This window comes from Hemitrygon akajei, chromosome 2 (assembly GCF_048418815.1).
Source record: "Hemitrygon akajei chromosome 2, sHemAka1.3, whole genome shotgun sequence".
Lineage (NCBI taxonomy): Eukaryota > Metazoa > Chordata > Chondrichthyes > Myliobatiformes > Dasyatidae > Hemitrygon > Hemitrygon akajei.
Window position 1 is genome coordinate 44,948,812 of NC_133125.1, and position 261,922 is coordinate 45,210,733.

Genomic DNA, 261,922 nt, shown 5'->3' on the forward strand with positions numbered 1-261,922 from the left:
TTACGTACCCGTGACACGTGACGGTGGTACCCTTGTCACGTGACTGGGGTTGAAGTTATACTGGACATGAGGTAATGGTGGAGTGATGTCATTTTCCCGCCAGTAGAGGTCATGTGACAGGTTTTTTCTACAGGGTATAAAAGGAAGACCCACCCTGTCAGGTGGGGCAGTTCGTGGCTGGATTTGCCAAGATGACTTCATGTTACTGTGTGATTTAATGTGATGACGCAGTTTAGTTAAAAATGAAGTTTTATATAATGCCTAAAGTTTAAAAGGTCAGAGCCAACGGTTTCTTTGCTAAGGGAGAGTGAAGAAAAGTTTGGAAAATGGAGATCGAGAAGAATCGATTTTCGATGGATTGACTTCGACCTTGTGTGATCCTCATTCGGAAGGATTTCGTTGACTATTCTCGCTGTTGACCCCTGGGATGACCAGAAAGGGTTTGAGAATAGTGTGGAAGAGAGGTCAGTCACTTTAAGTTGTTATATTTAATAAAATTCGACGTGGGAGTTCGACGCTGGGAATCGAAGGACATCGACGTGGAAGAGAATTTACATCGCTTTAAAAAGTCTCTCCTTTTAAAAGTACCGTGAGCTTTTGAACTGTCGGCATATCGTTCTTTGAACTGTTTTCATTCGGCAATTCGCTTTGGAGAACTGTTTTTTTCAATACTACTTTAAAGACTGTTTGAGACTGCAAAGCTATTAAGAACTGTCTGACCAGCTGCCAGCAGCTGAGCTCGGACCATTGTTTGGGTTTGTTTACATTTGAAGGGGGTTTGTTATCAGTGTTTAATAAACGTGTTATTCGTTATAAAACCCCTTGCCTAACTCATCTATATTATTGTTGCCCGAATACGTAACATAATTATGGGGGCTACGTTCGGAATTGAATTTTTGATTTTAAAAAGTTTTTTGAATTTTGAATCGGTGTTTTGGTAACGGGGATTGCTCGGTTTTTTTTTGTTTGATTGGCTTGTGAGTGGTATTCGGCAACGATGAATATTGATGAGTTTCTGGATTCGCCAGTCGCGGATTTGTTAGCGAAGGCGAAAAAAACTGAAGTCTCTGAACTTGCTATTCGGTTGCATCTTAAAGGGATTTTGCCAACTACATCAAAAGCTGTAATACAGAGAAAGATAGCAACACATTTTGTGGCTTCGGGTCATTTTGAAGAATCGATTTTAGAATCGTTTCCAATAAGTAATCTGGAGATGCAGTTGCAAATTGAACAAATGATGTTAGAGAGGTGTAAATTGGAATCTGAGCAGAAGAAAAGAGAATATGAATATGCAATGGCTAAATTAAGGTCTGTAGAACAGTCTGCTGATTCTAAAAAACCGTTTGTTGCTAGCCAAGAAATTAAATTGGTCCCTCCATTTAGTGAAACAGAAGTGGAAAGATATTTTCAACATTTTGAAACTATTGCTCAGAAAGATAAATGGTCAGTGTTATTACAGAGTGTAATCAAAGGCAAGGCACGACACGTTTACACAGCTTTAACTGCTGCGCAAGCATTAGATTATGATATTGTGAAAGAAAATATTCTCAAATCGTATGAATTGGTCCCAGAAGCGTATAGGGAAAGATTCAGGAGTTTGAAAAAGTCTGTGGAAAAGACTTATGTGGAATTTGCCTATGATAAAGCTATGTGTTTTGAGAGATGGGTTTCTTCTAAAAATGTAGATGAGGACTATGAGACATTGAGAGAGCTGATTTTGATGGAGGAATTTAAAAGAAGCATTCCTGTTGAAGTAAGGACCTACTTAAATGAGAGGGATACTGAGAAATTGCAGGACTGTGCTAGATTAGCTGATGAGTATGTTTTAATCCATAAGAATAAATTTCCTCAGGGTAGAATTTTTAAGAGGAAAAATAATATGGAGACTCGAGGTAAATCAGAAATTAAATTAGAGGTTAATGAGAGAGGTAAGGAGGAAGGAAAACCTGTGAAGGAAAGACAGTTTGGTCTTATTTGTAACTATTGTAAGAAGTCTGGCCATGTAATAGCTAACTGTTTCAAATTGAAAAAGAAAGAGAAGGAAGCAGTTCCGGATGCTTGTGTGCAACATACTAAAGCACCTGTAAAGTTACAGGGTTTGGTAAACACAAATGAGGATTTGTTAGAGTCTGACAAAGTTAGAAAGGGATATGATCATTTTATCACTGAAGGGTTTGTATCCTTGAAAGAAGGATCTACTCTGGTGCCAATAAAAATTCTTAGGGATACTGGAGCTTCTCAATCACTGATGTTAGATAGTGTGTTGAAGTTTAATGAAGAGAGTGATACTGGTGAGGTGAATTACATAAGAGGTGTTGGAAGTGATTTTATGCCTGTACATTTACATGAAGTAAATTTAAAGTCAGGGTTAGTTACAGGATTTGTTAAGGTAGGATTACAGCATAGCTTACCTGTGAAGGGTATTTCTTTATTGTTAGGTAATGATTTGGCAGGTGGACAAGTTTTTCCTGAAGTGCATTTGACAATGGAATCAGAGGTACCTGAGGTGAATTCTAACACAGATTTTTCTTGTGTTGTGACTAGAGCTATGGCTAAAAAAATTGATGTGCAGAATGAGGTTGTTACTCATGACTGTTCAACTCAGGATTTGAGTTTTGAGGATGTGTCAGAAACTTTCTTACCTTCGTTGTTTGAACAAGATTCTGGGAGTAAGTCTGACTATGAAGATTTATCTTTGTCTCGGAAGGAGATGATAGCAGAGCAGAATAGAGATCCTGAGATTATAAAATTAAGGGAACAAGCTTTACTAGGTAGTGAAATTGAGAAGGTGTCAGTAGGATATTACTTGGAAAAAGGAGTGTTGATGAGGAAGTGGAGGTCGCCTACAATTCCTGCAAGTGAGGAATGGAATGTTGTTTATCAGGTAGTTGTTCCTAAAGTTTATCGGAATGAGATTTTGACTTTAGCTCATAGTGTGCCTTTAGGTGGACATCAAGGGGTAAGGAAAACTGTGGACAAGATTTTAAAACATTTTTACTGGCCTGGTTTAAGAAAAGATGTGGCGATGTTTTGTAAGACGTGCCATACTTGTCAAATTGTGGGTAAACCAAATCAGGTTACACCAGTAGCTCCATTACAACCTATTCCAGCATTTGGTGAACCGTTTTCTAAAGTTATTGTAGATTGTGTTGGTCCATTACCAAAGACAAAAACTGGTTATCAGTATTTGTTGACTATCATGTGTACTTCGTCTAGGTTTCCAGAGGCAGTACCACTTAGGAATATAAAAGCTAAAACTGTGACGAAGGCTCTTATAAAATTCTTTACTTATTTTGGATTGCCTAAGGAAATACAAACTGATCAAGGTAGTAATTTTATGTCTGGATTGTTGCAACAGATAGTTTATAAATTGGGAGCTAAGCAAATTACTTCGTCTGCATACCATCCAGAATCGCAAGGTGCCTTGGAGAGGTTTCATTCTACTCTCAAGAATATGATTAGGACATATTGTGTGGAGAATGAAAGTGACTGGGATGAGAGTATAAACTTACTTTTATTTGCAGTAAGGGAATCGGTACAGGAATCTTTAGGGTTTAGTCCATTTGAACTTGTGTTTGGGCATAGAGTTAGAGGACCTTTAGCTTTATTGAAGGAACAATGGATTAGTAAGGAAGTGCATACTAATTTGTTGGACTATGTTTTGAAATTTAAGGACAGGTTACATAGAGCTTGTAGCTTAGCCAAGGAAAATTTGAAGTTGGCTCAGGAGAAAATGAAGACTTGGTATGATAAGGAAGCTAGGATGAGGATGTTTAAGCCTGGAGATAAGGTGTTGGTTCTTTTCCCAGTGCAGACAAATCCTTTACAAGCTAGATTTCATGGACCTTATGAAATTGTGTCTAGAGTTAATGATGTGGATTATGTAATAAAAACTCCAGATCGTAGAAGGTCAACACAACTTTGCCACATAAATATGATTAAACCATATTTTGAGAAACAATCTGATACTGTGACTGTTGTGGTTAGTGAGAATGAGTTGGATTTAACTGGGAACATGATAGATGATTCATCTGACTTTCATTCTAAATCTAACATTGTTTCTGTTAGGTTACCTAATTCGACTATTTTGGAAAATATGGATGAGAAATTAGCACATTTACAGCTAGAGCAGAAACAACAGATGAAGGAATTGATTTTTAAGTATAAGGATTTGTTTCCAGATGTTCCGAGAAGGACTACTGTAGCTTCACATGATGTAGATGTTGGAGATGCCAAACCTATTAAACAACATCCATATAGAATGAACATGGAAAAATGTGAACTTGCTGAGAAAGAAATTGAATACATGTTAGAGAATGATATTATTAGACATTCTAACTCGAATTGGAGTTCGCCATGTGTTATGGTGCCAAAACCTGATGGTAGTATTAGGTTTTGTACGGACTATAGGAAGGTGAATGCTGTAACGAAAACAGATGCATATCCAATTCCTAGAGTAGATGATTGTGTAGATAAAGTTGGGAAAGCAAAGTTTCTTACAAAGATTGATTTATTGAAAGGGTATTGGTGTGTTCCATTAACGGACAGAGGTAGAGAGATTTCTGCATTTGTAACTCCATCTGGGTTATATGAGTATAATGTTCTTCCATTTGGGATGAAGAATGCGCCAGGTACTTTTCAGAGGATGATTAATTCTGTGATTCAGGGATTGAAAGATACTGATGCTTATATTGATGATTTAGTGACAGGAAATGATACTTGGGAAGCACACATTATTGCGGTGGAGAAATTGTTTGAAAAGCTTTCAAAAGCTAACTTGACTATTAATTTAGCCAAGAGTGAATTTGGACATGCTACTGTGACTTACCTTGGTTATGTTGTAGGTCAAGGTAAGGTAGCTCCTGTTCAGGCAAAAGTTCAGGCAATTTTGGAAATTCCCACTCCGACGGGGAAAAAAACTCTCAGAAGGTTTTTGGGAATGGTAGGATATTATCGAAAATTTTGTAAGAATTTTGCTAATGTTGCCCTTCCATTAACTAATCTTCTGCAGAAGAATGTGAAGTTTGTGTGGACAGTGTTTTGTCAGGAAGCATTTGAAAAATTGAAAACAATGATATGTGAACAACCTGTGCTTAAGGCACCTGACTTTGAAAAACCTTTTTCATTAGCTGTGGATGCTAGTGATGAAGCTGCGGGAGCAGTATTGATGCAAAGGAATGAAGGTGATGAGGTTGATCATCCAGTAGCTTACTTTTCTAAGAAATTTAATAAGCATCAAAGAAACTATTCAACAATAGAGAAAGAATTGTTATCTCTTGTTTTAGCTTTGGAATATTTTGAGGTATATGTTGGTACAACTCAAAAACCACTTGTTGTTTACACTGATCATAATCCGTTAGTTTTTCTGAGTAAGATGAAAAACAAAAACAGAAGATTGTTAAATTGGAGTTTGATGTTACAAGAGTACAATATTGTGATAACTCATATTAAAGGTAAAGATAATGTGGTTGCTGATTGTCTATCTCGATATTGAATGTACAATGTTTTTTTTTGGAGTGGTTTTTTTTTATTGTAACACTCCTACTGTATTGTATATTGTGTATGTTATGTAATTTATACATTTGTTTTTTTTTGTAAGTAATTGTTAAAAATTTTTGTTCTTGATAGACCAAAAATGTTTTTTTTGGAGGGAGGTGTTACGTACCCGTGACACGTGACGGTGGTACCCTTGTCACGTGACTGGGGTTGAAGTTATACTGGACATGAGGTAATGGTGGAGTGATGTCATTTTCCCGCCAGTAGAGGTCATGTGACAGGTTTTTTCTACAGGGTATAAAAGGAAGACCCACCCTGTCAGGTGGGGCAGTTCGTGGCTGGATTTGCCAAGATGACTTCATGTTACTGTGTGATTTAATGTGATGACGCAGTTTAGTTAAAAATGAAGTTTTATATAATGCCTAAAGTTTAAAAGGTCAGAGCCAACGGTTTCTTTGCTAAGGGAGAGTGAAGAAAAGTTTGGAAAATGGAGATCGAGAAGAATCGATTTTCGATGGATTGACTTCGACCTTGTGTGATCCTCATTCGGAAGGATTTCGTTGACTATTCTCGCTGTTGACCCCTGGGATGACCAGAAAGGGTTTGAGAATAGTGTGGAAGAGAGGTCAGTCACTTTAAGTTGTTATATTTAATAAAATTCGACGTGGGAGTTCGACGCTGGGAATCGAAGGACATCGACGTGGAAGAGAATTTACATCGCTTTAAAAAGTCTCTCCTTTTAAAAGTACCGTGAGCTTTTGAACTGTCGGCATATCGTTCTTTGAACTGTTTTCATTCGGCAATTCGCTTTGGAGAACTGTTTTTTTCAATACTACTTTAAAGACTGTTTGAGACTGCAAAGCTATTAAGAACTGTCTGACCAGCTGCCAGCAGCTGAGCTCGGACCATTGTTTGGGTTTGTTTACATTTGAAGGGGGTTTGTTATCAGTGTTTAATAAACGTGTTATTCGTTATAAAACCCCTTGCCTAACTCATCTATATTATTGTTGCCCGAATACGTAACAGAGGTAAATAACCTATAATCTACATTAAGAACGGGTATTGGTCTAAATGACCCACATTCCAGTTTATCCTTGCCTTCTTTCGGTATAGCTGAGATTATCACTTCCTTCCATCTGGGTGGCATTTGTGCCTTTTTTAGAGCCCAGTTCAGTGTGGGGAGTAAAACAGGAATTAACTCATTTTTAAATTCTTTTTACCACTCTGCCGTAAACCCATCTGATCCTGGTGACTTGCTTAATTTAAGCCTACTAATTGCAGCTTTTAATTCAACTTCAGTTATGTCAGCAGTTATCATTCTATTTTGTTCTTCGCTTAAAGTGGGTAACTCTGGAGAATTCAGGAAGGTGTCAGATTGGGTTATGCTTCCCCCTCGAACTTTGGAATATAGAGTTTTGTAAAACATTTCAAAAGCTTCTTGGATTTCACTTAGCTTATTTTTTATCATTTTTGTTCTTGGATCCCTAATTCTATGAATTGTATTTTCTGCTATCTTTTTTTTTCAGTTTCCACGCCAGTATTTTCATAGACTTAGATCCATTTTCATAATGTCTCTGTTTCAGAAACATTAAATTTTTCTTGATTTCTTGCATAGCCAGACTATTAATTTCATTCCTAATTTTTTAAATTTCCTTTAATGTATCCTGTGCCAAATTCAATTTGTGTTTTTTCTCTAGTTCCATCAGCCTATTTTGTAATTCCTCTAATGTTTTATTCCTTTTTTTCTTATATGAAGATATTGCTATAATTTTCCCTTTTAAGATAGCCTTCAGAGTATCCCATAAAATGGGAGGTGAAACCTCTCCATTATCATTGAATTCTAAGTAGAGACCAATTTCTTTTTTAATTTATTCCTTAAAGTACGGATCATTGAGTAGACTTGAAGTTAGTTTCCAAATAGTATTCTTTGATTGTAGGTCAAAATCAACAGATGAATATATAGGTGCCTGGTCACTTACATCTATTGTCCCAATTCCCCAGGTGTTTATTTTGTCTTTGTCTTTTCCAAATGTTATGAAATAGTCTATTCTTGTATACATAGAATGGGGAGCAGAATAATGAGTGTAATCCCTTCTGTCAGGGAAAAGGTCCCTCCATACATCAATTAAACCAACATCTTCAAAAAGTGTATTAACTTTCTAATGTAAAGATTTTGTTTCATAGGTTTTTCTATTGGAAAAGTCTAACTTTGGTTGTAATTGTAAATTTAAGTCTCCCCTACATATCAGGAGACTTTCTGTTTCCGCTACCATAATATTAGTAATTTTCTGAAAGAAACCAATATTACTTCCCAGGGGGTGCGTATATATTCAATAGAGTAACTGAAGTTCCATCTATATTCCCCCTTACCAGAATATATCTGCCCTCCTTATCTCCCATTTCAAATACTTTTTCAAAATTTAGCTTACTTGAGATAAGAATAGCAACTCCTCTCCTATGTCCTGATTTATATGAGGAGAAAAACAAATTAGTGAAGCCCATTCTCTTTAGTTTTCTATGCTCATTATCACTTAAGTGAGTTTCTTGTAAATATACTACATGAGCTTGTTCTTTTTTTTCATTTTGGATAAAATTCTATTTCATTTGATTAGATTTAATAGCCCATTGACATTAAAAGAAATGAATTTTACTTTGTCCTTAGCCATCTGTATTTATCTGTCAATGTATCTTTGAAATTAGCAGAATAAAACTTAATTGATCTACTCCCTGAACAAATAAGAACCAAGAAACACAAATAATAACAAAAAAGGCAACGAATGTGTGATTCCAAGGCTGAGATCTCTAGTAGATGACCCTGCATTGAGCTAGAGGAAATGTCTAGCTGTGGGGGATAACCCCTCCTACTTGTAAGTTGAGGGCCCCCATTGCAGTATTCATAAAAGTCATTGAACAAATCCATTACACAGAAAAGATTTCCCTGTGTACTCCTATATATATATATATATACACACACACACACACACACACACACACACACACACACACACACACACACACACACACACACACACACACACACACACACACACACACACCCTTCGTAGAATCTCCACCTTAGTACTGCATCGAAGGAATTTAATTACCATTGAGTGTGGTTTATCTTCTTTGCCTCGGGTAGGCCGTGGGACAATCGCGCGATGCGCCCTCTCAATTTCCAGCTCCATAGTCGAGGGAAGCTCCAGTGTGTCCCGCAGCAACTTTCCTACAAACTTCGTCATAGACAAACCCTCTGCTCCTTTGGGAACATTGTATATCCTGATATTTCTCCGCCGTGATCTTCCCTCCAGGTCAAGCAGTTTACCTTCTTGTTGATTTAATATTTTTATCGTCTTACTTAGCATCTGTTCCACGTTTTGCATGCGATCTTCCACCTTCTCAATTTGAGTCTCTGCCACCGCTATTTTTTGATTGACGTTGGTGAGCTTTGACTTAATATCATGTAGCTGCTGTTTTATATCTTTTTGGAACTCGCGTATCTCTTTCAAATTTTTGATCATATTCGCCGCTTCGCCTGAACGAGGCCCATCGTCAGCCTCGCTAGCAGGTGGTCGGGTAGGAGAGCTGCTCGCTGCACCCCTCTCGTCCACAGGCTCCACAGTGATGCTTTTTTTAATTTCCATTCTTTTGCCCCATTCTTGCCCCTCTTATCAGTTCAAATACTTTTGAAAAATCCTATATTTGCTGGGTTAACGGGGCAAAATATGCGTTTTTCCGAAGGAACTATTGACTCAAGCTGCCATTCTTGATGATGATGTCACTGGAACCTCGTGAGAGGACTTTCAAGGACTATTTATCTCATGTTCTTGATATTTATTGCTAACTTATTTATTATTATTACTTTTATTCTTTTTTTCTTTTTTTTTGTATTTGCCCAGTTTGTTGGATTTTTTTTTGCACATTGGTTTTTTTGCACATTGGTTGTTGTCCATCTTGTTGGGTCCATTGATTCTATCATGTTTTTTGTATTTACTGTGATTGCCCACATGAAAATGAATCTCAGGGTTATATATGGTGACTTCGATAATAAATTTACTTTGAACTTTAAAAATGAATGAACAGTCGACATATTGGGGCAAGACCTTCATCAGGACTCGAAAGGAAGGGGGAAAACACCAAAATAAAAAGCTGTGGTGAGGGAAGCTAGAAGCTGATAGCTGAAGCCGGGCGGATGGAAATGTAAAGGGCTGGAGAAGAAGGAATCTAATAGGAGAGGAGAGAGAATGATAAAGAAATTTACCTATGACCAATTTGTCTATTCACAAGAGAAGCATAAATTAAATGTAAATAGTACACAATTTTTGCAAGAAAAAGCACAATTAAATGGCATGGCCCAGATGCCATATGGGTGTTGCCTTCTTCAGGCAGTGTCTCATGTTGATTCTACCACTGGTGGAGAAAGTGCTCTATCCTTGTTTCCCTGCAAGAATTACCCAAAGCAGACAGCTGTGTCTCCATTCTTATCTGTAGTAAAACAACTTCAGCAAAACAGCCTACAGGAGGCCTTAAGAATTCAGTTTAAAATTCAGTTGGCTTCACAAGCATTTAGTAAATTTGCTGAACTTACATGAAACCATTTTCTACATGTGTTCTTAATTCCACCAGGTTCTGGTTCTGAAACCTATAGTTTTCAAAGACAGTCATTTTCTACCACAGTGTAATGTATGTATTTAGCTAAATATATGATTACAGATAATTTCCAGATGATAATGAAGAATATAATTCGGACTACGTGAACCCAAGAAACATTCAGTTTGAGACTATTTTACAGAATACAAGTGAATTCAGGCAGTGTTAGTGAGTAACTTATTATGCAGTTAACCAAATATCGCAGAAGACTTCAACTCATTTTTAATGTCTTTAATTTAAAATCATTTATTCACTAGTTTAAGTTTCAATTTCAGCTGGGTCATCTTGGTATAGTAAATTTCAGCAATGGGCTCTGTTTGTACAAAAAGACATTGCCCGGTACTAACAATCAGCAATGGTAGAGAGGGAACTGCAACCATCAACCATAAAGGTGATGCACAAAATGTTAGAGCGTGCATATAGTTGGCATGAAGCATCCTAGTCAAATGTGTTTCAAGTGTCTGGCGCAAGATACTTAATACAATCCAGGGAACTTTTCTCAGGGGTTTGACTGAGCAAAGTTCCTTTCGAGCTACATGTCAACAAGTCTCGGTCCTTTAAAACTAATTTTCTGCTATTTTGGAAGCAGCTGTGAGGCAGATACTAAGAGCATACAGTATGCGCAGATAAGTTTGGACGTTGAGCTGACATGAAAGTGTGGTTGGATGCCCAGTCCATTAGTTGGTATACATTTCGATACAATCTTCTTTAATCATCTTTGGTTATTTTATAGATGAGCAGTTATTTGAAAGAATAAATTATTTTTGCAGCTGTCACGGCCTTTCTACAACAAAATCATTATTGTTAATTTACCATGAAAATGAAGGCTTGCTGACCTTCATTTATTGGCGTATTGCCAAGCTTACAGTGCTGCACTCTACTTCGGGAAAGATATCCAGCCTTGATGATTTTTCTATGATTTGGCAGAAACTGGACAGTTTTCAATTCACCATCAACAAGTGCGAACTATATAATTTGTTATGGCTTCTAACCCCAAGGGTGATCCATCTGTTCATGGTTAGATTTGCTGTTACTAGTTGGGAAAGCCTGCAGTCTCAGCTACACCCTATGGATCAGGTAAATTTGATCATAGCTCCTTTTAGTTTTCCACTTCATTTGTTGCCAATTAAGTGCTTTCCTCTGGCATCAATTACACCCTGGTGCAGAACAGCTTACAGTCTGATTTTCTTCAATGTGTTCCTCTGAGAAAGATGTCTTGTTTTTTCCTTTAATGAATAATTTTCTGATATATTAGTCATACTGCAGGAGTTGCATCTTGCAGTCATGATATCATGACGAATTGTGATTAGTTCTAGTCTCACCAACCTCAGGGAAAGAAATCCTAAAGGATATCTTCTTTAAAAACCTTGATTGCGAATGCATTTCTTTTAATATCCTGAAGTGGAATGTTGGTATCGTTTAGCTCAGGTTCATTTTGATATTAGTTTTATTTAACCTTAAGGTATTGAAGATAATTAAGAAACTTGGTAAGTGACTATTTATTGTAGAAACTGTTTATTTATAATTTTTTCCTATAGTTGTACGGGTTGTATTTACCAGAGTAATTTTGCTTTTCTCCATCTTGCCTGATCCCATTACATAGAATTCTGAACATAAGAAATTATCAAAATTAGAATAGTGGAGACAATGTAGAGGGAAGCAGGATGAAATTCAGGAATAACTTTTCAAGCTATTTGAATCTGAATAATGTTGAATAATAAGTTATTTAAATTTGAATATATTTTCAGTACATTCATGATGGGAAGAAATAGCCCAATGTACTCTTTCACTGGCATAGCATCTGAGTGGATGAGGAAGGCCATTTGAAATTTGAACTATGGAAATGGTGTTTGATTTCTGACTATAATGAGTAATTTTTAGTAGTTTTGTTTGTATATAGAGCGTGCGGAGTTTTTTAACGTGCAGTTAGGGATATGTTGTACCTCACACTGTATGGGGAGAGATGTCTGATTTCTGACTATTGTACTATTTACTGTAAGCAAAATAATGTTTTTGTTCTGACCATTATGAGAAGTGTGCACTATTTCTGATTGCAGGGGGTGAGTGTCTAATTTATGACTGTTTAGTGAGGTGTTTTGTACTTTTGAATGTTTAGGGAGAAGAATCTAATTGTTGACCATGGGCAGAGGTATCTGATATCTGATGGTTAGGAGGAATGTGTTTTACTTCTGTCTATGTAAAGAGATAAATAATTTCTGACTATGGGGAGGGTTGTCTGATTTCTGATTTTATGGGGAGAGGTATCTGATTTTTGATTGGATGGGTAGGAGTGTCTGATTTCTGACTGAAAGGGGAGGGGTGTCTGATTTCTGATACCATGGGGACAGATGTCTGATTTCTGAATGGATAGAGAGGGGTGTCTGAATTCTGAATCCATGGGGATGGATGTCTGATTTCTGATTGGACAGGGAGAAGTGTCTGATTTCTGAATCCATGGGGACGGATGTCTGATTTCTGACTGTATGGGGAGAGGAGTCTGATTTCCAAATCTATGGGGATGAAAGTCTGATTTCTGAATCTATGGGGAAGGTGTCTGATTTCTGTTTGCACAATAGGCAGTTTCTAATTTCTATGTAGTGGTTAATGTCTGATTCTAGACAGTGTAGGGATGGCAGATTTCTGACAGTATAAAAAGGGGCCTCTGATTTCTGACAGAATACTGAGGACTACCTTATTTTGGATTATCTTTCAAGGATAGTTTGATTTCTGACTGCAGATTGAGGATTGCTTCATTCCTGACTATGAAAGGTAAAATCAAAATGGCAGAAATACTCAGGCAAGGTCTGTGCAGAAACAGAATTAATGATTATTGTGCATGGCCTTCTGTCTATTGCTCTCACCACTGATGCTGCATGACCTGATAATTGTTTCCTGCATTTTCTGCTCTTATTTCAACTTCCAGCATCCACTTTGTTTATTTTTTTCAATTAGTTTGTAATGAAGTGTGTCCAACATCAAACTACATAAAATTACACAAGGTCAGACCACAGAGGCACACCATTTGGATCATTAAGTCATTTTCTACTATTGTTTTTCCAGAGGGGATTTCAAGGCGAATCCCCATCTCTCATACATTTCTGTATTCAATTAAGTCTTCTTAAGCAATTGTCTAATTCCCTTCAGAAGAATGAAAGGTTTTGTTTCAAAAGCAGGTTATATAATGAATTTAAACCTTTATAGAGATTAATTTTTCAAGCTGGCGACATTTTATTTTCTATTTTCAACATTTATTTGAGAATTGTGAGATGATCCTTGATGATGCAATTTAAATTTAAACATCAGCCTTAATTTCACTTGACAAGATGCTAGCGAACAATGCTTCCTCGGGCAACATCTTCCAGGTAATCCGTGAAACAGTTTACCTCACTTCCTTTCCGTCTTCTTTTTATCTTAAACATGTTTCTGGAACTGTTAGGGCCTGCGATTTACAGTTTGGAGAAAGATTGAGTGATCTACTGCTTTACTGTCTCTGAGAAAATTTCAGGAGGCAAGTGGCCTCGCGGCGCAAAAGCTTAGAAATGGGGTGTGAGCCCACGATCGACTCCATTTCTCGCCAGTTAAAGGTTTGAGGAAGATTGAAACATTGAAGCAAATGTGGAAACGCGAGCAACTGTTCAGCGCCAACTACCTGCCGTTTGCTTGCTGTTGTGACAGATCTCTTGCTTGCTGCTCCCAAGTGCCCTCTGAGTTTGAGCAGTCTCTCTCCCTCCCTCCCCCTCACTCTCTCTCTCTCTCTCTCCCTCTCCCTCTCCCCCTCAACGCTGTCAGAGGATGTTACTGAAGTTCCATGATTTATGGACTGTAGTTCAAATTGGGCTCTTTCAGTTTTATTTTTTTACAGTCTGCATTTTCACCTGTGCTTTCTTGTCGCCATTTGGCACAATTAGTTAGATTTTTTGTGCGGGGGTTGGGTTAGTGTTTGGCATTTGATGTTCTTGCCACAATTTGCATGATATTTTTTCACGAGGGGGCTTGATGATCGTGTTGCCGCTGGTGAGATTTTTTTTGCTCCGGGAGGGGGTTGATGTTTTTCTTTGAATGACCTCCATGGTTTTCTTTGATTCATGGCTATCTGGAGAAGACAAATCTCAAAGTTGTAAACTGTATACATACTTTGATAATAAATGAACCCTTGAACCTTTGAACCAATAGCAAAATAGCTCAAGTGACACCACTGCTACTTTCACTTTTATCATAAAACATCAAGATCGCTACTTTTCTTACATAAATTAAAAATAAACCAGAATGGTGTAGCTGATCTTCAGATTTGAATCTTTAAACACCTCCTCATTGGCTCCCCATAATTCAGCAAACAACTTCTTCAGTTTTTCATCCTCATCTTCAAATTGTTCCATAGATTGTGGTCCCTTCCCCATTGATCTCCTCCACTGTACTTTCAACAATGGTCTCCTGTTTGTGAAGACTATATAATTTCTTGTGAAATAGAGAGGACTGTTTGACTTCTGATTGTGTGGTAGGCACTATATAATTTCCATTACGTAAAGAGGATGTTTTGATTTCTAACTGTGCAGTGTATAGTGTCGAAATCTGAATGGGAAGGATTTCTTACTGTTGTGAAGGCTTATAAACGGTGAGTAATTCCTAATATGACAATAAGGACTATCAGGGTTTCAATTATGTATTGATGCTTATCTGATTTCCTGCCAAATCATTGAAATTATTTGATCTCTATGAGATAACTGACTTGATTTCTGACTGTGTTGTTTTAGTTTTGACTGTAAAATAGTAACGCCTTTGTTTGCTTGATTCTTATTTGCATAATGGCAATTTCCTGATAGCTGAAACGGAAAATGATGTTAAGCGCTCAACAGATCTGATTTATGACTCCAAGGTTTGCATAATTTAGGATATATAGAAGCTATTGTTTGATGATGCCTAATTAGTGAGAGCTGTTAGATATTTAAAATCACTTCTTCAGAGCCTAACAATAATGATGATAATTACAGAATTGCTGAATTTCAGCACTTGTTTGGAATATGTTTGTTATAGAGTTACCAAAATATTTCAGACTGATGACAGGCATGGTGCTATAGTTGGCACCAGAATCTGTGATGGACTTTAAAGGGTCCGAGAGGCTTATTGCTAACCTCAGCTTTCTTGCACAACGGGTGGCTGGCTGTTAAGATGCTTGGTTTGCATAGTGACAAGGAAATTTCTTGTCTGCATTAGCCAACACAGAAAACAATGGGTTTTTGTCGTTTAGTACATAAAATATGATTACAGGTTGGGATGTTTCTGTACTCAAGAGGGTCACCACTCACAGCATTAATAGTGGATGTTTGGGGCTCTGTCACCAGAAGCTTTTAAGATCATTTGTGTGAGTTACTTTCTCCCAGCAAAGATATCTGGAAAGCATAGCATGAGATGTTGTCATCCAGCAAAAAATACTATAAATGCCAGAAGCATTGGCTATTGTTTGCAATGACAAGGAGAATGCCAGAAAGATGATGGTGACAGAAAGAAATACTAGTATTCATTCCTCAGCTGTTGGTTTCTCTGACAGATGACTTGTTCATCTGCAACATGTTGGTAAGCTCTTCTAGTTTGTTAGAATCGTACCTGTATTTGGAATTTCTTTGCCGTTTGTAAATCTTTTATAATTTGGAAAACGTTTATAGATCAGAGTTCCTCTGTGAGTGTTGAGCCATCCATTAGAGGCTTATTCCATACTCCCACCACCTTCTGAGTGAAGAAGGTCTTCCACAGTTTCCCCTTAAATATTTTATCTTTCATCCTTACCCTATGACCCCTCGTGCTGGGATCACCGACCGGAATGATAAAAGCCTGCTTGTACTCATCCTGCATATCCCTCTCATCAAGTCTCCCCTCATTCTCTCAAGCTCCAGAGAAAAAAATGTTCTAAACTATCCAACATTTCCCTGTAAATCAGTTCCTCAAGTCTTGGCAACATGCTTGTAAATTTTCTCTTTAAACCTTATTGATATCTTTCCAGTAGGTAGATGAACAGAACAGCACACAGTACTCCACACTTGGCTTCACAACTTCAATTTAACATCTCAGTACTCTGATTTATGAAGGCCAATGTGCCAAAAGCTCTCTTTATGACCCTATCTACCTGTGATATATCACTTTCAAGGAATTATGGATCTGTATTCCAAGATCCATGAGTTCTACTGCATTCCTCAATGGCCTATCATTCCCCGTATATGTCCTAACTTGGTTTGTCCTCCCAATGTGCAACAGCTTACATTTTTCCACATTAAGTTCCATCTGCCATTCTTCCAGCTGGTACAGCTCCCAATGCAAGTTTTGGTGTCCTAACACGCATTACCATCCAAATCATTAATTGCATCCCTGTTTTGTTATAATAGTTCAACTATTCCTTATATTGTTAGATACATTGAACAAAGAATAACATAATCAAGTTAGAACATTTTTATTTACAAAGGTAGGAAAGCATATGTATCAGTTAATTAACCTTTTATTTTCTAACAAATATGTCAATTCTGATGATATATTCTACAATGTCACAACCTTGGGTCATTGTTAGAGTATTTTGAGGGCTCCGAGGTATTTGGCTGATACTGTTGTATTTTCTGCATTTTCTTAACAATGACTATGTATTATTGTGCTTCAAGTATTTTATGTACTATAGTTAGGTCTTCTCTAGTTTACATTTAAGTTGCAATTGTCCTTGGATATTTCCAATTAATTCTCCTTGAGACTATTGCAGGTGTCTGATTAAGTATCCCCGGACTTTTGTCTCTTATCAGAATGGTTAAGCTTGTCAAGAGTCTGGAGTTTTAATTAGCTGGGCATGGATTTCTTCGTGCCCTGAAATATATTTAAAGAAGTCGGTGGTCCTTATTCCTGTCTAGTGAAGTTCTGGCCGAGTTATCCAAGACCTTGTAAATCCTACTTTTTTGTTTTGTCTCTTTTGTTAATAAAATTCCTACTTTTGCTTAACCCTTCCAAGTCTTTGTGTGATCCTGCGCTTGGGTCCGAAGATGCAGCTTGATAGTAATATGGGCATCTAAAATCTAATTGTGCAAGGTGAATATCTGAATTTTAATTAGGTAGAGAAGTCTTTCTGATTTTTTGTATCCCTGTCTTTTCCAAATTTAAATCCAAATCCTGAATTTGTATGATGAATATTTTCTAACTTTTTTTACTCTTTTAGACCTCTGTTGTTTCTTTGCAATATTAATTTTCTTCCTCGTGTCAGCTAACATGCCAAACAAAGAACCATTCAAATCAATTATACTTTACGGCTGATTATTATAACTTAATACTTACCTTAGATGCCTATAGGTATTTCCACAACTTAGACCCAGTTTTACCTAATCTAGAGGAAATGACAGGTTGATTCCAAGAGCAAATACAGTAGCTTTCTCTGAACTCTAAGCTTGGGGAGTGCTTTCTTAACCATGAGTCGTCTCAAGTTGTTGCTTCTTGTATCTCTGTGTTCCTAGAGTTAATACTAACAGTCCCCAGGCTGTGTCAGAGTTCTGTTTCCGGGAACTGTTCGTAACCTAACTTCTTTTGTAATTCAGAGATGAACTAAAGCAGTGCGTAGAAGAAGATCACTCAAATAGCTAAGATGTGAGAAGAACTGGCAATCAGTCTGTTCCTGCTCTGCTTGACTTGACCCAGCCACTGTCTGTGGCAGCTTGAGGGCTTGGGGCTGGTGGAGGGGTGAAATGAGGGAGAGAAAGCATATGGAAATGCCCCATTCTCACCTGAAAGAAGATGCCTACAACCTCGCAGTAGTCAGTATGTCCCATCTAACAGTCTTCCATCCATTCTGCCAGTTTCCCATTTATCCCACCCGCATCCTAGATGCAGTGTGTCCTTAAGTCAGGCAAACGTAACTCACGTCATGTTTATTTCAGATTTCCAGAATCCGCAGCATTTTTGACTTTCACATTTACTTTTTTCCATCCTAATAAGAACCTTATTGAATCAGAGTGGCAATTTTTTACATCAGTCTTACTCTGTCCTGTCTGACTATACGGACAGTAACATCCACTAACATTCACTAACATCCCTTGAGTCCATTTGGATCCAAACCCAGACACAAGCAGAAAAAGATCATCATGTGATAGATCTCTTTAACACTATTGAAGATGTTAAAGGCATGATCCATTCAGTTTTGAATTAGTCTACTGAGAGTTATATCTTTCTGATGAAAAATTGACCAGTTTTGGAGTGAAACACAAATATCACTTGTGTAACGAAAATTATTTTAAAACTCGTTAGTTTCTTTTTCTGATTCATCTCAGGGCATTCTCAAATGTATTTGCAAACAAAGGGAGGAACTGTCTTTGTTGAAGGACACGTTGAAGGCCACAAGAAAATGCTTTATTAGAACTAGCACAAATGCAAAGCAGAAAGAAAAACAAATGTCTACAGTAGTAATACAGAAAACACAATAATACTTATCATCCACTAAACAAGCTGATCTATAGAACGCAAGCTTTCACACAGCCTTTTCTCTCTCTCCTTCTCTCTCCAACTCTGACTCAACATACTCAAAAGTTCTTGATGTAATTGTCCCTATCTTCTCCATCTCTTAGCACTTGCACTGTCAGTGATTAGCCTAACACAAAGTTCTCCCTCTGCACCAAGAAATGCCCTTTTTTTATACCCATCAAAACCCCTTACACTAATACTTTTCCATACATGTGGGGTGGGAAATTGCGACAGGTACTTCCATTTGTGAAATGGGGAAATGCATGTCAGATGGTTGATGCGTCAGATAGGACATTAAGTGCAATAATCATCTGGAGAATTGCCACAAAAATGGGTCATATTCTCTTACTTTGGACAATTTGGTGACTATTTACAAAAAAAAATTGCATGCTTTCTGGGAGCAAACACCGGCCTGCATTCAGAGCTTGGAAATATTCCCTTTTCTCACTGTTACCATCCGGTAGGAGGTATAGAAGTCTGAAGGCACACACTCAGAGATTCAGGAACAGCTTCTTCCCCTCTTTCTAAGTGGACGTTGAACCCTTGAACACTACCTCACTTTTTAAATATATATTATTTCTAATTTTTTGCACAATTTTTAATCTATTCAATATACGTATACAGTAATTGATTTACTTAATTATTATTATTATTATTATTATTTTTCTATTGTATGTATTGCATTGAACAGCTGCTGCTAAGTTAACACGTTTCACGACACGTGCCGGTGATAATAAACCTGATTTTGATTCTGATTCATGAATTGCAAGGATTGTCAGTTTCTGAACATGCACGTTGATGCTAATTGTAATCCCTAGGTCCAGAGAGCCTGTATGAGATTTTATCATTATGAGGTCTGCTACTGATATTTTGAGGGAACAGGGCTGACCTTTGACTCCTCTACTCCAGAAATGTGTGCTCCAGCAAGTTTCAACTCAGCCCTGATATAAAGATAGTGAAGAGGCTATCAAGAACCACTGGATTCCTTGAGATGAGGAGCACAATGAAATATTCTTCAGATAGTGCTTCACACTGAAGAAGAAGAAAATAAACCCATTATAGCACAGTGAAGTGGACAGTATTGGAGAGGATTCTTGGAGACAGGAATTTTGAGCATTTGGAAAAGCATAGTCTGATTAAGGATAGTCAGCATGACTTTGTGAGGGGCAGGTTGTGCCTCATGAGCCTGAATGAATTGTTTGAGGAAGTGACAAAACAAATTGATGGAGGTAGAGCAGTGAATGTGGTGTATACGGATTTTAGTAAGCCATTTGACAAGGTTTCCCATGTTAGGCTCATTCGGGAAGACAGAAGACATGGGATCCAGGGAAACCAGGCTGTGTGGATTCAGAACTGGGTTGCCCACAGAAGGCAGAGGATGGTAGTAGATGTAGTGTATTCTGTCTGGAGGGTGGCAACCAGTGATGTTCTGCAAGGATCTGTTCTGGGACCCCTACACCTAGAGATTTTGATAAATGACTTGGATGAGGAAGTGTAAGGGTGGGTTAGTAAATCTGCAGATGACATAAAGGTTGGTGATGTTTTGGATAGTGTAGAATTTGTTGTAATTTCATTGGGTATTGTTAGTATGCAGAGCTGGGCTGAGAAGTGGCAGATGGAGTTCAGTCCAGAAGTGTAAAGAAATACATTTTGGTAAGTTGAACTTAAAGGCAGAGTACAAGGTTAATGGCAAGAATCTTAGAAGTGTGGAGAACAGAGGGATCTTGGGCTCCACATCCATAGATAGCTCAAAATTGCTGCAGAAGTTGATAAGCTGGTTAAGAAAGCATATAATGTGTTCGATTGAGTTCATGAACTATAAGATAACGTTGCAGCTCTATAAAACTCTGCATAGACTACACTTGTCCTGATGAAGGGTTTCGGCCCGAAACGTCGTCACTACCTCCTCCCATAGATGATGTCTGGCCTGCTGAGTTCTGCCAGCATTTTGTGTTTTTACTTGAAGTATTGTGTTCAGTTCTGATCCCCTCATTCTAGGAAGGATGAGGAAACTTTAGAGAGAGTGCTGAAGAAATTTACCAGGATGCTGCTTGGATTATTTTTATTTTTTATTTAGAGGTACAGAGTGGAACAGGCCCTTCCGGCTCAATGAGCCACATTGCCCAGCAACCATGTATTTGACCCCAGCCTAATCATGGGACAATTTACAATGACCAGTTAACCTACTAAACAGTAAATCTTTGGAATGTGGGAAAAAGCGGAGCACTCAAAGGAAAACCCACGTGTTCACAAGGACAACGTACAAACCTTACAGGATGGCGCCAGAACTGAACTCTGATGCCCAGAACTGTTACAGCGACGTGCTAACTGCTATGCTATCATGGTGCCGCTTAGCAGCATGTCTTTTAAGGACTAGTGGAGTGATCTAGGGCTTTTCTACTTGGAGTGAAGGAGGATGAGAGGTGATTTGTTAGAGGTGTATAGAATGAAATTGCTAGCCACAATTGCAGATCAGCTTCTGCAGTGGGACAACACTTCCTGGCTTCCTACAGTTTATTAGTGATAAAAGGGAGACACTCATATAGCTTAACATTAGCTAATTTGTACAACTAGTAATGCTAAATCTGAAAATGACAGACAGAGTACTGCAATATCAAAAGCTGCAATGATTACACAGATCTCTCAGTGCACAAAGAGGAATCATTCAATGTAGTGAAGTGGGATCATTAAGGATCCTTGCAGACAATAGCTGTTAATGAAATATAAATCCCTAAAGAACCATTATCAGTGATGTAATTGCAATCTAATTGAAGCTGGAATTTGTGATAGCTTGGTTTACAGGTGCACTGAAGCCACATATTTATTTTTTTTTACCTGTTTTTAAGTTGCAGATTTGAGTCTGGAAGGATCTGTTACCTGAGGGACTAGTAAGGTGAAAAACTTTACATTGTAACCCCGAATCAGAATCAGGTTTCATATCAGAATCAGAATCAGGCGTACGTTGTGAAATTTGTTGTTTTGCAGCAGCAGTACATAGCAAAACATAATTAAAAAACTATAAGTTACGATAAGAAATATATATTTTTTAAAATTAAATGAAGTAGAGCAAAAATAAATTTAAAAAGAGAAAAAAAAATAGTGAGTTCATTGTCCATTCAGAAATCTGATGGCCGAGGGAAAGAAGTATTTCTGAAAAGTTGAGTGTATCTCTTCAGGCTCCTGTACCTCCTCCTCGATGGCAGCAATAAAAAGAGGGCATATCCTGGGTGATAGAGGATAGGGTGATGGATGCCGCCTTTTTGAGGTATTGCTTTTTGAAGATGCCCTCTATGCTGGGGAAGGCTGGGGCCCATAATGGAGCTGGCTGAGTTTACAACCTATGCAGCTTTTCCTGATTCTGTGCAGCGGCTCCTCCATACCAGATGGTGATGCAACCAGTTAGAATGATTTCTATGGTACATCTGTAGAAACTTGCAAGAGTCTTTGGGTGACACACTAAGTTTCCACAAACTCCGAATGAAATATAGCCGCTGTCAGGCCTTCCTTGTAATTGCATGAATATGTTGGACCCAGGATAGATCTTCAGAGACATTGCACCCAGGAACTTGAAACTGCTCACCTTTTTCTACTGCTGATCCCTCTGAGCACTGGTGTGGGCTCCTCGACTTCCCTCAGAGAGGCTAAGTTGTCACAGGCATAACACAAAGTCACCTTCATCATCAGAAACAATGCCGCACACCAGGGCAAACTGTGATGCCGGCAGTGCAGTTAATAAAAAGATGCACTTATCCAGCTTTGCAGATGACTTTGGAAAGGCAGTCAATGATGGTAATCTGGCACAGTCAGCATTGTAACAGCATTCAACCAAGGAAACCTTCAAACACATGGCTTAAAGCATCATTAACAGTCATTTCACAAAATGAGCTAAATGAACTGGAGCTCCAACCAGGTCTGGATTCTCAATAATTGTACAGACATAATATGAGAGAGGATTGTTCCCTCTATACCATTTGTCTCAATTAATATGCAATTGAGTTATGGACTCATAGAGCATGGCAACATGCATCAGGTCACAGTGTCAATGCTGGGCATCAAATACCAGTACCTCCCTATACTAATTCCATTTCCCAGCATGCAGTCTGTTGCCTCCTATGCCTTGGCATTTGAAGTGCCTCTTAAATACTTCCTAAATAGTTCTTAAATATGGAAGACCACGTCCAGCTTTCTCTCAGGGAGATTATTTCAAATATCAACCAGTTCTTCCTCAAATCCCCTCTGAACCTCCTTCCACTTAAACCTACGTCCTCTGGTCATGGGCACGTCTGCAAAGTGCAAGATGGCGGCGCGACGACGCAGGGCGCAGCGGCCACTCCAGTAAGGAATATCCGTTATCTGTAAGTAGGGGCCGTGCACAATCCTGATTTGATTGAGACGGATGTGTGAAGCACGGAGGAACATCTGGCGAAACTTCTGACATGCCTGTGCTGCTGACGCTGCTACTGAGCGATCGGAGAGATCTCCAGAGAGGAAGGCCCCGAATCCTCGGCTTTGCCTGTTGCTTGGTGGCCGGAGCCGGGGTTGAAGCACTCGGCAGAGATGGTGCTCGGTGCTCGGTGTCGGAGGGCTGGTCGGAGGCACGAAGTTGTCGGAAGTTTTCGGACGGACTCACAGTTGGCTGTGCTCGGGTGCTTCCAGAGGCTGCATCGGGAAGTTTTGCCACGTTGGAGGTTTCTTCCTTCTGCCATCTGCGTGAGATGATGGGCTATCTGGGACTTTGAGACTTTTTTTTACCGTGCCCATGGTCTGCTCTTATCAAATTATGGTATTGCTTTGCACTGTTGTAACTGTATGTTATAATTATGTGGTTTTTTTGGTCAGTTAGTCTTGGTCTGTCTTGTGTTTATGTGATATCATACTGGAGGAACATTGAATTTCCCCTTGGGGATGAATAAAGTATCTATCTATCTATCTATCTATCTATCTATTTCTCATTGTTTAGTTCATCCATGCCCCTCAATCTTGTAGACTTCATTCGGGTCACCCACCAGCCTTCTCAGCTCCAAAGGAAAAACATAACCTAGCTTATCCAGTTTCTTCTCATAGATGAAAAGTTCCATCCCAGGCAACATCCTGCTGAATCTCCTTCAAATCCTCTTCATTATGTCAGATTAAGTATTGTAATTCAGCGCAGAGCCAAGTAAATGTCACAGAGCAGTGAGCTGAACTGGTCCGTCCCTCACCTCGGTCCCCGACCTTTTCAATCTGGCTCTGCGCCTGAATCAATGTCCAAACATTGGGTTCAATCGCCTCGATACACTCTGGTGACTGGACCCCGATGCCTCGATTTGACCTGTACCCGATCTTTCTGATTTGGCACGGCACTTAAATCGATTGAACCTCGATGTCTTCATCATCCTCAGCATCGGGCCCTCTGCCTCCAAGTCTAAAGGGAATTACAGACTACTATGTGCGTCTGCCAGAAAATGTGTGATTAACAAAGTGTTTAGTCGTTTTCCTTGTTTTGTTAGCCACCAGGCAGAAGTTGCTGCAATTCACCAGCACCATCTTAAACCAGAAGTCCTCTCTAAATGTGACATTTCACACATTTCAGGATTGAATTCCAGCTATCATTTCTCGACCATCTTACCAACTAATCAATATCATACTGTACCAAAGACTTACTCCTCCCCCCTCCCCCCACTCCACAGCCAATGACATAGTCAACTGCCTGGATTCTCTTTTACAATTACAATGACATTTCCTCAAGATCTCCATGAAATAACTGTTCACAAATGACTTTCAATAGAATCTTCCAAAACACCTCAGGGCAAGAGGAAATCTGTTCAGCATGTGTTTCCCTGAATGCTCTGAGCAAGTAAGTGACCAATGGCGTGAAAAATAAGGGGGGGGGGGATAGATTTTCATCACTCAGAATACCACACCTTGACTCTGCAGCTCCCTGTCTCTGGTAACACGTCTGCCAAATGATTTGCACATTCCTGCATACTTCTATCTTACACTTGGTGAAGGGAAAAGAAAGCTGTCTTTTCAACTGACACACTATAAATTAATATGTTAATTGAACCATGTATCAGCTTTCAAGAGCATAGAAGAAGAAATGATGCAGATTTCACTTAAGGACAGCACTACACTATGTAATACTCTATAGTCTCCCCAGTCACAGCACTTCTCATAGAATTCCTGACACATGACTGAAATAAAAAGTTTTAACTCATAAACAATCAGTAAGATAAAGGGAACTTACTACTTATACATTTATAACAGCTTTTCATGCTAATATTTCTCTTTATGAGTGCTTTCCAATTAGATTTATTGCACATACTACTATGACACAGTGCTCACAACTAAACTCTCTCTGTTGCCCCCCCACCCACATTTAAGTTGGATGGATTACGATGTCTAGGATCTATGGAGCTTCTCAGTACAAATGGCAGTCGCCTTGGGCAAGGCCAATGATAAGAGGAGAAAATGAAGATATCCTGAGAGAGCATAGTCTTTCATGCTTCACAATGCCAGTGAAGCTCTTGAAGCAGCGACCAAACAACACACTCTTTGTGCTCCCTGCCAGTCACTGATTACACAGCTGCCGTTGAGGCCTCTAAGCAGAGAGTTGTGGACAGAGCACAGCACATCACCAAAACCAGCCTTCTCCCATGGACTCTGCCTATACTTCTCATTCCCTCAGTAAAGCAGACAGCATTCTGAAAGATCCCACCTACTCCAGACATTCCCTCTTCTCCACTCTCCCATCAGGCAGAAAATACAAAGGTCTGAAAGAACATACCACAGGCTCTTCTATCCTGCTGTTATTGACTAGACTATTGAATGGTTCCATAATTCAATAAAATGGACTCTTGACTTCACAATCTACATCATTATAACCTTGTTCCTTATTGTCTACCTGTGCTACACTTTCTCTGTAGCTGTTACACATTATTCTGCATTTTGTTATTGTTTTACCTTGTTCTGTCTCAATGCACTATGTAAAGAATTGATCTGTATGAACAGTATGTGTCAGAAACGAGCCACGTTCCCGAATAATGGCTTCAAGACAAATTCAAGGAAACAAAGTTTATTAACAGTTCTGCAGAGCTGGGCTCCCTCAGAGAAGGGAACCCTGAACCTTACAGGGCAGCAGGTTTTATCCTTCTTCCTTACCCCTCCCCTCCCTGACTCGGGAGGTACATAGTCTTATCCCATTCCATATTTGGAGTTGTTTTTTTACACATTTCTGTAAAACAATAGTCCATATCTCAAGACTTCAATGATTCCACAAACAGTTAATCTTGTCAGGGCTTCTGCATTCATGCTTATCAGACATAATTAAATCACATTTGTTTTCTGACTTTAACCCCGACCTCTTTCAGAAATGCACATCTTAATTTACTTCGACTCTCACAATTCCACCCTTTTTCTTTTTAAGATGTGCGTAGCAGCTAGCATTTCTCCTCTTTCCAGGGGGCACACCTTCCTTCCTCCGCCCCCCGTGGAGGGTCAACTTTCTTCTTTAATAGCATAAGTTTTAGCTCGTTTGTCCCATGTTGGGGTATCGCTACTGCCTGGAGCTGGAATATACTGCGCCTGATCAGTGTTCGTATACAAGGAATCAAACACGGCAAAAGTAAGAGAATCATTAGACCCCCGCCTGCTACTAGGAGAGCAGTGCGCCACCAACTACCTCCCAGTAGCCCATCTAGCCAACTCATGTTCCCCAGGGATCTCCAGTTTTGTACTGGCACGTGGGCCAGTTTCCGAATTTTGTCGGATATTTTCAACACGGCCTTTCCACTGTCGTCTATCTTAAGGCAACAGTTTGTAAGATTGAACTTCCCACATACCCCGCCTTCAGAGGCCAATAGGTAATCCACAGCCAGCCTGTTCTGGTATATTGCTGTTCGCATCTGACTCTGCTGTTTTGCCAACAGCTCCAATGCCAGTGCCGTTTGATTGGTTATCACTTCCACCACCGCCTGCAGTCTAATAATTCGGTTTAACATATAGATCGGTGTACGATATCCCCATGACCCATCCTGGGCCCAGGTTGCTGGTCCATAGTATTTAATGATGCGAGCTGGTGGCCATTTATCACCCCACTCGCCCATCTTTATCTCCTTGAGTAGCCCTTATTATAAACTTGGTAATAAGGTTTACTATTCTCCCAACATTCTTCTCTCTTACTTAGATCATAGCATTGATCATTCACATGCGAGTGGGACACAAATGATCCTGAGAACACCCTCTGCCCCACTCGTACCACGGTTCTGCACTTGTCACATTTCCCTTCAATTTCCCCGACATATAGAATCAAATATATTACAGTCAATAATGTTACAGTCCACATAGAGTTCATTTTTGCTGCCTTTTTAGCTTCACCACCAACGGTTCTTCACCGGGAACACAGGTCCACTCAGTGCGGCTTTCAGGCTTCACCGGTCCTTTTACCCTGGATGCGTGTGTCCACCCTTTTTCTTTTGTCTGTACAGCCGCCTCTGTTGTTAGCAGGACCTGGAAAGGGCCTTCCCACTGTGGCTGTAACTTCTCCGGCTTCCAGGTCCTTACCAGAACCCAATCTCCAGGCACGATCTGATGTAAAGCAAAGTCGAGCGGCGGAGTCTGGGCCAAGAGACCCTTTTTCCGCAGTTCTGCAAAGGAACGGGACAAGGCCAGTAAATTGTTCTTTACAAATAAATCACCCCCCTGTAGTGTGGGATACCCCTCTATTTTATTCCAATATGGCAGTCCAAAGAGCATCTCATAAGGAGATACTCCTATGTCCTTCCGGGGCGCTGTACGTATTCTCAGGAGAGCGATCGGCAAACACTTGGTCCATGGTAGCTTGGTTTCCAACATCAACTTGGTTAGCTGTGCCTTCAGGGTGCTGTTCATTCGTTCTAGTCTTCCCGAACTCTGGGGATGCCACGGGGTATGGTACTTCCATTCGATATCCAGTGCATCGCAAATTAACTGGTGCGTCTTGGAGGTGAAGTGTGTCCCCCGGTCAGAGTCTATGGACCCCACGATTCCATATCTGGGGATTATGTTCTCAAGTAGTATTCGAGCTACTGTGGGCGCATCTGCCTTAGTAGTTGGGTATGCTTCCACCCAGCGTGTAAAGTGATCCACGATTACCAATAAGTATTTCCATCTCTGCACTTGGGGCAGCTCGGTGAAGTCGATTTGGATCCTATGGAAGGGTCTCATGGCCAGGGGCTGGCCGCCTCTTGGGATGGATCGCATCACTTTCTTGTTTATTTGCTGGCACGTTGGACATCCAGTTACCTCTTGTTGGGCCAAAGTGTAGATTCCCTTGCATGCATATTCCCTAAGTACCGTGTCACACATTGCCTGCGCTCCCCAGTGGGTCTGTTGGTGCAGTTGTTGGAGTATGTTGCGGGTCACTTCCTTATTTAGCACCTGTCTTCCATCGGGGATTCTCCATTTACCATCAGCGTCTTTCCGGGCTCCTAGTTGGTTCATGTTGTCAATCTCCATTTGAGTAAACACAGGCAGTTTAGTAAGTCCTTCTCTCACTGGTATCAAAGTCAGGAGTTGCACCGGTTCTTCAACTGCTGCCCGTTTGGCCTCCTCGTCCGCCAGACGGTTCCCCACAGTATCAGGTGTCGATCCTTTTTGGTGTCCGGGTACATGCACTACCGCAATTTCAGTCGGTAAGGCCAGGGCTTCCAATGTCATACTTATCATTTGTTCATGTGCCAGTCCTTTTCCCCTGGCCGTTATCAGTCCTCTTTCTTTCCATATCTTCCCAAATGTATGTACTATCCCATAGGCGTATTTGGAGTCAGTGTATACAGTTCCGACTCTCTTTACCAATATTATCAGAGCCCTTTGGAGTACGTATAACTCACAGGACTGAGCCGACCATGAAGGTTGTGTCACACCCTTGGGGACCTAATTTCAAGTTTACCAGGGGTTCCTGCCGATGATTTTTCCCCAAGGGGTGGAACCCCCGACCTCCCTAGTCTTCATCTTCCATCATGGCATACGAGCGCACTTCCTGTCGGTATCTGGGGCACTCGCGCCTGAAGTGTCCCTCTTCGTTGCAGTGAAAACATCTTAAAGCCTTCCTTAGCCCTCCTCCTTGCTCCTGGCTACTACCTTGATCCAACCATGGTCCCTGTCTCTCTCTACTATCTGCGGTTACTTGTCGCACTGTCTGGACCATTATCCTTGCCGTCTTCTTTTGTTTCTCTTCGTCCCTTCTGACAAAGACCTTCTGAGCCTCACGGAGTAATTCACTCAAGGGCTTGCTGTTCCAATCTTCCATTTTCTCCAGCTTTTTCCTAATGTCTGGCCAGGCTTTGGACACAAGCTCTACTCGAATTAGTTGTTGTCCCACCTCTGTCTCTGGGTCTACTCCTGCGTATTGTTGCATATTTTTCTGAATCCTATCCAGGAAATCTGACGGGGTTTCCTCGGGATTTTGGTGACTTCCAAAGGCCTTAGTGAAGTTGTATCCCTTTGGCACAGCCTGTCGTATCCCTTTTATCATGTATTCGCGTACATATCGCATATTCCCCCTTCCGTCCTCCGATTGCTTATCCCATCGTGGGTCTACTAATGGGAATTTTTGTTCACCTGGTCCATCCTGGGGCTTCTCCCTTTCCCAGACTGCTATTGCAGCTTGTCTTATCATTTGCCTTTCTTGTGCGGAGAATAGGGTCCCCATTATTGAGTACATTTCATCCCAGGTGTAGGTATTTGGTCCCAGGAATTGGTCCAATTGTTCCGCAAGGCCCATAGGATCTTCTAACAGATTTTTCATCTCTTTCTTAAAGGTCCGTACCTCTGTACTCGTCAGGGGAACGTTCACATAACCTGTTCCCCCTTGTGCCCCTCCTATTGGGACTTCTCGGAGGGGACACATTTTTGTTTCTTCGCCCTCTTTCTTCATCTCTTGGTTTTCTTTCCTTTTCCTCTCCGCCCTAGTCTCTCTTTTGTTTTCTTGGTCAGATTTTTGCCCTACCTCCTCTACTTCGTCATCACCTTGCTCGGTGCCGACTCTCCTCCCTACTGCCGCCATATTATCTTCTCCCTCTGCTCCCATAACGGGTGCCACTGGAGGCGCCGGAGGTATGTATGGAGGCGGTAAATTATCTAATACCTCCCACTTATTTCTTCTTTTATCTTCCTCTGTCCTGGTTTCCATCCTCCTGGCTCCTATACTCTGCGGTTTTGCACGCTCCGTTTCCTCTTCACCCTGGTCTGCATCTTCTCCAGCTGCAGCTGCCGATTCATTTTCACTTTCCCTTGCCTCAAGGTCATCGATTTGCGGAGCGGTAGGGGGCACATATGGGGGCGGCAGGTGGTCGAGCACCTCCCATGTATTCTTTTTCTGTTCCCCTTCCTTTATCGTTTTCAACTTATAACTATTTGTCGTTGGTAACCAGCATAGGGCATAATCACTTTCTTCGGGTTTAACGTTAGGTTTTGAATTCACGTACAGATTAAGGGCTTGTTGTACCCAATCCTCGCTAGACCCGAACTTAGGCCACCACACAGCCGACCCTTTGATCGGCTGGTGGGACCAGAATTCACAGTACTGTATCATTTTTTCTTTGACTTCCCTTTTCGCCTCCCGTAATCCCAATTTTCTAACATCCGTCCCAACGGACTATCAGGGGGTACCCCGGGGTATTTTTCATCATTGGCGCCTGGATTTCCTTTACCCTTTTCTCTCTTAGACCCCTTATTTCCCATCTCGAGGACTTGCCCGGTTCCAATCCACCCGCAGGCTACCCCGTGGTTCCGCACTTCTTGCGCACCACGTCACTGCAGGAATTTAATTTGAATGTGACCCACCTAGCTCGATCACTCCTGTCCAATTCCGGAACCTGTATTCCCACGATCGCCCAGGAATCCACACGCAGGCTACCCCGTGGTTCCACAATTCTCGTGCACTACGTCTCTGCAGGATTCACCTACAGGGTAACCCCGTAGTTCCACAATTCTCGTGCACTACGTCTCTGCAGGATCCACCTGCAGGGTAACCTCGTAGTTCCACAATTCTCGTGTACCACGTCACTGCAGGATCTCTTACCTGGGTCCTGTGCACAGAAATTACTCGATCGCTCACTGTCTCGACTGCCTCGACAACCCCTCTTTGTTTCCTTGAGTCCGCTGGATATCACTCGCTCAAGCCGCGCGGGGCGATGAGCAAGGAATCAGGGACTGCCGAACTCGGCAGGGTGCACCTTCTCCGATGTCCTTCCTTGCCCCCCTCATGGCTGGAGTGTGGATCCCGGACGAGCACCCCAAGTTGTCAGAAACGAGCCATGTTCCCGAATAATGGCTTCAAGACAAATTCAAGGAAACAAAGTTTATTAACAGTTCTGCAGAGCTGGGTGCCTTCAGAGAAGGGAACCCTGAACCTTACAGGGCAGCAGGTTTTATCCTTCTTCCTTACCCCTCCCCTCCCTGACTCGGGAGGTACATAGTCTTATCCCATTCCATATTTGGAGTTGTTTTTTTACACATTTCTGTAAAACAATAGTCCATATCTCAGGACTTCAATGATTCCACAAACAGTTAATCCTGTCAGGGCTTCTGCATTCATGCTTATCAGACATAATTAAATCACATTTGTTTTCTGACTTTAACCCCGACCTCTTTCAGAAACGCACATCTTAATTTACTTCGACTCTCACAGTATGCAAGACAAACTTTTCACTCTATCTCAGTACAAGTGACAATAATAAAACAATTTCATTTCCAAGCTTCTGCAGTAGCAAATGATCCCACCAGGGCAATAGTATTCTCCCTGATAGCAATGGTCTGCTCCTGATTGCTAGTTCCCTGATCTTTCAGAACAGGAGTCTACTCTTAGGTGGCAACAACCTTTTCTAGGTTGGCATAATTCACTTGTTGAAGAAACAGATACCGGTTTCTGGTTAACAATGAGCTGTTCCTGGGTGACATCTCTGTTCTTGCTGATCAATATCTATTCCAGAGAGACAGGTGGAGCTCTGATTGGAACAGCTTTGAAAATCCACTGAGTCACCAAGACCTTGGATAGCCGTCTCCTACGTCTCCATGGAAACTAGAACCTGCTCCATCAGCTGGTGCAACAAGGAAATATTGATGCTGGCTACCATAGCAGTGTAAAACTCTTTCAGATTTGAAATTATACCCTTGCCCCCCAATTCCATGTGAACATTTGTGCAAGGCGAGAGATGATTTCCTTCACGCTTCTGATTATGCCTAGCATTCTGTTACACAGGATGGAAAAGCTCCAAGTATTTGGACTTGTCTCAACAACACACTTTCTCCTTTTTTACAAGGATTGGAAGGTTGTGTTAAGTAAAGTGGATCTCCCTCCTCCACTGAACCTCTTTTCCATGGTACAAAGCACTCGCCATAGTGTTGCAGCTTGTTTATATGCCTAATGCTTGGAGCTCAATCGGTATGCAGCATTTGAAAGTGTTCTTAGCTGTGCTAAAGTAGTAATGGACAGCAGCTGCTCAGGTTACCACTGAATGAAGCATTTTTCACTTAAACTGCCTCTGAATGTTTCCATAACTGTGATTAAAAAGCACATTTGGGCTGCACTGGAATGATTAGGTATAAGTTAATTATTCCAAATGGGATTGATGCTTCTGTTTGGAGTAATCCAATTTCTAAGCAGTCTTATTAGTGATTCAAGTGTGTGGAAATATCTTTAAAGGTAATCTGAATATACAGGTACGTTTCTTAAAGGTTGACTATTTTTTTCCTTCTGTGACTTACAATTTAAAAATATTAATGGCTAACATTTACAATGATGATGGTCAATATTAGTGCTGGTAAAGTAACTATAAATGAATCTGAAATAAACATTGAACAGCCCTGACGGTTAACAAATCCAATTACGACAAAGTAGCAATCAATAAAACAAATTGAATGTTGAACTATGCGGTTAAGAAGTACTTATTAAAGAAGATCACTGTGCAATGGATGCCTTGAGTATTGTGTTCTATTTTGACTTCAGAGATGCAAGGAAAGCACTTAAGACATTATTTTTTATCTTTTGTGAAACTTGGCTGTGTTCAAATTATCCACCACATTGGACTGCAAAACTGTGAATACACTTCAATTATAATTCACAATGGAACACCATAAAATGTACTTCATATACTGTACATGTCCAGCTTTCCTTGGGACATTGAAATAATGACCCACTGGATGGATCCTTTGCCAGGTGAGATTGGAAAAATTGGGGATTTTTTTTGGCTTGAGATGAATGTGGGCTGTAGCCAAACCTGCATCAAGTACGCATTTAACTAAACTTACCATAAAGGGATTGAGTGGAATTTTGTAGCCCTGACATATAAAAATGGACCATGCTGAATATTCCAGCATACAGGGATTTGTTACAAATAAACTGTATGCAGAAAAGTAACATTTGGGAATATTAATGCTCAGCTGACAGCCAGTGTGGAACCCATTCATTATTGATAAAACAAGAACCTTCTTGATATCTTTGTGTGATAATAGCCAAACATAAATCACAATCCTGAGCTCCAGTGGACTGGTTAGCTCAAAGACTATGGTAGGGCACCATCTTAGTGTAGCGGTTAGCCCGAAGCTATTACAACTCTTGGCCTCAGAGTTCAGAATTCATTTCTGACGTCCTCTGTAAGAAAGGTTGCATGTGCTTTCCATGTGCACAAAAGCTTCCTCCAGGTGCTCTGGTTTCCTTCCACTGTTCAAAAATGTGCCAGTTAGCAGAGTAACAAGAAAGCCAAGGATGGTAGTGAACCCAAGTGCAGAGTAACATCTAGAATTAACACAGACTAGAAGTAAACAAGACCACACAAATGAAATCCAAAGGTGAAATCACAAACAGTACTACTAGAAATGGGACTCTTATGGTTGAGCACTGAGTGCTCAGCACGAGGTCTTTAAGTATAAACTTTCCATGAAGGAATGTGGCAGAGAATAATCTAAATCCCTGTCTGTTATTAATATAGGAGATTTAATGGAGATAGTTGTCCTATTATAGAATACCAAAAAATTATTTTTGTGCAGCATAGATAAGTACTTAATCCGAAATCTGATAGTTAATTTAGGTCATATCCTTTGCACAGAATTTACAGAGTCCCCAAACTTATATGCCTGGTTGCAGCTGAACATCACAGTGATTTTAATGGTGTGCAATATATACTTTGATGTTATTTGCATAAAAATAATTTGCCCATCTGAGATTTGTGAGTATCACCGGTTTCTATCACATCAGACTATGTCATATGATCAGGGATATCAAACCTCAACAACTTTCTCTTAGAATTTACATCTGCTCTCTGCACTTTATATCTAGTACCATTCTGGGCATTTTATTTCCACCCTCCACCTCTTCCCAATTTTTTTTGTCTTGTTGGTCTCCCCTCTCACTGCATGACATCTATATCTCTCTTTATTAGGAACAGAAAGAGCCAGTGATATGTCAAACTGTTGGGTGAACAATTAGTTTTATTGTACTGCAGATCATAGTCTTTCTTGGGGGTTTTGCTGTTGCTTGCTTGGTGGGTAGTGGGTGCCAATGCTTTTTTGCTGAAGTAAGGGGGGAGGGTCATTGTTCTGCTGTTGCTTGTCTGGGGGAGTTGGTGTGTAGGGGGCTTTGGGGTTCTAACATTTTTACTCTCACTCATTCCTTGGGGCACTTCTATTTTCGTGGATGCCTGTGAAGAACAAGAATTTCAGGCTGGATATTGTATACCTTCTCTGATATTAAATGTGACCATTGAACTATTGATGCCTTGTTCCTCAGTATCCTGACCTCAGGTTCACCCACTAACATCTCCAGATCTAGCAAAGTAAAAAAAAATTATTAAAAAGCATCAAGATGCAGTAAAGCATTTTGACCATGAAATGCTATGCACAGTTCCAGTGAATAAAAACAAATTTTAGGATTTTTAAAACATAAAAGAAAGTAAACATCAAATGCAAATTTCTAGGCAATGTAGTAAGGACAAAAAACATAATTTAAGAAACAGTAGGAGCAGTAGGATTCCGTGTGGGACACTAGGTTGTAACTAAGTTTACAAGACATTCAGCAAAGACCATTGGATCCCTCAAGGCCCCTCTGCCATTCATCGAAATCTTCTTTGCTTGGTTAATGCAGTCTTAGTAAAAGCATGCCTCGTCGCACATCGTTGTATTAGACACGAGAAGGGAATCCTCATATGGCGGTGCTCAGGTTTCTTTGTCATTATTCTAAATCTACACTAAACTGCAGCTTACTGAAGAATTTATTCAATATCTTTGCTGTTGCTTTGGTTTTCAGTTTTAACTGTAGCACGTCTTGCTTTGGATCTTTGCAACAGTGCAAGTGTCGTACTTCCCTGACTTCTTCAAAAGTAACACCGGGTTATTCTGGAATGATTCGAGCTTTTGCACAGATCATGCTGCCTGCACCTGAGTTATATCGATGATAAAGGGTAACTTGTAAGAGACTTTGATGGACGACCGTGTCACTTTAAAATAAAATAATTGCAATGGTTTACGACGATTCGAAACTGTTCTTTACAGCACTCTAAAATAATTGTCCCCGTTAAATTAACCGGGACAAGAGATTTAAAACCGAACAAAAGAAACTCGGGGCTTTAAATTCCCGCGCGTGCGTACAAATGAGGAAAGTCATTTGTTTCAATGCAGCTGTGCATAATATTAGTGAAGGACGTTTAAGCATGCTCTTTTCGCGGCTGCCTCCTGAACACAGAGCGATACAGTACTAGAGACACTTTGTGGCAGGAAGTCGGTATTACCCGATGTTACCGGCTTCAGTTTAGCTTGAACTCCCGAGTGGGAGCTCACAATCTGGCAGAGAGGAAAGGGAGGGAGGGAGTGAATGAGATTCACCGCTGGCGCTGCTGCAGTGAGTGCTTGTGTGAGACCGTGAGGTGGAGTTTGTATGCGCCCGGGACACGCACTAAGACTCCATAATTTTCTGTATATAAAGAAAGGTAAAGGAAATCGATACATTTTTTTTCTAGCTTAAGTGAAGCGTAGTCGATCTGGTTTTGGGAAACGGAGTGGCGCCGAGCGAAGTGACGGAATAGCAGAATAAGGAGGGAGAAAATGCCCAAGCGTGGATAAAGCGAAGCGCTGGAGAGAGCGAGCGGGCGGGCGGGCGACTGCAGCAGCAGTTCCTTTGTTTAAGCACGAACGATAAGCAGGCGAGTCCACTCGCTGCTGCCGTGTGCGGCACCGGCGCCCTGCAGAACCCGTGCCACTGTGCTGTTGTCATCTGTAATAATTATCTGATACTGTGGGCGCTCAGCGACTTTACCGAAAGCGGGGTTGTGCTTTACATATTTGATTTGTCGGACCGTGAAGGTTTATGTTGTACTTGCCTTCCCACGTTCACTGAACCGTATTTACCGTGTCAGTGAAGGTTTTGTCGAAACAGAGGGGGGGAAGATACTCGTTTTCAGTAAATCGAACGGATCAGTAAATGTATGCCTCGGGAAGATGTTAATGTGTAATTTTGTTTGGCTTTATAACGGAATGCTAGATTAAGTCAGCTGGATTCCAGTTCTGTTTTTGGAGTCGTGTATTCCGAACTGCAGTTTCATTACAAAGGATGTAAATGTTGTTCACAGTCAAGCCTAAATATTTTGTGTTTCTCCTGCAACTTAAAATCTCTGTGATTTTAGAACTAGCAGTTTATGGTGTCTCTACAGCAAATTAATACATCTTGGGGTATGATGTCAGTGTGATGGATATGGTGCATGGAGGAGAGGCGGCTGCACTGTTTCTGCTGTCATCAAAACAGACGTGTATAAACAAATTATTGAGGGATTATTTAAAAATTCAGATCACAGCATCAGCAGACCATGTACACAACCAATGCGCAACTTTGATAGAATTGAAGGCTTCTAAACTTTGTTTTATATCATATTTTGCGATCCGTAACTAAAATGATATATTTTAATTGAACAGAACACCATAATATTATATGAAGTCCAGTTCTTTGAAGGGCCGCAGGAAGGCTGAAGGGTCTCGGCCCGAAACGTTGACTGTACTCTTTTACTCCCCCCATTGATGCTGCCTGCCCTGCTGAGTTCCTCCAGCATTTTGTGTCTGTTTCTTGGATTTCCAGCATCTCAGATTTTTTTTCTTGTTTTAGACTGGGTAATATTCAGGTTAAGTCCTCTCAACTAAATGTTGTCATGGATATATTGCCACATAACCATATCAAATTGCACTTTGTGTTAAGCACATTCACATTTCACATCAAATGATTATTTGCACTTCTTGAAATATAATTAATGCAATATTGAAATTCTATTTCTGTCTAATTTCTCCTTCTGAAGCTACTAGCCTGTTCAAGAATGTGGTTTCAGGGGATTGGTCACTTAGTGGGGCACCATTTAAGCAATCTTTTTCCCATTTCTGGCTAGGTGAGGCAAGTCCTAGCCTGATTTTTATGCAGACCAGGTATGTCTGATTCCAAGTGAATTAGTGATGGGGAATTCTGACGAATGTTATGTATTTTATCTGTCCCTCTCCACCCACAATCAGAAGGCTGCTGGCAACAATTCTGTTGGCCCTATAGATTTGGCTGAGATGAATTACCAAGTGCATTGAGAATCAGATCTAATGTGATATTAACCATTAGATCAGATGGAGCTTTTAATGACCAGCGAAAATGTATAGCATTGGATTTCCTTAAGTCAAATCAATGAAGTTGCTATCGTAAATCAAGACAGTTAATTTCCAAATGGGGTATTTCATTAACATTGAGTCTATTAGAAGAACTCTCCTTTGAAGTTCACCATAATGCCAGTCAATTGTTGTACCTCTTCAGGACCTGAGCCAGAGTATAGTGATGAAAGCACTGTTGGATTGGATTGGCGTATGATGATTGTTGAAAGATAATGATGTTTAAATGGATGTGCAAGGTTCCCGGAAGGGAAATGGACCTGTGATTGGATAAGTGTGTGATTGATGATGTTCCTCGTTGGTTACAAGTTCAGGGAAACAAGTGGGAAGATTGGCTTGGAAGAGAAGTAAAACATGAGATAATAGAAACATTGGATAGACTTCAGAGTTTGTGGATTGGCAATAGTATTTGGTTTCTAGCGTGTTTAACTTGAAATGTAGAACAATCTGAGGTATTGAACTAGCTTGCCAGAGATGACACAATTTATTACCTTTATACATTGCTTTCAGTGCCATTCAGCAAATGCATGCACCTTAATGCTGCCTCTGGAATATTGTTTGAAGATTAACAAATCTCTTCTTGCAGTGGCTATGATGCTCTCTCCCATTTGTTTGAGTCTCCAAATTTTATGTGGGTAGGTTGAGTAGATAAAGCATGAAAGTGATAAATTGCTTTTATCTTACAAATTAGGATTGTGAAATGCTGACACTGCATTAGACTGCTTGGCCAAATTTCAGAGCTGAGTTGGAAAAGCTTTGTATTGTTTTGGCAAAGTTCCACGAGTAATTCTGGGTTTCTTTCCACAGAGGAAATGCGCTTGCCCCGCTTGGCTAGTGCCTTGGAAACCAAAAAATATTATTTTGAGAAAGTTGGCATTGGTGTAAAAGTGGCAGAATTCTTATCTCCAAGTGAGAAGGACATGGGTTTAAGATCCCTAGAGACTTAATCTTGGTTGTTAGTACATTCCAATACCTAGTGACTTTGGAATGAAATGGTAAATTGGTTTATTATTGTCACATGTACCGAGATACAGTGGCAAAGCTTGCCTTGCATACTGTTGATACAGTTCAATTCAGTACCACAGTTCATTGAGGTAGTATTAGGGAAAAATCGTAACAGTATGCAGAATAAAGTCTTACAGAGAAAGTACAATGCAGCTGGACAAAAAGGTGTGAGGTCACAATGAGGTAAATTGTGTGGTCAAATCCATTTTATCATTTGGGGGACTGATCAGTAGTCTTAGAACAGTAAGATAGTAGCTGCCTTTGAGCCTGGTGATATGTGATTTCACGCTTTTATCTTCTGCCCAATGGGAGGGGTGAGAAGAAAGAATGCTCAGGGTTGGAGTGGGCAGGGGGGAAACGTCTTTGATTATGTTGACTGCTTTACTGAGGCATAAAGAAGTATCTCAATTTATGGTACAAGTTGCTGCATTATCCATTTCCAGGACAGTCAGCAGCAGGTAAATGCAGATCATGTAACACAAATAATGCTGGTTGTCAGAAATAATCTTACACTCTGAGTCTCAGCAAACTGCAAAGCGGCAAAGCTTTATTTTTCACGAGTCTGCAGAGTCGGACCCAAAACTGCTCCAGCAGTATTGAGCCCAGAGCATTACATTTCATTTCCTTTTATACAGTTTCAAGTAGGTTATCACGTGTCCCTCAGTTGCTGTATCATTCCTACAATTATTCATAGTCAGCTCCACTCTCCCCCTCCCCACAGGCTTGTACATTTCGGGGGTCACATACACATTTTCTCATATCCTCTGTCCTTGGAGTTAGCCATCCGCAGAGCCATGTCTGCCAAGTTTTCAAACACTCATCGGCCTTGGAGTTAGCCACAAGAGTACAGCTTATCTCCATCTGTTTCATCCACCTCCGCTCTCAGCTCCTAGCTTAATGACTCCTTTTTAGTTCTTCATGATTACCACAAGGTACAGATTGTACCTATACAGTTTTGCAAGAATCTTATATCCTTATTTAGCAATGTGTCAGCATATGTTTTGTAAGCTTAGATCTTAGCACAGTCTAACCTCAACCCTTTCTCTTCTTACAATTCCACCCTTTTTCTTTTTAGAGTGTGCTAAGGATTTGTCCAGGGATTCCACTCTTCCAGTTCTCTGCCTCGTTGCAACAGCATTTTAGCCGGGTCAGCTGGGTTCCCTGGCTGCATTACCTGTACTACTACTCGCGTTATTAATGCTCTCAAGCAGGGTATTAAGCATGGTAATATGATTATCATTATGAGTATTCCACCAAATATTAACAGGGCTATTCGCCACCAGCTTCCTCCCAGCAGACTATCCAGCCAACTCAGGTTCCCTAAGGATCTCCAAGTTTGTACTGGCACATGGGCCAACTTCCGAATTTTGTCGGATATTTTCAACACTGCCTTTCCATTATCATTTATCTTTAGGCAACAGTTTGTCAGATTGAACTTTCCACAGACCCCTCCCTCGGAGGCCAATAGGTAATCCAATGCTAATCGATTTTGGTATATGGCTGTTCTCATCTGGCTTTGCTGCTCAGCCAGCAATTCCAGAGCCAATGCGGTTTGGTTGGTGATCACCTCTACTACAGCTTGTAGGCGTATTATTCGATTTAACATATATACCGGGGTTCGGTAACCCCATGACCCATCCTGGGCCCAAGTTGCTGGTCCGTAATATTCAATGATGCGTGCTGGAGGCCACTCGTCGCCCCATTCTCCCACCTTTATCTCCCGCTTCTCCCTTCTCAGTGAGTCAAATAACTTGATTCCCAATTCCCTATCTTCATCCTGGGGTAGGAGGAAGAACTCTGGCCTTATAAGGCCTAAGAAACAAACTCCTCCCCATCCTTTCGGCAATTTGGTGTATGCCTGATTCCCACAAATCCAGAACAGACCTTCTGGGACAAATCCTCCTTTCTTTGCTTTCCGCCAGGCTTTCCAAACACTGGGAATTCCTTCGTACGGGTTATGCCCACTGCAATTCCAGATTCCCGAATTGTTTCCCATAGCCGTACAATTGTCCTTTGCCCCTTTAGTTATGTACCAAGTCGGCTCCTCGGGCCACCAAGTGGCATTATTTTTTTGTTTTAGCCAACTTTATACTCTGTCATGGGCTTTCTCCTACTTTCACCTTCCCTTTTCTTTCTACACATACTTGTCCTTCCGGATAGTTTGTTAACTTCCATTCTTGCGTCCTCCCAGTCCTTTTCTTATCCCAATCATGAGCCAATAGCTCCCACACACTCAAACTCTCACCTATCCATGGCCATTGCTCGCTCATGTGGGGTCCCCCACAAACCCAACAGTCACTTACATTTAAACTTGTAGCTATTCGAGTTGCTAAGTCTATAAACAGGTTTTCCTTCATTTCCGGTCTTGTTTTTCCATAGGTTCCCCATTCTTCTCTGACTCCACCAAACTCTGCCCTTCCTTTTTCTTTCCTTTCACATATCCATTCTGTCTCAGGGCATGTACTTTCTCGTACACTCCAACTTCTCCCTTCTCCTTTTTCTTCTCTCACTGATCCACCGGGGTATCCCCTGTTCTTTCTCAGGGTATATTTTATTCCTCCCTCTTCACATTCCTCTTTTTCTTTTCCTTAACAATCGTCATTTACATGTGAATGTGACACAAGGGCCCCGGGTCGTTCTTTTCCTTTCTCCAAAACTCGGTTCCTACACTTGTCACATTTCCCTTCTATTTTTCCCACATACAGAATTAAATATATTACAGTCAATAATGTAACAGTCCACATTGAGTTCATTTTTGTTGCCTTTTCAGTTTCACCACCAACGGTTCTTCACTGGGAACACAGGTCCACTCCGTGTGTCCCTCAGGCTTAACTGGTCCCTTTATTCTGGATGCGTGGGTCCACCCTTTCTCTTTTGTTCGTACGGCCGCCTCGGTGGTTAACAGGACCTGGAAAGGGCCTTCCCACTGTGGTTGTAACTTCTCCGGCTTCCAGGTCCGTACCAGAACCCAATCTCCAGGCACGATCTGATGTAAAGCAAAGTCGAGCGGCGGAGTCTGGGCCAAGAGACCCTTCTTCCGCAATTCTGCAAAGGAACGAGATAGTGCCAGTAAATAGTTCCTTATAAGAATATCACCCCCTTGTAGCGTGGGGTACCCTTCTACCTTATTCCAATACGGGAGTCCAAACAGCATTTCATAGGGGGAGATTCCTATATCCTTCCTGGGTGCTGTTCGGATTCTTAACAGGGCGATGGGGAGACACTTAGTCCAGGGTAACTTGGTTTCTAGCATTAATTTGGTCAATTGCGCCTTTAAGGTACTGTTCATCCTTTCCACCCGTCCCGAACTCTGGGGATGCCACGGGGTATGGTATTTCCATTGGATACTCAATGCATCACAAATCAACTGGTGCGTCTTGGAGGCAAAGTGTGTCCCTCTGTCCGAGTCTATGGACCCCATGATCCCATATCTGGGGATTATGTTTTCTAGTAGTATTCGGGCTACTGTAGGCGCATCGGCCTTTGTGGTCGGGTATGCTTCCACCCAGTGGGTAAAATGATCCACTATTACTAACAGGTACTTCCATCTCTGCACTGAGGGTAGTTCGGTAAAGTCGATCTGGACTCTATGGAACGGTCTCATGGCCAGTGGCTGGCCACCTCTTGGAGTGGATCGCATCACTTTCTTGTTTATCCGCTGGCACGTCGGACATCCAGTTATCTCTTGCTGGGCCAGTGTGTATATTCCTTTGCATACATAGTCCCTCAGAATTGTGTCGCACATGGCCTGTACTCCCCAGTGGGTTTGATGGTGCAACTGTTGGAGGATGTTGCGGGTTACTTCCTTATTTAGTACCTGTCTCCCATCCGGGACCGTCCATTTACCATCAGTGTCTTTTCGGGCTCCTAGTTGGTTCATGCTATCAATCTCTATTTGGGTAAACATAGGTTGTTTAGTAAGTCCTTCCCTCACTGGTATCAAGGTCAGGAGTTGGATCGGGTCTTCAACGGCTGCTCGTTTGGCCTCCCCATCGGCTAGACGGTTCCCTACTGCTTCAGGTGTTGATCCTTTTTGGTGTCCGGGTACATGTACTACCGCAATCTCAGTTGGTAGGGCCAGGGCTTCCAATGTCATACTTATCATTTGCTCGTGTGCCAGTCCCTTTCCTCTGGCCGTTATCAGTCCTCTTTCTTTCCATATCTTCCCAAAGGTATGTACTATCCCATAGGCGTACTTAGAGTCAGTGTATATTGTTCCGATCCTCTTCTCCAATATCCTCAGAGCCCTCTGGAGTGCGTATAATTCGCATGACTGGGCCGACCAGTTTCCCGGTAATCTCCCGGACTCCACTATTCTTTCAGTCTCTCCGTCAATGATGGCATATCCGCTGTGCCGTACTCCATCAATACATCGTGAGGATCCATCTATATACAATTCCTGTCCTTCTCCCAGGGGAACTTCCTGTAAGTCCTCCCGGCTCTTTGTTTGCAAGTCCAGCAATTCAATACAGTCGTGTTCTGACTCCTTTTCTTCTAGTCCTCCATAGAGGAACTGGGCTGGGTTGCAACTGGAATCCTTTGCGAAGTTTAGGTCTTCTCCGGTCATCAGTATAGTTTCGTACTTTAGAATGCGGGAGTCAGTGAGCCACCGATGTGCCTTCTGGGCTAGTAGGGTGCTGACCGAGTGGGGAGAATGCACTGTGATCTTCCCTCCAAAGGTTAGTTTCCGGGCTTCCTCTACCAATACCGCTGTCGCTGCCACTGCTTGGATACAGGTGGGCCATCCACGCGATACCGGGTCTAACATTTTTGACAGGAAAGCCACGGGTTGCCGCTTTCCTCCTCTGAGTTGGGTGAGTACCCCTTGGGCCATTCCTTCGGCATTGTTGACGTACAGCTGGAATGGTTTTTCCAGGGCTGGCAAGACTAACACCGGAGCACGGATCAATTGCCCCTTGATATAGTTGAATTTTTGCTCCTCTTCCTTTGTCCATTTTACTGTTTGCTCATCTTGCCCGAGTTTATCATACAGAAATTTCACCAGGGGAGTATAATTCTCAATCCAGATTCGACAATACCCCACTAACCCCAGGAACTGTCGTATCTCCTTCTTGGTACGAGGTAGCGACATCCCTGTTATTCCAGCTATCCTTTCTGGGGTAATGCTTCGCTGTCCCTTACTGACCCGGTGTCCCAGATACCTTACTTCCTTTTCCACGAATTGTAACTTTTTCTTGGAGACCCGTAGCCCCTTTTTCCCTAGGAAGTTCAGTAATCTGATGGTATCTTCCTGCACCCCTTTCTGTGTTGGCCCGGATAGTAATAAATCATCCACATACTGTAGCAGTTGGTTCTCTGGAGCACATTGGAATTCCGCTAGTACTTGCTCCAAGACCTGCCCGAATAGGTTAGGTGACTCAGTGAATCCTTGCGGCAGGACCGTCCATCTGAGTTGTCTTTTCCGCCCTGTTGTAGGATTTTCCCATTCAAACGCAAACATGTCCCGACTGCTTCCTTCTAGCGGGCAACTCCAGAAAGCATCTTTTAGATCTATTACACTGAACCATTCATGGTCAGGGGAGATTTTACTCATCAGGGTGTACGGGTTGGGTACTACCGGGTATCGGGTCTGGACTACTGCATTTAGACCCCGCAGGTCTTGTACCATCCGATAAGTCCCGTCCGGCTTTCGCACCGGGAGGATGGGGGTATTATATGGCGACATACATTCTTCCAGCAGTCCATCTGCGATCAGCCCTTCAATTACCGGCTGCAGCCCTTTTCTTCCTTCCATCGCAATGGGATACTGCTTCCTCCTTACTGGGCGACCGTCCGGTAGCAAGGTGATCTGTAGAGGGCTGATGTTCAATCCTCCCCTATTTCCCTCTCTATACCACACCTCGGGCTCTATTTTCTGGTCGTCCTCTTCTTTTAATGCGAATAATTTTACTATTATTTCTCCATTGTTCGGCACTGTTCCAATGCCCAGTTGCACTTGCAGGTCCCTTCCTAATAGGTTGAATCCTGCCGAGGGCAGCAGGAGAAGGTCTTGCCTTGTTGCCCTATCTTCATATCCGACTTCCACATTGTCCACAATGGACACTTGTATCGTTTTTCCTCCGATACCGGATACCTTCATTACTCTTGTTCCTGTTCGGGCGCCGGGAGGTATCTGGATTACACTGGATCTTTCAGCACCCGAATCTACCATAAAGGTTGTATCTGACCCTTGGGGACCTAATTTCAGATTTACCAGGGGTTCCTGTCGATAGTTTCTTCTCCCCAAGGGTAGGAACCCCCGACCCCCCTAGTCTTCGTCCTCCATCATGGCATATGACCTGACCTCTCGCCGATACTTAGGACATTCCCGTTTAAAATGTCCTTCCTCGTTACAGTGGAAGCATCTTAGAGTCCTTCGCGTTTTCCTTCCTGGTTCTTGGCCATTGCCTCGGTCTGACCACGTTCCCCTCTTTTCCCTGTTTTCTGTGGTTACTTGCCGTACTGTCTGAACCATTATCCTAGCGGTCTTTTTCTGTTTCTCCTCGTCTCTTCTTACAAACACCTTCTGCGCTTCTCGCAGTAATTCACTCAAGGGTTTTGAATTCCAGTCCTCTATCTTCTCTAGTTTCTTCCGAATGTCTGGCCAGGCTTTCGATACAAATTCTACCCTAATTAGCTGTTGTCCCACCTCTGTCTCCGGGTCTACCCCCGCATATTGTTGCATATTTTTCCGAATTCTATCCAGGAAGTCAGTTGGGGTCTCATCGGGGTTCTGGTGGCTTCCGAACGCCTTAGTGAAGTTATGACCCTTGGGGACCGCTTGTCTTATTCCCTTTATCAGGAATTCCCTCATGTCTCTCATGTTTCCTTGACCTTCTCCGGTCTGCTTATCCCAGTTCGGGTTTAACAGGGGAAACTTAGGTTCCCCGGCATTCCCCTTCTCCTTTTCCCACATTACTATTGCTGCCTGTCTTATCATCTGTCTTTCCTGGGTGGAAAAGAGAGTTCCCATAATGGAGTACATTTCGTCCCAAGTGTATATGTTGGGTCCTAGGAATTGATCCAACTGTTCAGCCAGCCCCATCGGGTCCTCCAATAGATTCTTCATTTCTTTCTTGAAGGTCCTCACTTCAGTGCTAGTCAGGGGTACATTTACATAGCCCGTTCCTCCATTTGGTCCACTCATCGGGACCTCCCTGAGGGGACATAATTTTGCTTCTCCCTCTTCTTTCCTCTGTGACCCTTTCTTTGCTCCCGAACGGGTCTTCATCTTAGGGAGTCGGGACCTCGGGGGATCCTTTCCTTCCTCTTCCCTCTTTCTGTCTCTATCTATCCATTCTTTTCGCTCCTCATCTCTTTTCTCTTCTTCTTCCTCCCATTCCTCCTCTTCTTTCTCTCTCTCCTCTTCCGCCTGCCGTTGCGGATCATCCGGATGCGGAGCACTAGCAGCTTGTTCGGGCTGCTGGGGCCGGGGAACATAAGGGGGAGGTAGATGATTCAACACTTCCCAAGGAGGCTCTTCCTCCTTAGTTTTAGTTTCTAGTTTAAAACTTCTTGCGGAGTCTCCTGGTCCGGGAACCCAGCAAGAGGCATACTCATTTTCTTCCTCTCTCACATTTGGTTTAGAGTTTACATATATGTTTAAGGCCTGTCTAACCCAATCCTCATCTGACCCAAATGGTGGCCACCATACCGAGGACCCTTTTATTGGCTGTTTGGACCATGATTTGCAATATTCTACCATTCTCTTTTTCTGCTTTCCCTTTGTTCGTCCATATCCCCATCCTGCAAACATTCTACCGAGGGGGCTATCAGGAGGTACCTTCGGGAACAAACCCGAACTCTCCGGCTCCTCTTCCTTTGAGCTTCCCCCTCCCATTATTCCCTTCCCGGCCCGGTTCTTTTTACTCTAGGTGTCGTCACACCTACTTTACCCGGTCACACCCACCTAGATCTCAGTTAGCTAGTCTCACTTACCCGGTGTGCCGTAGAACCGTCTCCTTTCCTCCCTGCTTTGCCGCCTTGCGCTGTCCGGATCTCACTCGCTCAAGCCGTTTCAGACGACGAGCAAGGAATCAGGGACTGCCGAACTCGGCAGGGTGCACCTTCTCCGATGTCCTTCCTCTCGCCCTCCACGACCGGAGTGGGGATCCCGGACGAGCCCCCAGCTGTCAGAAATAATCTTACACTCTGAGTCTCAGCAAACTGCAAAGCGGCAAAGCTTTATTTTTCACGAGTCTGCAGAGTCGGACCCAAAACTGCTCCAGCAGTATTGAGCCCAGAGCATTACATTTCATTTCCTTTTATACAGTTTCAAGTAGGTTATCACGTGTCCCTCAGTTGCTGTATCATTCCTACAATTATTCATAGTCAGCTCCACTCTCCCCCTCCCCACAGGCTTGTACATTTCGGGGGTCACATACACATTTTCTCATATCCTCTGTCCTTGGAGTTAGCCATCCGCAGAGCCATGTCTGCCAAGTTTTCAAACACTCATCGGCCTTGGAGTTAGCCACAAGAGTACAGCTTATCTCCATCTGTTTCATCCACCTCCGCTCTCAGCTCCTAGCTTAATGACTCCTTTTTAGTTCTTCATGATTACCACAAGGTACAGATTGTACCTATACAGTTTTGCAAGAATCTTATATCCTTATTTAGCAATGTGTCAGCATATGTTTTGTAAGCTTAGATCTTAGCACAGTCTAACCTCAACCCTTTCTCTTCTTACACTGGTGGAATTCAGCAGGTCAGGCAGCATCTATGGAGGGAAATAGACAGCATTTCAGGTCAAGACCTTTCTTCGTCTTAGCACCATATAATCTGTAAGCAGAAATTCCGATACAAATCACGCTATGCCTGACGAACACAAACTTGAAGCACAAAAAGGATCCCAGATTAAGTGATGCGTCATCTATGCCACAGAAAATTGCCAAGATTTTGGAATCTCACTGTGCTCACAGAGTACCTTTCTAGGAGAGAGAGCACTGATAGAAACAACAGCAAATGGGGTCGCTATGATAGTATGTACATGGTTATATGATATTGATGAATTGGTTTGTTATTGTCACCTGTACAAAGATGCAGTGAAAAACTTTTTGGAAGGTTTTCATACAGATACATTCATTAATACATCAATGCACTGTTGTGCAAGGTAGAAAAATAACAGTGCAGAATGAAGTGTTAGTTACAGTGCAAGTGCAGTGTAGGTAAAATGTGCAAGATCATAACAAGGTAGATTGTGAGGTCAAGAGTAAGGAACCATTGAAAAATAGTCTATAACAGCATTATGGGAGCTGTGCCGTGGTGCATAGGTAAAAATTGGTGGGGCTCAAAGGGAACTTGTCAAATCTCTTTAGCCTCCTGAGGAAGATCAAGTTCAAGTAAGTTAAGCAGTGTGCACCTACCATAATCTCTTGAGCAAATATGATAAATCTGAAGATACTGTTTTTGAAGGAGAACAGTTAGAGATATTGGCCCTGAAATCAAGGCTAATATTTAGTCTGAGTCAGTTTTACTGAACGCTGAATCATTGTTCTTTTATTGTCTGTAGACCATAGTTCTGTAAACTGTACCTAATCAAATTATGGGACTACCTCACCAGAAGGACTGCAGCAGATAAGATATTTCACCTCTGCCTTATCAAGGATAATTTAGAGATTGGCTGATCTTCCTAATCAGGACTAGGACTGCAAGCCCTGGTAACAGTTTCTTTGCTTAGGCTGTGACTTTAACAAACACCTTGCCACCAATGAGGTTTCATCGCTAGGACAGCGCGAGCTGTTAACTGTTTACCTGTTCTGAGCTTTGCTGTAGGTATTTTGAATTACATTTTAATTTATTTATAACATAGGATTTTGGTTTCTATGTTGTCTGGGTGCACTGTGGTCCAAAGGAATGTTGTTTCATTTGGTTGTATATATGTACAGTCAGATGACAATAAACTTGATCTTGCCAGTAGTGAAAAGGAATTTCAAAAGTCTATACAATTTTATCTTGCCATCATCTCTGCTGTTTTATGGCTTAACAATAACTAACAGTACAAAGTTATTTTAATAGCTCTGAAATGCTTTGCAACATCTTTAGATTACGGAAGGCACTATATAAATGCAAATATAATCTTGAATCTCGGCCAGTATGTGAATTTGACAGCTGGGCATTACTCTCAATCGACTTGGCCTTTCCGGTTGTGTATAATGGAAGGCCTAGTCTGGTACATAGTTTCATTTGTCTTTACATGTTGTTCAGGCCACTCAGTTGGTGGGTTTCTCCTAAAACATAAAAACAAAAATTTGAAAAATGTTTTTAGTTAAAAGTTTAGTTAAAAGACAATGCTTTAGAAACATTTTGGCAAAATTATGAATAGCTTGAAAAGTTTAATTGTTCTGCAAACAGGAAAGGAATATATGGAGGAAATAGCTTATTTTGGGTCAACAATCTTGTATTTTCCCTGAATATTTCGAGTAGCTCGGCAATGTTAGGTTTGTTATTTAAAGGGATTTGGCAATCGATTGATGGGATGATTATTTCAATATGTGTGAACAAGTATCTTGAGTGTGGGAGTGCTGCGTATTATTTTATTCATTCTAGGGACATGGATGTCACTGCCAAAGCCAGCATTTATTGCCCACTTTTAATTGCTTTTGAACTGAGTGCCTTGTTAGCCCATTTCAGAGAGCATTTAAGACTTGGCTAGGCTTGCAAAAGATGGAATAATTTCCTTCTGTAAAAAAAAAAACTGGCACTCCACTTGGCACTCCCTGTGAATCGCTGATTCGATGTAGTGCTCGGCATCCTCCTGCCTGAAGCTCCAACCATATGTGAAAATAAGCATCTACTATGTCTGACAGACCACCTGCAAACTACAATCTCTCTCATCACCTTCTGGATGCTGCTATCTCTAGTCTTTATTTGGCTGCTCAACTTTCCCAAGCCTGGAGATTTTTTTCCTATGATAACCAGCTTAATGGTGGGCAGCTTCCATCACATGTAGCAGGAGGTGTTGAGAGAGATTGTAGGTTCCATATGGGTAATCAACCACTGGCAGTCCTTGGCAATGGGTTGCAGTCACCATGCTGGCCGGAGTGTAACCCAGAGCTCCACATCTCATCACTGGCCTTGGCCCACTCGGCTCTCTTCACAAGCAGCCTGTCCACATAGAACCATGAACCAGTGTTGAAAACTGGTGCAAGAGTCCAGGGATTTGCACCAATTTTCCCATACAACAGCACTGACAGGAATTGATCTTTTATGTATAGTGTTATAATGATCGCTTTTGGTACTGATTCTCTTAATGTTTTTAGTCCAGTGTGTTACCAGTGTAATTGTGTGTGGTCAGATTTCAATATTATTCTCATAAGTTCACAGTTGAAGGACTTTTCATCTGGGAATGACCTGAATCTGCTCCAATTTCCCTACCGACACAGTAGGCCAATGGTAGATGTCATTTCATTGGCTCTTCTCTCAGTTCTGGAACACTTGGACAATGAAGATGCATAAATTAGGATGCTGTTCATTGGCTACAGCTCAGCAGTCAACACTATTATCCCCTCGAAACATGTCACTATCCGAGGCCTGGGCCTTGGCACTTCCCTATGCAACTGAATTGTTGATTTCCTCACTGGCAGACCAGTTAGTATGTGTTGTGTATTTAATATTTCAGTAGCATTTTAGTAATATTGTACATGTATTTGATTAAGCATTCTTTGTTTAAATAATCAGTTACAGGTTTATGCAAAAGTACATAAATTATCACACCACCATGTCATATTGCATGTATCTCACTAAAAGTAAAATTGAAACTAATAAGTGTATCTCTCAAGCTCCCTTGTTTTAATTTCAATTAGTTTTATGTTTTGGAGTTACTAAACATAACAGTGGCAATGAGAAAGTTTTAAACAAACCTGAAATAACAACCCACCTGTTGAAGTACAGTGAGATGTTTGAGTTTTTAAAGTGCAATGAGGCATTTGAGTTTTTTTAAAAAAGCAAAAGAACGTTGAATTTACGGGCTCAAAAACTGAGTACTGCGTGATTTTTGAAAAAAACAAAGCAGAAATGACTGACTACATTAGAAAGATAGATGTGTTTGATTGCACTGAGGGATAACTGTATATTGTATACTGAGTGAATTGAGCTGTAGTTTGAAACAAATGTATAGCCAACAAGAAGTGAGTGCTAGCTTTGCTGAATGCATCAAATTTAAAGGCATACAGTTTGCTTAGAAGTTTAACTGCGCCAACCAAACCAGCCAAAATGAGCTTTGCTGATATCATGAAAGTAATGCAGGAACATTTAGAATCAAAACCATTGTTGATTGCAGAATGTTTTGGGTCTCATAAGCAGAATCAAAAGGAAGGGGAGTCCATTTCTGCATATGTTTGGCTGAATAGAAGAGATTGAGCATTGACAGTTCATTGAAAAGATTAATGATGCACTGTGATATCATTTAGTTTGTAGAATATTAAATGAAAGTATTCAAAATTGGTTCCTAACTGAAGCACAAATTACATTTAAAAGAGCAGTTGAAATCACTGTATTGATGGAAACAGCAAAGATGCAATTGAGTTGTCGTCAGGAATGAAAGTGATCTTCAACAAAATTGCAGTGCCTAATCAGAACAAGCCTGGCTGAACAGGTTGTAGAAGGGACTCACATTCACCAGTCTAACACAGACTTAAAGTCAAAACTTCCATAAAATGCAACAAGGTAGGACACATACAAGGAGCATGTTGAGCAGACAAAAATAAATAGACTGTTCTCGGAAGAGAAAAAGCTAAAAAGTCAAGTTGCAGTTTCAAAAAGAGTACTAATATGTATGCTGTTGATTAAAAAATATGATAATGATGCAGGATTGGGTAGCATTGTGATTTACAATGTGAAAACTAACGAGACAAGCAATACGGCTTACACAAATGAATGGCAAACTAATGAAAATGGAATTGGACAGTAGCTTGGCTATTTAAGTCATTCCACGAAATGAGTTGGAATGGCAACTAAGAACTTGTACTGGAGAAACGATAAATCCTGTGGAAATGACATTTCTAACGATGAAACATAACAATCAACAAGCCACATTGGGCTTGTATATGTTTAAAAACAGGAGGGTCAGCAATATGAGGCCATGATTGGCTGACACAACTACAGCTTGATTGGAGATCCATCAGCCATTTGCATTTCACATCCCCTGTAATGGAATCAACTGAAAGCAAATTAAGCACTGAATGATGCCGCAGCAGTGTTCAGGAATGGCTTGGGGAAACTCAATTGCATCAAGGTTAAATTGGTGTTAAATGAAAATGCCACACCCAAGTTTTGTAAAGCCTGTCCAGTTCCTTGTGCCATCCAGGATAAAGTAGCCAAGTGAGTTACATCACATTGAGACTCAAGGAATTCTTTGCAAGGTTGAGTGGAGCCCATGGATAACAGTAGTGATCACAATAGCCAAAAAGAATGGGTCTGTCAGAATCTGGTGATATATTTTTTTCAGGTCACTGTCAAACCAGTACTGAAAGTAGATCAATACCCACTGCCCTCAATAGAGGGTATCTTTGCAAACCTTGCTGGAGAGAAACACTTCAGCAACATGTATGTAGCAGAGGCCTATGTACAGATGGAGATGGACGAAGTCATCCAAAGTGCTTCTCACTAATATATATGTGTGTGTGTGTGTGTGTGTGTGTGTGTATATATAAATAAATCTCAGAGAGAGAATTTTTTTTGCTATAGTAGGCTTATCTTTAGAATAACATCTACACCTGCCCTTTGGCAGGAAGCAATGGACCAGGTGCTGCAAGGCTTCCCAGGCACTTAGTATTATCTGATTGATGTTATTGCTACAGAGAAGGATGGCAAGTAACAGCTCCAAAATCTCAAGGCAGTGTTAAAAAGATTAGGAGATTATGAGCTCAGAGCATGACACAAGAAGTGTGAATTCTTTAAGGCAGCATCCTTTACTGTGGTCGCAACATTGACACACCAGGTTGACATCTGAGAAAATTCAAGCATGTTGGATGCCCCGAGGCCAAGGACATACCACAGTTGTGGTCCTTATTAGGATTTGTCCATTACTATAGCAGGTTCCTGCCAAACCTGGCTACTGTGCTGTACCTTTTGAACTCATTACTACAGATCAGGAAGAAATGCATTGGACAAAGCAGTTTAATATGCCTTTCCAAAAGACAAAGGAAATGGTGATATCAGACACTGTTCTCACACATCATGATCCACATTGCCCAGTGAAGCTTGCATGTGATGCCTCGCCTTATGGTAAAGGAATCTTGTTGAACTGTAGTATCTCTGATGAATAACATTAATGAAAATTCCAGAATCACCCCCCTACTTTTAGTCACTGTAAAGTATAATTCCATAAACTTATGCCCTAGTGGAATCATAGCTTCTGAACTCAACCAAAATGTGGTGTCTACAGTGAACACATGAAAAGATTAATAGCATTGTCATGAACATTAGGTGCAGATACAGAGGTATCCCAGGATAAGAGATAAGAAAGGTAGATATGATATGATTTCCTAAATCAGTGGTTCTCAATCTTTTTCTGCTTGTGCCCCACTTGTGGCTTTCATTTGTCTCTGTGGCCCCCACACTCTATAGTCTCTGTTAGCTGCTAAAGCATTTTTTGGTCAACTGTACTAATTATTCAAATATACAGTCAGTATTTAAGTTCTAACAGGTTATAGGTATTGTATGTTGAATACATTGTTGCAGGTGTATGTGGAAAATAAAACTCGCTCGAACCTCTGACTAGGATACTTTGTTTATAACATATACTGTATAATATTCTTCTAACCAGCAATGAAAGCACTTAATATTGTTGCTTTGAGTATTTAGTGAGATCCTTGTGCCTGTGCGAGAAACTAGCAAGTTTTGAACATCTGTTTGTAACTTGGTTAAAGATAATCGAGGATCACTTTTCACAACATCAAGATGGTTACAAGCTTTTTACAGCAGGTGAAGAGCTTGACTAAAGCCATATTCGACAAGAGGTGGGAAATCCATTTTAAAAACAAAAGTTGCTTTCTCCCAGAGATGTGGAAACTTATTTTGAATATCACTAATTATCCAGAAATTTTGCTTGAGCTAATATATCACTCTGCAGCTCAATAAGACATTCTTGTGATGTGGTGTGAACATCATTCACATTCACCCCAAATGGATTCATCACCCAATCTGGAACATTCATCTCCAGCAGGTCTCTGAAATGAAATTCCATGTCAGCGTGCAGTTGTTTCAAATGATCAAGATACACAATCAGATCATCATCTTGTAAATTCTATTCTTAAGAGTGGCCAGTAAATTGCATTAACTCGCGACGTCCAATATTGCTGCTGAAAAGTTTGAATTTTCCAAGGAAAGCAGTAATAAGCTCGTCGCATGATATGAGATTTCAGTTTTTTTCCCCTTGTAACTTTTTAAATTGTATCTGACAGGTAAAATATGTCAGACTCAGTGACAATTTGTTCTCCAAGCTGCTTATTGCATAGAAATGCTGTAATACTTTCCCGAAGTGCAACAAAGTGACAAAGATAATTACCTCTTGATAACCATTGGACCTCTGTATGTATTAGTTAACCGTTCAAAACCATCTTTGGTTTCCGCATAAATTTGTCAAAAAAGACTATTCTGTCATGAATTTGATTTGATGAAGTTGGTGACCATTATTACAGCAGCAAAGGTGTCAGACAAACATCCTCCCATTGCTTTTTGCAACTAAATGCTGATGGTTGATGACACAGTCTATGCAAAAAATGTCATCCAATTATAAGTATATTCTCATGTAGGAAAATGATCAGTTTTGAATATACATGTAAAAATAAAACTAGCTTTTTCAGGCTGCATTTTAAAAAGATTGAATTTTAAGTAAATACTTTAAAATGCTCTATGCAAATATATATTCAAATATAAGTAAGGGATTTAATGGAGGTTGTAGTGGTAGTGAGGCTGTGGTAGACTTCAAGTGTTCTATCCTTTTCTGGCAGATGACCCCGCTGCAGTAACTGCAACCTTCATGTATTATAACACGCAGGGGTCAGCGGAAGACAAATGGAACCACCTCCCTGTCACATTCTTGCTGCAGACAGCCCTGCCCCATCTGCAGTTTGTGACTTGGGGTGGATGTGTAGTGGGGCAAGCTTGGCACGCACAGACTAAACTGTTTTGTCTGCCTCATTTGCATCTTGCATTTTCCCATTCAGTGCTCCTTTTAAATATCATATTTATTTATTTCTTTATATATTTAGTAATATTTCATTAGAGCAGTAGACTTAACATGGCCCTTTAAGAAACTCCTGTGGCCCCCAGAGTCTTGTATTTTTACTTGTGGCCCCTATGAAATCCAGTGTGGCCCCTAGGGGCCGTATGACCCATGTTGAGAACCACTGCCCTAAATCATGCTGATTATATTCACATAAATAATTAATTCAAGATGATATGTGGGGTCATGATCATATATCTCTACATCTCCCTTGAGGATAATAAATCATGGGCACAATGTCAAAATTGCCATTGCTGGATTGTGATAATGAGCTTTGCTTAAAGAAGAGGGTGCATGTGTGTTCTGGGTCTGCAGGAATGTCTAGCATTGGAGAATATTTTGAGGGGTGTGGTATATATTAACATACCTGACAGCAAGAGACATTATTATGAGTCATCTCAATTGGAACATTGTGAGTTGGGAAAATTGGCAAAAATATAACAACAAATAATGTTAGAATAAATTTTGTGATGTTCAGAAGCTGTTGACTTGCTTGATGTCTTCTATTTGGTTACTGATTTGCTCACCATAGCACTGAGTCAGAGGTTACTAGCATATTAACCACAGTGCTTATTATCCTCATCAGGTACCACTTTGGCCTGTTTGCAGTAGCTGAAGTGTATCCAATTACTTTTATCTTTTGCTTTCACCACCGAATTAGCAATTAACAGCACTTGATAAGGGCCTTCCCATCGAGCGTCCGGTAGTTGCTAATGCAGTTTTTCAATCAGGACCCATTCACCGGAAATCAGATTGTCTCGTCCTCCTCCACTCCAAGCAGCAGAAAACTGTTGAGAAGCAGACAGTACAGTTTGGGTTAATTTCACACAATAGTTGACCAGAATATCAGCCGTAATATGTATACTGGCCTCTCTGAGATCAAGATGTCCCAGTAGTGACTTGGGATGCCCTGTTACAACCTTGAATGGACTTAGTTTAGTCTTGTTTGGGGTTGCTCTGATGCTTCATAAGACTATAGGAAGAGCTGTAGGCCAGGTACTCCTTCTCATGATACTTGTTGATGATTTCATTAATTTGTTCAACTTATCCTGATGACTCTGGGAGATGTGGACATTGAAAAGACCATTCAATGTTCATCACTTGACATAATTCCTGACAAACGCTCCCAGTGAAATGTGTTACTTGGTCAGTCAATGTGACATGGCAATCCCCATCTAGGAATATAGTCCTTGATCAGAGTTTTTTTTTACTTTGCATGTGGCAGTGGCTTTCCTTGCTGCAATAGCTTCTCGATATCTTGAAAATTTGTCCACTATTACCAGTATGAGTATCGTTAGCATGTTGAGCACTTAGTTATAACTTTTCAGCTGCTCCAGGATTCAATTTCTGGCAGGTCATAGATCTTTAAAACGTTTGTTGAGCTTGTGCCTTGTACTTTGGATTTCACCACCACTGGGGAAATTTGCTGATCATCTTTTCCATGCCAGGGCGTCCTAGGGAGTGGGGTATCTGTAAAGTTTGGGCCGAACCGTCAACTGTGCTCTTTTCCATAGATGCTGCCTGACCTGTTGAGTTCCTCCAGCAATTTGTGTGTGTTGTTCGGATTTCCAGCATCTGCCGATTTTCTCTTGTTTGTAGATGGAGCTACTAGTCTAGACTAGTGCCATATCTCCATGCTCCATCGCTCTTCAACAACCTACTATTTTCCATCCAGAACCATTTTTTTCTGGTTAGAGCATCGAGCTTGCATCTCTCAAATATCCTGTATGTTCGTCTGTGATGCAGAGTCCGACTTTGTTTCCACAGCCTCAATTGTCGGCTTGTGTGAATTTAATTTGAGAACAGTGTTGATTTCAGTGATAGTCAGATTTTTTTCAAAACAGCAACATATAGTTTTCCTTCACTCTTAACTTTCTACTAGAGTGGTGTACCAGAGTACAACAGGCAATGTTCTTGGAAATTTGGAAATAAGAGGGAGATCTTGCTTCCTCTTAATTTATGCACAGGAAGCTCCCACTTCATCTGGGATTCTTATGTGTCCTTAAAATTTTTACACCATTTAAACAAAATTTGTTGAATTCTGAAGTTTTTGATCTGAGGTTCTTCAGAAGTCAAGAATGAGGCATAAAACTTGGGCACCATCACTTATTGAGTGCTAAAACAAACAAAAGGATTGGGAAAGGAGAGTGGTGAGTGAGAAGGCGAAGGCAGGAGAAGAAAAGAGAGCCAATGTGGTCTGCTTTTTTAATTCCATTGAATTTCCATAAATAACAGACATTCCATTCAAACTTTATAGATAAGAGTTAGCCAATCAGTAGTCCATATCCCCTAGAAGCTCCCAGAATAATACAGAATAGCTGTAACCATTTGGAAACACATTGAACAATTGTATATACATAGGTAATTAGATAAAAATACAAACAAGCATAGGGTAGTTAAATTGCAAGGGAAGTAGCAATTATACTGCCTAACCCAACAGCTCCCAACAGAATTGATTATAAATTGACTCAAATGGTAGAGAAGCTATAAAATCAAGGTTTAAATTAAGACTGGCAGCCATAAAATTTTGCATTTTTCTAAATGATCTCATCTGGCAATGATTTGTTAGTTCAGTGTGTATTTTATGTTGGTGTGATATGCCTTGATTTTTATTTATACAGGCTTATTGAACCTTGCTTTAATAGCACTATATTTACATAGATACTTTAAGCTAAGAGTAGAGGGATATTTAAATGTGATGGGTAGCTCAAGTTTATAGTTATTCAACCATACACATGTATAAGACAATGTTCCTCTGGACCAAAGTGCACAACACAGCACACACGTAGCACATAAAGTATTATTACCGCAGATAAATTAACAAATAATAAGGTGCATATGTGATGCAAATTAATAAGTGAACAGTAAAATGCTGTTGGTGCTTCATACATGGGTGGTGGCAGGCAGCCCAGTAGTTTTACAGCCTGTATCAAGTAGTCTTAGTGATAAATTGAGTGTATAACAAAGATATTATAAACAAAATGATTTCAACATTTTATGATTTTAGTTTGGTGAATGAGCTGTTAAACTATATAGATTGTGTACTTTGAAAATAAATTGGTTGGTCTACTGAATAGGTTGTTTCTGTCCTGTGAAAGAGTATGTTTTGTGGTTGGTTGCAGGAGATTGTATCTGGTGTTGACCTGGCTCAGGGATTTTGTTGAACATGTCTGTTAAGTGAATTAGAGTGGTATAACCTGCAAAAGGGTTTTGTAAAAAGTAAATATGGAGGGAAAAATTCCAGATGTGAAGGTGCTGATGAAAGTTTAATAAAATAGCAAAAGTTGGATTGCGCAGTTTAATTTGAACTCTTGGTTCTTAATGTACTGCAAAATCCCACCATATTCATTTATTGATTACCATGTGAACTTTACTGTCAATGCTTTTGACTTCTGGCACCTGATGTAGTAGGCAGATAATGTGGAACCAATTGCTAAAAGCAGCAGAAGATATTAGTTTTCTTCTTCTTATATGGGTTGGAATAACTTGTTGCCTCCAAATTGAGATTAGCCAGTTATGTTGAGTATCATCCCAGTTGTAAAACTATCCTTTTTAGTTGTTAAGGGCAAAATGGGACAAATTTAGCATGATGATGGCTGTTAAAGATAGTTACGGAGTCATGGAATTTGTAAGCCTGGTATGTTTTAATGGACAAAGCAAGGTGAAGTTTATGTAAAAGTTTATTAACTACAAAATTCTATACTTGAAACAATAGATGATCTTGCAGGAGCTCCTTAAATAATATCACTTGTGTCTTTTGGTCTGGTCTCCTCTTGGCTGTTTTCTCATGTGGTCTTTAAATGTATGTGAATCTTTCCCAAGAAACAATCTGCTAGATGATGCTGTCTTTGTACAGTATGTTTTGGATCCAATCAATATGTCTGAGAAGTTAATTTTGTTAAGTTTTTTTTTTGTGTGCCATACTCTGCCAGAGCCTCGGCAACCACTTTTTCAAGTGGTTGTCTTGGAGGAAAGACTCTGTGAGTGGTCCCCCACGTCCTTCTCACAGCGCAGTTGTTTTTTTATGAGGCCGAGTTGCGAGCTCGACTCTCAGCCCAACACGGATGGAAAGCATGTCTGGGACTGGATTCGAACTTGAGAGCCTTCGTTCCGGAGTCCGGCGCTGATGTCACTGCGCCACCAGTCAGCCACCAATTTTGTTAATTAAGTAGAATATATAAATATTTTATGTAAAAAAAAAAGAAACAGAAGTACTCAGAGAGAAATCCAGTGACATTCTTTAGATTACACTATCAAACAAAATCACACAGGTCTCCACCATTAGAGAAACGGACAGAGTTGTCACACTTTTTCCACTATCAGAGATCCATTCTGACAGGGAACGTAAGTATTTCTTGTCATCAGGATCAGATTTATTATTGATATATGTCATGAAATTCGTTGTTTTGTGATGATAGCCCTGGTCATCACTTGTGACCCCAGTTTGAAGGAGAAGTCAGCCTAATCAGTCCAGAAGCTGGAGAAAACAGACGGTTCTCAAGAGGAAACAGTGTCCTGCATCACTTCTGCTGTCCGAGTGTCCCAGGAACAGCAAATAGGACACATACACTGTTGTCTTTGGCACCACTCATGAACCTGCTCTAAGAAAAAATGTAACTTCCAGTGGAAACTTTTTTTGTATGCACTTTAGATCACATGACAAGTCACTAGCTTTGCCGGAATGTTAAGCACATTCTTGGCACAAAAATAACTATCACACTTGTGGATTTTGTATGTTGCATAATGAATTAAGTAGGATGTACAATATCATTATTCTTAACTGTTTACAAAGTTCTTGCCACCTTCTACATCTTACTACAGTCCTATACACAAGAGCTTGTGTTTGTACATGTCTCTACCTACCAGAGAGCTGCCATCCTTGTTCTCCTGGCTGCATTCTACTGCTATCTAGTCCTTCCACATACATAGCTCTTTACTGTGATAAATGACGAAGAGACCATTTTGATTTAATCACTCCCTTGTATTTTGGCAGTAGAAAACAAGGAAGTTGTAGACCACAGAATCTTTCAACTATCGTTGATTCACTGGTAAATTGATTTATTAATACAGAACATAGAAAGTATAGCACTGGAACAGGCCCCTTGGCCTTCAATGCAGTGCCAAACCAATTAAATTAGTAATCAAATGGCTAACTGAATTAATCTTATCTCTGTTTAGGAATGTCCATATCCTTCCATATTCCTCAATTCGTGCATCTAGCTAAAAGTCTCTAATGTTTCTGCCTCTACCACCAGCTCTGCAGTGCATTGCAGGCACCCACCACTCTGTATAGTGAAAACAAAATTGCTTCTTACATTTCCTTTGAAATTATCTCTTCTCATTTTAAATGCATGCGCTCTGGTATCAGAGATTTCAAACACTGGAAAAAATATCGTCTGTCTATTCTTTTTATCTATGACTCTCATAATCTCAAAATCCTCTATCAGATCTCTGCTCAGCCTCCACTTCTCCAGAGAAAGCAATCCAAGTTTGTCTGACCTCTCGTTATAGCACACGTCTTCTAATTCAGACAACATCCTGATTAAACCTCTTCTGCACCCTCTCCAAAGCCTCAACATCCCTCCTATAATGGGGCGACCAGTACTGTGTAGAATATTCCAGTTACTGCCAAACTAGAGTTTTTTAAAGCTGCAACATGACTTCCTGAATTCTGAATTCAATGCTTTGACTAATAAAGGCAAGCATGCTGCTTTAACCACCCTATCATTGTATAACTCTGTATACAGTCGGCCCTCCTTATCTGCGGAGGATTGGTTCCGGGACCCCCTGCGGATACCAAAAAACACAGATGCTCAAGTCCCTTATCTAACCTGCCTCAGTGCGGTGGTCTTTAGGACCCAGCGGAACCCCGGACCTTATTTAACCTGGTTCAGTGCGGTGGACATTAGGACCCAGCGCAGCTCTGAATCTGCAGTGTTTCTGTTCATTAAAATAATCACGATTGAAAATGAAGTGGAAGTGGGGGACGTCACGTGATGACGTAGGGTCGAGACGTTGGAAATCCAGCTCCCTCGTAAAAAGTAATGAAATAGGGTTTAAATGAAGTAGAGTTAACTAATATCTATTAGAAATTACTTATAAGCAACTCGGGAATATCTTTTGATATGGCTCCTAAACTGAAACAGAAGAAAGCTATTACTTCGAAGACTGCGCAAATCGGTGGGGAAAAAGGCCTAACCGCTTCGGTGAAGCATTGGACTCAAGTTGGATCTCCTCCCGGCGAAGTGCACGGTACTTCTGATGATGAGGGGAAGGAAGTTGTAGCAATGTCGGCGGTCTCTAAGAAGAAACGGAAGGAACGCATGCGCAAAAGTATCTATGGGAAGATATCAACAGAACTACAAAGCCTAACTACGGCTGGAAGTGAAATTGGATGGGAATCGTAAGGAGACACAGACTCTTTGGGAAATTCGGGGGAGGAAGAAAAGGAAAAGAAGAAAGAGATTAAAGGAGACATAAAAGATATCCTGAGATATATAATGAATGAATTAAAATCTATAAGAGTAGATATGATGAAAGAATCAACAGTTACAAGAACAGATATGACAAATGAATTAAAAGCTATAAGAACAGATATAAAAAGGATATAGAATACACTTGATAATGTGGTGGAAAAACAAAAGAAGGTGGAGAAGGAAGTTAAAGAGATGGAAGTAAAAGTGGAAGAAAATACTGAAAAAATAGAAAAAATAGAAAATGATAATTCTGTCTGGATAGCAGAAAGAAAACAGATGCTTGAAAAAATGGATGCACTTGAGAACTCTAGTAGACGAAATAATATTAAAATTGTTGGTCTTATGGAAGGTACAGAGGGAGAAAATCCAATAAAATTCTTTCAAGATTGGATTCCGAAAATTTTGGAAATGGAAGAAGGAAGTCAAGTACCGTAGATTCCGGACTACAGAGCGCACCTGATTAAAAGCCGCTGGCTCTAATTTTAGAAATAAAATCAATTTTTTAATTGTAAAGGCCGCACCGGATTTTCGGCCGCAGGTGTCCCACGTTGTAATATGAGATATTTACACAGAAAGATATTACACGTGAGGATTTTTTAACTTTTAATTAAATCCATATGGTAACAAAAACAAATACATATTGCAAATGCTTTTTTTCGAACCGTGCCCGTAACGCGGCTACTTTTAAATATACGTTGCGTATACTTCTTTACTGAACAACATTCCAATATCTCCTAACGACTGGTAAAAAATATATATACTGCAGCCTACCAGGAAAAGTTATTGATCGCCTTTAACTTAAAAGCAGCGTTTTGGCTCCGCCGCTCCGCTCGCGTAATGCCGCTCCCCCCGCCGTCCTGTTTATCGCAAACCGGCGTTTTCCCACAAGACGCGGCGAAACCGGGTGTGACGTCATAGCATCCCGCGATGTACTACAGAAAACAAATATAGTTAAAACTCTTCTAACTTTAACTAACAAATGAATTACTAAGCGAAAATATTATAAACTAATTAACTGCCATAAGGCAGCATAATGCTTTTCTTCGAGTGTTTTCCATGTTGATGAGGGTGAGTACAAATGACTGATTTACAATAATTTAATTGTGAAAGTGCGCTTGATTTATCGTACAATTTCATTGGACCTCTGTGAACTACTCATCAATTTTATTGGTCTACTGTTACGAGGCAAAATGTTTACGAGGTGGCATGAAAAAAAATAATGCATTAGCCGCTCCGTATTAAAGGCCGCAAAGTTCAAAGCTGTTCAAAATGTGGGAAAAAAGTAGCGGCTTAAAATCCGGAATCTACGGTAATTGAAATTGAAAGAGCACATAGAGCTTTAAGACCAAGATCTCAACAAGATCAAAATCCAAGATCAATTTTGATAAAATGCTTAAGGTATCGAGATAAAGAAATGATCTTGAAGGCAGCTACACAGGGTGCCAAAGAGAGAAAAGGGCCATTGATAATAAAAGGGAAAAGAGTTTTTTTTTACCCAGACATAAGTTACGATCTTCTGAAGAGGCGGAAAGAATTTAATCCAGTGAAAAAATCTTTATGGGAAAAGGGTTATAAATTTTTATTGAGCTACCCAGCAAAATTGATAATTTTTCTGGAAAATGTAGAAAGAAGTTTTTTTGTTGACTACCGGAAAGTGGAGAAATTTGTACAACTACCCCCTGATGTTCATGAAGAGGACTAATGAATTATGGAAATGAAATGGACTTATGATGAATATTGAAATAAGGTTGGACTTGATGGACATTTATAAAGAAAAAATAGTCGAGGAGAATTAATTGGGAGTAGAGATATTAATTATTTTCTGTTTTTTTTCTTCATTAATATATATTTTTTTCTTTCTTTTTGCGGGGGAGCTGGAGGAGCTCCTGATCGACGGCTGCGAGTTTCACGTGTACAATCATGGCGATTGCCATGACCCATAAAATGGGGGGGGGTAATGTTGTGTTCTTTTTATTTGCAACATTAGTGGGGGGGGGGTAATTTTGTTTTTTTTCTTATATATTAGTTATCATTTTTATATTTTTCTTTTTTGCCTGGATGGTTGGGGAGAGCCTCATAGCAACATGGAGAATTTTTATTAAAGAGTTCCCAAGGTACTATGAATGACTAATTTGCTTAATTTATTAAGTTTTAATGTTAATGGAATTAATGGACCTGTGAAAAGAAAGAGAGTTTTAACATATATTAAGAAAATGAAAGGAGATATAGCTTTTTTACAAGAAACACATTTAACAGAAACAAAACATAAGAAATTAAAGAGAGATTGGGTTGGAAATGTTATTCCAGCTTCATTTAATTCAAAATCGAGAGGAGTTGCAATTTTGGTTAATAAGTCTTTACCAATTAAAATACAAAATGTAATAATTGATTCTGGGGGGAGATATGTAATTATACATTGTCAATTTTTTTCAGAATTATGGACTTTTATGAATATTTATGCACCAAATGAAAATGATACAAAATTTATACAATGTCTTTTTGAAATTGGCTGATGCACATGATAAAATATTAATAGGTGGAGATTTTAATTTTTGTTTGGATCCAGTTTTGGATAGGTCAACTAAAGTTGCTACAAAATCAAAAGTAACAAAATGAACTTTATCATTAATGAAAGAATTAAACCTGATTGATATATGGAGAAAAATGAATCCAAGAGAGAGAGATTATTCATTTTATTCAAATAGACATAAAACTTATTCAAGGATTGATTTTTTTTTATTATCAAAAAATATTCAAGATAGAGTGAAAAGTGTGGAATATAAAGCAAGAATACTGTCAGATCATTCTCCCTTGATAATGACAATGATAATGATGGATAAGGAGGAATCGATTTATAGATGGAGATTTAATTCAATTTTATTAAAACGTCAAGATTTTTGTGATTTTATGAAAAAACAAATTCAGTTTTTTTTGATACAAATTTACATTCAATAGAGGATAAAATTGTATTATGGGAAGCGATGAAAGCATATTTAAAGGGTCAGATTATAAGTTATACATCTAAAATCAAGAAGGAATACGCAGCAGAAATAGATCAGTTGGAAAAAGATATTATAAAGTTAGAAAAAGAATCTCAAAGACACATGACAGAAGAAAAACGAAGACAACTTGTTAACAAAAAATGACAATGTAATACACTTCAGACATATCGTACAGAAAAAGTAATTATGAGAACTAAACAAATATGAACTAGGTGAAAGATCACATAAAATTCTTGCTTGGCAATTGAAAACAGAACAGGTTTCTAAAACAATAAATGCAATTAGAACAAGTGTAAATAAGGTTGCTTATAAGCCTTTAGAAATTAATGAAACTTTAAAAAAATTTTATACTGAACTATATCAATCAGAATCAAAAAATAAGATTACTGAGATAGATAAATTTTTATCACAAATAACCCTTCCAAAATTAAATTTCGAAGAACAGAAAGGATTAGATATGCCTTTTACATTAAAAGAGGTTGAAGAAGCTTTAGGATCACTTCAGAGTAATAAATCTCCAGGAGAAGATGGTTTTCCTCCTGAGTTTTATAAAAAATTTAAAGATTTATTAATTCCTCCTTTTATGGAATTAATATATCAAGTGGAAAGAATGCATAAACTCCCACAATCTTTTTTAACAGCGATCATAACTGTACTGCCAAAAAAAGATAGAGATCCTTTAAAACCAGCATCATATAGGCCTATTTCTTTGTTGAATACAGATTATAAAATAATAGCAAAAATTTTATCTAATAGAATATCTAAATATTTACCAAAATTAATACATATGGACCAAACAGGTTTTATTAAAAATAGACAATCAATGGATAATATAACCCGGTTAATTAGTATAATTCATTTGGCACAAAAAAGAGAGGAAATGAGTGTGGCAGTTGCTTTGGATGCAGAAAAAACATTTGATAGATTGGAATGGGATTTTTTTATTTAAGTTATTGGAAAAATATGAATTAGGAAAATCTTTTATACAATGGATTAAAATTCTAAATACTAATCCTCAAGCTAAAGTAGTTACAAATGGTCAGATTTCAACACCATTTTGTTTAACAAGGTCAACTAGACAAGGCTGCCCATTATCACCTGCTTTATTTGTATTGGCAATAGAACCATTAGCTGAATTAATTAGAACAGATTCAGATATTGAGGGCTTTAGAGTTAGTTAATCAAGAAGAATATAAGATTAACTTATTTGCTGATGATGTTTTGATTTACTTAACAAACCCATTGCAATCTTTGCAAAGATTATCTTTTAGATTGGAAGAATATGGAGAAGTATCGGGTTATAAAGTAAATTGGGATAAAAGTGAAATTTTACCCCTTACCAATTGAAATTATAATCAATGCTGATTAGCAACTCAATTTCGATGGTCAATAAATGGGATAAAATATTTAGGTATTAGAGTTAATAATGATGTAAAAAATTTATATAAACAAAATTATTTGCCATTATTAAAAACAATAAAAGAGGATCCTTGATAAATGGATGATATTACCAATAACATTAATAGGTAGAGTTAATGTTGTAAAAATGAATATATTTCCTAGATTGCAATATTTATTTCAAACTCTACCAATACAATTACCTCAGAAGTTTTTTCAAGAACTGAATAAATATGTAAGGAAATTTCTTTGGAAAGGAAAGCTGTCAAGAATATCATTGGAAAAATTGACATGTAAATTTGATTTAGGAGGGTTACAACTTCCAAATTTTAAGAATTATTATAAAGCAAATCAATTTAGATTTATTGCGTCTTTTTTTGATGAAGAAAAACCGGCATGGATTAGAATAGAATTAGATAAGATAGGAGAAAACATACCAGAAGATTTTATATATAAATGGGAATCCAAATGGATACGGGAAAAAAAAGAATCTCCTATATTAAGACATTTGATTGATTTATGGAATAAGGTAAATATGGATGATGAGATAAAGAAATCTTTATTAGCAAAAAGGACTTTAATTCAAAATAGGCTTATTCCTTTCACAATGGATAATAAACTTTTACATAATTGGTTTCAAAAGGGGATTAAATATATAGGTGACTGTTTTGAAGGAGATATATTGATGTCGTTTGATCAATTAAAAAATAAATATAAAATATTAAATAACACTCTTTTCTGTTATTTTCAATTAAAAGCTTATTTACGAGAAAAGCTGGGACAAACAATGTTGATACCAAAACCTAGTGAAATAGAAATATTAATTCAGAAAGGAAAAATTAAAAAATTTACATCTTGTATGTATAATTTGATTCAAAAGCAGACAATTAAATTAGGAATTCATAAATCAAGACAAAAATGGGAATCTGATCTGAATGTTGAAATTGATGGAAAAAATTGGTCAAGATTATGTTCTGATAGTATGAGAAATACAATAAATGTTCGACTTAGATTAATACAATATAATTTTTTACATCAATTATATATAACACCACAGAAAACAAATAGATTAAATTCAAATATGTTTGACCAATGTTTTCGATGTAAACAAGAAATTGGTACTTTTTTACATTCTACTTGATCTTGTTCTAAAATTCAACCATTTTGGATTAATTTAAGATTTTTATTGGAACAAATTATTGGAGTACAAATTCCACATACTCCATTGCTATTTTTATTAGGAGACATTGAAGGGACAATAACGAAATTTAAATTGAATAAGTATCAGAAAAAATTTATTAAAAATTGCTTTGGCAGTAGCCAAAAAAGTTATTGCAGTTACTTGGAAATCTGATTTAAATTTAACTATGGATCGTTGGAATAATGAAATACATTGTTGTATTCCATTTGAAAAAATTACGTATAATTTAAGAAATGACTATGTGATATTTTTGAAAATTTGGTCACCATACTTACGAAAGATAGGATTAGATACATAGGTCCTTTGAAGATAAAATTATAGTAATTGGGGAAAGTGAAAATAAATATCAAAATTATTTTGAACTCCATGGAACATGTGGGGATCCTCCGATATCCAGGCAATCTTTCTTCTCTTTTCTTTCTTTTTTTTCCCTCTTTTTCTTTAGATAAGGGTTAAGGTGGGAGGGTTAAGGGGAGGGAGGAGGGTTAATATCACTTTTCTTACCATTTCATTATTACATTTATTCTTGTAATTTCTAAAATTCAATAAATAAATAATATTAAAAAAAGAAAATGAAGTGGAAGTAATAAAGCGATCGGAAAGAGGTGAAACGCCATCGGTCATTGGAAAAGCGTTAGGCTACAGTCAGTGAACGATCGGAACAATTGCACTGGAGCTTGTGAAAGGCCCTGCCCCGATGAAAGCTACAATTATTACTAAGCAGCGCAGTGGTTTAATTATTGAAATACATACGTTTCTTAAGTGTTTTATATACTGTATACTAAGACAAAAGTTTGACTAACCGACGCTAAATAATACCATATGTACCTGTTCCGACTTCAAATCCGACTTAAAGACAGACTCAGGAACGGAACTCGTTCATAACCCGGGGACTGCCTGTACTTTTAAATCATCTCTAGATTATTTATAATACCTAATACAATGTAAATGCTATGTAAATAGTTGTTATACCATATTGTTTAGGGAATAATGACAAGAAAACATAGTCTGTACGTGCTCAAACAACAAGTGCTGGAGAGAGAACTTGCGGGTTTTCCCGATCCGCAGTTGGTTGAATCCGCGGATAAAGAGGGCCAACTGTACTATAGTATATAATTAATGAAAAGATTAGATTAGGTTGGCTTTATTGGTCACATGTACAAACATACAGTGATACATTGTCAATGACTAAGAAAGTCCAAGAATGTGTTGGGACCATGCTTACATCATCAACATGGCATGCCCACAACTTACTAACCCACACAGTCATGGGGAGAATGTACAAACTTCTTACAGAAAACAGGGAGTTGAATCCCGATCTTCTGATGGCTGGCCCTGTAATGTGTTACGCTAACTGCTGCGCTATGGTGCTGCCCACACAGTGGTCTCTATTCTACAAAGTGTGCTATTTGTACAGAGGCCTTTGGACCAGTACTTGGAGCCACTGCTTTCAAACTCGAGGTGATAGCACTACATGCTGGGCTGTCGCTTGTGTCATCAGGAGAGAAGGTAGAAGTACTGGAAAATCCTGAGAACAGGAGAGAGAAAGTGTTGCATCATATGTAAACTGCTGTGAAGAAACTGTTGTATCTTTTTTAAAAAAAAAGTGTGTTAAACGGAAGTCCAGACTATGGGAAGGGATTACTAGATGGAAAGTTTGTAAATGAGCGGAGGGTTTTGGAAAGAAGTACCACAATGGTACGAACCAGTTGGGGAATGGCAGCAAATCACGATAAAGTGAGAGACGCTTAGTGTGCATGTTCAGGAGTGAAATGTGTTTTCAAATAGTGAGGTTTCATTAGTGTGGTACATGATGAAGGAGAAATAAAGTCGGGCTCTGTGGACTGTGCAAATACAGTTGTTTTGATTGGTGCTGGGATTTGAGGTTCACAGTAGTCCTGCCTCAGAAAAGTATTGCTTATATAATGGGGAGCAAGGCTGCATATCTGACAAGTTACGGAGGAAGATGTAGAAAAAAAAATAAGGCACAATTAGTAAGTTTATTGGCAGGACTCAGTTTTGGTTTTGACTTGAACAATATTTCTTTGGAAATGCTGTTGAAGATGAATTTGGAGAATGGTTTTGATTTTATCTTTCTCTAATAGAGCTTCATCATTGGAGAATTTGCTTTAGGTGTATAGCAAGTAAAACTCAAAATGTGCACATAGATCACTGATCAATCTGCGGGACGCACGGGTTAATTTCCTGATAGTAGAAGTAAATACTCATCTGAAAATTAAATGAGATACAAATTAAATACATTGTTATATAAAAGAACAGAAAGATTTGGAAGAAAATAATTGAGAAAAATGTGTTTTGTGATGCACTGCAAGCATTAATAATTAAAGTGAGAACAGAGTGAAAGCCCTAAAATGATTGGAAATCCAGCCAAGTATCCTCTATATATTCTCTGATGAGGAACACTGTAATTACTAGTTGCCAGGAGAATTGTGAAAGTGTGCCATTTCCTGTCCAGCAAATTAACAGAAAAGTATTGACAGAGCATCACACTCTGTTTACAGAGACCAAAAGCTTGTCCATTCCTTGATTAACATTTTAAACAATCAATTTTTATTTTTGTGTGGAGAATGGGTGTGGAAGGACCAAAAGCAAAATACCAGGCACAAAGTTTAAAAACCAAAAGGTCAATGCTCTAGTTGTGTTAGTTTGAGTGTATTTTAACATGGAAAATGGATTTCAGAAAAGTGGAGGGTGAAGCACTGTTGATATATTTTTTGCTATAGGGCCATTGACACTTTATGTAGGTGCCTTGATTTGTGAAGCTATTTGATTATAATTAATGCACTGCTATTAATAGGTGGAGATGGTCTAGGAGTCATTAATAATTCCTATTTTATAGCAAGAGACTATTCTAATGTATTTTTGTACATTACTGGTACAGTGTCATTTACCACTGCTGTTGCAATAGTTTATTAGTGCACCTGCATCAACAAAGATCTCTCAGCTATGTTGACAGCTGCGCTGAAGCAGAATGTAATTCCATCAAAAGGCTTGCATTTAATAATTTTAAGAAGCAGGTGTTAAGAAACTGATTGGCATCTTTGAAGATGACAGTCTTAGTATGGAGCACAGGTTTAGATATGATTGATGCTAATCTTTGCTACAGAGAGCTGTGTTAGATGACAAAGATTTGGATGGAAGTCAAAGCTTTTTAAGACTGGCTGGTGAACCATCTGGGAAAGGTAGCAGGAAGAACCCTCACAATTAATATAACCTTCCTCGGTCTTTGATTCATCAGCATCTCCATCAGGTAAACACAAGTTTTGCTAAGATAAATAATCACTTATTGAATAGTGAAATAGAAACGAGGGTTCAAATGATCTCCTGCTGCATTTGTTTCTTATTTACTGATGGGAACATTTATTATGGCAAAATTATTGGGGAATGGGTGTAAAAATCTATGCTGCATGTGATTGGAAGGCTTACTAATGAATATATTTACATGCTTTTGTTAGTGACTTGAATATAAGCAATTAGAACAACACACACAAAATGCTGGAGGAGCTCAGCTGGCGAGGCAGCATCTATGGAAAAGAGTAAACAGTTGACGTTTTAGGCTGAGACCCTTCATTGGTTCTGGGGGGGGGGGGGGACGACAAAAGATGAGAAGAATCACTGAACTCAACGGGCGGACATTTGCAGTTATAGGAAAGGTTTGGAGAGATACCGGTCTACCTCAGTTAGGCATCTTGGTTGGCATGGGCTAAAGAGTCTGTTTTCTGTGCTGTATAGCTCCAAATACAGCAAAGTTTTCCGCAGATAAACATTCAAAGTTCTTCTCAGCACCTAGGGACTAAATTCAGAGAACTGTATTACAGGCTAGACATGCAGCAGTCTGACATTGTCTATGAGATACGATATTTTCCAAATATAACAATATGCCAGACTCCGCCAACACAATCATTGTATTTATCCTATCACATGGATAGACCAATCAGATGATGGTAAATTGGTGAGCAAGCTGCAAGGAATAGCCTTAGGCATCCTCAATAGTGACTCCAGATCCTACTTAGCTCCACAGCATTAAAATAAATATATGGGCATGCAAACCTAGTTTGTAGAGGGCATTGAAGTAGTTGGCCCTCTTCCAATCAATCAAATTCTCTGCCCTTCCCCATATTGCTTTATTCATCTAATATCCCAAAATCGATCAATCACCACCTTGAATATGCTTAGCAGCTGAACATCAAAACACCTTCCCAGATAAAGAATTCAAAGGTTTAGAACACTTTAGGTGGAGGAATTTCTTCTCATCTCTAGGTTATTGGGTAGTTAGAGGCAGATTATATTTCTTTGTCTGCATTAGGTCTTCTATTAACAAGGGTGAAGACGTAAACCTTGGGTCAGTCTATAATAATGGAGACTGTGCCAAAAGCACTTGTACATGGTTAGTCAGTTTTGATATGAACTATAAGTTGGTGAATTCAATATTGTACCTGGAAAGTTACAGTAGACCCAATTGAAAGATCTGGAGGTGTTGTTGAACTTTTAGTGGACCTTATCACTATGCAACATGCCACCAGTGGGAGTGAAAAAGAATTAAAGGGGGCAACTGGAAGCTCAGGATCATTTCTGTGGAGTGAACATGAACTCTACAAAGCATTCAGCAAATTTCCATTTGGTTTTCTTGGCGTAGAGAAGATCACGTTGTGAATACGGAATGCATTGCTCTAGACTGGAAGAAGTACAAGTGAATTGCTGCTTTGCCGGGAAAGATTTGAGTCTCTGAATGATGAGAAAGAAAGAGGTTGAACGGGTGTTGTTTCAAACCTTGGGGTTGCATTGTAAAGTGCCCAAGTGCTGTTAGTGAGAATATAAAATCAATTGAGAAAGCAGTGAAGGAAATGATTCCCTTAAATGCTGAAAAGGAAGAGGAATATGTTCCTGTTCAATCCTTCCAGAATAGGTGGGAAGTCTAAAGGATAATCTGATGAATATGGGAACAGGTGTGGTGGAATTTAACATCCAGAAGACCTCTATTCATGCTGTGTCGGAGGAGAGGCAGTGAGAACAGAAGTGCAGGACTACCTGAGTTGTTATCAAAGACTGTCCACAATGGTAGAGGTGAAGCCATGGATCAGGAAGAAGGAAAGACATTTCAGAGACCTGTGCAGAATATCTTGTCATTGAAGCTAATATGACAGAGACGGGAACTGGGAGACTGAAATGGAGGTCTTGTAGGAAGCAGGCTGGGAGAAAATGTGCTGAATGTACAGTAGCTACATAGCCTAATTAGTCTGCTCTCAACCATCAGGTAAGTTGTTACGAACCCCGTAACTGGGTCACTTACCAGCAAAGGTAGAGAGGTCAGTTGAAGTCTGATGGTACTATTTTTAAACGTTTTTATTTATAAAGGGGCACAAAAGTAAGGTTAATACAAACATTCAGATAATATACATCGTCAATACTCAATCTAAAGCGCGGGTATAGTAATAATCATCAATAAGAATTAGCTCTATCGTTTGGTCTAGGGGTAAAAATATTGTCCAATGGAAATATAAAAGTCTCTCAAGTTCATGCAGGCTTTAGCCTTTTGGGGACAGCTGGGTTTCACTTGTTGGAGAGAGAGAGAGAGAGAGAGGTTTTGTGAGAAAAGAAACTTGCCCAGTCTTTTAGGACACAAATCGTTGAATCGGGAACGTTGGTTCCCCGTTGTTAGTTCGAAGTCCTTTTCGGGGTTATCAGCCACCCGTTCCCCAGGCCAGGGGAAACGGAACATACGTGGCTTCCGAATAGCTTCCAGTTATCATGGGAGCGATGAGTGATGGTGTCTCCTTCTGGTGCGTTGCTAGGGGACTGCCTCCTGCAGCCCCTCTTTTATCTTGACTTGCAGGGTTGTAGATGTCAATCAGGGTGGGGTGATGCAATCCCCAGCCCACATTGCCTGAGGGTGTGCACGTAGCCCAGTCCACGTTGCCCTGAGAGCTGGCACGTAGCATAGGATCGCAATCCACAAAGGTGTCTCCAAGAAACAATGGCCAAATCCGTTGCTTTGTCTTGCTGAGGATTCTCTCTCATTTCCTGGGTCCAAGACCCGAATTAATAGCGATCTTGCGATTCTCAAGAAGGAGGGGGCTGGGATCATAACACCTTCAATAGTTCTATTTGATATCAGAGAATGTATACAATATGCAACCCAAAATTCTTGTTCTTTGTAGACATCCATGAAAACAGACATACTATAGGCTCTCCCCCTCATCAGTAACAGTGAGAGGGGAGACCAACAAAGACAAACAACTCACTGATTACCGTGTTAAAGTCTGCTGCGTTGCTTTTGTTCCAAAACCTCCGACTCGAAAATTGGCAACAAACTCTCCCACGCCAATGAGAGAAAGAGGGCATGTGATTTGCCGAGTACAGGGCCCCTGACAGCCGATCCAGTGTTCTGTTTTCTTCTGCAACACTTCAGCCAGCAGCACTGGTGAAGTATCACCTCGTCCACAGGGCCGCAGGCTCGGAAGCCCGAAGCCATTCTCATCTTCTAGGCTGTTTTCTTGGGATATTGAAAAACGGCTGGTCGTGAGCCCCAAGGGGCAGGTCCCATCACCGCAAAGATCTAAAGTTTGAGTGTAGCTCGAGGTCAGGATCTTCAGCAGGACCACATGCAGCTTAAAAAGGAAAAAGAGAAACTGAAGTTAAAAATTAAGCTGTTTTTGCAGATGAGCTTGAAGGTGTCACTGTCGAGTGCCATCATCAACACTCTCACTTGTAACCTCATCAATAACATTTTTGGATTTTAGAAATGAAGAGCCCTGGTAAAATGAATGTCAATGCTTATCAAAGGAATAATACTCCCACTACTACACCTACCTAAACTTACAAAGGGCAGGAGTAAAACACTTCTGGTTGCACAAGATTTTCTTCTCTGATATTCTACCTGTACAAGAGAGAATGCAATAGCCTAATGCAATAGGAGACATTTCAGATCCTGGTCCGCTCTGTTTTATATAAATATGAAGCATAACTTTGCATGTCCTTTTTCTCAGAACAATGTTTATTGTGTTAAATAATTTTAAGTCCATGATTTTGTGAACTAGTCCATTGTCAAAGGAAATGTAATTAAATTTGATGTTAAGCTATTATAACACTGAAGATGTTTTGAAAGGGACAAAATCTGAATTAATTGCCATTCTAAAATGTTGGTGGGTGAGTTTACTGTAATGATGATGATTTTGATGCTTAAGGCTTTCAAAGGCTGTCGGGAGATAAATCTGATCTTGTAGAACGATGGTTGCTAATTGCATCTTGGTTTGTGGTATGTCTGTCAACAAGGGTTCAGAGAATTAAGCAAATTGGTTAATTCTCTCCTTCACTCGGGATGTTTTAAAATTTTATAATAGAAACCTTTTTTTGCTGTATGCAATACAAGGTTTGACCAATTTTGTTGTGTGGAAAGCCACAAAAACGGCTTTTAGCACCCAGGTGCTTTAGCTTGTTATTGCTAGGTGTATTTTGGTTGCAGGTTCTGCTTCACCCTGCACGGTAGAAGACTATCTTGGTCTTTTAGGTGTGGGGGTCAGTCAAAAGCAGGTCTTGTAGAAATGATCATGCCTTTTTCATGATCAAAGATCATGTTTACATCAGGTCTGAAGGGGAGGATGTTTCCTAATGTTTGCACAACATTTATACAAGCTTAGCAAGTCAACTTTCTGCCTTTATATATGGTACGATATATAGAAATACTATCCCTTTTTAATCCATCTTCTGATAAGATGGCAGCGCACTCGGACACGGTGGCATCTACGGGATCAACCAGAGGTGTCATTGTCCTTTGTAAATGTATCTTTCACGATCGCAACACCCTGCTGGACATTAACATGCTGCATGTCTACTCCATCAGTGAGTTGCTCGTTAGTGGAGAAACTGAAGGAGCCGGACTTGGTGTGGACCGTGATGCTGCATGAGACAGAGAGGCGGTGGTGCGTGAAGGAAGTGTGCAATCTAACAGTGAGTGATGGTCTTGAGCATTTTTCTTGTGATGGTAAGACCCTGTTGGGCATGGGTGATGTGGAATGCTGTAAGTCCAATTCATTGGTTTATTGGCATACGGTGGGGGTGGATAGCGGAGAAACTGTATGGCCTCAGTTGTATTGAGGACTAGCCTCAAACCAAGGTATCGTCTGTTTGCAGCTGCCCAGGTGGAGGTGTTGGAGCTGGGAGCTCCGTGGCGTGCCAGAGGTGGTGTAGTGAGGTGCCATGCTGGAGTTGGTGCTGCCCCCCTCTCTCCCCCCCCATTGTTTGCTTGGCAGAAGACGAGCTGTATTGTGTTCGACTGCAGACTGTTGCAACGCTGTGTAACCAAAACTTACGTAGTTAGTTTTGAAACTTGCTATTTGCTATGCATGTATCCAATTCTGTAGGAGAATGAAATCTTAAGAATGTAGAAGACAATGGTGTGTTAATGAGAGGTAGCTAAGAGATGTAGATTAGAACATGTTTAAGTCAATGGGTAGAAACAATAGTGGCGGATGTACTTGTGATACGCAACTGTAGACCGATTGGATATGCTAATGCAACTAAACCAGGAGATTGCTATAAAAAATGCTATGTACAGGGATCGGTGGGCAATCAGCGACTAGCTCAATGACTGTCTCAGCTTTGATTTGCAAATTAAAGTTTAACCCTTCTTGAGGAATCTTCTGCATCTCCTGGTCATTTGTGGGGCACGAGAAACCACGACAAAGACGAGCTGTATTGTGTTCGACTGCAGACTGTTGCAACGTTCATGGATCCAGGGACTTGGACAATATTCTTTGCTCCCCTGTACTTTACTGCTATCTTGTATGTGCTTGCGATCTTAAATGTACTATGTGTGTCTTATGCTGTATATGACTGTTGGTACTGGCTTTTGCACTTTGGCGTTGAAGTAACACTGGCTGTATTTATGAGAATTTATGTATAGTTGAATGATAATTAAACTTGAACTTGAAACTCCAGTTTCTGTTAGCCATGTCTCTATATTTTCTTCCTTTTTGAGATCTTGACACTGAGCAGATGTTATTTCTGTATGTGAATAAAGATTGTTAAAGACCAATCACTTTGCATCCCTGTATACACATGACTGTGTTGCTGACGATACAACCTTTGTTGGTAGAATCTCAGGTGGCGACGAGAGGGCGTATAGGAGTGAGATATACCAACTAGTGGAATGGTACAGCAGCAACAAACCGGCTACTCAACGTCAGTAAGACAAAAGAGCTGATTGTGGACTTCAGGAAGGGTAAGACGAAGGAACACATACCAATCCTCATAGAGGGATTAGAAGTGGAGAGAGTGAGCAGCTTCAAGTTCCTGGGTGTCAAGATCTGAGGATCTAACCTGGTCCCAACATACTGATGTAGTCATAAAGAAGGCAAGACAATGGCTATACAGTCGGCCCTCCTTATCCGCGGGGGATTGGTTCCGGGACCCCTCACGGATATCAAAATTCGTAGATGCTCAAGTCCCTTATTCATCCTGTTGCTATGTGGTGGACCTTAGGACCCAGCAGAACCCTAGACCTTATTTAACCTGTCTCAGTGCAGTGGACATTAGGACCCGGTGGTAGAACTCTGAATCCGCAGTGTTCCTGTTCGCGAAAATAATCACAAACATGATTGAAAATAAAGTGGAAATAATAAAGTGATCAGAAAGAGGTGAAATGTCATCAGTCATTGGAAAAGCGTAAGGATACGTCGGTCGACGATCAGAACAATTTTAAAGGATAAAGTGAGAAAGGCTCTACCCCAATGAAAGCTACAATTATTACTAAACAACGTATTGGTTTAATTATTGGGCTTTGGGGTTTTGGGTTTTTGATCCTCCACATCAACCTGGCACGGTGGAGAGCGCATTCGGCAGCGGTCTGTCACTCGATTGAACTCGGGAAATTCCATTCCTGAGCCTGCCGCTGAAACATACGTTTTTAAGTGTTTTATATGCATAGAAGGGTAAAATATATACAATATACTACCGTAGATTCCGGATTATAAGCCGCTACTTTTTCCCCACATTTTGAACAGCTTTGAACTCTGCGGCCTTTAATCCAGAGCGGCTAATACATGGTTTTTTTTCATGCCGCCTCGTAAACATTTTGCCTCGTAACAGTAGACCAATAAAATTGATGAGTAGTTCACAGAGGTCCAATGAAATTGTACGATAAATCAAGCGCACTTTCACAATTAAATTATTGTAAATCAGTCATTTGTACTCACCCTCATCAACATGGAAAACACTCGAAGAAAAGCATTGTGCTGCCTTTATGGCAGTTACTTAGTTTATAATATTTTCGCTTAGTAATTCATTTGTTAGTTAAAGTTAGAAGTGTTTTAACTATATTTGTTTTCTGTACTACATCCCGGGATGCTATGACGTCACACCCGGTTTCGCCGCGTCTTGTGGGATACCGATTTGCGATAAACGGGAAGGTGGGGGCATTACGCGAGCTCATCAGACCCGAGCACATTAGACCCGATCGCGTTACGCGAGCTCATCAGACCCGATCGCGTTACGCGAGCTCATCAGACCCGAGCACATCAGACCCGAGCACATTAGACCCGATCGCGTTACGCGAGCTCATCAGACCCGATCGCGTTACGCGAGCTCATCAGACCCGAGCACATCAGACCCGATTAGACCCGATCGCGTTACGCGAGCTCATCAGACCCGAGCACATCAGACCCGATCAGACCCGATCGCGTTACGCGAGCTCATCAGACCCGATCGCGTTACGCGAGCTCATCAGACCCGAGCACATTAGACCCAATCGCGTTACGCGAGCTCATCAGACCCGAGCACATTAGACCCGATCGCGTTACGCGAGCTCATCAGACCCGAGCACATTAGACCCGATCGCGTTACGCGAGCTCATCAGACCCGAGCACATTAGACCCGATCGCGTTACGCGAGCTCATCAGACCCGAGCACATTAGACCCGATCGCGTTACGCGAGCTCATTAGACCCGAGCACATCAGACCCGAGCGAAAACGCTGCTTTTAAGTTAAAGGCGATCAATAACTTTTCCTGGTAGGCTGCAGTATATATATTTTTACCAGTCGCTAGGAGATATTGGAATGTTGTTCGTGCTGTTCAGTAAAAAAGTATATGCAACGTAATTTGTGTTACCGATACGTATGTATATTTAAAAGTAGCCGTATTACAGGCACGGTTCGAAAAAAAGCATTTGCAATATATATTTGTTTGTTACCATATGGATTTAATTAAAAGTTAAAAAATCCTCACGTGTAATATCTTTCTGTGTAAATATCTCATATTACAACGTGGGACACCTGCGGCCTAAAATCCGGTGCGGCCTGTACAAGTAAAAAATTGATTTTATTTCTAAAATTAGAGCCAGCGACTTTTAATCAGGTGCGCTCTGTAGTCCGGAATCTACGGTATATACTAAGACAAACGTTTGACTAACTGACGCTAAATAATACCGGATGTACCTGTTCCGACTTAGTAAGAGAACTTCTGATTTTTTTTTGATCCCGATCCACAATAACCCGCGCGCATCCTCCCATATACTTTAATTCATCCCTAGATTACTTGTAATACCTAATACAATGTAAATACTATGTAAAGTGGTTGTCATACTGCATTGTTTAGGGAATAATGACAAGAAAAAAAAGTATGTACATGCTCGAACAACAAGTGCTGGAAGAACACTTCCGGGTTTTCGTGATTAGTGGTTGGTTGAAATAGCGCATGTGGAATTCGCGGATAATGAGGGCCGACTACTTTATTAGAAGTTTGAAGCGATTTTGGCATGTCAACAAATACACTTGAAAACTTCTATAGTTGTACCGTGGAGAGCATTCTGACAGGCTGCATCACTGTCTGGTATGGAGGGGCTACTGCACAGGACCAAAAGAAGCTGCAGAAGGTTGTGAATTTAGTTAGCTCCATCTTGGGCACCAGCCTACAAAGTACCCAGGACATCTTTGGGGAGCAGTGTCTCAGAAAGGCAGCGTCCATTATTAAGGATCTCCAGCACCCAGGACATGTCCTTTTCTCACTGTTACCATCAGGGAGGAGATACAGAAGCCTGAAGGCACACACTCAGTGATTCAGGAACAGCTTCTTTCCCTCTGCCAATGGACTTTGAAGCTTTGGACATGACCTCACTTTTTTAATATACTGTATCTGTTTTTGCACATTTTTGAACAGTCTATTCAATATATGCAATTGATTTACTTGTTCATTATGTTTTATTTTATCTATTAGTTTTTTTTCCTCTCTCTGCTAGATTATGTATTGCATTGAACTGCTGCTGCTAAGTTAACAAATTTCATGTCACATGCTGGTGATAATAAACCGGATCCTGATTCTGCTTCTGAAATGCCGTGCATTTTCCAAAAACAAAAGGAGCTAGAATAGATTGCAGAGGAGATCTATTCTTGATATTCCATGCATGCACATTACCACTGACCCATGTTTGGATGTCTCAAAGCACTACTTCTGTGGCCATAATAAACTATTTGAAGGGTTTTCACTTGCCTGTGACATTTGATCAGGAGCCAATATGCGATGAGAATCTCCAAAGCAGCGAAGAAATTCAACTCCTGCTGCCTTTGGAAACCCTTCTCCTCTGAATCACAGATATTTTCAAAAATATAATGTTAATGTGCCAAGAGCAATGTTTGCATACCTCCACCATGCCCAAAGGTACTTGGGTAGATTGGGAAAATGGGCAAAGTAGTGGCAGATAGGATATAATGTAGGGAGCTGTATGGTCAGGCACTTTAGTAGAAGGAATAAAGATATAGGCTATTTTCTAAACAGGGAAAACATTCAAAATTCAGTGGTGCCAAGGGACTTGGAAGTGTTGTGCAGATTTCTGTAAAGGTTAACTTGCAGGGTGAGTCAGTGCTAAGGCAATGTTAGCGTTCATTTATAAAAGACTAGAATATAAGATCAAAGGTGTGATGCTGACGCTTTATAAGGCATTGGTCAGACTGCACTTGGAGTATTGTGAGCAGTTTTGGGCCCCTTATCCAATATGGGATGGCATTGGAGAGAGTCTAGAGGAGGTTCATGAGAATGATTCTGTGATTTAAATGGTTAACATATGAAGACAGCCTTTTTCTGATCTTGGAGTATGTGGGTCTGTTAGTGGGTAATGTTTGTGAGGTTTCTGTACAGAGTAAGTACTGTAGACCCGTTAATGTCTGTAGAAAGTTTGTTGATAGTAGCTGGATTCTTTTTTTGGTCTCAGGCACCATTAAAATGCCTATCATGTGGCTTAATGGAATCTCTTCGGATTCGGGCTTATTGCTTTTATGTAAACATTAATGCCCTTTTGTAAGTGCAAGGAGTGACCATTACTAGGTCTAATTGATTTATGAGGACTGTTTTAATGGGCACATGATGAAAAACACAGGCTGTGTTGAAACAAGAAGTTAGAGTTTGTCTATCTTGCACTTGTGAAACTCGTATTTATGGGGGTGCCTTCCTGGTTTCATTGGATTTCAACTGGGGCCAGAGATCAAGATCAGTGCCTAGAACCCAGGGGTGGTTTTAGGGGTGAGTTGGAAATTGGACTTCTCCCAATAATGGCAAGTGGTGATTTAAAAATCGTGAACCCTGAAGTCTTTGTGTCTTGCAGGTATCTTTGTGGAAATCGTTGTTACTTGCTATGTAGTATTTTGTATGGTTTATTTGTGCTTTCTGTTTTTTTATGATAAATTAGGCTTAAATTACTTTGTTGTGTTTGTACGCTTATTACCACGTCTTCTGGACACTCGAATTGTTGGGTGTGATTAATGCAACCCATTACACTTTGGCATTGCCAGCAGGGTCCAGGAAAATGTGGCTGAGGACAAGCAAGTCAAGCAATACTGTGGAGACTTGTCAGTCCCTGGGTGGATGGATAACTTTTGAGGGTTTTGAATCACTGGCTAATGTTCTGAGTAAATGGGGTCCTCCCAGACGTTGGGAGAAGGTATTTGCTGAAATGTCTGACGTTAAAGCTTCCATGTGTAGTATCACAAAGCCTCAAACATGTAGCTTTTCCCTCCTGAGGCAGGGAATCCCTCTTAGTGGGATGGATTTTTATGACTGCATTGTGGCAATTGAGTACTGAAGAAGCTGAACTCTGAGGAAATCAGACGTCTAGAGTGCGAGTTTAAGTTCTCAGAACACTATTTTAAGTGAAATGGCATGTGCAGTTTGAGAATGTGCTGAGCACTCTGAAGTTAAACAAGTTGCCGTGGCATGTACATTGGCTACTGTGGTGCAAAAGCATCGCATGCAGTGCATCTGTGTGATTGTGGATCCTTTAAAGGTCCAATCTACGGTCCTGCAGGAGGATTGAGACCCAGACACGGGAGACTGGGATATCTGGTATGATGATGATTCAGATGAGGATGGAAATAATGTAATTAAGGTGCACCCCCCTTAGACATGTAAAAGGTAAAGAAGAACCCTGGAATCCTAATGAATAAAATCAAGCTGCAGTGCCTGTCCCTACTACCAATGAGAACACAATCGATAATTAACTATGCTATCATCGGGTTACAGGATTTAGCCCAAAACAAGGGGAATCCTTACTCAGCTGGCTCACCCACCTATGGGATTTAGGAACCTCTCAACTTTTTCATGTGCATGAATTGATTCAATTAGAGTCATTCACAATGGACTCATTAGTCCTGGCTGAAATGTGCACTGGTCAGGCTAACAGAGCTGGTTGCTCCTTGTGGGCAGTGGTTGTACAAGCTGTTCGTGCTGGCTACCCTGCTTCTTTGTATTGGCATGAGTCCCCTCTTCCCTTGAAAATCCCTCGGTGGCTATTTAACACAATCTGCCATTTGTAATAATAATGCCTTTAATGGCCCTGAGATTGTCCCCTTTTCCCTTGATAGGCTCACCTGAGCGATGGAATGACTCAGGGTGGAGAGGCATCTTGCTGGCTCTGTTAGGACCAGGTGAGGGTTGGACTGTTGCAGAGTCGAGCAGCCTATTGGCCCTGACTTGAAGGGTCGGATGTAGATCAGGGACGGGTGCAAGGTAAGGCTGCTTTTACATTCCGTGGGCACCAGGGGCATTCTGAGTGCATGATGAATGGAACTAGGAGTGCCCCTAAGCGGCCAGTGATTGTGCCCCGGCAGTGTACCTACTGGTGTTACTTTTGTCCTCTACGGTGAGCATTGTGACCCAGCTGGGTTGCATTTGATAGTCCAGACAAAGGGTCTGGTCGAACTTCCAGAATGTAATGTTAATCCCAAATCACAGGACATTCTCTGGTTATATCGGAGCTTGGCTGAATTGGACCCTGGATGGCGGGTTACTCAACCTGCCGTTTACGGGTATGACCAGGGCTCCAGACTGCCACAGTTGCTCTAAAGGCAATGCATATTTCAGAGGGGGACCTGAGGCCATACATGCCTGTTACCCTTTGATAGTCGCATGGCACCAAGCAGTGGGGAATCGCCCTGGTGGACACTGGGGCTGAGATTACCTTATTACTTGGGAATCCAGATCTGTATGCAGGGGAGCGAGTGTGTATTCAGGGATATGGGTAACCAGTTACAGATGCTGTACAAACAAAGGTCCATCTTGCTACTGGCAAGGGACCTCCTCCGTCTGTCCCCAAGCTCAATCTCTCAGGAACTTGTGAACATTTTGGGAATTGATTTGTTAATGGGGAAACTCTTTCATGACAGCATTTGGCAAATTTACTTTTGGTATTTGGAAGGTATCTTTTCTGGTTGGGGAAGAGTAAAATGGGAACCTGTCTTTATAATTTTGCCATGGCAAATAGTAGTTACCAAGCAATATTGTGTCCCGGGAGGGCATAAGGAAATCAAGGAGACAGTGGGGTCCCTCCTGAACCTGGGGGTTCATCATCCTGCCTCATCCATTTATACCAGCCCTCTGGCCAGTTCAGAAACCTGATGGTTCATGGTGTATGACCATTGTGCACCTGCAGGCCATAGCTGCTCCAGATGTTGGTACCCTGACTGAGGACCTTTCTAGCGGGACTTAGTGTCATGTTGTTATTGGTTTGTCTAATGCTTTCTTCTCTGTCCCTGTTGCTGAGCAGACTCAAGATCAGTTTGCTTTTACATGACTTCCACACGTTCATAATCCTACTATTTGTCATAGTGTGGTGGAGTGTGATTTTTGTGAACGTGTCTCGTCTCCAGCATTTAAAGCAGCTCAGTATATAGATGATGTGCTCTAGGGGATCCTCTGAAAAGAGAGTTTCCGAAGCCCTTAATACTTTGATCACTTGATCGTGGGGATGGGAAATTAATCTTGATAAAGTACAAGGCTCAGCTATGATTGTTCATATGGACCAAGGGTTATAGGATAATTCCTGATAAGGTCAGAAATAAGATCCTAGACTTAGCACGTCCTCCAACTAAACAAGAAGCCCAATGCGTTGTTGGCCTTTTGGGTTACTGGCAGCACCACATGCCTCGTTTGACTATACTCCTCCGAGCCTTGTACACTGTGGTTAGAACGAAATTTGGTTTTGTGTGAGGCCCTGGGCAACAATTTGGTTTTGTGTGGGGCCCTGAGGCTGCAAAGGAAGCTGTCATCACAGCCTTATGCTCGACTTCATTTTGAGAGGGCCTCTCCTTTGAACTGTAAGTTTCTGTTAAAGATGATGTAACAGTCTGCAGCCTGTGGTAGAAGTATGGAGGAAAGAATATGCCACTGGGGTTTCTGGTCCTGAAAGCTTCCCGATGCTGCCACCAGATATAATGCATTTGAGAAACAATTCTTGCCTGCTACTGGGCTTTGATCGAGACAGATGACATTTCCACCCTGACCTTTCCATTGCAGGATGGGTGATACTCACCCGTAAGGAAGGGCATGCACAACAGAGTTCAGTTGTCAGGTGGAAGTGGTAGATTTCTGAACCAGCATCAAAGGGACTGCATGGAATTAATAAAATACATAAACTGACTTCCCTCAGGCAACATCACCCACTTCAGAAGCTACTTGGTCAAAGTCTCGCCTGTTGCATGGGGCATTGCCTCTGATCTTCTGACTCCTGCTCAGCCACAGCTCGCCTGGTTCACTGACGGCTCTGTGATATGGAAGAATGATTGGCGTTGTTGGTAGGCTGCTGCCCTTAACCTTCTCACCCATTGAGTTCTGAAAAAGGAGGGGGGCTCTGATGGGTCGAGTCAATATGCAGAACTCGTTGCAGTGCATACTGTCATTAGGCTTAAAACCAAAGAGGCCCACGTTCATATTGGTTATTGGGTTGCCCTTGTGGAACCAGCAGTCTTACACTGTTATTGGATGTCCCTTATGAGGAACAGAGTTATGGAAGGATGTTTGGAACCAATCATCACATGATACCATTACAGTTTACCATGTTGATACCCATTTTAAAGATGATTTGCCGATGCTAAGATTTAACAATGTTGACAAACACACTTGTGTTTACATGGTAACATCTAGCCCCAGCCTCAAATACCATTATTGCCATTTGTTTGGTGTGCCCATGAGTCTTCTGGTCATTTGGGGGTACAGGGTACTGTGGAGTTGTCTAGGCAGCGAGGATTATTCCTTCCCATTGGTATAACTTGTACAGTTGTAGGGAATCATGGGCGGTACTTTGAAATTAAGGACAGATAGCTTTTAAAATGATCCTTATCTGACATTTGCTGTGGGCATGCCCCGCTTAGATTTGGCAATGGATTATATTGGCCCCTTTCCTTTACAGACGTGATCTCCAGAACTTCCTCACTGTAGTGGACAGTTATTCTAGTCTTTTGATGGTAATCCCTACTGTTAAGGATAATCAGGTATCATAAGATCGTAAGACATAGGAGCAGAATTAGACTATTTAGCCCATCGGGTCTGCTCTGCCATTCCATCATGGCTGATCTCGGATCCCACTCAACCCCATATACCTGCCTTTTCGCCATGAACTTCTGATGCTCTGACTGATCAGGAAGCTATCAATTTCTGTCTTAAATATTCCCACTGGCTTGGCCTCCACTGCAGTCTGTAGGAGAGTATTCCATAGATTCACTACTCTCTGGTTTAAAATTCCTCCTTCCTTCTGTTCTAAAAGGTTGCCCCTCAATTTTGAGGCTGTGCCTTCTAGTTTTGGATACCCCCACCATAGGAAACATCCGCTCCACATCCACCTATTCTAGTCTTTTCAACATTCGATAGGTATCAATGAGATTCTCATGCATTCTTCTAAATTCCAGTGAGTACAGGCCCAAAACTGCCAAACGCCTCTCATAGGTTAACCCTTCATTCCCGGAATCATCCTCGTGAACCTCCTCTGGACTCTCTCCGATGACAATACATCCTTTCTGAGATATGGAGCCCAAAGCTCTTATCAATATTCCAAGTATGGCCTAACTATTGTCTTATAAAGCCTCAGCATTATCTCCAATATATTCTATTCCTCTTGAAATAAATGCCAACATTGTATTTGTCTTTCTTACCACATTCAACCCAAGTCCCTCTGCACCTCTGTTTGAATCTTCTCCCTATTTAGATAATAGTCCACATTAATGTTCTGTTTACCAAAATGCATTATCGTACATTTCCCAACACTATGTTCCACCTGTCACTTTTTTGGCCATTCTTCCTATTTGTCTAAGTCCTGCTGTAATAGCATTGCTTCCTCAACACTACCTATCTCTCCACCTGTCTTTGCTATAAAGCCATCTATTCTATTATCCAAATCTCTGACAAACTATGTGAAAAGTAGTGGTCTCAATACTGACCCCTGAGGAACACCACTAGTCACTGGCAGCCAACCAGAAAAGGCCCCCTTTATTCCCACTTGCTGCCCTCTGGCTGTCAGCCATTCCTCTATCTATACCAGAATCTTTCCTTTAATGCCATGGGATTTTTATCTTGTTAAGCAGCCTTTGTGTGTGACACCTTATCAAATGCCTTCTGAAAATCCAAGTAAATGACATCCACTGCCTCTCCTTTGTCTGCCCTGTTTGTTACTTTCTCGAAGAACTAACAGATTTGTCAGGCAAGATTTCCCTTCACAGAAACCATGCAGACTTTGACTTATTTTGTCGTTAGTCTCCAAGTAACCTGAAACCTCATCCTTAATAATAGACTCCAACACTTTCCCAACCACTAACTGACCTATAATTTCCTTTCTTTTGCCTTCCTCCCTTCTTAGAGTGGAGTGACATTTGCAATCTTCCAGTCCTTTGGGGACCTTGCCAGAATCAAGTGATTCTTGAAAGATCATGACCAATGCATCTGTTATCTTTTCTGCAACCTCTTTCAGGACTCGGGGAGGTAGTCCATCTGGCCCGGGCGACTTATCCACCTTAAGACCTTTTGAGTTTGTCTAGCATTTTTTCCTTTGTAATAGCAATGGCACTCACTCCTGCTCCCTGACACTCACGGACCTCTGGCACACTGCTAGTGTCTTCCACAGTGAAGACTGATGCAAAGTACCCATTAAGTTCACCTGTCATTTCTTTGTCCCCCATTACTACCTCACCAGCATCATTTTCCAGTGGTTCAATATCAACTCTCACCTCCCTTTTACTCTTTATATAACTGAAAAAACTTCTAGTATCCTGCTTTTGTTATTGGGTAGTTTGTCCTTGTATTTCATCATTTCTTATAGCTTTCTAAATTGCCTGTTGTTGAATTGTAAAAGCTTGTCTGTCACATTTGCCTACCCCTGCCATTATTCAATCCGATAATGGTTTGCACTTTTCAGGTTCTAGGATACAAGAGTGGGCTGTCTGTAGTGGTGAATGGTGGGTCTTGCCTGTGCCCTATTATCCTGAGGACAGTGGTTTGATTGAATAAATGAATTGCCTATTAAATCATCATGTTCATTTACTTCTGCTTGTACCTTTTCTGGATGGTTACCTGTCCTTCCCCATGCTTTGTATAATTTGAATAACCACCTCTTGAAAGGAGATGCCTCCTTTTTGTTAATGACAGGACAACTTGTACCTTTTGTTCCTGGTGGTACAAACTGAGCGCTGATTCAGTTCTACAAGGAGGGTAAGGTGTTAGTGGAGGGTGAGATTATTGCCGACAGACAAGGAAATACACACTGGATGAGATCACAACAAGCCACTGATAACTTTCTGATTTGTGAAAATGAAATTATTGTTTCAGGAAAAGATGTACGTTACGTGATATGTGCTAATTGGGGGCCTATGAGTGGGAGGAAATGTTGTAAACCTAGGACTGGCTTTGTATAACTTTATTCTGTGAAACAAGTAAAGTGCCAACTTGATAGTAATTTGACTCTTGTATCCTTGATCACAATGTAGTGCTTGCAAATCTTGCTCATTCTGTTCGAACTGTCAGCAAGATGTTGTTAATGCCCCCCCTCCACCCACTTAAGGATAAAGAGATGTTGAGGTTAATCCTTGTATCTGTATAATTTTTCAGTTTCAATAATTGTGATAATAGTTTTAAACATCAAGGGATCTTAATATGTATTCTTCATTTTAAGCAGAAGGAAGAGTTCTATGTGTCTTTAACCTGCCAGGCATTCAATGATTGCAATGTATTATATTAGTTTTGTAAAACATTGGATGAATGTCTGGAGGATCAAAATGACATTAGCTCTTTCTGGTCTTGTAGCATATGTGGTCTGTCAGTAGGTAATGTTTGTGAAGTATCTACAGAGGAAAGAGTGAGGTTGTTAATGTCTGTAGAATGTTTGTTGATAATAGCTGGATTCATCCTTGGTCTAAGGCTACATCCACACTAGATCAGATAAATCTGTAACCAAAGCTTTTTCTCTTCGTTTTCACCCTCTGTCCACATTGTAACGGCATTTTCCTCCCTCGAAAACAGAGCTTTTCTAAAATGCTCTCCAGAGTGTGTAAATCTGAAAACGCTGATTGAGCAGTTTGGTGTGTACGGGGTAACCAAAGCTTTTTAAAAACGCTGTCGTGGCATGCCGGAACAGATGGTAACGGCAGCGCGGCGGTTCATTGTTTTCTTGAACGCAACCTCCAACACCACAGCAACAGTGGTGGATGGCTTCAGGAGACTGTCCCTGAGCAGAATGTTACTGCAGCTTTGCAGTATGACAGAGAATTTCAACCCCCCCCCCACACAATTTAACAATTTCAGAACAGACGGCAACGAGGCTGAAGCTAGAAGAGTTAGAAATGTATTCACCAAATACTTTGACCCATAACTTACTGAATAAGTAAGTACACTCACTTTGCTGTGTAGTTTGTCCTTGCTTGTATGAAGATGGTTTACCTATTTATCCAAGTACTTCTCTGACAATAGATGTGTAACAGCCTGTATTGTAGGAAAAGAATGTGGGACTTGAGAGGTTAATGGGTTGCTATAAGTATCCACTGAGCGTGTGGTATTTGGTGGGGTAGTGGGTTGTTAATGTAGCAGAACGGATGGCGTCGGGCCAGGAAATGTGACAATGCAATCGGTCCCAGCTCGTCAACCGCAACGCGTCCTATATTGTCCTGTGGTAACTGTACCATTTAGGCATGTAGAGGCATTGTACAGGATGTCATTGTTCTAAGAAGATATATATTGTTCTCATTGTTCTAAGAGGATATATATAAGGGGCCAGGGGCTGTGAGGTGCAGAAGACAGGGAGAGGACGATATGCAGTCCGTGGAGAAAGACAACAACTAGCAAGACCAGAAGGAACCCCAGGTGGGGACGAAACATCCCAGGTGAAGACCGAGTTCGCTGGCGTGGGTGCTTCATCACGTCTGTTCCTGGCCCCGTATGAGTCGTGTGGGAGTGGGATTAACCACACGTTGATAAGTATTGCTTGTATCGGGAAAAGGGCAGTTGCACAGCCGTGGGTAGTCAAGCTAAGCCGCTTTCCGCAATGAAGTGTCATTTATGCTAATATTTTACCTTACCAATAAACAAGTGTAATACTGTGATCCGGGGTATAGTCTCATTCTTGTCGCAGATACATTTTCTCTGATACCACGTTCCTGCTTTGTCGGATAATTTTCCGTCCATAACAATTGGCGCTGCGAGCAGGGTATCAGGATGAATTTGTTCCGCCTCAAGAAGGAGGCCACTCCCGAACAGTTCCTTATTCCCGGCTGGACGGATAATTCGGCCGGGTTCGGGATGCTGGCAAATACATTGTCTCAGTTGGGCTCTCCTCTCAGCTGGGAGGATCGCCTGCTACCACGGGAAACCCCTATCGGGGAAAGTGTGGCACGGTTATTGCGAGAGCTGAATTTTCCGAAGCAAAAGGGGTCCCTGACGGATGCTTTTTGGCTGCTGGCCACAGCCCTGAGGCATCAATCAGGAGTGCTATCTGCAAAGAAGAAGGAATTGGGTGAATTAAGGGAGGAAGTTGAAGCCATGCAACAGAGGTGTGCTATGATGGGCGAAGTAGTGCGCACCAGTCAGAATCGAGCTTCTGAGCTGGAGGAAACGGGGGTCAAATTGGCATGTAGGGCCCTTCAATTGAAACACCAGTTGTATAAGCAAAAGGGATCTATGTCCCCGGATCCCGCCCGAGTAAGGGCAATGTTAGCACAAGGGGATGACATTGATACCTGGGATGGTGATATCTGGTATGATGATGACAACCGATATCCGGATCAACCATCTTATCCATCTCTCCCGGGCCCTGGCCCGGGAGAGGATACCGCCCAAGCCCAAGCCCGGCCGGCAATGGTTACCACGTATACTTATCCTACCCCCCAGGATGAGGCGGAGGGAAACGATTTTGATTCTGACTATGCTCAGGCCGAGGGCGATGCGCGGGTAAGACCGGGAGAGGCCCTAAACGCGGGTCGGAGGCAGGTACAATATAAGGATTACACCATGAAGGAATTGTCCGGGATGGGCCAGAGGTTCCGGCAGAAACCATCGGAACCTTTGGCGGCTTGGTTATTACGGATATGGGAAGAAGGAGGGGGGCATATCTATCTAACTCCGGAGGAGTTGGTAGGTATGGGGACGTTAGCTACAGACCCTCGCCTTAACCAAGAGTTGCGGGGTCGGAGCGTCGACACTGATTATTTGTTCTATACTGTTACTGCTGCCGCCCATAGAGTCTTCCCTTCCGCTATGGATTGGGACCATAAAGTTGCGGATTGGGAGACGGGGGAGGAAGGAGCACAGGTGCTGCGGCAGCAAGCCCTGGCGGCTGCCCTATATGCCCATCGGCTAGGCCAGTGGGCCCATGGGGGAGGGCCAGAGGATGAACTCTTTACCGCCGGTATGCAGACCCGCCTGGTCCGCTCAGCGGCTTCCGCATTACGGGGAGTCGTATTATCAATAACGGGTCCCTTGATCGGGAGCCCTATCGCCCGTGTTATAGGGGCCATGCAGACATTGTCTGAAATAGCCACCCCCCGTAGCCGGGCTCGGCCCGTGTCTACGGATCGGCAGAAGAAAGAGGGACCGCCAGGACCGAGTAGGCGAGAACTGTTCCTCTCACTGTTGCAGGCAGGTGTCCGTAAGGAAGAAATAGATGGTAAGCCCACCTCTGTCCTGCATGCATTGTATAAGACCAAAGTGAAGGGAAAGGTGGAGGGAGGACCGGGTCTGAAGCGTAATGATGTGAGCAAGTCGTCCCCTTCCCTTTATCCCAGCTTGGACGATGTGCAACAGCTGGTGCTTAAAACATTGCAGGAGGAGGCGGCTAAATGGAAGGCACCAGTGCCATGTAAAGAATAGGAGGTTGGCGGGGTCGCCCTGGTGTATCACATCACCACAGAGTGGATAAAGAGTGACTCCAGGCCTTATATACCTGTAATAGTCCACTGGGGAAAGGGGAATGACCAGCGCCATCTAGCCTTGGTTGATACTGGGGCTGAACATACGGTAATACTGGGCAATCCAGACAAGTGGAAAGGACCTCCGTACCACATTGAGGGTATGGGAGGAGCTCTGACGCGGGCCCGAGAGATTTCGGTCCGCCTCACTATTGGCAATCATACCCCGGTGGTGCGGCGGGTACTGGTGGCTCCCACGGAAGAATGTATACTGGATATGAACATCTTAAGAGGGTTACAGTTACAAACCACAAGGGGCACGTTCACTTTTGGGATAAGGGCTACTAGAGTAATTGTGGGTACGGCAAGGTGGGAACCGGTCCACATCCCTGCTCCTCTCTCTCCGGTCAGCGTTCCCCAATACCGCATTCCTGGGGGGCATGATGCCATAACCGAGACGGTACAGGCTTTGGTCCAGGAAGGCATTGTGCGACCAGCCACTTCCCCGTTTAATAGCCCAATATGGCCAGTACAGAAGCCAGACGGCTTGTGGCGAATGACGGTCGATTACCGCCGGCTGAATAGAGCGGCTCCTCCATTGGCGGCGGCCGTTCCGGACATAGTAACTATTATTGAAAATATCGCCGCGCAGGAGAACGGGAGTTGGTATGCTGTGATTGACCTGGCCAATGCCTTCTTTAGTATTCCTATTAGCCCCGAATCGCAGGATCAATTTGCCTTCACTTGGAAGGGGCGACAGTATACATTTACCCGACTACCTCAGGGTTATCTCCACTCTCCCACCGTATGCCATGGATTGATAGCCCGAGACCTGGCAGAATTCACCACCATACCTAGTATTATTATACACCATTATATTGATGATATTATGGTTCAGGGCTGTGATATGGACACAGTACAAGAGGCCCTGGAATCCCTAACCGCATACCTCACACAACGGGGCTGGGCGGTTAACCCCGCTAAAGTCCAGGGACCAAGTCAGTCAGTAGTGTTCCTGGGCATTCAGTGGCATGCGGGAGAGCAAGTCATTCCAGAAAAGGTGCGGCAGAAAATAATTAATATTGCCACCCCCACTAACAAGACGGATACGCAACGATTCCTTGGGTTGCTAGATTACTGGCGGAGGCATATTCCGCACCTGTCCGGCCTCCTGCGCCCTCTCTATGTGGTCACCCGAAAAAAGGCCCGCTTTGAGTGGGGCGAAGAACAACAGAAGTCGTTTGAAGATGCTAAGCTAGCTGTACAACAAGCGCTGCCTTTGTCTCCGAGGGTACCTGGTGTACCATTTGAACTGCAGGTAACCGCCGATGTGGATGCGGCTCACTGGAGCATGTGGCAAAAACAAGCAGGACGGCGAGTTCCTCTGGGCTTTTGGTCAAGAAAGATGCCAGATGCTGCAACACGGTACACCGCTTTTGAGCGACAACTCCTTGCCTGTTACTGGGCGTTGATTGAAACGGAGCGGATGACTGGAGACGCACCTATTGTTCTTCGACCTAGCCTCCCCATCATGAACTGGATCCTATCGGACTCCGCTAACTTAAAGCAAGGGCGAGCCCAACAGTCCTCCATTGTTAAGTGGAAGTGGTACATTCAAGATCGAGCTACCAAGGGACCTGACGGAGTGAGTCGCATACATGAGCTGGTAGCCGAGCAGCCGTTGGAGCCGAAACCAGTCGCTGAGAAGATCGACGTATTACCTACCTCACCCGTGAAGTGGGGGCGGCCCTTTGAAGAGCTAACCGACGAAGAAAAGAAATATGCTTGGTTCACCGACGGATCAAGTAAATGGGTGTCCGGCGTGCCGCGGTGGCGAGCTGCCGCTTATCATCCTAGTTCCGGAACCGAGCTCATCGAAGAGGGTACGGCCGGCTCCAGCCAGCTCGCTGAATTGGTGGCAGTCACTTTGCCTCTAGATCATAGTAATTTGGAATCTGATGCTATGGGTCCTAGTGCTGTGGACACTGCTGTGTATTTATATACAGATTCGTGGGCCGTAGCCAATGGACTGACCATGTGGATGCCTGATTGGGAACGGAACGACTGGACAGTGCACGGTAAGCCCATATGGGGACAGGAGTTATGGAAGAAGTTGTGGGCAGCTGCGCTGACACGGACCCTAACAGTATGGCATGTGGATGCCCATGATAAGCGGCCCACTGAAACGGCAACTCATAATGAGCATGTAGACATGTTAGCCGCGATCTGAAAGATGGACGTGCTGGCTCTGGGTCGCTGGGCCCATGAACAGAGTGGACATAGGGGAGAAAAGGGTACTAGGGAGTGGGCTCAGCGGCATGGGATTGCTCTAACAGGTGACACGGTAAAGGAGCTGGTGCATACTTGTCCTACCTGCCAGGAGGTAAAACCCCGTCGGGTGATGCAAGGTCCTCCCGCTGCAATAAAACGTGGGAAAGCCCCCGCCCGGGTATGGCAAGTGGACTATATTGGCCCCATGCCTGAATGTCGGGGGAAGAAGTATTGTTTGGTCATGGTAGACACATATTCAGGGGTGGTGTTGGCCCGCCCCAGCGCCAGAGCGGATCAAGATTCCACCGTGGCCGGACTTGACTACTTGATATCCCACTACGGTTTCCCGGAAGAAATACAATCAGATAATGGGTCCCATTTTACCGGAGGACAAGTAGCCGACTGGGCAGTAGCCCATGGGATATACTGGGTGTTTCACATACCTTATTATCCACAAGCCTCAGGACTAGTGGAGCGGATGAACGGACTGCTAAAGGAGCAGATCCGGTTGTTGACCCCCAGCCATACACTTAAAGGCTGGTGTATTGTGCTGCAACAAGCAGTGGACCGGTTAAACCAGCGAGTGGGGAAGGGGGGCACCCCGTTGGAGCGCCTGTTTCCCCCTGATGGTAACCAGGCCGGCATTGACATTGAGGAAGACGAGGAAAAAATGGTGCCTGTTGTAGGACAGCAGGTATGGGTCCATTATCCTACAGGTGAACGCCTCCCGGGGGAGATTATTGCTGTGGCCCAGGGGAACACCCGTTGGGTGGCTGTGGAAGGGCACGATCGGGTGGAATGTTTAAATACAGAACGCCTGACTAAACGCGAATGATTGTCTGTTTTTAGGATTTTGATGATGCTCTTGTACGGCCTGCTGACCCTCCTTCTTCTCGGATCCAGTACCAGCTCTCGTATCTGGTCTTGTGACGATGGCACCGACCAGCTACACTTACCCATCGGTGACAGCTGCATGTGTCATGCGAGTGGATGGAGGGTTGACCGGTTGACTTGTAATTGGTACAATGGTTCGTGTTTGTTATTCTGTTAATAATTTTTGTGGCTTTATGTGTTTTTGTGATTAAGCAGGTTATTCAACGTTGTGTAACCCCTCGCCGCCGTTGACGAGTTGGTACCGAGGGGGTGGAGTGTATTGTAGGAAAAGAATGTGGGACTTGAGAGGTTAATGGGTTGCTATAAGTATCCACTGAGCGTGTGGTATTTGGTGGGGTAGTGGGTTGTTAATGTAGCAGAATGGATGGCGTCGGGCCAGGAAATGTGACAATGCAATCGGTCCCAGCTCGTCAACCGCAACGCGTCCTATATTGTCCTGTGGTAACTGTACCATTTAGGCATGTAGAGGCATTGTACAGGATGTCATTGTTCTAAGAAGATATATATTGTTCTCATTGTTCTAAGAGGATATATATAAGGGGCCAGGGGCTGTGAGGTGCAGAAGACAGGGAGAGGACGATATGCAGTCCGTGGAGAAAGACAACAACTAGCAAGACCAGAAGGAACCCCAGGTGGGGACGAAACATCCCAGGTGAAGACCGCGTTCGCTGGCGTGGGTGCTTCATCACGTCTGTTCCTGGCCCCGTATGAGTCGTGTGGGAGTGGGATTAACCACATGTTGATAAGTATTGCTTGTATCGGGAAAAGGGCAGTTGCACAGCCGTGGGTAGTCAAGCTAAGCCGCTTTCCGCAATGAAGTGTCATTTATGCTAATATTTTACCTTACCAATAAACAAGTGTAATACTGTGATCCGGGGTATAGTCTCATTCTTGTCGCAGATACATTTTCTCTGATACCACGTTCCTGCTTTGTCGGATAATTTTCCGTCCATAACACAGCCTAATGTAACATTGTATGGAAATACAAGGTAACACTGATGCAAACATGTTTTATACATTTAACAAGGTGCTTCATTTAGGTGCTTGTGCAAACATTCAATAGATGTAATTGTCACTACTTCCAAAATGTCATTTTTAAGTAGTGGCTTATGTTTGGCATAGACGTGCAAATGTTAAGGCCAAAAAAGGAAGATTGTAAGTTTCACTTTTACTCAGGTAAAAATAAAATCACTTTTTCCTAGTAACTCATTTTATTGCACATGTTAAATACAGCAAAATAATATGGAAAGACATGGCAAAAGTAAAGGCAAACAAATGAGGTAACAGCAAATTTCACTTTTGTCCAGTAACAAGCCTTATTGCATTTAGTTGTAGCTGTCGTCCCTTTCATCGGTAAAGAGACTATGGCTGTAGGAAATGTTTCCAGGGTGACCCCTCTGTAGGAGTGGGGAAGATGTTGGTGGAGCCACCCAGGGGTCTGTGTGTCTGTATGTGTAACTATTGTAGTGGCTGTGAGGCTGGTATTGTGGCGGTGAAAAGTACTGGGGGGGGGGGGAGAGGAGCCATCATATTCCTCATCATTGCAAATCCCTCTGCAACAGAGTTAGTCAGATTTTCAATGTTCGTCGTCAGCTGGGTCATACTGTCAGTGAACTCCCTGTCGGTTGCCTCCATACGCTCAGTATTTGCTGTTTTTAGTTTTAAATCCTCCTGCGCGAGAGTCAACAGCTGTCCGTCATTTAGCGATTTCCTTTTAAAAGATTTTCTAGTCTGTAACTGGACAAACGCACACCGTCTTTCACGGCGAGATTCAACACCAAACATGTCGCTTGTTTTCTGTAGATGTGTCCTGCGTGTGCCCAGTAGGAGGAGATTTGCCCAAATACCTGTTTTAATGTGGACGGAGGTATTTTCAGAAACACCTGGTATGGACGCCTATCGTTTTTACGCGAAACTGCCGTTTTCAAAATTATCCGGTCTATTGTGGACGTAGCCTCAGACATCATTAAAATGTGAATGTCAAGTTGTTTGATAGTCGGCTCAATGGGTTCTTTTCAGATTCAGACTTATTGCTTCTATGTAAACATTAATGCCCTTTTGTATGTCCAAGGAATGCAAGGGGTGACCATTACAATGTTTAATTGATTTATGAGTACTGTGTTAATGGACACAGGATGTGTTTGGGGAAAAAAAAGCAGGCTGTGTTGAGTCAAAAGATCAAACAGATCATCTATATGTGTTTCTGTACTTATGAAACTCCTATCTATGGGGATGCATTTCCCAGTTTCATTGGACTTCAACAGGGGCCAGAGATTGTGATCAGTGCCTAGTACCCAGAGGTGGTTTCTGGAGTGAGTTGGGATCTGGAGTTACCCTGATAATAGCAACAATCAGGTAGTGACTAAGAATTGTGAGCCCTGAGATCCTTGTGCCTTGCAGGAAATCTTTGTGACTTGCTATGTATTATTTTGTGTGGTTTATTTATGCTTTCTATTTTATGGTAATAAATTAGGCTGAAGTTACTTTTTTGTTGTTTATATACTTGTTACCCATCTCCTGGACACTTGAATTGTTGGGTCTGCCCATTATAACTTGCTGAAGTTTAGAAGAATGATGAAGGATTCCATTGAAACCTATTGAATATTGAAAGGCCTAGATAGCGTGTATGTGGAGAAGATGTTTATTATAGTGGGTGAGCCTAGGACCAAAAGGCACAGCTTCAGTATAGAGGGTCATTCATCTAGAAGAGGAGGTATTTCTTTAGTCAGAGGGTGGTGAATCTGAAATTCATTGTCACAGACAGCTGTGGAGACCAAGTAATTGAGTATATTGAATGCAGAGGTTGATAGGTTCTTGGTTAGTCAGGGTCCCAAAGGTTATGGGGAAAAGGCAGGAGAATGGGTTGAGAGAGATAATAAAACAATCATGATGGATTAACAGAGCAGACTTGATGGGCCTAATGGCCTAATTCTGATTCTATGTCTTATGGTCTTATAGACACTTTCTGTGCAAAAAATTGTTGATTTTTTAAAAGTCACTTATGATGGTTATTCACTATCCAAAGTCTTTTTAGCACCACAGAAGAACCTTTTGAAGGTTCAAAATGTTCTTTGTTAATCTTTAACTAGTGTTATTTATTCTTTCTTTTGAGGAACAATGCTGTCCAGGTTCAGGAAGAATATTATTGACTGAACTGAGACTGCAGCCTAATCAGAGCAGACAACGTTCAGTCAGTCTAAGGCTCCTGCCTTCTGACTTGATCAATGCAGTTGTTAAAACATCACATGCCGATGCGGTCATCACTAGATGGCTGGCAAAACAAAAGATTAAACTATTAGAAGGCAGTAAGGGTGGAGCTAGAGATGAAGACCTGGAGCCTGCTCCCTCAGCTTTGACCTGAAAGGGAACTTTTCCCAGGCCTATCTTTTTGTGACAGAACAACATGTTTGTCTGCAGCTCATTGTAATGACTTTCTTGTTCATATTTGTGTTTGGAAAACCTGTGTAGAATTCTAATCTTTGTTAGAATTGTTTCTCAAAATAAATGTTCCACTTAAGATAAAATGGCTATGTTTAATCTGCTTTTTTTAGCTGGAAGTTTCTCATCCTTTGTTGTGAAAGGGAATCTCACCACTTGAAATAATTGACAGCTAAACTCCTTCCGAAAAGAGACTGAAGTATTTCAGTAATTTGTCCTTGGTGGATATAGTATTATGTCCCAAAAGTGAGGGTATTTATAAACAACTAAAGCAGTAAGGCTAGGTTTAGGACTCTGGAAAGGGTACACTGTATTGTCACTCTTCGTGACATATTGAATTTAGTCACTTGCCAAGAACCTTTTACTTGTTCAAAAAATGACTGGTAGAAGAGGACATGACAAAACAAACTTTGTTTCATTTTAGATGCATAGGGTGAAACACTGAATAAAGTATAGTGTACAGCAGTCTGAGGTGGTTGCACTTAAAATATTTCTTTTTGGAGAACGCCATTAACAAGTATAAATCATCTGTGCTGAAGGACTTTACTTCACAATAATGTAAAGTAGAGCTTGTTCCTAATATGCTGCATATTGAAGTCAAAACCATACATTTCCAGATTTTTGTTATATTACCAATTTATTTATTGCCCATGTTCCAGGTATAATGTATATACAGATGTAATAAAAAGTCAAACTGTAGTTGGGTCACCTTTTGACTTGTGTTATATCGGATTTCCTTTTAAATTTGCTGTGTAAGTTTTTGTGCACAGCATTTGCAAGACAAAATACTTACATTTTTTTTCAGGTTCATAGAATCTTCCAAGTTCTTTTATGGCTAAATAAATTCTTTTGAATATTATTAGTGTTGCAATGTAAGAAACAAATATTGTTGAATAGGATAATTATTAGCTTGATGTGCTACAATGTCTTTGCATGTCAGAGCATGAAGCATAGTAGGGAATGAATCATGCAGTTCACCATTCACCTCATTTATGGCTGTGGTGGGTCTGAAAACACTAATTACACTCAATGGCCACTTTATTACAGGAAGGACCTGTTCCGACGGGACGGTTTGCACCTGAATTGGAGGGGGACTAATATCCTTGCGGGTAGGTTAGCTAGTGCTGCTCCAGGGGGTTTAAACTAGATTTGCAGGGGGAGGGGAACCAGAGTGTTAGAGCAGATGATGAGGTGGAGGAGGATAAAGGTCATGCAAGGACTGCTTGTGTGGACAGAAATCAAAGGTATGTATAAGATAGAAATGCTCCCAGGTGCCAAACTGAAGATTCTGGGGAAGAGGCTTCTGGCTCTCAAATAGAGAAAGACAGGAGATGGCGTGTGAGGGAGGATAGGCAGGTGATAGAGAAGGGATGCGCTCAGATCAAAGGTTTGTGATCTATCTATATTAATGCAAGGAGTGTTGTGAACAAAGTACTTGGTGCTATGATGTGTTGGCCATCATAGTGACTTGGATGGCTGAGGGACAGGAATGGTCACTTCAAGTGCCGGGTTTTAGATGTTTCAGAAAGGGCAGGGAGGGAGGCAAAAGAAGTGGCGGTGTGGCACTGTTGATCAGAGATAGCGTCATGGCTGCAGGAAAGGTGGACGTCATGGAGGGATTGTCTACGGAGTCTCTGGGTGGAGATTAGGAACAGGAAAGGGTCAATAACTTTACTGGGTTTTTTTTATAGGCCGCCCAATAGTAACAGGGATATCAAGGAGCAGATAGGGAAACAGATCCTGGAAAGGTGTAATAACAGAGTTGTCGTGATGGGAGATTTTAATTTCCCAAATATCGATTGGCATCTCCCTAGACCATGGGTTTTAGATGGGGTGGAGTTTGTTAGGTATGTTCTGGAAGGTTTCTTGACACAATATGTAGATAAGTCGACAAGAGGAGAGGCTGTACTTGATTTGGTATTGGGAAATGAACCTGGTCAGGTGTCAGATCTCTCAGTGGGAGAGCATTTTGGAGATAGTGATCACAATTCTATCTCCTTTAGCATAGCATTGGAGAGGGAGAGGAACAGACAAGTTAGAAAAGTGTTTAATTGGATTGAGGGGAATTATGAGGCTCTCAGTCAGGAAATTGGAAGTCTAAATTGGAAACAGATGTTCTCAGGGAAAAGTATGGAAGAAATGTGGCAAATGTTCAGGGAATATTTGTGTGAAGTTCTGCATAGGTATGTTCCAGTGAGACAGGAAAGTTATGGTAGGGTGCAGGAACCATGGTGTACAAAGGCTGTAATAAATCTGGTCAAAAAGAAAAGAAAAACTTACAAAAGGTTCAGAGAGCTAGGTAATGTTAGAGGTCTAGAAGATTAGAAGGCTACTAGTAAGGAGCTTAAGAAGGAAATTAGGAGAGCCAGAAGGGGCCATGAGAAGGCCTTGGCAGACAGGATTAAGGAAAACCCCAGGGCATTCTACAAGTATGTGAAGAGCAGGAGGATAAGACGTGAAAGAATAGGACCTATCAAATGTGACAATGGGAAGTGTGTATGGAACCAGAGGAAATAGCAGAGGTACTTAAGGAATACTTCAGTATTCACTATGGAAAAGGCTCTTGGTGATAATAGTGATGACTTACAGCAGATTGAAAAGCTTGAGCATGTAGATATTAAAGAGGATGTGCTGGAGCTTTTTGAAAGCATCAAGTTGATAAGTCACTGAGCCCGGATGAGATGTACCCCAGGCTACTGTGGGAGGCGAGGGAGGAAATTGCTGAGCCTCTGGTGATTATCTTTGCATCATCAATGGGGACGGGAGAGGTTCCAGAGGATTGGAGGGTTGTGAATGTTGTTCCTTTATTTAAGAAAGGGGGTAGAGATAGTCCAGGAAATTATAGTCCTGTGAGTCTTACTTCAGTGGTTGCTAAGTTAATGGAGAAGATCCTGAGAGGCAGGACTTATGAACATTTGGAGAGGCATAATATGATTAGGAATAGTCAGCATGGCTTTGTCAAGGGCAGGTCATGCCTTACGAGCCTGACTGAATTTTTTTTGAGGATGTGACTAAACACATTGATGAAGGTAGAGCAGTAGGTGTAGTGTATATGGATTTCAGCAAAGCATTTGATAAGGTACCCCATGCAAGGCAAGGCTTATTGAGAAAGTAAGGAGGCATGGGATCCAAGGAGACATTGCTTTATGAATCCAGAACTGGCTTGCCCACAGAAGACAAAGCGTGGTTGTAGACAGGTCATGTTCTGCATGGTGGTTGGTCACCAGTGGAGTGTCTCGGGGATCTGTTCTGGGACCCTTACTCTTCATGATTTTTATAAATGACCTGGATGCAGAAGTGGAGGGATGTGTTAATAAGTTTGTAAATGACACTAAGGTTGGAGGTGTTGTAATAGTGTGAAGGGCTGTCAGAGGTTATAGTGGGACATTGATAGGATGCAAAACTGGGCTGAGAAGTGGCAGATGGAGTTTAACCCAGCTAAGTGTGAAGTGGTTCATTTTGGTAGGTCAAATATGATGGCAGAATATAGTATTAATGGTAAGACTCTTGGCAGTATGGAGGATTAGAGGGCTCTTGGGGTCCGAGTCCATAGGACGCTTAAAGAAGCTGCGCAGGTTGACTCAGTGGTTAAGAAGGCGTACATGTATTGGCCTTCATCAATCGTGGAATTAAATTTAAGAGCCAAGAGGTAATGTTGCAGCTATAAAGGACTCTGGTCAGAACCCACTTGGAGTACTGTGCTCAGTTTTGGTCACCTCACTACAGGAAGGATGTGGAAACCATAGAAATGGTGCAGAGGAGATTTACAAGGATGTTGCCTGGATTGGGGAGCATGCCTTATGAGAATAGGTTGAGTGAACTCGGCCTTTTCTCCTTGGAGCGACGGAGGATGAGAGATGACCTGATAGAGGTGTATAAGATGTTGAGAGGCATTTTCCCAGGGCTGAAATGGTTGCCCCAAGAGGACACAGGTTTAAGGTGCTGGGGAGTAGGTACAGGGGAGATGTTGCGGTAAGTTTTTTTACTCAGAGAGTGTTGAGTGCGTGGAATGGGCTGCCGGCAATGGTGGTGGAGGCGGATACGATACGGCCTTTAAAGAGACTTTTGGATAGGTACATGGAGCTTAGAGAAATAGAGGGCTATAAGTAAGCCCAGTAATTTCTAAGATAGGGACATGTTCGGCACAACTTTCTGGACCGAAGTGCCTGTATTGTGCTGTATGTTTTCTATGTTTCTATGTTTTCTATTAGGTAGAGAAGTAGAACCCAGTGTTCTTCTACAGCTGTATCCCATCCATTTCAAGGTTCAACATTTTGTGCATTCAGAGATGCTCTTCTGCACACCACCGTTGTAATGTGTGGTTATTTGAGTTACTATAAGCTTGAACTAGTCTGGCCATTCTCCTCTGACTTCTCTCATTAACAAGGTTTTTTTTGCCCACAGAACTGCCACTTACTGGATTTTTGTTTTTTTTTTCTCCCCCCACACCATTCTCTATAATCTGTAGAGACTGTTGTGAATGAGAATTCCAGGAGATTAGCAGTTTTTGAGATGCTCAAACCATGCCATTTGGCACCAGCAATCATTCCAAGGTCAAAGTCACTTGTATCACATTTCTTCTCCATTCTGATATTTGGTCTAAACAATAACTGATGTTTTTGACCATGTCTGCATGTTTTTAATGCATGAATTGCTGCGACATGATTGGCTGATTAGATATTTGCAATATCGAATAAGTGTACAAGTTTACTTAATAAAATGGCCACTGAGTTGGTGAACGTTTTCAAGCACAAAAAGCAAAGCTGCTGTTTAGTAGGAGCAGATGAAACTTTATTTTTCAGATGAGATTTTTGCCATGATTTTGTTTTTAGAGATTTTATATGACTTCAGACAATAGGTAGTTGGGCTCTTAAAGAACAACTGACTTTATACAAGAACAATTTATTGTGTAAAAAAGAAAGAGCCATGTTGGCTCATCCAGGAACTGTTTAACCATTCCATTTTCTTTTTCAATCTGTTTGGGTTTCCAACTTTTATTTATTTGTACCGTGCCATTGACCATGTTCACTCCTCAATTTTTTACCTCATTCATGCAATGACCACAGGTTGCAGATCCATGCACATCTACTACATTACCCAGTTTAAGAATGAAAGCCCTTGTATTCCACAAGGAAAAATTTGTATTATAAGGAAATTCACTGTTTTTGCATTAAAATGAATAAAGTGTTAATAGTGGAACTATGATAATACAGAGTACTATTTTTTTTGGCAGTTTAAAATTTGGCACAGTTAATGGATGGAGGAGGGAGAGGGCAAAGAAGAAGAATAACAATTGTATAATAAATTAAACCACAGTTTTCTATTGATGTAAACTGAAGGTTGAATACAATAAGGAAGAATTCTACTAAATTTTATGCTCTCTAGAAACAAACTGATATAAATTAGTCTTGTTATATTGAGGCTTCCTTCAGTCCTCTAGTAGTTTGTCATCCACCTTCTAACAATTTTCTGGCACCTGCGAATTACTCAGTCACTTACTTGAATGAATTAATGAATAAGCAGTCATCATAACCCTGCAAGTTCTGGAACCTTTGATCTATTAGCTCAATATTTCAGAGGCATAAGCATGCAGTAGAAACCAAATGCCAGGCAGAAATAACTAATAGGCAGGAATGTGGCTGTACAGAGAAAGGTGACAAGTAATATCATGTTAATTGGTTTGGATTCAAGAAAACATTGACTGGTCACTTGTGAATGTCCCACCAAAGGGACAGTAAGCAAGACCCTCAGTTAGCTCCATTTCAAAAGGGTTGGAAAGGAGATATTTGTCCTAGAAACCAATGTTTTTTGTGTTTTTGGTATGTTACAGGAAATGGGCTTAATGATATATGCGGGTCTGTTATTAATTTGAAGTTGGTGGGACCTCCATCATTTTGCAGTTTCAGCAATGAATGTTTTAGGTTCAGAAATTTTCCAGGAAGCAAGATCCCTCCAAAAGGTATGAGAAGGTGATCACATAGTGGCCTGGATTATGATGAGGTGGTCCTCTTTCCCCACCCCACCCCATTCCAGTGTTGGTTGGTGTCAACTGCCCTTTCAAGGCAATCCCTGTATCAAATAATAATGATGTCATCATACTAGTTGTGCAGCCAGTCACCTTGCAGAAGGTTAGAAGCACAATTTGAATACATTTGGACTCTAAATAATTGAAATAATATAGTAAATATTTTATCAATAAACCTGGAATTTTTATCAATTCATTGATGTTTGTTTCTCCTTGATTGCAGTGGAGATGGCCACAGATCAGCACAAACTTTGGAAGAGGCTGAATCACTGACAGCAACCTCTGGATATCTGTGTTAATCAGCACATGTGACTCATTTGTGTGAGTAAATGGAACGGGGTATAGTTGCGAATGCATAGATAGGACTACTGAGGAGCAGTAGGAAGGTGAATGCATAGAGGTTTAAGGATGATATTTGGGATATACGTGGACAAGAATCCTTTACACTGCCTGGGAAAGTGTTTTTGTGTGGTTTGGGTGATGGGCTACAGCAAGAGAATTAATTCCGGCAATGAGCTCACAAACAACACTGTTATTCAAGCAGTGAAGTTCAAAGTAAATGTATTATCAAAGTACATATATGTTACCATCTACTACCCTGAGATTCTTTTTTTTGCAGGCATTTGCAGGAAATTTTTAAATGAAAAAAATCATACAAAAACAAAGATTGACTAACAGCCAGTGTGCAAAAGAAGAAAACTGTACAAATAAAAATAATACTGAGAACACAAGTTGAGGAAAGTCCTTGAAAGTGAGTCTGTAGATCGTAGGATCAGTTCAGAGCAGTGGTGAATGAAGTTATCCATACTGGTTCAGGGGTTTGATGGTTGTAGGATAATAACTGTTCCTGAACCTGATGGTATAGGAACTTAAGCTTAATGGTGGTAGTGAGGAGAACGTGCTTTCTCTACAATCTAAGTCCATTTGAGCTTTAGTCAGCAACGTGCAGGAGCATCAAAGAAGTTCTGCTTCTAAAGACTTTCTGGGCTTCCTGTTATTTTAACCACATGAGGTAATGCATTTGTGCTGGAATTGGGGGGGGGGGGAACTATTGTTATTCAATTTTATTTGTTCCTCAATTGAGAAGCTGGCTGAACCATTTGCTAGGGCATGAAAAGTTAATCACATTGTGGATCTCGAGTTAAATAGAGGTCAGTCTGAGTAAGGTTAACAGATTCCTTTTTCTGTAGAACATTGCTGAATGAAGTGTGCTTTTAGAAGCAAAAAGGCAGTTTCTTGGCCACCATTATAGATGCTGCCTTTTTATTCCAATTTATAATACTGCTTGAATGGCAAGTTCCCTCTCCTTAGCTGCCTTGAGTGAGATTTGAACTGGTGACTTCAGATAGTTGTCCAGACTTCTGGGTGCTAGTCTAGGAACTTAACCATTATGCTACTGTATCCTTAATAACAGGTGTAAACAAAAATGCTGTCATAGCTTCAGGAATACGCTTGAGATTCTAAGGCTAAGGCTGTTCAAATCATGCCTTCATTCTTGAAGCTAGCCTATTAGGTGAGCAATGTAAGCCTGTTTCATTAATGCTGAAGCATCATACTCCACTAGCTTTTCTAGTGTCTTAATTGTATCTTGCTGAGACTGATGACAATTCCTCCAACACTCAAAAATGTCAGATGTATTTTCTTACCAAACCAGATGTATTAGCCATTAGCAACAGTTTGCAACAGCTATTTTAATTGTTCTTGCCTGGGTTTCGGCAACTGGAAAAACAGTTAAGAGGCTATTTTGTGGAATTGTACGTCTTTATAGATGGTTTGATCTTCTTCATCCATCTGATATCTGGCCTGGTTCTTCCTAAAAGCTCTGCTAGGATATATTTCTATCGATACATTGAGTTTAATAGCTTTAATTATTACTTTCAAATCCATCTACTTAAGTTATCTATCCAAGCAATATCTAAGGCAGTTTCTATCAGCCTATTGAGGAAATGGATGTTTTGATTTCTTGAGGGTTTGTCAGTATTATATCTGAATAGATTGCTAAGACTCCAAGCTATTGAGTGGTATTCAAGCAAAAACAAACCTAAAGATTGCTTGACTTTTATAGTAGTGATAACATAACTTTATTGGTTATGTTTCAGCTAATATGACAACATACAATGTCTTATTTGCTGAATTTTATTTTTTTGTTTCCCCACACAAGGTGTATAAATCAGGTGAAAATCAACCATTATATTTGCAATTTTAGTGTAGATTCCTGACCTTTTTTTAAAGTGGCGGTAAGAGAACAAGAGATGTTATTCTTCGACCTCTAGGTTCTGCTGTCATATGATTGGGCTGTTATATATTATTCGCAAACAAGACAGAATGAGTAATGAGTGATCACATTACTGTGCTCAACAAAGTATCAAAGTTTATTTTCAGATTTTATTTGCAAATTTCTAAAAGGCTACTTCTGTTACTTAATTGGCACCTTATCAAAAAGGCTTCTACCATAATGTACAATTATAGAATACTAAGAATGTTTATTCAAGTTCATCTCCAGAAATTAAAGGTTTTTCTAGATCAATTGATTAGTGCATGCATCATAGTCAAAGTGTATAATGGAAATAAATTTCCATGGACAGCCAGATTTGAGAGGAGAGTTCCATATTGTGTTCTGATGGAATCAGTGGTTTTGATGAGGTCAGAAAAGGCCATGTGTTGGTGTTGCTCCCTTGCATTTTTTCTTGTGGGGTGAAGATCATGTCTACCTTATGATTTGGGGAACAATTGTTCATAAGAAGTGGTTGAAGAGGGGTGTCAAATATGGCCATGTCAATGTCCCAACAGTTTCTCTGCCTTTCTTACCACAATGTTTCTGTTCACCTTAAACAAACTTCCAGCAGGAGTGAAGCTAATCCTCAAAGCTAATGAGAACCTGTAGTATTATAATCTAGAGCCACGCTTACCCAAGGCTCAGTAGAGAGGCTTCTGTAGAGGCAGAAGTTCAAGCATCATCACCACTGAATTCTAGTCCTGCCAAACCTGATGATTTGAGTAGGCTTAGTACTTTATGGTTTCACAGAATGTCATCGGTAAATATAACAATGGCCTTTTCAGTTTATTTTAGCAGGGATTGACATTTGAGTTTTTTTAATCCATACAGTTTCTGAGTTAACAAGACCACAAGAGAATGTGTAAAAGTAATGCCCATCTTGCTGTGGTGATTAAACAATTCTGAAAACTCTTGTCAGGGAGTTAATAGTAAATTGAAAGCCTGTCTCATACCACCTAAGTTGGGTTCAGTTGACAAATTTAGAGATATTCCAGGACATGCCTTATTTATTGGGAATGATTGACAAAAGAATAGGATTTAGCTAAAGCAGAAATCCAAGTAGAACAAGTTTCCCCACTATTGATACCAGAAAGCAAACAACTGCAGATGCTGAAAATCTGAAGTAAATTCAGGGTGAATATTTATCAGGTCAGGCAGTATCTGTAGAGATGCTATCTTGACTGTTCTATCATAACTGTAAAAAGTCAGTCATATTTTAAGTTACAGAAAATATGGAGGCTGCAGACAACAGAGGGGATTTCTGTGAAAGATGCAATTCAGGCTGAGGTTGAGTTTGACAATCTATTTTACCTGATCTGAACTTGGACAGAAGGTGCTAGATCATCTAAGCCACGTTGACCATAAGAGTAATGATTTGTTAGCTGTGGAACTTAGCTACTCCAACACATGGACTGAGAGTTATTTTATATCCTGACTGTCTAATGAATGTAATTGTCTTCTCGGCTATCTAGTAAATGGAAGAAACTCAGATTCCAGTTGCTGCATTGATAAATAATGTTCGTTGATGCAGCGAGCTGATGGCATTAACTCTGGGCTGTACTTTGAAAACTAATTACATCTATTTATTGTTGCTGTTCAAATTGCTAGGTAAATTGACTTCAACCATTTTCATACTACTTGCAAGCGCTTCTTGTGCAGTTAAGCAACCATGGTCATCAAGCAAGGTAAGAGTACTATGCTAAAAGAAAAAAATAACAGCTATGAATGTAGAAATCCAGTAGGGTAAGAAAGCCATTAAAATATGACTGCACTAATATGTGGGAAAAATCCTTTGTGATGTATGAATATCATTGGCAATGCTAGTTTTTCTGTTTGAACATCCTACTCTGAAGGGATGTTTAACGAAACGGGTTTTTTTATAGGTGTAAATGAGGGTAGCTTTTAGTCAAATTCCTGATTTTATTATTTACATTTCCCAGGTGGTGGGATTTGAGCTCTAATAACTCAGCCCCAAGTAAGCATGCTCGCTTTATTCTGAAACACCTGATGTTCCCTAGTGATCTGTACTGGGAATTTCAGTCTTTCAACATGTATATTCTTAAAGTTGCATGGGGGAGTAGCATAATTAGTACTTAGTTACAAAGAAAGCACCAAGTTAGGAAGCACAATAGTTGTATGGCTACAAGTAGGAATCCTGGTTAACTGGTGCTTTGGGAGATGGAGATGAATGTGAGGAAGTCTTTGAGGTAAATCAGTTGGATTGAAATATCTTGATGCCAGCAGACAAGGAAGTGTGGAGGAGCAAAAGGATTTGGGTATCTGGGTTAATTGATTACAAATACACATGTAATCAAATAGACAATTCAAGAATTTGAAATGATGCCATTTTGTTGCTATAGAAGCAAGGTGCTATAGTTACAGTGGCACAATTTTTCACATGATTAAAATGGTAATTTATTTTGGTTAGTTCATCTGCTGCAGAAGTGAGTTTACTAATGAGATTTGAGCAATGTTTAGATGTAGTGTGCCTAAGTACCTATTTAGGAAAGTATGTGGAAGTTTGAAAGTAATGTGCCTGTTGTTTTGAATGGATGTAGGAAAATTAAGTGCTTTTCCGAATTAAACTGTCTCGAATAAAATAACATGACAAGATAAACAGTGATGGGCTGTATATTGCTCTAATTTGCAATGGGTCCAGCTAAATACATTTTTTTTTGCATCAGTCATATTATCAAGTAAACCAGTGTTCCAGTATTGGAGAGTTCCTACCAAAAAGGTGATTTGAAAATAGTCTAGACTTTAATAGACGAAGATATGCTTGGGTAACTATACGTTGTGGATGTAATATTATAAATTTCCAATTCCATTGTCATTGTGCAATGCTGCAATTAATTATGGCTTTGTACTTTTTAATGGGTCCAATGGGAAATTAAAAAAAAACTTGCATAACTTTCAAGAAACAGTTGCATTTTGTCACAAATACATTGAGGAACCTGTTTAAGTGCCACAGAATATTGTTACTTGTCTCTGCCCTACTTTATACTTTCCTTGAAGATCATTTGAAACGTGGCATGCGTGGTATATGCCTCAGTTTGTGTCCTGTCTAACGCAGCTGTATATCTGTAGCATTTGGTTATTCACTCTAAATTTCAGAATATGCACTGTTGTGAGTACAGTTACTTATGTTATAAATTTGAATACGTCCATATCATGTTCTTGGATCTCTTTTCAAGTGATGATGGACTTCACTCTTTCAAATATTTAAAGCCATTAGTCCTTGGGTGTGATACTGTATTTTTCTGAGATTGTAAAACTTGCCTGTTTGAATTTTTTTAAGTTGAGGCTTTTCCTTCACAGTCTGCATACCTTCCATTTACTATTTGAAGTGAAATAGTTCATTTCAGAAAAATAGCCATCCAAGATTTTTATATGTAGGATTAACAAAGACTGAATATGTATTAACAATAACTGAAAACAATGTGCTTTGGAGTTTTATTAAAACCCCTGTAATTAAGATTTTCTTCTGCTCGTTCCATAATGAAGAAGATGTTAATTGGGTCACACTTAATTTACCCAACAATAATCCATCTGTCATTCACAGTTCAATCTATTCAAAAGTGTAGATTGTCTAGAAAATTATCATTTTGCATAAAATCTTCTGTATTAAATATTAATGCCACTTTAAAATTTTGAAATTTGCATTTGCAAATAAGAATATTACTTGTATTGAATGGCTTCTCCTTCCTCAGCTGTTTAGCTACTCATCAACCACACCCTAGCCCCCAAAATAAACTAACTTGTCTCAGTAAACAGTTTGCCAAAGCTATCCAATCCCTACTTGTCAGTGCTATTTCTAAAAACTGCCAAGAGCAGCTGCCACAATGCAGTCAGGGCTGTTAACCTAGCCTGATTCCATGATATTTTTTGCAGGTAAGTACATGGTTTGTGGCTGTGTCTTTATATTATTTCTTCTCTCCTGGCATAATGTTTTTTTTTGCCAGATTGGAGGACTGCTTTGTCGAGCACCTTTGCTCTGTCTGCTGCAAAGGGCAGAATCTGCCGGTGGCTACCCACTTTAGTTCAACTTCCCACTCTCATTCTAACATGTCAGTCCTTGCCACCTCTTTTGCCATAATGAGGCTAAACTCAGGTTGGGGGAGCAACATCTTGTATTCCCTCTGGAATAGCCTCCAACTTGATGCTCTCAACATTGATTTCTCCAATTTCCAATAATTACCCCTCCCCTTTTTTATTCCCCATTACTCTCTCACCCCTTCTCATCTCCTCACCTACCCAAAGTGTAGATTGTCTAGAAAAAAAAGATAATCTTCTTTATTAAAAATTAATGCCACTTTAAAATGTTGAAATTTGCATTTGCAAATAAGAATATTACTTGTATTGAATGGCTTCTCCTTCCTCAGCTGTTTAGCTACTCATCAACCACACCTTAACCCCCAAAATAAACTAACTTATCTCATTTAACAGTTTGCCAAAGGTGTCCAATCTGTACTTGTCAGTCTCAGCCCAAACTGTTGACTGTTTATTCTCCTTGAACAAAGGGAACTATGGAGCTATGAGGGAGGAGCTGGCCAAAATTCAATGGAACAATACCCTAGCAGGGAAGACAGTGGAACAACAATGGCAGGTATTTCTGGGAATAATGCAGAAGGTGCAGGATCGGTTCATTCCAAAGAGGAAGAAAGATCCTAAGGGGAGTAAGGAGCGGCCTTGGCTGATGAGGGAAAGGGCAGTATAAAAATAAAAGAGAAGAAGTATAACATAGCAAAGATGAGCGGGAAATCAGAGGACTGGGAAGCTTTTAAAGAGCAACAGAAGATAACAAAAAAGGCAATACGCCAAGAAAAAATGAGGTACGAAGGTAAACTAGCCAAGAATATAAAGGAGGATAGTAAAAGCTTCTTTAGGTATGTGAATAGCAAAAAAATAGTTAAGACCAAAATTGGGCCATTGAAGACAGAAACGGGTGAATTTATTATGGGGAACAAGGAAATGGCAGACGAGTTGAACAGGTACTTTGGATCTGTCTTCACTAGGGAAGACACAAACAATCTCCCAGATGTAATAGTGGCCAAAGGAACTAGGGTAAAGGATGAACTGAAAGAAATTTATATTAGGCAAGAAATGGTGTTGTATAGACTGTTGAGTCTGAAGGCTGATAAGTCCCTGGGACCTGATGGTCTACATCCCAGGGTACTTAAAGAGGTGGCTCTAGAAATCGTGGACACATTGGTAAACATTTTCCAATGTTCTATAGATTCAGGAACAGTTCCTGCTGATTGGAGGGTGGCTAATGTTGTCCCACTTTTCAAGAAAGGAGGGAGAGAGAAAACAGGGAATTATAGACCGGTTAGCCTGACGTCAGTGGTGGGAAAGATGCTGGAGTCAATTATAAAAGAGGAAATTACGACACATTTGGATAGCAGTAGAAGGATCAGTCCGAGTCAGCATGGATTTATGAAGGGAAAACCATGCTTGACTAATCTTCTGGAGTTTTTTGAGGATGTAACTATGAAAATGGACAAGGGAGAGCCAGTAGATGTAGTGTACCTGGACTTCCAGAAAGCTTTTGATAAAGTCCCACATAGGAGATTAGTGGGCAAAATTAGGGTACATGGTATTGGGGGCAGAGTACTGACATGGATTGAAAATTGGCTGGCTGACAGGAAACAAAGAGTAGCAATTAATGGGTCCCTTTCGGAATGGCAGGCTGTGACCAGTGGGGTACCGCAAGGTTCGGTGCTGGGACCGCAGCTGTTTACGATATACATTAATGTTTTAGATGAAGGGATTAAAAGTAACATTAGCAACTTTGCTGATGACACAAAGCTGGGTGGCAGTGTGAAATGTCAGGAAGATGTTATGAGAATGCAGGGTGACTTGGACAGGTTGGGTGAGTGGGCAAATGTATGGCAGATGCAGTTTAATGTGGATAAATGTGCGGTTATCCACTTTGGTGGCAAGAACAGGAAGGCAGATTACTATCTAAATGGAGTCAAGTTAGGAAAAGGGGAAGTACAACAAGATCTAGGTGTTCTTGTACATCAGTCAATGAAAGCAAGCATGCAGGTATAGCAGGCAGTGAAGAAAGCTAATGGCATGCTGGCTTTTATAACGAGGAATTGAGTATAGGAGTAAAGAGGTCCTTCTGCTGTTCAGGGCCCTGGTGAGACCCCACCTGGAGTATTGTGTGCAGTTTTGGTCTCCAAATTTGAGGAAGGACATTCTTGCTATTGAGGGAGTGCAGCGTAGGTTCACAAGGTTAATTCCCGGAATGGCAGGACTGTCATATGTTGAAAGATTGGAGCGACTGAGCTTGTATACACTGGAATTTAGAAGGATGAGAGGGGATCTGATTGAAACATATAAGATTATTAAGGGATTGGACATGCTGGAGGCAGGAAGCATGTTCCCGCTGATGGGTGAGTCCAGAACTAGAGGCCACAGTTTAAGAATAAGAAGTAGGCCATTTAGAACAGAGATGCGGAAAAACTTTGTCACCCAGAGAGTGGTGGATATGTGGAATGCTCTGCCCCAGAAGGCAGTGGAGGCCAAGTCTCTGGATGCATTCAAGAGAGAGTTAGATAGAGCTCTTATTGATAGCAGGGTCAAGGGATATGGGGAGAGGGCAGGAACAGGGTACTGATTGTGTATGATCAGCCATGATCACAGTGAATGGTGGTGCTGGCTAGAAGGGCCGAATGGCCTACTCCTGTACCTACTGTCTATTGTCCTCAAGATGTTGCCTGATTCCAGAGTTCTTCCAGCACTTTGTGTGTGTTGTGTGTATTACACAATGTTTTGTACTTCCTGAATGCAAAGACAATAATATATGATTAACTATAATTCCAATGGCTAGAAATACCTATTTTTAAGTTTTTGAACATAAACTGGTAACTTTGCAGAGTTGCATATTTACAGTGATTCACAAACGAAAAAATCGGCAGATGCCAGAAATCCGAGCAACAGACACAAAATGCTGGAAGAACTCAGCAGACCAGGCAGCGTCTGTGGGGGGTGGGGGGGAAGTACAGTCGATGTTTTGGGCTGAAACCCTTCGGCAGGACTGGAGAAAAAAGGCTGAGGAGTAGATTTGGGGGAAGGGGAGAGAGAAACAGAAGTAGATGAGTGAAACCTGCCCCTACACCTCCTCCCTCACTACCATTCAGGGCCCTAAATAGTCCTTACAGGTGAGGCAATACTTCACCTGTGAGTCTGTTGGGGTCATTTCCTGTGTCAGTTGCTCCCGGTGTAGCCTCCTGTGTATCGGTGAAACCCAACATAGATTGGGAGACTGTTTCATCAAGCATCCATGCTTCATCTGCCAGAAGAAGCGGGATCTCCCAGTGGCAGCCCATTTTATTTCCACCTCTCATTCCCATTCCAATATGTCCATCCACGGTCTCCTCCACTGTCGTGATAAGGCCACACTTAGTTTGGTGGAACAACACCTTGTATTCCATTTGCCTAGCCTCCGACCTGATGGCATGAACATCGATTTTTTTTTCCATATGTTTGGTAATACCCCTACCCCACCTCTTCAGCATTTCCCATTCCCTTTTCCCTCCCTCACCTTATCTCCTTGCCCACTCACCACCTCCCTCTGGTGCCCCCCCCCCACCATTTTCTTTCTTCCATGGCCACCTGTCTCTTATATGAATCAACTTCTCAGCTCTTTACTTTATCCCTCCCCCTCCAGGCTTCACCTATCACCTTGTTTCTCTCTCCCCTTCCCTCACCTTTGAAATCTACTCATCAGCTCTTTTCCTTCAGTCCTGCTGAAGGGTTTCAGCCTGAAATGTCGACTGTGCTTTTTTCCGTAGATGCTGCCTGGCTGCTGACACCCCAGTGATTGGTTGTGATGGTATCTGTTGAAACTAAAATGTGAACAGGTTTTTAATTACAGAAGGTGGATTGTCATTTTAATTCATATCTGTGTTCTATAGTTTCTTAACTCCAGAATAATCCCTTAAAATGGAAAACTTCAAAATGGATGACTTGATTTTTAATTTGCTTCTCACATAAAATTCTTCCTTCATGTCTGCTTTCTAAATGAACCATGTTTGTTGTCTATGTTAAATTGTCTGCAACAGAGTATTTAAAATAAATGTTTTCTACATACTGCCAATTGGTTATTTTAGTGTTTTTACTAACTAATCTTTGATTATTGCCAGTTAAGTTACTGATTTTGGTTGAGGGATGAATATTGGCCTGGATATGGGGATACCCTCTTTTGTACTACGTGTGATCTTGTACATCCATCGAGGGCAGTTTGGGCTTAGCTTTGTCTAATCAGAGAGTACCTTACACAGTGACAGTGTTTTTTGTGCTCAAATTTCTGAAATGAGATTTGAATCTGGAAACATCTGGCTCAGAAGCAAATGCTATATGAACTTAGACACAATTGGCACTGCATTATAAAATATGAAGCAAATTGTGACTAGTTTGATCTAGATTAGAATTGATCTGTAACAAATGGCATGCAAGGCACATTTTTCACTGTACCTCAGTTTATGTGACAATAATAAACCAATTTAGTTATTGAACTGTTTATCTGCATTAATGGAATTTAATGATGAGCTGTAGTTTCAATTTTAAGTCCATCAATATGCTAAGTCTGTGGAATGAAATACTTAAAAATATTGATGCTGACAATAATAATCCATCATGGTTGGATTGACTGGTAGCTATGGCAGTAGGAGAGTTGATATGGTTTGTCAAAAATTGCAATTGTCTGTTGGAAGATTGAATTACTGTTCCAAAGGTCAGTTAGTCTGATGAATTGAGAAATATTACAAATGTGTATTTCCAGATTTTTTACTTGTACTTAAAGGCCTTCAGGATTTCACTCTCGAGATCCATAGGGGTTGGACATAGTAGGTAGCCACACTTCAGCAGTTCATTCTAAATTGTTGCTACTTTTTCTTTTCAATTAACTTTTATCTTCTAGAAAAAGAAACAAGAGCAGATGCATTTTATAATAGTTTACCTTAATGCTTTGAACCCACTTTGACATGCCATTTCTACCTGTCTATCTTTGCCATTTTGATTTCCTCATCTAGAGGATTATTTGCCCAAGAATTTTGGATATGAGTTTATTTCCTTAATTGGAAATTTCCTTCAAAATCACTGACATGGGTCATGAAATTTGTTGTTTTGTAGCAGCAGTACAGTGCAAGACACAAAAAATTACTGTAAATCGCAGTTTAAAACAGTGCAAAAGAGGAATAGTGATGCAGTGCTTATGGGTTTGTGGACTGTTCACATCTCTGATGGCAGAGAGGAAGAAGCTGTTCATAAAATGTTGAGTGTTTTTTCAACTCCTGCACCTCCTCCCAGATGGTAGTAACAAGAAGAGGAGATGTGATGGATGCTGCCTCCTTGAGGCACTGCTTTTTGAAGGTGCCCTTGATGGAGATGCCTGAATCTACAACCCTCTGCAGTCTGTTTTGATCCTGTGTATTAGACCTCCATATCAGATGGATATGCAACTTTTGTGTATTCTCCTGACTTCCCCTTCCTTAAATCCTCATCAATTCCTTGGTATTACTGATGCTGAGTGCAACATTATTGTTCTAACACCACTCAACCAGTCAGCCTATCTCACTCCTATCTGTCTCCTCTTCACCTTCTGAGATTCTGTGAACAACAGTGGTGCCGTTGGCAAGTGTATAGATGGTGTTTGAGCTGTGCTTAGCTGCACAGTCATGAGTGTATAGAGAGAGAGAGTAGAATTAAGAGCTAAATACATGTACTTGTTCTTGTGGAACTGGAACCTGGTGCACAGTCAGCAGATGGATTACCCTTGTAAACCACCAGGAGCTGTGCAGGATTGGGCTTGAAATTGTCTGAATCGTTACCATAACCTTGCTAGGAACTTCTCTGCTGGCAGTAATGTGCTTGCTGATGCTCTTGGGAAGTATATACTGGCAATTCCATGAGAGCTACCTTCCCAGTCAGTGTTGGCACTATCAGTTCATTTATTTTTCAAAGGCAAAGTAACTATTCTCGAATTATGTATACACAAAAAAAATCAGTAGTTTAGAAATTATTTACTTATGTTTGTTTAAATAGTTTTTGTTAGGCAGATGTTTTTCAGCAATAATGGCCTGTCTCTTTTTTTAAAACAGGTTTACTGGATTGCTACATACTAATCCTGGCTCCATGTAACCCTTAGTACTAGTGCTGGGCGCTGCTTCAGCAGTTCTGTACATAGCTTGGGGTTCTTGATATCACACTGAAGGCATCACTTTAGCTTCACCTTACCAAAAGCTGTGCACCCTATACAGATGAATGAAGACCCCATTTGGGAAGCGATCCAGTCAGAGGTTATCAATTGATGCAGCAGGTAAGAGTTGATGAAGTCAAAATATGTATCTGTTTGATTTGTGGTTTCTACCGTTTGCAGGATTGTTTTTAAAATTGAAAAACACTTAATGCTATGGATGATAATTGACACTGCCCCTTGGATCTTGGTACCAAACTAACTTCTCTGAATTTACCTTAAAGCAAGTTTGCTCCTTTATGATTTTGAAAGCTTTGATCTGATCAAACCTTCTAAAGTTAAGTGAATGAACTTGGTATTTATGCAATCTGACTTGACAATTTCACCCTCAGATCCTAGGATATTCCAGAGCGTCTGTGTTGTATTCCCACAAAGGCACAAAATTCCCAAAGCCCTTCTGTGCAGATTGAATGGAATTGGATCTAATGTCAACATCTGAGCCATCACTCCCTCACCCTGAAACTCCAAAATGCTCTGAGATTATGGGTGTTTAAGTCATTTTGACAACTGTTCATATCTAAGCATCAACTATTATTGAAGATGAGCACATATATCTTTGACACCGAGCAGTTCCAAATGCAAGTGGATGACCCCGTATTTCCTCATATCTGAACTCAGTTGCTATAGCTCTCTCAACTTGTTTGTATTGTATTTGTCCTTTGAACAAAGTACTCCAACATATGTATGGAATTAACTGCACTCCAAACTTAGTTCGAATTTTAAATTTGGATCTCAACATGTCCTTTTATTCAACACCATAATAATAGATACCGAGAAAACCATTGTTCCTAGTCCTGACATCAAGATTGTTCTTGGATCTGTCTGGCTCTTCTTGCCCCTCGGCTGAGCTCTGCCCGTAACAATGCTCATTATTACATTTGCCCCTAGCAACGCTCATTGTTACATCTGCCCCTGAACCTCCTCCCTCACAATCATTGAGTCCTAAACATCCTTCCCAGTGAGGCAGTCCTTAACTTGAGAATTGATTGGTGTCATTTATTGCATCGGGTGCTCCTGGTGTGGCCTACTCTACATTGGTGAGACCCAAGAGATTGGCAGATCGCTTTATCAAACACCATTGCATCCTCCCCCGTACCAGCTGGGATCTACTGGTGGCCAGCCATTTTAATTCCCCTACCCATTCCCACACTGGCTTGTCTATTGGCAAGTTGACACAGATTGGAGGTACATCACCTTGGATTCTGATGGCATGAATATTGATGTCTCTCGCGTTCTTCCCCACCCTTTTGTCCTGCCCATCACCCACACATTCCTCCCTCTTATTTCCATTCTCACCACCTCCTCTGTCCTCTCCTATCAGATCACATCTTAAATCACTTCCACCTATCACCTCCCAGCTTCTTGTACCAGTCCCATTCATTTTGCCCCCCCCACTTGCCTATCATATGCTATATCAATTACAAGTTCTTGCTCTCTCCTCTCCCCCCCCCCCACCTTTTTATATTGGCTATCTCCCCTCTTTCCCAGTGTTGATGAAGGGTCTCAGCCTGAACGTTTGACAGTGCACTTCCCTCCGTAGATGCTGGTGACCTGAATTCCTCCATTTTTTTGTGTGTTACTTGGGAGTAATAATCAATTCCTTTTCGAGATTCAGCATTACTTGTGGAAGGAGTCTGCTGTTCACCCTGTTTGTATACAGCTATCATTCGCTGTAATTGAGTACTGTAAGAATGATGTCAAATTTCAGCTGGCTCCATTTGTCCATTTGATGTTTGTTTAGAGGGAGAAAAACTTAGAGATCTCTTTACACTGTACATAAGGTAAAGTTTTTTTTTAATACAATTATTGCTGAAAATAATTTTGGTCCAAATTAAGGTTCACAAAAGCTCGGCTTGCTAGAAATACTAGGAAATCACATTGCTCCATGGAGTGCTAATATTTCAGAGCAATGAACAGATTTAAGGTGCAGAGGAAGGAGAAGTGATACATTGCAAAGTTATAGAAGGTGCAGAGCAAGGGAGAATCAGACAGAAACGATGATGGTGCAAGTTGGAGGAGTGAAAATGAAGAATGTTTGAAATTAGTGAAGAAATTACTTAGCAGCACTGGAAACTTGAACGAAAATGTTGCAATGCAGACAATCTGAAATTGTTGATTCTGTCTTGAGTCTTGGGCCAGCCATGTTGTGCCGAAGTGAGTGTCATTGTTATTACTAAGGAGAAGGTGCTTGGGAAGCTGAACAGTCTGAAGGTAGATAAGTCACCTGGACCAGATGGTCTGCATTCCAGGGTTCTGAAAGAGGTGGCTGAAGAGACCTGTGGAGGCATTAGTAATGACGTTTCAAGAATCACTAGATTCTGGAGTGGTTCCTGAGGACTGGAAAATTGCAAATATCACTCCACTCTTCAAGAAGGGAGAGAGGCAGAAGAAAGGAAATTATAGGCCAGTTAGCCTGGCTTCAGTGGTTGGAAAGATGTTGGAGTCTATTATTAAGGATGAGGTTTTGGGGTGTTGGAGATTCTTGATAAAATAGGCATGGTCAGCATGGTTTTCTAAAGGTGGAATTCTGCGCCTGACAAATATTTTGGAATTCTTTGAGGAATTAACAAGCAGGATAGACAAGAGTGTCAGTGGATGTTGCTTATTTGGATTTTCAGAAGGCCTTTGACAAGGTGCCACACGTGAGGCTGCTGAACAAAAAGAGCCCACGATATTAAGAGAATTTTACTAGAATGGATAAAAGATGGGCTGTCTGTCAGAAGGCAAAGAGTGGAAATAAAGGGGGCCTTTTCTGGTTGGCTGCCAATAACTAGTGGTGTGCTGCAGGGGTCGGTGTTCGGACTACTTCTTTTCACATTGTACATCAATGATTTGGATGAAAGAATTGATAGCTTTGTGGCCAAGTTTGCAGAAGATAAGATAGGTGGAAGGACAGGTTGTGTTGAGAAAACAAGATGCCTGCAGAAGCATTGGGGGGATGGAAAAGAAGTGGCAGATGGAATATAGTATGGGGAAGTGTGTGGTCTTGCACTTTGGAAGAAGAAATTAAGATGTGAACTACTTTGTGAATGGGGAGACAATTCAAAACTCAGGCGCAGATTTGGGAGTCCTCGTGCAGTTTTCCCTAACTTGCAGTTGACTCCGTGGTAAGGAAGGCAAATGCAATGTTAGCATTCATTTCCAGAGGACTAGAGTACAAAAGCAAGGATGTAATGCTGAGGCTTTATAAGGAATTGGTCAGACCACACTTGGAATATTGTGCACAGTTTTGGGCCTCTTATCTGAGAAAGGATGTGCTGGCATTGGAGAGACTCCAGAGAAGGTTCGCAAGAATGATCTCAGGAATGAAAGGGTTAACAGATAAGCATTTGATAGGTGATGGCTCTGGGCCAGTATCCTAGAGTTTAGAACAATGAGGAGGCATCTCATTGGAACTTATTGAATATTGAAAGATCTGGATACAATACATTAATCAACAAGTATAGTGACCAGTCCTGATCATACTTAGGATACCCAGCTGTAGATGGAATGAATTCCTAGAGTCCAGGGTTTACCTTCAGAACAAACTTCCTTTTTTTACAAGCTGACATTGACAGAGGATGAATGCTCACTGATGCAAAGTTTTCATTATACTTGTACTATTTTTTTAATCTACTTTCCCCCCCACTTTCTCCATCCCACATGCACTGTGTATACAGTACATAGCACGAAGTAAGCTGTCTGTGGTGTCGAGCTTCAGTATCTGCTATGTGAGCTGTGTGCAGTTCCCATTCCAGCGGTTACTTGAAAACAAACCAAAGCCACTGACTGAGTACAGGAGCTGGCACGGTATGACATGCTTCCAGAATAACTTGAGTTCCATGTTAAAAAAAATACATTCGATCCTTATTATGAAATCAGCAAAGACAAGTGATCTTAGCGATATTAGAAATTATCAAATTAAATTAGTAATGTAGCGAAATAAGAGTAATTAGTATTCAAATTAAGTGAAGATGTAATTAAGTGAAGATCGTAAATAAGTGTAATTAGCGGTCAACAAAAAAAGTCATTCCCTGGCTGCCTCCAATTAACCAGACTAAACTATCTAAAACACAGTGTGAATACGTAACTATACTCATTTGCTTCTACTACATCCTAACCCACATGGCAAGTTACCCATAATAAGTGCACAACACAAAATACAAACAGAAAATAGGTACCTGGCTACTACCAATACACACAAAGTGCTGGAGGAACTCATCAGGCCTGATGAAGTGTCTCAGCCTGAAACATCGACTGTTTACTCTTGTCCATAGATGCTGCCAGACCTGCTGAGTTTTTCCAGCATTTTGCGTGTGTTGCTCAGATTTCCAGCATCTGCAGATTTTCTCATGTTTGTGACATGGCTCCTACACCCCTTTTACTTTGTATTTACAATGGCAAGCCTCCTTCCTGGAGTTGAATGAAACCATTGCTAGGCTGGTAGCCAGACATGAGTTCACAGTAGTTCACTTTAGTCTAGTTTGTGGCTTGGGCCAGTTGAGCCTGTTACAGACTTCCACTGCTTTGAATCATAACCATAGGGGTCCCCTTTCTTCCTCTACTACATGCTGACCCCCTAACTCTCCCTGCTGTGCTATGGAATTGAGAAGTCACTATTCCCTATTATTGAATTTATGATCCTCTCCTGTGCAGTGATCTGTATCATGGACTTGTGATCTCTCCTTGTGCAGTCGCAGGTTTTCCTGTCATTCATGGTATGAAGAGGAGTTAAATCCTGTTGCCAGGGTTCGTGCCCATCTTATTCTTTCTATTCTCCAAAGAGACTATTCCACTTTGTCAACTCAGCACAAGTTGAATTTTGGTTCTCTGTGTCCCATTTGCCAAAGTGCTACCATCAGAGAAGCCTGGAATTGATTGCTCATGACAGTTCATGTAAGGACCCCATTTCTCCACATGCGTCTCATAACCAGACCTCACATCATGGGTATCTAGTTCTGTGTCTTAACTTAGCTGCTGTTATCTCTGTTATCATAAGGATGGCCAGCCCATTACTTCTGCCTGATACAGAAGTCTTTGCTGTCTTTGGCTTGTATCTCACTACAGCCAGCTGGGCATGGTCTCATGTTCTGAAGTAATGATATGGGGGAAGGGGAGAAGGGTGATTGTCCACTATGCCAGTATAATTTCAGTCTACAGTTATATCTATTACACAGTGTTAATTGCCACAGATAGCTTCTGGAAATAATTGCTGATTCAGAATCCTGATCCTGGAGACCTGCTTAAGTCAAGATAAATCTCTTTTTATTTACCATTTTCAGAATTTTACAGACTATTAACCACCTCTGTATTTAGCAACCTCCAAATGTTAAAATTGAAGACATTGGTCATTTTTTGTTCAGTGATGGTTATTTTTTTTAATTCTTTGATTTCTGCATTACTGACTATAACAAAAATAAATCAATATGTGCAGGCCTAAGGGGAAGGAAAAGCATGTCACCAATAGTTAAATTATGGACAGGCTTCCAATGCTGTAAAATCAACAACTTTTTACAATAATGGTGCAGATGCCTTTTCTTTCGTTCTGTACGAAGGTCAAATTCCTGCCTGAATATACTGGGACTATCTGACAGGGAAACTGTGGCTAGAATTCTATGGTCAGTGGCAAGCACAGCTAATGCGAATTTAAAAAAACTGAAGATGCTAGAAATCTGAAATAAAAACAGAAGATATTGCATCTTTTCCCATGACTACTGCTAGTTTCACACTCACCCCAGAGATCAATTTAAAGAGTACATTGGAGTTTCCAGGAACTGTCAGACACTTCCTGGCCTACCAAAGCAGCCCCTACTTGTGCAGAGTAATACACACAAAATGCTGGAGGAACTCAGCAGGCCAGGCAGCACCTATGAAAAGAGTGAACAGTTGACGTTCCAGGCTGAGACCCTTCATCAGGACTGGGAAAAGATGAGGTCAGAGTGAGAAGGCGAGCAGAAGGGAGGAAGAAGTACAAGATAGATGATAGGTGAAACTGGGAGGCGGGAGGAGTGAAGTAAAGAGCAGGGAAGTAAGTCAATTGGTGAAAGAGATTGGCTGGAGAAGGGGGAATCTGATAGGAGAGGAAAGAAAGCCACTGAAGAAAGGCAAGGGGGAGGAGCACCAACCGGAGGTGATGGGCAGGTAAGGAGATGAGGTGAGGAGTGATGGGAATTGGGAATGCTGAAGGATGGAGGGGAGACGATTACCAGAAGTTTGAGAAATTGATGTCCATGCCATCAGGTTGGAGGTGACCCAGACAGAATATAAGGTGTTGCTCTTCCAATTTGAGTGTGACCTTTTCGCAGCAGTAGAGGAATCCATGGGCTGATACGTTGGAATAAGAATGGGAAGTGGAATTAAAATGGGCAGCCACTGGGAGATTCCAGTTTTTTGACGAATGTAGTGTAGATGCTCAGCGAAGCGGTCTCCCAATCTACGTCAGGTCTTACTGACATACAGAAAGCCACGCTAGGAACCATGGATACAGTATATGTCCCCAACAGACTCAAAGATAAAGTGTCACCTCACCTGGAAGGATGGTTTGGGGCCCTGGGTGGTAGTGAGGGAAGAGGTGTAGGGGCATGTGTGGCACTTGTTCCAATTGCAAGGATAAGTACCTGGAGGGAGATCAGTGTGGGGAGGGACGAAAGGGCAAGGGAATTGCGTAGCGAGTAATCCCAGTGGAAAGCAGTGGGGGTGAGGGAAAGATGTGCTTGGTGGTGGGATCCTTTTGGAGATGGCAGAATTATGTACTGGACACAGAGGCTATGGGGTGGGAGGTGAGGACTAGAGGAACCTTGCCCCTGGTGGTTGCGGACAGCTTGGGTGAGGGCAGATGAGCATGAAATGGAAGAGGTGCGAGTTAGGGCAGTGTAGATGATACTGCTCCCCCTTCCCCCCCGCCCCCCACTACTTGTGCTGAACCCAGCCCCAACCTGCCCTTTATATTTAAAGTTCAGTGTTAGCATCTCTAATGAACGCAGGTTTTAAGCAAGAGAAAATCTGCAGCTGCTGGAAATCAAAGTAATACAAAATGCTGGGGAACTCAGCAGGCTAGGCAGCATCTATGGAAGAGATTAAACAGTTGATGTTTCAGGCCGAGATTCTTCATCGGGACTGAAAAATAGAGATTAGGTTTTAAGCAATGTGAGAAGAAAACAACAAAAGAAATGTCCAAATTCAGTGTCGAGCAAGAGTGATTAAAAGATCTAGTGCAAAGCAGAGTGATGATGGGGTCCTAAAGACAACAAAAGATGGCTATAGAGGTGGTGCAAATAAGAATAGCTGTACCATTTTCTAAAGCTGTTAAATACAGTTCTGAGCTTTAAAAGCTTTACAGTATTTTATAGTATAGCGGAGGAATTATACATGGAGCATAATTCAGGTAAATGTTACATTGAGTCGTTGCATTTTGGGAAGAGGAATGAAGGTAGAACTTTCACAGTAAAAGGTAAGGCCCCAGGGAGTGATGTAGAACAAACAGATCAAAGAGAACAAACACATAGTTCCCTGAAAATGATGTAATGGCTATTACAAGGGTTGTGAAGAGGCTTTTGGCTCTCTGGCCTTCATCACTCAGGGCAGTGAGTATAGAAGTTGGGATGTTGCATTGTATTAGATGTTGATGAGGCCACATTTGGAATATTCTCCATAACTTCTGCCATCTTCAATGGGACGCCATCACCAAACATATCTTTACCGCCACACACCCCCTCCACTCTCTTCCTTCCACAGGGATCACTCGCTCTGTGATAACTTTGTCCACTTACTCCTCCCCACTAATCTCCCTCCTGGCACTTACCTCTGCAAGTGGTGATACCTGGCCATTCACCTCCATTCAGGGCCCCAAGCAGTCCTTTCAGGTGAGGCAACACTTCACTTGCAAATATTTTGGGGACACTTACTGTATTTGCTGCCCCTCCCCCTTCCCTCATCTTCAATTTCCCACTCAGGTCCCCCTCTTAATTTTTGTCTTGTCACCTGCTTATCACCTCCCCTGGTGTTCCTCTTCCTTTCTCCCATGGTCCACTCTCCTCTCCTATCAGATTCCTCCTCCAGCCCTTCTGGTAAAATGGCAGTGCAATCAATTGCAGCGACTGCTATGGACTCAACCAAAGGTGGTGGTGTCCTTTTTAAAACAATTTTGGCGATCACAAGATCCTGCTGGACTATTAGAACTTCAAAGTACTGCAGGTCTATGCTGTCAGCAAGTTGCTCGTTGGCAGAGAAGCTGAAGGAGCTGGACTTGGTGCGACTCGTGTCACTGCCTGTGTCAAAGAGGTGTCGTGGAGTTGGTGTGTGAATGTGGTGTACAGTCTTAACAGCAAGTGATCATCTTGGTCATTTTTCTTGTGATTGCAAAACCCTGTTGGGCATTGTAAATGTGGAATACCGTGTTCGATTCACTGATTTATTGGCAGATGTTGGGGGGCGGGCGGGTGGGGGATTGACAGTGGTGCTCCATGGTCTTAGTAATAGTGGGGACTTGGCCTCAAATTTTGTTGTTGCTTGTTTACAGTCTTGGAGTCTGCGCTCCACTGCAGACCGTGTTGTACAGTGTCCAAGTCAGTGGAATCTTGTAAGATGATGCTAGTGATCATTGGCAACTTCCTGCGGGCTGCAGAAAATTGTTCCAGATTTCCCCTTAAATGTACTTTTTACTTCTGCTGCAATTTGTAGCATGTAAATTTCCTCTGAACAATGGGCTTCTGAAGCAGGTCAATGATCTTCAGATCTTATGATTGATGAAAGAACGCGGAGCAGTCAAGCGTGGTGCCTTTAGGGATCATCGCCACGGCTGTAAGCTCTGTAGGAAAGGGGAGGGGGCATCCAGCCAGGCCTCCTCGATCCAGCACCATGTTTGCGAGTGTGCAGCCATTAATAAAACTGACTATCTGAAAGCAGGACTACTGTATCAGAGTTAGATGAGGCAGATCTCAATTGTTTGTTGTATCAAGACTTGGTTATGTGCGGACATGAAAGACGCACCAGTCAGACCGTAAGGATTTACAATTTTCAGGATGGATCAAACTGGAGATTCTGGAGGTGGCTTATGTTTTGTGCTCAGTTCTCATTGGTGCTCCAACATGCCGATTATATTGAACTTGTGTTTCCCCTGACTTGAAACACCTGTCAATCAATTGTAGACCATTCTATTTGCCTCGGGAGTTCTCATCTGTCATCTGTGAACCTGACCACAGTTTATATACCACCAGTGTCCCACTATAAGCAAGCACCCACGACACTGCACAGTGTCGTCTGTGGACAAGAAACAACCCATCCCAACACATTTCAAGTTATAGACAGAAACTTCAACCAGGCCTGTTAAAAGAAAACCCTGCCCAATTATCATCAGTATATAACAAGTAACTCCAGAGATTCCAACATACTGAATCATTGCTACACTATGATGAGGATTGCTTATTGTTCCTTGCCTAGACCACATTTTGGTAAATTGGACCAATTGGTTGTCCTCCTGTCACCTGTGTATAGGCAGAGCCTAAAAAGCAAGGCTCCAGAGACTAGGACAACTAAGAGGTGGTCATGGGATGTGGAGGAACAGTTACAGGATTGTCTAGAGTCAATGGACTGGGCTGTGTTCAAGCACTCATCTGAGGATCTACACTGGGGTTGCAATAGACTTTATTGAAACAGCTGTAGATAAGTTTGTCCCCGTGAAATTGTTCAGAGTCTTCCTCAATCAGAGGCCCTGGATGAACAATGAAATCCAAAATCTTCCGAGGGCCCAATCAGAAGCATTCAGGTCTGGAGGAGTAAGCTCCAGAAAGCCGTCTCTTAGGCGAAGTGGAGATTCCGGACTGAACTGGTATCAACAAGAGATGCTAGACAGCTGTGGCAGGGTTTGAATACTATAAACCTCCTACAAAGTTAAATCAAGTGACATGGGGGATAGCAGGGCTCTGCTTCCAGGTGAGCTCAATGTCTTCTATGCTGGCTTTGACTGTCAGAATTGGGAGGAACTATCGTGACCCCTACATAAGACCATAAGATACAGGTGAAGAATTAGGCTATTTGGCTCATTGAGTCAGCTCCGCCATTTCATAATGGCTGATCCACTTTTCCTCTCAGCCCCAATCTCCTGCTTTCTCCCAGTATCCCTTCATGCCCTGACCAATCAAGAATCTATCAACCTCTGCTTTAAATATGCATAAAGACTTGGCCTCCACAGCTGCTTGTGGCAAAGAATTCCACAGATCCACCACCCTGTGGCCAAAATTGTTCCTCTTCATCTTCGTTCTGAAAGGACACCCCTCTATTCTGAGGTTGTGTCCTCTGGTCTTAGACTCTCCCACCAGAGGAAACATCCTCTCCACATCCACTCTTATCAAGGCCTTTCACCATTTGATAGGTTTCATTCTTCTGAATTCTAGTGATTAAAGGCCCAGAGCCATCAAATGTTCTTCATGTGACAAGCATTCAATCCTGGAATCATTTTCATGAAACTTGTTTGAACCCTCTCCAGTTTTAGCACATTCTTTCTAAGATTAGAGGCCAAAACCTGCTCATAATACTCCAAGTGAGGCCTCACCAGTGCTTTATAATGTTTCAGTATTACATCCTTGATTTTAGATTCTCTTGAAATGAATACAAACATTGCATTTGCCTTCCTCACCACAGACTCAACCTGCAAATTAACCTTTAGGGAATAGAAACATAGAAAATAGGTGCAGGAGTAGGCCATTCAGCCCTTCGAGTCTGCACCGCCATTCAGTATGATCATGGCTGATCATCCAACTCAGAACCCTGTACCTGCTTTCTCTCCATACCCCCGATCCCTTTAGCCACAAGGGCCATATCTACCTTCCTCTTAAATATAGCCAATGAACCGGCCTCAACTGTTTCCTGTGGCAGAGAATTCCACATATTCACCACTCTCTGTGTGAAGAAGTTTTTCCTCATCTCGGTCCTAAAAGGCTTCCCCTTTATCCTTAAACTGTGACCCCTCGTTCTGGACTTCCCCAATATCGGAAACAATCTTCCTGCATCTAGCCTGTCCAATCCCTTTAGAATTTTATACGTTTCAATAAAATCCCCCCTCAATCTTCTGAATTCCAGTGAGTATAAGCCTAGTTGATCCAGTCTTTCTTCACATGAAAGTCCTGCCATCCCAGGAATCAATCTGGTGAACCTTCTCTGTACTCCCTCTATGGCAAGAATGTCTTTCCTCAGATTAGGGGACCAAAACTGCACACAATATTCTAGGTGAGGTCTCACCAAGTCCAGCATAAGGACTCGCAAGTCCCTTTGCTTCTCAGTTTTTTTTGCATTTTTTCACTATTTAGAAAATAGTGAATTTTTAAATTTCAAACAAGACAAATGAGAAAATCTGCAGTTGCTGAAAATCCGAGCCCCACACAAAGTGCTGGTGGAACTCAGCAGGGCCAGGCAGCATCTATGGAAAAAAGTACAGTTGATGTTTCAGACTGAAACATTGACTGTATGTTTTTCCAAAGATGCTGCCTGGCCTGCTGAGTTCCTCCAGCATTTTGTGTGTATTGCTCACTCCTTTCATTTCTTCTACCAAAATGCATGGCCATACACTTTCCAACACTGTATTCCATTTGCCATTTCTTTGCCCATTCTCCTAATCTAAGTCCTTCTGTAGCTTCTTTACCTCCTCAAAACTACCTGCCCATCCACCAATCTTCATATCATCTGCAGACTTTGCAACAAAGCCATCTATTCCATCTTCCAAATCATTGACATATAACATATGATGATCCTTCGGTCTCAGTATCCGAAGCTGATGTGCAAGCTGTTTTCAGGAGGGTGAATCCAAGGAAAGCATCCAGACCGGACGGGGTACCTGGCTGAGTACTAAGCTGGCTGGTGTGTTCACTGATATCTTCAACTTCTGGCTTTGGCAGTGTGTGGTACCTACCTGTTTCAGACAGGCCCAAGAAGAGCGTGGTGACTTGCCTCAATGACTATCGCCCCATTGTATTTCCATCCACATTGATCAAGTGCCTTGAGAGACTGGTGATGAAACATATCAGCTTCTGCTTGAGAGGCAATTTGGATCTGCTCCTATTTGCCTTCTGGAGCAACAGATCCACAGCAGATGCCATCTCATTGGCTTGTCAAACAACCCTGGAACATCTGGATAGCAAAGTTGCATACATCAGGATGCTCTTTATAAATTGCAGCTCAACATTTAATACCATCATCCCCTGCAAATTAATCAATATACTCCAAGACTTGGTCCTCAAAACCTCCTTGTGCAATTGGATCCTGGGTTTTCTCACTTGCAGTTCCCAGTCTGTTCGGATTGGCAAATAATCTTCCACGGTCTCTATTAGCACAGGTGTACCACAGGGCTGTGTGCTCAGCGCCCTGCTCTACTAGCTTTACACCAATGGTACCTCCAACACCATATTCAGCTTTGCTGTTGTGGGCTGTATCAAAGGTGGTGATGAATCAGCACACAGGAGGGAGATTGAAAATTTGGCTGAGTGGTGTTACAGTAGCAATCTCTCATTCAATGTCAGCAAGAACAAGGGACTGATTGGAGACTTCAGGAGAGGGAAACCAGCAGTCCATAAGCCAGTCATCATCAGAGGATCAGGGATGGCGAGGGGTCAGTAACTTTAAATTCCTGGCTGTTACTGTCTCAGAAGACCTATCCTGGACCCATCACGTAAATGTCATTGCAAAGAAAGCACGACAGCGCCTCCACTTCCTTAGGAGTCTGTGGAGATTCGGTGTGACATCAAAACTTTGCCAAACTTCTATAGATGTGTAGTGAAGAATGTTTTGCCTGACTGCATCATGGCCTGGCATTGGAACACCAATACCTTTGAATGGAAAATCTTACAAAGATAGTGGATTCGGCCCGGTAGATCACAGGTAAAGTGCTCCCAATCATTGAGCACATCTACGTGAAATGCCATTGGAGGAAAGCAGCATCTATCATCCAGGATCCTGTTCATCCAGGCCAAGCTCTTTTTCTACTGCTGCCATTGTGCAGAAGGTACAAGAGCCTCAGGTTTAAGAACTGTTACTACCTCTCAACCTCTTGAACAAAAGGGGAGATGTTCGCACCACCAATGGTCTCACTTTGAGGACACTTTATCATGTTATTTCATGTTCTCGTTATTTACTGCTATTTATTTCAGTTTGCATTTGCAGTTTGTTGACTTTACGCTCGACGTTCATCGATACTGTTATAGTTACTATTCTATAGATTTGCTCGCTATGCTGGCAGTAAAAAGAATCCCAGGGTCATATGTAGTGACGTATGTACTCTGATAATAAAACTTTGAACTTTGCTGCCCCCCAGTGTTCGCTCAGCAGAAGACAAGCTGTATTATGGTTGACTGCAGATTTCAGCAATGTTTATTGATGGATTCGGGGTCTTGAAATATATTTTCTTCTGTGTGCCTCTGTTTTACTGATATCTTGTATATGCCTTGTGCAGCGTGTGACTGTTCATTTTGCACCTTGGCCCTGGAGTAATGCTGTTTCGTTTGACTGTAGTCATGGGTATTCGTGTATGGTTGAATGACAGTTCAACTTTTCCACCTATACCTCTCAGCTTTTTACTTCATCCCATTCCCCCTACCTCATTTTGGCTTTCTCCCTTTTCCTCTCCCATCCCAATGAAGAGTTTCAATCCAAAACATTGGCTGTTTATTCACTTTCAGAGATGCTTCCTGATCTGCTGAGTTCCTCCAGCATTTTGTTTGCATTGCTCTGAGTTTCCAGCAACTGCAGAATCTCTTGTGCTTTGGATTATTGTATTCAGTTTTGGTTGCCCTTCTATAGGAAGGATTCTATTAGACTGGGAGGAATGGAGAGCAGATTTACAAAGATGTTCCTGGGACTCGAGGGACTGAGTTTTGGAGAGAGGTTGAGTAGATTGGGACTTTTTTATGGAAGTGTAGGAGAATGAGGGGTATATAAAATTGTGGGGCACAGTTAGGGTTTGGAAAAAGCAAGAACCTAGAAGTCATAAGTTTAAGGTGAGAAAGGACAGTTTTTAAGGAACTTGTGGGGCAACTTTTTCCACCAGAGTGGTGAGTATATGAAACGAAGAAGTGATGGAGGCAGGTACTTTAACAATATTTAAAAGGTACTTGGACAGGTATATGGATAGGAAAGATTTAAAGGGATATAGGTCAAATGCAGGCAAATTGGACTGGCTTAAATGGGAATCTTAGTTGGCATGGACCAGTTAGGCAAAGGGGCCTGTTTCCATGCTCTTAATGATGAGAGGTTAGAAACTGGAATGCCTGTTTTTGAATGCCATGCATGAAACTGAAAAGCCAAGTGTTTCATGCACGTTGTGCCGGGTTCACACTATTTGTGTTGTGTTCTATGCAAGCAAGTGGGATGCTAGGGCAATTTTGCCATGATTTTCAGATGGATCTGTGTAGGCCATGTATCCTTGCCAACATCAGTAAGAAGAGTGTCAGGGCAGAGCTCGGAGGTGGAGTGGTGAGGAGAATTGGTTACAGGTAGTTGGAAGTTTTGGGTGACACTTGCAGGGCTGAATAGAGCCTTTTCATCTGATTAAATTTAAATGTGTTTCAAACTTGTGCATTTCTGATTAAAAGTAATTAATTTCTGTTTTCTCTAGGTCTTCCTGGTGTGTCTGGTAATATGATGAAGAAGAAAAGTAATCACAGGTGTGTCTGAAGGAATAGCAGTTATGAACTGAGTTAGGTCATCCTAAAATCATCAGTCTCATGGACTGTTGGGGTTGAAGCTGGCAGGCAAATTACATGACCTATATTATGATAACAATTAAAATTCACTTTTTATAAAAATTCTATCATAGGAAGAAAAGGAAATTCAGTTGAGTCAAATCATCCATAAGGTAATGAAGCATCCATTTGTTTATTGATTGGCATAGAAACTGAGAATCAGAATACTTTCTAAAACAGAGGTACCCAACCGTTCTTTAATGTAATGAACCAATATCAAGGAAACATAGAAAACCTACAGCACAATACAGGCCCTTTGGCCCACAAAGTTGTGCTGAACATGTCCCTACCTTAGAAATTACTAGGGTTAACCATAGCCCTCTGTTTTTCTAAGCTCCATGTACCTATCCAAAAGTCTCTTAAAGACCCTATTGTATCCGCCTCCACTACCGTTGCCGGCAGCCCATTCCATGCACTCACCACTCTGAGTTTTTAAAAAAAAACTTACCCCTGACATCTCCTCTGTACCTACTCCTCAGCACCTTAAACCTGTGTCCTTTTGTGGCAACGATTTCAGCCCTGGGAAAAAGCCTCTGACTATCAACACCTCTCATCATCTTATACACCTCTATCAGATCACCTCTCATCCTCCGCTGCTCCAAGGAGAAAAGGCGGAGTTCACTCAACCTATTCTCATACGGCATGCTCCCCAATCCAGGCAACATCCTTGTAAATCTCCTCTGCACCCTTTCTATGGCTTCCACATCCTTCCTGTAATGAGGCGAACAGAACTGAGCACAGTACTCCAAGTGGGGTCTGACCAGGACCCTATATAGCTACAACGTTACCTCTGGGCTCCTAAATTCAATTCCATGATTGATGAAGGCCAATACACCATATGCCTTCTTAACCACCTAGTCAACCTGCACAGCTGTTTTGAGTGTGCTGTGGACTTGGACCCCAAGATCCCTCTGATCCTCCACACTGTCAAGAGTCTTACCATTAATACTATATTCTGCCATCATATTTGACCTACCAAAATGAACCACTTCACACTTATCTGGGTTGAACTCCATCTGCCACTTCTCAGCCCAGTTTTGCATCCTATCAATGTCCCGCTGTAATCTCTGACAGCCCTCCACACTATCCACAACTCCTCCAACCTTTGTGTCATCAGCAAACTTAGTAACCCATCCCTCCACTTCTTCATCCAGGTTATTTATAAAAATCACAAAGAGTAAGGGTCCCAGACCAGATCCCTGAGGCACACCACTGGTCACCGACCTCCATACAGAATAAGGAGTCTGTGGAGCCCAGTTTGGGAACCCCTGTTCTAAAGCATAGTGTTGGATCTGGACAAAATATTGCCCAAAAGGTCAAGAATGAGTTTTAAATCTTGTGGTTATTGCCATTTTATTAAATGTTCATACCAATGCAATAACAGTAACCATCTCTACTATAAGTAAGAAAGAACAACCAAAGAATGCCCAAATCTTGCCTTGTGGTTATCTTAACACTGAAAACAAGCTCAAACTAGACATAAGAAAATTTGTTTGATAAGACAGCTTGATTTTTTTGCTGGTGTGTAACATGGTTGCAGAAAAAGTATCAAAATAGCAGAACCAGCAATATTACAAATCATGGAAAATGCATTGAACATTTAAAGAGGAATAGGTGATTATACAAACATCTAAGCAAGCAAGTTAAACTATAAGAAAAATAACAATTTAGACTCTAATCCAACAGTAGGTTGGCACACAACTGGGGTATTGTGTCTAATTCTGGTTATCCCAAATGCATTGGGAAGAGTGGGAGAGTTTAGAAAAGATGCAGAAAAGCTGATCTATGGTAGTTGTGGTCTAGATTTGTTTCCCTCGAAGCAAAGAAGACTGAGTAGAAATATAAAACATAAATCACGATGGCTTAGTTAGGATAACTGGAGATGAGCTGTTTCCATTATAGTATAGTTCAAGGGCTAAAAGTAATGAATAATGGGTTAGTGGGAATGTGAAGGAAAACTTTATACAGGATGTGACAGCAATCTAGAACTTCTGCCTGTAAGAGTATTGGAAATTAAGACAAAGTACTGATAATGCTTCGCAGTATCTATGGAGACAAAAGCTTGGGTTAATATGTGAGGACTTTGACAAACTGATCCACGTAGCCAGTCCTCTCCTGGTAGCATTTTTCATATCACCATCTCAATTTTTATGGATGGTTTTATCCCAGAAGGATATAACTCTCTGAATATCAAATGCATTCAAGGCAACTACAGTGCAACTCTGTTTTGATATGTTTGTTCTAGAAAACCATAATTTGCCTCTGTCACTACTGAGGATACTGAAGTGAAGTCAGATAATCATGACTGAAGTGGCTAATTGGACAAATGGTTAATTTTTGATTGACATTGAAGATGGCCCCTTTGTATTGTTTGGATTATACTTTTTATACATTGAATTGCTTATAGTCGAAGATCTAACTGGAATATAAGAAACTTATTGGGAGACATTTTAACAATTGTTTCAGGACTTAGGCTGGTGAAATCTGAAATGTTCACCACAGATTCACCTCTTTACATTTTCTTTCAAACTGGAGCTAATCACCCTGAAGGTCAGGAATGTTTCAGTTGATCTCCAGCTTTCTGTGGTAGCCAGCCTGGCTTCTCATTTCCAAAGGACAGAGGTGGAGATAGGAACAGGCTCAACTGTCCAGTTTCACACCCAGTAACAGAATGTACTGCCAAGACTTGCTGTTTGGATTTCCGTGCAAATTTATACTGCAAGGCATTAGAGTGTGTTGGGAGTTATTGGCATGAACAGGAAACAGGATTAATATGTTAGACAAAGGGAGGCAGTATACTATGTGAGAAAGGGTTGTTTTTGAGAAAGCCCAGTCGAATTTTCTTTTCATTGTTTTTCAAGTATTTTTAACTATTCTGTAGTTAAATTAAAAAAATCTCTAGTTTAAATATGCATAATCTGCAAATTCGTGAAATCCGAAAGTTTTTAAGGTCCCTCTGATTTGAATGATGGGTTTCTATCATATGCTACCATCTTGAAATTGAGGCATTTGTGCTTATCATTTATGGTATGTGGCAAAACATCTGAACAACACTGACTATGCTAGCATGGAAAGAAATTATAGAATTCTTCCATTCATGTAGAATGTTGGAAAATCTATAGAAACTAGGAAAGAATGAGTTGGAGCAAACCCCAAGATGGCTATTTGAGGGGCAGCACAGAAAGCTGTTTCGTTTTGCGGCGATAGTGATTCAAATCAGGAGATAGCTGAATACAGGACCATGTACCAACCTATGTCAGCTGACTTCAGTAAACTTGTTTATGAATTACTTGGAGTGTCACAACAAAGGAATTGTCCTGTTTTTGGATCACCTGCGCAAAAAGGTCAAACCATTTTAACAAGGATTGGAAATTAGTGAACATTGAGATTTTTACTTGCTGGTTGGAAAAACATCCATTTCATGAGAATGAGAGGCAAGAGAGTTAGTGAAGTAGGTTGATTTATTTGCAAGTGGCTCTGAGAAATATTCACCAATAGTAAATCTAATAATGTTTTTTTTCCCTCTATTCTAACTTGTATAATTTTTATTTGTAAAGCATATAGCCCACATAAGGTGCACAAAATGTCATTGCTTAATATTGTGACTAACAATAATACTGTTTAATATTATTAGTGATCAATGTTTATAATTAAAATTTATCTGCAATTTAAATATTGTGCATTTGCAAGTGATCAGATTGAAAACCGTCCACTGTGTATTTAGGTATTTATGCATTTTGAAAGCTTTTGTATATTAAAAGTTCCATGAAAAGTGGGAGTATTTAATATACATTGCTGAAGTGACTGATTATCCCAATATACGTGATTGCTATGGAAAGAATGCATTACCATATCAGACTGATAGCATTGATATTTATTAGTTTCTGTGTGTGTGTGTGTATGTGTGAGGTTGTGGTGGAAATTAGGTTGGTGATGCTGCATACCAAAGGGAAAGAAATAAACTACTGCAAATACTGGCAATCCAAAGGAAAAGTAGATCAGTCTGGAAATATTATTAATGTTGCCAAATCCTTGAGGCAAATCTGGACAGCTAGGGTTGCAATGGCCAATACTGGATGACATCTTTTTAAGATGAGTGGAGAAAAATTTAGGGGAGATGTCAGAGATAGTGTTTTCTCAATCTAGAAATTGGTAGTTGCCTGAATAGCACTGCTGAGGTTGGTGATGGAGGCTGATACAACAGAGACATTGAAAAGACACTTAGATAGTCAGATGGATCTCAGAAAAATGTAAGGTAATGAATTGTGTAGGAGAGTAGGGTTAGATTGACCATGGAGTAGGTGTATAATACAGGTTGGGTCAATATCATGGGCTTGACAGGCCCATACTGTGCTGTACTGTTCTGTGTTCATGGTGAGAGGACAATGAAATTAATGTTTTGAGTCTCATCTAAAAAGCATTTTGTTTCCCTTGGTTGGAATTAATATTCTTACTGGCCAGTAGTGTACTAATCAACTGTTCATCAGTCCTCTAGGGTGAGGCTCCAGACTGCCTTCTATTTTTTTTAATATATAGCTTATCGTGAAGGCTGAGAATTTAAATGATTACAGTATTACAACATTTCCATTATAGTGTATGTGTGCCTGATTGACATAGTGATTGCACTACAAAAGCTTTATTGGTATTTTACTTGTGCCTGTATCATATATTTACAAATATGAATAATTTGCCAGGTTACATATTACTTTTATAGAGGATAACTATTTTGGAGGAAATGGCTAATTTGTCTGCATAATCTATATGTATGTTGTTGCTTTTTTTTGTGTATATGCACTGCAATTTGACCAGCTATCTTATACTAATATTCTGTAAAAAAAAACAACACAAATGGATTTAATTTTTCCCCCCACTTGTGTTTACATTGCAAACCATTTTTCTGTTGTATAGGAAACATCGTAGCAATGTGGGGCCAAGCAAAACTGTAACTCATTCACGGCGAAATATCGTGGGTTGCAGAATTGAACATGGGTGGAAAGAACAAGGCGGAATTACACAATGGAAAGGCACAGTTTTGGATCAGGTTCCAGTAAATCCGGCACTTTACCTTATCAAATACGATGGATTCGACTGTGTATATGGACTTGAACTTCACAAAGATGAGAGGGTGTTAGGATTTCGGGTCCTCCCAGATAGAGTTTGTGAGTGATGATACGATTTCATAATCACTAATGACACTAAATAACATGATCAAGTTACATTTTTACCAGCATAATTCCATCAGTTGCTTAGTATTTTGTACATTTTTTTTTTGCTTTTAGCCGCTTCTCGAATCAGTGATGTAGATCTGGCAGAAATGATGATAGGCAAAGCAGTTGAGCACATGTTTGAGAAAGATGATGATGGGGCTAAAGATGAATGGCGGGGAATGGTGCTGGCACGTGCTCCAATCATGAATACGTGGTTTTATATCACCTATGAAAAGGATCCCGTCTTGTACATGTACCAGCTTTTAGAAGACTACAAAGAAGGAGATTTACGAATTATGCCTGACTCAAGTAAGTACCAAGTGAGGCTATTATTTTCTTAAATAATAAGATAAGACAGGACATAGGAGCACAATTAGGCCATCTGGCCCATTGAGTCTGCTCCATCATGGCTTGATCCAATTTTCCTCTCAGCCCCAATCTCCTGCCTTCTCCCAGTATCCCTTCATGCCTGACCAATCAAGAATCTATCAACTTCTGCCTTAAATATACATAAAGACTTGGCCTCCACAGCTGCCTGTGGCAAAGAATTCCTCAGAGTCACCACTCTCTGGCTAAAGAAATTCCTCCTCATCTCCTTTCTGAAAGGACGCCCCTCTACTCTGAGGCTGTGTCCCTTGGTCTTAGACTTTCCTACTGCAGGAAATATCCTCCCCACATCCACTCTATCAAGGCTTTCCACCATTCAATAAGTTTCAATGAGGTTACCTATCGTTCTTCTGAATTATAGTGAATACAGGCCCAGAGCCATCAAACACTCTTCATATGACAAGCCATTCATTCTTGGAATCATTTTCGTGAACTTCCTTTGAACCTTCTCCAGTTTCAGCACATCCTTTCTAAGATAAGGGGCCCAAAACTGCTCACAATGCTTCAAATGAGGCCTCACTAGTACTTTCAGTATCAACGTTACATCCTTACTTTTATATTCTAGTCCTCTTGAAATGAATGCTAGCATCGCATTTGTCTTCCTTACCACAGATTCAACCTGCAAATCAAACTTTAGGGAATCCTGCACAAGGACTCTCAAGTCCCTTTGCACCTCAGTTTTTACATTTCCTCTCCATTTAGAAAATGGTCAACCTATTCACTTTTTCTTCCAAAGTGTATAACCATACACTTCCCGACACTGTATTCCATCTGCCATGTCTTTGCTCATTCTCCAAATCTGTCTAAGTACCTTCTGTAGCTTCTCTACTTCCTCAAACTGCCTGCCCCTCCACCTATCTTTATATTGTCTGCAAACGTTGCAACAAAGCCATCAATTCCTTCATCCAAATCAATGACATAAAACGTAAAAAGAATTGGTCCCAACACAGACCACTGTGGAACACCACTAGTTACTGGCAGACGGCCAAAAAAGGGTCTCTTTATTCCCACTCTTTGCCTCCTATCAATCAGCCACCACTTTATCCAAGCTAGAATCTTACCTGTAATACCATGGGCTCGTAGCTTGTTGGGCACCCTCATGTGTGGCACCTTGTCAAAGGCCTTCTGAAAATCCAAGTACACAACATCAACAGATTCCCCTTTGTCTATCCTGCTTGATATTTCGTCAAAGAATTCCAGCAGATTTGTCAGGCAAGATTTTCCCATGCTGACCACAGCCTATTTTATCATGTCTCTAAGTACCCTGAGACCTCATTCTTAATAATCGGCTCCAACATCTTCCCAACCACTGAGGTCAGACTAACTAGCCTATAGTTTCCTTTCTTCTGCCTTTTTTCCTGCTTGAAGAATGCCATTTGTAATTTTCCAGTCTTCCAGGACTATTCCAGAATTTAGTGATTCTCATCATTACTAATAGCTCCATGATGTCTTCAGCCACCTCTTTCAGAATTCTTGGATGCACACCATCTGATCCAGGTGACACATCTATCTTCAGACCTTTAAGCTTCCCAAGAAATAATGCTCTTTCTCTGACTATTTGCTGTAAATAAAATACGACTAATGAAATGTATCTTAATTGGATGTTTGTGATGTAATGTTGGATTTCTGCAAGACCATACAGCTGGGGAGGTTAACATGTGGCATGCATTACATTTTGGGCATGCGCAAAATTTTTGTTGGCATGTGGCATGCAGAGCTGCCCCTTGATTCTTTACACCCCACCAACAATAAAAATATACAAAATGATTATCTTTACTACCAAATGATTTTTACAACCCGAGAGCAGTGAGATATTTTCACAAGAAAAGTCTCACACTGGCTTGGAATCCTTGTAGACCTAATGTATATATCAGTATCTGGATAGTAAACTGTTACAATAAAAATATTATTTAGAAATAATACTATTTTTCAATTGTCTATTTAAAAGTTTAATATTAAAAAATTTTCTAAAATTCTTTCATTTATTGCAAAATGTCTTTATTATGCTTTAATAGTAAAGCAGTGAATAACAATTAAATAACAAATTGGTGATGATCTTCCAAAAAATTCTCTCGCATGCCCTGGTGATTTTGAGCAGAGATTATCATCGATTAATTTTTAATCAATTATAATAATAATTATGAACTTCTTTCAGGAAAATGACACAAATATTTTCTTTAATAAAGTTGATAATTATTGTTACTAATTCATTAATCAATGATCATCTCTGCTGAAAATCACCATGAAACACAAGAAAATTTCTTGGAAGATTATCGCTAATTTGGGCACATGCTTTCAAAAGGGTTCACCATCCCTGCCATAGAGGCAGACTGATTATGTGGACTGGAATCATTGGTCATTCTTGTATCCCTTAAAAGTAATTATCTACTGGGCTCAACCAATTCCAGCTGAGCATTTTGATAAATTCTATCAATATTTTCCCATCAGAAAGCAACTCCTGATGAACATTGATATACAAAGGGAACTGGACATTTTGTCCACCGATTATCGAAAACAAACAAGCAGGTGAAGCAAGCAGTTAATAAGTCAAATAGTACTCTGGCATTCATTGTAGAGGGTTTTGCGTACAGAAGCAAGGACATTATATTACGATTATACAAGACCTAAGTGAGACTATACTTGCAGTACTGATTGGTTTCTTAACTAAAGGAGATATCCAATTAAGAGCAAGTGTAATGAAAATTTACTAGGGACTGTCTTAGAGAGGTAACGCTGCTGAGTGTATTGGTCAGGTACATAGCCTCAAGATTCGGAAGTAGATTTAGGATGGAGATGAGGAGGAATTGCCTTTCCCAGGCAGTGATGAATCTGTGGAATTCTCTGCCCAATGATGCATTGGAGGCTACCTCAGTAAATATATTTAAGACAAGGTTGAATAGATGTTTGCATAGTAGGGGAATTAAGGGTTATGGAGAAAAGGCAGGTATGTAGAGATGAGTCCATGGCCAGATCAGCCATGATCTTATTGTATGGTGGAGCAGGCTCGACGGGCCAGATGGCCTACTCCTGCTCCAATTTCTTGTGTTCTTATGTAGGTAGCCTGTATTCACTAAATTGCAGAAAACATGTGGGAAGATACCGTTGAAGTGTACAAAATTCTGATAGACATTGACAGGCTGAATGTAGGAACAGCGTTTTATCTGGACTGAGGATTCTAGAACTGGGGGTGGGCTGCAGTCTTGGGACATTTAAAACTGAGAAGAGTGGCAGTTTCTTCACTTAGAGGGTAGTAAATCTGTGGATTTGTTTTTATCCACTGAAACAGTGATATCACTGAATGTATTTAAGGCATTAGTATATCTCTTGTCACAAAGGCATCAAAAATACGGTATTGAGATAGAGGATCAGCCATAATAATTTTGAATGGTGGAGAGGATTGAAGGGTAAGTGGTCTACTTTTTTTTTAAAAAGTGCTTAAGTAGAATGATTTACAGACTCCTAGTTTTGCTGACGGTTAAAATTTCTGATTGATTCTACAGATAACGATTCTCCACCAGCTGAGAGAGAACCAGGAGAAGTAGTAGACAGCTTGGTGGGTAAACAAGTGGAATACGCCAAAGAAGATGGCTCAAAGAGGACTGGCATGGTCATCCACCAAGTAGAAGCCAAACCATCAGTGTATTTTATCAAATTTGATGATGATTTTCACATTTATGTTTACGATTTAGTAAAAACTTCTTAGATGCACTCCATAATATAATGGGAAGGCCATATTGGCCTGTACGTGAACTAATTCCATATGTGGACATTGATAAACTAGGCTTCTAGAAGTCCAGTAGATGTGTAAGCTCATAATCTCTGCCAACAGAAGTTTGAATCAGATAAATGGTTCTATAAATATTTCCATTTATGATGGTATGAACGCAAGATGGTTTTTTTTTTGCAGAAGGAAGTCTTAAACCAGTATTTAAAAGAAATGGAAACAAGATTTCCAGTGCACTTTGTCACAAATGTGCTAGAAGATAATAAACATGAGCAAGGGTTTGGCAATAGAGTGAGTAAATATAGTAGCATAAATTTCAACTCGACTTAGCAAAACAATCATCTGAATTGGGGGGGGGGGGTAAACAGTGGTGAGGGAAGAGAGTAATGGACTGGTCATTGTCTTATAGCTCGTTTCTATTTAACATCACATTTGAGGATCGTGACTCTTATTTGAAGTTGAGCACATCTTTGGGCTCAGAGTAAGCTGAAAATTTATTAAAATTTTACTGTATAGAATTAGATCTTCTTTATGGCCTGTTGCAGTAATATTAAGAAGTGGAGTTCAATATTTTTCATAAAGCCTTTTCTTTCAAAATGAACGTAATAAATGTCATAAATTAGCCATAATTTGTTATGTGGTGAACAGTGCATATGTCTGAAGAAATTAATGAGATAAAGGAGTAAGGGGAATAGAATAATTTGCTAATCTTTGGGAAAGCTTGACTAGTATGTCATTGAAGTAGTAATTTTATTTTTTTTTGTGATATAATCATCGTGGTATTTATTATCCATCCCAGTTGCCCTGAAAAGATGGCATACTGTTGATTTAAACTGCTGCCTTCCACATGTTGAATATCAGCAGTTTGATTCAAGTGAATGCCTCCTCAAGACAACTTGGTGAAGCATGTTGTTGAACATAAACCAGCCAATTTGGATAAGGTTTGCAGGTTCCTGCTCTAAAGAACACTTTATGACCATGTAACAGCTTTGGGTTTACTTTAAGCAATATTGGTTTCAAATTTAACACAATCTTCTGATTACCATCAAGAAATTATCTAAAAACACCCAATGTTATTTTGTAAATTATAACTTGTACAGTTTTTCTTATTTTACGTAGCTAATTTTTGGTATGCATTTTATCAACAATGGAAAAAGATACATTTTTACCCTAAAATGGTGGTTAATTGACTGCATATTGTAAACATTTTCATTCAAGTGTAATAATTTGTCAATTTAATAACTAATTTCTATTTCTGCAGCTTGCTTACTGTTCTATTTATTTTTCTCTACCTTTTCTCAAACCTTCACTCCAGTCCATCCCATCTCCTTTATTTTCTGCATGTGTGCACTCCTAAATCCAAAATCCAACCCTTCAGCATTCTTCACCACCTAATTCTTCAATGTGTCCCAGGCTTCACTGCATTTCCATAATTCCACACAATTTCTCTGCCTCTCGGTATTCTCCAAAGAGACTGACTAGACTCTAATTGCTTTCTGTGTAATTGCCAAAAACTGTGTGGCCTACAGGAACTATTCTTTCGTCCTGTTTCCTGTCCCACTGCCTCTTCCAAAGATAACTTTAGGACTTTGCCAATGAACCAATTATCATCATCCAGTTCTACATTTCACCTCAGAATGTTGGCCCACTTGTGAATAAGTTTGTTAACATTTGTGAGTTTAATGAGAATGGGTGTATTGACATCATGATTTTGATGGCTGAGGGGTGTTCACAGTTCCCCTTAAATCTCTGCCAAACTTAGCTTTCCACAGATGGCATCAACCAAACTCCCTTTCTGGTGATCCAACTCTTTCCACTAATTTATACCATGGTCATCGTGCCCTCTAGCATTTCCTCTAACTTTAAGCATCTTGCCACCTTCTCCCTGTCTTTGATTTTGTCCCTCCCCCTGAAAAAGACTATATCCTAGTTACAGCTCTATTTGAAAATCTCCAATCCGTACAGCTTTTTGTCCGACTTTTACCACCATACTTCTGCAGTTATTCACCTGTTCAACGTATCCACTTTCTTTACTGTTCTAAGTTGTCTTCCTGTCAGGTGACAACACACTATTGACTTCTCAATTTTGAATCCCTTTACTGTTGTCTACTTTGTGGCCTAGAGGTATCTGCATACCTCCAGTTCTAACATCTTGTTCATTTCTGCTTGCTAATCTCCAACCATTGGTTACTGTGGCTCTCCCTGCCCCCCCCCCCACACCAAATGTCTTCATGTTTCCTTTTTCATTAGAACTTCACTTAAGAAGTACCTTTTTGACTCTCTGCCCAATAGTTCTGTTATGAATTGGTGTCAGTTTTATTTGATAATAATCTGCAGTGCTCCTGAGATGTTTTAAATTGCTTAAAGTGCTAAAATTTGCTTCTGTTGTTACTGCACAGTATAGCTGAAATAATTCCTATAAGTATCAGAAACCGATTTGCCTCTAGCTGGATGAATATTGATCGTCAAATTTGAATAATTTATGTAATTTATATAACATCAAGGTAAGACTTAGATAAAAATAAGAACCCTTTAACAACTAAACATTATGTGAAACTTTTGTATCATATTTGTACTTTCTATAATACTCCATCGTAAACCTTGAATTCTGTCATTGTACAGTAGGCGACAGTATTGTAGATATTAAACTGCAGTTCAAATGGTGACATTAGAAGTTGCTGCTTAGACCTTGCTTATGGGTCTTCAGTAATTGTGTGCTTTCATTCAGTCAAAGGAAATTGCAAGAGGTCAAGTATGTTGTCATTGGTTGGAGAAGCAGTCAGAAGTTTTCTGCCTTGAGATTCTTTGAATACCTCATCAGAGGAATGCAGGAAAATTACCTGTACTAAGAATATGAAGGTTTATTGTGCAGTAAGAAAGGCAGTGCAACGAAAGATGATTTTTATCCCGGTTAGGATATTTTAGTGTTACAATATCTGATGGCATAACAAATTGTTGATAAATTCAAATTTTTGTATTGCCACTGAGTAACTATTTTTGAAATATTACCAATGTTGCAATTGTGAGAGGTAAACAGGCTAGACACTATATGATTTTACAAAAAAATAGATTATAATCTATTTTAATAAGAAATGCATGGTCAAGTTTATTAATTTGCAATAGTCTTTTTATTTTCTCCTTTAAAATTGACCAGATTGAGAACATTTATAGTCAGTGTTGCTCTCTAAAGAATATTATTAGCAAACGGGAGATATTTCATACCACTCCCAGATCTAACATCTGCCTGTGTTTAATCTCAATAATTTAAAACATTAATGCCAGTGTTCCTAAATTTAATAGTGGATAAGCCAACAATTTTAGTTTCTTTAGGTATTTTGGAAACATTGCATAGGTTACCTATACCATGACAGTGCAAATTGAAATATTTAGCCTCTACCATTGGAGGTATCATTGGATATCCCTGCTGTAGTATTTCAAATTGTGTATTTATCCTATAACAGTATTGCCAATCATATGACATGAATACTTTTTATTTACTGTTCCAATTTTTTCTTCAGCTTTTATTGACAGCTGTTAATTACACCAGAATATATTTCCATGAGCACTGCTGGAAATCCAATAGTTTCTCCAAGTAATAATTAGATTTAAAATGCATTAATATTGGCTGGATATTGAAGTATAAAGAGGCATAATCTAAACATTCAAATCAGCTGCCAAGGAATGAACATTTGCCATATCTGGCTCTGTATTAGTCCCTCAATTGAAACTTACTGCAAAATGCTTGTAGTGATTTTTACAATTGGTTTTAGCAAACAGTAGATTAACCTAAAGCTTTCCTGGTGTGTACACCATTAGTAGTTGTAAGATTCTCCAAAATAAAACTGGTACCAATTTGTGTGCCTAAATACTTCTCAAGCATAATAAACACTATGCTGGAACTAGTCCTATGTTTGTTGCTCCTTCTGGGATATGAAGCAAAATATGATTCAGTGTTAACTTTTGATTTGCCAGTTCCAATAATCTGAGCCGTAGATTTTAATTGACTATATATAGTTTTGGCAGCACAATGCCTGTTTGGTTAATTCTTAGTGCACAAGGTATTTTCATAGCTTCTGATGTAAATAGAACTTTTTTTTTGTTTCAAAGCTGTTAATGCAATGATATGTCAGTTATGATTTAAAGGTGTTTGGCTTGTGTTTCTATATTTAGTTAATGGAATTTAGAACACTGAAATAAGCCACTTAAATCTGATAATATGATAAAAAGATGCTTTTTTTAACTCATAGACCTTTCAAAACCCTCGTTCTCAATGTTTGTTATCAAAACAGGCAAAAGCAGCTACCTAGCTTTTGCTGTTAAACTAGCAGTCATTTTCAATAACTTATGATATATTTTCTATGAGTTCTGCCTTTGAAGTACAACATTATTTGGGTTTTCTGAACCAGGATGATAATTTTCACTTTAAAGAACATGTTAACCATCTTCCCAAGTGCTTGCTTTATTTATTCAAGTTATTTCTTCTCTTTAGCCTTGTGCATAAACACATTACAATTTTATTCTTCAGTCATCAATGTGCAGGTATTGTGATTCAACCAGTATTCTAATGTGAGCAACCAAAGGCAGATCATATGTTCTTTTTAGACTATTTATGTTAGCAAATAGTTTCTTGTATACTTTTTTTATGAACCACTCTTTAACCTAACCCAAGTCTGTTTTGTTAATATATGTAAACAATTTCATACTACAGTGTTGGCAGAGTTTCTGCAAATGTTGTCACTTTGTAAATTTAATAGAATGCAATCTTTAAGGTTTTAGGTCTAACCCCTATTTACAGTTGAAATAAATTTGAAGTCCTTCCTAAGACAAATCGGGCAGAGATCTTTAAATCTGAAAATGAAGTAATGAGTGACAAATTGACTTTCAGATTTAGATGCAGTGCAGACATGACCCTGGTTAACAGTCTTTTTCTGGGAGCCAACAGTGCTAAAATTTTCTTGGGGCTTGTGATTATAAGTGACACAATCTTGGATATGTAATAAAAATAGTTGATCATTTAACTTGGGCTATATACTATGTGAAGTACAGCTTCTATATTGTGATCTTTTAAATGCAATGTGTTTTTCTGCATGTTCTAAAGTTAGAGCCATTTCACATAACCAGCTTTGCATGTAGAACTATATTTTAGTTTGTCTGTTTGCTTATTGTATTGTCTGATTGTAAGCTAGGCTGAAATGTACTGGTTTTAGAGCAGTGCCAATTGTTGTGGCTTATATCGTAAAAAGGACCATACTTTTTTATTTTCTGAGTGGCGGGTTCTTGGGTGAGGGCAAGTTGTGGTAGGGAAAATTTACCAAGGGTTGCTTGTGAATTAATAAATATCAAAAGAACCTAGGTTTATTCATTAAAACATGCAACCCTTCTTGGAATGTATCTTGGACATATTGAAGTGTCAAGTTTTCAATAGTCTTGAAATTTTCATCACTCATTGGCATTTAAGCGAATGAGCCTTTTGTTATTAATTGCAATTCGGATGAGCATTTATTGATACCTTTGCCTTGAGCAATTGTTTTATTTAATATAGACTCAGCAAATATAACACCATGCAGCCTTAGTTTAGAAGGAGGCATAACAAGTGTGTATATGCACACATTTATACAGGGGTAAGTTTGATAATGGGCCTTCTGATATGACTTGATTTTACAAATCAAAGTCCAATATTTCCACAATTACATTTTGGAAATATTCTTTAATGAGGTGGGGGGAGGGGAAACACCACCATTAGAGTACAATGTACAATTACAAATGTATGGTCCTTTATTAGTTAGTGTTTTTTTCCCAAAAAAACTACTCAGCATAAATGTACAATTGAAATGTAATGTTGATGTTTGCTTCTGGAATTAGGCAAATTTTCAGATGTATAGACATTGTAGATCATGTTGCTGTAAGCCATTAGTTCTATCAACATCTTTAAAATCTTGTGCAAGTTTTTTTATAATGTTGTATAAATATAAAAATAAAAAAGTGCAATTAAAATGTCTATCATACTATTTTAAACACAAACAAGCGAGAATCTGCAGATGCTGGAAATCCAAGCAACACACACAAAATGCTGGAGGAACTCAGCAGGCCAGGCAGCATCTATGGGGAAAATGTACAGTCGATGTTTCTGACTGAGTCCCTTTGGCAGGACTGGAGAAAAAAGATGAGCAGGTGAGGGGAGGGAGAGAGAAACAAAAGTTGATAGGTGAAACTGCGAGGGGGAGGGATAAAGCTGGGAAATTAGTGAAAGAGATACAAGGCTGGAGAAGGGGGAAATCTAATAGAAGACAGAAGGCCATGCAAGAAAGAAAAGGGGGAAGGAGCCCCAGAGGAAGGTGATGGGCAGGCAATGGAGATAAAGTGAGAGGGGGGAAAAGGGGATGGGGAATGATGAAGGGGAGGAGCATTACTTGAAGTTCAAGAAACCAATGTTTAGTCTATCAGATTGGAAGCTACCCAGATATATACAAGGTGTTCCTCCAACCTGAGTGTGGCCTCATCATGACAGTACAGGAGGCCATGGATTGATGTATGGGAATGGGAAGTGGAATTAAAATGGATGGCCACTGGAAGATCCTGCTTCTGGCAGACACAGCGTAGGTGCTCAGCGAAGCGGTCTCCTAATCTACGTTGGGTCTCACCAATATAACTTTTAAACTAAACTCAAATTCTTATTTAGCTTGTAGGCCATTAACACTGAATAAGAATTACATTCCAGTATTTACAATTTTGTTGCTTTTCTGTATTATTTTTACTTTAATTAGATCATGCATTACTCTGATGTTTATATATTAAAAAATAAACCCTGGTCATGTAGACACAGGCTTATCCTCAAGTAACTGAGTTTTACATTCCTTCCAACAGAAATCTAAAATGAAAGTAATAGGAGAAAAGCTGTAGTTTGAAAACATTGTAGTGTTTTGTTTCATATGTCAAGCACCAGCCACACTAAACAAATCATTAGTGAATAGAGTATAAGAGTAACAAAAACTTCAATTAACATAAGGAAATAGGCAAGAAATATTGTTCATGAGCTACAGCTAACTGACTAATGTTACAATGGAAGTAAAACTTGTTGGGAAAAGGGTAGAATTGGTGTTAAAAGGGTCTAGTGGAGTAGATTAACTGTAGATAAATTTGGGACAGCAGTATAGTAACTAAGTGGGAAAAGCCTTTGAAAGATAATTGAGCAAGTACTGGTTAAATGTTTAGCTGCAAAATTAAATTGCAAAAACGATTGGGAAGGAAGATGAAAAATAAAAATGAATTTAGAGCAGTAGAGTTGTGTGTGTGGGGGGAGGTGGAGGAATGACAAGCATTTAAGATAATTGTACGCAACTTGTATCACTCATAATATGATGTTTTTATCTGCAATTTGAGAAGGATAAGGGCAGCTCGGAGGTGTCAGTGTTGCAGTTGAACAGGGGAAACTATGGAGCCATCAGGGAGGAGCTGGCCAAAGTTGACTGGATGGATAGCCTAGCAGAAAAGACAGTGGAACAGCAATGGCAGGTATTCTTGGGAATAATGCACAAGCTGCAAAATCAGTTCATCCCCCAGAGAAGGAAGGATTCAAAGGGGGGAAAGGGGCCACAGTGGTTGACAAAGGAAGTCAGAGATTGCATAGCATTAAAAAAAAGGAAGTATGACAGAGCTAAGGTGGGTGGGAGGATAGATGATTGGGAAGTTTTTAAGGAACAACAGAACTTAACTAAAAAGACAATACGGGGAGAAAAAATGAGGTACGAACGCAAGCTAGCCAGGAATATAAAGGAAGATAGCAAAAGCTTTTTTAGGTATGTGAAGAGAAAGAAGATAGTTAACAATGTTGGGCCCTTGAAGAATGAATTGGGTGAAATTGTTATGGGAAACAGAGAAATGGCAGAAGAATTTAATGAGTACTTTAGATCTGTTTTCACTAAGCAATTTCCATACATCTGGGACACAAGCAATCTCCCAGATATATGGATGGGCCAAGGACATAGGGTAACAGAGGAGATGAACCAGATTGACATTAGGAAGGAAATGGTGATGAGAAGACTGATGGGACTGAAGGCTGACAAATCCCCAGGTCCAGATGGTCTGCATCCTAGGGTACTAAAGGAGGTGGCCCTGGAAATTGCAGATGCATTGGTAATCATTTTCCAATGTTCCTTAGATTCAGGATCAGTTCCTGAGGATTGGAGAATGGCTAATGTTATCCCACTTTTTAAGAAAAGAGGGAGTGAGAAAACAGAGAACTATCGACCTGTCAGCCTGACATCGGTGGTGGGGAAGATGCTAGAGTCCATTATTAGGGATGAAATAGTGGCATATCTAGATAGCAGTGATAGGATTGGGCCGAGCCAGCATGAATTTACCGAGGGAAAATCATGCTTGACTAATCTGTTGGAGTTTTTCGAGGATGTAACCAGGAAGTTAGACGGGGGAGATCCAGTGGATGTAGTGTACCTCGATTTTCAGAAGGCATTTGATAAGGTCCCACATAAGAGATTGGTGGGTAAAATCAAAGCTCAGGGCATCGGGGGGGGGGGGGGGGGGGGGAAGACATTGACATGGATAGAAAACTGGTTGGCAGATAGAAAGCAAAGGGTAGCGGTGAATGGGTGTTTCTCGGAATGGCAGGTGGTGACTAGTGGGGTGCCACAGGGCTCGGTATTGGGACCACAGCTGTTTACAATTTATGTCAACGATTTGGATGAAGGCATTGAAAATAACATCAGCAAATTTGCTGATGATACTAAGCTGGGTGGCAGTGTGACATGTGATGGGGATGTTAGGAGAATTCAGGGTGACTTGGATAGGCTGGGTGAGTGGGCAGATACTTGGCAGATGACGTTTAATGTGAATAAGTGTGAGGTTATCCACTTTGGGAGTAAGAAACAGGAAGGCAGATTATTATCTGAACGGTGTAGAGTTAGGTAAGGGAGAAATACAAAGAGATCTAGGAGTCCTTGTTCATCGGTCACTGAAGGTGAATGAGCAAGTGCAGCAGGCAGTGAAGAAGGCTAATGGAATGTTGGCCTTTATTACAAAGGGAATTGAGTACAAGAGCAAGGAAATCCTCTTGCATTTGTACAGAGCCCTGGTGAGACCACACCTGGAGTATTGTGTACAGTTTTGGTATCCAGGGTTAAGGAAGGACATCCTGGCTGTAGAGGAAGTGCAGCGTAGATTCACGAGGTTAATTCCTGGGATGTCTGGACTGTCTTACGCAGAGAGGTTAGAGAGACTGGGCTTGTACACGCTGGAATTAAGGAGATTGAGAGGGGATCTGATTGAAACATATAAGATTATTAAGGGATTGGACAAGATAGAGGCAGGAAATATGTTCCAGATGCTGGGAGAGTCCAGTACCAGAGGGCATGGTTTGAGAACAAGGGGTAGGTCATTTAGGACAGAGTTAAGGAAAAACTGCTCCCAGAGAGTTGTGGGGGTCTGGAATGCACTGCCTTGGAAGGTAGTGGAGGCCAATTCTCTGGATGCTTTCAAGAAGGAGCTAGATAGGTATCTTATGGATAGGGGAATCAAGGGATATGGGGACAAGGCAGGAACCGGGTATTGATAGTAGTTGATCAGCCATGATCTCAAAATGGCAGTGCAGGCTCGAAGGGCCGAATGGTCTACTTCTGCACCTATTGTCTATCACTGTTAGTCATGTGGAGCCAATTTCTTGATTGCTTTAAATTATGAGGCAGAGTTCAAATAGTGAAACATGGCTTTTTTTTGTGAAATGATCAATTAAATGTAAATGTACTGTGGTTCCAGTAAATTCTGATCCCATTTATTTATATATGTAAACTCTGTGCTATAGCAGATTTTTCCAAATATTCTGAAATATAGAGAACAAACAATGTAGATTTTTGTTGTATTTTCAGATTCAAACTATTTGAATATATCAAATGTTAACCAGATTCAAAACTCTGACATTGCTCTAGATAGGCCAATTTGGTAATGGTACATTTCAACTAACTGACAATGACCTATATATACTATACTGTAAATATGTACATCAAGACTATGTTTACCACTTGTCAAAACAGTTTCACCCTGTTTCCAAATGTGACTGCAGACTTTTCCCTGAAGAATGGGCTGGAATGTGTCGAATCTGAATCTGATGGCCTTGTTTATTTTAATTGGTCTTTCCTGTTTTAATATTGCGCAGTGTAAATCACAATGTATTATACTGCTAAAACTGTAGATGCACTTGTAAGAGAAATTTACAAGTTAACTTCCACTTTTTTCTCCTCCACAATCTCCGCTCAAATTACTTTCCCCTCCCACAATAACTGCGTAAAACTCAAAACTGGAAATAATTCGACATTAGAGATAACCATTTTGCTTTAGCCAAAATTCACCTCTTCTCCAGCAAAAATAAATTACTTGCCAGAAAGAGGGGACAGAAATAAAGTGGGGAATTGATGCTTGGAGCCAACGAGAGTGGATGAGCATTAAATGAGCAGCATTCATCAAGAAGAACATGGGGAACTGAGATCAGGAAGGTGTATACTGATATTCTACAGCGTGTTGATCTTGAGGAGATGGTGTTGAGTCCTTTGAAGAATATTATGGTGGACAAATCCTTGGGGCCTGATGTAATCTATCTCAGGGTATTGAGGAAGGCAAGGGAGAATTCTGGGGCCATAGAAACCTCTTTAGCTGTAGGAGAGGTCCCAGAAGACAGAATAGCTAATATTTACTGTTCCTTTAAGAAGCGCAATAAAGACAAACCAGGAAATTACTGGCAAGTATATTTCAAGATTGGGTTTGCATTTATCTAGAAAAGCTTGGGCCTATTAGGGATAATTAGCATTACTTTTTACAGGGTAGTCATGAGTTATAAACTTGATTGAGCTTTGATGAATAATAACAGTTAATGTGGTCTTTAGTAAAACATTTGGCAAGGTACGTGGTAATGTCATAGTTGACTGATCTACAAGATTAAGGCACATGAGATCCACAGACTATGTGGATGGATTCAAAATTGGCTTGTCCATAGATGACAAACTCTAGTGCTTGTGTGGTGCTATGGTGACTGCAGTTCTGTGTTTAGTGGCGTCCCACAAGGATTAGTGCTGAGATCATTGATATAAACGACTTGGATAAAGATACACGTGTTGATTAGTAAGTTTGCAGATGACAAGTGGTCATTGGGATATAGCCCAGTTGGAAATTTGCAGAAAGAAATGGCAGATGATACTTAATTTGGGTAAGTGTGGGGTGTTAACACTTTATAAGGTAGTATATAGTAAATGCAAAACCCCTTGGCGCACCTGATGTATAGAGAGATCTTGGGTTGGAAGTCCATAAGCTCTCTGAATGTAACAACACAAGTAGACAGTGATAAATGAGGTGGATGGTATACTTTATTAGTCAGAGCACTAAGTATGTTAAGTCACTTTGCAGCTATATAAAACTTTGGTTAGGCCACATTGGGAGTATTTTGTCCAGTGATGTTCATTATATTACAAGAAGGATGTTATGCCTTTGCAGAGGGTGTGAAAGTAGTTTATCATGACGTTGCCTGCTATAAGGAGATGTTGGATAACATTGTTTTCTTTGGAGCTTCAAAGGCTGAGTGACGTGATAAAACTATGAGAGGCATAGATAGAATCTTTTACCTAGAATGGAAATTTCAAATACTAGAGGGCATAGATTTAAGGGGAGAGGTGGAAAGTTTAAAGATTTGTAGGGCAAGTTTATTTTTCTTAAAACACAGCAGCAGGTGTTTGGAATGCTCTACCAGGAAGGTGGTGGAAGCAAATACAATAGCAATGTTTTAAGAGGCATGTGAAGGGATATAGACAATATGCAGACATGGGATGAGTTTAAATTGTTATTATAGTCAGCATGAATATTGTGAGCTGAAAGGCATGTTCCTCTGCTGGACTATATATGCAAGAAAATATTTGTGAACCCTTTGCAGTTACCCGGTTTTCTGCATTAATTGCTCATAAAATGTGGTTTGATCTTCATCTAAGTCATAATAATACACGCAATCTGCCTAAACTAATAGCAAACATTGTGCTTCTTGTCAATATGGAGTATACCATTTAAACAATCACAATCTAGGTTCAAAAAAGTTTGTGAACCTCTGGGGTAGTGCCTTCTACAAAAGCTATTTGGAGTTGGGTGTTCCAATAAATGAGAAGAGATTAGAGGTGTGGGTTGTAGAGGTGCTTTGCTCCATATAAAAGACACACAAAGGTTACTGACACAGCCTGCTTTTCTCAAGAGAGATCTGTTTATGTGCACCATGCCTCAATCAAAACAACTTTCAGAGGACCTTAGAAGAATTGTAGAGATGTATGAAGCTGGAAAAGGCTACAAAAACATTTCTGAATACCTGTGTGTTCGTCAGTCCACAGAAAGAGAAAGAGGAATTTCAGTACTATTGCTACTCTTACTAGGAGTGGGCATTCTGCTAAGATCATACCAATAGACTACATGCAATGCTGAAGGAGGTGAAAAAGAACCCAAGGGTAACAGCAAAAGACCTGCAAAAATCTCTAAAGCTTGCTGAAGTCCTTGTTCATGTGTCCACTAAGAAAAACACTGAACATGAATGTTCATGGAAGGACACCGTAGGAAACCACTGTTCTTAAAAAATATATATAATTATAGCTGCACATCTCAAGATTGCAAAAGACCACCTAGATGTTCCACAATATTCTGTGGACAGATGAGACAAAAGTTGAACTTTTTGGCAGAAATGCACACTGCTATGTTTGGAGGAAGGAGCATCATGGTTTAGGGATGCTTTGCTGACCCAGGTCCTTGACACCTTGCAATCCTTGAGGGAACAATGAATTCAAACTTGTATCAATACATTTTACAGGAGAATGTTAGGGTAGAGGTCTGTCACTTGAAGCTTAATAGAAGTTGGATGATGGAACAAGACAATGATCCAAAACAAAGGTAAATTAACAATAGAATGGTTTAAAAAGAAAGTATGGCTTTTGGAATGACTGAGTCAGGCTCCAGACCTTAACCCAATTGAGATGCTGTGGCATGACCTAAAGAGGGCTGTTCATGCAAAGCATCCCAGAAATATTGATGAAACAGTTTTGTATGGAGGAATGGTCTAAAATTCCTCCTCACTGTTGTGCAAGTCTGATCAGGAAATGTTTGGTGGAGGTTATTGCTGCTAAAGGATGTTCTACCATTTACTGAATGCAAGGGTTCACATACTTTTTCCAGCTTGGACTGTGAATGATTAAACAATGTGTTCAATAAAGACATGAAAAGTACAATTGTTTGTATTATTAGTTTACACAGATTCTCTGTGTCTATTATTGTGACTTAGATGAAGATCAGATCACATTTTGAGTAATGAATGCAGAAAACCAGGTAATTGCAAAGGGTTTACAAACTTTCTTACAACTGTATCTCATGTACCTAATAAGTTGTCCACAAAGTGTATGTTCATGGTGTTCTACTGCTGCAGCATTCAGGGACGCTCTTCTGCACAGCACTATTGTAACAGGAGTTGCTGTTGGCTTCCTGTCAGCTTGGAGCAGTCTGGCCATTCTCCTCTCTCTTGTTAAGGTATTTTCTTCCTCCAGAACTTCCCTTCACTGGTATTCCTTGTGTTTTTTGTACCATTTTCTGTAAACTCTAGTGACTGTTGTGCATGAAAACCTGAGCAGTTTCCTGTTTGGCACCAACAACCATTCCACAGTCAAAGTCACTTCAATTACATTTCTTCTCCATTGTGAAGTTTTGTTTGAACAACAACTGAACCTCTTGACCATCTTTGCAAGGTTTTATGCATTGGGTTGCTTGCCAAATGATTAGTTGATTAAACAATTGTATTAAAAAGCAGGTTTACCCAATAAAATAGCCACTGAGTGTATATAATAGCAGCAGACCTATTCCCTGCAATACAATTAGTTGATCCACTAATTCTTTAAAAGGATCCAACTATTACTTCCACTCATTGTCCAGTAACTTTTATTTTCAATATCTATTTCATGGCAGTGTTTCCATTTAAGACACTCCCAGAAGGCAACTACTTATTCATTCAATTTTAGAACGAATGCATTCAGTAAAATAGTTGGTTCTACTGAGTACCACAGAGACTAAAGTTGCAAATTCCTGACAATCACGCTTAAGCAGTCTGATTTTATGCAATAAAATCTTGTTTGTTAAAAGTGCAGAGTTAAAACAGTAGTAATATTTTATTAAAAGCAATAAAACTAATTTACAGTATAAATGACATTTCTCTACTATATTTTATAAACATTGTACAAACTGCTTATAATTGCATAGTTGACTATTTAGTTACAGAGCTATTTAAAATAATGTACACAAGCTTTTTTCATTTTGAACATATTTCAATTATAAAAATGTACATTCAAATTGATAGGCTTCCCTAATATCTAGAAAAGGTTGATTTCAAGATAACTTTCAATTAGCTGAAAAATTCTGGAAAATCTCTGCTACTTCAATCCAGTTCCTGAAGCACGCCAAACCATAATCTCGTATCTGTTTACGTCCTTTGTCAGTGATGACATCTCCATTTTGTTTCACAATTACCAGTTTTGGTATTGCTGTAATGCAGTATTTCTTCTTCAACTCTCTGATACACAAAGAATAGTATTAGTAAAGCATTGCATAATAAAACAGGCATTTCACTATCTAATAAAGGGTCATTTATGTGAAATGTGAACTGAATCTTTTCTCCATAGATGTTCTCTGACCTGTTAAGTATGCCTGGCATTTTTATTTCAACTGTGCATTTTCTACCATCTACTACTCTTCCTCTATTTCTCCATGTTCCAAAATTTATAATCAGTGTCTTACCTTCAAAAATAGGTTGTGCAGGTATTGTGGCAATGAAAGGTAACTTAAAGGAAATAAGTCATGTGAGCAGGATAATGTGTGAAGTCCAATCCCGTTTAAAATTTTCCACAGTGAGATATTTATCAATCTCAATAGATTGGATCAACCAAAGGAGAAAAACTTGTGTCTAAAACTGAGTAATTGAAATTCGATCATTTCTTTTCACATAAAAAGATTGGGCAGAGTTGTCATGGATTTATGAAAGAAATCACATTTGATAAATAAGTTCCAACTTGCTGCATTTAAGAATTCATCCCCAATGAATATCTGGGAACTGGTCTCCAAATGGGGAGAACTGACTCAATCATTAATCACACACAACTTGGCAGGGACTGAGAAAGAATCTTGAAGGTTTTGTGTGGATATGACTGTTTTGTCATACCTGGAGGGCAAAAACACAGCATCAGCAATACGATGTTAAACAGACAAGAGGAAGTTTGATTACAACTGAATATCCTGTCTTGGATGATGAGTTAATTAATGAACACCACGTTGAACAGCTGTTGGAAAACAGAGTAGCTGGAGCACAGAATGTACTCTGTATGGCTGTTTTAATATCCTTCATTAAGAATGGCTCAGAACATCCTTGCTGGCAATGTCCTGAAGGACTTGGGTACTAAAATGAGTCTTCAGTTGGCAATGGGTGAAGAGAACAGTAACTATGCATTCAATTTACCTATATCAAACAGGTCTATCTATGACAAGGAGTGGCCAGAGCACTGTCCTCATGAGTTTAGAGTGTATGACTTCATGCCGAATACATCCATTATGGTTGCATGGACAAAATACCATACTCAATGGACCAGCAGCATCCCTAAAGAGAAACAGTATGTTTCAACTTGTCTATTGTTCATCAGAACTGAATTGACTTAATAATTAACCATTTCTTTCAGCACAGGTGATGCTTGACCTAAGTACAATATCATGGCTCATCTAATTTTCCTCTCAGACCCAATCTCCTTCCTTCTCCCTGTATCCCTTCATGCCCTGACCAATCAAAAATCTATCAATCTCTGCCTTAAATATACAGTACATAAAGACTTGGCCTTCATGGCTGCTTGAAGCAAAGAATTCTGCAGATTCACCACCCACTAGCTAAACAAATTCCTCTTCATCTCCACTCCAAAAGGACACCCCTCTATTCTGGAGATGTAATAAGAGGAAGCTAAGAGATGTGGATTATGTAGTCTGAGTTTGCTATTTGCTATGCATATATCCAATTGAATGTAGAAGACAATGGTGCGTTAATGAGGTAGCTAAGAGATGTTTTGCTTTGAACTTGTTTGCTGTGTAACCAAAACTATGTAGTCAGCTTTGATGTAGATTATGTAGTCTGAGTTTGCTATTTGCTATGCATGTACCCAATTTAGTAGGAGAATGAAATCTTAAGAATGTAGAAGACAATGGTGTGTTAATGAGAGGTAGCTGAGATGTAAATTAGAACATGATTAAGTCAATGGGTAGAAACAATAGTGGAGGATGTACTTGTGATATGCAACTGTAGACCGATTGGATATGCTAATGCAACTAAACCGGGAGATTGCTATAAAAAATGCTATGTACAAGGATCGGTGGGCAATCAGCGACTAGCTCAATGACTGTCTCAGCTTTGATTTGCAAATTAAAGTTTAATACTTCTTGAAGAATCTTCTGCATCTCCTGGTCGTTTGTGGGGCACGAGAAACCACGACAAAATTGGCGACCGCGGCAGGACCGGAAAGAGACCCACGGAAAGGAAACGGCAGATTGGGGACGCTTCCCAGTCCTCTAGGGACCCCCACAAGGCTAACAGAATTAAGGGTGCACCTAAACAAAAGGTAAGCGCTTTTTGTGACAATTTGGACTAAGAATTCTGTTGGTTTTGGGGAGGTCTTGGAGTCTCAGAAGTGTGGAACCACTGCCGAAGGGTCTCTCCGGTCCAAAGAATCTGGCAGAATTGGGGGTTAACAGGAGGCTCAGAGGATTGATCAAGAACACTGCAGTGAGGGTAAGTACATAAGTTAATAAGTTAATAAGAAGTTAAGTTAAGAAAAATTCCACGTGGTGTTGGTAAGTCCCTGTTGATGAAACGTATGAAACAAAGGTCTGAACAGGCAGGGAAAGGAAAATAGAGAAAATCCCTGTGGATACCGCTTCGTATGAAACGAAGGTCTGAACGGGCAGAGAAAGGAAAAATAGAGAAAATCCTCGTGGATACCGCCTTTAGAGATAAGGGTCTGAATAGACGAGGTGCAAAGAGAAAGTTCTGTGGATACCGCTCTGAATAGAGGTCTGTACGGGCAGAACAGAATAGGAAACAAGGACAGTCCAATATATAGTTTAAAGCGCTGGTAGATAGACGATAGACTAGGCATAGAATTAGAGTAAATAATATTATCCAGTAAACGAACTGTGAATCTCTGAAATACCTTAAAAAGAGAGAACAACATGACAGGTAAAGGAACGGCAGTAGAGATTCTGAGCAAAAAATTCCCGGTAAATATGAGATCACAAAAACTTCAGAAAAATGGGAAAAGAGAACCAAAAACCTGGTCACAAAGTGGCCAAGAGAAGGAACGTTTGATGTAAGTTTGTGCAAAGAAATGGAGGGACTAATTAAAAATTACAAACCAAAAGATAAATCTAAGAAAAGAAGGCAAAAAAGACAACGAGAAATGGAAGTCCTAAAACTCTTCAGAATGGAGGGAGAAAGGCTGAGGAGGACAGGTAGAATATTGATTACAAGCGAGGAAGACACTAAGGTGCTGGAGAAACAGCCTGTTAGAGAGAGAGGAAGGTACAGTGAGAAGCTGGCTTCAGCTCCGTACCCGGATGTGAAAGAAACAGTAAAGCCCCCTCCCTATAATGAGGAAGGAACCCCTAAGCAGTTCCCCCTGCTGATGGGAACAGTAAACATGCAGGGAGAAGTACAAGTTTGGGATAATGAGGAGGAAAAAAGACAATACGAGAAGGAAAAAGTGGCGATATGGAAGGAGATACAGGCAGAAAGGATAAAAGTGGAACAGGCAAAGAGAGAAATGAAAGAAGAGATTGAACGGATGAAATACTTGAGAGAGGAAAAGGAGTATGAGGAGTATCGGTTATACCATAGAAATAAACAGACTAGAAAAGAAAGTGGCTCATCAGGGCAGGAAGAGATGAGGCATTCAAGAGGAAGTGGAAAAAAGATAGGAGATGAGAGTCTTGGAGAAACACAAGAGAGAAGGGAATCATGCACGAGTAAAGATCATGAGGAGTCCCTGCCACAGGTGTACAGACACGGACAGGAAGAAAGAGAAGATGACTCATTGGAGGAGCAAGAGTTAAGTGGAGAGAGAGAGGATGCGAGAATTTGTGGGGAAGAGGTAGGAGGCAGAAGCCTAGAAGAGCAGAAGGAGGCGGTAGGGGAGTGACTTGCGGAAGTAGCGAGAGAGCTAGATAAGTTACTGAGTCCCAGGACCTAGAAGGGCTGAAAAACACTCTGCCCAATCTACATGAAGGAGCAGGGAAATGGAATAGAGCCTTTGAAGAAGAAATGGCGGGACGATTATTGGCTATGGGAGATTTGAAGGCACTATTGATAAGGTTGATGGGAACCTCCAAATTTAACGAACTAATGGAAATGGCTGGCATAGTAAACTCGAACGACCCGAGAACTGATGGAGACGGGTTTGACAGAGTGAGGCAGAGGGTATGGCAGGCCCTCAGGAAGCTTTATCCACCCAAAGTGGACCCCAAAGCCTTAAAGGGGGATCCACTGGGAGACACTGAAAACCCAGCAGCCTATGTAGAAAACCAATTGAAAAGGTGGAGACTGGAGACTGAGCAAGAGGTGGAAAATAGCTTATTTATCACCACACTGTTCAGACATAGCATTTTGGATGCAATGCCTCCGCAAGTAAAATCCAAACTGGAGGAAGTGGTTGGGCTGACGTCAATGACCCACAAGAATTTAGATACCACGTAGACCATGCGGTTGAGAAATACCGGAAAGACAAACGAAGGTTGGCTGAGCAGCAAGAAGAGGTGCAAAGAAAGTTAATACAAATGCAGCTCGAAGAACTCAAAAAGAAGGAAAAAGAGAAAAGCAAAATGATGCTGCCAGCAACCACCGGTCCAAGTACAGCCATCGAACTGGATGAAGCACCGCTATATGGAGGGAACCGATCATACTGTAAGACGAGGGCTGGAAAACCCCATGCCAATAATCAACGTCTTTGGAGGAGCATTCCCACAAATGCCCTATCAGGAACAGACTAAATTCAAACAGCCCAGACAGGACTGGAAGTCCAAAGGAGGGGGACAGAGGAGCTATGGGCAGAGGGGACCAGTGAGGAAACGGGGAAAGAGATTGTGCTGGGGATGTAATCAGCCAGGTCACATGAGAAGAGATTGTCTGTTTGCACCATGGCCTGTCACACACCAGCAGGAACCAATAAGAGGGAACTAAAGTTTAGCCGCGGACCTGTGAACCCCTATGCGAGGTATTAGGGGTGCCCCAAGAACTCGAGTGGGAAGGGACATTTACCCAATGATAACAAGGGAGGCAGACAAGAAACCCATTGTTCAGGTTATGTTAGAAGTGCAACTGACACCAATGATGATAGATACTGGAGCCACGTACACTTGTGTACAGCCACAGTATGCCCTTCACCTTCCCATGTCAGGAAAGTTTATTAAGATGGTAGGGTTCTCAGGGAAAGCACAGTTGACACAGTGCACGGCTCCAGTGCAGTTGAGAATGGGAAATAAAGGAATTGTTTTGCCGGTGCTAGTATTTAAAGGAACTCCGATTAATTTGTTAGGCAGAGATGCCTTATTGAAACTGGAATTAAAATTAGAATGCACCAGAAATGGGCTGAGTGTGGAAAGAGCAGGGGCTCAATTGATAGTGCGAGAAGACAAGAAGACTAATGTCTTTTGGATAGGAGACATTGCAGATCAGATTCAGGAAACCTGGGAAAAATGGTAAAAGGGTGTGCAGGCTATATTACCCAGGGCTGTAATGCCCAAATCTGAGCTACATTGTACAGTGATTTTTGACGAGACTCAGAACAGGGAGTTAGAGGAGAGATGGCACCTGGAGGCATGTACCCAACAGCACCTGGAAGGGGAGGCTGTGATAATTGGAAAGCAAGGGGCAGCTTTACAAGTTAAGTGGAACACCTTTTTAGAAAAATGGTACAGGATACCGGAGGCTGCGCCCCACGTAATGTTGTTGGTAAACAAGGGACATCAGTCTAAAGACTTAGGACCCTTAGTATTGCATTAAAATAATGGTAAGTGTAGATATGGTAGGGACAGTGAGAGAGGTCGAAATAACTCCCCAACCACACATGCCATTGCTGGGAAAGGAAAGAGGTCAGCAGAAAGATAGAAGGTTAGATGAGTTGCCATCTATTCTGTGGTCACAGCATGACACGGACGTAGGGAAAATAAAAACAGCTAGTCCGGTGGAAATAAGGCTGAAAAAAGGAGCAATTCCACCCAGGAGACCACAATACCCTCTAAGACCAGAAGCAGAAGAGGGAATAGCATCGACAGTAGTGCTTAAAAGAACAAACAGTCCATGCAATACCCCATTGCTGCCGGTCTTAAAAGCAGATAAATCTAAGTGGAGATTGGTGCATGATTTGCGAGTGGTAAATGATGTGGTAGAGGACTGGCCAGAGGTAGTCCCCAACCCACACACGCTTTTGACTAATGTTCCACCAGAAGCAAGTTACTTTTCAGTGATTGATTTGTTCGGCTTTCTTCAGCATTCCTCTAGCCGACCAGTGTCAGTATCTGTTTGCATTTACTTACAGAGGTGCTCAGTATACCTATACCAGAATGCCGCAAGGGTTTAAACATTCACCACATGTTTTTAATCAGGTGTTGAAGGCAGACCTAGAGGGCATATACCATTGGAAAGTACATTGTTACAGTATGTGGATGACCTGTTGATTTGCTCCCACAGTAAGGAACAGTGTGAGCAGGACACTATAACTCTATTAGAGAAGCTGGCGCACGGAGGACATAAAGTATCCAAAAAGAATACTCTAGCAGCCCAGGGTAACAGGGAGAGAATACTTTGAGGTCTTGGCGCAGAAAATTATAGTTTAACCCGAGATTTGGGAATAAGTGCTTGAGTTTATTGGGGCTTTTGTGCGCAGACTCTTAGTCTTTTCTCTGTGAGACCCTCTGGGTCTCAAAGGGGGGGATATATTGGAGTATAAAAGTTGAAATTTTGCTGTGTAACCAAAACTATGTAGTCAGCTTTGAAACTTGCTATTTGCTATGCATGTATCCAAAATGAAATCTTAAGAATGTAGAAGACAATGGTGTGTTAATGAGATGTAGATTATGTAGTCTGAGTTTGCTATTTGCTATGCATGTACCCAATTTAGTAGGAGAATGAAATCTTAAGAATGTAGAAGACAATGGTGTGTTAATGAGGTAGCTAAGAGATGTAGATTAGAACATGATTAAGTCAATGGGTAGAAACAATAGTGGCGGATGTACTTGTGATACGCAACTACAGACCGATTGGATATGCTAATGCAACTAAACCAGGAGATTGCTATAAAAAATGCTATGTCCAAAGGATCGGTGGGCAATCAGCGACTAGCTCACTGACTGTCTCAGCTTTGATCTGCAAAACACTTCTTGAGAAATCTTCTGCGTCTCCTGGTCGTTTGTGGGGCACGAGAAACCACGACAATAGCAGCGTATCAGATGCTATTGACATTTCCAGACATAACTATACAGAGATGCACTACCAGTAATATAGCCGATTTTGTCCCTTTGGGCTATGAAGGAGAACCCCATGATTGTGTAGCGAAGACGATAACATTTGCCAAATTGAGAGCAGATTTACGGTCAGAACCACTAGAGGATGCAGATAAAAAGGTTCTGTTCGTAAATGGCTCTTGTTATAGGGATTATGATGGAAATCATGCAGGGTTCTCAGTAGTGCAGCAGGATCAGTCGAGCTATAAGATTATTAGGATGGAGTCCTGTCCCCAACCGTGTTCCGCCCAACTAGCAGAAATCAAAGCCCTGACAGCTGCATGTGAAATGATGGAAGGGGAGAAAGTAGACATCTATACTGATTCGGCATATGCTCATGGAGTATGCCATTTGTTCGGGGCAGTGTGGAAACAGAGGTTTTTAAAAAAGCAATGGAGATCCCATACAACATTGTCAGCAAATTCTAGACTTAATAAAAGCCATAATGAAACCTAAAGCATTGGCTATCGTAAAATGCCAGGCACATAAAAAGGGAAATCAAGCTGCGAACGAGGCAGCCAGAAAAGTGTCTGGATGTACATCAGCTGTCATTGCCCCCCAGGTAAACCTAGCTCCAGAACCTGTGGTAGAGGACCTAATTGAAATACAAGGTAAGGCAGCGTTGGCAGAACAGACAATGTGGAGACGAAGGGGGGCCAAGCAGAACCCGGAAGGCTTGTGGAGCATGGAAGACGATTTGTTGGTAGCGCCCACCCCTCTACTGATGATTCTGATTTCAGAAGCGCATGGGATTGACCATTGTGCAAGGGGGGAAGTGATAAAGAAAATAAAGAAGGATGGTTTTTGGTCACCTTATTTACAGGCTTCAGTGGACTTTGTCTTGTCACAGTGCGAGGTATGCGCACAGAATGCAGGGTTCGTACATCAGTTATTTGACTGGTTAGAAAGTAGACTCGGAGGATGGGGAGCATAGCTGACTAAAATGGCAATAACTGTCAGTATTGTATTGTTGAGCTGTGCGATTGTGCTGTTTTCTTCCTTGTCTCAAGTCTCTTGTAGTGCGTGCTGCAACCAAACAATTTCCGATGCTCGTGGCAATTACTGAAGCAAGCTTAGTGGAGAAAGAAACACCGAAAATGTATCGTTACAGCCTACAACACCTGCAGGATGAACAAGAGCAAAACGACAGTGTGGGAGTAGATTGTAAGGGCTTCTGAGTCTTTTTCCCTGTCTCAGGTACAAAGGGACAGGTTTTTGGCTCAGCGGCCCAGGGTAACAGGGAGAGAATACTTTGAGGTCTTGGCACAGAAAATTATAGTTTAACCCGAAATTTGGGAATAAGTGCTTGAGTTTATTGGGGCTTTTGTGTGCGGACTCTTAGTTTTCTTTCTCTGTGTGAGACCCTATGGGGGGATATATTGGGAGTATAAAAGTTGCATTGTTTGCTGTGTAACCAAAACTATGTAGTCAGCTTTGATGTAGATTACTATTTGCTATGCATGTATCCAATTTAGTAGGAGAATGAAATCTTAAGAATGTAGAAGACAATGGTGTGTTAATGAGAGGTAGCTAAGAGATGTAGATTAGAACATGATTAAGTCAATGGGTAGAAACAATAGTGGTGAATGTACTTGTGATACGCAACTATAGACCGATTGGATATGCTAATGTAACTAAACCAGGAGATTGCTATAAAAAATGCTATGTACAAGGATCGGTGGGCAATCGGCGACTAGCTCAATGACTGTCTCGGCTTTGATTTGCAAATTAAAGTTTAATACTTCTTGAAGAATCTTCTGCGTCTCCTGGTCGTTTGTAGGGCACGAGAAACCACGACATTGGCCCAGGGGTTAATAGACAATAGGTGCAGAAGTAGACCATTCGGCCCTTCGAGCCTGCACTGCCATTTTGAGATCATGGCTGATCAATTACTATCAATACCCAGTTCCTGCCTTGTCCCCATATCCCTTGATTCCCCTATCCATAAGATACCTATCTAGCTCCTTCTAGAAAGCATCCAGAGAATTGGCCTCCACTACCTTCCGAGGCAGTGCATTCCAGACCCCCACAACCCTCTGGGAGAAGAAGTTTTTCCTTAACTCTGTCCTAAATGACCTACCCCTTATTCTCAACCCATGCCCTCTGGTACTGGACTCTCCCAGCATCTGGAACATATTTCCTGCCTCTATCTTGTCCAATCCCTTAATAATCTTATATGTTTCAATCAGATCCCCTCTCAATCTCCTTAATTCCAGCGTGTACAAGCCCAGTCTCTCTAACCTCTCTGCGTAAGACAGTCCAGACATCCCAGGAATTAACCTCGTGAATCTACGCTGCACTTCCTCTACAGCCAGGATGTCCTTCCTTAACCCTGGAGACCAAAACTGTACACAATACTCCAGGTGTGGTCTCACCAGGGCTCTGTACAAATGCAAGAGGATTTCCTTGCTCTTGTACTCAATTCCCTTTGTAATAAAGGCCAACATTCACAACATTAGCCTTCTTCACTGCCTGCTGCACTTGCTCATTCACCTTCAGTGACTGATGAACAAGGACTCCTAGATCTCTTTGTATTACTCTCTTACCCAACTCTATACCGTTCAGATAATAATCTGCCTTCCTGTTCTTACTCCCAAAGTGGATAACCTCACACTTATTCACATTAAACGCCATCTGCCAAGTATCTGCCCACTCACCCAGCCTATCCAAGTCACCCTGAATTCTCCTAACATCCTCATCACATGTCACACTGCCACCCAGCTTAGTATCATCAGCAAATTTGCCGATGTTATTTTCTATGCCTTCATCCAAATCGTTAACGTAAATGGTAAACAGCTGTGGTCCCAATACCGAGCCCTGTGGCACCCCACTAGTCACCATTAGTAAGGTTCTTTAACCTTAAGCTTTCTAATCAATTCCGATTCACTGCACGACATCCAATCCAGAATAGCTGATCCCCTAGTGGGCTCAACCACAAGCTGCTCTAAAAATCCATTTCGTAGGCATTCTACAAATTCTCCCTCTTGGAATCCAGCACCAACCTGATTATCCCAATCCACCTGCATATTGAAATCCCCCATGACTAGTGCATTTTCTATCTCCTGTTGTAATTTGTGGACCACATCCTTACTACTGTTTGGGGTCTGTGTACAACTCACATAAGGGTCTTTTTACCCTTGCAGTTCCTTAGCTCTATCCACAATGATTCAACACCTTTTGGGCCTGATGTCCCTCTTTCCAATGATTTCATTTTCTAAATCAACAGAGCAACAGCACTCCCTCTGTCTTCCTGTCTGTCCTTTTGATACAATGTGTATCCTTGGACATTAAGCTCCCAGCTATCACCTTCTTTCAGCCTTGATTCAGTGATGCCTACATCATACATGCCAATCTGTAAATAAGCTATGTTTACCTTATTCCATATACTGTCCACAATCAAATAGAACACTTTGTCTTGTATTCGCCCTTTTCAATTTTGTCTGCCTTTTTCATTGCAACTCATCCTGTTGATTGTAAATTTGTCCAGTCAACAGTCTCTTCCTACTACACTTTGTCTCTGTAAAGCAGCTACCTCATCTTCAGCACTATCACTCTACTTCCCATACCTCTGCCAAAGTAGTTTAAACCCTCCCTCAGCTTTCTACCTAGCTCTTCAGGACTTTCTCACCTTGTCTACCTATGTCATTGGTGCCGATATGCACCAAGACAAGGCATGAACAAATAAGAACAGAAAAAGAGAAACCTACCAAATACTCAACAGCGCGAAAGCCTGATCTCACCCAAGCATGATGAGCCAAAGCCACTCAAAACATTGGAACACACTAAAGAATGGCCACTCTACTTGCACCTGTGCTATTTTTTTGGCCCCCTCCAATGAATCCCTCTTGCTGGTTGGTTGCTCCTCAACTTAGAGGAACTGCCTTTAAAATCTCCATCACCTTCCTGATTGAAAGCTAGCTCTTTTTACGCACTCATGCCAATTGTCCAACTCAGAGAAAACTGTCATGAAGCTCTGCTTATTAAATCTTGAATGTGGACCTGACTGAAAAGGTAGCTCTGAAGCTACTTTTAACATTTTGTATTTCATTGAATTTTCACATCTGCAAGTTTTTATTTCTTTGTGCTAAATGAGGTAGGTGGCATCAAAAGCAGAATTTAATTCCTTCAAAATGTGAAACCTCATGGCCCAGCATATTCCTCACTCCACCATTACAATTAAGGAAAATGATTAACCCTGGCTTAACAGTAAGAGCAGAAGGCAAGCCCAGCAACAAGTGTCCCTAAAAATAATGTTGCAACCTGACAACACTACATTACAAGATTAAACAGTACGCAATAGACAACTAAACAGCCCTTCAACCAATGATCTATTGATAAAGTTCTACATGGCTAGTCATGGATGGCAGTGAACAATTCAATTGCTTAGCATATGTAGCTGTCCTAAGAACATCTTTACAGCCTAAAATCTAACTGAAGAAACTTCCGTCTACCTCTGGCACCATATTTAATCAGATGTATCAGCGGATGTTCTATCCTTGCTTCCTCCCACTTATCCCATTACCACAAAAGCCTGTCTTCAGCCAATTGATCTATTCTATGTGATATAAAATTGGATACAGCCAAGGCCATGAAATTTGACAGCTCTATAAATGAAGACTTTAGTACCAGTATTAACCTCCTATCTGGCTATGATATTCCAATAATTTCAACATTGGCATCCACCAAACAAATGCTGAATATTAACCAAGTATATATACTCAGTGACACTTTATTAGGTATACCTGTAAACGGCTCATTAACACAAATACCTAATCAGCCAATTATGTGGCAGCAACTCAATGAATAAAAGCATGCAGACATGGTCAAAAGGTTCAGAATGGGGAAGAAATGATAGATAGATAGATAGATACTTTATTCATCCCCATGGGGATGACTGTGGAATGATTGTTAGTACCAGACAAGGTGGTTAGAGTATCTAAGAAACCACTGATCTCCTGGGACTTTCACGCACAATAGTCTCTGGAGTTTACAAAAAAAATGGTGGGAGAAACAAAAAACATCCAATGAGTAGCAGTTTTTTGGGTGAAAATACCTTGTTAACAAGAAAGGTCAGAAAATGACCAGAGTGGTTCAAGCTGACAGGAAAATGACAATAACTCAAATAGCTACATGTTACAATAATGTGGTGTAGAACAGCATAGTACGTCAAATTTTGAAGTGGATGGGCTACAACAGCAGAAGACTGCGCTGGGTTCCACTCCTGTACCTTATAAAGTGAGCACTGAGTGTATATCCTGTCAATAATTTAAAAATACAGGATAAAGTCAATTCAGATAATCACTGTCCAATCTCATTATTCTGAGTGAAAAAGATGCCATCCACTAACTTCAGATTTTAACTCAAACATGGTATAAAGTGCTGAATTTAATAGGTACATTTAATGTCACAGTGTATACAATATACATCCTGAAATTCTTTGCAAACATCCAGGAAAACCTTCCAGAGATGAAGTGAAAATTACTGCACATGAAGTATGGCAAAATGGCATACATTAGCCAATGGCTGTCCAAGAGCACTCATCTAAAATGTAAAACCTTCCCAAAATCACAATGGAAATACCCTTTCTGAAGGATGGAAGCAGTTAAATAAGATCGTTCACCAACACCCCCTCAGTGGTAATTAAAGATAGGAAAATAGATTCTAACCTCATTAGTGATATCCACAGCGCATTAAGTGAATTTAAAATAAAGGCAGGTTTAGAACTCCTCAGATTCCATAGATTGAGACAGAGGAAACAAAGATTTCTACAATAGTTAGGCAAACAGAGAATATCACCTATGACACAATGCTTCACACCCTAAGAGTAAAAAGAACAATGAAAAAGCAATGACACATATGATTCAGACACAAAATGTTGCATATTAATAAATCTTGGACTCTCAGTTTAATAATCAATACATATATATCAACGAGGTAATACTAAATCTATACAAATTGTTAGGCCTTGGTTATGCTCCCTTAGGTAGACATATGAAATCCAAACCCATTATTTTGATGAAAATTGGAACTTTCCCAATATTTTGGTCAATCTCTCAATCAACTGTGGAACAGATGATCCGATCATTTATTAAATCAAAGTGTGTGACGTGCAAATAAAGCCAAGGATCAGATCAGCCTTTCTCTAGTTGAATGGAGGAGCCAATGGAGCTTACTCTTTTTATTGTGCCTCTGTGAGCTCACTGTTGTTTGCAGATATTGCTGTGTACAAATTGGTAATGCTTTTTTTCTTCTATGCTATAATAGTACACTTCAAAAGATACTACTTTATCTGTAAAGTGCTTTGATGCATTCTGTTATTGTGAATGGGCTTTAGAAGTACATCTTTTATTTTAGAAAGTAGATCAAACCCAGTGCTGAGATACAAAGGGCTAATTTAGTAACCAGAAATCATGAGCAAGGCTATAAAAAAATTAATGTCATCAAAATATATTATGCGAGTGACCTGATGGGTTGGATTTATGCACAAGCATGAACTGAGCAGCTACATTCTACAAAAGCTTTTTAATATTTTACATTTAAGTAATTTTTCAAAGGGTACATGGAAATGAGACTGAGAATATTAGAGGATGGCACATCCACAATGACTTAAATTACTTTGTTGTAAAATCTGTTATTCCGAATCAATTGGAACAATTTTTGCCCATTGAATGCAACACAGAATGTTACATATATGATAGTAAGCTCACACTTGTGTAGAATCATTATTCAATCTTATTCATCAATCTCCAAAAAGTTATTCACTGTAAAGGACCATGCTAAATTGCAAAAGACCTGTCATTTTTTTGTTCTATAGAGAAAATTCACCTTGAGATCTACTATAAACAACAAATGGAATAACAATAAGATAAGCCTACTTAATTTTAAATCCACAGCACAGAAAATAAACAAGAAGCTGCTTACAAGGCTGTATTGTGGTTTAGTAGACATTTTATATATATATATATATATATATATTTTGAGGCCTCTACCTTTGCACTTAACTAAATCTGAACCCATTACCCCATAGTAAAAAACTTAACACCTGCTCGAAAATAATCAATATTGTTCAATCCCCTTTCACACTTTGAAGCTTATAAAATGACACTTTGCTGTTTTGTGACTCATTTAAAACAAACAGCAAAGGGTGTAAAGATGAAGAATATAATATCCTTAAGGATGGAAAAAAATTACATAGAAATAAAATCAGAGTTGCACAGCACAGAACCCCCCCCAACCCACCACATTGATGCTGACCTTCCCCTCCCCCACCACAATATTACATTAATCCTGATGCCTGCAATAAGTTCATAACCTTCTTGACCATTTAAGTGCATGTCTCAGTGTTTCAAAACTAATAATGATTTGATTCCGCCACTTACTCTGGCAGCGCATTCTCTGTATAATAAAAGCATTCCCATCAAATTCCCTTTAAATGTCTTTCTCTTGCCTTAAACCTCGTTATTGTACACCTACCATGGGAAAATGATTATGGCCATCTATCTTATCGGGACCTCTTATAATTTTATAAACTCTTAGCCTCTTTTCTTCCAGGGGAAACAAGCCTAGTCTACCCAATCTTTCTCCATAACTAAAGCTCCCAATCTTTCCCCATAACTAAAGCTCTCTAATTTAGGCAAAATCCTGGTGAATCTCCTCTGTATTTCCTGTAGTGCAACCAGATACTTCCTACAGTGTGATGACCAGAACTGCAAACAATACTCCCAAGTACAGTCTAACCACTTGATTTGTAAAGTTGCAACATAACATCCTAACTTTCATATTCTATGCCTCAACCTATGAAACCAAGCATGCCAGCTCACTACCCTATCTACTTGTACTGCACTTTCAGGACTTACATCCCATGGTCCCTCTCTTAATCAAATAGTGTTACCCACAACACCATCAACTTTTCTGTCACCTGTCAATTTGCTAATTAGAAATCAGACATTCACATCCAAGTCATTAATATAAAACATAGAACAGTAAAGCACAGGATCAAGCCCTTTAGCCCAAATGTCTGCTGTAAACACAACGGTAAATTAAACCAATCTCTTCTGTCAGCAAATCATCCATTTTCTGCATATTCATGGACCAATCTAAAACCCTCTTAAACATCATTCTCCAATCTGCTTCCACTGCTACCCTTGGCAGTCCATTCCAGACTACACAACACTGTGTAAAACAATTTGCCCACATCTCTCTAAACTTTCTCCACCTCTAGTATTTGAATTTCAACTCCTGGAAAAAAGATTATGTCTGTCTACCCTATTTATGCTTCCCTTAATTTTATTAACTTCCTTCCATCTGCCCTCAGCCTCAGACATTCCAGAGAAAGCACTAACACAGGATATTCTGCAGATGCTGGAAATCCAGAGTAATACACAAAATACTGGAGAAACTCAGCAGGTCAGGAAGCATCTATGAAGAGAATTAAAGAGCTGATATTTTGGGCCAGAACCCTTTATCAGGACTGGAAAGGAATGAGGAAGGAGCCAGAAAACATTATATTTCACAAATGAGAGTCCTAAGACAATCCCTGTGGTACTCCACTGATCAGAGAATTACAATCAGAAAAGCACCCTTCCACCACCACCACCTGGCCTGTTTGCCAAGCCAATTTTGGATCTAATTAGCCAGAGTGGCTTAGATTTCATATGCCTAAACCTTGTTATTGCCCTACCACGAAGGGCCCTGTCAAATGCCTTATTAAAATCTACATAAAGAAGAATTACCATTCTGCCTTTATCATTATTCTTAACTACCTTTTTAAAATTAGGGATCAGAACTTCCCCTCCAAAATGTCAAATTGACTATCCTTCATCAGTCCTTGCATTTCCAAATGTATATCAATCCTATTCCTTAGATTTTCACCAATTACAATGACAAGGCTTACTGATCTATAGTTAACCAGCTTATGTTTGCTGCCATTCTTAGATAAAGTAACAACATCAGCCATCTTTCAGTCTTCTGGCAACTCACCTATGGCTAACTAAGATGCAAAAATGTCTGTCAGTGCACCAGTTTTCTTCCCTTGGAATAGATCTTATTAGATCAGTGGATTATTCAACCCTTATGCATCTTGTGTCTTCTAAAACTACCTCCTTCTTAATTCTGAGCTATTCCAGATTATTCACTGGTGAATACCAATGAAAAGTAATCTTTTAGAACCTCATCCACATGTCTTAACTACATGTAGATTATCCTGTTAGTCCCCATCCCTTCCCTGGCTCTCTGCTCTTTTCCTGATATATTTATGGAATATTTGGGGATGTTCATTAATTTTACTTGTCAACAATATTTAAAGCCCCCTTTTTATCCTTCTAATTTCTTTCTTTAACATCTTTTTTTACACACTATGTTCAAGAAAAACCCTCAATTACAGTAGTCTATACTTACCATTTTCCCTTTTCTCTACTTGACAAAGCCATCAATATTTTTTCATCCAAGTTTCTTTAATCTTGCCATCTTTAAGTTCCATCTTTACCAGAACATGTTGGCCCTGAACTCTCAACTATTTCTCTTGGAAGACTCCCACTTTTCATCTTCTTTTCTTCCTGCAAGAATCTGCTCCAAAACTACTTTCACTAGGTCCTCTTATGCTTTGTGAAATCAGCCTTCTCCAGTTTAACACCTTAACTTGTTGACTAATCTGATCCCTTTCCATAATGATCTTAAGACTTACAGAGTTATGATCACTATTCTCAAAATACTCCCCCACTTGCCCAATTTTGATTCCCAAGCCAAGGTCAAGTACAATCCCATCTCTAGTAGGACAATGCACATTTATCTCAAAAATCTTCCTTGGACTCACTTAAATTCTGCATCATCCAAGTTCCTTGTACAGTACTGAGACAATCCCAGTTAATATTGGGCATGTTAAAATGTCATGCTACTATATTCTTATAGCTTTCTGTAGTTTGTTTGCATATCCGCTCCTCTAATTCCTGTTAATTATTGAGAGGCCTATAGTATAACTACAGGAAAGCGATTGCTCCCCTCTTATTCCAAAGTTAAATAATTAAGCACTGAACTTTAATGGTATTTGCAGAGTATTTTTTAAAAATGCAATTGAACCTCTATGTATAAGTGCCTTATATTTGTCTTTCTACTGAATTTTTGCCAGCAAATTCTTTTTTTCCCCCCCAGGACCTCTGTTCTACACCCTAACCTTGACAAGAAACTCAACTAATACATCTCTTTAAGATGCCACCCATAAGTAGCATCTTGTATGCAGTTCCAAGGTGAATCATCAAATATTTCCTTTTAGGACTACTCCAGCTGAAATCCAGTCACAGCCATGGGCACTTCAGTAAGCAACATCATTTTAGGACGTTTTTAAAAAACCTATCGATACTCAAACTTGGTGAACCACAGACTGCAGACTTGGGTCTCAAATGCAGTTCCCCTTCAAAAAAAAAACATTAATGGGGATAGTGCGCTGGTTTACAGGTATCCCCACTTCCAACTGCCCTGCTGACAAATGTACAAACTCCAAAACCTGGGCCTCTGTACCTCCTCTGGATCTGGATCCTCAACTTCCTCACTGGGAGACCAGAGTCAGTGTGGATTGGAAATAACATCTCCTTGCTGACAATAACACCGGCACAGCTCAAGGATGCGTGCTTAGCCCACTGATCTCTCTACTCCCACAACTGTGTGGCTGGGCACAGCTCAAACACCCTCTATCAATGACACAACTATTGGTGGTAGAATTGCAGATGGTGACAAGGAGGCATACAGGAGTGAGATAGATCAGCTGATTGAGTGATGTCACAACAACAATCTTGCATTCAACATCAGGAAGACCAAGGAAACGATTGTGGACTTTAGGAAGGGGAAGTCAAGGGAACACACATCAGTCTTCATCGAGTGATCAGCAGTGGAAAGGGTGAGCAGTTTCAAGTACCTGGGCTTCAATATCTCTGAAGATCTATCCTGGGCTCAACATATTGATGCAATTACAAAGAAGGCAAAACAGTAGCTAAATGTCATTAGTTTGAGGATACTTGGTACATCAACAAAGATACTCAAATTTCTACAGATGTACTATGGAGAGCATTCTGACTTGTTGCATCACCATCTGGTATAGAGGGGTCAATGCATCAAGGACACCTTCAAAAAGCGATGCATTGAAAAGCGGCATCCATCATCAAGGACCCCCATCACCTAGGATATGCCGTCTTCTCATTGCTACCATTAGGGAGGAGGTACAGGAAGACATGCACAATGTTTCAAGAACAGCTTCTTCCCTTCTGTCATCTGCTTTCTGAATGGCCAATGAACCTATGAACATTCTCACTATTTTTTCTCTTTTTGCACTACTTACTTAAGTTGATTCTTTTATATATACTTTTTGTAAATCATAGTTTATGTATTGCAATGTACTGCTGATGCAAAACAAATTTCATGACATATGCCAGTGATATTAAACCTTATTCTAATTCTGATTCTGAAATATCCAACAATTCTTTCATAAAGTCTGCTAAGCATCTTGTAAAGCAGTTTAATACTGAAAACTGATCAACTTTAGGGTGTTTGTGTATCTTACTAAACCCTTAACTAGTTTGAAGATAGGGGTCAGACCAAAAATGTTACCTGACATAACCCTACTTTATTAAATCTGAAACAAATCTTAATACTAAAATACTGGCCCTATGACACAAGTCCATTGAGTACAACCACACAGTTGAGTGCTTGTTTTCCAGTGCATCAACTCGAGATGCAATATATAATTTCCTGCTTCTTAATTCACAATGATTTCTTGCACATATTTAGAATGAGCAAGTTACTGACTCATCTGTATTATTGCAGTAAATATATTATTTATTTTCTGTAGAAGATAGGAAAAAAGTCCATTTGTACTTAATTTCATTGAGAAGATAGAAAATCTCACCTGCCTTTCTCCTGCTATCTTTCCCAGTTCTAACCATACACCCCTGACCCAAAACGTTAACTGTTTCTCCTCCCACACTTGCTGCCTGACCTGCTCACTATTTCCAATATTTTGTGTTTTTGGACCAGGTAATATTCCAGCTTTAATCAACAAGTTGTTTCAATTTAAGCCCCATAATTATAAAGGTCAATGTTATCCAGCTATGTGTTGTCCATACAAAATAGGATACAGTATATCCAACTAAGCCAACTATCCAATCAGCTTAGTGATGCAAGAAATTGCTGACAATCCTATCAAGCAGCTCTTAGTCACCAACAGTTTATTCACTGAAGCAGAATGGGCTTTGCCTGAGTCACTCTATGTCCAAAATTATTAAATCCTCAGTCTATGATCAAAACTGGTGAATTCCAGAAGTGGTGCAGGAAACAGTAAAGCAACATTTGACTAAGCATTGGATTACAGTCTTGGTTAAAAAAAAGAATATAGAGGAAGACTCCACAGGCTGGAATGAGAACTTGTACCAAAGAACCATTTACTGGATACCAGTCATCTCATCTGAACATGTTTTGCAGGATAGTGTTCTAGAGTTAGAACAATGACTTTGCTTCTCTAAAAACTGTCAGAACCATAGCTAGGCAAATATTAGATACACTGCAGAAAATAACTAATTTCATAATTCCCTAAAGCCTTTTCATCATACACAAATCAGAAGTGTTGAGACCTGAATAAGTGTAATTCTAACAATACCAAAAGAACTCAAAATCACCCATGGCAAAGCAGCTTACTTGAACAGCACCCTAAGCACTCCAACACCACACACCATGGGTTGCAATATACTGTGAATTTGATATTTTTTTTGTTTTTAATCTTTGGTTCAGAATATTACTTTTGTATCTCAAGGGGAATTGGGAAAGGACACTAAATGTTGGCCTTGTCATCAACACACGTCATATGAACAATTTCAAAACATCTATTTTGGAAGTTAATATTATTTTCATGCACAACTTAGCTGGTACAGTGTGCAGGTGCTACATAAAAACGAAAGTGCTTTCAGGAACAGATGCCAGTTCTCAATTCTATTAAAAACCCACTTTATTCCAGTGCAATGAGCCTCTTAATTATCATGGCATTTATACCAAGGAGAAAATACGTATAATCAGATATATATTCATTGGATAGGTATTTGACATAAGGTAGTAGTTAAGGGCATAGAATATCTTTGCTTGTGGCAAAGTGGGTTGAATAAAATCTGTAATACCATAACAGTCATGATTAATTGTGTCCTCTTTTCATGCTCCATATTGTTGTCCTGTACTTGCCTTCATCTGTGTGACCACTTAATGTAAGTACATAGCAACAACATGGATCAAGAATAGTTAATGGTGCCTTCTTTACATGTTCTTGCCATGCATTAAATGGTCTCATTAGTACAAGTGTATAGTATTCTAAGGCATGTCAAAAAGGATAGCCTAAACTCTCTTCCAGTCCACTGTACAGGAATATGACATTACAACTAGAATTTATCCCAGATGCTCTCTGTTCCTTGTCATTAAAAGGAATAATTCATTGGAAACAATAATTGCAGTCATAATCAGAAGCCGAATTATTCCTGCACTTCCCTCTTCTTCTCCTATATGAAATAAAATACAAAAAACTGGAAACACTGTACAGGCCAGGAAGCTTCTGCATTAATGCTTCGAATCTATGACCCTACCTCTCCTGACGAAGGATCTCAAATGTCAAATCTATTTCTCTTTCCACAGATGCTGCCTGCCCTGCTGAGTGTTTCCAGCATTTGCCGTTTTTATTTCAGATTTCCAGCACTTGCAGACCCCCCCCCCCAATTCCCTATATTATCAGCATGTTCAGTGCACCAGCTGCCATTTAGCAGAAATAGAGGCTACAAGTGCTGGCATCTGGAGCAAAGAAACAAACTGCTCGAGTCCTGAAGAAGGGTCTCAGTCCGAAATGCCGACTGCTTATTCATTTCCATAGGTACTGCATTCCTCCAGCATTTTGTATGTGTTAAACTGCTGTAGGAACTCAGCAGGTCAGGCAGTGCCTGTGGAAGCACAGGCTTTGGGTTGAGATCCTGACTCAGGAATGAGAATGCCCAGCATTAAGAAGTGAGGTATTAAGTGTGGTAGGCGAGAGATGGACCCAGATGAACAAGGAATGGAGCCAGGTGGGGGACGGAGAAATGGAGATAGTGACAGAGTCTGGGGATGATGAGTGGCGACAAGGGCTACTAATTATGGAATCTGATAGGAAAGAAAGTGATGAGTAGGACCAGATTAGGGAGAGATGTTGGGCAAAAGGGAGCAGGCACTGGAACCAGATGGGGCTGGGGGAAAGCGGTGGTACCTCAGACACAGGAGAGCCCACACTCACATTTTGTACTGATCCTCCCAGCGTAGTGCTAGCCAGTCTCCGTGCATCGCTGCCATGTAGTTCTCCATGTCGGCTTGGCTCTTATCCGAAGACACGAAGACGATCTCGAACTGCGGCGCCGGCTCCGACTCCTCCATCAGCTCGGTGTAGAACTCGCACAGGCGCGGCGTGAAATCGCGGCAGGGCGGGCACCAGCCCCCCGAAAAGTAGATGCCCACAACTTTATTCTTCAGCGCCTCCTCGGGGTCCACCGCCCGGCCGTCCTTATTGACCAGCGTGTGCCCGGCGAACACGTCCACCATCTCCCCCCCGCGCTCCCGGCGAGGTCACGGTCTCGCGCCGAGCCCGTGACCAGCAGCCAAACTCCCCACTTCCCGCGCGCAGCGATTCGCAACCGGCCTTTCCTCCTGTTACACAGGTCCCGCCCCTCTCCATCTGGAACGAGAGCGCCCGTCACCGACTCGCGCTGGCAGAGGCGCGCCCAGCCCATTCGGAACAAAACCGTCCGAACCAGTGCCTTCTCTTTCTAGAGATGTGCACCATGCCAGAAGGTGCTCAGCTAAACAATGCCCGCCAAACTCGTCTAGCACTTACAAAAGTAAAAGAGTAACAAGACTATATTCGTGAAAGAGTTCATCTCAATGTCGACTGGTCTTGGTAGTCCCTGAATGCGAGAGATTTAGATGGATGGAATTTGAAAGGTGCATTCAGGAGAATGTCTTGAGCTAGCATGTGGATAATTCCTCTAGAGAAGGTGCTCTATTAGACTTAATCGAGTTAAATGAAGTGAGGCAAGCATGGAAGTGTCCGTGGGGGAGCATCCTGGGTAAAGGGATCATAATTCCGTGTTTCAAGATCATTTTGGACAAGGATGAGAATGGTCTGCAAAGGTAAAGTCATAACTTAGGGGCGGAAGGGGGAACTGATTTTAATAACATGAGACAGGATCTGATGAAGGTAACTTGGGAGTTACTGCCTCTGGATAAGACAGGTGGGAGTCTTTTAAAAGGATGACAAGATTAGGGATCTGCAAGATGAAGGAATATTGAGTGTTTGATGAAAAAAGAAGCATTGGACATGAAATATCATTGGGAGGCAAGATTAAGAAGATTCCCAGGAGATTTTTATGAGTAGATCAGGAACAAAATGGGTACCTAGGAAAAGAATAGTCTTCCTGAAGTACCTGTATGGTACTTCACATAGGTCTATCTGTACAAAGGGCCAGAGGTTGTGAGCAATGTCCTAAATGAATATTCCTCATTTGTATTCACTGAGGAGAAAGGCTTGGTAGATAGAGAGTTCAGGGAGAGGGACAATGGCATTCTGGAGCATTTTAACAGTAAGAAGGAAGATGGTTTCAATGTCTCAGAATATATGAAGTTCCCCAGTGCCTGATGAGATGTATTCCAGGTTGCACTGGGAGGAATGTCAGGAAATTGTCGAAGCTCTGCCTAAGATTGTTACATCTTTGTCAGCCACAACTGAGATATCTGATAAATGAAGTAAAGCAAATATTGTTCTTTTATTCAAGGAAGGAAACAGAGATAAGCTAGTTTACCATGGGGTAGTAACTCTTTAATCAGTGGTAGGAAAATTATGGGAAAATAAGACAGGTTGATTCAGGATAGACCACATGGCTGTGTTCATGATAAATTCAGTTTCTCTAATTTGATTAATTATTTTTGAAGCAAAATCTAATCATATTGATGAAGCCATTGCTGTAGATGTTGTGCACATGGACTCTGGTAAGACTTTTGACGGCTTTCCATTTAGAGTTTGGTGCCAGCGATTAAAGCCCATGAGATTTTGAGCAAGATTGCATAGATGACCCAGTTAGCTTAATGACAGGAGGTAGAGTGGTGATGAAGTGCTGCTCTTCTGATTGCAAGGCTTTGACTAACATTGTCCCAGAAGGTTAGTGCTGGGAACTTTGATGCTTGTGATATGCATTAAAGGCTTGGGTGTGAAGGTAGATGGTATGAATGTTAAGTTTGCAAATGACAGGATCATAGGTGGTGTTATAAGTAATAAAAAGGACTTTCTTCAGCTACAGTATGATTTAGGTCAGCTGTAAAGTTGAGCAGACCAAATGGCAGAGGGATTTTAATCCTGATAAGTGCAAGGTGCAGCATTTTGATGGATAGGAGGAGGGGTAAGACACACAATAAATGGTCAGGTGCTTGGGAGTGTTGACAAACAGAGGAACCCTTCAGCAAAAGTTTGTGAAGCTCTGCTAGTGGCAGCATAGATGGAGAGGGTGGTGAAGAAGTTATATAGGATGTTCACCTTCATTGGCTGTAGTTCAGGACATAAGAACTGGCATGTCATGTTACAAATTCATAGAACAGAGGTTAGGCCATATTTGGAGTATTATGCACATTTCTGGTAGCCACACTATAGGAAGGTTAAGATTACACATGACATTAACCAGTATGTTGCCTGGATTGGAGCATTTTGGTTTTAATGAGATTGAATAGATTGGGTTTGTGTTCCCTAGAATAGAGGAAGCTGAGGAGTGACATGAGGGGGATGGATAGATTGATATCTGCTTTTCCTTGTTACAGTTGGTTTAAGATGAGAGGAGATAGGTTTGTGAGAGGTAAAATGTTTAGAAGGATTCTAAGGAGAAACTTTTTCACACAGAGTAGTTGGAACGTGAAAACCGTTGTTTGATTTGGTGATGATGCCAGATAATTTCACAACAGTTAACAAGCACTTGAACAAGCACTGAGATATAAAAGGTTATTATCCTAACACAGGCAAATGGGTTTAGTATAAATGGGTGCCATGGACAGAGTGGAAGTGATGGGCTAAAAGATCTCTTTCTAGGCTTCACATCTCCATGATTCTAAATTTTTATTTTCAAATTGAAATCCTCTGAAGCACTTTGCTTTTGGACCTACATGCTGTATTCCAGAAATGTGTACCTACTTATTAGTTGTGGTTCACCAAACTACCTCCGTCTTTTGCTTGACATACTCTCCAGATTTCTTTCTCTCCCAGTTAGTATTTGATCATGAAGTTCTGCTGAGATTACTTAAGTCAACAGGCAAAAACAAAGGTTTCAAATGCTGTGGTACTGAAATAGTCCCATTACTATTATATCTCAATTCACTGCATTTTCAGACATTGCATTCTACACACCACAAAAAAAAACTTATTAGTCCTACTTTTATAAACTCAACATTAAGGACTGACTGGTCTTCCTCAGTACTGTATGATTAGCCAAATAACCAACACAAAATTTGGAAAAGCGGATGCTGGAAGTATTCAGTAGTCAAGCAGAGTTAACAGTAAGGTCGCTTCAGGTTTACAGCTTCCCTGAGCCTAGGAGGCTACAGCCAATGAAGGTGAAGGTGAACATCCTATATACCATCCGTGCATCTCATTCTCATCCACAGAACCTTCTGTCTGTTCCCCTAACCAAGGAGTCTCCTATTGCTATTACTCACCTTATCTGCCCCCTTCCCTTTTGAGTCACAGAGCCAGGCTCAGTGCCAGAGACCTGACTGATGTGGCTTTCCTCTGCTAGGTTGTACCCTCCAATCGTATCTAAAACAATATATTATTGAGGGCAACAGCCACAGGGGTCCCCTGCACTGATTGCCTATCCCCTTTCCCTCAGTCACCTAGTTACTTGGGTCCTGCATCTTGGATCTAACTACCTCCTTGTATCTCCTGTCAATCAACTCCTCCATATCCCAAATGACCTGAAGCTCAACCAGCTCCAACTCCAGTTCCTCAACACAGTCTAAAAGAAGCTTCGGTTGGATGTACTTCTTGCAGGTGTAGTCTTCAGGGGCACTGGATCCATGTCTTCTCACATCCTACAAGAGAAGCACTCCAGTGCCCTGACTGTCATTCCCATTATGAAGAAAGAATGAAGGAAAGAAAGAAAGAAACTTACTTTAGCCTTCACTTCCTGAGCCAAAACATCAACTTCCCACTCTAACACTGGTTCACTTACACTATTGATGCTCTACTTAAACATGATATCTATTTCTTGGCTCTTGCCAAGTACCTAATCACCCATGCAATATCAGGTTTTGCAGAAAGTACCTCCAGGCCCTGCTCTTTTTTTAAATCTGGTGTTTTTTAGTCACGGTTGCCAAAACTTACGTTTTAAATTTCTGTGCCTCTGAATTCATCAGATGTTTCAGTTGCATAATTATAATATATTTAAAAAAGCACTTCACCCCATAAGCATAGGTTCCTAGGTTTAAAATAGGTTCAAACAAATTGTTTTACCTTTACTTGCAATATAAATGCACCCAGCAAAACAAATCATTAGTTGCTCTGGATATGTTGTGGAGAGTCTTCTGCATGAGTTTCTTTAGTAACGATGCTCCCAGCAGTACTTATTAAAGAATTCCTGGATATTGCCCAGCTAATGATGATGGAAAATCTGCTGCATCTGACCTCAAGGGAGCATCAATTTATCTAAGGGATGAGGCTTGGGAGATACTAGAAACTGCAGATGCTAGAAATCTGGAGCAACACACAACTAAGCAGATTAGGCAGCATCTATGGAGGAAAATAGTCAACATTTTGGGTCAAGACCCTTCATCTGGATGGAGTCAAGTTATCAAATTGATTTTACTGTGCTTATTTTTCTCAGAGACTGAAATCCCAGCATGGAGATGTGCTGCTGAAATAAAAGAAAAGAGCTGCTACTGTGCGCTTGTAGGAAGCAGGAATTGCAACCCGAGCATGTTATTACTGGATGGCATTGTCATGAATGGTGCTAAGTTTCTTGTGTGTTATGGTGTATACAACTAGTAGGCACTACATTGCACACTTGACTCTAGATTTGTCAATTGTGGAAAAGTTCATTGTAGCATGCACAGTTTCTGCCCTCTTATTGTAGCTGGTGATAATGTAACTGGTACCATTTCTCTGATATTAAATAGAACTTTTAAACTATTAAGGTTCTGAATTTTAGCTGTACCATTAATAACCTTTTGTATCCTATACACAGGAGTAAGGCTCCATGTACAACATTCTACAGTGTTAGCATAAGAATGTAATAAATAAAGACAGGAGCAAGCCATTCAGCCCCTTGTGTTCACTTTGTGATTCAATCAGGTTCTAGTACATCTTTTATCTTAGCATCACTTCGCTGCAGGTATCGTATATCTCTTGATTCTATTGTTATCCAGGACTCGTGAATATTCTTAGTAATTGATCCCCCACAATCGTTTTTGGTAGGGAATCTCAAAGATATATCACCCTTTAGGTGAAGAAAATTTTCCGAATATCTGTTTTGATTTTAAGACTGTAGTGTCTGATTCCAGAAGTATATCATCCCTGCTCAGTTCCCTTATGAATTTTTTTTTTCTACAAGATCACTATTCATTCTTCTAAATTCAGTTGAATACAAGACTGTTCTACTGAATATCTCTCAGATCAAGCCGTCCATCCCCGACGTCAATCTGATGAAGTCCTCTCATTACAACAATATTATTCTTTGGATAGTGAGTCTGACATATACACAATATTCTAGGTACTTTTTCATTAAGACCTTATATAATTGTAGTTCGACATCGTTACTGTTGCATCCAAATACTTTTGCAATAGAGGACTGCATATATTTGACTTTCTAGCTGCACCTTCTACCTGCATAGTGAATTTTATGGATATATACTGTATATAGAACAGCCAGGCCCTCTCCGAACAACAGCATCTTTCAGTCTCTCAACATTTAGTAAATAACATGCCTTTCTATATTTTCTAAGACCTCATATTTTTCTACATTATATTCCATCTGCTATGTCCTTGCTCAATAACTTAGTAAATCTCTGTCATCACAAAGACTTTCCACACCATCCTCTGCATATCATCAGCAAGCTTGCATATATTAAACTTGATTCCTTCATCCCAACTCATTAATATGGACTTTAAAGCACTTGGAGCCCAGCCTAATGCTCTGTTTCTGATGAGAGGCCTAGCGAGGTTGGTAAGGACCCAAGTGCTGGAGTATCTGAAACTGTAATTGAGACATGATTTCAAGACTGAGAGGAAAACAGGGTTCTTGACAAGATGCTAGATGAGAACCTGATGAGACTAGATGAGAATCCATACAAGACAAAAATCCTAAATGGAGTTGCAGACAGAACCAAAGTTGAGCTGATGATTGAGCATTGAACCTGAATTCAGGTGCTCTTTAAATATCCAAATCTTGGCGATAAACCATGGCCACCAATTAGTGGAGCAGGCCAGGGTCTTTGAAGGGACCGCTCCAACTATCCATACTCCGGAGAATCAAAGAAACTAAACCCCAGAGGCTACTGCAGTTGAGTGCGTACCGTATCACCATTGTTAACCATTAATAACTAATATTAATTACTTTCAGTTCTTTTTACTGTGTTGTTTTTGGAAGTTTTCTTCAATGAAGAGAAACACAACATGTTTGTTTAATTTCCATGCCCTTTCCTGTTGTATCTTTATTCCCCATTATATTTTATCCAATTCACACGAGAGAAGGTAAAACATTTTTTCATAAATGTAAGGAATTTATTTTCAGTGCCTTTATCAATGTCTTTATCTGTGAGATCTAACATGATCCAGTCATGCAAACAGTGACTATCATAAAAGGCTTACAGAGGATGTCCTTGCTGAATAAAGGTCAACTATGTCTGTTAAAAATAAAGATGTTAAGCTGAAGATCTGATTATCAACTGATGCTACTGTCTGGTCCACTTTTTAGTTGACAGCTATTTTTTTCCCCTAAAAGGATTGATGCTGCTTGCCAGTTGAATGTTTTAATAAGTAATAATGACAATTTTTGTTTTAACATTGCAATTTATTTTCGTACACCACTGTTTCCTTTCTGACATTGTTTTGTGCAATTGTTAATGAACATCTCTGTTTCCAAAACATTATTTCCTGGTTTGAAAACAGATTGCTCATTATTGGGAGACATTCATGAATGTGACATTTGCAAGACAGTAGTAAAGAATTATTTAATAGTACTGTGATATTTATAGATAAATAATATATTAATTTATGTTCCTTTTAACAGGAATAATGATGGTGGAGAATTGAAAGTTGGCTTCATCACAGGCAAATTCATTGCCCCCCACTTCATTATGCAAATATTCACTGCCACCAGGTAGATGAAGACTAGATGTTGTTTAGGGCTTGTTTCATTGAATACTTCATTATCAAAAGATCTGTGGTGAAAGAAAACTCCAGATATGTGAGATGAGAATTGGCTGTGGTTTGGTTTTATGTTCACAACATCATAAATTGTGAAAGTACACTTCGTGGTCATTTTATTAGGTGCACTTGGTAATGCAAATATCTATTCAGCCAATCATGTGGTAGCAACCCAATATGTAAAAGATGCAGACATGGTCAAGAGGTTCAGTTGTTGTGCAGACCATATACCAGAAATGTGATCAAAATAACTTTGATCATGGAATAAGACCATAAGACATAGGAGCAGAATTAGGTCTCTCAACCTATAGAATCTGCTATGTCATTCCATCATAGTTGATTTATTATCCCTCACAAACCCATTCTCCTGCCTTCTCCACATAACCTCTTACACACTGACTAACCAAGAACCTTCAAATATACTCAAGGACTTGGCTTCCACAGCCATATGTGGTAATAAATTCCACAAATTCACCATCCTCTGGCTCAGGAAATTCCTTCTCATTTCTGTTCTAAATGGATGTCCCTCTATCCTGTGGCCATGCTTTCTGGTCCAAGACTCACCCACTATAGGAAATGTTATCCCCACATTCACTCTATCAAGGCTTTCAATATTCTATAAGTTTCAATGAAATTCCCCCTCATTCTTCTGAACTCTAGTGAGTACAGGCCCAGAGTTATCAAATGCTTCTGATATTTAACCTTTTCATTCCTGGAATCATTCCCATGAGCCTCCTCTGTACCTTCTCCAATACCGGCACATCTTTTCTCAGATAAGGGACCCAAGACTGCTCACAATACTTCAAGTGTGGTCTGACCAATGTTATAAAAAAGCCTCATCATTACATCCCTGCTCCTATATTCCAGTCCGATTGAAATGAATGCAAACATTGCATTTGCCTCCCTTATCATTGACTTAACCTGCAAGTTAACCTTTACGGAACTCTGCACGAGGACTTTCAAGTCACTTTGAATCTCAGATTTTTCAATTTTCTCTCTATTTAGAAAATAGTCTACACCATTATTCCTTCTATCAAAGTGCATGGCCATACACTTCCCCACACTATATGCCATCTGCCACTTCTTTGCCAATTCTCCCAATCTGTCCAACTCCTTCTGCAGACTCCCAGCTTCCTCAACATTACCTCTACCTATCTTTGTGTCATCTGCAAACTTGGCCACAAAGCCATCAATTCCATTATCCAAACCGTTGACATATAACATGAAAAAAAGCAGTCCCGATATCAACCCCTGGGGAACTCCACTTATCACCAGCAGCCAATCAGAATAGTTCCCCTTTATTCTGACTCTTTGCTTCCTGCCTGTCAGCCAATCTTCTATCCTTCCTAGTATCTTTCTTTTAATGCCATAGGCTCTTAACTTGTTAAGCAGCCACATGCGTGGCACCTTGTCAAAGGCATTCTGAAAATCCAAGTAAACCACATTCAGTGACTCTCCTTTGCCTATTCTGCCTGTTATTTCTTCAAAGAGTTCAAACAGATTTGTCTGGCAAGATTTCCCATTAAGGAAACAATGCTGACTTTGGCCTACTTTATCATGAACCTCCAACTACCCTGCAACATCATCCTTAATAATGGATACCAACATCTTCCCAAGCACTGAAGTCAGACTATCTGGTCTATAACTTCCTTTCTTCAGCCTCCTTCCTTCTTAAAGAGTGGAGTAACATTTGCAATTTTCCTGACTTCTGGAACCATTCGAGAATCTAGTGATTCTTGAATGGTCATTAATAATGCCTCTACAATCTTTTCAGATACCTCTTTTAGAGCTGTGGGGCGTAGTCCATCTGGTCCAGGTGACTTATCTATCTTCAGACTTTTCAGTTTCACAAGTAACTTCTTAGTAATAGCAACTACACTCCTGCCCCCTAACACTCTCAGCTTTCTGGCAGACTGCTAGTGTCCTCCACAGTCAAGAATGATGCAAAATACTTACTGAGCTCATCTGTCATTTCTTTGATCCCCATTACTACCTCTCCTGCATCATTTTCCAGCAGACCAATATCTATTCTTGCTGCTCTTTTACTCTTTATAAATCTGAAAAAAAGCTTTTGGTATCCTTTTTAATCTTATTGGCTAGCTTACCTTCATATATTATCTTTTCATTCCTTATGGTTTTTCTAACTTCCTGCTAATTTTTGCTCAATTATATGGCCTCTCTTTTGCTTTTATGCTGTCTTTGACTTCCTTTAACAGCCACGGTTACCTCGCCCTCCCTTTAGAATACTTCTTCATCTTTGGGCTGTATTTATCCTGCACTTTCTGAATTTCCCCCAGAAATTCCAGCCAGTGCTGTTCTGCTGTTATCCCTGCTAGTGCCCTCTTCCAATCAATCGGAATCAGGTTTATTATCACAGGCAGGTCTCGTGAAATTTGTTAACTTAGCAGCAGCAGTTCAATGCAATACATAATATAGAAGAGAAAATAAAATATTAATAATAAATAAGCAAATCAATTACAGTGTATCTACACTGAATAGATTAAAAATTGAGCAAAAAACAAAAATATTATATATTAAAAAAGTGAGGTAGTGTCCAAAGATTCAATGTCCATTTAGGAATCGGATGGCAGAGGGGAAGAAGCTGTTCCTGAATCGCTGAGTGTGTGCCTTCAGGCTTCTGTACCTCCCACCTAATGGTAACAGTGAGAAAAGAGCATACCCTGGGTGCTGGAGGTCCTTATTAATGGATGCTGCCTTTCTGAGTCACCGCTCCCTAAACATGTCCTGGGTACTTTGTAGGCTAATACTCAAGATGGATCCGACTAAATTTTCAGGCTCCAGAAGTCCATAAGATATAGGAGCAGAATTAGGCCATCCAGCCCATCAATTCTCTTCCACCATTCCATTATGGCTGATCCAGGATCGCACTCAACCCCATATACCTGCCTTCTTGCCATATCCTGACTGATCAAGAAACTATCAACTTCCACTTGAAATGTACCCATGGACTTGGCCTTCACTGCAGTTTGTGGCAGAGCATTCTGTAGATTCACTACTCTGGCTAAAAAAAAATTCTTTTTACATTTGTTCTAAAAGGTCACCCCTCAATTTTGAGGCTGTGCCCTAAAGTTCTGGATACACCCAACATAAGAAACATGCTCTCCACATCCACCCTATCTAGTCCTTTCAACATTTGGACGGTTTCAGTGAGATCCCCCTAGGTCAATAGCGGACCCATTACTGACCTCTGAGGAATACCACTAGTCACCGGCAGCCAACCAGAAAAGGCCCGCTTTATTCCCACTCGTTGCCTCCTGCCTGTCAGCCATTGCTCTATCCATGCCAGTATCTTTCCTGTAATGCCACAGAATTTCATCTTGTTAAGCAGCCTTGTGTGTGGCACCATATCAAACGCCTTCAGGAAGTCCAAGTAAATGACATCCACTGCCTCTCCTTTGTCCACCCTGCTTGTTACTTCCTTGAAGAACTCTGGCAGATTTGCCAGGCAAAATCTCCCTTCACAGAAACCATGCTGACTTTGACTTATTTTATCATGAGTCTCCAAGTACCCCAAAACCTCATCCTTAATAATAGACTCCCAACAGTTTCCCAACCACTGAAGTTAGGTTAACTGGCCTATAATTTCCTTTCTTTTGCCATCCTCCCTTCTGAAAGAGTGCAAATGACATTTGCAATCATCCATTCCTCTGGGACCATGCCAGAATCAATTAATCCTTAAAAGATCATGACCAATGCATCCGTTATTTCTTCAGCAACCTCTCTCAGGATTGTGGGATGTAGTCCATCTGGTTCAGGTAACTTATCCACCTTATGACCTTTGAATTTGCCTAGCACTTTTTCCTTTGTAATAGCAATGGCACTCACTCCTGCTCTCTGACACTCACGGATCTCTGGCACATCGCCAGAGTCTTCCACAGTGAAGACTGATGCAAGGTGCCCATTAAATTCATCTGCCATTTCATTGTCCCTCATTACTTCCTCACCAGCATAATTTTCCAATGGTTCAATATCAACCCTCCTCCCCTTTATTCTTTTTATAACTAAAAAAAACTTTTAGTATCCTGTTGCTACTTCACCCTCATATTTCATCTCTCCCTTTCTAATTGCTTTTTAGTGCCTTTTGTTGGATTTTAAAAGATTCCCAATCATCCAACTTCCCACACACTTTTGCTACCTTATATGCCCTTTCAATAGACAGTAGGTGCAGGAGTAGGCCATTCAGCCCTTCTAGCCAGCACCGCCATTCACTGTGATCATGGCTGATCATACACAATCAGTACCCCGTTCCTGCCCTCTCCCCATATCCCTTGACCCCGCAATCTATAAGAGCTCTATCTAACTCTCTCTTGAATGCATCCAGAGACTTGGCCTCCACTGCCTTCTGGGGCAGAGCATTCCACATATCCACCACTCTCTGGGTGAAAAAGTTTTTTCGCATCTCTGTTCTAAATGACCACATTCCTTAGGCTATCCTGCGCCTTGTGAACTATTCTCAGAAACTTCAGCCCATCTCTGCTCTGCCATCATCCCCACCAGTATCCTCCTCCAATCCACCTGGGCAAGCTCCTCTCTCACACCTCTGTAATTTCCTTTATTCCATTGCAATACTGATACATGTGACTTATGCTTCTCCCTCTCAAGAGTCTTTTTACCCTTGCAGTTTTTTTTAACTCTACCTACAAAGATTCTACATTTTCTGATCCTATTTCACCTCTTTCTATGGATCTGATTTCATTTTTTACTAACAGAGCCACTGTGGTGACCCACCTGTCTGGAAACGCCCCCCGTGCTGACTGCTCCTGTGGCTCCTCCCACAGCCCCTGTATAAAGGCGATTGGAGGCACTGCTCCTCCCTCAGTCTCCAGGATGTTGTGTGATGGTCTCTTGCTGCTGACAGTGCTTTCTTCCAGCTAATAAAAGCCTATCTCGCCTCACGTCTCTGAGAGTTATTGATGGTGCATCAGCCACCTCACCCACTGCCGATCTGCCCATCCTTTCGATACAGTGTGCCTTCTTGGGACACTGAGTGCTCAACTATGATCTTCTTTCAGCCACAACTCATTAATGCCCACAACATCAATCTCTAACTGTGCTACAAGATCATCGACCTTATTCCTTATATTGCATGCATTCCTGCTCCTCAGTCTCTTCCCTGACTCCCTGTACTCTCTATGCAGGGCTGCTTCCCCCCCCCCCCCCCCCCCCGTGTCATTGGTGCCAATGAGCATCATGACCTCTGATTGCTTATCCTTCTTCTTGAGAATCTTCTGCAGCCACTCTGAGACATCCTGGATTCTAGCATCTGGGAGGCAACACACCATTCTGGCTTCTCTTTTGCGGTCACAGAATTTGCTGTCCTTCACCTAGGTAACTATTGTCACTGTCGCTCTGCCTTCCCTGCTGAGCCACAGTGACACTGGCCTGGCTGCTGCTGCTAGTGTGCCCTTGTAGGTTGTCCTCCCAGTGGTATCCAAAGGAGTATACTTGTTGCTAAGGGGAATGGCCACAGGGGAAACCTGCACTGACTGTTTGCTTCCTTTGCTTCTCCTGGTGGTCAATCATCTACTATCTGAAACCTGCACTCTGTGTGTGACCACCTCAGTAAAAGTCTCTGTTATGAAGTTAACAGCTTCCAGTGATGGTCCTGAGTGCATTGCCCACAGCTGTACTTCCTTGACCTCGTCAGTCAGGAGCTGAAGTTGGAAGCACTTCCTGCAGATATAGTCATCGATTACGGTACATATTTTGCCTTTTAGCTCTCTTATAGCTAGGAGGACGCTTTTGTTTAAATGGAAAGATGTTCTTCCTCCTACTCATGCTCAATGGCTATGCGATGTTATGTCATGTTTAGCTTTAGAGAAGACTCGTTGTTCAATTTCTGAATCTCGTCAGGACTTTCAAACACTGTGGGGACCTTTTCTGAATTATTTTCAAAACCTTCAATTCGTTATTTAAACAGATGTTGACTATTATTAATTTTTATTATATAAGAAGGTATTTACCTTCTTTTATCCTTAATGAACAGCTTCGGTCTTGGTAGGGGTTAGATTTTTTTTCTTTTGTAATAAATTAATATAGTTTAATATAACTTGATTAACATATGAATATGGGATAATGTATTGTTATTATGAACAGATATAATGTAACTGGTGTTTTTTAAATCATTTCTGACCTTATATACACTTTCTTGTACTCTGTATTCTTCTAATAAAAATATTAGAAAAGATGTAGTCATCAGGGATACTTATAGGTATCCTGAAATTCCGCATCTCACAAGAGGAGCGTTCTGGTGCATGAACTACCATCTTGCCTACACTTGTTATACCTCTGACTTCTCAAACATAAGTTCTAGCCTGCCCCTGTTCTTGCCCAAGCCTGTTGAGCCAAAGGAAGTCCATTTTAACGCTGTTCACTCTAATAATGGCTGCTCCATTGAATGATTGTTGATGCCAGACTGGGTGGTTTAAAGCATCTCAAAACCACTGATCTGGGATTTTCACACAGGACATTCTCTAGAGTTAACAGAGATGGGTGTGCAAAACAAAAAAAAAAGTACAGTGAGCGGCAGGCAGTTCTGGGGGCAAAAACACCTTGTTAATGAGAGGGTCGGAGGAGAATGGCCAGACTGGTTCAAGCTGACAGGAAAGTGGCAGTCACACAAATAACCATGCATTACAACAAATAAAAAAAATAAAGCTCATGGTATGGAAGGGAGAGTGGCAAATGGATCCAAAACTGGCTTAATGGTAGGATGCAAGGGGTAATAGTTGATGTGTTTTTTCTGGTATCTCCTAAGTCATCTTTCCAATAGTGTAATAATGTCACTTGTCAATATTTCTGGCTCTCCTCATTTTTCACACATCCTTGTCCTTTCTGAAATACACTGTGAACAGTAATATTTAGTTTCCACATGACTTAAGAATTGCAAATCAGGTGTTAGCTCAAGATTTGTCAATTTTGCACTACGTGTTGAATGTGTCTCGATTTTTTACATGTGTTTTTCTGATACCGTATTCTGCCAGTATACTGTATGAGTGGAAGCTAGAACAGAAGCACCCAGATAAATAAAATAAATGGTTAAGAACAGATGTTTGCTCTGTCTTTCAAGGGTTCCTAACAATCTTCTATCAGTTATTTTGGAAGAGAAGGGTCCTGACCTGGAAGATGTGGAGCTGCTTCTTACATACATGCAGCTTGACCACTGCAGAATGCTTAAAAGAACTATGGCCTAGAAATGAGTAATTTCTTTGGAGAAGTGAAGTGGGGCAGGGAAGGGGGTGAAGCAAGAGTGAACTGCAGACTTCACCAGCTAGGTGTGAGCCTGTGAGAGTTGAATTCATTATAATAGCCAATTCTAGGCTCTCTATATGCACTCACCATATGGACACATGCTCTCACCACATGCTCTCTATATTGACACTACCATAATATGCTTTTCTTCCATGATTTCCCATCATAGCAGAAGGTGGTAGATGTGGTGGAGTAAGGTCATGGGATGGAGCATGTTTAGGAAGTGATGATTAGAGCAGTGGAGTGGAGATGGCAAGGAGAGGTTAGTAGGAAGATCAAGGGTGAGAAAAAATTGGAGGCTGAGATGGAGATAAGACCAGAGTGAGATGTTAAGGAGATTGGGTGGGCTAGGTAGAAAATTGTTGGAAATTGGGAGGTGCTTGGGAGGTAAAATGGGGAAATTTTGGAGAGGTCAAGGGCAGGATTGATGGTATGAAAATTGGTCGAAGATTGGCACAACTTTGGGGGAGTGTTCAAAGTGAGTAACAGGTATAGGCAGGTAGGAGCAAATGAGGTACTTGAGGAGTATAAGAAATGCAAGAGAAACTTAAGAAGGAAATCAGGAGGGTTCAAAGAAGAAATGAGGTTGCTCTAACAGACAAGGTGAAGGAGAATCCTCAGGACTTCTACAGATATATTAAGGACAAAAGGATAGCAAGAGACAAAATTGGTCCTATGGAAGATCAGAGTGGTAATCTAGGTGTGGAGCCAAAAGAAATGGGGGAGATCTTAAATGTATTTTTTGCATCTGTATTTACTCTGGAGACAGACACAGAGTCTACAGATGTGAGGCAATGCAACAGCAAGGTTATGGACCATATACAGATTACAGAGGAACAGGTGTTTGCTGTCTTGAAGCAAATAAGGGTGAGTAAATTCTCTGGGCCTGACAAGGTGTTCCCCTGGACCCTGTGAGAGGCTAGTGCAGAAATTGCAGGGCCCTAACAGGGATATTTAAAACATCCTTAGTGACATGTGAGTTGCCAGAAGACTGCAGGATAGCTAATGTTGTTCAGTTGTTTAAGAATAAGCCAGGAAATTATCAACTGGTGAGTCTGACATCAGTAGTGGGAAAGTTCTTGGAAAATATTCTAAGAACCAGATAAATATGTATTTAGATAGACAGGGACTGATTAGGGATAGTTAACATGACTTTGTGTGTGGTAGATCATGTCTAACCAATCTTATTGAGTTTTTTTGAGTAAGTTACCAGGAAATTTGATAAAAGCAAGACAGTGTACATTGTCTACATGGACTTTAGCAAGGCCTTTGACTGGATCCTGCATGGGAGGTTGGTCAAGAAGGTTCAGTTGCTCAGCATTCAAGATGAGGTGGCAAATTGGATTAGACATTGGCCTCACGGGAGACACTAGAGAGTTTTAGTTGATGGCTGCGTGTTTGACTGGAGGTCTGTTATAGTGGTGTCCCAGAGGGATTAGTGCTAGGTCTATTGTAGTTTGTCATCTACACCAACAATTTGGATGATGATGTGGTAAATTGTACGGGTAAATTTGCGGATGACACCAAGATTGGAGGTGTAATGGACAGCGAGGAAGATTATCAATGCCGAGTGTGATCTGGACCAGCTGGAAAAACGGGCTGAAAAATGGCAAATGGAATTTAATGCAAACAAATAAGAGGTGTTCCATTTTGGGAGGACCAACCAGGGTAGGTCCTATATGATGAGCAAAAGGGTACTTGGAGTGTGATAGTACAGAGGTATCTGGGAATACAGATGCATAATTCCTTGAAAGTGGCATCACAGATAGATAGGGTGGTAACGAAAGCTTTTGGCACTTTGGACTTCATAAATCAACATTATACTGAAGTTGCATATGATGTTGGTAAGGTCTAATTTGGAGTATTTTGTCTAGTTTTGGTCACTTGCCGACAGGAAAATGTAAATAAGATTGAAAGAATGCAGAGAAAATTTACAAGAATGTTGCCAGGACTTGAAGACCTAAGTTATAGTGAAAGGTTGAATAGGTTAGGGCTTTATTCCCTAGAATGTAGAGGATTGAGCAGAGATTTGACAGAGGTATTCAAAATTATGAGGGGTATAGATAGGGTAAATGCAAGCGGGCTTTTTCCACTGGGGTTGAGTGAGACTACTAGAGGTCATGGATTAAGGGTGAAGGGTGAAATATTTCAGGGGAACATGGGGGAGAGTTTCTTCCCTCAGAGGGAGGTGAAGTGTGGAACAAGCCTCCAGCACAAGTTGTGGATGCAGGGTCAATTTCAACATTTAAGAGAAATTTGGATAGGTATGTTGATGGGATGGGTGTGGAGGTCTATGGTCTGTGTGCAGGCCGATGAAACTAGGCAGATTAATGGTTCGGCATGAACTAGATGGGCTGAAGGGCCTGTTTCTGTACTGTCGTGTTCTAAGACTCTATCACTCTAAATCTTTCCCCTTTCATCTTGTATCTGTGCCCTGTAGTGTTGGAATCCCTGACCTGGGGGAGAAACACTATGACCATCTACATTATTCATACCCTTCATAATTTTGTAAATGTCTGTGAATTCACCTCTCATTCTCCTATGCTCCAAGGAATAAAGATCCAGTGTAGCCAAACTCTCCTTATAACTCAGATCCTCTACTCCAGGCAGCATCTTCTTAAACCTCTGCATTCTCTCAAACTTGAGAATGTCTTTCCTATACCCACTAAACAAAAACTACATAATACACCAAGTGCGATCTCATAACTGCAATACAATGTCCCTGGACTCCCAAACTTGATGGCCTGACTGTTGAATGGCAATATGCTAAATGCCCCCTTCATCACATTGTCTACATGTGTTGCCCCTTTCAGCAAACTATGCACTTGTGATCTCCAGGTCCCTCTTTCCCACAGCACTCATCAATGCCCTGCCATTCACTATATAGGTCCTACCCTGGTCTGATTGTCCAAAATACATCACCTCACACTTAACTAAGTTTAATCCATTTTCCATTCCTCAACCCATTTCTCTAACCAATCAAGATCTCTTATCAGCAAGACCCCCTAATTTAGAATCATCAACAAACTTGCTAATCATACCAGATACATTAAAATCCAAATCATTTACATAAATAATGAATAAGGGAAGTCCCAACACTGATTCCTGGGGCACCCACTAGTCACCAGTTGCAGAATTAACCATCATACTCTGCCTCATACCATCGAGGTAATTCTGAATTCACTTCGCTCCCTCAAAATCCCATGCAAGCTCATCTTCCAGATCAGCCTGCCATGCAGAACCTTATTAAAGTCCATATAGACACCATCCACTGCTCTATCTTCATCAATTTCCTTAGTTACCTCTTCAAAAATTCCAAAATATTCATCAACCATGACCTCCCATATACAAAATGGTACTGACTATTCCTTATTAGGTCTTGACTATCCAAGTGATGGTGGATCTTGTCCCTTAGAACTCCCTCCAGTAACATCCCTACAAGTAAGTAAAGCTCACAGACCTGTAGTTACCTGGTCTGTCCTTGACATCTTCTTAAACAATGGAACAACTTTAGCCACCCTCCGATCTTCTTGAACATCACACTGGCCAATGACAAAGCAAATAACAAGGGCCTCCATGATTTCTTCCTTGGTCTCCCATAAGGTCCAGGGATGAACTGGTTCAGACCCTGGGGATTTGCCTACCATAATGTACTTCAAGCCTGCATATGCCTCATTCTTCATAATAAGCATATGATCCAAGACCTCACTACTTATCAACAGTATTCTCCGTAGTAAACATAGAGGAGAAATAGATGTTAAAATTCTCAGCCATCTCCTGCACTTCACACACAGACAATGTGATGGGGTTTAAGAGGACCTAATCTCTCCCAACTCACCCTCTTACTGTTAATATAACTGAAGAACCTCTTTGGATTACCTTTAAAACTACCTTCCAAATCCAGTCAACTCCAGCTGGATCCTGCCTAATGCCCACAAAGATGGTTCTGGTCCTCTTCAGGGCTTTAACCTATGGACCTGTTCTATACCTGCTCTATCTTTGTCCATAGCTCTTTTAGAACTAATAGAATTGTAATCACTAGCCCCAAAGTGGTCCCCAATTGCCACTCAGCCCATCTCATTCCCTAAGAGGTGGTCCGGTATTGTTTTCCCAGGTAGAATTTTCTATATATTGTATGAGGAAATTGTATTGGATGCATTGCACAAATTCTGCTTCATCCAAACCTTTTGTACTCTGGGTGGCCCAGCTGATATGAGGAAAGTTAAATTCTTCCACCAGCAGTACCCTTCTATTCTCACAACTGTATGCAATTTCTCAACAAACTTACTGATAATTGCTATGATATGGTCTATGATATAACTCTACTAAGTTGACCCCACTCTTCTTATTTCTAAGTTCTACTCAAATGGCTTGATTAGATGACCTCTCAGGAATATTTCCTCTAAGCACTGTTATTATGTAATCTCTTATCTAAAAGCAAAGCTCCCTCTAGTCCTACCTATACCTCTGTCACATGTACAGCATCAGTATCCCAGAGAATTGAGCTGCAGTCCTACCCTTCTCTCAGCCACGTTTCTATTATGGCTCCAACATGCCAGTCCCTAGAGGTATCCTATGCCCTCTGTTCATCTACCTTACCTATTAAGCTATGTGGAATGTGATTATCAGTGATTAAAGAAAACAGAAGTTATTTTACAGAAGAACAGCCTATCCTGTAACATCTTATCACTACAGTATTTCTCGGAAACTATCAAGGTACACATGGGTCCTTAAAGTAATATAGATACAAGCTTTAATCCTCAGGTTAAAATCTTTATGGGCAGTCACAACCTGTTCTATTTGTCAGTCATATTTACGTGATTGAAAATCATGGAAGTGATAATGACAGGATGATGTCACTGTCCATTTCCAATAGTTCCACGTGTGTGAATATCTCTGCATGGAGGACCACACCACAACTTAAGGATCTTGTTTCTTTAATATAAATTTTTAAAATTCTTGTTATATGGGATACATGAAATGATTTTTGATCTAATACTATAAAATCTCATTTCCATATAAATTGGTACTTCACTGGTTTCCTTGGAAATAAAAGCACAAGATCATTTTCACCATCAGTGGCTTCCTACCACCAGAACCAAAGTGATGAAGGACGTATGAAATTCAGAAGCTGCATTAATATAGTTTAAAATGCCAGGCATTATGTCTCAAAGTGCAAACACCAAATAATATATATAGTCAACTAGATGTTAGTGAAACAATGAGAGTTGTAATAGGTCACTTCTAAAATTATTGATAAATATATATTAAAAACAGAATGAGCAATAAAATTTATCCAGCTCATACTTACTGTTAATCCTAAAATTAACAACTTATTTACACCAGTGTCAACCTTTATGTTTGTCTGCAAAATGCAGAAACACTGGGAGTGGACAGAAATTGAATTTACAGAATCTAATTACCCAATGAAAAACTGCCAGCTTCCAACTTTAATCCCAGTTCACTACAATGAAGTTAGGAAGCCCCTATGGGTGAAGTAAACTGACTATGTGTTAATTTGAGATTCCCAAGCTTAATTCAGGATTCCCAGTGAATCACTTGGAGAACACAATATCTCTGGACAGTATCTGAGGAGCTGATAAACAAATCTGTCTGTTAAAATCAGAGCCTCATGGTACTGAGACACATCCTAGGATGTACTGGGACACATCACCAGTGATGTAACCTGGGGTCATGGGTATTTTGGGTCTCTCAACATCAGACACCCTCGCCCAGTCTACCGAGCCACAGTTGATCAGGCCCTGGCTTGTGACCCACCTGCATTTGTCCACTGGTCATACCTCTTGATCAATAGCTGTCCAGAGGCTTGCTCACCAGAGCACCTATCTTGAGTCATTCTGTAAAGCCCTTTTTTTTCAGGAGATGATTTAAGGGTGAAGGCAACATGGCCAACGTAAAACAGAACAGTTTTAATTTAAATTATTTGAAAATAACACATCTGATCAATTGCTATTTCCTGCACAAAATGATAAAAGGCATTGAAGAGTATATAGTGAGAAACATTCCCCAATGGAGGAGGTTTCCACGACCAGAAGACATTGGTTTAACATTGAGATATAATAGGTTTAGAGGGGATCTGAGGAAGAGTTTTTCACCCAAAGGATGGTTGCAATCTGGAACGCACTGCCAGAGGTGCAGAGGAAGGTAGGTACTAGCACAAAATTTAGGAAGCATCTGAATGAGCCTTGAATCAACAAGACATCATAGGCTATGGACCAAGTGTTGGTAAATGGGATTAGTATAAATATGTACTTGATGGTGGACATAGATAGGGTACACTGAAGGACTCGTTTCAGTTTTGCTTGACTATGACATTAAGAGATTAAAATAGAAACTGCTGCATATTAAGGATTAGCTGCAAAACCATATCAGCTGATATATTTTTCTAATTTTAAAGCAATGATAAGAAGATAATAATTCTGCTGCCAAGGTTTTAGCAAGCTCTGGGGCACAACATTTCCATTTCCGATGTGCCTTGCTCTATGGCACCTTCTGCAGGGGGCTTGTGGCATCCAGAGACATCGACATATCCTGGTTGCTGAGCAACCAATCAATCTATAGAGTTCTGAAAACACCTTTTCCAAAAAGCTCTAATTTTCATAACCCATTAAAAATTTACATTGGGTAAAATTTACATTGTAATAATGTTGATTAAGATACTATTATCTTTAATTTATAGATAAATTATCATAAACATTAAAAATATTTATGAAATGATTTTAAAGTCCATGAATGTTGAAATAATTTCTCCGATGGAATTGGACTCCAGGGAAGGAAAGTTAGTTTTTCAGGATGGATAAGGTTATTCAGAGCAATAATGGCTCTATCTGCCTTAGACAAGCCAATTTAGCAGTATAAATTTCCTTGCTTTTTACAAGAACAATCAGTGAAGTGTTGAATTTTTCACTATTTCGTTGATTGTGTGCTGATTGAAAAGGCAAAGATTTCAACAGTACATCATGTGGAAAAGGATATAACTGATAGTTTCTTCTGAATTTAACTGCAAATGGTATAAGTTGCTGTCAGTTTTAGAAAATAATGATAGCAAATACTGACAGCTTATTGTCATGACAACTAAAATGAATGGCCAATATTGATTTGGTACAATGATTTTTCACTACAGGGATGTTTTCAGTATTTCTGAATTATTCAGCAATGTTTACTTTAAACTGAGCTGTTCCATAAAATCATACTTAGGATATTTTAATGACATGTAAACAATTGGATAAGTGGAAGAATGTCAATGATATTTTGTGCATTTTTAAAAAGCTATCATCTGTACATCACACCAATTAAGCAACATGATCTAATCTCCGTAATGTACGTCTGAGAGGGTATATACCAGCTTACCAGCTTTCAACAACCGATGATCTCACGAATGCTAAATGAATTAGCAGAATTTTGTATGCATTATGCTCCTGTTACAGCACTTAAAAATTATGGACCAATTTATGCATAAATAAATAGCTGTGTAATGTATATGAATAAAGTAGTCAATATATTTTAAACTATAGATTATAATAGGAATCTTTTTTTATCTATCGGTATATGTCATCAATGGTAATGAGCAGGACTTAATACTCAACTTTAATTTGCCCTCGAGAAATTGGTGTTGGGAGACATATTGAACTGCTGAACACCTTATGATGAAGATACACCAATTGTTTGACTAGCTATGGAGTCAAACCACGGTAAGGATGGTATCTATTACTGTACTCATAATTTAGCTCTCCCAAAAAGCTGACTGAAAGTGTTCTTATTTATTCCAGAAGGGGGAGACATATGGCTGAAATTCAAATACAAAACAGTGTCTTAAACAGCAATACACAAGTATTTTTCTTTGTTTTGAAATATACATTCAATATTTCTTCGTCCTTTGACCTCAGTCAGATTAAATTCAGCTGAACAATTTCAGGCATAGGGGCACCTGGAATGAAATGATTCTCTATAAGATATTTGTCTATAGATTTTGTAGTTCAGCCATGTTGACTTGGCATGTACTCTTTCCAATAAAGCTGGTAAGTTACCTATATTTATTTGGGAGTACACACTTCTTTGCCTTAAACTCCTCTTCACCACCCTCCTCACCCCTCATTCCACACACCTTCCACACACATCAACCCTATTGGAAGAACTGATCCCAATTCTCATGTTATGAGTTTATGGCCCTTAATACTAATTCTCCCAGTCTGGTTCTGGTCCCACCCCTTATCACACCCATCACCACTACCATTATCACCAATGGCTGGTCTGCTAATCCTAGTCTCTCTCCCAATTTCCCAAACATTGTACTCCAAGGCAATCTTTCCCACTCCCTGCTCAACCACTGCACATGCCCATTTGGCCTGTAACCACTAACCACTGGCTCCTTGCCTTTAATATGAGAGCTAGCAGGCATGTTTGTGGTTTCACATATGCTCACCACTTAGTCAGTTGCATCAGAAGTTTGGTTTTCAGCCTGTGCATTTTCATCAGAGGGTCCATGTACCCAGTAATCACTTATTTAACACTGAGATCCATTAGAGTACAGTAGAATTTCTAGACAAGAAGTCATAAAAAAGATTTGGATAAAATTAAAAGATCAGTTAATTACAGCTATTTGCATTTATTTTCTGATAAAAATATTGAAAATTGCATGCAATGTTTAATGATACAACATAAAGCAGCCTATCTTTGCTCTAGTTGCATTATCTAGTAGTAAAACAAAAAGGTATTTTGATTTCATGGTTTCAAGACAGCAACACACTTCATAACAAATACATTTGAAATGTGGTCATTATTAAATAGTAGCAAACCATTGGCATGGTGTACCACAAACAGCAATGAAATAGATGAACACCTAACAGTTCAGGGCATCCTATTGAGTGGCTCTTTAGTTGAACTTTATCTCTCAACCTTCAGTTTAAGGTTCTTTAGTGGGTCTGCAATATGATAAACTGTGAGGAACCAGGGGATATGATATCACAGAGAATGCTAGAGGTTATAATCTGAAGCCAAGTTAGTTTTTGGTCCTAGAAAGATGCATCAGATGAGGTTGTGCATTGAGCTAGCCGAGGCCCTCATGGCTGCAAAATTTTATTATTCACAAGGCTCAAGGCATTGCCTTTCCAGACCTAATTCTTGGAAGGGCTTTACTTTCATGACCTGGGTTCTGGTGGTTGGGGGATGGGTGTGGGCCATCACAATAATGGAGTGAGCCAGAGTGTCAGCTATCCAGGACCTCAAGATTCAGACTGGGGGTAATTAAGTTGCTGGGGGGGAGGGGGGGGATGCTGAGAAATTTGGTGATTACCTGCTGAGAGATGGGTCATGTTTTAGGATATCAGGTTTTGGAGTATAAAGAACTGCTGTTGAGATGCATGTTTATTACAAAGAGAACTCAAGTGGGTTCTGAGTACTGATAATCACAGCCTGTGACCTGGTCTACACCCCATATAAATTATGCTGAAGTAGGTCTCAGATTTATTTTGAAGGTTTGCCTTTGCTACAATGTATGCAGAACCAAAATTATGGAAGTTATGTCATAATTATCATAATGATAATAGTGTTCTACCTTTCTGTGATGAATTTAATTCATAATTCACTCATAAGTACACTAATGTGTTAAAATTCACAGGGACATTAGCAGAATAAAATGAATTGCCCGGCAATTTGTGGCCATCTATAACTCATAAGGTATTTCTTCTTCAACAAACATTGCTGAATAATTTACATGTTAATAGCATACTTGCCAGATAGGCTGCATCTGTTTTATTTGTTGGTTAAAGGACCATTATAGAGTAGACTCCTAGTTCCTTGAAATTGTCCTGAGGGATCTTTCATATTCATCTGAGAGATAATGGGAGATAAAGCTGCTTTTTAATATCTGTGTAAAAGATATCAGTGCCAATAAATTAGCATTCCCTCAATAGAGCAGTCTTGATTATGTACTCAAACATTCAGAGTGGAATTTATTTCACAATGTTATGAATCTGTCAGTAACATTGCCCATTGAACCAACACTGATAGATTTTAGCAAATGACAAATTCCTTCTCCACAAGAAAATTCTTAGTTTTAATACATAGTTTAACTATCAGAAAGTATTAAACACATTTCTTCTCCTTCTTAACCAGCTCCTTGGGATTGAAACCAAAACAGAACATGCTGGAAAAGAAATAGCAGGGCAAACAGCATCTGAAAAGAAAGAAATGAACTGCCTGTATTTTGGATCTGTGACCTTTGATTAGAACTGGGAAAGAGAGAGAGTGATAAGTGTCTGGATTGAAGATGAATTATTTCCACTCCATTTTTATGATTCTGAGTTAACTGATGAGGTCAGTGTGTGAATTTCATAATCTTCCATTAATAGTTCAGATGATGGGATGGGCAGGTTTATAGTTTGTGAGGTAGTCTGCTCCTGCTGCTTACCCAGGGCCTCTTTGTGCTCCCAATGCATGGCTACTGGTTCTCAATGTCATTTTGACTGGCCTTTCTCCATGTTGAGTGTGCATGGACCAGATTTTCCCGGGAGTCAATGGAGGTATGGCATTTCTTTAAATGGTGTATCTTTTTCGTAGTCCAATTCAATTGCACCTCTACTGAGTCATAGAGCCATGCCTGGCCAACCTCTCCCTATCATTCAGGCCCTCTAGCCCTAGCAACATTCTCACAGATCTTTTCCACATTCTCTTTTCTTTGCACTCAGTCAGGTCATGAGGATTTATCCACTGTTACGAACCCCGTAACTGGGTCACTTACCAGCAAAGATAGAGACGTCCGTTGAAGTCTGATGATACTATTTTTAACAGTATTTATTAGTAAAAATACACAAAAATAATATCAATGCAAATATACAGATAATATACGTCGTCAATACTAAACCTAAAAGTGCGGGTATAATAATAATCAATAAGAAATAAGCTCTATCGTTGTCTAGGGGATAATGAATTGTCCGATGGAAATATAAAGTTCACTGCAGTTCCACATGGTTTTCGCTGTGTTGCACTTTGTTGGGGGGGGGGGGTGGGGGAGAGAGAGAGAGAGAGAGAGAAAGAGAGAGAGAGAGAGAGAGAGAGCGAGATAACATGGGAACATTTACCACTACGGGTTTCTCCAACCTTTATGATTTCGATCCGTCAGGTGTCTCATTGTCGTGGCCGTTCAATTGTGGCCTCTCCTTTAGCTAAACCGTTCTTCCGTGGTGAGGCCGCCACCCAGGCAAGGGAGGACGTACACGAGCCCCCCACTGGCTTTTGCTATAAAACGCTGTCACGGGATCTCTAGCGTTTCTCCTGGTGCGTCTAAAGGGGTTGTTCCCCAGACCCCTCTTTTATCCTTACTCACGGGGTCTCAGATGTCAATCAGGTTGGGATGATGCAATCCCTCAACTAGATCACTCTGGTTGTCCCCTGAGGGGTTTCAATGAATAGTGCAGTACTCAATACACAATTCCGTCTCCAAGAGACAATGGCCGTTATCAGTGGTTCCGTTCCGCTGATGTCAGGACACATTCCAAACCTTGTGTATTCTGGATGTCTCTCTCTCTCATTTCCTGGGTCCCAGACCCGAAATAATAGCGACCTTGCGATTCTCAAAAAGGAGGGGGCGACTTTGTACCCTTCGGCCCCTCAGAGTTGCTTCACATTCGTAACACCACCCTAATGTGCTGAAACTTGGAAATACCAAATGTCCTCACCAATTGTTTCCTTTATCCCTTGATCAACTGTGATTTTCTCCTCCATAAGTACTGAGGAGAAATATTCATTAAGAATCCCACCTACAGTATCTCCTGCTGTTCGAAATACTGGCAGGTCTGCTGATGGAAACATTTATTTGGCTTCTAGAGAATAAAAAACTTGTTCACAAAAATATCAATTGTATAAAAATACTATCATCTTTAAAAACATATGCCTTTGTAAGATTTTTTGAAGAAATTTCTTTTTCAGATTTGAGAGAAATATTGAACAGCTTGGAAAATTTTACAAGAAAATTGTTAATTCTCTAACATATGTATTTTACAAGAGCCCTCTGTGCAAATGTAATTGAGGCACATTGAAGTTGGAAAGATACATGTCATGGGGTAATCTTGCATTGTATATTGTATTTGATATGATCAGCAGCAAATGGAGGTAGATAAAACATACTGCATGAAATCATTTAATTTTATTCATAAATCATTTTTATGTATAATTGGTCACTATTCTTCTTCCAAAAGAATCATACAAGAATCACCAGATTAAATCTTAGTACAGATAGTGTCACTCAAATCCCACATTTTCTTCATTCTTCTTTGCCGTAATGCTGCACCATACTTCCAGCAAATGTTTTAGACCATAAGATATAGGAGCTGAATTAGGCCATTTGGACAATTGAGTATTCTCCACCATATCAAACAACATAGAACATAGATTACAGGCCCCTCGGCCCACAATGTTGTGCCGACCTTCAAACCCTGCCTCCCATATAAACCCCCACCTTAAATTCATAGAAACGTAGAAAACCTACAGCACAATACAGGCCCTTCGGCCCACAAGTTGTGCCGAACATGTCCTTACCTTAGAAATTACTAGGGTTACTTATAGTCCTCTATTTTACTAAGCTCCATATACCTATCTAAAAGCCTCTCAAAAGACCCTATCGTATCCGCCTCCACCACCATTGCCGGCAGCCCATTCCATGCACTCAGCATTCTCAGAGTAAAAAACTTACCCCTGACATCTCCTCTGGACCTACTCCCTAGCACCTTAAAACTGTGTCCTCTTGTGGCAACAATTTCAGCCCTGGGAAAACCTGTGTCCTCTTGCGGCAGCCATTTCATCATGGCTGATCCATTTCCCTCTCAGCCTCAATCTCCTACCTTCTCATCGTATCCCTTTATGCCCTTAATGACTTGGCCTCCACAGTCACTTGTGCGATGCATTCCACAGATTCACCACTCTCTGGCTAAAGAAATTCCTCCTCATCTCCATTCTAAATGGACATCCCTCTATTCTGAGACGGTGTCCTCTCCCACCATAGGAAACTTCTTCTCCCCATCCACTCTATCGAGGCCTTTGCTGTAGCAGAGTTATTCTAAGGTTTAATTGGGAAAATTAAAATTTATATCACTTTGCATCTTGAACTAAATGCACCGCAGCTTTGGCAATTGGGCTGCAATACACAGACAACCCTTGCATCAACATGTGCTCAGAAGCTGAGATGGTAATTCATTCATTCAGTTAAGTATATCGAAAAATATGGTTTAGACTTCAAATCTGAAAAAAAGATTCCCGGTGTCCTGCTGTACAAGACTACCATCTGACAATATAGGTCTATGTTGCGATCCTGGAAAAAATACCAGGCTTTCCTATGCACACAAATCACCAGATAATTGACATTGATGATAAAATTCAACACCACCCCCATGTACCAGCACATCCTTTGGACGTTCAAGGAAAAGACCGTTTTGAGATCAATACCTCAAATCAAGCACAAAAATCAGGCTCCACCAGGCAGCAGTGACCTTTGCAGTCCTGTATTCATAAGCAACCTACACACTGACAGCTCAAAGCATTGGAGAGATATCGCCACTGCTACCTTTACAAAATCCCCTAAATTCACATGAAGAGGGGCAAATCATTGCCTGCTTCCTTGCCCAGGGCAATTTGTTCACATACCTGATACCAGAATCCTGAAACAGGCACACTTTGTCAAGCTCTGTCACAGAAAGAAGTTGCCAGATAGACTGAAGAAACTATCCAGAGATGTTCCCATGCCTTGCTGATATAGCATAATATCCCCATCGTTCCCTCCACATTCTACCGATTATCTGTCTACCAGGGTCAATTTACACAGGACATTGAACTTAGTAACCCGAACGTATTTATGATTAAAGAATCAATTGGAGCAACTGAAAGGAACCCATGCACTCGGTGGTAGAGTGTGCAGACCCCCACCTAGACAGCTCCCAAGGTCAGGATTGAACCTGGATATCTAGTGCTGTGACACAGCAGCAGCTCTACAAGCTGTTCCATTGTGTTGCCATCAGCTCTTGTGAATTCCTGGCCAAGTGTCACTCAAAGTGCAGATGAACAATTTGGACTGTCATTGAAAACATTCAGAGCCTCATTGGAAACATGTAGATGCTCCGTATAAAATTGAAAGCTTGCCTCCAATTCCCAAACTACCAAGCTGTCTGCACGATGAAGCACCTCCTGCCCCACTTGTGGCAAAGTCTACATCTCCCTTGATGGTTCCATAAGAATCCACAGAACTTTAGGGGAAGCTTAGACCATACGACCTTAAGATATAGGAGCAGAATTAGACCATACAGCCCATCAAGTCTGCTCCGCCATTTCACCATGGCTAATCCCTGATCCCAGATTCCACTCAACCCCATACACCTGCCTTCTCGCCATATCCTTTGATGCACTGACCAATCGGGAAATGATCAACTTCCACCTTAAGTATACCCACGGACTGGCCTCCATTGCAGTGTGTAGCTGAGCATTCCACAGATTCATGACTCTCCAGCTAAAAAAATTCTACCTTACCTCTGTTCTAAAAGGTCACCCCTCAATTCTGAGGCTGTGCCCTCTAGTACTGGATACCCCCACCAGAGGAAACATCATCTCCACATCCATCCTTTCAACATTCGGTAGGTTTCAATGAGATTCCCATGCATTCATCTAAATTCTAGTGAGTACAGGCCCAACACTGCCAAATGCTCCTCATATGTTAACCCTTCATTCCCAGCATCATCCTTCTGAACCTCCTCTGCACTCTCTCCAATGACAACACATCATTTCTGAGATATGGAGCCCAAAACTGTTGACAATACTCTCCGAAGTGTTGTCAGCACACCCAGGTGAGCACTCATGAAGATAAGATACTTGACTACTGTTACACTCCCTTCCGCAATGCTTACACAGCTCTCCTCTGCCCAGCTTTTGGAAAGTCTTCGATCCTGCTTTTGCCGACGTGCAAGCAGAAGCTGAAACAAGAGGCGGCCATAGTTAAAACCGTCTACTGTTGGTCCGACCAATTGGCCTCCATGCTGCAGGATGGCTTCGGTGACGTCGACTGGAATGTCTTCCATGATGAGGATGTCTCTGAGCAGTTTACCTTCTTGGTGATGTAATATTTTTATTGTCTTACTCAGTATCCGTCCCACGTTTTGAACGCGATCTTCCACCTTCTCAATTCGAGTCTCTGCCACCACTATTTTTTGATTGACGCTGGCGAGCTCTGACTTAACATCACGGAGCTGCTGTTTTATATCTTTCTGGACCTCCATTATTTCTTTCAGGATTTCGAAGATATTCGCCGCTTCGCCTGAGCGAGGCCCAGTATCCGCCTCGCTAGCACGCGGTCGGGTAGGAGAGCCGCTCGCTGCACTCCTCTCAGCCGCAGGCTCCGCAGTGTTGCTTTTTTTTATTTCCATTCTTTTTCCCCATTCTTGCCCCTCTTTTCAGTTCAAATATTTTTTGAAAAATATTATATTTGTTGGGATAATGGGGCTTAATACGCATTTTTCCGAAGGAGCTAGTGACTTAAGCTGCCATTCTCGACCATGACGTCACCGGAACCCATCTGCCATTTCTTTGTCTACCTCATCAGCATTATTTTCCAGTGGTCCAATATCAACTCTCACCTCCCTTTTACTCTTTATATAACTGAAAAATCTTCTGGTATACTGCCTTATAATATTGGTTAGTTTGCCCTCGTATTTCATTTTTTCCCTTCTTATAGCTTTTTAAAAATTCCTAATGATGGATTTTAAAAGCTTCCCAATCATCCGACTTCCCACTCACTCTTGCTACCTTATATGCCCTTTCCTTGGCTTTTATGCGGTCCTTAAGTTCCCTTGTCAGCTACAATTGCCTACCCCTGCCATTTGAGAACTTCCTCTCCTGTGGGACATATCTATCCTGTGTCTTGTGAACTACTTCCAGAACTTTAACCAGCCACCTCTGTTCTGCCACTATCCCCACCAGTATCCCCCTCCAATCCAGGTGGGCAAGCTCCTCTCTCATGCCTCTGTAATTCCCTTTATTCCATTGCAATACTGATGCTGTGACTTATGCTTCTCCCTCTCAAATTGCAATATGAATTCAATCATATTATGATAACTGTCTCCTAAGGGTTCCTCTACATTAAGCTCCCTAATAAGATCTGGGTTATTACACAACACCCAATCTAAGATAGCCTTTCCCCAAGTAAGCTCAAGCACAAGCTGCTCTAAAAAGTTATCTTGCAGGCATTCGACAAATTCTCTCTCTTGCAATCCAAAACCAACCTGATATTCCCAGTCCCCTTTCATATTGATGAGGATTACAATTGTGTCATTGCCCTTACTACATGCCTTCTCCAGCTCCCTTTGCAATCTCAATCCCACATCTTGGCTACTATTTGAAGGCCTATATATGATTCCCATAATGGTTTTTCTTACCCTTGCAGTTTCTTAACTCCACCCACAAAGATTCAACATTCTCTCAGCTTATGTCACCACTTTCTAAAGATGTAATTCCATTTCTTACCAATAGAGCCACACCACCACCCATGCCTTCCTGCCTGTCCTTTTGATACAAATTATATCCTTTGATGTTAAGCACCTAGCTATGGCAGTCTTTCAGCCATGACTTAGTGATGTCCACAACATCATACCGACCAAGCTTTAATTGTGCCACAACTTCATCCACCTTATTCCAAATGCTGCAATCATTTAAATACAGCACCTTCAGTCCTGCATTCTTCGCCCTTTTGAATTTTGCCTCTGTGGTGCAATTTAACTCTTTGCTCTGTCTGCATTTGTATCTGATCATTGGCTTGTCCTTCCTTACATTCATGTTATACTCATCATCTTCATCATCAACTTGTAAACCTGCTATCTCATCCTCAGCTCTATAATACTGGTTCCCATCCCCCTGCCATATTAGTTTAAACCACTTCCAACAGTTGCAGTAAACCTGCCTGGAAGAATATTGGTCTCCCTCGGATTCAGGTGCAACCCATCCCTTTTGTACAGGTCCCATCTGCCCCAGAAGAGGTCTCAATTATCCAGAAATCTGAATCCCTGCCCCCGCCCCAATTCTTCAGCCACACATTTATCTGCCACCTCATTCTGTTTCTATCCTCACTGTTGCATGGTACATAGAAACATAGAAAATAGGTGCAGGAGTAGGCCATTCGGCCCTTCGAGCCTGCACTGCCATTCAGTGTGATCATGGCTGATCATCCAACTCAGAACCCTGTACCTGCTTTCTCTCCATACCCCCTGATCCCTTTAGCCACAAGGGCCATATCTAACTTCCTCTTAAATATAGCCAATGAACCGGCCTCAACTGTTTCCTGTGGCAGAGAATTCCACAGATTCACCACTCTCTGTGTGAAGAAGTTTTTCCTCATCTCGGTCCTAAAAGGCTTCCCCTTTATCCTTAAACTGTGACCCCTCGTTCTGGACTTCCCCAACATCGGAAACAATCTTCCTGCATCTAGCCTGTCCAATCCCTTTAGAATTTTATACGTTTCAATAAGATCCCCCCTCAATCTTCTAAATTCCAGGCGGCAATCCAGAGGCTACTATCCTGGAGGTCCTACTCTTGAGATCTTGAGATCTCGATCCAGAGGGACTGATTATGGAGAAACAAAAGATATGTGTCATGTACCAGAACTTAAAATCCAATGCAAGGAAGTGTTATATTTTCTCTATTCTCAACACATAGTACACAGTACTACATGATAATAGTGCATTCCAACTGATAGGAACATGGGGTCCATCCGTGGGAGTGATTTGTGATATTGAACCTGAGGATACTTAATGTAGACTTGAAATCTGCACCTTCAGTTTTGACCCGTAGACCAGAGAAAGCTAACAAGGTCACCATCACTCATTGGAATATTCCACCTTCCTACAACTGCAATCAATTTGATTATGTTATGCGTATGTAACGTACTTAAACAGGTAATTAAAAGATTAAAGCACTCTCAATATGTTTTATTTAATCCAAACAATAGATTGAGAGTTGCTTTTGCGCAATCCATTCTTTTATTTTCAATTCTACTTTCTAAGATCTATTTTTAACTTGACTTTCCATGTTAGCATGTTAGAAGTAGTACCTATTTTTCATTTTAAAAAGCAGTGAAGATGAAGTGTTTCAAACAATACACATTAATATTCTACTTATAAGTCTGAGTAAAAAGTGAATAGAAATATTAGAAAATATTCATTTCTGTTACTTACAGAATTAACATGTCTTTTTTTTGGTCTAATGCCTAGTTTCAATAATAACCATGAGGGTCATCAGGAAGGGAAACATGATATAGCAATTAAGCTCAGTTAGCCAATTCAGCATTTGGCCAGCAATTGGAGAGCTGGGGGAGGAGGTGGATCTTCCTGTGATGGTATTCAGCAACGAAGCAGACACATATTCCCAGAGTACTTTCTTTTTATTATTTTTCTTTTATTAGCAGCAGAAAATGTTATGCACCAACACTGGGAACTGACTGTAATTATAAGAAACTCTGCAAATTAGCAAGAATCCTGTCTTGTTAGAATCAGAACTGTTGGATACCTGCCATACAGTATTTACAAATATGGCAATAAGCAACTTTTAAATTGCATGGTTGTTCAACTTAAGTTGTTTCATAATGATTACTATAAAATGTGCAATATTGCTGAATTTCATTCCTGCACTTTGACCATTTGCTGTCCAAAAGTCAGCACAAACAGTGATGTGCTGCTGGCAAGAAAAAAATTATATTTATTTTTGTGATCTCCGGAACTATATAGTTGTTACTTCCTCATATATAGAAAACTGTGAGAACGACAAATCCAAGGTACAATGAGGGGACACATCCACCACCACTAATATCCTAGCTATTATGCATTTTGTGCATAATAGCCTGCCTCAGGCATATTAAGCAATTTTTGTATGATGGTCAAAGTTCTGTGCCTGTTTTGTCATCTTTGACCTTCAGAACATAAATACAGGATATGCAAATATGAAATAATTAGAGCATTTAAGATCATGCAGAAACAGATCCCTTTTATTCATAATGTTGCTGGCAGAACTTTGGACCCCACCTATGTTTATCTTGCCTTCACATGTGCAGGAAGCGTAATATGGGTATTTTAAACATCATAATGGATTTTGCCACTGTTCAACGCCTGCTAGGATTGAAAGGGATCTGTCTAGGGATGGAGGAGTCCAGTATGAAAAGAGACAATCAATGCAATTTCAACACTGGGTTGTTAATTCGAAGTTCAAAGTTCAACGTTAATTTATTATCAAAGTACATATAGGTCACCATATAAAACCCTGAGATTTGTTATCTGATGCATGTACTCAGTAAATCCAAAGACCATAATAAAATCAATGAAAGACTGCACCCAACAAGGCGGACAAACAACCAATCTGCAAAATACAGCAAACTGTGCAAACAGAATAGAATAAAACAATAATAATACTAAATAAATAAGCAATAAATATCGAGAATTATTGATAGGAAGAGTCCTTGAAAGTGAGTCCTGTACCTTTTCCCCAATGGCAGCAGAGAGAAAAGAGCATGACCAGGGTGGTGGGGATCCCTGACGATGGATGCTGCTTTTCTGTGGCAGTGCTTCATGTAGATGTGCTCAATGGAGTGGAGGGCTTTACCCATGACGGACTGAGTCGTATCCACTAATTTTTGTAGGATTTTCCATAAAAGCGCATTGGCTGTGATGCAACCAATCAGTATACTCTCCAGCACACTCAAAGATGATTCCATCCCACTTGAGTTGATTGATGGAGCATGCAGAACTGGCTACATGGATTAGCACAGCTCAGGTTCCACTTGATGGTTGATAACAGTGTTACTGCTCTTCCTGAAAACTCCCCATTTGCTTCCAAAAGTAGGTTTGGGAGGCAGCAGGAAGTAGGTGAGAACCAAAATAAAATTCCACTTGTGACCTAGAGCCCTAACATGTGGCTTCTTATCAAAGGCTTTGCTGAAATCTTTGTGACCACCGGTAGACACTCGCCTTCTGTGGTCAGGATATTGAGTACAGGAGATGGGACATCATGTTACAACAGTACAGACATTGGTAAGGCCACATTTGGTCTCTCATGACAGCACAATTGAGCAATACTCCAGCAGAGTATCAGAGTCTCTCGTCTGCTGTGGCTAGCCACAGTGAGAGGATTTCTAGACAGCCTGGAGATACATGACCTCCAGGTCAACATGAGCTAACTTCAGCAAGGGAGAAGCCAAAGTCACCCAGGTGAAGCTGTTGGTCACTCTGCAAAGCGAGGACATCTTCCAACCCTGGGGAGATTCGATGGTGACCTGGGTTTTTGTCGTAGCTTCCTCACTCAATGCTCATTTGTGTTCGAACTCCAGCCATCCCAGTTCCCTTCAGAGCACAGAAAGGTGGCCACTGTGCATTGTGAACAAAAGGTGGAGATTTGCTTGGATTCGGAGGAATTCATGGCCAATTTGAGGAAACTGCTCCATCATCCAGCTGGAGCAAGCTGAGCCTCAGACCATCTGATGAAGGTGCAAAGGGCAATGACCAGCAGCCAACTATGCTATTGAATTTAAGAGTTTGACTTAAGAGAGTGGCTGGAACGGGGAGGCCTTGGCCACTCTTTACCATCATGGACTCTGAGATCAACTAAAGGAAGCCCTCACCTTGGGAGAATCAGCAGAGGATCTAGAGGTTCTGATGAACCAGTCCATTCACCTCAATAATTGTCTGGTGAAGCGAAAGTGGGATTACTTCAAAAGGGTGAAGAAGGCTAGCCCAAGCCCAGCCTTTACGCATCGCAGCTGCACTCCCCGATCTCAGATAATGACCAGGCCATCTCCTGCCCAGGATCCTGCTGAACCAATGCAAATCGGCTGCACCAGACTCTCTGCCGATGAGGGGTCCTGGCGTCGTACTTGAGGAGGCTGCTATTACTGCAGGGGAACAGGTCATCGGCAGGCTGAATGTCTGAAGCTGCATCTGTCAAGAGAACTGCTAAGACCATCCAGTGTCAGGAGGACTGTGATGGTAACAGCTATTACTCCCAACCCCATGGATTCTGGTGTCACGCTGAAGGTGGAATTCTCCTGAGGTAAGAACCAAAGAAAGGTGAATGCTTTTGTGGACTCTAGGGAAGCTGATAATTACCTGGACTTGGAACGCCCGTTGGCTGCTGGAGAAGAGCCAGTCCATGCCAGCAAGTGTCCTGGATGGCTGTCCACTAGGTTCTGAGCAGACTTTGGTTTTGAAGACGAGGATTGAGGATCATGTGGAGGACATTAATTTCTACATCATTGATTCACCTCTCATACCCCTGAACCTCAGCACCTTTGATGTCTCAGCATAACCCTTCCATAAACTGGAAGGAAGGGAGGATCATTGCTTAGTCCAGTCATGGCAAGACAGTACATTTTCAGTGTGGTGTTCCAACCTCTGGACTCTCCTGAAACCAATGACTGACGAGGGGTTGACTTCATTTTGGGGTAACCTGAAGCCTTCTGGAGACCCAGTCCTGCTCTCAAGCACAGACAAGCCAGTTCCAGCCAACAGGACTGTGCGAGTCCTGACCTTGTCTAGTCAGGGGCGCACCAGAACTAGAGAGATAGGATCTCTCTAGGAGCAAATCAAGCGGTTTGGAATGCTACCAGCTAAGCCTAAGGGATCCGGCCACCAGGTCCCAACTAAGGGAAAGACTCCTAAAAGCAGACAGAGCCTGGTCCCTGGAGTGCAAGGGCCGTTTGAAACACCTCATTGCCATCATCAGAAGATACAGATGAGGATTTGGTGAGTTGTCCACTGTTTCAATGAAAGAATCTAGTAAAACTATGGAGGAGACTCTGAGGTCTGTTGAATCACCCCTGACATCTAAGTAGCCTCAGGAGTCATCCTCGAAGGAAGGTTCAGAGGAAATTGCAACGTCCAAACTGGCGGAAATCCCTTCCATCTGCAAGGATTTAGAAAAGGTCTTCAGCAAGGGAAAGGCCTCGACTCTTCCAACATACTGATCCTGCAACAGCACTATAGATCTACTGCCTGGTGCTTGTTCTCCACAGATTCAATTATACACGCTCTCAGGCCCGGAGAGAAGTGCTCTGCAGGAGTACATAAAAGAGGCTCTTGCCGTAGGGTTCATTTGGTCCTCCATCTCACCAGCTAGCACAGGCTTCTTTTTGTACAGAGAAAGGACAGGAGCCTTTGGCCGTGCATTGGTTACAGAGGGTTGAATCGTATAACAGACAAGAATCGTGATCCCCTTCCATTCATGAACACTGCCTTCGAGATTCTCCAAGGGGCAAGTGTCTTCACAAAGCTAGACCTGCAAAATGTGTACGAATTGGTCCTCATGAAGGAGGGAGATGAGTGGAAAACTTCATTCAACACACCAACAGGGCGTTATGGTAAGGTCATGCCCTTCAGCCTCACAAGTGCTCCAGCAGTTTTCCAGACCTTTGTAAACAACGTGCTCTGGGATACTCTCCATAAGTATACCTTCGTCTACTTGGATGATATCTTAATCTTCTTGAAGTGCATAGAGGAGCACGTCACTCATGTCAGTACATTTTAAAGAGGCTTCTAAACCATGGACATTATGTCAAGCTGGAGAAATCTGAATTTCACATGACCACACATTCATTTTTTTGGTTTTATCATCTCTAATGGCACTCTCAAGATGGACCCTACTAAGGCCCAGGTGGTCAGAGACTGGCCACAATCATCCAATGTGAAACAAGTCCAATGATTCCTGGGATTTGCCAACCTTTACCAGAAGTTCATCAGGAACTTCAGCTCAATGGCAGCTCTGCTGACAACTCTAAGAAATTCTCAGGCCCTTTTGTTTGGACTACTGAAGAGGAGGCTGTCTTTGTAGAGTTCCAACAATGGTTCACAACAGCTCCCATTTTGGTTTCTCCTAACCTAGACCTTCTCTTCATCATGGAGGTGGACGCCTCAGACATTGGGTAGGTGCAGTGTTGTCTCGATGTAAACTGCACCTGTGTGCATTTTTCTCCAGGTGGCTATCCCTAACAGAGGTGAACTATGACGCCACTGGCTTGAGGGGGCCAAGAACCCTTTTATTGTATGGACAGACCACAAAAACTGGCTTGTATTCAGGAGGCCAAGAGATTGAATTCCAGACAGGCCAGATGGTCTCTTTTCATCAACCACTTTAATTTTGCCCTGACTTATCAACTGGGGTCAAAAAACCATCCAATGAACCTGAAAGAGAGCAGCAGCCTACCACCATTTTGCCCCGTCAAGGTGATGGTGACAATTCACTGGGGAATCGACACTATTGTTTGCAAGGTTCAGGTGCAAGGGGAGATTACTAAGAACAATCCTCCAGGTCAGCTGTTTGTCCCAAGTTCTGTCTGGTCTCAGGTACCTCAATGGGGACATGTATCAAGAATGACCCCTACCCAGAGACTGCCAGGACCGTCAGACTCACCAAGAGAAGATATTGGTGGCCTGGAATGTTGAGAGAGGTCCAACAATTTGTGCAGACATGCTAGTTGTGCGCCTGGAACAAAGAGCCCTATACCCAACCTCAAGGGTTCCTTCACCCCCTGTCTTTTCCAGACAGACATTGGCTTACATCTCCATGGACTTTGTCAGCAGTCTTCCTCCTTCCAAGGGAAAGACTGTCATCATGGTAATTGCTGTAACACACACAAAATGCTGGAGGAACTCAGCAGGCCAGGCAGCATCTATGGAAACAAATGAACAATTGACATTTCGGGCCAAGACCCTTCACCTGGCCAGGTGAAGTGTCCTGGCCCAAAGCATTCACTATTTACTCTTTTCCATAGATGCTGCCTGGCCTGCTGAGTTCCTCCAGCATTTTGTGTGTGTTGCTTGGATTTCCAGCATCTGCAAATGTTTCCGTTTTTGTCATGGTAATTGCTGATAGTTTTTAGAAAGCCTGCAGATTCATCTCTTTGGGCAGACTACCATCTGTGAAATTATTTTGCACCAGGTCTTCAGGATCCACGGTTTCCAGGTAGGCACTGTGTCAGGTTATGGTCCACAATTTGTGTCACATTTTTGGAGAGTATTCTGTAAAATAATTAGGGCAATAGCGGGTCTTTCCTCTGGGTTTCACCCACAGTCAAATGGCCAGACAGAGCAGGTGAACCAAGATTTGGAACAAACCTCAAGATGCCTGGCCTCAGAAAGACCAGACGAATGGTGTGACCATTTGATGTGGGCAGAAGTTGCCCACAACACTTTACAATACTCTGCACACGGGATGTCTCCGTTTGAATGTCAATTTGGGTATTCTCCACCACTATTCCCTGAGCAGAAGGCTGAGTTTGGGGTCCTGCAGTCAAAGATCTCATCTGACGCCGCAAGGAGAAATAGACTAGGGCAATGGAGATTTTGTTGGCCTCTACCTGGAAGGCTGAAGTAAAGGCTAACCACAAGAGAAGACAGGGACCAGCTTTGCAGCCCGGGTAATAGGTTTGGCTGTCTACTCTGGATTTGCCTCTCTGGTGGAGTCTAGGAAATTGGTGCCCAAGTTCATTGGACCCTTCAAGGTTCTCAAAGAAGCAAACCCAGTGGCTTACACCTTGCAACTCCCAAAGACCCTCATAAGCAATCCCACTTTCCACATTTCCAAATTAAACCTGTGAACACCAGCCCTTTAGCCCTACTGCCATCAGTCCCGCCACCTCGCAGATTTGTCGATGTGGAACAGGTCTTCAATGCAAGAACAATTTTGGATTCACAAACTGTTTGGGGTGTTCGGCAGTTCCTCATGGACTGGGAAGGATTCGGACCTGAGGAACAGTGCTGGGTTCCTGAAAGGGACATCTTAGATCTAGCTCTCATCCAAGACTACCATCACGGTCTCTCTGAGCACCCAGGGCCATCAGGATTCAGCTACAGGGTTGGGGGGGGGGGGGGGTTCCCGTTAAGATACACACCCAACCACACTAGTTTCTGGGATTTAAATGCTCTAATTCTCCAGAATATGGATAGCAGGCACGGTCCCTTTAAGGATCCAGGACTGTCCCGCTAATTGGCAGCCATGTTTTGGTGCCAGGATTTCAATAATTAAGGAGCACCTGAATGGAGGTTCAGTGCTCAATTGTCAGCTGTACTTGGATTATCGTGTAGCACAGGGATTCCCAACCAGGGGTCTACGGACTTGCTTAATGGTATTGGTCCATGGCATAAAGAAATTCCTCCTCATCTCTATCCTAAAAGGACATCCCTCTATTTTGAGGCTGTGTACTCTGGTCTTAGACTTCCCCACCATGGGAAACATTCTCTTCACAATCACTCTATTGAGGCCTTTCAACATTCGGTAAGTTTCAATGAGGACACCCCTCTTTCCTCTGAAGTCTAGTGTTCTGAAACATCTTGGATGTTTGTGAAAGTCAAAAACAATTACAAGAATTCAGTGACAAGTCATCTTTGGTAAACTTGGTTTAGGGCTTTGTGGGCTTTCCAAGCCATTCTGTCTGCCTAGCCAACCACTTATGTTGAGAGAGGAGCTCCAGTGCATATGCCACATTGTGTTTTGGTGATGAGCTTGGAACTGAGCTCGCAGGAGGGAACTGCAGGTGTGATCATGGTTTAAAAAAACAGAATGGCCCAAGTGATCAGTGATCTCAAGGCAATGGAACATTTGCTTGATTACAGCAGTAGGTGTTCTGCTAAGAGCAGAAGCATTAGGAAATTCGCAAAAGTTTCTCGTAGTTTTTAAAATGTCACGATTCAGACTTTTCTGGGATATTCCTTTCATGGGCTGAATCATGCTTACAGATGTCTTTTTTTCTGCCAGGTTAGGTCTCTATTCAACTAAATAGCCTGTCAGGACAAATGGAAAGATGTAAAGTGTATCAAATGCCAGAATATTTTGTACTCTTCACGTGGACACAATACTGAGACCTGCAACAGAGTGGAAGTCAGATGGGCTTCATTAAACTATAGAACATTTTACACTTTTGTGCTGCATTGTGATTTATGCTCACCCATGAAGAGCACCTCACTAGGGTTTTCTTGTGAATTGTTACAGCAGCCAAGGATAGATTAGATTAGATTATTGTCATATCCACCAGGGTGCAATAAAATTCCCTGTGTGCATGAAACGCATAGAGGAAATAATAAACATGGTAATAATAAACACAATAAAGACAAAGCAGCAGAATGTTACAAAGATTGTAATGCAATCTGAGTTGTGTAAAAGCATTGGAATAACCAAGAGAGGTCAAATTAAAAGTACAAGAACGGAGTACCACTGAGAAGAGGATGTGAAAGAATTGATTGGTTCAGGAATCTAACAGCAGTGGAGAAGAAGCTGTTCTTGAATCTGATGTCCAGGCTTTCAAGCTCCTGATTGTTGAAGTGAGAAAAGGAAATAGTTGGAATGGCTGGCATCCTTGGTGATACTGATCAGCAAAGCAGCTTGAAGACTGACTGATTGGAAGGAAGTGTCTAATCTGTGATGGACTGGGCTGTGTTTACCACTCTCTGCAGGTTTGGACAGTCAAGAGTAGAGTAGTTATTACATCAGGCTAAGAAGCAATCAGTGAGGATACTTTCTATAACACATCTGTAGAGATCTTAAAGAATCATGAATATGCTGAATTTTCTTAGATGCATAAGGATGTACATACATTGATTTAACACACCACAATACTGGAGGAACTCAGCAAGTCAGGCAACTTCTATGGAGGAAAAGAAGGCCAGGTCCCTTCATCAGGGCTGGAAAGGAAGGGGACAGAAGCCAAAATAAGAAGATGGAGAAAGGGAGCAATGCAAGCTGGCATGTGTTAGGTGAGACCAGATGAGGGGGAAGGTGGATGGGTGGGGAAAGGGGTATGAAGAAAGAAGTTGGGAGGTGATAGGTGGAAGAGTTACAAGGCTGAAGAAGAAATAATCTAATAGGGGAGCACAGAAGACCATGGAAGAAAGGGAAGGAAGAGGGAACAAGAGGAAGGCGATGGACAGATGAGGAGACGAGAAAGAGTGAAAGTATAGCCAGAATGGGGAATAGAAAAAAAAGAGAAGGGAGGGAGAGAAATTACTGGAAGTTAGCAAAATTGATGTTCATGCCATACGGCTGAAGGCTACCCAGATGGAATATGAGGTGTTGCTCCTCCAGCCTGAGTGTGGGCTCATCATGGCAGTGGAAGTTGAAGTGGCCCCAAGCTGCGAAGTCTGTCGATGTCATGGCTCAGATTTTGTTAATTTTTAGGTTTGTAGCAATGATTTTGGGGACAGCATGGAGAGTTAGGGGGTCAGGTTAGGGTTCAGGGACAGGGAAGAGACAGAGTTAGAGGTCAAGGGTAGTAAATGAGTCAGCAGCAGGAGCCAGTGTGTGGAGTCAAGTTGGCATTTATTATGATGTCCAATTTTATGGTTGAGACTTAGCTATTTTTTATTAGGTACGTAGAGATGGTTTGGGGGAAAGCACAGTACATTAGGGGTCAGGCTAGCGTATAGGGTTAAGGATGAGGGAGGAGGAAGAGTCAGAGACAGGAGGGAGCCTGTGATTGGAGTCCATAAGACCATAACACTATAAAAGCAGAATTAGGCCATTCGACCCATCAACTCTGCTTGATTATTTTATCATGGTTGATCCATTTCTCTCTCAGCCCCAATCTCCTGCCCTGTATCCTTTTATTTCCTGACTGATCAAGAATCTATCAGTGTTTGTCTTAAATATACCCAATGACTTGACCTCCACAGTCCAGGCCAGACACATCCGCAGTTGAACATCAGAGATCAAAGCCGGTGAGCCAGGGGCAGAGGGAGAGTCTGGGCCAGAGACTGGGGGTTGGCAGTCCTATGTCTTAAAGTGAGGGAGCCCCAGCCAGAGGCCCAATGCCTGCGAGTTTGAGAGACCAGGGGCAAGGACTAGAGGCCCAAGGTAGCCTGTCTTGGGGTAGGAGGCCAGTGCGTGTGAGGGGGTGGGAGGGTAGGAAAGGGGTTTGTTTTGCTGTTGTCTTGTTTTGTTCTATTGTTGTTGCTGGTTGTGTGTTGTGTTGAACATTCTGGGTATGCTATGTTGGCACCAGAACATGTGGTGAAACATAGAAACATAGAAAATAGGTGCAGGAGTAGGCCATTCGGCCCTTCAAGCGTGCACCGCCATTCAGTATGATCATGGCTGATCATCCAACTCAAATTGCGGGCTGCCCCCAGCACATCCTTGGGCGTGCTGGCTGTTAATACAAATGACTTATTTCACTCTATGTTTTGATGTCATAACTGAATCTGAATCTAGAAAAGGCCATGGAATAGGAACGGGAGGTCAAATTGAGATGGGTAGCCACAGGGAGGCCCTGCTTTCTGTGGTGGACAGAGTGAAGGTGTACGACAAAGTGGTCCTTCAATCTGTGTCGGGTCACACCAGTGTAGAGGAGTCAGCACCGGTATGCGCTTTCCTGATCACTGTATTGGCATGGAGCAGAAGAGGCTGCTGGTGCCAAGATCCCCAAATCTGTCAACTAACCCTGCAGCTGTTCTATTGATGAGGACAGGGTTGTGTTCCCTTCAGCCCACTTATTCTCTCCCAGTCCCAACCTCAGTCAGTTCCTCAGGTCTATACAATCAGTCCTTTCACCTTGCTGATGTTAAGGTTTAGGTTGTTGTTCTGATGCCATGACATAAGTTTCACAATTTCTTTCCTGTCTCATCATTGTTGTTGATCCAGTCTATAAAGTGGTGACATCAGCCCAACACTTAAACCTAATCCTAAGGTTCAAGGAGCACACAACCCCACAAACCCTAGGCACATCCCGATTAACCCTGGCCAAACCTCCGCCATCCCGTTGACCTGTGTCAGGAGGGGCAAGATCATAGAAGGTTAATGAAAGCGTAGGCCAGATCAAAGTGGTAGGGTTGCGTGACACTGAATCTCAAGGGACGAGATCAAAAAGCACAAGAGGGTTGATCCGCCCACTGCCCGAGTACTCTCAACCGAACCCTAGGCAAACCCCCATTAACCCTGGCCAAACCCCCATTAACCCTGGCCAAACCCCCATTAACCCTGGCCAAACAAGCTTGATGACCTGCGTCAGGAGGGGAAAGATCCAAGAAAGGCAAGTGTTGGATTTGGTTAATAAAGGCGTGGGCCAGATCAAAGTGGCAGGGTTGCGTGACACTGAATCTCAAGTAACAAGATCAAAAAGCACAAGAGGGCTCATTTGCCCACTCCCCAAGTACTCTCAACCCACAAATGTTGGTCAAGTTCATTCTGCATGAATATACAGGGAATGGAGCAGGGGACTGATCGTACAACCCTAAGGACCACTAGTGTTGAAGGTCAGGATGGATAAAATTCTAACTGACTGAGATCTGCCAGTCATGATGTTTGGGAGCTTGTTACAGATGGGTGAAATGTCCTGGAGTTTAGAGGTGAGTTTGAACAAGGAGCTGTAATCAATGAATAGCATCCTGACATGTGTACGTATTCTTATTGTTGAGGCAATCCAGAGTTGACTGTGATGGAAGGAAGATTGTAACCTCGGTAGATGTATATTTCCTGTGGACAAACTGGACTGGTCTTTGTTCTTCATCTTCATGTAGATTGTTTACATGTAAGGACACTCTGATTTCAGTAACTACTGTATAATACATTAGTAATGAATAGGAAAAATAGAGAAAATTAAATAATGGAAAAGAAGTGATGTCTCTGCGAATAAAATAATTTGCTATCTTAGTTGATAAAAGTGATGTGAAATAAACAGTATCAATTTTTTTTCTGCTGATATCTCACTTGGGATATTATACCATTTTAAGAGGAGCTTTCTCTGAAATATTGATGAATTGTGCCATTCCAGAACAACACAACGTACCAAATAGATAACATCATTGTGACTTTCTTTGCACAGGAATACACATACAGAAGACCTACATGCTGAAGTATTTGTATCTTATTTTCAGCAAAGAGATCAAAAGTAATAAAGGTGCCAGGTGATGTTGGCCTGTTTGGTTAACCATGATGTCTGGTTAGATGTTTCAGTGTTGTTTATATCCTTAGAGGCTCACAAGTTCCTATCCACAACTAACTTGAAAGGCATATTTTTGACTTTTTTCTTTGAAACTTAAAAACTGCACTCAGTTTTAAAGAGTGTTGATATATCATCAACATCCTCGAATACAGGGGTTCCCAACCTGGGGTCCATGGACCCCTTGCTTAATGAAATTGGTCTATGGCATAAAAAGATTGGGAACTCCTGCTCTAATAAGATGACTTGTAATGTTTAATATAATGGAAGCAGCTGCTCCATTGGTATGGTGCAGCTTCAGGTTAGAAGGCTGTAGGAATTACAGTGATGAAAAGAGGCATTCCCTCTGATGACCCGGTCAATTTTCATCATTTAAAGACCAACGTCATTTAAAGAGATTTTTCATTGTTGCACCATTGCTTGTGTAATCCTCTACAGATCTATCATTACATTTCCACCATTGTGGACTGTATATGGCTTAATTAAGTCCACTACAAACTCAATGGACAGGATGCTTCCAGAATACACTTTCCCAGGCTGGATCTGGAGATTAAAATGAACTGATTCTTCACACCCAGGAGATGTCCAGGAGAAATGGTTGTAGCTAGGCCTCAACGGTAAGTAGGCCTTGGGTTGGTTTTGAACTGAAGCCCCCATTCCCATAATACTGTGGCAGCCTGTGGGCCACATCCTTACGTCCTGACAAATCAAATATGTTTATGTCTAGAATATTTACCTGGCAACAGCTGATGCTTACTGTTCCATTCAGTCAGAACGAGTTCAGTTCTGTCCCATGACATTAACTGTATCTCAGAGGAACTCTACTGGCACTTCAGAGCATCCTGAGTTTGAGAAGGGTGTTGTGCTCTTTATACGTACCGTGGGTTACTCAGAAAGAAACATATTCTGGAAGAATGGAACTAGAACTTTTATTTAACAGCAAACAGCAACCATGTTTAACACTGCCATGCCCCTAGATCATTCTGTCATTTCTGCGCATGCTCCGAACTCTGTCCAATCATGTTTTAACACGAGACACGTGATATCACCACATCTTCCTATCCTTAAAAAGAAAACAATTAGCAACATTAATCAAAACAAATGCATAATTTAACATGTCTCTATCAGTCTCTCTGGGGGTTTATGAACATGAGTAGACCTTCTAAGTGGTTCATACAGTTCTTGTGTTTCGTTGTTATTTTCATGTTTTGTCTGGTCTGCATCAGCTAACTGAAACTCTGAAGTTGGCTCTTTCTTGAGGTCGTTGAGAAGAAATCGCAGTTCATTCATTAACTGTGTAATCTCTTTTTTATGCTGAGACTTCATCATTTCAATAAAACTTCTCTATTCCTTCTTGTGCTTTCACTTCTTCAATTGGATCCTGATTCTTGTCACTCTTTGGCTTCAGATCAGTATTGTACTGTCAAGTCAAGTCAAGTCAACTTTTATTGTCATTTCGACCATAACTGCTGGTACAGTGCATAGTAAAAATGAGACAATGTTTTTCAGGACCATGGTTTACATGACACAGTACAAAAAACTAGATTGAAACTACGTAATAAAAAAAAACACAGAGAAAGCTACACTAGACTACAGACCTACACTGGACTGCATAAAGTGCACAAAAACAGTGCAGGCATTACAATAAATAATAAACAGGACAGTAGGGCAAGGTGTCAGTCCAGGCTTCAGGTATTGAGAAGTCTGATAGCTTGGGGGAAGAAACTGTTATATAGTCTGGCCGTAAGAGCCCGAATGCTTTGGAGCCTTTTCCCAGACGGCAGGAGGGAGAAGAGATTGTATGAGGGGTGCATGGCGTCCTTCATAATACTGTTTCCTTTGGGGATGCAGTGTGTAGTGTAAATGTCCGTGATGGCGGGAAGAGAGACACCGATGATCTTCTCAGCTGACCTCACTATCCACTGCAGGGTCTTGCCATCCGAGATGGTGCAATTTCCGAACCAGGCAGTGATGCAGCTGTTCAGGATGCTTTCAATACAACCCCTGTAGAATGTGGTGAGGATGGGGGGTGGAAGATGGACTTTGCTCAGCCTTCGCAAAAAGTAGAGACGCTGCTGGGCTTTCTTTGCTATGGAGCTGGTGTTGAGGGACCAGGTGAGATTCTCCGTCAGGTGAACACCAAGAAATTTGGTGCTCTTTACGATCTCCACCGAGGAGCCGTCGATGTTCAGCGGGGAGTGATTGCTCCGTGCCCTCCTGAAGTCAACAACCATCTCTTTTGTTTTGTTCATATTGAGAGACAGGTTCTTGGCTCTGCACCAGTCCGTTAGCCGCTGCACCCCCTCTCTGTAAGCTGACTCGTCGTTCTTGCTGATGAGACCCACCCCACGGTCATGTCATTGGCGAACTTGATGATATGGTTAGAGCTGTGTGTTGCAGCACAATAGTGTGTCAGCAGAGTGAACAGCAGTGGACTGAGCACGCAACCCTGGGGAGCCCCCGTGCTCAGTGTGATGGTGTTGGAGATGCTGCTCCCGATCCGGACTGACTGAGGTCTCCCAGTCAGGAAGTCTAGGATTCAGTTGCAGAGGGGGGTGTTCAGGCCCAGTAGGCTCAGCTTTCCAATCAGTTTCTGAGAGATGATTGTGTTGAATGCTGAACTAAAGTCTATCAACAGCATCTGAACATATGTGTCTTTTTTATCCAGGTGGGTTAGGGCCAGGTGGAGGGTGGTGGCAATGACGTCATCTGTTGAGTGGTTGGGACGGTACGCAAACTGCAGGGGATCCAGTGAGGGGGGCAGGGTCTTGATATGCCTCATGACAGGCCTCTCGAAACACTTCATGATGATGGATGTAAGTGCAACGGGACGGTAGTCATTTAGGCAGGACACTGAAGACTTCTTCGGCATGGGGTCGATGGTGGTGGCCTTGAAGCATGTTGGGATGGTGGCACTGCTCAGGGAGATGTTGAATATGTCAGTGAGAACATCTGCTAGCTGGTCTGCACATCCTCTGAGCACTCTACCAGGGATGTTGTCTGGTCCAGCAGCCTTCCGTGGGTTGACCCTACACAGGGTTCTTCTCACATCGACCACGGAGAGACACAGCACCTGGTCATTCGTAGGAGGGGTGGACTTCCTCACCGCCATGTCATTTTCTGCCTCAACCCGGACGTAGAAGTTATTCAGCGCATTTGGGAGGGAGGCATCACCTGCACAGTCAGGTGATGTTGTCTTGTAATTGGTGATGTCCTGGATGCCGTTCCACATGCGCCGCGTGTCGCCGCTGTCCTGGAAGTAACTGTGGATTAGCTGGGCATGTGCACGCTTTGCCACTCTGATGGCTCGGAACAGTACTGTACCGGCAAATTTGGTTTTGGTGGCAATGCTTTGTCAGAGGCTGGTAACAAAGGGATGGGTCTGGGAGCTTTCTTTATGACTTCTTTTACTTTTGCAGTGTTGGAATCAAATTCTGTTCTCTCCCTCTCTCTCTTATCAAGTCACTGTATTCTGACTCTGTGTCACTGTCCAGGACTAAGACTCTTTTTACCAAATTCAGTTTCTCACAGGCAGATAAACCCAGTATTGACTGTACATTTTTTTTGGCACGACCACAAATGAAAGCGTGTACACAGTATTTTTGTGTGATACTTTTGCCACACATGTTCCTTTAACTGGAATGTCTGAACCTGAATACCAAGTCACTTTTATATTTGTCTGATGTAACTTTGGTCTTGGCTTTAATGCATTAAACTCAGATTCTGCAAGAACATTTACTTGTGCTCCAGTATCCAGTTTAAACAGAATATTGTTTTGGTTCACTTGCAATGACATAGTCCAGTCATTCTTACTTTGCTCGTTTTCACAAAGCACATCAATATAAAACTCCTCACGTTCATTTTCAAGCACTGCATTTACTTGTTTTATTTCCTTTCTATTTCTGCAACAGCATGAAAAATGATTACTCTGACAGCAGTGATTGCATATTTTTCCATATGCTGGACACTTTTTAGGTCAGTGCTCCCGCCCACAGCGATCAAAGTTTTTTCTTTCAGATGACGTCTCGCTCTCTATTGGTTTTGTTGCCGTTTTATTACTTTTAATAAAATAACATATTATTTTTTCTAATATGTTCATGCTTTACAGCGTCTACGCAGCTCTCAATAAAAAGCTCTTTAGCCTGCGACATCACAGTCTCCAAAGCTTTGCACAGCCTCAAAGCCTTTTCCAGGTCGATGTCTTGTTCCCTCAGACCATTATCCACAATGCCACAAACAATTCCATTTTTAATTAGAGAGTCTGTCAGCTCTGCAAACTTGCATGTTTTACTGCAGTTTCTCAACTCAGTAACAAATTGATCAATTGTTTGACCAGCTCTCTGCTGACAGGTGAAGAACTTGTACCTTTCATACGTCACATTACACTTTGGTATACAAAATGCGTCAAACTTGTCGATTATCGCTTTCAGATTCAAATTATCTCCATTCTCAAAAGTAAAATGGTTATATACCTCAATTGTGTTGTCACCAATCACATGGAGTAGAATTGCAGCTCTCGTTTCTTCTGATTTTTCATCTGCTCTGATCACCGATAAATAAATTTCAAAATGGTGTTTAAATCTTTTCCAGTTTTCAGCTACATTTCCAGTCAGCTGAAGTGTCAATGGGGTTTGCAAAACTTCCATTTTTAAAGCTGTTAGCAAATAATGAAGAAGTTTGTGCTCTCTTTTTTTCGATTATCTTCGCTTCTCCCGTGTTAGCGAAACATATTATTCTTCCAGACCAACTTCTGACACCATGTTGTGTTCTTTATACGTACTGTGGGTTACTCATAAAGAAACATATTCTGGAAGAACATAACTAGAACTTTTATTTAACAGTAAACAGCAACCACGTTTAACACCGCCACGCTGTTAGATCATTCTGTCATTTCTGCGCATGCTCCGAACTCTGTCCAATCACATTCTGACACGTGATATCACCACAAAGGGTGCCAGGTAAGTCTTTTTTTCCCCTCTTATTGGGGTATTCTTGTGTGGGTGGAAACTTATTTTTATCACTAATTTTTATTGCAACAGCAACAAATTACATTCAATACAACCATTTGCCGATTACATTTTGACTATTTAACCCAGCCAACGCCAACCCTCATCCCCACCCCCCTCTCCACCCCTCTCTCTTCCCCCCACCCTTCTCCCCTCCACCAACCAACTGAACAGTAGTGCATACACAGACAGAGCATTCCTATTTTAACAGATCTTTTAAGTTAGATATCACATTTGTCCACATTAAGATCGTGTTTGGCCGTGCATCATTTACTCTTGCTGATGATAATTCCAGGTAAGAAATGTCCAAAAAGCTCTGAAGCCAGTGAGTACTTGAAATATCATGGGGAGGTTTCCAACGCTGGACTAAAATCTTAGCTGCAGTCAGGCTTGCCAGCCAGACTTTGCGTGTTTTTTCCATAAGGGAAAGATGGGAGTCATCATTTAGAAGATATACAGCGGGGTCCATTGGTAATTGCACCCCCGTTAGTTCTGTAAGAATACTGATAACCTTCCCCCACAAACCAAAAACCCCTGGACATTCCCATACAACATGTGTAAAAAAGCCAATGGTTCTATGGGAGCAAAATGAGCAATATGGGTCAGGAACCAGTCCCATTTGATGTCTAATTCTCGGAGTTAGGTATGCTCTATGACAAAATTTCAAGTGTATATACCAATGATTTGGGTTTTTCGAAGCACCTGCAGCATTATCCCAAATTGCATCCCAGTCTAAGTTTTATCCCAATTCAGCTATGTCCCTATCCCAGGCTTTCATTCCTGATGTGGGGATATTTATGGGAATTTAATTTATCATAGATATATGACACTATCTGTCTTGGAGCACTCTGTATCCAACTCAAAATGGGGTGGTCTTTTAAATCTGACCCCCAGGGAACCCGATAGGCTTTACAAGCTGATTTTACTCTAAGGTAGAAGAAAAGAGAGTGTTTATCAATATTATATCGAGATACCAGTTCTTAAAAGCTAAGGATAGTATTTGTCCATTAATATCTTGAAGAGTAGTAATACCTTTATCCACCCAAGTTCTGTTAGTGAATGGTTCCCCCCAGATAGAAAATGATTATTGTTCCAAAATGGAGATGATTTGCACCATACGCTTTTAAATTTTAGGAATTTTTCTGCTGCTCTAAACACATGTAGCATATGGGTTAAAATTGGACCGTAATACAAATCACATTTTTTGGTAGACATACCTATAAGGAGAAAGTCCTTCAACCTTATTGGTGCTATTAGCTCTTGTTCTATATTTTTCCATGACAAAACTTTATCCTCTTCCATCCAATAGCTCAGACTTTTTGATACAAATGCCCAGTAATACAGTTTAAAATTCGGACATGCCAATCCCCCATCCAACTTTTTGAATTGTAGAGCTGACCACTTTATATTACCCCTAGGTCGTTTACCATTCCAAACATAGCATCATAGTAAGGAGTCTAGTTTTTGCCAATATCCTGCTGGATGCACAAGTGTGATCATTGAGCTGATAAAATTAATGCGGGGTAAGATATGTATTTTAATGACCAATAGACGGGCTGGGACTGATGCTGGCAGGTGTCTCCATCTATTAATATCTTTTGAAAAAAATATAAATTAAAGAGTAATTTGTTTTAGCCACCGATGATAGGGAAGTATTAACTTTAATACCCAAGTAGAGGACCTCATTTGTAACATTAATCTGGGGAGGGAGAGACACCTTACTTTTATCTGTATTAATCAGCATCAGTGCTGATTTTGTGAGTGGAAACATTTTAATGAGTGACACAAATTCACAAAGATAAGGCAAGACAGAAAAAGGCCTTTTGGCCCATTGAGTCTATGCTAGTTCTCTTTAGCACAATGCAGGCAGTCCCATTACCCTGCTTTAAGCTCCTCACCTTACCAGTTTATTTCTATTGATCATTTATGCAATTTCCTTTAGAAATTGCTTCTGCTTCCAGCAACTCTTAGACTCCGAGTTCCAGGTCATTACTTTTGCTGAATAAAACGACCCTTCTCATATCCCCCTGGATATCTTCACCAGAACTAATTCTCATACAATCAGCTTTGAGGACAGTTTTACTTTCTACAAATTTTTGATAGTCTTGTATATTTCTATTAAATCTCCCTCATCTTCCTTTGATCCACAGTGAAGAATGTCAAATACTCTGATTTAACTTTGATCCCTGGAAACATTTTGGCAAATCTGCTCTACCCTTCACATCCTTCCCAAAGATTGGTGACCAGAAATGGATACAATGATTCTGATTCTGCTTAACCAGAGCTTTGTGTGTGTACTCATTTCCTCCAATTATGAGGTATGCAAACTATTTTGTCCTTTAAAGTAACACAGCGATCACAGCGTAGAAACATTATGGACAGCTTGGCTTTTGGCTGGTAGAAGTAACAAAATTGTAAGCACAGAAAAATGGAGGAAGTAATGAAAGTGGCTCAAAATACCTCTTTCCCTCTCCAGCTGCAAATGACAAAGAGCTTTATAATGATCCCATTGTTAATATCTCTCTCAAATCTTAAAGGGGAAAATGTGGTCTTCCCAACAAATAGGAACTTAATGAAGCTGTACAGTTACAAATAACACATGAGCAAATTAAGTGGGAAGTATGTGTTCACAGACACAGGACAATTACATAAATTCAATAAACGAAGATGCTGCTCGCAGCTGGCCAAATGATTATCAAATTACTATAACCACTGTGCATTCAATGGGTAAATACAATTCAATCTTTGTTGCCTCTAGGTTTTGTTGAATCTAATTATGTCATGAAGCAGATAGTAATATAAAATATTCTGGTACAATGCAGCATACTCAATAAAAAGGATAGAAGAAGGTACAATAATATTTGTACTTTTGAAAGTGTGTTCATAGAAATTAACAATTCAACATATATCTGTCTATTTTTATTAAAAGTCCTTTTTTGGCTTTATCCTAACTGCCACTAATATTGAATGCACTAGTAAATATTTAACATGAAAGTCTGCATCCCAGCATACTTTGATTTTTTTTGTGGAAATGAATCCTGCTGTTTTCCATAAATAGTGACAACACCTTTAAAAAATATAGCTATTTTGAATCTTCACATCTTCCTCCTCCTGCACCCCTTCCACAAACCCCTTTGAATTCTGGATGGTGAACATCTCAAGTTTTACCAGGAGTAGACATGAAGATGTATTTGGTAATAGCTCTGATGCAGAATTTGTTGGTTAGAGATTATTGAATCAGAATATAATCTAGATTCCATAATTTAAACATTGTTTTAAAATTTAATTTATATATATAATATTTGAGGTATCTGAATCAGAATTTAATTCTAATTTGAAATTTGATGCTTGAAATTTCTGATCTCAGGTTTCCATGAACCACCTACAATTTTTGTTCAAATCCGAAAGACTTGCACATACTCCAAGGGTACTTTTAGTCTATATAGCATAGAAATTATATTTGTGATCCAAATAATTTACAGAACATGAACAATAAGTTTGGAATACATTTTGCTTTCTTATGGAAACTAATCTGGAGTAAATAAGGGAAACTCTGATAGTAACTGCAGAACAAGTTTCTGTAATACTTAAATCATGGAAATAAAACCAAATTGCTGTTTTATTGCACTGAAAACAATCATATCTCAGCATCTAAAAGACATATGTTTCCATTAAAAAAAGAGGTCTGTATATTCAAAAGGAGGTTTTGTGCCCCACAAATAGAAATAAAGAATAACTAAACCATCTGGAAAAACAGAAATAATATGATAATCCCTGTAACATTTGCTTTATATGAACCTTGAGGCCGGAGTCCCTGTCATTTGTAAAATATTGTGGAATGAATACATTTAAAAAAGAAAAACACTGAACTGAGTGCTGCTTTAAGTGCAACAGAAATGCACTTTGAAATAGGGAAGCTGTTCTATTTACCGGAGTTCACTGATTTATGTCTTTTGAGTAATGCAGGCTATAATGATAAATTAAAGGCAAACCATCTTTAGGCTGCTGAATAGGTCGGTGTAAGGTCTTTTTAACAGAATGATGCTTAACGCAAACATCATTTTGTAATATATTTCATAGAAGAGTTTGAGGAGCATTTATTGTATTTTAATTAATGGAACAATGATAAAAAAGCTTTTCAAATTAATTTGTTTTGACTGACAAACTCAAAGGAAGTTGTAAACTTCTTGGAACATAAACAATAGACAAAGGAGCAGAAATAGGAGCTGCACATGTGAATTTCTTTATCATTCGACATGATCTGATCTGATTCTTGGTTTCAACTCCACTTTCTTGCCTGTTCCCTAGAGTCCTTGATTCTCTTATAGTACAAACATTTGTCTTCCTCTGTGCTGAATATACTTACTGACACAGCTTGTTGAGAAAGAGGATTTACAACCTCATGGGAAAAGGAATTCATCATCACAGCTTCAGTGGACAATGCTTTTCTCTGGGACTATCGTTCAGTTTCTAGACTCTCCCACCAGGGAAGTATACCCCATGTCTTATACCTCATTAAGTTCTCCTATATGTTTAGAAGAGAGTTCCTCTAATTGTTCTAAAGGTTAGAGATACTAAGTTGAAGTTATTACCCTCTTTCACATGTTCACTTTCTAATACTTCTAAAATATTTTATATATTTTACATATTTTTAAAATATGTAAAAATATGCAGAGCAGACTCGGGCTGAATGGTCTAAATCTGCTCCTCTGCCTTATGTCTTATGGTCTTAAAACTTCTGATCACTTGGATTGAATGATATCTCTGATTTTAAAATAAAAGCAGAAAATGCTGGATGCACCCAGGAGGCTGACATCTCCATTGAAGTTACAACATTAAGTGCCAAATCAAATATAAGGCTTTTTGTGCCTAGCAGTTTTAACTGCATCCTTATATATCTTGGTTTGCACATGAACCTCTTTATGTGTATGTGCTCAAATTTATCCGACGGTTATTTCCTTTGCAGGTCTTTAAGGACAACGACATACTCACTTGTGGTTTCTTCTGACTTTTAATTGTGGGTGTTAAATTTATAACTCTTTGCTCTTTCAAACAGCTGTGTGTTTAATTATTCTCTCAAGCTCTGGGTTACCTCTGCATAGAAGATGACTAAGGTTTTCCTTTGAACTATGGAGTTAGTGAGAGAGTGATTCAGCTTTGAACCAATGTGTGCAGAAATGTTTTTTATGTTTCCTGACATCAGCATTCAATGCCAGTTGCATTTAACATTGTCCTCCAAAATAACATTGGTCATGACAGCCATCTCTAATCTCTTCATGTGGGACATGGGTAATGCACACATGTTGTCATACATTTTCAGACTTCCTATCTTATTTCTTTTCAATCCATTTGTTCCCATATTTTCAGACCTTTACACCAAAAGAATTTCTAAACAAAATGAAAGTAAGGGGAATAGTGTAAGAATTAGTGCTAATGCTTGCAGTCATAAACATCTGTGAAGAACTCCTTGTGGGACTACAACCAGAGGACATGAGTTAAGGGTGTAAGGTGAAAGGTTTAACCATAGAACCATAGAACACTACAGCACAGTACAGGCCCTTCAGCCCTCCATGTTGTGCCGACCCATATAATCCTTAAAAAAAAAGTACTAAACCCACACTACCCCATAACCCTCTATTTTTCTTTCATCCATGTGCCTGTCCAAGAGGCTCTTAAATACCCCTAATGTTTTAGCCTCCACCACCATCCCTGGCAAGTCATTCCAGGCACTCACAACCCTCTGTGTAAAAAAAAAACTTAACCCTGACGTCTCCCCTAAACTTCCCTCCCTTAATTTTGTACATATGCCCTCTGGTGTTTGCTATTGGTGCCCTGGGAAACAGGTACTGACTATCCACCCTATCTATGTCTCTCATAATCTTGTAGACCTCTATCAAGTCCCCTCTCATTCTTCTACACTCCAAAGAGAAAAGTCCCAGCTCTGCTAACCTTGCTTCATGTGACTTGTTCTCCAAACCAGGCAACATCCTGGTAAATCTCCTCTGAACCCTCTCCATAGCTTCCACATCCTTCCTATAATGAGGTGACCTGAATTGAACACAATACTCTAAGTGCGGTCTCACCAGAGATTTGTAGAGTTGCAACATGACCTCTCTACTCTTGAACTCAATCCCCCTGTTAATGAAGCCTAGCATCCCATAGGCCTTCTTAACTACCCTTATCAACCTGCGCAGCGACCTTGAGTGATGTATGGATTTGAACTCCAAGATCCCTTTGTTCATCCACACTCTTAAGTAACTGACCATTAATCCTGTACTCAGTCTTCTGGTTTGTCCTTCCAAAATGCATCACCTCACACTGGTCCGGATTGAACTCCATCTGCCATTTTTCTGCCCAACTCTGCAGGCTGTCTATATCCTCTTGTAACCTTCGACAACCTGCAGCTCCATCCACAACTCCTCCAGTCTTCGTGTCATCCGCAAACTTACTCACCCATCTTTCCGCCTCTACATCCAGGTCATTTATAAAAATCACAAATAGCAGGGGTCCCAGGACAGCCTACGGCACTCCACTAGTCACCTAAGGGGAATATGTGGGGAAACTTCTTCACTCCGAGGGTTGTGAGAGTGTGGAATGAGCTGCCAGTTCAGGTGGTGCATGTGAGCTTGATTTCAACACTTAAGAGAAGATAGGATAGGTATATATGTGGTAGGGCATGGTGGGCTGTGGTCCTAGTGCTGGTCAATGGGAGTAGGCAATTTAAATGGTTGGCATTGATAAAGGCCTGTTTCTATGCTGTACTTTTCTATGACTCTAAGACTCTCCTATTAATTTGAGCTGTAGGACCTATACAAAGTGGCATTATTGAGCTTGCATTTGCATGTTACGATGTTGCATAGATTGTACTCTCCTCTAACAGTGAGTACCTCCTCACATATTGTGCTTGAATCATATACATTCTTTCTTTTCTTCTTCTCTGTATTTCCTGGGAATTGAGAATGACTTGCATCCACTTCAGTTCTATGAGTTTTGGTGTAACTGATGAGAGACTAGTATGGGAACCAGAGACTCTTTCAAAGATGGAGCGGGATGTGGCTGGGCAGGTGCTTAGTTTATGAGGTGGTGCACATCTTCGGTCACTTATGCAATGATTCTGCAGGTTCCTCAAGACTCTCAACTCTTCTCCTATTTAAGTGATCCTAGGTCAGAGATTTCCAAAAATTTGTGAAGATGATAAACTTTTTCAAGGAAGCTTTGAATATCAACATGAATCTTTTTCTCTGTTGACTTTGCAATCTTTTCCTGTAGCAGAATTCAAAGTAGAGTGTCTGCTACAGAAGTTCAATTTTAGGGATTGTTAAGAGTGTGACATCTTTTAGAAGTGATAGGAGTAGCTAAGATGGGAACCTTGGTTGGTGTTGACTAGTTGAGTCACAGGGACTATTTCTGTTGTTATGTACCCCTAGGGGTCATATTTTCTGTGGACAACCACTTTAAAATGTCGGGATAATGAGTCTGGCTTTTGGACACTGTTAGTGCTGCTAATGAAGGAGAGAGAAGAAGAGGGGGGCGGCACCCAGAGCAGATGTGAGAGAGAGAGACAAAGATTTAAAGTTATGGCTCCATGGATGATTATTTACTTTTGCTCCAAGGACACTTTGCCTGCTTGTGAACATTCCTGCTGAGACCACGAAACGGTGCCAGGTGATGGATGGCTCGTACCCCGGCAGGGGAGATAAAATAGCAAGTCTGCTGAGACACAGCAGACACACCATGGGACACTGAAAGAGTGTTGTGCACCCACAGGAAGGTGGGGGTCTGGAGGATCGATTCGGGGGGAATCGATCAGAGGCTCACAGTGTGTGAAGGCAGACCGGTGGGGGATTGTGTGTGTGTCCACCCTCGCCTGGGTGACAGGCTCACCACTGAAGAATGGTATGGCTGGGAACGGAGGGGTCACAGTCAGTGACCACAACAGCACAACAGAACAAGATGACAATGGAAGGTTTGCCTGCTGCAACTGCTCACTCTCTCTCTCTCTCTCTCTCTCTCTCTCTCTCTCTCTCTCTCTCTCTCTCTCTCTCTCTCTCTCTCTCTCTCTCTCTCTCCTCTCTCTCTCCCCCCCCTCTCTCCCCCCCCTCTCTCCCCCCCCTCTCTCCCCCCTCTCTCCCCCCCCTCTCTCCCCCCCCTCTCTCCCCCCCTCTCCCCCCCCTCTCTCCCCCCTCTCTCCCCCTCTCTCCCCCTCTCTCCCCCCCTCTCTCCCCCCTCTCTCCCCCCCTCTCTCCCCCCTCTCTCCCCCCCCTCTCCCCCCCTCTCTCCCCCCTCTCTTCCCCCCCTCTCTCCCCCCCTCTCTCCCCTCTCCCCTCTCCCCCAACGGTACCACAAGAACTACCTCGATTTAAACTGAACTGAACTGAACTCTGGATCATCTTAAGACTATTCATTTACCCCTAGACTTTGAAAGAGCTTGTTTTGATTTATATTTCCACACTTCCGTATATATCATTGCTAACCTGTTTTATATGTATATTTGCATTTTATAGTACTGTATTACTTAGTTTACTAATAAACACTTTTCATTACAGTACCACCAGACTCCAATGTATCATTCCATTTCTGCTGGTTTGGTAACCCGGTCACGGGGTATGTGACACTGTGTTGTACAATTGTATGACTTTCCAATGCTTCACTGAATTAATCAGGATGACTTGGAGCTTCGTCACTGAACCTGTGCAAATGCAACCTCAAGTTATTGGGGATGGAGTGACTTTGGCTCTGGAGTGTAGCTGCTACCGTTTAAGTACGTTTTCATTAGTCTTGTAGGAAAGGAATGTTGGTGCAGATTGGAAAATTTTTGAAGGTGAGATGTACTGTAGCAATGTAGCAAGAAAGACAGGAGTAAGTGTCAAGGCAATGTCACAGCCTTGCTTGATGACTAGTTTTCTGTGAGATTGACTCTGTTGTGGATCATGACTCGTTAGGGTCATGCAGTTTCAAATTCCTGGATGACAACATCTCTGAATATCTATCCTGGGACCAACATATTGATGCAATTATGAAGAAGGCACACTAGTGGTTATATTTCATTAAGAATTTGGGGAAATTTGGTTTGTCACCAAAGACACTAGCAAATTTCTACAGAGGTACTATGCAGAGTATTCTGACTGGTTGATTCGCAGTTAGTATGGAGGTGCCACTGCACAAGATCTGAAAAAGCTGCAGGGGGTTGTAAACTTAGCCAGCTCCATCATGGGCACTGGCCATCACACTATTGAGGACCTCTTCAGAAGATGATGCCTCAAGAAGGCAGAAACCAACATCACCCTCGTCATCCAGCATATGCCCTCTTCTCATTACTACCATATGGAAGGAGGTACTGGACCCTGAGGACACTCACTCAACAGTTTAGGAACAGCTTCTCCCCCACCACCATCTGATTTCGAAATGGTGCATGAACCCATGACTACTACCTCACTATTTTGTTCAGTTTTTGCACTACTTATTTTTTCATATTTCTTATTGTGACTTAAATAGCCGTGGTTTGTTTTTATTTATTGTACTGAACTGCTGCCTCAAAACAACAAATTTCACTACATACTTCAATGATAACAGACCTGATTCTGATTCTGATTCATGAAGCAAGTGTGAGACAGAGATAAATTTGATTGTCCCTGCTGGTTGACAGAGTTAAAGACCAGTGAAATTGAGAATGCTGGCATGGTGACCGCTAGTGCTTCCTCACTTTCCCTGGTTATTGTTGCTTGGTAAAGATAGGGTCCACTGTGTTTGTAGATGGATGAAATTCCTGCTGCCTCAGTTAAACATGGTTGCTGTCTGCTGGCCATAACATGTTCATCTGCTTTTGCCATCCATGCTCAACGAAAGACCTATAGATCTTTTTGTTGACCCATATGTCCTGTGACCACATGACTCCTTTACATATAATACATAAGTAAACAGAGTCAACTTTAGGTCAAAGGGAAATTAAGAGCCAAGCACAATTTAGTTCTCAACTGATAAATACACAAATGTAAATGCATGTTCTGACAGGAATCTCCTGTTTGATTAATAGGACTGGATGTTACAATACCTAATGTTTCTGCACTGCACTTGACTTGAGTGGAAGTAGTTCTTAAAGATGACCACTAGATGATGTTACTACCATTACGACACACCTTCAGTTGTGTAACTCGACACCACTGGGTGTTTGGCCTTTTATCACAAGATACCCTCAGCCGAGGCAGGCCCACCACAGGCTGATCAGACCTGGGTGTGTGTCGCATGGTTAGTCTCTAGATGGTCACTTGGCAGCCCAGACAACATCCCTTCTTTTCAGCCACAGCCAGTGACCACTGATTTCGGCGGCATTAGCAAGTGCTTTGATTGCCTTCCTATGGGCCTGCCCTCTGACTCCTACTTCCCTCAGCAGCCTTACGGTGGAACTGGCTACAAAGCCCCTGCACCCCACCTCAAATGGGCACACTTTTACGTTCCAGCCTCGCTCCTCCGCTTCAACTGCAAGGTTAGCATATCGCAGCCTTTTCCGTTCGTAAGCCCCATCCACAGCATCTTCCCAGGGGACCAGATTACTATCAAAAACACAATGCCTGCCTCATTTATCCCTCTTTTGACCAAGCAATGCTGATTGAAATCAGCACAGACTGGCGAAGAAATATAAGATCTTGGTGACTTAAACAGTTTAATGTTTCACTGGGGGTGGTGAAAGCACAGAGCCATAATCTTATTATCGATCAATTTAATAAAAGAGTGAGAGCGTTTGCAGACTCAATCAAAACTATAATTATATCATTGCAGTTACTGTGGGGATGATTTTTGCCTTTAGGATATAGCCAGTGAAAAATTTGGCATGGTACCTTTGTTAGATCTGAGAGGAAAAACAATTAAATGAGGCTGAAGAGCTGAAAAGCTTCATCTCACCAAGAAAACAGACACCATGTGTTGGTGCTGCAAGCACGACGACACTTGAGGTTGTCCCCGGCATGTCCTTGGACTATGTAGTTGATGCAAAAAACATACATTGACATATAAAGCTAATCTTAAAATTTCATTGGGTCAGCACTAAAAAGGTAGTCTGAATATACTGCAAGTGATTTCAAGATAACGTGGATGCTTTTAGTGCATTACTTTATATCTGTAAAACTGCATGTAATATCTCCTGATTCAGAATTAGTCCTCTAGGTACGTAGATTACTAAAGTCATTTTCTATCCATAGGTGGCTCTGAACCATGGTTTGCCAGTTTAAAAAAAAATTGGATGTTGGAAATCTGAAATAAAAGTATAAAATGCTGGACTCCAAAAATGTTAATTTTGTTTCTCTTTCCTTGAGTTCTGCCTGACCTGAAAAGTATTTCCTTAATTTTCTTTTGTTACTAACTGATCATCAATTAATAAGTTTAAGGCATGGAAAGCTTTATGGTCACATGAATTCAAAGGCCATCAAGCAGTTTGGATGCTGAGAAGGGCAGGTGCTAAACCTGGTCCTCTATATACTTCCAACAATATAGGTTGAAGATCCGACTGCTGAGCTTCTAGTGCATCCATCTATGCTCAGAAGGGAAATGGAATGCACAATAAGTTTTTAAACAACTGGAACATCAAGGATTCAATTAAATTTATTTCCCACAAGCTGCGGTCAATCAACCACATTGCAAATTTCTGCTCACTACCTACATAACATAGAGGAAGTGAAATAATCTACTTTGTCTTAAAATTCACCACATAATTTTATTAACTAGATTTCTCTTGGCATTTCTTTCTGCAGCCATTTGTAAGAAGCAGAAACATGTTCAGTATTCCAGCAGCCTCCTTATTTTCCAAGAGTTTGGCAAAATCATCTATTTTGTTAATTATCAATACAAAATACTCATTTTGTATTTCTGACACTGCTTTTCTGAAAACTAGCTTGCTATTTAATTTGTTTGCTGTGAACTGTTTTAACAGGAAGTTTTATTTACTTACAGTACAATTTATGTCATTGACACCAGAAAAATATTCTGAGAATTCTTGTTTGTTTTTGAATGTAAAGACATACAATGAAATTAAGTTGGGCATATTTATTTGACAGCAACTTTCAAACTGTGGGTGTTAAATAGTGCAATTTATTGCTCCAATGAGATGTGTTTTCAAAGCTGTAATAATTAGTAAATTTGAGAATACACAGACATCAAGAAGCTTTTAATGAGCTATTGCCCTGAAATTGAGATGACTGTTGTAGATTGAATCACATGCAATAGGCAAAAAATTATTTTCAAACTCAGAGATATGAACCGCATTGAGAACATTTGTTTTAAATTAAAATCAGGATGTTCTGTTTGTCATACACCAATAAACCCCTTGCAGATGGTAAAGGAGATATGGAGCTTAATGCTGCTTTCCAGTGCAGGCTAAAAAAATTTATACCCTCTTAACATAATTCATTATTTTATCTCTTTTTTGACATTAGAAAGCACAACATTAATTTAACATAAATTATTCAATGATTTATCAGCAAACATTTTATTAATGTATTCACAAAGAAGTGTTTCTGTAAGTGAAAAGAGAAACATAAAAATTAGAAGGAGTACGAGCAGTCTATTTGACGATGTTGTGATTACTGATATGTACCAGGACAACTGGCTAGTTACTTTCCCCTTCAGAATGCCTGCCTCTGTACAATAGCATTGTCCAGGGAAAGGAGATTGTTTTGCATTTTTCACATTCAAGATCAATGATGTAATCTTAATGCTAGTTAAACTTTGTTCAAACTGAGCTGCACTATAGATATAAGCGAGGGTTAGCTTACCTAACTACATTGTAGAATAGTACAAGTTTGAAGACTGGGATTTCCATTACTAAATAGCTGCAAAATGTAGACCTGGAACTACATGATTCCAAGATGCAGCCAGGATATGTTACTTCAGGAGATACTACAGATACAGTATGCAGATTGTTTTGGAGTGGGACAGTCCCATCAGAGCAGAGAACTTTTATAATGTGTTAATGAAGGCCCAACTATGTCTTTAATGTAAAAAAAATGTTGCTAAACTGATTTGAGGAAGAATTTATACCCACAGCATCACACTTCCATGCATGATTCTACACATGTAAGCTGACCTCATTGCTTTCGCTCTTTTAAATAAATGGAGAGAGAAACTAGCTCGTCAACATTTACACATATTTACCTAATTAACTGGTCTTTGAATTTTCTTCGACATTCATCGTTATATCAATGTTAGCATTGCGACTCAACAGATGTTTATGTAACATTCATCTCTTAACTCAAGGCAAGTCAAACGATGGATTATTTTCATCATTTACTATGATTGAAGCCTTGGGAAGGTCCACAATGAACAAGTATAACATCTAATATCCAAAACTGGCGGAAATGATCAGAGTGTCCTAGACATTTCCGCAGCTGCCGTTAGGAGTTTATATGTTCTCCCTGTGATCACATTGATTTCCTCCCACAGTCCCAAGACGTACTGGTTGGCAGGTTAATTGGTCATTGTAAATTGTCCCATGATAAGGCTAGTATTAAATCAGGGGATTGACTGGAAGGATCTATTCCATTCTGGATCTCAATAAATAAATAAACAAAGTTGCTTGCAGTGTATGGAGAGGATATGGGCAGAATACAGGATGCAGTTTTGCAAAATTACATGATTATTAAACTGCTTTCCTTTCCTCCCTGCGAGCAATCCACCTCAGTTGTTACTTTTTGCCAGTAGCATAATTTCCCATTAGGGTAATTTGATCTGTGTTTGTCTTCTGCTTGCATTAAACATTAATTTTAATGGACAAGACCACTTATGTACATAACTATTACAAAATAATGTTCAAATGAACATTCCTGCCAATGTACAACTAAGATTATGGTGCATCCCTACAGACCATTTCACTCTTACATATACCTAGTGCATTTGTAGCAAGAAACGCTTTGTCATACAGTGACTAAATGTTACCTCTACTAAATTTAATAGGTAAGCATATACTATTAACTTTAAATTTCATTTGTAAAGAGGAATATCATTAAAAACTTTCAACACTATTTCCAGGATGCAGAGAGATCTTAATCAGTTTAAGTATTGAATCACTCGTGTCATATTTGGACTTGACTGCCATAACATCCCATGCTCTAATTTTGATTCAGTACCTTTTGACTGCAGTGTCTTTACTATGTATTTCATTTTGAAATGCACCTCAGAATAGCTGTGATCTATATTCACCATACTTTCATGTTCTGCTCCCTTTCATGTCCTGCAGTGTGAGGTCCTACAAAGAGGAAATATTATTTAAAAAGGCACCAACTGAAAATAGAAACGATCGGGTAAAGTTTCTTACTTACTTGCCATAATTTTATTGAATCTACAAAAGAATGTGTAAATGAACATTCCTGTCAACAAAAATCATGGTACACAAAAATCCTCAAGGAAATTTTAGATTTGAATGTTTTTAAAGAAAATGAACCACTGAATGAAGATTATATAACATATTAATAACTGGTTGCCTTTCTAAAACATTTAAATATTCTGTAATATATTTTCTATATTGTTCACACATCAACTGAACTGTTGGAAGACAATACTTTGTTTTTCAGATTGTTTGTATATAGATAAGCCTACAAGAGGAGAGGCTGTACTTGATCTGGTATTGGGAAATGAACCTGGTCAGGTGTCAGATCTCTCAGTGGGAGAATTTTTTTGGAGATAGTGATCACAATTCTATCTCCTTTACCATAGTATTGGAGAGGGAGAGGAACAGACAAGTTAGGAAAACGTTTCATTGGAGTAAGGGGAAATATGAGGCTATCAGGCAGGATCTTGGAAGTATAAATAGGGAACAGATGTTCTCAGGGAAATGTAAGGAAGAAACATGGCAAAAGTTCAGGAGATATTTGTGTGGAGTTCTGCATAGGTACGTTCCTAATGAGACAGGGAAAGGATGGTAGGATACAGGAACCGTGGTGTACAAAGTCTAGTGTAAACGTAGTCAAGAAGAAAAGAAGAGCTTATGAAAAGTTCAAAAAACTAGGTAATGATAGAGATCTGGAAGATTATAAGGCTAGCAGGAAGGAACTTAAGAAAGAAATTAGGAGAGCCAGAAGGGCCATGCGAAGGCCTTGGAGGACAGGATTAAGGAAAACTCCGAGGCATTCTACAAGTATGTGAAGAGCAAGAGGATAAGACATGAGAGAATAGGACCAATCAAGTGTGACTGTGGAAAAGTGTGAATGGAACCGGAGGAGATAGCAGAGGTACTTAATGAGTACTTTGCTTCAGTAATCGCTATGGAAAAGGATCTTGGCGATTGTTGGGATGACTTGCAGTGGACTGGAAAGCGTGAGCATATAGACATTAAGAAAGAGGATGTGCTGGAGCTTTTGGAAAGCATCAAGTTGGATAAGTCACCGGGACCGGACATAATGCACCCCAAGCTACTGTGGGAGGTGAGGGAGGAGATTGCTGAGCCTCTGGTGATGATCTTTGCATCATCAATGGGGATGGGAGAGGTTCCGGAGGGTTGGAGGGTTGCAGATGTTGTTCCATTATTCAAGAAAGGGAGTAGAGATAGCCCAGGAAATTATAAACCAGTGAGTCTGACTTCAGTAGTTGGTAAGTTGGTGGAGAAGATCCTGAGAGACAGGATTTATGAACATTTGGAGAGGCATAATATGATTAGGAATAGTCAGCATGGGTTTGTCAAAGGCAGGTTGTGCCTTACGAGTCTGATTGAATTTTTTGAGGATGTGACTAAGCACATTGAAGAAGGTAGAGCAGTAGATGTAGTGTATATGGATTTTAGCAAGGCATTTGATAAGGTACCCCATGCAAGGCTTATTGAGAAAGTAAGGAGGCATGGGATCCAAGGGGACATTGCTTTGTGGATCCAGAACTGGCTTGCCCACAGAAGGCAAAGAGTGGTTGCAGAAGGGTCACATTCTGCATGGAGGTCGGTGACCAGACGGGACTGAACAACAGTTTCTTCCACCAAGCCATCAGACTCCTCAATACCCAGAGTCTAGACTGACATCTACATCATTTATTATTATATTGAAATTTGTCCTCTACTGTGCCTATTGTCTTGTTTATTATTAATTAATTAATTAATTAAGTATTGTACTGCTCTGCACTGTTTTGTGCACTTTATGTAGTCCTGTGTAGGTCTGTAGTCTAGTGCAGTTTTTGTGTTGTTTTTACATAGTCTAGTGTAGCCTTGAGCTGTCTCACATAGTCTAGCGTAGTTTTGTGTTGTTTCATGTAACGCCATGGTCCTGGAGAAACGTTGTTTCGTTTTTACTGTGTACCATACCAGCAGTTTATGGTCGAAATGACAAAAAAAGTGACTTGACTTGACTTGACCAGTGGTGTGCCTCAGGGCTCTGTTCTGGGACTCCTACTCTTCGTGATTTTTATAAATGACCTGGATGAGGAACTGGAGGGATGGGTTAATAAATTTTCTGATGACACAAAGGTTGGGGGAGTTGTGGATAGTATGGAGGGCTGTCAGAAGTTACAACGAGACATTGATAGAATGCAAAACTGGGCTAAGAAGTGGCAGATGGAGTTCAACCCAGATAAGTGTGAGGTGGTTCATTTTGGTAGGTCAAATATGATAGCAGAATATAGTATTAATGGTAAGACTGTTGGCATTGTGGAGAATCAGAGGGATCTTGGGATCCAAGTCCACAGCACACTCAAAGCAACTGTGCAGGTTGACTCTGTGGTTAAGAAGGCATACAATGCATTGGCCTTCATCAATCATGGGATTGAGTTTAAGAGCCGAGAGGTAATGTTGCAGCTATATAAGACCCTGGTCAGACCCCACTTGGAGTACTGCGCTCAGTTCTGTTTGCCTCACTACTGGAAGGATGTGGAAACCATAGAAAGAGTGCAGAGGAGATTTACAAAGATGTTGCCTGGATTGGGGAGCATACCTTATAAGAATAGGTTGAGTGAACTCGGCCTTTTTCCTTGGAGCGATGGAGGATGAGAGTTGGCCTGATAGAGGTGTATAAGATGATGACAGGTATTGATAGTGTGGATAATCAGAGGCTTTTCCCCAGGGCTGAAATGTCTAGCACAAGATGGCACAGTTTTGAGGCATTTAAAAGTAGGTACAGAGGAGATGTCAGGGGTAAGTTTTTTATGCAGAGAGTGGTGAGAGCGTGGACTGGGCTGCCGGCAATGGTGGTGGAGGCAGATACGATAGGGTCTTTTAAGAGACTCCTGGACAGGTACATGGAGCTCAGAAAAACAGAGGGCTATGGGTCACCCTAGGTAACTTCTAAGGTAAGGACATGTTCGGCACAGCTTTGTGGGCTGAAGGGCCTGTATTGTGCTTTAGGTTTTCTTTGTTTCTATGTTAAGTGGAAGCGTTCAATTCCCACAACCTGTTTTAGTGTTGAAAAAATAATTAGCACTGGCTCTAATTGAAGTTATTACTCATTCTGTATTTTATCCTCAGCAGTGAGGATTGAGTCACAAAAGCAGTGAAATAAGAGACGATTTCGCAGCCTGAAGTATTTGGCGTGATGCCTTGCCTGTCAGGGTTGCATGAGTTGCAACTTTCCCATATCATGCATGAGCATTTTGCTATATATTCCTGCTGCTAGTGGATTATTAGAACAGAACCCCGTAGTTACTGTATCTAATGGTAGCTGTATTGCTAGATCATGGACACTTGTGGTTAAGAAAGGAAATGAGAAGCTGTCCTTGAATTAGCTGAAAGCTTTCTTTTACTGACAGAGCGCAAGACAATTTTAGCTAAATGAGATTTAAAAATTGGGTCAAAAGCTTTTGATTAGGATGCAATTTGCAAATAAATGGCAATTTTTGATCAAAATTGGACAGGTTCTACAAATTTTTGCTCAAGGGCTATTCAGCGGATTTGTGTATCATTCCCATACATTTTTGCATTGACCTACACAGTTTTAAAATGTAAATCAGAAACACATTTTATTAAATAAGTGTTTTGGATGGACTTAAATGCAGTGGCATGTCTGAGTTTTATTAACGGCTGGGATGTGTAAATACCAGAAACTCACAACTGTGATGAAGTTGAGCTGGGGGCACAGTCAGTTTCCTGTGCAAAAGAACAGAGTATCATTATTTATGCTGAATATAAACTAAATTTGAAACCCAATCCTTTATGCTATCCAGCTGTAACCAAGTACATAAATCTGATTCAAAATTCAGGCAGCTGGGCCAGAGATACATGCATTGGTACAGTCGAACAAAGAAAGTGTGGAAATTATTTAGAATCAGTGTGTCATACTAGGGTTTTAAAATAAAGAAAGTTACCCTTTTTCCTACAATTGCAGTTGAATTTTTGCAAGGCTGATTGTGGAGCTAATGTCTATTGGCATAGAAGGCACAAATGACAAAATTTGTTCACCCATTGCTGCAATTACTAGATTACATCACCCAACAACAGACTAGAAATGTGGCACTTGTGGGTGTGAAATTGGCTTAATTAGTTTCTTGTTCTGGAATAATACAGCACAGAAACAGGCTCTCTGGCCCAACTGATCCATGTGAAACATAACTTTGTCCCTGCTTGCCTCTGAGGAGAAATAAACATTAAAAATCTTGGCCATCTCTGGCAGCTTCACACTCTTTTTGCCATTCTAATTTCTCTCTTAAGCCTGCTCTTGAACTTTTTACACTCATCAAGGGATTAATTCATATCCAGCTGCCTAAACATGATTTACACTTCTTTTTCTTACCAGATTCTTAATAGCTCTTGTCAGCCAGGGTTCCCTGAGCTTGGTATATCTATCCTTCATACTGCCCTTGGATTCTTGATAGAACCTTTTTAAAAGTCTCCCACTTGCCAGCTGTTTCTTTGCCTTTAAACAGAGTCACCAGTTGACCCTAGTTACAGGTAGATTCCAGCTAATAACCTTGAAGATGGCCCTGCACTAGTTTAATCCTTTAACCTGTAATACCTTTTTCCGAAATGATTTTAAAACTATTAGAATTATGGCCACTGGACCCAAAGTGCTCCTCAACTGCCATTTCAGTTACTCGGCCCATCTTTTTTCCTAAGAGGAGGTCCACTATTGCTCCTTCCAGAATGTATTTCTTTATATATTGTGTGAAGAATCTGTATTGGACACATTTCAAAAATTGTAATGATACAGTCCTATCAAGGTGACCATCACCTTCTTCACTCTACCCAATGATTTCGTTAGATGATCTCTCAGGAATATCCTCTCTAGCCACTGCTGTTATCTCCTCCATCATCATAACGGCATCACTGCCTCCACTCTTAGGTTTTCCTGTGAAGAAGCATCAATCCATATTCAGCTGAATTTCTGCATAGTGCTTAAAACACTTCAGCATCTTTCATGCTTCCATCTTGCTACTAAAATGTGGAGTAGCTTTTCTATTAGTGCAAACGGTGTAAATACTGAAAGCTGCTACACAGTCAATACTCTTCAGTGACCTGAACTGTAGACCTGCCAGATGTGTAACCATTTTTATAGAGGTGAAGTGCTTCCTGCTTATTTAGGTGCTATTTCAGGTTGCAATAGTGTTATACCGTGATTTATCATGAGCATTTTTGGTCTGAATGTGCAGTATTGTTGAAAGGGTAGCTAGCAACATAATTAAGTATTTTAAAATCATCTGTTCAAATTATCAACACTAGTTCATAACATAGCTCCATCTCTACTGAAGGTCAATCTATTTAATTTATTATTTTGCAGCCCTTGGGTAAAAATAAACCAAATACTAATTTCAGATAATAAGCCCTTCGGATTTTAAAATATTACTGAATAGGAAAGCAAAATTTTGCTTTCACAATTTAGTACCTGACAAAGCAGTGGTTGGCATCGCTCAGTTTTGCTCTTGTTATATTTTCCTAGGATCAAGTCTCTGATCAGCGATTTGTATCCACTCCAGTTCTTGTGGAACCTGAAGAGATTGCTGAAAGTCAATATGGTGTCCACATTACTCTGCCACAGGTGGGGCAAAATATTGCTTGACTGGGCAGGGACGTATGTAGGTAGTTTGGGAAATAGTGTGCCCTTTGCACGATCTATACTGGATATTTATGTGTAGCTAATGAATGGACTAGAAGCCCTTGATGCCATCCTGCTTAATACATCCTCAACCACAAACTGTGATTTCATTAAGTTAAAACTAGTATATTTGTAACAAAATGAAAAAATAATATAAAACACAATAGCTGGTGGGTCAAAAGAGAAGAGCAATTAAACAAATGCATTTACAAGCTCATACCTTCAGTGTTATTAATCCTTGTCCCAGCAGGATTAAGGTAAGTCCAAAGGCTTTCCATAAGTATATTAAGATCATATAGTTTGCAGATGACTTGAAGGTTTACAGAGTTGTTTGTACTATAGAATGTAGAGCTAGGATGAAGACAGAGATCAATGTTTTGGTGAAATAGACTGAAAATGGCAAAAAAATCTTAATACAGACAAATTGGACATACACCATGAATGGTCGGGTCTTACAGATTACTGAAGAATGGAGGAGAAGTGCAAGTCTATAGATCCTCAAAGGTGATAATGCAGGTAGGTTAGCAAGGCATACAGGATATTAATCTTCATCAGTCAGGGCAGTGAATACAGAAGTAGGAAAGCCAGACTTTAATTGGAATACTGCATACAGTTCTAGTTACTAAGGTATGGGAAGGATGCATTAGTGCTGAGAAGGTGCAGAGGTGATTCACCAGGATGTTGCCTGGGATGGAGCAGTTCAGTTATGAGGAGAGACTAGAAAAGTTATATCATTTCTCCTCCGTGTTGAGGACGTTAAAGGGTTATAATGAGGACTGTATATAGAATAGAAAGAAACTTTTCCTAACCTCAGAGGAAGATAAAACTAAACGTGATAGTTTAATGCAAGAGATGAAGATATTTATAGATTTACATACTTTATATGCTTAACTTTATTGTCACCAAACAATTGATACTAGAGCGTACAATCATCACCGTGATATTTGTATTCTTGATGGAATACAAAGCAGATATTTTTCATCGAGGTCGTACCTGCTCTGCTTTGGATGGCAAGGGAAGAAGCTGAAGGGCTGTGGCTGACAAGTTTATACCTTCACTGTATAGAAGTGAGATTCCCATTAATGGGTGGAAAGAGAAAGAAGTATTTCAGGAAGAGGCCTGGTAACCATAGACCTGAGATTCAAGAGCAGTAGTGGGGAATGACCTTGGGTCACGAGCCCTAAATGCCAGATACCTAGCTCTCAGCTTGGGGACATCACCGCAGATAGCGTTTCACTCCAAGTCACATATAAGCTGGTTATGAACATATATTGTTGTTTCTTCATTACTGTTGAGTAAATATCATTCCTGGGATGATATTGTGGCAGAACGGCAATAGGGATTTAAGAAAAAACCATAAGCATATTATCAGGAAAGACAAAGTGTACATAATGATATCCAGCTTTGTCAGCAATGCCATTATCTTGAGAAGGAAAAAAATGAATGTCAGAATTTGGCAATTAACTGATGAAACTGAGTGGTAGAAATTTTTTTAAAAACATTGTCATAGAGCCTTTCTAGAAATGGTATGGTTTGGAGCTGGTCATAGAATAATGCAGTCCAAGTCTGCACCCGTGATTGAACCTACTATGGTAGTTCAATCATAGGGCTGTTCGGAGTCAAACCCACCACATACTGGTCTTTAGCAGGTAGTGTCAAGGCTATTCCTGTCATATTTCCCATTGGGCAGAAAATGGATCAGCAGTATTCGAATGAATCATGGAAGTTAAACAACTTGGGGGAACTTAGTGAGCAACGGGTTTAGTTCTTGGTGCAAAATGAAACTTTGAAGCACATGTGTGGTGAACTACATATACCTGTCTGGACATGCCCCTCTGCTGACTGCTCCTGTGGCTCCTCCTACAGACCCCTGTATAAAGGCGGTTGGAGGCACTGCTCCCCCCTCAGTCTCCAGGATGTTGTGTGGTCGTTTCTTGCAGCTAATAAAAGCCTATCGTTCGCCTCCCATTTCCGAGAGTTATTGATGGTGCATCAACATGTTCACGTGCCTGGAGTGCCTATGCATGAAAGATTCTGGGTAATCATCACTCAATGCAAATCTGAGGCTGCTGTCTCCACAACAGAGCACCAGATAGTTTAGTTAAAAACTGCAGTTAGTCCCAACAGAGAAAGTAGGCCACAAGTACCTTAAAGAAATCAATTATTCCCTGTACCTTTACAGGGATTCCATGGTAGAAGACAACATAAAATTGTTTTAGTGATGACAATAGACTGGATTTATTAGTTATTCAAATGAGGCCCATCTACTGTATTTTTTCAGTAGGGAAAGAGTCCAAAAAACACTTCAATCCTCTCTAAGGGAGTTGATAATCAACTATCAAGACCCGCAAATTATTGTCAGTGAAGCAGGATGGCTATTTGCCTGCTCCCATGTGCATCTTGCCATTCTTCTAACTGGGCTATTATTTCTACCTGTGCCACTTCAGGCGATTGGTGCATCTGGGTACCACTGCTGTAAAAGTTCCTGCCTAAGCAGAGCACCAAAGAGTCTTCTTCAAAGTGGTATGTGTGCAAACAACCCATTAAAGAACACTAATTTTGCCACCTACATGGAAGAAACCTCACCCAACATGTGTCATTGAAAATCATTGTCCAGATTCATTGAGACAAGATGGGACAGGTGCCCTACTACATGTTGTACAAGCCTGTGAAACAAACCTGAATTCACAGGCTACATCCCAGCAGGAGCCTATGGTGGGCCCTATCCCTGTGCCAACTCTTTGAAGAACTTAAAATTACTCAACTTGCCTCCTTGTTTTCCCATGTGTTTGAAAACTTTTTGCATTTCATGTATTTATACTCCCTCCTACTAAACATTCGTCTTTCATGTGTTATCTGGATCTTTTGCCATTTGCTTTAAAAATCTGTTATTTGTTTACTGACTTTTGGAACAGTTTCTCTTTTAACTTCTTTAGAACTTTGAATATTTCTATTAACTCCTTCCTTGGCAGCTCGAGAGTCAGAACATTCTCCATTTTGATGTGGTCTAGTCATGTTGTAGGAATCGCTGACATCCAAACTTCTTCAATATTTCATCATTGATTTATCATAAGATCAGAAATGATGAACCTCACTGATTATTGCATACATTTCATAGCTCCCTTTGTATTCCTATAGTAAGTAGTTAAATAAATCAAAATCTGGACAATATACATATTTTGGCTGATACATAACAATCAGTCCACATAAACGTCTTGCAGTGATTAAAATGTAGTCATCCCCTTTGATAATTAATGGTATTACTGTCTGGTAATGGTATGGTTGTTTCAGGAGTTCCTGATGGCAATCACTACCAAAGAAACATGATCTGCAATGCACCAAATTCTTGGTGTGGACATCAGGTTGACATCATAAAGTTGGGTCAGGAACTGCTCTATGTCAAGATTTGACCCAGAAATGATTACAAATGCTATTTACTCAGTTAATCAATTTCTAGATCATTTATTTCTAATAAAGTTGAGTGATTCAGGAGAAATGGAAGTATGCGAACAAGAACCAGTGTTCAAAATAAGAAAAAGTACCTTGTTTACAATTTAGTTTTCTTCAAGGCCATCAACCCAATCACTGGGAGTGGCATATGTCAATTCTGTATCATCGTAACTGTGCTGGGAAAATAATAGACCACAACTTCAATGGGCTAGACTGGTGGATGGCTTTTAAGGGAGTTTCTCTAATTCAAGGTTATCTTTCAATACTAATGTAGTACAGCAAACAGGAACATAAACATAATAGTAATGTACAAATCCTTTCTTTTGAACATTGAATTCTGAACTCTTTTGCTTTAAACAACTCATATTGCATTTGACCATTCACTTGAAAAACTGCCAGCAGGTTAACTAAACCAGCTGTTACCCAATGCACTACACAACCAGCAAGGGTGAAGGAAACAGGCCATTTTATAAATAGCAAAGGCCAGTATGTTTTCCAGACAGTTTGAAGTACAAATCTATTGCCTAGGTCACACTGCCTTTCATGGGAAAGAGGAAAGTCAAGGCTTCCTTCCTTAAGTTAAAAGTAGCTATGACTTTGCATTAGATACCCTGATTATCTGTCGAAAGTATAATTGTATGAAACATAACGAGCAGGTTGTCTGATCAAAGAAGAAATAAATAGCAGATGGGTTCAAATTCAAGAACTGAAATGACACCTTTTGTTTTGGTCAGGGGCAGCTGCAGAGCAGCTTCGCTGGAGTACATGGTGCTAACACAATTATGTAACATGTGTAGCACTATTGACCAGATTTAACGTTCCTGCTTCTAGGCCAGCCTTTCTCAACCTTTTTGCACTGGAGGAACCCTTGAAACGTCAGGTGTCAGGGAACCACTGCATGAAAATTGTTATATCTAGAGCTCACAATACATTAGCCTGATCAATAAGTTGTAGATATAATAATCCAAAAATAATTATCAATGCTCTTTTGAGTAGAGAATAAATTTGTAGCCAACCTTTCTAGAAAAAAAAAGTTAAGCTTAGTTTACATTTCTTGAATTTACTCTTTCTTTCTCTTTCATGAATTTTAAAATCTCATAAGATAAATATAATACATTCCTCAATTCTGGGTCGAACTTTAGATAAGCACACACACTTTCACCTTCAACTGAAATGAGATAGAAACGTAGAAAACCTACAGCACAATACAGGCCCTTTGGCCCCCAAAGTTGTGCCGAACATGTCCCTACCTTAGAAATTTTTAGGCTTACCCATTGCCCTCTATTTTTCTAAGCTCCACCTACCTATCTAAAAGACTCTTAAAGGACCCTATCTTATCCGCCTCCACCACCGTTGCCGGCAGGCCATTCCATGCACTCACCACTCTCTGAGTAAAAAAACTTACCCCTGGCATCTCCTTTGTACCTGCTCCCCAGCACCTTAACCCTGTGTCCTCTTGTGGCAACCATTTCAGCCCTGGAAAAAAGCCTCTAACTATTCACACGACCAATGTCTCTCATCATCTTATACACCTCTATCAGGTCACCTCTCATCCTCCGTCTCTCCAAAGAGAAAAGGCTGAGTTCACTCAACCTATTCTCATAAGGCATGCTCCCCAATCCAGGCAACGTCCTTGTAAATCTCCTCTGCACCCTTTCTATGGCTTCTACATCCTTCCTGTAGTGAGACGACCAGAACTGAGCACAGTACTCCAAGTGGGGTCTGACCAGGGTCCTATATAGCTGCAATATTACCTCTCGGCCCCTAAATTCAATTACACGATTGATGAAGGCCAATACATCGTATGTCTTCTTCACCACAGAGTCAACCTGCACAGCTGCTTTGAGCGTCCTATGGACTCAGACCCCAAGATCCCTCCGATCCTCCAAACTGCCAAGAGTCTTACCATTAACACTATATTCTGCCATCATATTTGGCTTACCAAAATGAACCACTTCACACTTATCTGGGTTGAACTCCATCTGCCATTTCTCAGCCCAGTTTTGCATCCTATCAATGTCCAGCTGTAGCCTCTGACAGCCCTCCACACTATCCACAACACCTCCAACCTTTGTTTTATCAGCAAACTTGCTAACCCATCTCTCCACTTCCTCATCCAGATCATTTATAAAAATCACGAAGAGTAAGGGTCCCAGAACAGGGTCCCTGAGGCACACCACTGGTCACCGACCTCCAAGCAGAATATGACCCGTCTACAACTGTTCTTTGTCTTCTATGGGCAAGCCAGTTCTGGATCCACAAAGCAACGTCCCCTTGGATCCCATGCCTCCTTACTTTCTCAATAAGCCTTGCATGGGGTACTTTAACAAATGCCTTGCTGAAATCCATATACACTACATCTATTGCTCTTCCTTCATCAAAGTATCTATCTATCTATCTATCAATGTGTTTAGTCACATCTTCAAAAAATTCAATCAGACTCGTAAGGCAGAACCTGCCCTTGACAAAGTCATGCTGACTATTCCTAATCATATTATACCTCTCCAAACATTCATAAATCCTGACTTTCAGGATCTTCTCCATCAACTTACCAACCACTGAAGTCAGACTCACAGGCCTATAATTTTCTGGGCTATCTCTACTCTCTTTCTTGAACAAAGGAACAACATCTGCAACCCTTCAATTCTCCAGAATCTCTCCTGTCCCCATTGATGATGCAAAGATCATTGCCAGAGACTCGCAATCTCCTCCCTCGCCTCCAACGGTAGCCTGGGGTACATCTCATCCGGTCCCAGTGACTTATCTAACTTGATGCTTTCCAAAAGCTCCAGCACATCCTCTTTCTTAATATCTACATGCTCAAGCATTTCAGTTTGCTGCAAGTCATCACTATTATCACCAAGATCCTTTTCCATAGTCAATACTGAAGTAAAGTATTTATTAAGTACCTCTGCTATTTTCTCCAGTTCCATACACGCTTTCCCACTGTCACACTTGATAGGTCCTATTCTTTCAAGTCTTATCCTCTTGCTCTTCATGTACTTGTAGAATGCCTTGGGATTTTCCTTAATCCTGCCTGAAGATGATTTCTATCCTTGCTCATGATGCTTGTTAAACAAGAAAAAGCTTGCTCACACATGTAAGAAGTTGAAAACTGCAGCAAAATGTTCATTGCTTTCCTATGAATGGCAGGGTACTCTTCTTTCACAGAAATCCAGAACTTGTCCAAGATCAGGTCAGTAAATCTCATCTTGAGTGCATGATCAGACTGCAGCTCACAAAGTTCTTCCTCTCCTCTCAAAGCCAAGTTTTCAGGCTGAGCAGAAGATTCAGAGAAATGGTCCCTCACCCAGTCATACACTTGTGTTGAAAAAGAGGGAAAACACTGTTCAATTTTGTTCTGCAGTTCTTCCAGGTGGTTTTCAATAAGACTCGAGACTTTCTGATATCCTTCCTTACTCTCAAGCCCAAACAGTGGAAGCATTTCAAGATTTCCATTTGCAACATGATTTTTCCAAAGATTCAGTTTTCTTTTAATTCCAAGAACCTTGTCATCTGAAGTCAAAATATCTTGGCTTTGCAGAGACTTGTTCAATTGGTTCGTATGATGAAAAACATCTGCTCAATAGGCTAGTTTCTGCAGCCATTCTTCATCGGCAAAGCAATTAGCAAAATTTAGCCTACTATTTCCTTGAAAGTACTCCTGCAATTCACCTTTCGGCTCGAGCACCCTGTTAAGAACTCTTCCTCTGTCAAGCCATCAGATTTCTGTATGTAGCAGGACACTGGTGTGCTCTTTGTCCAGGCTATCACATAGTTCTTAAAACATTCTCGAGTGAACTGGTCTTAAAGCTATGAAATAACTTGCTTCCTGAAATTTTTTTACTGACTGTGACTTTACTTTCAAAACTTTTAATCTGTTTGTTTTGAGATTCCAATAGTTGTTTAAAATAATCAGCACTTTTACGTGATTTGTTGTTAAGTGTCTTTTCAATTTTGCTAGAGCTATTGCTATTTTTGTAAGTTGTATAAAGATATGGTGCCAGCTGATTACTTCAGTCCTGCCACTGCTTTTGTCTCCAGGACCCAGAAGAGGCTGGTGGACTTCTTCTGGGGCAGCTGGAGGCATTGGGTCTCTGCTGCAGTCCTGAGTCTTCCGATCACAGAGGGCGGTCAGCCGTTGGTGTGTGTGCACACCCAACTGGCGGCTCTCCAGCTCTGGACCCTGCAGAGATACCTGTACAGTGACCACCCTCCAAGATGGCATGAACTGGTGATGCACTTGCTCCACCTGGGACACTACCCGCAGGACGGCACACGATGGACAGCATCAGCCGTGCCTCTTTAGGGAACTGCTTCGCTTTTACCGAGAGCTATTAAGGGTATGGGGTCTAGTCTTACCCATACAGGGTGGAGGATAGTGCTCTAGCTGTGAGGGGTCATGGTGGGTGTCGAGGAGGCTCAGGGAAGTGGAGGGGTTCCAGTCGCACCACCGCCTGATCAGCTAGAATTGCCTGTCAGACCCAGGCCTCAGGATACCATGCAGGGAGGGTCCCACACAACATGAGCCCTGTCCTGGGGATGCCCACCGTGCCCCTCTGCGATGCCCTTGTATGGGCTGCTCTTGCACACCTTTCCATTTCTTACTTCGTCTGCCGACCAGACTCACCTTGCCGATCCGTTTTACCATCTGTCAGTGGAGGAGGTCCCCAGTGGAAATCTCTTCATTATGGGTCCTTCCCCTGTTCAGTGGGGACCTGGGGTGGAAGGTGTTGCATTGGGCAGTACCGCGCCACAGGTCTTTAAGCAGGTTGACTGTCACCCTGTCTACCTGTCCATTCTGTGGCCGGGAGGAGTCAGTGTGCCACGCTGATATGGCGTGTGAGAGGTTGCAGCCCCTGTGTGAGTGTCTGAAGGGGCTGCTCCTCAGGTTCTGGTTGCATTTCGGCCCCACGCTCCTTGTATACGGGCACTCAGTATGGAAGGGGTAGGGTCACGAGGAGGCTCTCCTGGTGGGCTTGTTCCTGTGCCTCGCCAACATGGCCACTCATGGGTCTAGGCAGCGGGAAGTTGAAGGCTCTGCCAGGGCCGACTCCCTGCCCCGCTTCCGAGGATACATTCTTCCCCAGCTGTCCTTGGAGAGGAAGCATTCGGTCACAATGGGGGATTCCCTCCAATTTTCTACTACATCGGTAGAGTTTCTTCACTCCCATAAGTCCAGCAGCACATAAGGGGAAGTTGGGGGAGTTTGAGAGGGAGAGGCTGACATCACAGGCCAAGTTGTGTGATTCCATTCAACGCTCGGAAAATGCACTTCACGCTCCTTATCAGCCTACCGTCCTCCCCTCCGTGCAAAACAGCGCTCACCAATTATGAATGGCCTCCCCTATCTTGCGTTAAAAACTGAGAATGGACTCAAGCAAATAAACCTGACCTACTGCACATGCCATCCTGGGCTGAGAGATCTCCTATGAGATCGTTAATGGGGCACTGCCCACCACTGCAAGCATCATGTGTCGCGTGAAGTTGAAAAAAATGTTTATTTTGTTTTAGTCATGATCTCTCGCAGAGCCCCTCTCACAGAACCCTGGTTTAGAACCCCTGTTCTAGGCTAAGCAGTACTCCCTGTGTGGCTTTCTTCACAGCCATTCCATTTTCTATTTTGTTGCATATATTATGCTTTTTGGGAGTTTTGTTCTTGAAGGCTTTGGTGAATTTTCTCATGTTCTCCCAGATATTTCCCAGCCTCTAAACAGCGTGGAATCAAAGACAAGGTAGTTTCTTGTCACATGTACAAGTACAGGTGTCCCCCGCTTTACGAATGTTCACTTTACGCCGCTTCGCTTTTACAAAAGACCTACATTAGTAACCTGTATTTGCTTTACAAAGAGGATTTTTGCTTTTATGAAAATTTTTCCCATATAAATTAATGGTTCTTTGCTTTACGCCATTTCGGCTTAAGAAAGGTTTCATAGGAACGCTCTACCTTTGTAAAAGGTGGGGGGGGGGGAGACACCTGTATACAGTATGTATGCACAGGTGCAGTGAAAAACATACTTGCAGTGACATTCGGGCACATAGTATCATACAAGTAGCATTCACAAAAAAGATTACACAATTTTTACAAGAAAACACACAATTAGAATATAAAAAATAATATCCATTGTAGTGCAAAGTAGTCATAGTGTTGCTATACTGATATAGTGATTAGAGTCGTGAAGGTGGGTTCAAGAACCTAATGGTTAAAGGGAAGTTGCTGTTCTTCGATGTATTAGTGTGGGGTTTCAGGCTTCTATACCCCTTCCTGATGGTAGCAATGAGAAAATGACATGGCCTGGATCTTTGAAGATAGATACATGCCTGCTTGAGACAGTGCCTCATGTAGATACTACCTGTCGAGGTGTGTGCTCGCGGGACTGGAATCAAGTGTGGAGGCTTTCTCTGTCTTGGAGTTCGCTGACACCTCTGCAACCCAGGAGTGGTGGATGGCAGGCTTATGCCTCGACTTGACCCCAGGAGCGGAGGGAGACAGATTGTCCAGGAAGAGACAGAAGACGTTAGACATAGGAATATCAACAGAGCCTCGGAGGAACAACTGAGCGACACCACAAGACAAATCACTCTCTCCAACACAGTGATTCCACGAAAGCACTAAATGAGAGTTCCCTTTCAGTTATCATAGAATGCGGGAAACACATGCCAGTCAGAATTAACTGGTGAAGGACATGCTTGTGATGTATAGTGTACTTTCAATGAAATGTCATTAACTACCCATCCATCATCTCACCAAGGCATGCAACAGCCCAGAAATTTTGTCCAGTTTCTCCAACAAAAAATAATTTCTGGATGATTTTACTTTCTAACCAGTACCATCCTTTCTCTTTTGCCAGTTCTATTTTCACTCTTTCCTCACTTCTTTCTTTCACTGGTGAAGCTCTTTTTGAAATATAAGGAGTTGGACATGTCTCCCTAGTCACTCGTTGTGGACATCCTCTACTGTGGCAGATGTCAGACCATAATAGAATTGGATTTTATCAGTGGAATACAATGTGCAGTGCAACACATTCAGCATTTATAGCAGGAACTGAACAATAGATTTCTGGCTCTTATTGTATGATGTGCAAGTCATCTTTTACATCAGCCTTCATCTTCTTATCCTCCAGCTCAAGCTTTGACTTTCCCTTCTACATCAGTATTTTCATGAGCACCTCCACTTTGAAAAAGGTCCTTTGCAAAGTTTACAATAAACCCTTTAATGTCAGCAGAGTTACATGTAGTGGCATTATCATCCAGTGCTGCTCATTTAAATGAGTGCAGAATTATCGGTGCAAGATGCTTTGTGGTAGGCGATCAGTCAGCTTGTTGCTACTGCTATTGGTTTATCGTTATCATGTGTACCAAGGTACTTGCTTGTATGCTATCCAAGCAGATAATGCCTTTCCACAAGACCATTAGCTAGTAAGAAAGCAAAATATAGAATATAGTGTAGCAGGTACAGAGAAGTGCAGAGCGCTTGGCGTAGCACAGCGATTAGCCTAACACTATGTCAGCGACACAGGTTCAGTTTCACTGCTGTCTGTGAGGAGTTTGTATGTTTGTTCCGTGACCACTTGGGTTTGCTCCAGGTGTCGCATTTTCCTCCCACATTCCAAAGACTGTCAAGTTCATAAGCCAATTGGTCACATCAATATCATTGGGCCTTGTGGACTTGTTGGGCTGGAAGGGCTGTTTTCTATATAACTATGAAGTACAAGGGATTAAGAATTTATTTTTAGCATTAAGGAGGTCCATTCAAGATTCTGATAACAGTTGTTCTTGAGTTTGGAGATACGAGCTTTCAAGCCTTGGTATATTCTGCCTGACAGGAGGAGTGAGGAGAGAGAATGGCTAAGGTGGGAGGTGCCCTTGGCTATGTTGGTTGCTCAACTGAGGCGGTGGGAAGTGTAAGCAGTTTCCAATGAGAGGATAGTTATTGAGATACACTGAGCTATATTCACAATTCTCTGAAATTTCTTGCTGACTTGGGCAGAGCAGTTTCCATGTGGATTGGCAAATATGCCAAATATCTTTAGCCTTCTGAGAAAGCAGATACATTGGCATGCTTTCTTGCAATAGTTTCGACATGGCTGGACCAGCACAAGTTGTTGGCAATTTTTACCCTTCAGCATTGATACAGACAGGGGCACACTCACTAGTCTCTCACTCACAAGATCATCCTCCAGAAAGGAAGGTTTGGAATTTAAAATCAGTCCAAGCTCATCAGTCTACCTTCTCATTGACTTGAAACTCAAGACATTTGAGATGATCACTACGCTGGTGAATGGGTGAAAAAAAATTAGGCAATCAGACCTTTACTGTGCAGTCCAATCAGATTTGTTCTGGCAGGATGGGATGGGCGATGACAGAAATATTCAGCTGGTCTGGCATAATCTGTGGGAAGAAAAATAAAATTAACATTAAAGTCAAAAACCCTTACAAAATGAAACATTAATTATGTTTCTCTTTCCATTGGCTCTGCCTGATCTGCTGGTTATTTCCAGCTTTCACTGCTTTTATTTCAGTTTGCTAGTTTTTTTTCCCCAGCTGCGGGCATCTTTTTGGGGCCACAAGGAATCTTCCATTAAAATGGTAGTGTCGACAATCGTAAGTTGGGTTGTTTTCTGTATCAGAATTCTGGTTAAGTGAAGATACAGCACAAACGTGTTCACTACATGACTCCTTCCTCATTCACATAGGAGAGTTTGTGGCTATGTGTAAGAGAGAACAAGTTGAAGTGTACAGAGGAGGGATAAAATGGATTACTCCCCTGGGAGTGATATGGAGCTGATAGACTGAATGATCTTCTGCTGGGTTGTTACAAAATAACTTGTATATCTTAAGGCTCATCATGAAAGAAGAAACAAGAACACAGGGGCAGAGCTTTGGCAGCTGACTGCCCGAGAAGCAATGGTAGAATGTTCAAAAGTAGAGATGATCAAAGGCCAGGTAAAAAAAAAATGGAAAGGCTGTGTAGAGAAAACTTCAGCAACAGGGAAGAGGGAGATGATGGAAAAATACGAAGCGCAGATTTTAAAATTGAAGTGTCGCTTACCAATAGCCAAAATAACACATAAATAAACAGAGGAAATATCTCTTTCCTGGCTCATTGCTGCCTTAGTTATTGCTTGATGAAAATATTTAACATGTGTTGGGAATTCCATTCCCTTTTTCTCTATTTACTGTCTTTACTTCCCATTCAAGGACAACTAAACTCTCCTAAAGTTGTGATTTCAGTTCATTTTGGTCTGTCTATAAATTTCTTTCACCATTTCTCTCACAATGAGGGGATGGACAGTGATTTAAAGGGCAGGCAACTAGAAGTGTAGGAGCTTTGCAAAGTGATCACCTGATTTGCATTTGGTTTCTCCCGTGTGGAGGCCACGTCGTGAACACCAAGTGCCATACTCTTCGATATAAGCGTAAATGTATCTCTGTTTCACCTGGGACGGTTGAGAGTCCCTGAGAAGGAAGAAGTAAAAAGGCAGGTGTTGTATTTCCTGTATGAAGAGCATTTGATGGCTCTGGGCATGTACTTGCTGGAGTTTAGAAAAACAAAGGTCATAGGGGATCTCATTGAAACTTATCAAATATTGAAAGGTCTAGATAGAGAGGGTATGGAGAGCATGTTTTCTATAGTGCAGGAATCTAAGACCACAGGCATAGCCTCAGGATAGAGGGGCATCCATTTAAAACAGAGATCTAGAGAAATTTCTTTAGTCAGAGGGTGGTGAATTTGTGGAATTTATAACCACAGGCAGCTGTGGAGACCAGGTCATTGGATGTAATTAAGGCAGAACTTGATAGGTTCTTGATTGGACCTGACATCAAAGGTTACAGGGAGAAGGCTGGAAAGTGGGGCTGAGGAGGGCAAAAAAGGATCAGCCATGATTGAATGGCAGAGCAGACTTGATGGGCCAAATGGCCTAATTCTATTCCTATGTTTTATGGTCTTATAGATGGCTGTGGAGGTCAAGTTACTGAGTATATTTAAAGCAGAGGCTGATTAGTTTTTGATTATGGAGAGAAGGTAGGAGAATGTGGTTGAAAGGGCTAATAAGCCAGCCATGTTAGAATGGCAAAGCAGGTTCAAATGGCCTAATTCTCTCATGTCTTATGGTTTTGTACTTGCATGGTAAAGACCCTCATGTCAGAGAGAGGTTACTGGGGACAGAAAAGCAGACCAGGGCATTGAAAAAGGAAAGATTGCTTTAAAACACTGAAAAGGAAGGAGAAAGGAGTACACATCTGCTGGTGTAATCTTTATGGAGTTCTGAAGGATGCTCCATTGAATGCAGAGAAGAGTGAGGGGGAAAGTCAGTTGCAGGTTAACTCTGTTGCTCTGCCCGTGTAAAGCGTGATTGAGAACAGATGTATAGAAAATAGACAAGAACCAGTTAGGGCTTTGCCAGTGTGGTAAAAGAATGGTACAGATAAGGGAGAAGGAAAATATTTCTTTTTTTACTTCAGATTGCCAGCATCTGCATATTTATGCTTTTGGACTTGCATCCAACTTTTTCTCTCTGTCTCCCACTTCCTGTCCTACCCCCTCAGTCCCACCTCACCATAACAAAATAGATTCTTAGAACACTACAGCACAGAAACAGGCTCTTTGCCCCATCTGATCCATGCTGAACCATTAATGTGTCCATCCAAATTTTGACCTGCATCTGGACCATACCCCTCCTATCCATGTACCTATCCAAATTTCTCCTAAATGTTCAAATTGAACCCACATCCACCACTTGCACTGGCAGCCCATTCCACACTCTCACCATCCTCTGAGTGAAGAAGTTTCCCCTCATCATCCCCTTAAACATGTTACTTTTAACCTATGGCCTCTAGTTTTAGTCTCACCCAACCTAAGTGGAAAAAGCCTGCTTGAATTTACCCTATCTATACTCCTCATAATGTTGTATACATCTAACAAATCTTCCCTCATTTTTCTACTCTCTAGGGAATAAAATATTCAACCCTTCCCTATAACTCAGGTTCTCCAGGCCTGGCAACATCCTTGTAAATTTTCTCTGAACTCTTTCAATCATATAGACATCTTTCCTGTAGGTACATAGATGACCAAAACTGTACACAATACTCCAAATTAGGCCTTGCCAACATCTTATACAATTTCTCCTGGATTCAGTACTTTGATGTAAGAAGGCTAATGTTTCAGAAGTTTTCTTTACTACACTATCTACTTGTGACACCACTTTCAAGGTATTATGGATCTGTATTCCAGATCCCTCTGTTCTACTGTACTCCTCAGTGCCCTACTGCTCACTGTGTAAGTCCTATCCTGGTTTGTCCTCCCAAAATGCAACACCTCACACTTGTCTACATTAAATTCCATCTGCTATTTTTCATCTGGTTTTGATAATCTTCTTCACTGTCTCCTACACCTGCAGTTTTGGTGTCATCCACTAATTTGCTGAACCAGATTTCCACATTATCACCCAGATCGTTGATATATATGACAAACAACAATGGACTAAGCACTGATCCCTGCTGCACACCACTAGTCACAGATCTCCGGTTAGAGAGAGAACCATCAACTACCACGTTTTGGCTTCTCCCACAAAGCCAATGCCTAATCCAACTTACTACCTCATCTTTGTTGCCAAGTGACTGAACATTCATGACCAACTGCCCATGCAGGACCTTGTCAAACGTCCTGCTAAAGTCCATGTAGACTACATCCACTGCCTTACCTTCATCAACTTTCCTGGTAACTTCCTCAAAAAACTCTATAAGGTTAATTCGACATAACCGACCATGCAGAAAGCCATGTTGACTATTCCTGATGAGTCCCTGTCTATCCAAGTACTTACATATCTAGTCCCTTAGAATATCTTCCAATAACTTGCCCAGTACTGATGTCAGGTCCACCAACCTATAATTTTCTGGCTTAGTCTTGGAGCCTTTCTTAAACAATGTCACAACATTAGCTAACCTCCAATCCTCCAGCACCTCATAAATGGTTAAGGATGTCTTTGCTATGGCCCCTGCAATGTCTACACTAACCGCCCACAGGATCTGAGTGAAGACCTTGTTGGGCCCTGGGGATTTATTCACCTAATTTGCTTCAAGACAGCAAACACCTCCTCCTCTGAAATCTGTATATAGCCATGACCTCGCAGCTGCTTTGCCTCACTTTGATAGGCTCTGTGTCCATCTCCTGAGTAAATACAGATGCAAAAAATCAGTTTAAGATTTCCCCCCCTCCAAGAAGCCTCCTTGTGTACCGGAATCCTTAATCTTCAAGTGTCTAATTGTTCCAACCCTACCTCAAGTTCACAATCTTCTTCCACAGGAAGAGAACTCCCATACTCCGAAGTGTCAATTCCTGTGCTGTACAATGATAGGAGAAGGGAGGTAGATTCTGCAGGGAATTGAGAAGGGCTAAGACAAGCTAGAGGATGCATTTCTTTATGTTAGCCCCCACCCCCTACATTTCTAAAGCCAGATATATCTGACAGGAAATTGCCAGAGTAGTCCCTGTAGAGAAATAGTACATAAGAGCAGCATTAGGTATTATTCTGGAGTTAGGAAATTATGGTAGCTGATAATAATTAAAATCGGAGCCAGTCTTCAGAAACTAAAACCTTTTCACAATTCAACTTCAACTGACATTTTGAGGCCAACTGAAGCCAATCATTGGGTCTGGGACATTCTGATTCTGTACCATTGAAGTAATGTGGGGAAAGTCAAGAGATGAATGTCTACATTAATTAGTGATCATTGAAAAGTTCAGGATACATAAGTCTCTATGGGTCTTCCCTTAGCCTTCTCCACTCATAAGAAAACAGACGCAGTTTATCCAGTCTCTCTTCATAACTGAAACATTCCATTCCAGGCAGCACCCTGGTGAATCTCTTTGCATCCACCCCAGAGCAATCAAAACTGTGCTCAGTTTTCCATGTTACCACATCAAAGCTGTACAAAGCTGCCTCATAACTTCCAGGAGGCACAGCTTAGAGAGCCATTGCTTCACAATGCCTGAGACCTGGGTTTGACCCAACCTTGGGTACTGTGTGTAACTTTGTATGTTATCTCTGTAGCTACATGGGTTTTGCTTGGGTGATCGAACAGCCTAAAGGCATCCAGTTTAGTAGGTTTTCTTGGCCTCTGTATATTGCCCCTAGTATGTAGGTGAGTGGCAGAATCTGTTGAGGAGATTTAGTTTAGAAAGGAAATTAATGTAGAATCAGTGTAAATGGACTGTGCAGGCTCAATGATGGCCCTGGTTCTGTGTTGTGTCTCTCTATGATGAGATACTGGATGGATAAGGTCTTGGCTCTTTGCCTTCTCCTACGTGGGCCCCATGACTGACCATGACTCTCTGGTAGTTATTGTCGATTTGTATGCCAGCCAGCTGAAAATGTTTAGACCCCATTAAAATTAAGTTTTCAGTTGAGAAAGAACATTGAGATCCATAGGAGGCTTGTACTGTGAGTAGGCATCAAGTTTGCATCATCATGAAGTAATACAGCATGGAAACTGGCCCATTGGCACATCTGGTTCATGGCAACCTCCCTGCTAGTTGTAGTTGCCCATGTTCAGCCCATAAGCCTCATAAACCTCCAAGCCTCTCCCCCCCAAGTACCTATCCAAATGCTTCTTAAATGTTGCAATTGTATCTGCCTTGACCGCTTCCTCTGGAAGCTCATTCCAGGTACTCACTATCCTCTGTCTAAAGAAGTTGTCTCTCTGACCTCTTTTAAATCTTACCCCTTTTTATCCTGCATCTGTGCCTCTCGTTTTGTACTCCCTAGCTTGAGGGAAAAGACTACACTCATCCACCATAT

At 40.9% G+C, this 261,922-nt stretch overlaps 2 protein-coding genes across 5 annotated transcripts; one reads left to right on the plus strand and one right to left on the minus strand.

Annotated features, from left to right (window-relative positions):
• The first annotated feature begins 35,388 nt into the window (after positions 1-35,388).
• Positions 35,389-145,412, plus strand: LOC140741439 (spindlin-Z-like). Of its 4 annotated transcripts, none has more exons than XM_073071638.1 (9): positions 35,389-35,558; positions 74,432-74,538; positions 103,080-103,177; positions 106,740-106,816; positions 115,241-115,458; positions 129,974-130,022; positions 135,009-135,259; positions 135,380-135,616; positions 139,195-145,412. In XM_073071638.1, exons 5-9 carry the CDS (start codon positions 115,404-115,406, stop codon positions 139,395-139,397), a joined length of 795 nt encoding a protein of 264 aa, XP_072927739.1. In that variant the 5' UTR covers positions 35,389-35,558; positions 74,432-74,538; positions 103,080-103,177; positions 106,740-106,816; positions 115,241-115,403; the 3' UTR covers positions 139,398-145,412. The 4 variants fall into 4 exon arrangements, with proteins under 4 accessions (XP_072927739.1, XP_072927751.1, XP_072927731.1 ...); XM_073071650.1 differs by lacking the exon at positions 74,432-74,538 and adding an exon at positions 81,436-81,580; XM_073071630.1 differs by lacking the exon at positions 74,432-74,538.
• Positions 145,413-153,579: 8,167 nt separating this feature from the next.
• On the minus strand, positions 153,580-175,723 carry nxnl2 (nucleoredoxin like 2). The gene is made up of 2 exons (XM_073071669.1): positions 175,297-175,723; positions 153,580-153,999 (listed from the first exon to the last, which is right to left on the minus strand). Exons 1-2 carry the CDS (start codon positions 175,596-175,598, stop codon positions 153,828-153,830), a joined length of 474 nt encoding a protein of 157 aa, XP_072927770.1. The 5' UTR covers positions 175,599-175,723; the 3' UTR covers positions 153,580-153,827.
• Between the last annotated feature and the right edge of the window lie 86,199 nt (positions 175,724-261,922).

Coding starts and splice junctions, on each gene's coding strand:
- LOC140741439 (XM_073071638.1), top strand. CDS start 115,404: ATGAAGACCCCATTTGGGAAGCGATCCAGTCAGAGGTTATCAATTGAT. Junction 130,023..135,008: donor AAGAAGAAAAGTAATCACAG/GTGTGTCTGAAG, acceptor TCTGTTGTATAG/GAAACATCGTAGCAATGTGG. Junction 135,617..139,194: donor ACGAATTATGCCTGACTCAA/GTAAGTACCAAG, acceptor TTGATTCTACAG/ATAACGATTCTCCACCAGCT.
- nxnl2 (XM_073071669.1), bottom strand. CDS start 175,598: ATGGTGGACGTGTTCGCCGGGCACACGCTGGTCAATAAGGACGGCCGG. Junction 154,000..175,296: donor TGGGAGGATCAGTACAAAAT/GTGAGTGTGGGC, acceptor TTTGTGTATCAG/AGAGTTGAAGAAGAAATACT.